Source organism: Furipterus horrens, unplaced genomic scaffold (genome assembly GCF_987537825.1).
Source record: "Furipterus horrens unplaced genomic scaffold, mFurHor1.1.pri manual_scaffold_1, whole genome shotgun sequence".
NCBI classification, from domain to species: Eukaryota; Metazoa; Chordata; class Mammalia; order Chiroptera; family Furipteridae; genus Furipterus; species Furipterus horrens.
In genome coordinates this window covers 161,904,244-162,162,323 of record NW_028327171.1, presented here as the reverse complement: position 1 = coordinate 162,162,323, position 258,080 = coordinate 161,904,244, and the positions used below count along the sequence as shown (strand labels likewise).

Here is a 258,080-nt window from a genome sequence, read left to right as displayed (position 1 = left end):
GTCAGGAGGGGGCGGTAGACGCCATTGAGTACGTGTACTGTGTGACCGTCACATTCATAATGACTAAGCGAGTAGAGCAATGAATCTGCATCAAATTTTGTGTTAAGTTGAACCATTCAGATAATTCGAAAGGCTGCAGTTATGGGTAACTATTATTGGCAGCTTCATCATGACAGCCTGCCCACTCATGCATCATGTCTTGTGCAGAGTTTTTTGGCAAAACATCAAATCACCCAGGTGACTCAGCCCCATTACAGCTCAGATTAGGCGCCCTGCCACTTCTCGATTTTCCCAAAACTAAAATCACCTTTGAAAGGGAAGAGATTTCAGAGCACTGCTGAGATTCAGGAAAATAAGAAAGGGCAGCTAATGGTGATTAGAACTGTGTGAGGTCCTAAGGTGCCTACTCTGAAGGGGACTGAGGCATCGTTGTCCTATGTACAATGTTTCTTGTACCTTGTGTCTTCTTCAATAAATATATCTATTTTCCATAGTACGTGGCTGGATACTTTCTGGACAGACCTCATATGTAGTTTGAGATTCTGAAATTTATTCCTTTTGTATGAAATTGCTTTCAGTGTGCCTACAAAATCTTAAAGGATTCAATAAGAAAATATGTATACTGTTTACTTAAATGACAAGCTTTGAGTATGTTGTTTGACATTCAATGCCATTTATATCAGTAATTGTATTTTATTATGAACGCATGATCTTGAGCCTTAACTATTATCATCTAACTACTTCTGCTCCTCAGAAATGTATTAACCTGACCAAGATGCCTTTGGGGGATCCTCTAAGCAACTGTAATTTCAGGGTTTTGTTTCTCTCTATGTGTTCCTTCCCTTTCTCCTCCTGTTCTTCATCATGTATGTCATGAGGACCGTGAGGAGTCAGTGTTAACTTGGTGATGTGATGACAGCTGGTGCTTAATCTAAGCTTATCAGTTTTCTGTCCCCTGGAAATGCTTTCATGTGGAAACTGCTTCAGATACTTAAACTGAATCTTAACTGCCTTCTGTAAATTCCATAAAGACCACAAACTGATTTTAGTTTGAAAGGCATATCTTTTATTTGTTAACTGTGTTTCCCATTAATCTGCCAAAATTGTGTGAAGAATTATTTTTAACAAAGTTGTACAATATATTCAAATTTTTAGATACTACAGAGAATAAAAAATACAGCCTGTTAACCACATTAAACTTTGTTTCTTTTCTTTGGTAAGTCTGGTTGGCGACTTTTTTTTTTTTTTTAACTTTATTTTTCAGTTACAGTTGTCCCATTTTTCCCCCATTGCTCTCCCCAGCCTCACCTGCCACAGTCAATTCCCTCTTTGTTGTTCATGTCCTTGGGTCCTTTATACTTGTCCTTGACAAGACCCTTCCCCATCTGTCCCCCATTATTCCCTTCCCCCCTCCCCTAAATGACCCTTATATTAAAGCTTATTCACTCAGACTTAAAATTCAAAACTGGGAAAATTTGAATTCACTTAATTTTGTAAAATTAATGTTAGTGAGCTAGCCAGAGACCCCCTACTTATTGAAAAATCTAAAAAGCATTCTTTTTATTGAAATCATAATGTTTACTAAATATATCTCAGTGTTATTAGAACCTGCTAAAATATGATAATGCTGAAAATAAGTTTATTGGTATGCTACTATTTCTCAATATCTGCTTCTTTTAAAATTGTATTTGATTTAATAAATATAATGTACCTCAAATAGTTTTAAAGATATTGAAAACAGCTACCATTTATTGATCAAAGTGTTATGACTCATCTTGTGCTAAGTGTTTGTTGTGCATGAACTCAGCATGCACAACATGCATGAAGCAATGATAATTCTCATTTTATAGATTAAAAACTTTTATGCTTAGAACGGTTATAAGAGCTCTTAACTGGCACAGAACTTGTAAATGACAGACCAGGACTCTAGACTAGGTCTAGTTTCAGTCTTACTATTTAACCACTCTGTACAATAGCTGTCTAGTAATAAGTGACCTGGGTAGGGACAGAGGAAGTTTAAGATTAATTAAATTGTTGTACAGAGATAAGAAATGTCTCTTTATATATCTCTATCTCTATCTCTTTATCCCCTTTGTGGAGGAAATTTTAAAAGTAGATACAATTCCTGAGAAAAAGAAAGGCACAGGAGATATATATAACTATAGAAGTTTCACTCAACGTTTATTTAATGCTATTAACATATTACAGGTAACCCAGAGCCTGGATAAATATACATACATACATACATACGTACATACATACTTAGACAAATCTGAGACAAAAGAACTTACTATTGAGGGAATATATACAGCTGATTATAATATATGGTAATTTTATGCCATTGGTGTAAATTACAATATGTTTACAGGTAAGAATAATGTGTCCTGATTGGAAATTCTAGGTGAAGTTAGTAAAGCAGGACTCTGAAGAAAAAGAAAGATTTTCTCAATTAGAAAAGAAGGTAACTATGTTCAACACAGATACACTTTTAAGGAGAAGAGTCCATCACAGAGATGAGATCAAAGGTCCCAGCTTATAGTCATTCAGCCTCAACAATAAGAAGAAAGAGGAAACAAAGGTGGGATAAAACTTCCACTGAAGAGACTGGATAGAAAATTAGAGCAGAATTGCTCTGAGCACCATGAAACCCTTCCCAGACATGCTTTATTTTGTCCTTTGTTGTTGAACCCCTTCCTCTCCTAACTGTTACTTTCTATAAATTCTGCATCTGCACTTACAACTCTAGACTCAATAAAGAGCTCCACAGTTGGGGACTTTTATCTTTTTGTTAGGTAAGCTAAAACATCAGAGTCAGACACTCACTCATCTTCTCATCTGTAATGGAACATCTTACCTCAATTGACTTCAAAAGTTGCACATTAGCTCAAAGGATTTTCTCTCAATTCCAACGAAATAGTTAATCTGCTTAACTATCCAGGTGGCACAACACCCCTATTTATGAATTCTAATCTAGGTCACATGAAAGTAACATCTTCAAATGACCCATAAATTTCATAGTCCCCATTCATGCACAGTTTCATCATCATTTTTCCTTTTCTTTCTCCCTCCCATATTTTTTTTCATAAAAACCTATTGAGCAGCTCCTAGGTATTAGTCAAAATATTTTAAAGATAAATAATATTTTCTTTATGCTTAAAAAGTTATTAGGGTTTTCCAGAGAAAAAAATATATATATAATGGAGAGAGAGAGAGATTGATTTATCATTATGGGAATTGGCTTGCACAATTACAGAAGCTGAGATATGCCACAATATGCCATGTGCAAGCTGGAGAATGAGGAAAGTCTGTGCTGTAATTTAGTCCAAATCTAAAGATCTGAGAACCAGGAGAACCAATGGTATAGCTCCCAGTCCAAGGCCAAAGGCCTATGGAGGGGTGGAGGGCATTGGTGTAAGTCCAGAATCTGAATCTGAAGGACCGAGAACAAGGAGCTCCAACATCTAAGGACAAGAGAAGATGAATGTCTCAACTCAGGGACAAAGAGAGAATTCACCCTTCTTCCCCACTGTTCTGTGAAGGCCTGGTCCTCATTGAATTGGATGATGATTGCCTACATGGGTGAGGGCAATCTTGATTTTTCATCTTTTTACTTTCAATTCATTCTCATTGAATTTGAAGTGAGTTTCTGGTAAGCAGTATATAGCTGGGTCACATTTTTAATCAACATTTTATTGGTGTATTTAGATGATTTACATTTAAGGTAATTATTTATATGTTAGCACTGAAGCTTGCCATTTATTATTTGTTTTCTATTTGTTTCTTCTGGTCTCATTTCTCTGTTTCAGTTCTCTTGCCTCTCTACCCAATATCCAATATCTGAACATGTTTTACGATTCCATCTTGATGTATTTGTGTTTTTGAGTATATCTCTGTATATTTTTTTGTAGTGATTGTTCTGAGTATTATTATAAACCTAACAATCTATCTACCTGTCTCGTTTCAATGTTTTCCCACATCGAGTCAAGTGTGGAAGCCCCATTTACGTCCCTTTTTCTTCTCCATTTTTACATAGCATTATCATGGGAATCAGATGGTCCTGTAATTTTTGTTCCAATAATCAAATATGATTTTTAGAACTCATGAGGAAAGTTTTTTTATGCGCTCACATTCATGTTCTTTCTGTTATTCCTCTTCCATCCTGATGCTCCATTATTCTTTCTTTCATCAGTTCCTTTCTGTTGGAAAAAATTTTGTTAAGACAATTTTTAGGAGTAAGAGATTTTTATTTCTTTGTAATAATTTTATATTTATTACATGTTGAAATGATAACATTTTTATATATTGAGTTAAACTAAATTCTTTAAAATTATGTATGCCTGTAACACATAGTTTTTGCTCTTCTTCCTCTGAGAATATTTTTTATTTCTCTTTCCTCCCTAAAGGATAAATTTACAGGACGTGGAATTTGTGCTTGACGGTTTTCTTTTAGCACTTGAAAAATACTTGAAAAGTATTGTGCCCCTTCTTTCCAGTTTCTGTGACTTCAGATTAGAAATCCACTGTCATTTGCATTGGTATTCCATAGAGGTAACATGTTATCTTCCTCTAGCTACTTTCGAGACATTTTTTTGGCTTCAGTTTTCAAAATGTTTAATTGGCATGGATTTCTTTGTGTTTATTCTGTTTAGCATTCACTCCACTTCTTAGAATTGTAGGTTTCTATCTTTTACAAATTTAGGACATTTTCAGCCAATACTTTTTTAAACAACTTTGAACCCACTCTTTTGTTCTTTCCTTCTGGGAGTATAATGAGATAAATAATGACTCTTCTGTTGTTGTCTTACAGGTCCCTGAAGCTCTGTTCGTGTTTTTCCAGTCTATTTTTTCTCTCTATTTTTCAGTTTGGGTGAATTCTATTCTTTTATAATCAGGTTCACTGGTATTCTTCTCTGCCATCTCCACTTTACTATTGAGCTCATCTATGGAGATTTATTCTATTACCCTATTTTTTAGTTTCAAAATTCCATTTTTTTCTTATAAAATCTACTCATTTAAGATTTTTCAATTTTTTTTACTTTTGTTTCAAGAGAATTTGATTGTTGAAGCACTGTTATAATGGATGCTTTAGAATACTTTTCGGATAATTCCAACACCTGTTTTACCTTAGTTATTAGTGTCAACAAATTGTCCCTTCCCCTTCAAAGTGTGATTTTCTTAGTTCTTGGTATTCTGGGTGATATTTTTCCTTTGAAATTTTGTCTGTTATGGTAGGAGATACTGGGTCCTATTTAAATCTTTCAATTTAGGAAGTAGTCCCACTGTTTAGGCTTAGCACACAGTTCTTGGTCAGTTTTGGTGGGCTCTGGTTTGCTTGATAGGTTAATTTTCAGAAGATTTGTGGTGTTACTTTGGTTTATATGGTGTGGCATGATTCCCCAGTGGTCCCTTCTGGTGTTGCTTGAGGGGCTGGAAGAGATTCCACAGGCCATGCAACAGGGTTTCTGTAGGCGTGGGGAGGGCCCAAGAAGGGGAATCCCTCAATACCTCTCCTAATAGCTCATGAGGACAAAGGGGTTTTTGTGGTTGCATCCTCATTTCTGGCTCCACCCAGCCTTCTTGTATCTCTCGGCAGGGAAAGAAAGTCTTGGGAAAGCTTCTGGATCAAACAGGGTATGTGGACCAGCTTACCTGCAGCTGGGTCTCTCTTGCCAGTTTCAGCTATCTGCTTTGCCAGAAAAGGGCCACCTCAAACCAAGCACATATGGAGAAGTCCTCCCCAGGCACCTTATTTTTGGTAGGGCTCTCAATAGCTCCTCCTTCTCAGTAGTGCAGGTTTGTGTAAGGTTGCCAAGGTGCTTCATTTAAATTCCTAGGAAGAATGAGCCTACCTGGGCTGCCTTCTATTTTTAGGTCAAATGTATTAGCCTTCTGTTGTTGGGTGCTGGGATGCAAGATGCCCTTCACTATGGTGTGTCTCCAGTCCTGGGGTTTCAAAGAAGCTTGTCTCCTCAGGGTCCTTTTTTGGTGGTCTTTTTTGCCATTTCCAATTTTACTTAGCCGTAAAGAGCAAGGAAAATATATTTTATGACATCTTGTCTGGACCAAAAGTCTCATTATATATCTTTAAAGGACTATTAAAATTGTTAAAGAAAAAGTTTAATCAGACAATTACGTAAGTGTAGTAGTATTAAAAATATCAGTATTTACTAAATATGCTATAAAATTAGCACTAAATATTAAAAGTAGCATACAGTTATGATGTCACTAATCAAGATGCTCTGAATCATGATAATTAATAAAGCATCACTTTAACACAAATAATAAAAATAGTAATAAAAAGTGCATTAGACCATCAGACTTATAATCAATTTTTGCTTAGCTAAATCCTGATCTAGAGCACTGATTCTCCAGATGTGTTCCTCAGACTAGCAGTATAGGATTACCTGGGAACTTCTCAGAAATGCAAATTCAGTGACCCAACCACAAAATCAGAAACTATGAGGGTGGGGCCCAGACACCTGTGTTTTAATAAGCTCTCCAGGTGATTCTATTGTACACTAAAGTTTAAGAAACAACTACCTACATCTGCACTGCCAAGACAGTTGCCACTAACTGCATGTGCCTATTTAAATTTATTAGCAAATAAAACTAAAAATTCATTTTCTAAATCTCACTGCCACATTTCAAGTAGTCAGTTAATATCTGTCTAGAGACTACCATGTTAGACAGCGCAAGCTTAATTGTATTTCATCATCTAAGAACGTTCTGTTAGCACTGATGTAGAAATAAATGAAATTTGTCAGAAATTAATATGCTTATAACCATGAATTGTCAGCAGTATTGGACAGCTTCCCTTTGTCCTGCCCAAACCACTCTCCATCCTCCTCCCTGCTCTGTGCTCTTAGAGGCTCACTCACAAAGTTGCTTCACTGCCTTTTTTTGTCCTCTGATTTCTGGTTGGGTTTGGCCAATGAGAAGCACCAGAGTTAAGTGCTTTCTCCCTCCCAGGTTAAGTTCCCACTCCTTACCTATGGGTTTAGTTTCCACTTTTAATCTATGGCTACAACTTCTGTAAAGGGTCCTTTCTTAGAGCTACATCTAGTCTCTAGAGAACTATACTGATCACACACATACTTCCACCGCCTTTCAGGCCTAGAAACAGAATGCCTTGATTTCCTTAAACCTTGCCCGTATATTGTTATAAGCCCATTTACTAAATTCTCCCCTTGTAATGAGACTTAATTTTTCTACAATAAAACCTTATCTGTGATCCACATAACCAACTAAACTTTCAGCCTTTTATAGTTTTTGAAAATGAAAGAACGCAAAATCATCTCCTGTAAAAATTTCTCCCAGTGCAAGCTTAAATATCATTTCTCTTTGTTGAAATCATGGAAAATGAGGGTGGGGGGAGGGAGAAAGTGGGATGGGGAGAGGGAGAGAGAGAAAGAGAGAGAGGCTGCTTAGTATTGAGTACATGCTGGGATGCTGGGATACCTATATTTTGGGGACTGTGTTACACAGCTTGGAACTATAGCTGAACTGATTGCTGGCAACAGAGAAAATATAAGTCTCTGAAGACACAGGAATTAAAAGAGAAAACTTCAATATTTAAGGGCCAAGAAAGAAAAGTTTGGGGAGAAGTGGCATACCAAGTAGGGCTTTTTTAACTGAATTTTTCAGGTTGTCTTCATCTCCCACACAGCAATGCCATGAAACACTCTCTCCTCTTTTTACCTAAGGAAAGGGTTTTTTTTTTTTTTTTTTTTTTTTTTCCTTTCTGAAGAAGAGAAAATCATCTTTCCCCCACTTTTTTCAAGATACTGTGTTTATATCCTGAACCTGATTTAAAACCTGTAAGTTTTCCAAAGAATTTAAGATTTTAAAAACAAAATTCTTAGGCACTTGGAAGCTATTTCTCTTCTCTTGTTGACACATAATATGCTTAAGTTTTGAAAAATGAAGTCAATTCTCTACCTGATGTTTGGAAAGTAGGAGAGGTAGAGAGAAAAGATAAAATACACAAAATAAAATGCAAGGTGCAAGAATATGAACTGATATCAACTAGCACTTAAAATATGCAAATTAGAATCTCTTTATTTTTGTGTGTTAAAATTCTTACTGCATAAACTGTCCCATATATGCCAGTAAGTCAGTCAGTTCTTGTTACCAAGTTGCATACTTAGGTACAAAAACAAAGTAAAATACAGACTTCTGACCTCAAGTAATTATCATTTAGGTGGGGCAACAGATTATGAACAAAATGACATAACAATAATTAAAGATAGTTTATGCTACAACTCAAATTATTGATGGAAGTAAATGTATTTTCACTTCTTACTCAGTAAAAATCTCTCCAAGATTCCTAGACAGCTGAATCGGAAGGAACCTATCATAAGCCCACAACACAGCGCCATGTGAAGCGGCAGTGCCTTTTTATTGATTGGATACATCACGAGTGGTTCAGGCTGTGAAGGAGCTAGCTTTGCTGAATAAATGTTTCTTTTTAATTGTTCTATCAATAATGTTTGATAGACTGGTGAAGAAATGTATTTGTTCTCTCAAATGAGTGAACTTTCTTGAGATGAAGGCAAAAGCACTGACATATTTAGGACAAGCAAGGCTTTGCAATATTAGCACCAGTTTGATTAAAGGAGATGTGTTGATATATTTCTTTTTTACATCACAAAAGTAACTAAGAATCATCTCTAAAATGTCTGCTTTTATCCTAAACATTAAATGAAATATATATTATATTTGTCCTCATGTTGCTTTCTGCAGAAGAAAACACCGCATCCTTCCAATGCACATGAAGATTCTCCTGCAGCGCAACTCAAGCAAAATCAGCCAAGGTCTGCCAGGGATCTCTGCTGCTGCAGCATTTGACGCACACAAGAAAGGTCTCATGAATAATGCACAGTTATAAACAAGTGGTCATATTAGGGCCTCTTCACTAAATACTATCCTGAAACACACTCTGAGGAAAGTAATTGGATACCTTCATTACCAATTGATCTGTACAGGAAGAAAGTGTGATTAAAAGCTTTGCAAGGCATCGACTGCATGTACATTAGCTTGCATTGCCCTGCATTATTTTCTACTGAAAACCCATTTAAATTGTAGCAATAACCAGAATTGTGAGGCTTAACAGGTATATGAACTATTTTAAAGCCACAAGTATGAGAATCCAGAGCAATCCTTCCATTGCAGAGTACGTAAAAAGCAGAAGTAGCTTGTCATGAGGCCACCTTATAATTGGGTAAGTGCTTGTAAGGCAGTGTAAATTTCTGATGTACTACCAATGGAACAGCTTGTAAGATATGAATCCACTCTAGTCTGTTTTCTTAATACTAGTGACGAGAACTGTCAGGAGGCTAAAGCACCTTCCTGGAACAGCCGTCATTAATCTCCAATATAATCACATAACCTTTATATTATTTTACAAAAAATAGTGGGCACCCCCCCCATCACATACTATTTGTTAAACCTACAATATAACAACAGCCTTTGTTCATTCACCTCAACTAGCAAGAATTATCAGCACAATTGGTTAAAGTTAATTGCTGTTGTAGGGTAGATGTCTGCCATGGCCAAGTCATATACTACAGATATAATCTTCTTACCTCTTTTACACAAATCTTCTTTAACAAGAAGACTGAAATCTGGTAAACAATCTCAAATATACCATGAATTATTATTATCATAGTAAGCATTTATAGGCATTTGAAAGACAGCATTACAATGATTTCTGTGTTTTTATGTTGTTTTATGTTGTTTCACCTCAGTGACTATTAAGTTATCAGTAAATTCTATATAATATTAACTATATTAGATTAACTTTTCTCTGAGATTATAGAGTTATTTATCTAGGTGCTCTGGAGATTCTATGTTGCTGATTATCTGTAGAAAGTTTTATTTATATTATTGTTATGTTTGGTTATGTTCTCCATATCTTAGATATTTCTGCTTATCTTTGTTGGTTTAATGCATAAAAATTACATATGCTAATATGGAAGATAAAAAAATAAAATTATAAACTGTCATTAGTGTGAGGTTCAATCATTGGGGAAGAGGAATTAATTTGAGGTTATTTAAAATTAAATTCAAGATCGTTTGCTTTCATTTATGGAAGATTAACTGCAGTGAGAGTTGCCACCTCACTGTAAAAACGAGAACACTTGACAAACATGCACAATGTAAAACACTTATTTTTAGACACTGAACAATAGACAACACAAAATTGTGATATCTCACAGAAGGAGTCCTGAGACAACTAAGCTGCAAAATCCCTGCCTTAATATTAAATGGCTGCTCCAGACCTGACTTAAATACATTCAATACAAGCCTCAAAAAGTCTATACTAATCTCAAAGTCATTTAGGTAGGTGCCATATTTAAGGACTACAATAAAATGCATCACTCTGTAATGTAAAATTCACGTTTAGTATTTAATCAAAACAGATAAAGTAAGAAGCAGAAAATATGGCTCTTAAGCAGAAGTAAAAAAAAAACAGACTCAGTGATAATATTAATTATGAAATAAGCAGACTGCAATATAAAAACGGCTATTCTAAATTGTATAACCATGAGCAGGATGTAAAAGAACACATGAGTAAAAAGATTAAAAATATTTCAAAAATCAAAATGAAAATCCCAGAGATTTTTAAAAATCATGTGAAATGAAAAGCTACATGGGTTTAAATGCAGTTTAGAAACCGGAGAAGAGATCTGTGAACTTGAAAGTATAGGAATAAAAACTATCTAAATTTAACAGAGAGAAATAAAACTGGAAAGAAAAAAGAGAACAGAATCTCAGTAGCCTGTGGGCAAATATGTAGCAATCTTATATATATACGTATGTAATCTTTCCAAATTGAAAATAAAGAAATATTTTTTAAGACAAACCAAAAGGTTAAAAAAAAATTATCACTAGTAGTCAGCACTACATAAAAGGTAAAGGAAGTTTTTCAGACAGAATACAAATGATATCACACTGAAATGTGAATTTAAACAGTGGAATGAAGAGCACTAGAAATTGTAAACGTGTGAGTAAATATAAAAAAGACATTTTCACATTTTAACATCTTTTAAATTGACTGTGTAAAGCAAAAATAATAACAATATATGTTGTTTATAATATGTTTGCAATAATATATAAGAAAAATTCATAACAATATAGCACAAAGGACAAGATTGAGAAATTAAAAGTATGTTGAAATAAGTTTTATACAGCATATGTAAAGTGGTGTAATATTATTTGAAGCCAGACTGTGATAAATTAAAGAAGCATATTTTAAATTATAGAATAATCATTAGAAAGGTAAACACAGACTTGCGGCCAAGAAGGAGGCCTAGACTGACACGCTCCGTCTCCCTCCACAACTAAGAAGGACTACAACTCCTGCAAAACCAGAAATAGCCAGAAGTTCAGGAAAATAAAGCTACATGGAAGTCCAACATATGAAGTTATAAACAAGTGATGCCCATCCAGACGGGTAGAAAGGGCAAAGCCGCAGCTGAAAGATCAAGCTGTGCTGCAGGCAGCAGCAATGAGCAGCAGGACCTGGTAAGCACAGACACCCATATTTAAGGGGAGGAGAGAAGTGCCCGGGAACCAACCCTGGCTGCAGACCAGACCCATAAGCTCGCTATTCCAACGCTGGGGAAGGCAGAACCGCATTGCCTTGGACTGTGAGGCCCAGAGGGTGTGGGGACCGAGGAGGAGGCTCCTGGTCTCTCAGCAGAGAGTAACGGCAGGAATCCATCTTGGACCCCCACGCCCAAGCAAAGTCTCACAGTGTGGTGAGAAAGGTCTCCGGGTTGTGACAAGTACATGGGGCTCCACCCAGTATAGTGTAGGTGTGACAGCTCCCCGCCCAAGAAGGAAAGATAAACAAAATGGTCAGAATGGCAGAATTAATGATTGAAATACCAATCACACAGCTAACCAAAAAGCAAATACAGGACTTAACCAATGAACAAATAGAAAATCTTTCTGAGGCTCAGTTCAGAGCTACAGTCATAAGGCAGCTTACAGACCTAACAGTGGGACTTAATCAAGACAGGGAAGAAATGAAGGCTAGTCTTGCTGAAATGAACAAAAATACATATGACAAGTGGTGAGGAAAGGAAAACCATGGATCAAATCAATAAATCAGAACATAGAGAAGGAAGAGTCAACCAGTGCAGAAAGAGGAAACAAAAAGTGAGGAATATGAGGAGAGGCTCAGAAACCTCTGGGACAGCTGTAAGCGAATGAACATTTGAATTATACGATTGCCAGAGGGTGAAGAAGAAGAACTAGAAATTGAAAAATTATGTGAAACAATAATGAAGCGGGAGTTCCCTAACTTAGGAAAGGAAATAGACTTACAGGTCCAGGAAGCACAGAGAGTTCCAGATAAACTGGACCCGGGGAGAACCACACCAAGACACATTATCATCAAAATGTCAAAAATTAAAGATAAAGAGAGAATCTTACAAGCAGCAAGAGAGAAGAAAAGAATTATGTACAAAGGGGTCCCAATTGGACTATCAGCTGATTTCTCAAAAGAGACTTTACAGGCAAGAAGGGACTGGCAAGAAATATTCACAGTAATGAAAAACAAAAACCTACAACCACAATTACTCTATCTAGCAAAGCTGTCATTCAGAATGGAAGGGCAAAGAAAGTGCATCCAGAACAAAGTAAAACTGAAGGAGTTCATTAGATCCAAACCACTATTATATGAGGTGTTAAAGGGACTTGTTTAGAAGAAGGAGGATCAAAAAACTATGAACATTAAAATGAAAACTTCATCACAACAACCAACAACAACAGAAGCTAGGGAATTGAAACAAAGGCAAACTAAGTAGGCAACAAGAGTGGAAAAAGAATTATAGGTATGGGGAACATTTTGGGAGGAGGTCAGCAGGGAGGGGGAAGGGAGAAAAGGGAGGGAGATGGTACAGGAATTAAGAAGCATAGTAGGAGGGAGTGGAGTAGACAGGAAGATGTTGAGAAGAACTATATGCACAACCAATGGGCATGGACTAAAAGGGGAGACAACTGGAGGGAGAGGGTAACAGGGTGGAGGGGAGCAGAGGGAAAAGAAATTTGGACAACTATAACAGCATAATTAATAAAATAAAAAATAATAATAAAAAATAAAGTTACTGGTGAAAAAAAAAGTAAAACAAAGGCTAATAAGCCAATAAGGGAGCTATAATGGAATCTCAGAAAGTACTAAAATAATTTTCAAAAAGGAGAAAAACTCGAAGAAAAAAAAGCCCAGGACAAATAAAAAACAAAAATTGACATAACAAGATTTGAATTAAAATATGTAAATAATTATATAAAGTGTAAATGATCTAAATACTCCAAAAGACAAAAATGTCAACGAGGATTAAAAAATATCAAACTCATGTTAAATATGAGCTACAAATAGATTAAAGTACAATGATGGGATAAAATATACCACATAAACACTAATGCAATAAAAGCTAGATTGGCTATATTAAAATAAAAAATAAGTATATTTTTTAAAATTACTATATATAGAGTTGTATTTTTTCTAACTATAACTGAGCCAAGTTATTAAAAAGAAATACCAATCCTGAATATATATGGCTATAGTAGCAGAGTTTTAAAGCACATAAGGAAAACTAATGAAACTTAAAGGAAGAATAGGTAATCGCAAGTACACTCAGAGATTCCAACACTCCTTTTTCAGTATTGATAGGACAAGTAGAGAGCAAATCAGAAATAATATAAGAAATATGAACAACCAGCTTGACTTTTTTGACATTTTAGAACACTCTGACGAGTGAAATACAAAATTTTTTCAAAACAAGTAATTATCCACTAAACTGAGACATAAAACACATCTCAGCAAATTTTAAAGGATTCAAATTAAAAAAATATGTTCTCTGACCCCATCAAAATTTTTAAAAATCAATAAAAAGAGATATATGAAAAATCATCCAATTATTTTTTTATTTTTTCATTTTTTTCTATTACAGTTTTCTCATTTTTCCCTCATTGCTGTCCCCTGCCCTGCCTCCTTGCCCCTCCCCCACAGTCAATCCCCATCCTGTTGTCCATGCCCATGGGTCATTTATACTAGTTCCTTGGCTAGATCTTTCCCCTTCTTACCCCCTTTCTTCCCTTCCCCCCACCCCTCTGGTCACTGTCAGTCTGTTTCTTGTTTCCATGCCTCTGGTTCTATTTTGCTCATTTGTTTTGTTCATTAAGTTCCTGTAATAGGTGAGATCATATGGTGTTTGTCCTACCTTTGGCAATAACATGAATGGAACTGGAGGGTATTACGCTGAGTGAAATAAGCCAGGCAGCAAAAGACAAAATTTTTAAAATGAAAGCCACACTTAAATAACCCATGGGTCAATGGAGAAATAGATATACAAGGATGAACTAAATCTGTCTTTATCTAGAGACAAAATCACTGTGTACATAGAAAATTCCATGGATGTTTTTATAAATAATTTTTGAAAAAAAGATTACACTGAAAAGAATTTATAAAGATGCAATGTCAATAAACAAAATTAGAGAGTGCTTCTCTATAATATTAATTAATTTGGGAGGTATTGACTTTAAATAAGTAATACTATATAGAAGAGTATAAAGTATATAGGAATAAATTTAACACATTATGTGCAGGACCTATACTCTACACACTGTAAAACATTTCTGAGAGGAGTAAGGGAGATGTAAATAAATGAAAATTATATATACTGTTCATGGATTGGAAAATTTAATATTGTTAAAGATGTCAATTTTTACGCAACTAAACTGTAGGTCAACACAATATTGCAGTAGAAATCACTAAACCAAGTATAAAATTTATATGAAAATAGAAAGATCCTATAAGAGTCAAAACAACTGACAAAGAATACCTAACTTTTTGTCTTAATTGAACACAAGTATAATAGTAAAAGACTGGCAGTTTTTGAGTTATTAGTTTTTTATAAATCAATGCTTTCTAATGAAATCAGTAACAAAAAATTCATCACAGAACTTTGAGACTCGTTAAAACAAATTTTAGTGAGAAAAAGTAGATATACCCATTAGAATATAGGTTTTCAAACAGAATGGAAAGGGGAAGAAAGACCTGGAAAACACTATTTCAGTCAACAGCCATAAATTATGTTGGTCACACATACCCTTGATATGATGAGATGACAAATATACTTCACCTCTGTGATCTCCACCCAAAAATTCTATAACATCAGACAAATTACAATAGAGGGTCATTTTGCAGAACATACTGATTAGTACTCTTCAAAATTCTCAAGGGCATCAGAAATGAGGAAAGTCTGAAAAACTATCACAACCAAGAGGCACCTAAGGAGACATAACAAGTAAATGTAATGTGTTACCTTGTTCCAGAATTTCAGAACAGAAATAGAACACTAGGTAAAAAGTAAGAAAATCTTAATAAACTATGGACTTTATTAAAAATTATCTATCAATATTAGTTCATTAATTGTAAAAAATGTACCATATTAAATTAACTAGAGAAACTGAGTGGGGGATATATAAGAACTGAAGTATATTTTCTCTTTTTTTTTTTTTTGTAAATCTAAATCTGTTCATAAAATTTTAATTGTAAAATGCATTTTAAATTTATATATATTTATATATGTAATTATATTTGTATATGTGACAAATTACAGTAGATCCTTGAAGATGGGGGTTAGGGGCACTGAACCCATGCAGCTGAAAATCCACATTTAACTTTTAATCATACAGCTGGCTCTTTACATTTGCAGATTCAACCAACTGCAAAACAAAAATAATATTTTTGATCTGTGGTTGGGATTTCAAGATTGGGAAGTGTGGTTGGGAATGTGAGAATACTGTTTTCATTCTGAAGTTGGTTGAGTCCACAGATGCAAAACCCATGTTGTTCAAGGATTAAATGTAATGTGTTATGTATTTAGCTCAAAACACACACACACACACACACCCCAGAGTGAAAACAAGCTTTAAAAAAAAGTAAAACCATAAAAATCAGACATGTACACATAAGAAAAAAGTAATTTCATAAAATTGGTGTATAAAAATACAGTTTTAAAACTGCATAAGTAAAAAAAATAATATGTATTCCTTAAAGAATATATGTCAGAAATCATGAAATAAGGCTGAAAATAGAGAAATAGAAACATCAATGCTAATAAAAAAGAATTTAAGCAATATTAACGTTAGACAATATTAAATATATATTGGGTTGGCCAAAATGTCTGTTTAGTTTTTTCCATAAAATAAAAGACACATTTTTTTATTTTCACCAATGACTTTATTAATTTGGATATTTTGAATATGTCCGCTGTCTCCCGCTATTGGCTCCTAGTGGGTAGAGGCCAGAGGTGCTGCTAAGTATCCTCCAATGCATAAGACAGCCCCACAGGAAAGAATGTCAGTAGCACCAAGAAACTTCGCAAACCACTTTGACACATTCGATCAGTCACAGCACCTCCTCCATACACTGCACAGATCTTTTTTTTTTATTGTAGTTGTTTTTACCTTTCTTGAAATAATAAAGCACAAAACACTGAAAATATTGCATATCTTCTTCCATCTTCAATATTAAAGTGGCTACAGAAAAGTTCACCAATTTTGATATTTTTTAAAAATGCATGTTGATATGACAGTTGTCAGGATACAATCTAACAAAATTATTTCAAATAACGTTAAAGACAACTAAGCACTACTAGAGTCAAATTGCGGAAAAAACTAAGTGAACTTTTTGGCCAACTGAATAATAAATACATCGACAGAGACAAAGAGGGACATTACTAATTGATCAAAGAAAAAACATAAGCCCGATAAGGTGGCATTAAAATGGGTGGTGCAAAAGCAACAGAATTATAATGCAAAGGTTATATATTTATATAAAGAAATATTTAACATACTTTTAACACAAAAATTAGTTAGGATATAGAAGACTTGAAAAAAACTCTTAATGAGCTTCATCTACTCTGCACACAAATAAATAATATAGAATTTTTAAGAGACCATGAACATTTACAAAATTAAAATTCCTAATTTTAAAAATAAGCAAGAACATTATGGAGAAATTTTGAAGAGATAAATATTAAGTCACCTTTTAAAAATGTTTTATAGGTATACAGGTAGAAAGAGAGCATCAATATCAGAAATACTTAAAATTAATTCCAATTAATGTTTTGTAATATTTTTGGAACTAGGCAAGCTAATCCTAAAATTCACATGGAAGAGAAATTGTCCAAGCATAGCAAAGACAATTATAAACAAACAAATATAGAATAAGGCAATCACATTTCCAAACATAAAAAATAGAAACAATTTCTTTCCTCCCTTCTTTCCTCCCTCCTTCCTCTTCTGCTTTCTTCTTTCAGGATTTTCTTCTTTCCTTTCCAGCTCCCCTCAAATCCTCCAGCTCTCTCTCTGTTGCTTCCTCCTTCCTTCCCTCCCTTCTTTCTTTCCTTTTTACTTATTTATGTAACCTAATCCCATAATGAAAAAGAGTAACTTCAGTCAGGGTATTAGAATACAATGTTCTGACTAGTGATTTCTCACACACTCTCACTGCCTTACATTATAATTTCAGGAATACTTTATCTTCAGAAGTAGTCAATACTCTTTGGCTGAGGTATCAAATATATCCAAATGAATGAGTGATTTTGAAGCAGTGGTTTCAGATAGCAAGATGAGTTTTAAGTTGGTCTCTAGAAGAATTAATGATTTAATAAAATAGTACCAATAAGGAGATAACCATAGATTAATAATTTATATATTTTAATAAATCACAGGATATCTCACTCTACTCAAGCAAATATTAGTCTTATTCTTCATTCTGATCACGGTTTTCCTTTATTCAATCTGCAATATAAATAATGGATATAATGGGAGCAGCCAATTCTTGGGGGTATCATTTATCAACCAAGTTACCTATATGTAAATTTTAAAATAATGTTTAAAATAAATCTACATCAAGCACTTTAGTGGTTAAAGTAATGAAACATCTATTAAAGTCATCTTATGCATAATGCTATGAATTCCACTCCTGCCCTCAGTGGTAATGAATACCAATAGTTAATAATAGTAGCTATCATTTACTGAATGTTTAATATAAGCTAAGTACTATACTATGCATTTTATTTGTATTATCTCCTTACAAAAAAATCCATTGGATGGGTATTACTATTATCCCCATTTTACAGATGATTCTTAGGGCAGTATATGGTAGAGAAAAGACTTAAGCTTATGTGGTCACACTCTGTTACACTTCAGTACTTCTAAGTGAAAACATGTGAAGTGCCTCTTTATTTGGTTTTCACAAATTAAGAAAAAATTGTGTATACTCATACATTTATTAGTACTTCATCTTGTTCTACAATGAAGTTAAGGTAACATTCAAAAATATATATGAGGTAGATTGCATTTATGGTAGAAATTCTTCACTCTTTCCTATATCTATGCCCTTTGCTATGTGGTGTTACAGTTTTTCTCTCTAAAGAGTAGGATTAATCCCTTTCTCTACCCTCAAATCTGAGTTTGGCCATGTGACTTGCTTTGGCCATTAGAATGTAACAAAAGGTTATGCATACCAGTTCTGTGCCTAGGCTGAAAGAGATCATGCATGTCTCTACTTACTGTCTTGTGCTTGAAGACATGAGAACATGCCTAGGCTAGCCTGCTGAGTGATGTGCCATATGTCCATTAGGATTAAGCTGTTCAAAGTGCCATAGGAGAGCCGTCTAAATGAGCCTAGATGAGGCACATCCAGCCAATAACTTTCAGATGTGTGAGTAAGCCCAGCCCAGATCAGCAAAGCCATTTATCCAACCCCCAGTAAACTCCTGACTATGGCAGGAAATACTGAATGTTGGATGCCAGTGATATTTTCGACTGTGTGTTATGCATTATTATTATTATAACCATAAACAACTGACTATATAGAACAAGGTTCATTGAGCAAGCCTTTGCATCCTCACTCCATTTCAGACACCATTCTAGATGCTAGGGCTACAGTGGTAATTGAAAGAGACAAGGTTCCTGCTCTTTGCAGAGATCACATTCTATAGAGGGACACAGACCCCCCTAAAATGTGTCCAAGACACTTTCTGATAGTGAAGACTGCATAAAGAAAATCAAGCTACATAATATAATAGAGACTGACTGGAAACAGATGTGGGACATGAAGTGTGGGGTCAGGGAAAAGAAATATTTTGGTGTGGTGTCGCTTTTGATTTGAGAAGGTAATACTTGGGCTGGTAATTAACTAATAAGGAGTTGGCCATGCTAAGATCTGAAGGGAAATCATTCCGGGTGGAGGAAACAGTAGTTTTAATACTCTATGCTGGTGTTGTGGGTTGCATTATGTCCTGCAAAAAGAAATGTTCGAGTTCTAGCCCCTAGTACCTGTGCATGTGACCTTATTTAGAAATAAAGTCTTTGCGAACCCAATCAGGTCGAGATGAGAACATCATGGATTAGGCTGGATTAATCAGATGAGGTGCTCTTATAAGAAGAGGGCAATGTGGACATCACACACACACACACACACACACACACACACACACACACACACACAGAGGGAGACCACCATGTGAAAAGAGAGACCAAGTGATGCATTTACAGCCAAGGAGTGCCAATAAGTGTCGGCAACCACCAGAAGCCAAGAGGAAGATTATGGAGTAACTTAGATTCTCCCTCAAGAGCCTCTAAAAAGAACCAATCCTGTCCAACACCTTGATTTCAGACTTCTGGCCACCAGATCTGTGAGAGCATAAATTTCTGTTAAGGCAACTAGTTTGTGGTACATTGTTACAGCAGCCCTAGAAAAAGAATACAGTTCAAAACTATTTTGGTGGATTCTAAAACCTGAAAGAAGACTCAGGAGCATGAATATATGGTGAGTCAGGAGGAAGATGAACTGAAAGAGACAGGCAGGGGCTGCCATCAGTTGTGGATTTACAGGTTTTAACTGTTTACTCCACTATTTTATTTTTCATTTCCATATTGTTACATGTTGCTTGACGGAATAACTCAGCACCATCAGTCCAACATTTACGTGTCTATTTCTTATTATTCTCTATTATTTCACGCATTTCATAAATGAGATCTTCTTTATCAGGCATCTTTTAGCATTAATGTATAGTAATAAATAAAGTATTATAGATCTATTCCCCTTTTCAAAGAGCTTTGGTTAGCAGGTGAGGCTAACAAAAATAATCAGACAATTAATTACAATTGTGTCAAGTATGATGAAAATTCAAAGCATAAGGCAGGGAAAACCTGACCTCATCATGGGAGTTAAGAATTGGCTTCAAACTGAAAATAAGAGATGAACAGAGTTAGCTAAACAAATAATGGGTGTGTCCTTCCAATCCCAGGTTGCTATAAGGTCAGTTCAAAGGCCCTTGAAATGAAGGAGTACTTCATGTTCCAACAACCTAAAAAAAACAGTTTCTTTTCTTTCTCTCTGGTTCTTTCTCCCTTCCTCTTTCCCTTTCTCTTTCTCTCTCCTTTGATTGTTGGTTTTTTGTTCCCACTCAAAAAAGGTAGTATAGCATCACTTATTATTTGTGTAAAAAGTTATATATTTAAGATAGACCCCAGTATTCTTATTTGTTAAACAGGACTGATAAAAATGCTTACCTCATGGATTGAAATGAGGATTAAATGTGACTGCGTGTCAATGGTTGGCATGTCATGGACACTCAAAAAACTTAGCTATCTAGTACTCTATTTATTTATATATTTGTCATTGAGCATTAACTATGTGCCTTATGTGCCAAACCCAGTGTTAAGGATTTCACATGCATATGCTCTTATGCAATCCTCACAGACCCGGAAAGACGGGTATCATTGTTCCCAGATGAGAGAGCTAGATCCTAAAGTGCTGAAATAGTTTTCTCATACTAACACAATTAATGAGATTTACCTGCTTTGAAAGCCTAGTTTTTAAATACTATCACCCTTTGGTAGATTTGTTTATTTCATCTTTTTTTAATGGAAAGATGTTCTTTAATATTGACCCTAAGCAGAGTTGTTTAGCTTTGTTTAGATAGAGGGATTTTGAACTTAAATGTAGGAAAGAAACAAGATGAGATTGCATTACTTTACAGCTCATTACTAGTGATACTACAACTATAAAACACTGGAAAAGTAACAGAAAGCAAAGTGGTTGATAAAAAGAATGTTAAAAGAAATAAATAATCACATAAATCTATCAAAATTGAGTCATTACATTCTTAATTCCTGAGAAATACAATGCTCCTGCCAATCCAACTTGATGATACAGATCATTTTCCAAATATGTATCCAAAAACCTGTAGGGTAGATCATTAAAATTAGCCAGGAGCCATGATTTCAACCTCCCATTGCCATCTTCTTCCTTCTACAATTCCCATAAGTCTGATGCTTATAACGTCCCTTAATGGGGGATGATAGCTTAAGAGAACAGGAAAAGCAACTGTACCAATTGGATTTCAGTTTAGTTCACTGATGGTCTAGTTCAGATATGTATTTTGGGGGGTGTCCATAAATCAATAGTATATATGGATGGCTGAATATTCAGATAATATCCTCTTATTTCCCACAGTGTTATTGAAGTACAGCAGGTAATAAATTATCTGATAAATACAATGGAGTCAAGGTGGTATTTTCAATAAATGGTGCTGGAACAACTAGACATCCACATGCAAAAAAATAAATTAGTCTAGATACAGATCTTACTCCCTTCACACAAAATTAATACAAAATGAATCACAGACCTAAATGTTAAATGTAAAACAATAAAGCTCCTAGAAGATAACATAGGAGAAGCCCTAGATGTCCTTGGATATGGTGATGATGTTTTAGATGCAACACCAAAGACACAATCCATGAAAGAAAGAATTGATAAGTGGACTTCATTAAAAGTATAAACTCTGCTCTGTGAAAGACACCATCAAGAAAATTAGAAGAAGAGTAACACTGTGGGGAGGAAATATTTGCAAATGACACATCTGATAAAGGACAGCTATCCAAAATATACAAAGAACTCTTGAAACTCAACAATAAGAAAACAAATATCCTATTAAAAATGAGCCAAAAAACCTTAATACACATGTTATAAATAGAGAAGATATACAGATGGCAAATAAGTAAATGAAAATATGCTCCACATCATATGCCATTAGGAAAATGCACATTGAAACAATGAGATACCTCTACACACTTATTAGAATTTCCAAGATCTGGAACACTAACAACACCAAACGCTGGAGAGGATGAGGAACAACAAAAATTCTCATACATTGCTCACGGGAATGCAACACTGCACAGCAATCTTGAAGACAGTTTTGCAATTTCTTACAAAACTAAACATACTCTTAGCATATGATCCAGCAATTGAACTCTTTGGTACTTAACCAAAGATGTTGAGAATTTATGTCCACATGAAAACGTGAACACAGAAATTTATAATAGCTTTATTTATTATTGCTAAAACATGGACGCAACCAAGATGTCCTTTGGTGAATGTAGGTGAATAGATAAATAAAATGTCTATATCCAGACAATGGAATTATTATCCAGCGCTAAACAAAATGAGCTATCAAGGCATGAAAAGATATAAAGGAAATTTAAATGCATATTACTAAGTGAAAAGAGTCAGTCTGAAAAGGCTAGATACTTTATGCTTCCAACAATATGACATCTGGAAAAGGCAAAACTGTGGAGACAATAAGATTAATGGTTGCCAGGGGTATTGAGGGGGAAGGAAGAGGTGAATAAGCAGAGTATAGAAGATGTTCAGGGCAGTGAAAGTACTCTGTGTGGTATTATAATAATGGATATGTATCATTATACATTTGCCCAAACCCATAGAATGTACACCACCAAGAGTGAATTCTAAGGTAAACTATGGACTTTGGATGATTATGATGTGTCAGTTGAGGTTCATCCTTGGGTAAAAATACAAAAAGTTCCATTCAGGTGAGTGATGTCAATAATGGGGGAGGCTATGCATTGGTGGGGAGAAGGGGTATATGAGAAATCTCTGTACCTCCCACTCAATTTTGTTGTAGACTTAAAACTGCCCTTAAAAAAAAAAAGTTTTAAAAAAAATGTAAAAGGTTTCTAGATGACTTTCAAAGACATTTGACTTATTTTGAACATCAGGTGGCAGTAGAGGTAGCATTTATAAAAGTGAATAAGGGAGGAGGAAACTGATTTTGAACTACATGTATGAAAATTATAGTATGTACAGAGTGTCCACTGTCTGCACTGTGGTAGAATTTGTACTGGGTACCTCTGAAGGAAATAGTCATAAACCACTGAAGTAAAGAAAACTTCATATGAGTCTATAGCTTCTACTTAATTGTTTCATTTAATTATTTTTCTTCCAGAAGTGGCCCTTGTAGAGAAAATATAAAAGCATGTTGCTTACAAACAACAACTCCCTGGTAGAAAATATGTTTCAGTGAAATAATATTCTATTTAAGTTTTACTTAGAAAATTGCACATTTAAAAGAAATCTAAAAGATTAGAGAAGAAAGGACCTTAAAATTAATTTAGCACACACCTTCCAATTTACGGAGGAGGAAACTGAGATGCACAGAGATTAGGATATATGCCCACTGAAAGACACAGTAGTAACTGGTAGATCAGGAAATGTCATCTCTACTCTTTCCACAATACTATGATGAGATTTAACTTATCTGACATGTTTGATTTCAGTCAATAGGTTTATTTATGAATAAATAAGTTACTGAGAGTTTTGTTTACTTTATGTTTATTTTGTTCTTCTACATTTACCAAATTTTACTCTCAATTCATCATTATAATATAAGCTGGCTAACACTTTCTACATATGTATATTGTCCTTAGTAAATATAGAATAGTCACTTCCCTCTAAAGGTATTTAATTTAGCACATAAGTTCCATAGCCTAACCACTTAAAATATAAAGTGAGCTTATTGGTTCTTCCACATATTAGTTGTGTGGCCATGGGAAAGTTGTTTAATCCTTCTTATTTTAGTTTTCTACAAAAATGGGATGATAATATTACCTTCCTGCAAGAGTTGTTGTATGGGTTACATAAGTAAAACAAGTAAAGTTTTAAAAATAATACTTGGTACATATTAAAATTTCAACAGATCTTATCACCCAACCCAATATCCCATCAGTATCCCAAGGTATGTTTTCTGGGTAGTGCTATATGACGTTAACCACCAAAGGTGATTAACATTGAATATTTTGGATTTGTTGATCAAATCTGTACTAATCATACTACTAAATTTTATAATTTTAGAACCATTGATCATTTTTTTAGTTGTCTTAATCAGCTTGAGTCTTTATGTTCTAATTCATCCTCTTAAGGAAAAATATAACATAGATTTGAAATCCCGTGGGTTCTAATTATTTTGTCATGGATTTTTCCCTGATAGAAAGGAGATCAGATGTCAGAGAGCTATAAGAGAAATGGTTGATTGAGCTCATTTTACTTCTCAGTGAAAATTTAGTTGAAGGAGAACTTGAAGGTGCCAAGAAAAGAAAGTGATATTGATTGCTTCTAATCAAAAAGGATGTCACTACTAGTACAGTTGAATGAATTCTTCTTGTGTCTGCAATTAATCAAGGAATAGGTGACTTGACATTGAGAATTATCCCCAAGTGATCAAGTTCACAATTCAGTGGAGATCCTCAGAAACTGAGTTTCCTTTCTTCAGTAGCACGTCTTACAAGTCAAAAATAAAGACCAACAGCACAAAGCAAACATCAGAAGCTCAGTAAGCAGCAAGGAAAGGTAAATCCTGCTGTGTTTGCCACTTAATATCATGTCCACAATAGAAGGTGTGGAAGCAAATAACACTAGTGCTGCAAATATCCATTATTCAGGTTTATACTGCGAAGTGATCTACCCATTTTTAAGGCCTGCATCCAGAAATCCACGCTGTCCCAGCGTAATCCTTTGATTTTTTTTTTCCTCTTTGGTGGAAATTTCCTGTTTCGCTTTGAGAAAGAGAATTTAGTCCTGTTTTCATTAATCTTCCTCCCAGCAGGCTGCTATAACACGCAGGAACGCGTGCGCGCGCGCACGGATTTAAAAAGATTTCTTTTCACAGTCGCCCCTACCCAGCTCAAGGAGAACCTTTTCGACTGGTGGTGGATCCGGACGAACGGATCCCTAGTCTGAGAAAGCAGTCTCTCTCCCATGTGTCCCTCTCCGCCCACGACAGCCTTTGCCTCTGCACTTCACCTTAGAAAGAAAATGTATTTTTCCCCTGCCTGGAAGACTCGGCAAACCTATTGATCTATTTAAAAAAAAGAAAGAAAGAAAAGAAAGAAAGAAAAGAAAGAAGGAAAGAAAGAAAGAAGAAAGAAGGAAAGAAAGAAAAGAGTGAAAGAAAGAGAAAGAAAGAAAAAAAGAAAGAAAGAAAGAAAGAAAGAAAGAAAGAAAGAAAGAAAGAAAGAAAGAAAGAAAGAAAAAGAAAAAAGAAAGAAAGAAAAAAAAATCGTAGCCTAGATGCAAGACTTGCGCGCCACCGTCCATCTCCGTGGGCAAAACCCCAGGGAAGGAACTAATTCACAGTCTCCAATCCTCAGAGCCCAGAAGACATTGGTTCGGCCTTTGCCATTGGAACCTCCTCTGCTCGGAGTTCTCATTAGGCTCTTCAACAAGCCGCACTGACTTCTCGGAAATGTTAGCAGATTCTGCTGAGCATGAAGGGAGGAAGGGGTGATGGGGTGGGTGTGAGGTAAGGGAAGGGCTGCTTTTATGGATGCTAGACCCACAGACGCGCGGGCGCGCGCGCACACACACACACGCCCCATCCCATAGGGTCGCTGTAAATGAGAGGTCACGACCCCTCCTGTGCATTCCACTTGTCACACAGTGGGGAAGCTGCAGCACCTCTACCACCATGCCCCAAACTGGGACCCGGCCCTGCGCCCCTACCACCAGTGGAGGACAGGAGGGAGGAAGGGAGGGCGGGGACTGGGCGGGTCTCCAAGAGTGGATGGAGAAGGGGCGGCTCCTGGCCCGCGGGGGTGGGGGGAGGCGGCGCTGCAGCCTGCTTGGGCGCGTCCGGGAAGGAGGGGCGCCTTCGTCAGTGCGCTGGCGGCGGGTGTCTGGTATCCGATTCTTCGGCGAGGCTGGCCGCGGCTGGGCTAGCTTGGGTGCCAGAGGCCGGCGGTAGCGGGCGCCCGCTGAGCAACAGGAGTCCAAAGAAAAAGGGAGAAGCAACAGCAAAGAGGACGTCGGGGGAGAGAGGCTGGGAACAAGGCAGGGTTCCCGAAGCCCGCGCCCTTTCCTGAGGCCACATTCTGCGGGTCCATTGGGTGGGCATGACCGGCGCGCAAGGTTGCAAGTAAGTGGCTTTCCTATTGCTCCTCCGGTGTTTCGGGCAGGGAAGCCACCAGTCTCGCTAGTGCTGTCCTCAACCGCCACACCCACCTGTGTCCCTGTTCGCATCTCTTGGCTCCAACTGCCCGGGGTTACGCCACCTGGGCAGTAGAGAAGGGGAGATTAGGCGGGGTGGGGGCCAGAGGAGCAGGAGTGGCACCTGCTTCCTTTACAGGGCAACGTACCTTGGAGTTTGCCGCCAGGTGCTGAAAATGTGGAAAGGGAAAGGCAACTGTACCTGATGGTTTACTGTCTGCTATTTTTTTTTTTTTTTCTGTCGATGCTAGCGGAGTTGTTGCATTGGTTTCAGTTCCAGGGACAGGTCGTACTCTTTAGGAGCAAAAAACGTGTTGTGTTTCCCATCGGCAAAGATGAGCGCGTGGAACCGGTCGCTGATTGTTACTACCTGTGGGGACCGCGAAGAAACGCCGCAGCACTTTGGAGCACACAAATACGAGATAATTGACAACACAGCTTAGCCCCATTTCTCCGCGCAGTTTGTTTTTCGATGTTTAAGACTTTTATAGTAAAATCCAGATAAGATTAAAATCATTTTAACTTTTTATGGACTTCAACTGAAACTGTTACTTCTAGAGAAAAAAAAAAAAGATACTTCCGTTCCTTGTATTAAGATAGTTAATTAAAGCAACGTTACCAAACCAGAAAATTTAAGGCCAACTTTAGGATTATAGCAAATACTTAACTCATTATTTTAGTGCTTTCTTTTTTTTATTACAGTTGCAGTATTTCCAGTAATTGATATCTCCTCTGAAGCTAAGAACATTTTTTATGTGAAAGAAGCATAAGGAATTTCTAAAAAGCTCACTTCAATAAGACAAAGACCAAATCAGCATGAGCTTTTAAAAGAATGATGGATTTTCAGTTGCTGAGTGTCAGTGTTGGGAGGTTAAGTTCTTTTCAGAGACACAATTAATGTTCCTTTTATATTTCCCCTCATTCCCTGTGGGCAGGAGGAAGATGTTTTTCTGTCTTTCTTTTGATATTTTAAAATATATTTTAAAATATATTTTCACAATATTGCCTTAACATCAATAAAACCTATGAATATATAATATGCACACCAAATCCAATTCTTAAGTAGTCCATTTCATTTAAAATTCTTCTAATTCTTTGTCCATTATTTAAAAAAATTTAAACTAGAATTTACTTTCTTAGGATTTAAAAACTGTTGATTATTTGAAAGCTAGTCTAATCTGATCCCTATATATGGAATTATCATGATTGTTGGAATGGTCAGTGTTTATTCACAGCAAAATGCTAGACAAAATATGGCATTTGATATAATGAAGAATGTGCCCTCTATGTAGGCAACTGATAATAGTTTTAAGGTCACTTTTTGTGTTCTGTAGGTGTTTAAAATACCTGTTTACTAGTGGTTCCCTTGTGGGAGTGAACCACTGTGCAGTCATGGGACCCAGTGACTTATTTTTATAGAAGTTGGGTGCACAATGCACCATGGTTTTTATTGTGCAGGGCAGGGCTCACCAGGTACCTGATGCTTATACAGAAGAAGGATGAGTCAGGTTTGGCTCTCTGCCCAGAGCATTTTGGTGCCTCCTTGTGTCTCCTAGGACCCAGAGAGAATCATGGGAGCCCTCCTGTGGTAGTGCTTGTGTTTTTCCTACCTGTAGATGAGGTGAGTTTTGGCAGCAAAGAAAAAGCGACAAATTCAGAGGTGGAATAAGAGGGGTCATATTCACCTTATTTAACATGACCAACCCACTTTCTCTGTGGCAAGGACAAAAAATAAATAAAATCTTACATTTTGCATGAATAATGAAAACTAATATTTATCTATTATCTGTTACTATTAGGTATATATGAAAAAGTGTGACGTGCTGGAAGGCTCTGTGTGGTATTTTTCTAACCTTGTGAAGGAGCTTAATGTTCATTAATGTGAATGGGTCATTCTAAATGTCATAATGGTAATAACTTAATGATTTTCCCTAAAAGTCTGTTCTCAGATTCATCCCTGAATAAATGCCATCTCTTTCTCAGAATGGTATTTCATTCCTAGCCAGTCCATATTAAATCTATCAGTCTTATTGTTCAGATGCACTTCCCTTCAATTATATTTCTCAGACATATCTCTTCCACTCCGTTATCTATATCAGTACTGCCACCAAATTAGTTTAAGCCATCATCATAATTTACGTGTGTTCTTGCTACAGTCTTCATAGTTTGCTCTAATTCCATAGTTTGTTCTCCTGCAGGTCACTCTTCATAATAAGCTATGATGCCTCTTCCTAAACACATTTATTAGCTCATGACTGCAGAGAAAAATATGAATATATGCAGAAATACAGAAACTGGTCAACAGCAAATCCTCCTGTTAACCTACTCCTCACTCTCTGACCTGGCCCTTCTCTACAACCTCGTTTCTCCTCATTTATATGCTCCAGATACACTGGTCTTTTAGTACCTGGATCATGCAGAGAAATTTCACTTCCTAAGGCATTTTCAAATGCTGTTTCTAGTGCCTGGACTATTTCTTCCACTCTTTGAATGACTCACTCCTTCTCAAACTTTAAACCTCAGTTCAAAGGCTTCATTCAGATCTTTCTTGATCACCTTGTCAAAAGAAGGTTGTCACCTGTTAGTCTCTATCATGGTACCTTGTGTTTCCTTCGTAGTGCTCATTATATAACATACAGGTATTTTGTGGATTTGTATATTGCATGCGCCATAGAGCACACCTTTATTGTTGATTCAGCTTCTAGTACAGTGCCTGGCATGAAGTAGCGTGTGTGAGAGCTGTTCCTAGATATTTATATAAATTATAAAGTACAAAGATATGACTTATTTTTATCACAGAGCACATCAGTCCAGTAAATATATGCATTTTATGATTTGATTTCTTTTTTTGTTGAGCATCTAGTATGTTTACAACCCTGTACTATGATTTTGAATTGATACAATTAAAATATCCTAAGATATATTTTGATTTTGCAGTTATTAGGCAATAACATCTTCAAAGGTAAGTAGATTATAATGTATCATTAGGAAAGTGGTGGCCACAACTAGATTAAAATATATTTTATAGAAAAATTGGAGTACATAAGCCAGTAGGACTTTAAGATGAGTGACTCCTAATATACACTGGTGACTGTATTAGGTTTAAATCTGTACTTTTTACCACGAATTTAGGGTCACTTGGTAATCACTAAATATCACATATTGTTTTATAATAAACATGAGTACCTGAGTAGATGATATAAATATAATCAAATGAGGCTCAGACCTTAGACCCAGTGTTCACATGATCTAAGGTTGGTGTTTAGTCCAGGCTCAAAGGTCAAATTATCTCACAAACCCAAAGTGTTCACTCAGAAAGGCTCAGAGAGACCTTGCAGGCTAACCCATGGAGATCCATCACTATTATTGGGTGCCAGTGAATTGTCTTCAAAATACATGCTGATTAATGATAGCATCATATTCATGCACACACATGCATGCACACTTTGTGTGGCAATAAGTACCCACCCCCACACACCATTATTTTTTAAAGATTAAACAAAGATAAACCAAACAGGTAGTTTTACTATTAACATTTGGTTGAAAAATGAGCTTGCAAGTAGGCAACCAGCATTGATTCATGATATTGTTTTTGTTTTTGGGTTTCTTTTTGTGTGGGTAAAGCATTTGGTAATCGTGTCTCTTCTGAAGGAGTAACTATTTTATGAATTTTCACCAGGGATTTTATTAAGTTTGTTATTAAGGTTGTTGTGATAGCTTGGAGTGTGCATCTGTGTATGGAGGATGGCCCTGTTTGACATGTCACAAATGAGCTAACTTATTCTTACGCAGGGGTAATGCAGCTTCCTTCTTCAGAACCATGTAAAGTCAGATTACCACTTAAGATAGCAAGGTCATAATAAAGGATGTTATAAAATTTTATAAAAACAATTCTCATCTAAGGATTTAGGGGCAAGCATTCACAGAATATGCATAGACTACTTTTGCAGAATATGAGAGAAGAGTTTTGGTGTCTTGCCATCCTACAAAATGAGATTTCTTCATTAAAGATTTACCTTATTCCTTCTCTGTATAGCTGGAAGGAAATGGCCTTAGACAACAGGAAAAGACTCAGCTCTTGGCAGCTAAAGGTAGAACAAAGTTTGGAGGAATGAAACTTGGGTGGTGAGGAAAAGTTCCGGAGCATGATTAAGAAAAAAGAAAATGTGAATGCCTTGAACAGCACCTATAAACTATCTGCCAGAGACAAGTTTGAGTTGACATTATATATAGAATTGAATTTTATATCTTTTTGCAGAAAATAACTGTATTTCAATTCATGCTGTTATTGCTCCTTTTATATAGGAAATGGAATACCTTTGGATTTTTAGTGATGTGTCAGCCAAATATGCCATATATTATTATTAAACTATACCATTACTTTAATTGTAATTTCAACACTATTCATTTTATTACTTCCTTTAGTTGTATAAAGTGTTTGAGAGTCTGCTGTTATTGATCATAAATTTCTTTAAAATGTCTTCTTGGATTTTTTACCAAGTTTCCTGAATTACTTTTCAAAATAAGATAAAACACTAATTTCACCTATGATTGTTCAATTGGAAATTTACAGGGAGTAACTACATTTATAATGTCATTAGCCTACCATCTCTGCCCTGCAATGAATGCTTTTTTTTTTCTTTCCCTTTCTTTTTCTCTTCTACATCTCATCTTCTGAACATTTGATAGATATGCCAGTAATACATATTGTCCTCAAATATTAGGTCAAACTATTAATACAACATATTGGAAAATTGAGCCTCTATAGAAGATTGATAAGATTACACAGATGAATTAAAATCTCTGTAGAGATTTGTGGTGAAATTTTCTATGTGCTATATGCCAAACTTGACTTTCTGTGTCTGATTGTTTTTTAAAAGTAGGGATGATTTCACTAGATGTAGTGTCTGTCAGCTGTACTAGTTGCTCATAAACTATGTTATATAGAATATAATGTAATTGTGACTGTAAATAATGCTGCAATGAACATAGGGGTGCTTCTGTTTTTTCAAATTCATGATTTTGGGTTCCTTTGCATATATTCCCAGAAATGGGATTGCTGGGTTAAAAGGCAGATCCATTTTTAATTTTTTGAGGTGTCTCCATACTACTTTTCACAGTGACTGCACTAATCTGCATCCCCACCAACTGTGCAAAAGGGTTCCCCTTTCTCCACACCCTTGCCAGCACTTGTTTGTTGATTTATAGATGATAGCCATTCTGATTGGTGTGAGATGCTATCTCATTGTGGTTTTAATCTGCATTTCTCTGATGATTAATGATGCTGAGCATCTGTTCATATGTCTATTGGCCACCTGTATGTCCTCTTTGGAGTGGTGTCCATTCAGGTCCTTTGTCCATATTTTAATTGGGTTGTTTGTTTTATTGGTGTTGAGTGAGTTTTGTAAGTTCTTTATAAATTTTGAATATTAATCCTTATCAGATATTTTGGCAAATATGTTCTCCCATTCTGCAGGTTGTCTTTTTATTTTGTTGATGTTTTCCTTTGCTGTGCAAAATCTTTTTAGTTTGATGTAGTCCCATTTGTTTATTTTCGTTTGTTTGTTTCCCTTGCTTGGGGAGATATATCTGATAAAATATTGCTACTAATATGTCCAAGATTTTTCTGCCTGTTTTCTTCTAATATTTTTATGGTTCTGGATCTAACATTTAAGTCTTTAATCCATTTTTAGTTTATTCTTGTGTGTGGTGTAAGAAAGAGGTCTGGTTTCATTTTTCTGCATGTTTCTAATTTTCCCTGGACTATATTTAATCCATTGTATATGCTTGCTTCCTCTGTCAAATATTAATTGAGTATAAAGGTGTGGGTTTATTTCTCTATTCTCTATTCTATTCCATTGATCTCTATATTTGTTTTTTCCCCAATTTTTAAAATTGTTTTTCAATTACAATGATCCCATTTTACCCCCATTGTTCCCCCACACCCAGCCCACCCCTTCCACATAGTCAATATCCCACCCCGTTGTCCATGTTCATGAGTCATTTATACATGTTCTTTGACTAAACCCTTTCCTTACTTATCCCCCTTCTTCCCCGCCACCCCCCCCATAACTATAATTCTGTTCCTTGTTCAATTTTGTTCATTTGTTAGTGTTGTTCATCAGTCTCCTGTATTAGGTGATATCATATGGTATTTTTCTTTCATTGCCTAGCTTATTTCACTAAGCATAATTCTCTCTAGTTCCATCCATGTTGTCACAAATGACAGGAGTTCCTTCTTTCTTTCTGCTGCAAAGTACTCCATTGTGTAAATGTACCACAGTTTTTTAATCCACTCATCTATAGATGGGCATTTAGGCTGTTTCCAGCACTTAGCTATTGTAAACAGCGCTGCTATGAACATGGGGTGCATAAGTTTTTCTGAATTGGGGTTTCAGGATTTTTGGGGTATAATCCAAGCAGTGGAATCAATAATTCAAAAGGCAGTTCCATTTTTAATCTTTTGGGGTAATTCCATACTGTTTTCCATAGTGGCTGCACTAGTCTGCATTCCCACCAACAGTACAGTAGGGTTCCTATTTCTCCGAATCCTCACCAGCACATGTTTGTTGATTTGTTGTCGATGGCCATTCTGACAGGTGTGAGGTGGTATTTCATTGTGGTTTTTATTTGCATCTCTCTGATGGCCAATGATGTTGAGCATTTTTTCATGTGTCTATGGACCTTCTGTACGTCCTCTTCAGAGAAGTGTTTGTTCAGGTCCTTTGCCCATTTTTTAATTGGGTTGTTTGTTTTCTTGATGTTGAATCATATAAGCTTTTTATATATTTTGGAGATCAGTCCTCTGTCTATGATATCATTGACAAATATGTTTTCCCATATGGTTGGTTTCCTTTTCATCTTGCTGATGTTTTCTTTTGCTGAGCAGAAACTCTTTAGTTTGATGTAGTCCCATTTGTTTATTTTTTCCTTTATTTCTCTTGCCTTAGGAGATGTATCCATGAAGATATTGTTATGTGGGATGTCTGAAATTTTCCTACCTATGTTTTCCTCTAGGATTTTTATGGTGTCATGGCTTACATTTAAGTCTTTAATCCATCTTGAGTTTATTCTTGTGTGTGGTGTAAGTTGGTGGTCTAGTTTCATTTTTTTGTACGTCCCTGTCCAGTTCTCCCAGCACCATTTGTTAAAGAGACTCTTCTCACTCCATTTTATGTTCCTTCCCCCTTTATCAAATATTAGTTGACCATAGAGACCTGGGTTTACTTCTGGGCTCTCTATTCTGTTCCACTGATCTATAGTCTGTTCTTATGCCAGTACCAGACTGTTTTGATCACAGTGGCTTTGTAGTATTGTTTCATGTCTGGTATCGTGATTCCTCCTGCTGTGTTCTTGTTTCAAGATTGCTTTTGCTATTTGGGGTCTTTTTCGGTTACATATGAATTTTTGGAGGATTTGTTCTAGGTCAGTGAAATATGTCATTGGTATTTTAATAGGGATTGCACTAAATCTGTAAATTGCTTTGGGTCGTCGTCGGCAGCCGTCCGTCTTGAGAGACAATGGTGTAGCTTCCTAAGTGTCTATCTGCACCTCCGAGAATGGCTGTGCAGTCCGACTCGGGAGTGACACGGCATCTGTCTCCTCCCGTGTTGAATCGACATCTTGCGATGACGCTGGAGTGTCCTCTCCAGTGGAGCTGAAGCTACAGAGCCTGGGCAGGGTGATATGGAGGGTCTGCTGTTGCCCATGCAGCAGAACCCCCCTCTCTTCGCAGCTGAAGGGTCCAAGGGAAAGACGGAGTCGATACAGCTTGGGTTCAGGTGCGCCGCAGGAGTTGCCGGTGTTGACTACAACGTCAAACCACCTTAGGGACTCCGACTCCGGATTTTCTGTCGGGGTTTACTCCCTTAGCCTTTCCCCAGAAGAGGTATGCCGCAAGGCAGCAGAGGTTTTTTGGAGTCAGAGTTTTCCTTCTCTGATGTACCCTGACTGGAAGATCGAACCAGCGACACTTAGCTCGCAGGCCGACGCTCAATCCACTGAGCTAAACCAGCCAGGGCAAATTGCTTTGGGTAGTATGGCCATTTTGATGATGTTGATTCTTCCCATCCAAGAACATGGTATTTGCTTCCATTTATTTGTATCTTCCTTAATTTCTTTCTTCAATGTTGTGTAATTTTCAGTGTACAGGTCTTTTATCTCTTTGGTTAAGTTTATTCCTAGGTACTTTATTTTTCTTGTTGCTATAGTAAATGGTATTTTCTTTTTTGTCTCTGTCTCCGATATTTTATTGTTGGTGTACAGAAATGCCTTATATTTCTGTATATTTATTTTGCACCCTGCTATTTTGCCAAATTCACTTATTATATCGAGTAGTCTTTTAGTGGAGTTTATAGGGTTTTCTAGGTATACTATCATGTCATCTGCAAATAATGATAGTTTTACTTCTTCTTTCCCAATTTGGATGCCTTTTATTTCTTTTTCTTGTCTGATTGCTGTGGCTAGGACTTCCAACACTATGTTGAATAGAAGAGGAGAGAGTGGACAGCCTTGTCTAGTTCCTGATTTCAGGGGAAATGCTTTCAGTTTTTGTCCATTGAATATGATGTTGGCTTCAGGCTTCTCATATATAACCTTAATTATGTTAAGGTATGATCCCTCTACTCCCATTTTGCTGAGTGTTTTCATCATAAATGGGTGTTGTACTTTATCAAATGCTTTTTCTGCATCTATTGATATGATCATGTGATTTTTGTCTTTCATTTTGTTTAGGTGATGTATTATATTTATTGATTTGCGAATATTAAACCATCCTTGCATCCCTGGGATGAATCCCACTTGATCGTGGTGTATGATCTTTTTGATGTATTACTGGATCCACTTTGCCAATATTTTGTTGAGGATTTTAGCATCTATGTTCATCAGTGATATTGGCCTGTAGTTTTCTTTCTTTCTTGTGTCTTGACCTGGTTTGGGGATTAGGGTAATACTGGCTTCATAGAAAGAGTTTGGGATTTTTCCCTCTTCTTGAATTTTTTGGAATAGTTTGAGGAGGGTAGGGATTAGTTCTTCCTTAAATGTTTTGTAAAATTTGCCTGTGAAGCCATCCGGTCCAGGGCTTTTGTGTGCAGGGAGATTTTTTATTACTGTTTCAATTTTCTTTTTTGTTATTGATCTGTCGAGACTTTCTACTTCTTCTTGATTCAGTTTTGGAAGGTTATATGTTTCTAGAAATTTGTCCATTTCTTCTAGATTGTCAAATTTCTTGCCATACAGTAGTTTGTAATAATTTCTTACAATCCTTTGTATTTCTGTGATATCAGCTGTAATTCCTCCACTTTCATTTCTGATTTTGTTTATTTGGGTCCACTCTTTTTTTTTTCTTGATGAGCCTGGCTAAAGGCTTGTAGATTTTGTTTATTTTTTCAAAGAGCCAGCACCTACTTTTGTTGATCTTTTGAATTGTTTGTTTAATCTCTATGCCATTTAATTCTGCTCTGATCTTGATGATTTACTTCCTTCTACTCCTCCTAGGCTTTGTTTGTTGTTGTTCTAGTTCTCATTGCTGTAGGGTTAGATTTTTTATTTGAGCTTCTATCCTTTTCAGATATGCCTATATTGCTATGAACTTTCCTCTCAGGACTGCTTTTGCTGTGTCCCATATGTTTGGGGCTGTTGTGTGTTCACTATCATTAGTTTCTAGAAACTTCTTGATTTCTTCCTTGATGTAATTGTTAACCCATTCATTATTTAATATCATGTTATTCGTTCTCCATTAGTTTGGATGTCTTTGATTTTTTTCCTTGAGGTTGATCTCTAGTTTCAAAGCATTGTGGTCTGAAAAGATGCTTGATATAATTTCAATTTTTTTGAATTTGTCGAGGCTTGTTTTGTGTCCTATCATGTGGTCTATCTTTGAAAATGTTCCATGTGCATTTGAAGAGAATGTGTATTTTGCTTCTTTGGGGTGAAAAGTTCTATATATATATATATATATATATCAGTTAATTCCATGTGGTTCAGTGTGTTGTTCAATGTTTGTATATACTTGGTGTTTCTTTGCTTTGAAGATCTGTCCTTTGTTGATAATGGGGTGTTAAAGTCCTCTACTGTTGCTATTGTTATCCTTCTTGTAATCTTCTAGTATTTTCCTTATATATTTGGGTGCTCCTATGTTGGGTGCATATATGTTTACTAGGGTTACATCTTCTTGATGAATTTTTTCCTTAAGTATTATGAAATGTCTTCCTTTATCTCTTTTTAAGGCCCTTGCTGTGAAATCCGTTTTGTCTGATATAAGTATTGCTACCCCAGATTTTTTTTTTTCATCTCTGTTTGCTTGGAATACTTTTTACCATCCCTTCACTTTCAGTCTGTGTAAAATGTTTGATTTGAGGTGTGTCTCTTGTAGACAGCATATATGTGGGTCATGTTTTCATATCCATTCCACTACTCTATGTCTTTTAATTGGAGCATTTAATCCATTTACATTTAAGGCTATTATTGACAGGTATTTATTCATTTCCCTTTGTACCTGTGTTCCCCTCCCTCTCTTTTTAAATTCTTTTTCTTAAAGCATTCCCGTTAGCATCTCTTGCAATGCTGGTTTGGTGGAGATGTATTCTTTTAGTCTTCCTTTGTCTGAGAAACTCCTTATTTCACCTTCCATTTTGAATGAGAGTCTTGCTGTGTAGGGTAGTCTTGGTTGTAGGCCTTTGTTTTTCATTGCTTGAAATATTTTTTGTCATTCCCTTCTGGCTTGTAGTGTTTCTGTTGATAAATCAGTTGATAGCCTTATCAGAGCTTCCTTGTATGTTATTTGCTGTTTTTCTCTTGATGCTTTTAGCATCCTTGCTTTGTCTTTGAATGTTGCCATTTTAATTATGATGTGTCTTAGAGTGGGCCTTTTTGGTTTCATCTTCATTGGGACCCTCTGTGCTATCCCTATGATTCTAATGATGTTTAGTAGCATGTTGTCCTGCAGTTCTCTTAAACCCTCTTCATTCTTTATAAATCTCTTTTCATTTTGTTGTATTGTCTGGGAATTTTTATCTACATTGTCCTCTAACTCACTGATCCAACCGTCTGCTTCATTTAGCCTGCTTTGGATTGATTCTACTGTATTCTTCAGTTCAGAAATTGTATTCTTTATTTCTTCCTAGTTCTTATTAATAGTTTCTATGTCCTTTTTTATACTGGTGTAGTTCTCTGTAAATTCCTTGTAGCTTCTGTGAAATTCTTTGTAGTTTCCTTGGAGTTCCTTGTAATTTCCCTGGAGTTTGTCATCATTTTCTTTGAGATTGTCGAGGTCTTTGAGCTTTTTTATAACCATTCTTTTGAATTCCATGTCTGATAGTTGGCTTATGTCTATTCCATCTATCTCTCTTTCTGGGGATTCCTTTTTCCCTTCATTGGGAGGTTGTTTCTGTGTCTCCCCATGTTGGATTCTTCTTGTTTGTTTTTGTTTATTAGATTTGTCTGTTTTGATTCCGCACCTTCATGGTATGAGATTCTTTAAAGGAGACCTGGGGGATTCAGTGGTGCAGTCTCTTTGATCTTCTGAGCCTGATGGTCTTGGGATGCCCTTTATGCCATTAGTTTAAGCTGTCTGGTTGTATTTCAGTTACTCTTTGGTGGATATTTCCCTCTGGCTAGTTGATTGAGAGCCACTCTGTCCACCTTGTCTTGAGTTCTTTTGTGGAGATGCTGTTAAAACATAAACACACAACCCAGGCTAGAAACCCACACCCTCAAAAATATCCCCCACCCACAATCCCACTATCGTCAGCAAATGAGCCAGTATTAATATAAATGTAAAGAGGTTAAGATTTTTATACTATAGGTGAAACAGATAAGAGTTGTTTTAAATGAAAGAAAGGTAATTTTTGAGAGGGAAGATGATAGAATCATAATAGTAGCAAGTAGGCTCAAGGCTATGTGAGAGAGTAATATTTACACTGTATGTTTAAAAAGAGAGGGAATAATGCAGAATGAAATGAGAAAGTGGAGTGTATAGTATTAGATTTATATAGCAGTTACATGCTATATGTTTAGTGTGAGAGGGAGGATAAACAAAACAGATAAACAAATAAAAATTAAGGATAAGAGGGAGAAAAGGAAGGAAAAAAAGGAAGAGAAGAAAAAAGGGAAGAAGAAAAGAAAAGAAAGAGTTTTTACTCAGTTCCATCTTTGGGCGCAGTCTTCTTTTTCTAGATCCACCCCTGGTCAAAATTCCATGGGTTTCAAATCTTTTATGGCTGGATGGCTGTGAGGAGATCTGGCTGGTTTCTGTGGCTCTTTTTCTCTCACTCGTGGGCCTGCTTCAGCTTTCTGCTGTGAGCCGCACTGGGTTGGGTCTCTTCCCACTTGTCCTGCGGCACCCTCCAGCAATCCTCAGGCTTGTCTGGCAATGTTGTTCTGCTGGAAAGCCTGTGTACATGTCCCTAGTCGCCGCCCAGCCTTGGGTCCTGTCTTCACTCTTCACTCTTCCTCCCAAAAAGTCTCTGTGCTCCAAACCGCAGCACCGGGCTGCATCCGTCCCTGCTTGCCTGCCTGGGGTCCCTACTGAGTCTGCATTTCCCCTCTATGAGCCCCTCTCCCTGGCTCAATTCTGCTTTTTTTGTTTGGTGGTGCCGTGATGCGCGTGCCCGGGGCACAGTGTTGTCAGCCCAGAGTTGCCAACCCAGGGAGTCCCCATCTAGACTCAGTTCATAGTTTCCCACAGTCCTGGCTGTTTTCTGTCTTTCCACACCTCCAGCTGTTTCAAGGAAACCTTCTCATTGACTACCTCCTGGACTTTGCTGGTCCCAGCGCCTATGGCAGGCAGCAGTTTCTAAGCAGATGCCGGCTAATGAGTCAATCTGCAGCTGCCCCTTTGGGGTGCGGTGCGGCAGCAGCACTGGGCTGGGGGTCCTTTTGAGAGTGCAGGCAAGCTTTCTGCCCTCTTTCACACTGTTCCCACACTCCCTTCCCAGTTTGCGCTATCTGAAATCCACATTCACTCACTCCTCTCTGTGTTTGTACTTCAAGTTTTTACGTGATAGGAATAAGCAGACAACACTGCTACCTACTCTACTGCCATCTTCTGTCTCTCTCCTCTATGTTCATTTTTATACTAGTACCATGCTGTTTAGCCCTGGCTGGTTTGGCTCAGTGGACTGAGCGTCGGCCTGCGAGCTAAGTGTCGCTGGTTCGATCTTCCAGTCAGGGTACATCAGAGAAGGAAAACTCTGACTCCAAAAAACCTCCGCTGCCTTGCGGCATACCTCTTCAGGGGAAAGGCTAAGGGAGTAAACCCCGACAGAAAATCCGGAGCCGGAGTCCCTAAGGCGGTTTGACGTTGTAGTCAACACTGACAACTCCTGCGGCGCACCTGAAGCCAAGCTGTATTGACTCCGTCTTTCCCTTGGACCCTTCAGCTGCGAAGAGAGGGGGGGTCTGCTGCATGGGCAACAGCAGACCCTCCATATCACCCTGCCCAGGCTCTGTAGCTTCAGCTTCACTGGAGAGGACACTCCAGCGTCATTGCAAGATGTTGATTCAACACGGGAGGAGACAGATACCGTGTCACTCCCGAGTCGGACTGCACAGCCATTCTCGGCGGTGCAGATAGACTCTTAAGAAGCTACACCATCGTCTCTCGAGACGGATGGCTGCCGACGACGACCATGCTGTTATGATTACTATGGCCTTATTTACAACCACCAAGATATGGAAGCAACCCAAGTGTCCATTAGTAGATGAGTGGATAAAACAACTATGGGACATTTACACAAGGAAATACTATTCATATTTTTTAAAAGAAGAAAATTTTACCTTTTGTGTCAGTATGGTTGGGCCTTAAGAACATTATACTAAGTGGAATAAGCCAGTCAGAGAAAAACAAATACCATGTGATTTCACTCATATGAGGAATCTAATGAACAAATTTTCCTACCTATTTTTAAAGGCTATTATACATCTCTAATAGAGTACCATTCTATTTTGAACTCTTATAATACTTTGTTGCTAAAGTTGTCAATTATAGGCTATTAAAAATAGTTTATATGAAGTATCTAAAAACTTATCAGGAGGAAAATATGAGAGAGATGTTTAAAAATCAAGAAATTGTTATCTATCCAAATATATTATTTTTATGTTTTAAACCTGATCTATCAGAAGGTTTTGTTAATGGAGAATAGTATAGTGGAGGTGACCTACCAGATATCCTATTAGTATGTCTACAACTAATATCTACTTTTACAGGAAATTTTTAAAAGAGCATATTATACAATTTCTCAGTTATATATGAAATCCAACTTACTGTAGTAATTCAGCCATCAGGAATAGAACTCTGAATTATTAAATCAGCAAAGAAGATGTCTGAGCCTGAGGGAAATATTTGCCAATATGCTCCGTTTCATTGGTAATACATTTACAAAAAAACAGAATCTTGTAAATCAATCATCAAATTAAGGGTAATAATTAATTGTTTTTATTTCTTTTCTTTATTAATCTACAATTCTTCCCCAGGTACAAAGCATAATCCACTATGTATTCTAAGAGTTGGGTCAGGAAAATATCACATGGTGCGCTGCCATGAGGGAAAATATAAACAGCACAGTTTACATCTTGTTAATATTATGGATAATAACATTGCTAATATTACTGATAAGAACATTAATTTAACACCTTCAAATATGGCAGTATCATTTTTGCCAGGCAATACATTAAGGGATTTACAAATGCCACTTTTAAATCCCCACAACCACCCATTGAGGTGAGAACACGAAGGCTCAGAAATTACCTTACCTTTCCAAAGACTCACGGTGACTACTAAACCTGAGTAACATACACATTATTTTTAAAGGAAAGAGAACTCTTATTTTTGCTGATAATATATCAATACATGTACATATCCCACACAGATATACCTGATGGTTATCTTACCAAAGATTCCACAAAAGCCTTTTACCCATAACAGAGCTGAACTAATCTACATTTGTAATTGAACACAGCGAACTACAGAGTCAAAATACAAGAACAAGAAAAAGAAAGATTCAAGATTGTTTCAATGTTCATCTTAAGTACTGATTCTTGGAGAGTGCATTTGTTTAAACTGATGTTGAGATTTAGGAGGATGTTTGAAGACATTATGAAATGTATCTACACTTTTAAAGTGTTATGGAAGTTGTATTAGAAATTGAGTGACTTTGCTTTCCTGGTCTAGGATTGTTATTGTACTTGGTTTGGCCATGATTATTTTGTTTGTTTTATTATGAGGGAATCAAACCAGGAAAAGGGACTTTCCTAAGGTAGAAAAAAGTTGAAAGAAGAAGAGTATTGTAATTAAAAGGGATATGTATATGAAATGTCTTGGATGAAGTTCATGCATCTTTGGGTGATGGAATGAAATTGCACATATGAGATCCTGGTGTTAGATGATGGAGAACTAGAGAAAGCAAAGTGACCTTTTGCAGTGTAAGGAAATAAGACAGTATTTCTCTAAAATTCTCATGCCCTAAGAATTAAGAACATAGACAATCTTAATTAGAAGAATGCAAATATTCTTTCTACCACAAATTGATACATCCAAATATAACCTAAATCATAGCACTTATTGTTGCAAAAAGTCTATGATTTGTATCATTTAAAGTATTTCTTTAACATCAATGATTCAAAGAATTTACTCTTAAAGGTTTTAAAAGTTTTGAAAAGTTAATTTACATTATACTTACAATAATTTTCTAATTCAAGTGATTTTCTTTTAGTACCATTATATTAATACTTTGGGGTATAAAAACTGTAGGAAATTGGACCCCTGAGTTCTGTGATATATCTCAATATATTCTAATATTTGTAGATTCACAGCTTATCTACTAGACTAGTGACTTTCCAATCAGTGTGCCACAGCACACTGATGTGCCACCAGCATTTTTAAAACATGCAGTACCTAACTATTTAGTGAGAGGCACTGACCTTTTTTTCCCTTAGATTGCCAAATAAAAAGATGACAACAGTTAACAATAGCTGTCCAGTGAGAATGAATCAAAATTATACATTTTTTGTCAGTTTGACAAAAAATATATTTTCTGGTGTGCCTCAGAATTTTAGTAATTAGTTTATATGTACCATGACATGACAAAGGTTGAAAAATCCATGTACTAGACTGTTACGGTTTTAAGGGAAGAGAACATAGCTTGTTCATATTGACATCCCTTAATGTGTCTTATATGCGGTCATTCTTATTCCATTGTTGCTGAATAAATGAATCATTTATTGCACAACTATATACGCTTAACTTTTATTAAAAAATAGTTCCTTTTCACTGAAACTTACTTTATAAGAAGGCAAAAGGAATAACTCAACAAAGATTTAGTAATTTATGCTTCTCAAAGCTAGCTTTCTATCATTACTGGTCCTGATGAAACAGTCATATATCTTATTTATTATTCAGGGAAGAAACAGCTTGCCTGCTTATTTTCTGCCCTGATTTGTGTTCATTAATTCTAGATGACATTTAGTCTTCTTTGCATAAAAGAGCCAAAATATTTTAACATGTACTTGAGTTGATGCATTACAAAGGCTGAAGCCCAAGCCCTTTCCTCAGTTATCTGTTAGAGTATTTGCTGAAGAGGTGGACTGCAGTCAGATAGTAAAACAAACAAACAAAAAAAGAATAGAACATAAAATTTCCAACTGTTTCATCTCCACCTGGTCACCAATCATTAAGCCCAACTGGTTGGCTTCCAATATAGTATTGGAATCCAAGTCGGTATTAATGCCATTGAGGTTTATGGGAAGGGAAAACCTGGCCGAGATCCCAAGGGTAGTGGTAAATAGATGCTGAGTTCTTCCACATCAGCTCCCAGAACCTTTAACATCACTATTCTTAGAAATCATGTTTTATGAAATTTAATAACAATTTCTTCTTTTTTTCTTCCTCCTTTATTCACTCCCTTTCTTCAGCAAGTATTTATTGAGAAGCTACTCAGGCAGTATTGTAGACACTGTAGATACAGCAGGGAACAAAACATGGAAGTTTATGCAAGTTTAGAGAAAAATAATGAGTAAATAAATAAATATTTACCACTACCTGTCCTTGTAGTGTAATATATGTTGTGAAGAAACATTCAATAGGGTAGACAGAATTGTGGGAAAGAGGCATTATTTAATAAGGGTGGTTAGAAAATAGTTTTTTATTTTTTATCTTTTCTAAAATGTATTTTTATTAAATTTATTGGAGTGGCATTGAAAAATTATATAGATTTTGTACATACAATTCTATAATACATCATCTGTATATTGTATTGTGTGCTTGCACTCAAAGTTAATACTTCTTCTGTCACCATGCACTCAAGCCCTTCTATCCTTCATTACCCCTCATCCCTTCCCCTCTGATGATAACCATACTGTTGTTTGTGTCTATGTATTTTTGTTTGTTTGTTTGTTTTGCCCCTGGCTGGTTTGGCTCAGTGGATTGAGCGTCGGCCTGCGAGCTAAGTGTCGCTGGTTCGATCTTCCAGTCAGGGCACATCAGAGAAGGAAAACTCTGACTCCAAAAAACCTCTGCTGTCTTGCGGCATACCTCTTCAGGGGAAAGGCTAAGGGAGTAAACCCCGACAGAAAATCCGGAGCCGGAGTCCCTAAGGCGGTTTGACGTTGTAGTCAACACCGGCAACTCCTGCGGCGCACCTGAAGCCAAGCTGTATTGACTCGTCTTTCCCTTGGGCCCTTCAGCTGCGAAGAGAGGGGGGGTCTGCTGCATGGGCAACAGCAGACCCTCCATATCACCCTGCCCAGGCTCTGTAGCTTCAGCTTCACTGGAGAGGACACTCCAGCGTCATCGCAAGATGTCGATTCAACACGGGAGGAGACAGATACCGTGTCACTCCCGAGTCGGACTGCACAGCCATTCTCGGCGGTGCAGATAGACTCTTAAGAAGCTACACCATCGTCTCTCGAGACGGACGGCTGCCGACGATCTTGTTTGTTCATTTATTTCTTTCATTTTTGGAGGTCCCTCAAACAAAATAAGAATAGAGTTACCCTATGACCCAGCAACTCCTCTTATGGGTATCTACCCCTAATATTTGAAAACATTTATTTGCAAAGATATGTTTCCCTATGTTCATTGCAGCATTATTCACAGTGTCCAAAACATGTAGATTACCAAAGTGTCCCTAAGTAGATATTTGGATAGTGAAGGTGCAGTACACATTTACAGTGGAACACTACTCAGCCATGAGAGAAGATGAAATATTGCCATATGTGACAACAGGGATAGATCTTGAAATATCATGCTAAGCAAAATAAGCAAGACAGAAAAAGTTAAGAACCATATGATTTCACTTACATATGGGATATAAAACTGAAGGCAACAAAGAAAAGCCTTTTAACAGGTGATATTTGAGAAGAGATCAGAAATAAGTAAGGAAGTGAGGGAGCTAGCTATGCAACAGAAAAATCATTCCAGTCACCGAGAGCTTCAATTGCAGCAGCACTGAGTCATAGCTAATAAGTTCATGGGACAACAAGGAAATGCAAAGAGCAAAATAAAAATTAGTAGAAGATGAGGACCTTTGGTTAACTTTGAAAAGATTGCTAAGTCTGCCTAGAGGTCTATGTAATGAGCCAATTCAACAATGATGGGTATGGGACAAACTGGAAGGGGGTGAAGTGTGCTCCCCCACCCACTGGATTTCATTCTGGACAAATATAAGGTTGGTGCTAAAATAATGTCTGATTTCAAGGTCTATTTTAAAAATGAAAAGCCCATGATTATGAAAACATTTATTTGTTAACATAACCTCCTTTGCTTTCTAGAACCTCATCCCATCTGTCAACTAGCTTATAAATGCCACACTTGTAAAATTATTTAGGTTTTGAAGCAAAATATGAATCCAACTCATTTTCAACCTCTTCTCTTGATGTCAACCTAAGACCATCAAAATGGTCTGTAGTCCCTGAAACAAGTGATAATCAGAAGGAGCAAGGTGAGGAGACTATGGAGGATGAAGCAATATTTCCCAACCAAGCTCAGAAATTTTTGGTGAGTTGAGCTGTGTGAGGACGAGCATTATCATGAAGGAAGATGATACCCTTTCTGTTAACTAAGGAGGGTCACTTTTGTTTCAAAGCTGCATTCAAACAACAAAGTTGTTCACAGTAAAGATCAGCAGTAATTGTTTGATTGTTGTCTAACAGTTCGTAATGGATAATTCCTTCCATATCCCACCACACAGCATGGTCTTCTTTGGATGAAGTCCTCCTCTTGGTTGTTGAACTCTTCTTCCTCCTTGACCAATCCATGATTGGTGGTATTTAACGTTATGGTAAAAGATCCACTTCTCAGCACCTGTAACAAGCCTACCTAAAAATGGTGCCTGAAGGTGTCATGAAAGCAACAATTTACAACAAGCAACCCACTGTTGCAGATTCTCTGGAGACAGTTCACGTGCGACTTATTTCCAACTCCTGAAACCTTTCTGATCCTTTTCAGTTGGCGTAGCACAGTTGTATGGGCTACGTTAAATTGTTCTGCAAGTTCCCTAGAGGTAATGGTGGGGTTTTCTGTGACAACAGCTTCCAACACTTCCAACACTTTTGGGTGACCCTCTTTTGGCTCATTTTTCAAACCAAAATCCCCACTTTGGAAATAGGAAAACCACCTCCTGCAACTTCTTTCAGTCACTGCATCATCCCCATAAGTGCTCTGAATAGACTTTGCTGCTGTACTTGCATTGGCACCTTTATGAAACTCATGGAGTAAAACATTTCTAATGTGGTCTTTAGATGGGATGAACATGGGTGCAAATATTGCAAAGGATTATGAACAATACTTCAATAATCTGAAAAAATAAGGTATAAATTAGTCACTGTGACATCAAAAAATTATAAGAAGAGGCACAAATTTAATAAATACTATCTAAAACTTTTTTTTAAATGTCAGACATTACTTTTGCACCAACCTGATAAATGATTGGGAAACTTTTAATTTCCATACATTTTTGTTTTTTTGGGGTGTGATTTATATGTAATTATTTTATAGTCTCTTCCTATCGGAAATGGATTAGGTTCTTCAAAGCTCTTATTACCATTTGAAGGATAAAGGGCTCATATGACAAAAAGTTACCATTGAGAGTATCTTTAAGTGTTTATATTCTAGAAAATAAAATACAGTGGAAGTAATATTTTGATTATTACATACCAGGGAAGCACATGTGTATCTTGTCAAGGTTGACCCACTGCTGCTACTAGGACTTTGGTATCCTACTGACTCTCTCTACATTAGTTTTAAAGAAAATCTTGCAAATTAATAAAATTTTATTGTGGCAAATATACATAACACATTTACCATTTTAACCATTTTAAAGGTATAATTCAGGGATATTTAGTCCATTCACATTATTATTCAACCATAGTCACCACCCACCTTTAGAACTTTTTCATTATTCCACAATGAAACTCTATATCCATTAAAAAACAACTCCTCACCCTGTCTAGGTAGCTCAGTTGGTTGGAGTGGAATCCCAGACACCAAAAGGTTGTGGATTGGATGCCCATCCCGTCTGTGTGCATGCAAGAAGCAGCTGGTTGAATTTTCTCTCTCACACTGATGTTTCCCTACCTCTCCCTTCCTCTCTCTCTAAAATAAGTAAACATATCCTTGGGTGAGGATTTAAAAATAATGATGAAAATAAAGATAAGACTTCTCATTTCCGCTGCCTGACAGTCCCCGGTAAGAGTTGAAAGGTTAACTCCTAAGACTTCTGCCTGAAGGCTTGCAGGCAAGCCTTCCAGACCCAGGTGTCCTGTGACTCAGCCCAGAGGTTTTGCAAGGCAGATCTTGTTTATGGCAGCTGAAGTCTCAAGGTCCTGAGGAGAAAAGAAGTCGGAGAGCCGTGTCTCCTTTCCCATAGCGATAATGTCTTATGTGAAACATACCCTTTAGGTTTATAGCCTTGTTTTGTAGCCATAACAGAAACAACAGATGTGTTTTGAATACTCTTTGTTCTCATATCTTAATGTTTGACCTATATACTCTTATGTTTGTTCTCACATCCTTGAGAAAATGTATACTGAATACATGAAGACCCTTTAATTCTATTGTTGGTAACTTCATTTACCTAATAAAAGGAGTGGTTGGGCTGCTAATCTCTGCTGAAAGCCTGAGTGAGCTTCAGCCCTCCATCCATTGATGGCCACTCATTCTGCTTGCTGAGATTATCTCTGCGTCTCCATTCACAGAGTGCAGCAACGAGAGTCACCATTATGTTTTCTCTATGAATTTGACTATTCTAGGTATCTCATGTAAGTGAAACCATACAATACTTGTCCTTTTGTTCTGGTTTACTTCACCTAGAATAAAATTGTTAACTTTCATCAATGCCAGAGATCCAGAGACCCTCCACACCAATCTGGAATTACAACTAAATTATAGAGAAATCATCATGAATAACCAACTGAACAATAGCTGGAGAGAAGCCTTATAACCACAGACAGAAAGGAGAGGCTGCTTCATCACATGACTGGGATGGAGTGAGAAAATGTGAGAGGGCTGGCTGAGTTCCCATGCATGGCAGCTGAAGTGTTGGAGGGGTGTTTCAGAAGATGGTGGGTTGCCCCTGATAAACGAGGGATAAAAACCCGAAGCCGTGCTGCCCAGCCTGCAGCTCCTGAGCCAGAAAAGGAGCCAGATAACATTCAGCTATGAAAAGCAGCAGGGTTTCTGTCTGCCAGGGAGAGATGGCTGGAGACACAGAGAGATTCTTAAAGGGCCAATGCATAAAATTTTATTTGCAGCCACTTACTGTGGGCTCCATCAAAGGAAAGGTAGAGTTAACTAGAGATGCTTGAGGAGAGTATGGGAATTGTGGCTTTGGGGAGAGAACTGAGGGATCAGCTGCCAGGATCCCTGTTCTGAGTCATTCCCTATACTGCAGGAGTCACCTTGCTCAGGCAGAGCAGTCCCCTCCAAGTGGCGTCAGCCTGAGGAGAAGCAATAGCCCACCCACAAGAATTACTGTGCCCCACCCGGTGGTTCTTAGGCCTGACTTCTGGTTAAAGATTGACTAGATTAACAACTGAAGGAGACAGCCACAGACTGTGGATCACCAGTAGTCTTGAACAGGCTGTATAGAGCCAGACTGGGACACTATCTGACATCACCAGGGGTGGAAGCAGAAAGAGAGAACAGTGGTAAACACTAGATTCTACTGAGACTAAGTCCACCATGGTTTTCTTCATGATTTGCATTATTTTTTATCCTGCATAGCTTTTTAACATTTATTTTGTGTCCTTCAAGTTAGTGCCTACTAAGGCACAAGTTTTTATATTATAATTAATTTCAAATCTCATATTTGGCTCCTCCCTTCTCTTACTCATTTTACCTTCTTTCCTCTTATTATTCTTGTTTTAATTTTATTTTCTTTCTTGCTACATGTTTCCATTCTGCACTCTTGCTATTTCTACCCCCCTCCAGTCTCTCAAAATCATTTTTATTGTCATTAGTCATGTCATATTCTTTTTCCTGTTCTAAAAATACCCTTATTCTCTCTCCACCTTTATCAATATTTGTTTGTTGGTTGTGGATAAGGTCCTTGTTGTTACATGTCTTCATTCTTATTTCTATATAGCCACTATTTTTGTATTTCAAACCTCAAATTCCCCTCTTGACTCCATTTTGCCTTCCATTTGCCCTTTCTTTTTTTCATTTTAAATGTTAAATTTTCTCTGTCCTAGCCTGGATTACATTCCTCACTCAGTATTCCTTCTTTTTCTATCCTCTCAAAATCACTTCTAGTTCTTCTAAATATCACTTAAGCTTTTCTTTCTTCTCCTCTTATTTCCATTCCACTTATATTAATCTTTGCTTATTTGTTGTTGTTAGTGTTGTGGTGGATTTTTTTCTACATTTTGGTTCCTAATTTTTCTCTCACTATATTTTTTAAACTTCTGTTTAAACCTAATACACTACCCTTCTCTTACTCCATTCTGCCTTCTTCCCTCCTGTTTTTATTTATTATGTAAATTTTACTTTCTCTCTCACCATTGTCCCTATTTCCTACTCTTACTATTGCTTCTTCCTCTACCCTCTCAAAATCACTTTTCTTTCAGTTAGTCATCTCATATTGATTTTATGTTTCTTATAATAGTCTTAATCTCTTTACAACTTTATTACTATTGGCTCATTTGCTGTTAATAGTGTGATCCTGAGTAGGGTTATTTTTGCAGGTGCAGGTTTGTTTCCTGGGCTGTTTGGTTTTGTTCTGGCACCACCTGTATATAGCATACAAGATATGGTGGGTGGAGTAACTCTCAGTCAGCCAGAGGAAAGGACCTGCCAAATGGAGACACAACAACCAAAATCCAGTTATAACCAGTGAGCCCACATAAACAGCATAAAGGGCATCCCAAGAGAATCAAGCTCAGGAGATCAATGAGCCCACACCACTGAATCCCACAGGTCTCCTACCACAGAAGTTCACCACAAAGACAGAGAGTTAAAGCAGATCAGTCTAAGAAGCCATGAAAAACTAGAGTCATCTAAAATTGGAAGACAGAGAAACAACCCTTGATGAAAAGGAAAGGAAGAACCCAAGAAAGTGTGTTAAATGAAATAAAAGCAAACAATCAGACATTTAGTTCAAAATAATGGTTATAAGGATGCTCAAGGAGCTCAATGAGAACTACAAAGAACTCCAGGGAAGGTACAAGGAATTTACTGCAAACTACACCAGCATGAAAAATGATATAGAAACTATCAATAAGTCAGGAGGAAATGAAGACTACAATATCTGAGATGAAGAAGACAGTAGGAGGAGTTAAAAGCTGAGGATTGAATCAATGAGCTGGAGGACAAGGTAAAAAAACATTCCCATACAGAACAACAAAATGAAAAAAGAGTGAAAAAGAATGGAGAGGGATTAAGGAGCTTCTGGACAACATGAAATATAAATATGTCTGTATCATAGAAATACCAGAAGGAGAAGAGGAGCAAGGGATTGAAAACGTGTTCGAAAAACTAATGACAGAAAACTGTCCTAATTTGATGAGAAAAAAAATCACTCAAGCCCAGAAATTACAGAGGGTCCCAATGTAGATGAACTCCAACAGGCCCACTTCAGACACATCATAATTGAAATGACAACAAACAAAGACAAAGAGAGCATCTTAAAGGCAGCAGGAAAACTCTGATTGGGCTGTCAGCTGATTAATCAACAGAAACACTACAAGCAAGAAAAGACTTGAGAGAAATATTTCAAGTAATGAAAGGCAAAGGCCTGCAACCAAAACTACTCTATCACCAAGGCTTTAATTTAAAATGGAAGGTGAAATAGGAGTTTCCCAAACCCCACCCTCAAAAAGGCTAAAAGAATAATCTCCACCAAACCAGCATTGCAAAAGATGCTAAAGGGATTGCTTTAAGAAGAGCAAGAAAGAGAGAGAGGCAGAGGGAAGAAAAAGAGAAAGAGAGAGAGAGAGAGAGGAACACAGGTACAAAGGGGAAAATGGCGATGAATAAGTACCTATCAATAATAACCTTAAATGTAAATGAATGTTCTAATGAAAAGACATAAGGTAGCTGAATGAATAAGAACACATGACCCACACATATGCTGTCTACAAGAGACCCTCCTCAGAACAAAATATCTACACAGACTGAAAGTGAAGGGATGGAAAAAAATATTCCAAGGAAATGGACAGGAGAAAAGCTGGGGTATCAAAGATCATAAAATGATACAAAGAAGGACATTTCATAATACATAAGGGAAGAATCCATCAAACAGATATAACCCTTGTAAACATATATGCACCCAACATAGGAGCACCCAAATATATAAGGAAAATCTTGGAGGACTTCAGAAAGATACTGGCAGCAACACATTTATATTAGGGGATTTTAACAACCCATTGTCAGCAACAGATAGATCTTCCAAGCAAAAAAACACCAAGGGTATTGTGACATTGAACAACACTCTAGATCAAATGAACTTAATATATATAGAACCTTTCATCCCAAAGAAGCAAAATATGCATCCTTTTCAAAAGCACATGGAACATTTTCAAAGATAGACCACATGGTAGGGCACAAAACAAGCCTCAACAAATTCAAGTAAATTGAAATAATGCAAGCATTCTCTTAGATCACAATGGTATGAAACCTGAAACAAATATCAAGGGAAAATGTCAAAAACATTCAATTTCGTGGAGAATGGATAACATGTTATTAAATAATGAATGGGTTAACAATGAGATCAAGGAAGAAATCAAAAAGTTTTTGGAAACAAATGAAAATGAGCACACAACAGCCCAAAACTTATGAGATACAGCATAGGCAGTCCTGAGAGGGAAATTCATAGCAATACAGGCCTTCCTTAAAAAGATAGAAAAATCTCAGATAAACAACCCAACCCTACATCTACAAAAACTAGAGGAACAACAGCAAACAAACCTCAGAGCAAGCAGAAGGAAGGAAATCATCAAGATCAGAGCAGAATTAAATGACCCAGGAACTTTCCTGGCTGGTGTGGCTCAGTGGATTGAGCACCACATTGCCACTAAAAGGTCACCGGTTGGATTCCAAGTCGGTCAAATGCCTGGGTTGTGGACCAGATTCCCAGTTGGGGGCACACAAGAGACAACCGCACATTGATATTTTTCCCTCTCTCTTTCTCTCTCTCTTCCCTTCACTTTAAAAATAAATAAAATATTTTTTTAAAGATACAGAAACTAAAAGAACAATTCAAAGGATCAATAAATCCAGAATCTGGTTCTTTGAAAAGATAAACAAAATAGACAAGCCTTTAACCAGACTCATCGAGAGAGAGAGAGAGAGAGAGAGAGAGAGAGAGAGAGAGAGAGAGAGAGAGAGAGAGAAAGACCCAAATAAATAAAATCAGACACGAAGAGGAGAAATCATAACTGATAACACAAAAAATACAAAGGATTTTCAGAAGTTACAATGAACAGCTATATGTCAAGAAATTTGACAACCTGGGCAAAAAGAACAAATTTCTAGAAACACGCAATGTTCCAAAACTGAATCAAGAAGAAGTAGAAAGCCTGACTAAGCTATAACAACTAGTGAAATTGAAGCAGTAATCAAAAAACTCCTGGCACATAAAAGCACTGGACTGCAGAGCTTCACAGGTTAATTTTACCAAACATTTAGGGAAATACTAAATCCTATCCTCAAACTAACCAAAAAAATTCAACAAACGGGAAGACTCCCAGACTCTTTCTATGAGGCCAGTATTATCCTAATTCCAAAACCAGATCAAGGCACAACAAAGAAAGAAAACTATAGGCCAATATCACTGATGAACATAAGTGCTAAACTCCTCAACAAAATATTAGCAAACCAGATACAGCAATACATTAAAAAGATCAGACACCTTGATCAAGTGAGATTCATCCCAGGACTGAAAGGGTGGTATAGTATTTGCAAATTAATAAAAGTAAAACACCACATAAACAATATGAAAAACAAAAATCACATAATCAAATCAATAGGTGGTGAAAAAGCATTTGAAAAGTGCAGCACCCATTTAGGATAAAAAACACTCAGCAATGTGGGAATAGAGGGAGCATATTTCAACATAATAAAGGCCATGTACGAGAAACCTGCAGCCAACATTATACTCAGTGGGCAAAGACTAAAATCTTTTTCCCTAAGATCAGGAACAAGACAAGGGTGTCACTTTCTCCACTTCTCTTCAACATAGTTTGGAAGTTCTGGCCACAGTGACCAGACAAGAAAAAATAAAACAAAAGGTATCCGAACTGGAAAAGAGGCAATAAAACTGTTGTTATCTGCAGATGACATGATAGTGTACATAGAAAACCCTATAGGCTCCACCAAATACTACTTGACCTAATAAGTGAATTTGGCAAAATAGTGGGATACAAAGTCAACATTCAGACATCAAAGGCATATTTCTACATCAAGAATGTGATAGCAGAACTAGAAACTAGAAAAAAATCCATTTACTATAACAACAAGAAATACAAAGTACCTAGATATAAACTTAACCAAAAAGGTAAAAGACCTATACTTGGAAAACTACAGAAACACTGAAGAAAGAATTTAAGGAAGATACAAATAAATGGAAACATATACCATGTTCATGATTTGGAAGAATTAACATCATTAAAATGTCCATACTTCCCAAAGCAATCTATAGATTCAATGCAATCTCTATTAGAATATCAATGGCATATTTCATAGATCTTGAACAAATATTTCAAAAACTTATGTGGAATGAAAAATGACTATGAATAGCCTCAGCAATCTTGAAAAAGAAGAACAAAGGAGGAATCACCATACCTGATATCAAACTATATTATAAGGCCACAGTAATCAAAACAGTCTGGTATTGGCGTAAGAACAGATACATAGATCAACCAAACAGCCCAGAAATAAACCAAGGTCTCTATGGTCAATTAATACTTGACAAAGGGCGCAGGAGCATAAAATGGAGCAATAATAGCCTCTTCAACAAATGGTGTTGAGAGATCTGGACAGGTGTATGCAAAAAAATATGAAACTAGACCACTATCTTACACCATATACCAGAGTAAACTCCAGATGGATAAAAGACTTAAATGTAAGCTGTGACACCATAAAAATCCTAGAGGAAAACACAGGCAATAAAATTTCAGATACCCCATGCAGCAATATTTTCACCCATATATCATCCTCTAGGGCAAGGGAAATAAAGGACAGAATAAACAGAGGGGACTTCATCAAACTAAAAAGCTTCTGCCTAGCTAATGAAAACATGAGCAAAATGTAAAGGGGACCAGCCACATGGGAAAACATATTTGAAAATGATATTTTGGACAAGGATTTGGTCTCCAAAATACATAAAGAACTTATATGACTCAACACCAGGAAGACAAAATGTCCAATTAAAAAATGGGCAAAGGATCTGAACAGGCACTTCTCCAAGGAGGACATTCAGAGAGCCTATAGGCATATAAAAGGATGCTCAACATCACTAGCCATCAGGGATTCAAATTAAAACCACAATGAGGTACCACATCACACAGGTCAGAATGGCCATTATTAACAAATTAGCAAACAACAAGTACTGGAAAAGATGTGGAGAAAAGGGAACCCTAGTGCACTGTTGGTGGGAATGCAGACTGGTGCAGCCACTGTGGAAAGCAGTATGGAATTTCCTCAGAAAACTAAAAATGAAACTTCCTTTTCGTTTAGTGATTCCACTGTTGGGATTATACCCGAAGAATCCTGAAACACAGTTCTAAAGAATCTATGCACCCCTACATTCATAACAGCATTATTTACAATAGCCAAGTGCTGGAAACAGCCTAAGTGTCCATTAGTAGATGAGTGGATCAAAAATTGTGGTACATTTACACAATGGAATACTATGCAGCAGAAAGAAAGACTTGCCTTTCAGGAACATGGATGGAACTGGAAAGTATTATGTTGAGTGAAATAATTCAGGTGGTGAAAAAAAAATACCATATGATCTCACTTATAACAGGGACCTAATGAATAAAACAAACACATGAGCAGAATGGAACCAGAGGCATGGAGACAAGAAACAGACTGACAGTGACCAGAGGGGAGGGGGAGGGGGGGAAAAGTGGAAAAAAGGGAAAGGGTCTAGTCAAGGAACATGTATAATGACCCATTGACATGGACAACAGGGTGGGGATTAACTATGGGAGTGGGTGAGGGGCAGTGGAGAGCAATGGGGGGGAAATTGAGACAACTTAACTAGAACAATTAAAGAAATTAATAAAAATATATATATATGGAGAAAAAAATCATCAATGCTGTGCACATATCAGAATATCCTTCGTTTTTAAGGCTGTATAATATTCCATTGTATGTATATACCATATTTTGTTTTCCATTCATCCTAAATGACAGATTGTTTCTACTTTTGGGCTATTATGAATAATGCTACTATGAACGTTGGTGTAAAAATAGATGGTTGAGTCCCTGTTTCTAATTCTCTTGGGTATATACTCATAATTAGAATTGCTGAATTATATAATAACTCTATGTTTAATTTTTTTAAGGACTGCTGTACCATTTTCCCAGGGGGTATACTGTTTTGTATTCCCACCAAGAGCCCATTTTAAAAATGGGCAGTGGCTTTTCACAAACAATTTCTAAGGGTATGGAAAGATACCCAATCTCACTCATAACAGAAAATGTAAATGAAAAGTTATTAATTCCCTCTTCTCAAAATGGGAAGGATGAAAAAAATTGTAAACACTGTGTTGAAAAGATACATGCAAAAATCTTCTGACACATTGTGGGAGTGTGGATTGGTAGAATCTCTCTGAAAGGTAATTTGACAATATTATTTTTTCCTCATTAAAAATACAGATGCACTTATGACCTGGCAATTCTGCTCTCAGGCATTTCTTTCACAAATATAATTCCATACTGTAAAGCTATTTTTTAGAAGATAATCATATTTTGGGGAAACTCCTTAAATGTCCTATAGCAGGAGAGTGGCTAAATAATTTTGGTACATATGTCCAATAGGAATTTATGAAGCTGTTGTAAAAAGAAATGGTGATTCCATGCATACTAATAAGGAAATATTTCCAGGTTTATTTTAAAGTGACAAATGCCAAAATGTAAAGCAGTGTGTATTATGGTTTTATATGTGTGAAAATAACATTTAATAGGTATACATGTGTTTATGAAGACATGTAGACAGGTACAGAAAGGATTGGTACTGTTGTTGCCTCCAGGATAGGGATCTAGGTGGCTTAGAAACAAGGGAAAGAGGGAGAATTAATTTTCATTATATGTACTTTCAAGTTTTGTGGCTATATTTATTCTTTAAAAATAACTATTAAAATACTACTTAAGGAAAAAAAAAGAGTCATAAACATGCAGCTTTGGCCCTATTATTTAACTAGTGTCCTGTCCTTGGAGTTACTCACTTCTCTGAAGCTTAGGATCATAATCAAGAAAAGGGTCCTCAAAAGTATTCCTGAAATTAATTGAATAATGAATATAAATTAATGATGAATGATGTATGTGTCCTGCAAATCATAATGTACATTTAAATATGGTATATTATTATTATCCTTTTTTATAACTGAAGAAATTGCATTATTCAGCATTCCACATGCAAAAAACGTGTCTGTACATAAGATCTGAGGAGGTGCCTGGCCCAAACACTAAGGAAAGAGCAGAAGCGAAGATTCAGTTGGATGGTTCATTTGAGGTAAAACAGGCAAAGTTCTCAGAATCAGACAAGACTCCAGGGACTATGTGAATATCTCATTCCCAGATCTGTGATCCCCAGAAATATATCTTGAAAATAGAAGTCTCCTCTTATACTAGGGAAAAAATTTATATGTATATGCACAAAGGTGTGAATATTTTAATTATAAAATAACTGCTTAGTTCTCTTCTGTAGTAATTGTATATTTATTTTTATTTTTAAAAACCAGATTTACCAAAGATAAAAATGAAAAGATGGCAAACTGACAAATAAATAAATAAATGGAAACTTTTGTGAAAAAGGTTCCATACCCTTAGCATAAGACGACTTCTTATCAAAGAAGGAAATGAGGAGTACCCTATTTAGAAAAAGGACCAAGAGAATAAACAGATTTATCAAGTAACAAACAGAAATGTTCTATGTATTATACATTTTAAAAGAAATTTTTAATTTGGGAGGCATTTTAAAATTTCCTAGAGTTCATATTGTTCTGGTTTTGAAAAATACATGCTATGTATTGCTGGAGGGAACAAATTATTATAGCCTTTTTGGAAAGTATTTTGGCTTTATGTATATACATAAAAAGAAAAAGTAAATGGCATGCCTCAAAACATCAGTAATTTTCTCTAAGTTAATTTTATTTTATGCTTTCTGCTTTTCAATAATTTTCATATTTTCTACCATTGAAAATTTGCTATACTTATATTCAACTACAGTATATTAATAACCTCAAATCAGTTATATGCACAACTTTCTGCAAAGGATTGTATCTTGGATTTAATGTTAATAAAATGTTTCTTCTATAACTTGACCCTGTTTTTACCTACAGACTATTAAATAAACTGCATTTTTTCTTTTAAATAATTTATGTATTTATTTGTTTGTTTGTTTGTTTATTTTTAGAGAGAGGAGAAAGGAGAAAGAGAGGGAGAGAAACATCACTGTGTGGTTGCCTCTCACTTGTGCCCCCAACTGGGGACCTGATGTGCAACCTAGTCATGTGCCCTGACTGGGAATCAAACCAGCGACACTTGGCTCACAGGCCGACACTCAATCCACTGAAAACTACATTGATTAATGGCAAAAATTAAGTTAGGATTAATCAGATGTCTGGTATTGTAACTATGCCCGTGTTTCTAAAACAATCATATAATTTATCATTTTGTTAGATATCCAGACACTTAGTGTTTTGTCCTTTATTAAGTATATATTTCAAATAAAATATTTGCAGTTTTTGGTGTGCACCAGTATTGGTGAAAATGGAGAAATACTCTTAATGGATTTTTAACGTCTGCTGTGCCTAATGTAATTCAGAATTAGGGAATTTTAAAGTTTAATTAAGTGGTGTTCACCATGTTGGTCTTTCTTCATACCCAGCTGATCAAGCTTTTAACCTTACTCTTTATGATTGGTAGACAACTGGTTTAATTAAACTTAATTAAATGTGTAGTAGTTGTTTTTGGTGTCATTAAAATGAGAAACAGATTATAACAGAACTTCTGATTTCTTGTACACAGAAGGCTACATATAAGTTTTAGGAATTCTTTTGTTTCTGACTATGTTTTAATTTTTTAAGTGAGAAGAAAAAGAAAAATTGAGAGTGCCATAAATTTCAAAAAATGTTTCTGATGTAAAATCAATGATAGTTATTGATTATTATACATATTTGAAGGTGCTGTCAAAATATTGAAAAGTCTGAATTTTGTTAAGTAATAGAATTTGCTTACAGATCAGTGTGACGTATATGTTTTCTCCAGGACAAGATGCTTACTTGTTCAAGTGTTTGGGTTAGGAAAAGTCATAACTCATCAAGTGTTTAACAAGTTCCTCTGATGTCCAGATGCCATGCTATACACTGGTGATAAGATACCTAAGATAAATTTCCTGTCAAGTTTATTTGAAAAAAAGGTGTGGAGACATGAAAGAAATGAGGCATTATTGGAACTATGGTTAAAAACAAACAAGCAAAAACAAAAAACCTGCATTTAGAAAGCAGTTGGTGGCCCAGTGCAGACAAGAAATAAGAGAAGGAGAAGCTGATGTACAGTTTAATTTATATGTGAGAGAAAGAAGGTAGGAGGGTGAGGTCAGATGTCTTCATAGAAGAGGTACTGAGCTTAATGTTAAAAGGTAAGTCATAGGATGATCAGGATAGTTGAAACTGTTTGGAGCAAGGGAGCATCATAAGAAGGCAAGGATTATAAAAACATCTGGCTGCCCTTTGGAGAAATGAAATGTAGAGTGATGCAGCTGGAATGTAGACTGAAATAGCGGTAGAAAAGAGACTGTCAACACCAGACCAGAGATATGATAGATTATCTTGTAGGTAGAGGTCAGCTATGGAGGATTTTTTTTTTAAGCAGGGGAGGGCCTAAATCAGTACAGATTCAACTATTTTAAATTTTCTATTAAGCTGTCAAAAGCAAGGCTGTGTAAAACTGATACTCCATTCAAATTATGATAGGAAAACTTAATAATATTTCAAGTTAGCAGTTTTTCTTTGATCTTAGGGGTATAAGGTTTATTTGCTAGCAATGTCAACTATGATTTCAACATTGTACGTATACCTTAACACATGCCAAGAAAGAACAGTGGGAAAGAGTACTTATGGTCGAGTCTAGTCCTCCTTTTTATTTTATTTTATTTTTTTTTTTTTTTGCTGTGTCTTACAATAGTAAAAAACATATCATACAATGCTGGAATGAAAAAAATTTTTTCAAGTACCACTGTATTATTTGGCATGTAAGCATATTTCTTAGGTAATAATAACAAGTATGGTCATGTGCTCCATAGTAATTATTTAAAACCCCAAAATGACATTTGTTCCCATTCCTATCAAGAAGGAAAAGGCATTTTGGAAAAAATAAATAAAAGATCTGTTTCCTGATAATTGAAGTTAACCATGTGGGCACCTGGTTCAAAAGGTTTGGACACCGTAAATCCACGTGATTTTTCTACCCAACCCTGCAACCTAATGACTTGGATGGTCATGCTGTGTTCACTTGGCCCGAGAAAAGACAGATGGGTCATCAAGGCAATTCTTCACTAGCTTTGCCTCTCTGAAACCGCAGAGTCAGGAAATGTAATCAGAGTGCTCAGCTGAACCCAGAGCAAGAGCCTTCCTAATGGGTAACTATTACTTGAGAAATCGCATCCATTAGATAAAGTGATTAAATATGCATCAGTCCTTTGGCAAGGGAGCCATGAAGATATTGCAATAGGACATTATGATGTGACCAAGCTCTCCTGCCTGAAAAAGAAACATGTTTTTGCCTTTAACATGCATCATCTCTAAATTCCTCAACTCAGTCACAGGAAGAAATTTTTTTGTGATGAGATTTATGCAGTTCACATTTGTGTGTGTGTGTGTGTGTGTGTGTGTGTGTGTGTGTGTGAACTCTAGTAATTGTGTGGATAATAAGACATTATAAAGGAAATATTTCTGGCTTGCCTACCCTTTCACATACTTATTTTGTTTTATATTATTGTTCTTCATGTTTTAGGCCTTTTATACTTCAAGTTATTTTTTTAAATCCTTTTAGTAGAAGCCTTTGTGTCCCCAAATTAGATTATTTTCACTTAGGTAAACATATCATAAACATCTAATTAGAAAAAATATGTATATGTTCATAAAAATTTCTCTTAGCTTTCCAAATAAGCTTTCTTAAAATTAAAATAATGTTTAAAAAAATTTAGTCATGAAGAAATGTGACCCAACTTGACTAGTTTTAGAAATTGTTTCCCACTCTTAACTATCATTTGATTAATAGCATGCTGCCCATCATATATTAAAAGCTATGAATAACCTTTCCTTTTTTCCTTTGTTACCATCAGTAGACAACTGCAAGATGACTGACAGTGAATGTGTTTACAATTATGGAATCATAGATGACTAACTTGAAAATTCCCTCAAAAATTATAGCCTATCCCCTTATTTTATAAACAAGTTTCTTAGAACTCAATTCAATGTGTCCAGGGTAATAAGAAGCATAATTAAAGAAATGATTGAAAGCAATTGATTTTTAAAGTATATTTTATTGATTATGCTATTATAATTGTCCCAATTTTTTGCCATTGCCTCTCTCCCCCCAGTACTCCCTTTACCCTCCATCAATCCCCCCACTTAGTTCATGTCCATGGGTCGAACTAATAAGTTCTTTGGCTTCTCCCTTTCCTATAGTGTTCTTAACAGCCCCCCTGCCTACTTTGTACCTACCAATTCTGCTTCTTAATCCCTGCACCTTTTCCATTCTCCCTCTACCCACTCCATATAATCTCCATATCTATGATTCTGTTCCTCTTCTAGTTGTTTGCTCAGTTTTTTGTTTGTTTTTTAGATTCAGTTGTTGACAATTGAGTTTTTTGTCATTTTACTCTTCATAAGTTTGATCTTCTTATTTTTCTTAAATAAGTCCCTTTAACATTTTGTATAATAAGGGCTTGGTAATGATGAACTCCTTTAGCTTTACCTTGTCCGGGAAGCACTTCATCTGCCCTTCAATTCTTCGTGATAGCTTTGCTGGATAGAGTAATATTGGTTATAAGTCCCTGATTTTCATCACATTGAATACTTCTTGCCAGCTCCTTCTTGCCTGCAAAGTTTCTTTTGAGAAATCAGCTGGCAGTCTTATGGGAACTTCTTTGTATGTAATTCTCTTCTTTTCTCTTGCTGCTTTTAAGATTCTATCTTTAAACTTTAGCATTTTAATTATAATGTGTCTTGGTGTGGACCTCTCTGAGTCCAACTTGCTTGAGACTCTCTGTGCTTCCTGGACTTGTATGTATATTTCCTTCACCAAATTAGGAGAGTTTTCTTTCATTATTTTTTCAAATAAGTTTTCAATTTATTGCTCTTCCTTTCTCCTCTGGCATCCCTATGATTTGGGTGTTGGCACTTTTGGAGATGTCCCAGATTCTTCTTAGTCTCTCCTCATTTTTTTGACTTTTTGTTTCTTCATTCTGTACTGGTTGACTGTTTATTTCTTCCTTATGTTCCAAATCATTGATGTGAAACCTGGCTTCCTTCCCTTCACTATTGGTTCCCTCTGGATTTTTCTTTATTTCACTTAGTGTAGCCTTCATTTCTTCCCTTATGCACTTGCTGTACTCAGTGAGTTTATCTGAGCATTCTTATCACCAGTGTTTCAACCTCTGCATTGGATAGGTTGGCTGTCTCCATTTTGCTTAGTTCTTTTCCTGGAGTTTTGATCTGTTATTTCATTTGAGCCATATTTCTTTGTGTCTTCATTTTGGCAGCCTCCCTGTGTTTGTTTCTCTGAAGTAGGTAGAGCTGCTTTGACTCCCTGTCTTGGCACACCTATTACGTTGTAGCATATCCATATGTATTTGCCAGGGCAGAACAATCCGTTTTACCACTTTGGGGTGATGTATGAGGGGGAGGGGTCAGAGAGAGAGATCAACGCTGCTTGCTCAAAACTCTCCCCTTTTCCATTCACTTCACCCACGTCCCATGTGTGACTGGCTCCCTCTAGCTGTTGCCCTGGTGGTGGTTCTGAGTGGGTGGGTGTGCATGCATTGTGACCACGGGGGCCCTCTAAACAGACTCTCCTGAGAGACAGGCAGTTTCTTCCGCTGCCCCAGCGCCCACTGGTTTTTCACAGCCAGGAGTGAGGAGGCTTTATTTTCCTGGTGCTGGCACCCTGGGCTGTGCGCTCCGCTGGTGGGAGCGGGGGGTGGGGGAGGCTCGGATCGCTCCGCAGGTGTCCCTCCTTGCTTTTATCTGCCACACGTGAATGTGAGATAGCCTGTTCCACGGGCCACCGCCACTGTCACCGCCATGCTGCCACCACTGCCCTGCTGCTGCTGCCTTGCTACCGCCATTCCATGCCCTCTCCCTCACCCTCGGCTCCCCATGTCTGCCCCTCCTACCCATCTCGATGAGTACGTCTTCTTTAAATCCTTGGTTGTCAGACTTCCATACTGTTTGATTTTCTGACAGTTCTGGTGGTTTTTTGTTTTGAGGTTAGTTATGATTCTTCTTTACGGTTGTACAAGAAGGTAAAGTGTGCATACCTATACCACCATCTTGGCTGAAAGTCTTCAGTAATTGTCATTTAAAAAATTTGATTAGTGAATTCCTGAGCACACCTCTGTACACACTAATCCTATTCCCCAAACCAAAATTTCTCTGCATATTCTTAAATCTCTAAACCCTCAGAGTCAGCAGAGATGAAGGGAGGGAGCTATGATTTTACTGGTTTTTCTGCCACTGAGGCACATACAGGGGTGCCTAGTTTCCGGATACTGACTGGGGAGATGTTACATGCAAACAGAAAAGTGGCACAAACAAGCCCAGACAAGAATAGGAAGTGCCTGGAGGGACATTTTCACTTGCCTGTTTGATAATCTCTCTGGTCATGTGCAATACTCAAATAACTTGTAAATTATACTGAATCCCCAGTTAGTGACTGATATTTGTCATATCTAGCACTAGCTACCAATTAGTGGTTTCATTTAAATGATAAAGTAGATGGAAAATTAGATATGAGTTTGCTGAACCTGAAGTATATATCTAGTCTGGAAAATAGTTGTGTTCTGTATTTTTACCTTGGAAAGTCTTCCCGTTCTTAGTTTGTAGGAAACAATCTATATGATTATTAACAAATAATTGCACATGTGCAAAGGTGGTATAATAGTTAAGTGTTGTTGGCTCAGGAGTTGATTATTGCCTGGCATCCTCTCTGAGAGTCACTGGTTTTCAGCTGGGAAGTGGATTCTCCCACATGTTCTCCCTGAATGTGCACCTAACCTGAGTGAGTACCCAGCCATCTTGCTATAGGGCAAAGCTTAGTCCTTCTTGAATATGTTCCTGAAAAGTTGCCAATTTGTATGTAGATCCTGGGTTATCTGAAATTCAGATTCAACTGGGCAATATGTACTTTATCTGTCAACCCTATCCTATATTTTTCTCAAAACTCTTATCTGTCTTCTCATGACCCTATTATATAAGCTCTAGATCAGAATGTATCAGCCCCCTTAAATTCTGGAACATGAATTTCTAGTGCATGTGAAGGATGAGGTTAAGGGAATATAGTCTACCAGTCAATTGAGGTAATTCAGATGCTGATTCCAGGATTCGTTTTCAGTGTTGTCATTTATTGATTGCTTCACATAAAGCCTAATGTGTTTATAGAGCTTAGGAACAAGGACGGAATAGTACTAACAGTGCCGCAGGTGTGTTTTGAGCATTAATTAGTTAATTATGAAACACTTCGTTGAGAGGCAGTCTAAATAGCGCACAACTTAAGGCTTTTCACGTCAACTGCGGGTCCACTTAAATAGCACTTTACTAAGCCAGAAAAATGAACACAACTTTTACATGAGGACCATCACTCACTAGGAATGCTGATTTCCCAGTTTGGCTGTTGCATGAAAAAATATCCCCTGGGTGTCCAAGTCTTTCTAAAAGCAGTGATTATTGAACCTTCTGGATTTCAGATGATGTTTTGAAATTATTTTCATCTGTATTCTTTAGTTGACATGAATAAAATATTTTATGTTTTGATATAGGAGTTAAGTGGAAGTTAAAACAACAGAATACTCCAAAAATATAAGATCCCAGAGGAGACTAAGAAGGCAGAGGAGGCAGTGGCTAGGAAGATGGAAAGAGAGAGTGCGGGACCAGTGTCCAAAGATTTTAGACAGACTTCCAATGCTAATACTTCTCATCTGTGTTCTCTATCATTCTTATTTAGGGTCACCATAATATATAAAAATTTTTTTAATAAATCGGGCAGATATCAACTAATGAGGTGGAGAAATGTGTCAGATACATGGTGACTCCATCTCAGTCACAATTCCTCATTTTGTTTTCTATTTGAAATATAAGATATGTAAAATATACATCTTCAAGCAAACTGAGTTCTCTCCAGTTTGAGACTCAAATGTTTTACATGATTGTCTCGAAACTATTGTGCAGAGGCTTGTTTTTCTTTTTTTGTTGTTGTCGTCTTTCTAAATTTTTTCTCTCTCTTGGCCTTTCTACCTATCATTAGATATCATATAATATGCCCTTTTCAATGAGCTTGATTCCCACCTGACTCCATACTCTAAAAAGAACAATGATAGGTTTTTCTGCACCTGTCTCATGTTTAGTAAGTTGTCACTTCATTTCCGTGTTAAACAATAACAGGCATCTCTGCAGCACCTTAGGTCTCTAATGAGCTTGGTTTTGTTGTCAAGGTAGCAGCTGTACTGTATCTTTCACAAGCAGGCGGTACATTTTTTTTTTCCAGCTTGCGCAGAGCACCTCCCTTTTATTAAGTAAAATGCTCCCAGAGGCTCATCTCTCTGATCTTGACATGGCTCAAGCATTGTATATGTTAAAATCTGTAATGTGTTTTGTATTGTACAGTATTGAATTGTTTTTTAAAAATTAAGAGTTTTAGTAAATCCTCTTATTTTGTTGAGATGAATCAATGGTGTTTGGCATTTCTGAGGCAAGACTGAAACAATCTATGAAAAATGCCAAGTCATGTTAGATTCATTGGGGAGGGGGAGAGAAAAGGTTAATGGCAAAAAGTTCAGGATCTTTGGTATTAGATTTTTAGAATTCAGGTTAGACCTAAATAATGAGAAAATTTTCATAATGATTTGTTTCATTTTTATATCCCTTGGCCAAGCCCATGGCATTTGAGAAAGTGAGTAAGGCAGGAAAGAGGGAGCAAATGCTGGGGCATCACTGACCCTTCTCTTCTGGTTTGTTTACAAGTGGCAAGGCAAGTTAGCACCCACAGCAGCTCGGGTTAATCAGGAGCCTCAGAGGAGCAAGAGGATGATGTTTTAGTACAGAATTTTCCTCCATCTTGGCGGCTTCAAGGCGGAAGACAAAACCTCCTCAGCCTATCGATCCCTGTTAGCAGACCTCATGCCATAGAACTGCATCATGTGTTCCATGGTGGCTGTTTTAAGTACAGGATACACCCAAGATTCAGGGAGGATGCTAGGTCTGATTGTCTTTCAGTCACAATATTGGAAAGGATAATTTATAATGCCTCTGTTTAAGCAGTTTAAAATAACAGGTTATAACTTCTACCATGAGAAAGATGTTCATTTGGGATGAGAATAAAAAAATACAGGCTAAACACTGTTATTTTTATTTTGGGAGGAAGTTGTCGGAGGGGAACACACAGCCAAGGCTCTCGTCCTTATTCCTGATCATGAAAACCAGGGCTTTGGGAGCTCAGAAGGAAGAAAAGCAACAAATGCCTTCACCTTCAACAGGACTTTCTGACAAAATTACCTTTCATAAAAAACCCCTCTATTGATTTTAAACACCTATTTCTTTTATGTTTTCTTATAACTTACATCTTTATGTCAGTCAATAATTCCCTTTTCCCTAGTTTTTTCCTTATTTTCTCAACAACCAGATGATCTCATTTGGTAAGAGCTTTCAAAACAGAACAGAGTTTAAACCCTGCCTGCCCCCTCCCTAGCAGTATCAAATGACATATGTAATTCTCCATGAATGGAAATGATAATAATAACACATTCTTAGTCTGGCTGAAAAAATTTATTTCTAACACAATGCATAGTACTTTATATATAGCTGTTTTATACACACACACACACACACACACACACACACACATTATTCTTCTATAGCACAACTGAACTCTACCTACTCTCAGAAATTGTATTCTCTCCTGCTGGCCTTTACTGCTTTGTTAGAACTCCCTTATCACTGGCCAGTTTTCTAAGCTATGCACATCACAAGTCAGTAGCAATTTTGTTGTAAAATGTCCTAAAGATAGCGAACGAGTGAACTTTGGATACTACTACATCAAGATATGCATTATAAAGCAGGGATTTGCTTGCTATTCTTCCATACAGAAGTCTATTTAGGCTACTTGATGCCCATCCTTCATGGAAGCTGTGATATTTAACTTATGAAGTAATTAGGTATACTTGCAATACAATCAGCTCAAATCTAATTTATCAATTTTATAAGGTCTGAACCGTGGTCAAAGCTCCTTTTGGTGCCTTGAGGAAAGATGCTTGACAAGATAACAAAGGACATGACTCAACTGCTTTCTGATTTGTACTTCTGCTTCACATCAGAAGCAAGGAATTTTATGGTTAGTGACCTTCTCCTTTCACATATTTTGAATTTGTTCATCTAAAAGTACAGCTGTGACATCAGTGGTAGAAATTTCCATCTTGGTTTGTTTTCATGATTATTTTTTTCTCTTTGCACAAAGTATGTAAGTGGCTTTCCATGAAACACCCATGAAAGGCAATGAAGAAAATACGCTAAGCACCAGGAAGTTTTCTTTTGTCTTTTACACAAGATCTAACACACATTGATGAATGGCTAGTGTGACTATTATTTAAACAGCTTAGATATATCTTCTTAAAATTTATTCTTTGGTTTCCTTTGACCAAGCCCAGAACTCTCAATTCTTATGACAGATGACTAGGAGGACCCCTTTCAAAGCCACTGTAAAAAAATTACAAATCTTTAGTGTCCCCAGATGCCTTCTCACCAAAAGACTTTACTTTGTGGTTTCACATTTGGGTTAACTGCTAGGTGACGGTTAATGGAATCTTTTCAGCAGTGCAATGTTGTCAGAGTCACATAAAATAACATACTAAAAAGCTTTATAAAGTTAAAAATATATCAAAATATGGTTTTAATGATGCTTTATTTATTCTAAGCAATGTGATACGGTTAATTTTCAATGAAGTATTCATGCCCATTTAGTCTGGTTGATGGGAATATGACGCTACTAAAGCTAATGTAATGGATTAGATCCTTGGAGCAATACTTTGCATTTCTCCACGAGAAAACATTTTCTCACACAGTCCTACTTGACTAGCCAGTTATCTCACACAAACATGGAATTGACTTTTAGCATTTTGAGATGTAATATTTATTGAATTGTTCTTCTGTTCAGCACTTTATGTTATAGAGCATCTGTATAAAGTAGATGGTTTTGTATGCATTATCTGTTGTAATGCAGAAAAATAACATAATGAGGATGTGCACTCCTTGGATGAAGAAACTGAGGCTTAGATAAGTAAAGCACACTTGTCCACAACTCACAAACACAAAAGGATAGAGTTGGAATTCAAATTTAGGTTTGTTTGACTCATAGTCCCTAATGTTATGCTTTGTTCCTTCAAACCAAAGGCTCCCTTTTGCCTCATTTTAAAATGTATAGAATAATTCTTGAAAAAGAAAAGATTTTTTCTTTCCCAGAAAAGGCATCTGCCATATATTTTGCATCAATTGGGAATTTCTTTTCTGAAACATAGACATTTCTGGTATATAAAGTCTCCTAAAAGCTTGCAGTTTCTATAGGTGAAGACCAATGATTTTCTTTCAAAATAAAATATCAGTTACATTTCTAAATGAGTTATCCCAAATATATAATTTTCTCTTGTAAAACTAACAAAGGATATGACAAAATGTTTATATGCTGTATTTTTTACCCCAAGAAAAATCTGTCTTATAATTATTTCATATGAATAAGACTTTTTACCTGCACTAAATTATGTAATTAATTTATAACACCTAGGAAGATGTTATACAGAAGATGTTACAATTACTTTGGTGTTGAAGGAAGGCTAGTTTTAAAACCAAATGTATTTCATGTGCTAAAAATATTTTTACAATATGAAAGAAGGACTAGATGGGGACATGTTTGCCAGGGTTCTTTCAGGAAGTTTTGATGGTGGATGTGAGACCTGATCTGAGCCCGTCAAAGAGGCTATGATTGACATGTAGGAGCATCATCTGTGGTCTCCAAGTTGAATATGCATAACTAAGAAAGATACCGGAAAAGCTTGTTTATTTCTTTTGTTAATTATCACATTTAAATTTTCAAATTTTTATACACTTTTATGCATTAAATGTTTTACAGTTGCACATGTAGATTTTTTTTTAAATTAACAATATTATAAATTCATCTTGGGGAGATCCTAAAATTTGTATTATTATTATTATTATTTTGTTAGTAAAAATGAGTCTGGGTTATTTTCTTAATGATGAGAATTGAAAAAATCTTATAATTATCACCATCTTAAGGAAAGACATGAAAATTAACTGCAGAAATTGACAGCTGGCATGTCATAGGGGTCGTGATTGGCCTATCTGTAGATGGCATTGACTGACTAAGTCAATCGTCCTACCACTTATTTAAATCATTTGTGTTTTCTACACAATCTTGAAATAACATAATAATTCTAAATTACTTAAAAGTAAATACCTTGTATTATTGGTATTATATATTCTATACATAGATGTTCATATACATTCATTTACTTTTCTTTTTTCTAATTGTAAGACATCATAATTTCCCAAATGTCAGGGCATTATAGAATCATCATGACAAGATTTCTGGAATGTATATGTAGTCATTACTCAATTAATTATTATTTTGATAGATAGTTATGCCATGCACACAGAAATATAAGTCTGGGGCATTTTCTATCTATTAACCACATTATTCTGTAAGTATGCTTACAAGACAATATAAATGAAACCAGAATCTCCTAGTATTCTTAAAGTTAAGACCAAAACATACCTCATATTTCCTGAATGAAATGACGGTAGGTGCTATTGATGATTATGGCTTGGCTTCCTTGAATTATAAGCTGCTGGTAATAAAGCAATTAGGAATATAAAAAAGAAATGAAACAACAATTCTTCCATTTTTTCCTTTCCTCTGTATTATGTCATAAGCAAGAGTAACCTAATGGTCACTAATTATAGAACACTTTCAGACTTTATAATTGGGTCTTTCATTTTTCCCACAGCAACTATAAACTAAGAATTTTATTCACAGATAAGCATAGTTTATTCCCATGAACTCTTATAAGTGTCTCAGTAAGAGAGTATTAAAAAAGAGACCTATGTTTGTATTTAGGCATATTGGCTAAACTGATGCCTTTTTAATTTGTGTAAGAGCCCGTATCATAAAGTTTATTTCTTGAGGTACAAATGGATAGCAAGAGTATGGTAGTGGGAGTATATAATACCATATTCTTGGTATAGATTTGTACATCAAGAAATAAACTTTATGGTATGATTGGAGTACTGAGTCTAAAACATTAGAAATCTAATAAAGATAGAAAACCAAGAATCAATAGCATTAGTTGAAAGAGGGAAAGTAAAACTGAGTGAGAAGTGGTAGAATTGATGTGGAAACAATAGCTGGTAAAAATATACTTGTATGTTTCCTTTAAATAATATATATTAATGTTAAAATTATATATCTTAGTAAAAACTCCATGTCAAATGCAGTCAATACAAATTATAAAATATTTTAAAGTACATTCTTCCCAGTTTCTATTATTTGATTTTTTTCAGGTTTCCCTTTTCTCTTCTTTTTTTTTTTTTTTCTTCCTTCCTTTCCATTCCTTTCCCTTCCCTTCCCTTCCCCTCTTTCTTAAGCAGTAATGCTATAGAATACATGTAAATCTAATCAGTTTCTTGGCATGCATTAACTCATGCCCTCTTTCCAAACAGATTAGCCAGGTCAGTCCTTACCAGTGAAATGTGGAAGTGAAAGAATAAATTACTTGTTCATCACATAACAGTAGTAAAGCCAGCATTCAGACCTATGATTTCAGGACAACAGAGCTTATGATTTTTCAACTATTATATGCTGTTGCTGTAAACAGTAGACTAATTTCAAAGAAATATCATGTTATATGTCCTTATATTCTGCATTAAGGTCCCATTTACTTCACTTACCATTTTATTATATAGAGATTATTAAAATAACAGAACTTGATACATCTTAAGATTATTTTTGTACTAACATTAACTTTCTCCTTTGCAATGGTGAATTTGCAATTAATTAACAGATACTGACCACTTAGATGCAAGGGAATCAAATTTGTTGTTGTTAATGTATTTCTTTTTTATTTAAATATATAGACTTGATATCAAATATTGAGATGAAAGGTAATAGATTTAAGAAGTTTCTCTACCACCTTTATAAATTTATTATTCTTAGAGACAGAGGGCCTATAAAAATATATGGACCTCTAGATTTGTTCTACTTCAAAAAATGCTAAGAAAATATATTCCCTTCCCAAAGCATTTTTTTAATTTCCTTCTCTTCACCTTATTTTGCATATTAATTTATATTTAATTACAATAAACTATGAATTTAGAAATTCCAAAATTTTGTTGCTTTTATCAGAAGATTACTACTTACCAAATGAGCCTTTTTGTGGCACATTAAATATCAGCAAGTTTGCAATTGCTTGTTCATGCCTTTAAGGAAGTTAAGAGCAACCTGCCTGTCATTTTAAACTGGATTTTCAAAGAGGAGTGTGTCAGAAGCAGTGTAGCTTCTAGGTGTTACTGATGGGTAGGCTTTCTTCAATTAAGTTTCTGAGGATTGTTTTATTTAATTACAAGGGCAGTTCAGGAGATAAACTACTCACTGATTGAATTTCTAAAGTCAGGCCTGTTGAAAGAAGCCAAATGAGTCATCAATTAAAAACTTCAGTCATTCTGATGCCAAGACCTTTTTGACAGGTACATACTCTAAGCCAATACAGACATCCCTCATCTAATGTTATTTATTTTCCTAGTCCTGACTCTACACACTTCTGTGGCTTTTGACAAAGTAACCTTCTCGGTCACATTTCAGTGTCCCCATTTGTGAATTGAAAGATCTGACAGATTTCCTCTAAGCTCCAGTCACTCTAGAATAATATTTTAAAATAGGATTGGTGAGTTGTAGAGTGTAGATTTAACATAGACACACACACACACATACACACACACACACACACAAAAGTAATGGGGGTAGACTGGAAGAGAGAAAGAACTTCAGTATTATTTAGTAAGGATAAATAATGTTTGTGAAACTTTGTTTTAGCTATAAGTGAATATGTATACTCAGACTCAGTGTAAAATATAGTTTGCACTATGGGTCATGGTCCAAAAGTGTGAAAAGAACTTCTCCAGAATCTTAACCAGCTTTCCCACTCTATTTATTGACAAATGAAAATGAAAAACTCAGCAAATAATTTTTGTTCCCTAAATAGAATGTTAATTGTCACAGCCTTAGAAAAGGCATGTCCCCAAACCATAAGCCCCAAAATAAAGCCAATACAAACCAAAATAATATATGACATTGCATTTTTTTATTATCTATCCTAAATTTCATCATGGAAAGGAGAAAAGTATTTAAGGTGCTAAGTAATATTGTGCCCTATTAGGGTGAGGTGCATTTTAAAGTATTTGCTGCATTTTGAAATATTTGCTGCATCCTAAAATTCAGCTGATGGTTAAATTTTAATGTTAGCTTTGCTGCACTCTGTTCCTTTTAGAACAGTGAGTCTGATAATTGCCATCTGAGATTTGCATATTAAATCAAGATGGTTTATAACTGTTGAGCCTCAGTAGATAGTAATTAATGTAGTCTTCAATATTCAAGTTTTCTTTTTATTTCTAGGCCAAAAAATAGACTTTCACACTATTGGTCTTGGAAAACTTCAATTAGGAAGAATTGTTTTAGTATAACCACTCATATACAGACAATTTGGACCAAGGTCTATATACACTGTAATAGTTGGAGTTTTATTAAAATATTACTTCTGGTCCTGACTGGTGTGGCTCAGTTGGTTGGGCATTGTCTCACAAAGCAAAAAATTGGAAGTTCAGTTCCCAGTCAGGGTACATGCCTGGGTTGCAAGTTTGTTAGGGCCCAGTCGGGGTGCACATGAGCGGCAACCGATTGATTTTTTTCTCTCATATCTGTGTTTCTCTCCTTCTGTTTTTCCTTTCCTTCCTTTCTCTCTAGAAATAAATAAATGAAATCTTTAAAAAATATTTTACCTCTGGATTCATGGGATTTTCTTATAAGTAAAACATATTCTGCTGTGCTTTCTTTTTCTCTTCGGAAAAAAATATAATTACGGTATTAAAATTGTTCAGTTATGGGGTTGCTTTATATCCCTTTGCAAGTTATAAAGTCTTTGCTTCTTGAGGGCATCAACAAATGGTAAAATGTCAAATATTGAGTAAAATAGTTTCTTAGGATTAGAAATAATGTGAAAAACGAAATAAAGTTTGGTAAATATGAAAAACAGAAGCATGTAAAATGTGTTTCAATGTTATATATGACATTACTAAAAATAACTTTATTCAGAGTTAAGCATTTTAATTTACTATGAATCAGGTTGATGCCACTTAATTTGATAGTTATTTAATATAGCTTTATCGTTATTTGAAATTATATTCAGCTGTTAATAATAGAGACCTGAACACAGTAGCTCAAAGGTCGATTTATGCTTTCACTTAATAGAAACCCAAGGCAGACATCTAAAACTGGTGCAAAGTCACTTAGTACTCAGATCCTTTGGCCTTCCTGCTCTGTTACTTCTACCTTCCAGCCAGAGGTCATATTGAAGGATTATGGTCCTGCCAGGTTAGATAATGGGCTTGAGTTTCTTGCATATAGATGCCCATGCTTCCTTTAAAGGCTGAGAATTATAGTAGGGGAGATAGAAGAGCAATATATTTAAAATGAGGGTTAAAGATTGAATTTAGTCCATGAAAGTTTTGGGCTACTTATTTTACAGAAATATTTTTTTCTATAAAATGCTATAGAGATTATAGACAAAATAATTATATCTGTTTTATAAACTACATCATATGAAATGGAGTCTACAGTTGCAGACTACATTATTTTTTTTAAATCACTTCTCCTGAGGTTAAATAATTATTTTTCATATAATTCAAAAGAAATGCTTTGATCACTTAGCAAAACTACTTTGTCTAGTTTCCACACTATGAGTCAAAATAATTTCTCCATATTAAACAAGAACCTTGGTTGCAAGCAAGAGAAATACACGCTGCCTGACTCAAGCCAAAGGGAGAATTATTGAAAGGGGCTGGGTTCTCACAGAGACATTGGAAGGATGTGGGAAGCTGGATGAGCTGGAAGGGGAACGTGCAGACTAAAGGGAGGACTAGAGGCTGTTTGGCAGACTCATCTGGCCAGCAGTGCTGGGTGATTCTGCCTGCCACATTGGACTCTGCCATTTCTGCACAAAGGCTCCTGCACGAAGGAATTCTAGCTAACTCTTCCTTCATCTTGGCTTCCCTCATGCCAGGGTCCAAGTTAAGGGCAAGTAAATTCATTTGGATTAGTTTAGGAGTTAGTTTGGCCTTACCACTCTAGGAAGTGTGGAAAGGAAGGATAGTTCACCTTCGATTCCCACAGTAAGAGGTAGGTCTCAAGCTCCATCACCCCTACTCAGAATGGGAAATCCTCATTCATTCCAGATAAACAATCTTGGATGGTGGATAAACATAATAATAATTATTAATATACAAATTAATATACATGTGTATAGAGATGTATGCATATATATATGTATATATATACATACACACATATCTATAATTTTCTTTTGGGTTTAAAAAATGAAGTAAATAAGATTGGTCAAGTATTTGAAATCAGACATGGAGTGACTGAATAGTTAAAATGTATACATCTTATATACTTGAAGCAAAAGAAGGCATTTTATGTAAAGTAATATAATTTTCAAAGAGTGTCATCTTACATTTAAGTGCCATCAAATGGCAATGATTAACCCCTCTCCACCAAGGTAATAGATGATTTGTGGTACTTCTCTAACTTGTGAACTTGTAATTCTATAGTTCAGAGAATTCCTAAGTGGTTTAGACTCAACTACTCTTGTTCTCTAACATGTTAAGGGAACTATGAAGTATTATATTATGAGGAGGTAAGATGAGAACAAGAGGTAATGCACTAAAAATAGTTTATATTAAAAAGAAGCAATTAAAATTGAGGGCAATGATTTTGCCTTATCATTGAATTCCCAGATCTCACCCAGTATCTGACACTTAAGTGGTTATTCATACTCCTTATTGGTGCTCCAAGAAAAGAAAGAAGAAAAAAGAGAAGAAAAAATATTTCAGATAATTTCCTCAATTATTAGTAATAAAAACACCACACACACACACACACACACACACACACACACACACAGACACACCAAATCAGGAATGCTAAAAGGAAGACTAAATTGCCTCTGTTCCCTTTGTTTCAAAATTGTTGCCCTGTAAAAATGATAATCAAAGAGAATGAAAGCAAAAATGGAGGAAAAGTATTTTAAAAGGTGTATTAGGGAGTTCATTAATTAAATTTTGGAATTTATGATGTTTGTTTTATTGGTTAGTTGGGTTTTTTTTTTTAATGGGAAATTTAATTCATTTCCAAGGTCACTTTTTAAAATAAACAATTACTTTGTATTTAATTTGTATTTGAATTTTGCATTTTTGTCTACCCCCCCACGCAATTGTATAAGCTACAGGCCTATAAAACCTGGATCTGCCTCTGGGCTGTGGGAGCTAGGTGGCACCCAGGTGTTCCAACTAAGAAAGCAAATAGGTAAAATGTCTGATAATGTATATTGAAGTAGTGTGCAGAAATTAGAAGTATGGTTTAGCTGTACTTATAGTAACATGGGTGGATCTTAAACACATAGTACTTAATAAAGAAAAAAACAGAATAAAGTATATAACCCAATTTATGTAAATTAAAGATATATACACCGAAGATATAAAATTTTCAAGAAAATATAACACAAAGATGCACAGTAAATATGTTTGGATGGTTGCCTAAGGATGGGAATGGAAATAGGGTGGAGTGGTCGGGAATGGAATATGGGGTTGATGAAGAAAAGATAATAAAGAGACGTTTGCATGGCCAATGACAACAATGGGCCATGGACCCGGGGGTTTTAACTCTTTAAACCCGAGATTTAAAAAAAAAAAAAAAAAAAAAAAAAAAAAGATCTAAACAATATAGGGAATTTGGTTTATATTATCAACAATATAACTAAATTATTACTCAATCTTATAAAACTTTTTATTTTAAATTAGAATAGTCTGATAAATCTAGAAATAGAATGAAAAGAATTTATCAAGTTATACATGTCAAATTCCATGCAAGGACAAAGCCAAAGATAATTTTTTGTTGTTTAGAAAGTTGAATGTAGTGAAGATGATCAGACTGGGGTAAAACCTAAAAAATGGAGACAGCTCCTGGGACATAGCAAGCACTTAATAAATAATCTTATGAGGGAGAGGACTTGTTAGGGATACAGGTTCTGGTAAAGAACAATGAACTTCTACCCAACTTCCCTGCCTGACTAAATCCCTTCCTGAGTCCAGGTCAGGATCCTTTCCTGTGTGGTGTGTTCTCATTGCTTTCATATGATAGGTGGATTGCAAGTGTTTACCTGCCCATATTCCCCAGTAGACTGTAGGTCCCAAAGGACAAGGACCAAGGCTGCCTAGTTTATGTGTGTGTGCCCAGTACTAAGCATTGTGTCTAGTACTTACTAGTCACTTTGGTTGAAGAGTAAATAACATGGAATGAACATATGAAAGGAGTATTAGTCTCATATGATTTCACACATGTATCATTTGTATAACCTGTAAGGTGGTCATCTTAAAATCAAGATTACTTCCATTTTATCTGAGTAATTTCAGCAATAAGGAATTGATAATATTTAGGTTTTCTTTACTTTAGTCTTCTGTAGCTTAACAAAAGAAAGTCCCCAAAGTATATTTTGTTCACTGTTCTAGCAGGTTATTTATGATGGTATTTTTAAAATAAAATTTTATTTAAATAATAATATTGCAAATACTTTAACTGATGACTGGTCATTTAAGATTTATTCTCTAATTACTTTTAAGTTATTATAGAGTCTTTCAAAATGTCTACTCCGAAAAACAGTAATTTTTTTACAGCAGTACACTGTAAAGGATTTCTTGGTAGGTGTTTTCTACATAACAGAGAAAAATTCCATTTACTTTTTTAAAAAATGAGAACAAGTGCCTTAATAACCTTAATAAGAAAACCACTCAAATGTTTTAGACTGAAACAATTGAAAATCAAATAAGATGAAAGTAAATCTAGTTTGTACATACTAGAATTAAAGGATTAAAGAAAAGATACAAATTGGAATTTATCCATGCAATTTATTCTACACAGTCTTAAAATATGTAAGACATCTTTATTACTTTGTATAATTTTTGTTCACTTTGCATGGTAGAGTCCATTTTTCCTGATATGTGCACAGATATACACCCATTCTGATGTTCCTCAATTCTTTCTGCATTGCCATTTCTCTGTTCTTAAGACCTTTTCCTCCTATCTAAAAACTCCTTTTAATGTATATTTTAGTATAGTGATGAGTTCTCCCTGTATGTCTTTTTTTATTTCACATTTACCTTTTTTAACCTTTTAAGAAATACAATATTCTTATAGAGAAATACATATATCCTAAATATATAGTCCAATGAATTCTTCCAAATTATACAAACCATACAACCAGCACTGGAATAAAAACAATGAACTTTCTCACTCTAAAAAGATATTTTTACTTTCTACAATATTCTGGATTTTCAAGGACCACAAAAACTAGCTATGAAATCAAACAGCAGCTCTACTTTGTTCCAACACAGTTACAGACTAAGGATACACTGCTTTCTAGGGTTTCATAATCTTATTCTAACAGTCAGTTAAGTGAAACTATGTATTTACGGACTATAATTTAAAGGTGAAACAGATAAGTGTACCTAAACCAACAGGAAAGGCTTCTTGGTATTGATGAAGCGTGAGGAACCACCAGGAGTTATTGGGGCTCAGGGGTTGGGGAGGGTTATCCTGGTTCAAACTAGCTTTCTAGTGAAGGGCACTAGGGAAATCCATAAGGGAGATAGGGAATTAATTGATAAATAATGTTTGACTTAATATTTAACTGTTTAATTCCAATGTCATTTTAAGAAACCATATAAAGTTAAAAGCAAACTGAGGTGTTGTATTGAGAAAAAAAGAGGACTGTGTATAGATTTATAAGACTGTCTTAATTCAGTCTTCTTACTGCCTACTTAAGTGTAAAAGTTTTGGTTAACTTTTAGATTTCAGGTAACAAAACAAATAATATGGCCATCACCTAAATATGTAAATATAATGGGTTACAAACACTGTTTTTACTGAAGTAGAACAATTACTTGGCAATTTAAAAATTTGTACAGTCTTCAAAAATAATAAACTGATGATTCTCAGGAAGTGTCGGAATGTCTGCAATAATTATAGCTAAAAATATGTATTTTATTTTGATCAAAATAAGACAGATTTCAAGACAGCAAATTAAAAAAATTGGTCAGGGTGTTTCACAGACCTTTTATTGCTTATTAAATGCCATGCTAAGCAGGGTTTGGATAACTGATGATGGGAATCTTCAGTTATCTGAGGTCCAGACTCTAAGACTCACTAGGATGCCATTTAAACAAGGTGCAGGATTTCCAAATAGAAGCAATGTCAGTATGATTAAATCATAAGAATTTAAAATTTAAGTTCTGCTCATGATTATTTTAGTACTGCTGTGCCACCATAACATTTGTCTTCCAGAAAAGCACACAGCAATTGTGGCATATCTTGATAAAGAATAACAATCAAGACAACTAGTCTCATATGTTCCCACAAAAAGGAAGGTATTACAAGAAAGTGCCAGAATCTTAGATCCTATCTGGTAATTTCTCCAAGGACCTCTCAAAAGTCAGATGAGTATATTATCTAAACTTTCGCAGAACAATCCAGTTTGTGTCTGTTGTCTTCATGTCCATTGTGACATAACATTTATTAACAACAAAATATTGGTTCATAACATAAATGCTGTGGCCATTGTGCCAAGGATAGAACAAAATTTGCAAGTGTATTGCTTACAGTCAGAGTGGTCTGTCTATTACTTTCCTCCATTAATGTTCTCAGGTGCTCAAATATCAGTAAAATGAAAAACTATTGAGAGTCCTTTTCATTACAATTCAGAGAGCAGATAATACTGGACTCAAATCTGGCTTAAAATTATTTTCCTCTATATTTTCGAGATTCAGTCCTCTAGCAGCTTTTACTTTCTTATCTAAATAGTACAGCTACTGGATGATAAAATGCACTTCTTGTCTTCGAATGTTTCAGCTTTATCTGCCTTGCTGTTGACATATAGGATTTGTATGATCTTGATAGTCTTCTCATGTACTGAGGCTCGCTGTGGGAAAGACTCCAATGCTGCTTCCTTGATGCCAAGATGTAGAGCAGAACCTCCAAATTCATGTAAAAGTTTTTTAATCCTCTTGGAAGAAAGCTTATAACAATTCATACTGGAAGTAAATGTTGCCTCTCTCATCTTTCCTGATGTCTTTCTCTCTTACCATGGGATTTTAGATTTTCTTAATAGGAAAATGAGGAAGGGGATGTCACTCATCATACGAGAAGATTTTAAAATGCCATGGTGGCCAAAGAGTTCTTTGTAGTTTTAAGCAATGGTTAAGTATATCCCTAATGGCCAGAATGGAGCTGTCTGTGGCCTGGTTTTGTTGGTATTATTGTTGTGGACCAAGTGCAAGAACCAAACGGTTGGAGACAACCAAATTAGAATTTAAAGAGCCTTTATTAGCTGGCCAGCGACTACCCACTCTCACTCCACACAGGGATTCAAGCGAGTAGCCCTGAGCCTTAGTACAAAGCTGCTTATATAGTATAAACCTATATCCTGGGTTGCTAGCTGGGATAGTAGCACAACACAACCGTTGCTAGCTGGGGTAGTAACATCCGCTGTGAAGCAGGGGTGTGGCAGTTGCTACCTGCGCTTGGCTGATACATGACTTGTTTGGGGGCTACTGTCACCATGGGGGTTTTGTAAAAATTTTCCACTCTAGTTCAAGCTCCAGCACATTATCAGATATTCAGGTGTCAGCAAAATGAGAATTGCTGAGTCAAACAGGTTTCTTTCATCTCGTTGTTACCCCACTGTTCTTAGAGTAGCACAGAAACCAAAAAAGACTTCTTTGTATTGTAACAGCAACATTAAGACATATATAATGAAGCCTTCATTTAACAACTTAAAAAATACATATTTAGTATGTTTAACACTACCAAGTGATCTAAATAACCCTTATTCTAATATAAAAACACACCAAGAATGCCTTACAGATATATATTTCAGCCTACTTAATCATAATGAACCTCAAGCGTAATTAGGACTCAGACATTGTGACTCTACTCTAGTTCTGTTTGTAAGTTGTAAGCTCATTCCTTACCCATGAGGGTGCATTTACAGAAAATTATCCTTCCAAATACAATGACTTAAAAAATTGATCAGCATTTCTAATGGATCTTTCTTTGGTCAGACTGATGCTATTTTGTACTTTGTAAAATATTATATTTATATATTAATTATGACCCACTTTAATTAAAAGTAGTTCAGATTTGTAGATCTGTTATCACTTAGGCATATTATAGATGATAGCAATGTATTTATTTGACAAAGTCAAATTTACTAAGACATTGTTAATGTTTTTCTTTTTTTTTTAAATGTGTTTTATTGATTATAATGTTACATTTGTCCCAATTTCCCTTCCCTCTGCTCCCCTCCACCTGGTGGCCCCCCCTCCCTCCAGTTGTTCCCCCCTTTTAGACCATGTCCATTAGTTGTGCATATAGTTCTTCTCAACCTCTCTCTGTCTATTCCATTCCCTCCTACCATGATCCCCAATTCCTATATCATCTCCCTCCCTCTCCCCCTTGCCCCCTCCCTGCTGTCCTCCCCCCAATATGTTCCCCATACCTATAGTTCTTTTTCCACTCTTGTTGCCTGTTTAGTTTGCCTTTGTTTCAATTCCCTAGCTTCTGTTGTTTCTTTCTTGTGATGCAGTTTTCATTTTACTGTTCATAGTTTTGATCCTCCTTTTTCTAAACCAGTCCCTTTAACATCTCATATAACAGTGGTTTGGATCTAATGAACTCTTTCAGTTTTGTTTTGTCCTGGAAACACTTTCTCTGCCCTTCTATTCTGAATGACATTTTCTCTGGATAGAGTATTCGTGGTTGTAGGTTTTTGCTTTTCATTACTTTGAATATTTCTTGCCAGTCCCTTCTTGCCTGCAGGGTCTCCCTTGAGAAGTCAGCTGATAGTCTAATTGGGACCCCTTTGTACATGATTCTTTTCTTCTCTCTTGCTGCTTTTAAGATTCTCTCTTTATCTTTAACTTTTGACATTTTGATTATAATGTGTCTTGGAGTGGTTCTCCCTGGGTCCAGTTTTTTTGGAACTCTCTGTGCTTCCTGGACCTGTAAGTCTATTTCCTTCCCCAAGTTTGGGAAGTTCTGCTTTATTATATTTTCACTTAATTTTTCAATTTCTAGTTCATCTTCTTCACCCTCTGGCAAACCAATGATTCTTATGTTGGGCCTTTTATAGCTGTCCCAGAGGTTTCTGATCCTCTCATCATTTTCCTTGCTTCCCGTTTTTTCTCTCTGCACTGGTTGACTGTTTGTTCCTTCTCTGTGTTCTGGTTTGTTGATTTGAACTCTGGATTTTATTTCCTCACCATCTGTCTTGTATGTGGTTTTGTTCCTTTCATTATGAGTGTTTTTCGATTCTTTCTCATCTTTTTCCAGATCTTTTGTTAATTCTGTAAGCCACCTGATAACAATGGCCCTGAACTGAGCCTCTGACAGGTTTCTTATTTGTTCATCTGTCAGATTCTTCATCTATTGCCTGGTGAGCTGCGTCACCAGGATTTCTATAGTTGTCTGCCTCATTTTGACAGATGCGTTTTGTTTTCTTGGGCCGGCTATAGGGGGCAGTGCCTGTGTACTCGTCACAACCCAGCGACCCGGTGCCCTTCTGCAACCTTTTTCGCCGCGCTGTGGTGCTTTGTCATCACAACCCAGTGACTGGCGCCGTTCCGCAACCTATTTCTCAGCCCTATGGTGCTTTGTGTGGGGGTGGGGGTCCAAGATGGATTCACACAGTTATTCCGCTAGGAGACTGGGATCCGTCCTTCTGCCCTCTGGGCCTCACTGTTCAAGGCGATGTGGTGGCTGCTTTCCCCAGCGTTGGGGTTGCAAGCTGCCGGGGTTCGACTGCAGCCAGGATTGTTCTCCCCGCCGCTGTCCCTGGTGCGACCCTGGTGCGACCGCAAACAGCGCCGCCCCCTTTCGCTCTTACCTGCCCAAAGGGCGCCGCTGGTTTATAACTTCATACGTTGGGCTTCCGTGTAGTTTTATTTTCTGGAATTTCTAGTTATCTTTTGTTTTGAAGTAGTTATATTCCTCTCTAGTTGTAGAGGGAGACCGAGCTTGTCTGTCTAAGCCTCCATCTTGGCCGGAAGTCGACATTGTTAATCTTATGTAACATTACTGTAAGTCTACATCTTTGATATTTTAAATAAACTTTTTTTAAATCTCAGAATAGTTTTAGATTTATGGGAAAATTATGCAGAAAAGACAGAGAGTTCCCGTGTACTCAATACTCAGTTTCCATTATTATTAACAATTTACATTAGTTGAACCAACATTTGCCACAATTAATGAAACTATACTGATATAAGATTAACTAGTGTCTTTATTCAGATTTTCTTAGTTTTTCCCTCCTGCCCTTTTTCTCTTCCTAGATCTCATCCAAAATACCAGATTATATTTAACCATCATGTCTTCTTAGGCATCTCTAGGCTGTGGCAGATTCTCAGACTTTTCTTGATTTTGACAATCTTGACCATTTAAAGGTGCACTTGTGTGGTATTTTGTAGAATGTCCCCAACTAGGGAGTTTTCTGATGTTTTTCTCATGATTAGATCTAAGTTATGAGTTTGGGGAGGAAAACTATATGTACAAGGACTATTCCCATCATATCATATCGAGGGAATATATATTATTAACATGAGTTATTACTGTTGATGTTAGCTATGAATTATTTTTAAATGTCTTTTTTAATGCTCATGTATGGATTCCATAGTGTCTTGAGAATGCTATAAAAATGAGTGGTACTCTAACCAAAATTTTACCTATGGGAAAATATCATTGTCTATTTCCAGAGACATGACATTTCCAAAGCAAGTTTTCATTTGCCAACAATGAGCATTAATAAAACATTCTGTTTTACTTTATTTTACATTTGTCTACTGTCTTCAATAAGTTAGATCTAACCTAATTTAATCCAGATTTAGGCATACATTCAAAATGGTTTATTGGGCCAATTTTAATTTTGTATAGATTTTGTTAGCTGTGGGTAACAGACTCAATGATGAAATATAAAACAGGGCTTGAGATTATTATAGAGTTATGAATATGTAATTACTCTCCTGCTCCTTGAAATCATGAAATATAATCTCTTAATCCATTTAATCACATTAAAGGAACAAAAATTAAAATATTACTGGCTTTTTACAAGAAATATTGAAAGTGGTCAAATGAAAACTTCCTGCTAAAGGAAGTATATAAAAATATTTTTAAGAGAATAACTAATTCTATTTTTTTTAAATAATAGATTTCACATGTAAGGTAAATTATCTTGATAGTAAGCATTTAAAAAGCACAATTCATATTACAAAATTATATGAACATAATACACACATATCTTACCTGAACCACAATAGAGTTGACACTCTCACATTAATAAATTAACTGGAAGATGCCATTTGGAGTTACAGTACTAGACACTAGTTGTCTAAGTATCTTCTAATATGAGATTAGGTAAGCAAAATAATCATGAGAACACAAAAGTACATTTTCATGTGTGCAATATTGTGATCTCATGCCAAAGAAGATGCGATCATAATAATATTACTAAGAAGTGGATATATAATAATACATTTTTCAAAATTAAAAATTAAACAAAAAGAATAAATATTGATTTTATTAATTATATTAAATTCAGGTCAAATAAGTTTAAAATAAATTTTTGAATTAAAAAAGCATGACATTTTCCTTTTAAAATTTGAAAACTAAGGAGCAGGTGGAGGGATGGGCAGAGGAGGGCCAAGGAGGAAAAATTGAGACAACTGTAAAAGAATAGCAATAAAAATGATTTAAAAATTAAAAAGAAACCACATTTCCTCATATAGGGATAAGTTTCATTAAACACATTGTACATTTGATTTCTGATTTACTACATATACATTTTTAAAATTAAGATGAATATGCATGTATCTTTGTGTGCATGTCACATGCATTGCATTAATTATCCATTATAACTGTTTTACAATTCATTTGTCTTTGAAGCACTCTTTAAAGGCAGCTCAGTTGCTCAGTTTTTCATTATACATGCATTTTTTTTTTAATTTAATGCAACCCTGACTGTTAGTCTTTTGGATTGATTACAATTTTTCAATATTATAAAAACATTGTAATAAACATTTCATAAATGTTTGAAGACATCTGACATTATTGTTTTTGAATAAATTCCTAGAAATGAAGTTATTTGGCAATACAAATGAATTCAACATATTTAAGGCTTTTGATAGATATTACAAAATTATGTGCAAAACGTTTATACGTGTTATTTATTCCCATCATCCCAACTAGAGGATGATGATGAGATATGATCAAGGTCTCTTCAACTTACTTTTCCAAGACCCTAATGTTAAGCAGGTGCTTAGGGTCTTCCTTTAGTTTAGCCTGATCAGGAAAATATCTCTCATGCATGGTACCACTGACAACCATTAGCCCCTCCCCAACTGTCTGTCTAACTTTACTGATTCAGAAACAGTATATAGAGGGTTTCCATGAACAGAGAGTGACTGGAGGAAAAGGGGGGGAAAAGAGAATAGGAATATTTAAGAGTAGAGCTGGTATTTGGACATTTGAGTTCATGACACCCACTTACCTGAATTTCTGTCAAATAATTCTTTTTCTTTTCTTTTCTTGTTGCTCCATTACAGCTGTCCCAATTTTTCCCCTATTGCTCTCCTCTGCCCCACCCATCCCACCTCACCTCACCACCTCCTGCTCCCACAGCCAGTCCCCATCCTGTTGTCCATGTCCATGAGTCATTTATAGATGTTTCTTGAGCAGACCCCCAACCCTTCCCCTTCGTTCCCCCTTAGCTGCTCCTCCCTGTCCTCTGGTCACTATCATTCTGTTCCTTGTTTCTATTTTGCTCATTTGTTTGTTTTGTTCATTACGTTCCTGTTATAAGTGAGATCATATGGTATTTGTTTTCCATTGCCTGGCTTATTTCACTATGCATAATACTCTCCAGTTCCATCTATGCTGTCATGAAAGGTAGGCATTCCTTCTTTGTTTCTGCTGCATAGTATTCCACTGTGTAAATGAGCCACAGTGTTTTAATCCATTCATTTATTGATATGCTCTTAGGCTGTTTCCAGCACTTGGCTATTGTGAAGACTACTGCTATGAACATAGGGGTGCATAGGATCTTTTGAACTGATGTTTCAGGATTCTTAGGGTATAATCCCAGCAGTGGAAACCCTGGATCAAAAGTTCCATTTTTAGTTTTTTGAGGAAATTCCATACTGTTTTCCACAGTGCTGCACCAGTCTGCATTCCCACCAACAGCACACTAGTGTTCTCTATTCTTCATATCCTCATCAACACTTGTTGTTTGTTGGTTTATTAATGATGGCCATTCTGACCTGTATGAGGTGGTATCTCCTTGTGCTTTTAATTTGCATCTCTCTGATGGCTAGTGATATTGAGTATCCTTTCATATGTCTATGGACCTTCTGTATGTCCTCCATAGAGAAGTTCAGATCTTTTGACCATTTTTTTAAAAATATGCTTTATTGATTATGCTGTTACAGTTGTCCAAATTTCTTTTCCCTTTGTTCTCCTCCACCCAGTGACCCCGTTCCCTCCAGTTGTCCCCACCCCCCTTAGTCTATGCCCATTGGTTGTGTATATACTTCTTCTCAAAATCTTCCTATCTACTCCACTCCCTTCTATGCTTCTTAATTCCTGTACAATTTTCTTCCCTTTCCCCCCTTTCCCCTCCCTGCTAACCCCTCCAAATGTTCCCCATACCTATAATTCCCACTCTTGTTGCCTACTTAGTCTGCCTTTGTTTCGATTCCCTAGCTTCTGTTGTTGGTTGTTGTGATACAGTTTTCATTTTAATGTTCATAATTTTTATTCTCTTTCTCCTAAACAAGTCCCTTTAACACCTCATATCACAGTGGTTTGGATCTGATGAACTCCTTCAGTTTTACTTTGTCTTGGAAGCACTCTCTCTGCCCTTCTATTCTGAATGACAGCTTCACTGGATAGAGTAATCATGGTTGTAGGTTTTTGCTTTTCATTACTTTGAATATTTCTTGCCAGTCCCTTATTGCCTGCAGAGTTTCTTTTGAGAAATCAGCTGATAGTCTTATTGGGACCCCTTTGTACGTAATTCTCTTCTTCTCTCTTGCTGCTTTTAAGATTCTCTCTTTATCTTTAATTTTTGACATTTTAATGATAATGTGTCTTAGTGTTGTTCTCCCTAGGTCCAGTTTATTTGGAACTCTTTGTCTGTTGGACTTCCATGCAGCTTGATTTTCTGGAACTTCTAGTTGTCTCTAGTTTTGAGGTAGTTGTATTCCTTCTTAGTTGTGGAGGGAGATGCAGTGTGTCTGTCTATGCCTCCATCTTTACTGGAAGTCACCTTTGCCCATTTTTTAATTGGGTGGTTTGTCTTCCTGATATTGAGTAGTATGAGCTCATTATATATTTTAGAGCTCAAACCCTTTACTGCGGTATCATTGGCAAATATGTTTTCCCGTATGGTTGGTTCCCTTTTCATTTTTCTGATATTTTCTTTAGCGATGCAGAAGCTTTTTAATTTGATGTAGTCCCATTTCTTTATTCATTTCGTTATTTCCCTTGCCCTAGAGGATATGTGGGAGAAATATTGCTGCATGGGATATCTGAAATTTTACTGCCTATATTTTCCTCTCAGGATTTTATGGTGTCACAGCTTATGTTTAACTGTTTTACCCATTTTGAGTTTATTCTGGGGTATGGTGTAAGTTGTTGGTCTAGTTTCATTATTTTGCATGTACCAGTCCTGCTCTCCCAATGCCATTTGTCGAAGAAACTATATTTAATCCATTTTATGTTCCTGCCCCCTTTGTCCATTATTTATTGACCATAGAGACCTAAGTTTATTTCTGGGCTCTCTATTCTGTTCTTATGCCAGTACCAGACTGTTTTGATACATTGACCTTATAATATAGTTTGATATCAGGTATTTTGATCCTGTCTACTTCTTCTTTCTCAAGATTGCTGAGGCTATTCAGGGTCATTTTGGTTCCATATAAATTTTTGAAATATTTGTTTTAAATCTGTGAAATATGCCATTGGTATTTTAGTAGGAATTGTGTTTAATCTATAGATTGCTTTGGGTAGTATGATAATTTTAATGATGTTAATTCTTCAAATCCGTGAGGTGGCATATGCTTCCATTTATTCATATCTTCCTTAATTTCTTTGTTCAGTGTTTTGTAGTTTTCCAAATATATGTCTTTTTCTTCCTTGGTTAAGTTTATTCCTAGGTACTTTATATTTATTGTTGTTATAGTAAGTGGGATTTTTCCTACTTTCTCTTTCTGATATTTCATTGTTGATATACAAAAATGCCTTCAATTTCTGCCTCTATATCTTGCTATTTTGTCAGATTCACTTATTAGGTCAAGTAGTTTTTTGGTGGAGCCTAAAGAGTTTTCTATGTACACTATCATTCATTTGCAAATAATGACAGTTTTACTTCCTCCTTTCCAATTTGGATGCCTTTTTCCTTCTTTTTCTTGTCTGATCACTGTGGCTAGAACTTCCACTACTGTGTTGAATAAAGGCAGTGAAAGCAGAAAACCTTGTTTTGTTCCTGATCTTAGGGGGGAAGCTTTTAGTTTTTGCCCACTGAATATGATGTTGGCTGTGGGTTTCTTGTATACGGCCTTTATTATGTTGAGGTATGCTCCCTCTATTCCCACTCTGTTGAGTGTTTTTATCATAAATGGGTGCTGTATTTTATCAAATCCCTTTTGAGCATGTATTGATATGATCATGTGAGATTTTTGTTTTTCATATTGTTTATGTGGTGTATTATGTTTACTGATTTGCTAATCTTATACCATCCTTGCATCCCTGGGATGAATCCCACTTGATCATGGCATATGTTCTTTTTAATATATTGCTGTATCTGGTTTGCCAATATTTTGTTGAGGATTTTAGCATCTATGTTCATCAGCAGTATTGGGCCTGTAGTTTTCTTTCTTTGTAGTATCCTTACCTGGTTTTGGAATTAGGATACTACTAGCCTCATAGAGTTTGAGAGTCTTCCTTCTTCTTGAATTTTTTGAAATAGTTTGAGATGGATAGTAGTTAGCTGTTCCCTAAAGGTTTGGTAATATTTACCTGTGAAGCCATTCAGTCCAGGGCTTTTGTGTGCTGGGAGTTTTTTGATTACTGCTTCAATTTCATTAGTTGCTCTTGTTCTATTCAGGTTTTCTGCTTCTTCTTGATCCCATTTTGGAAGATTATATGTTTCTAGAAATGTGTCTCTTTCACCCAGGTTGTCAGATTTCTTGGCATATAGTTGTTTATAGTAATTTCTTACAATCATTTGTATGTCTGTGGGATTGGTTGTAATTTCTCCTCTTTCATTTCTGATTTTATTTATTCAGGTCCTCACTCTTTTTTAATGTGTCAGCTTAAAGGCTTGTCAATTTTGTTTATCTTTTCAAAGAACCAGCTCCTGGATTTGTTGATCTCTTGAATGGTTCTTTTAGTCTGTATGTCATTTAATTCTGCTATGATATTTATTATTTCCTTCCTTCTACTTGCTCTGGGGTTTGTTTGCTGTTGTTCCTCTAGTTCTTGTAGATGCAGGGTTAGGTTGTTTATCTGAGATTTTTCTATCTTTTTCAGGTAGATCTGTATTGCTATGAACTTCCCTCTCAGGACTACCTTTGCTATGTCCCTTAGGTTTTGGGCTGTTGTGTGTTCATTTTCATTTGTTTCCAGAAACTTTTTGATTTCTTCCTTGACTGCATGATTTAATAGCATGTTATTCAGTCTCTTGAATTTGAATGTTTTTGAGTTTTTTCCTTGAGGTTGGTTTCTAGTTTTAAGTCACTGTGATCTGAAGATGTTTGATATGAATTCAATTTTCTTGAATTTGTTGAGGCTTGTTTTGTGTCCTACCATGTGATCTGTCTTTGGAAATGACCCATATGCATTTGAAAAGAATGTGTATTTTGCTTCTTTGGGGTGAAAGGTTCTGCAAATATCAATTAAGTCCATTTGATCTAGAGTGTTTTCAATAACACAATATCCTTGTTGTTTCTTTTCTTAGAAAATCTACTCATTGGTGACAGTGAGTTGTTAAAATCCCCTACTATGAGCATGTGCTGTTGATACCTTTCTTGAAGTCCTCCAAGATTTTCCTTATATATTTGGGTGCTCACATGTTGGGTGCATATATGTTTATAATGGTTATATGTTACTGATGGATTATTCCCTTAAGTATAATGTAGTGTCCTTCATTGTCTCTTTTTATGATCTTTGTTTTGAGATACACTTTGTCTGATATAAGTATTGCTATGCCAGCTTTTCTTTCATGTCTGTTTGCCTGGAATATTTTTTCTATCCCTTCACTTTCAGTCTATGTAGATCTTTTTTTCTAAGGCTGCTCCCTTCTAGACAGCATATATGTGGGTCATGCTTTCTTATCCATTCAGCTACCCTATGTCTTTCAGTTGGAGCATTTAATCCATTTATATTTAAGGTTATTATTGAAAGGTACTTATTCATTGCCATTTTTCCCTTTGTATCTATGTTTTCTCTCCCTCCCTTCTTCACTCTCTCTCTCTCCTCCCTCCCTCCCTCTCTCTCTCTTTCTTCCTCTTCTTAAAACAGACCCTTTAGCATCTCTTGCAATGCTGGTTTGGTGGGGATGTATTCTTTTAGCCTTTTTGTGTGTGTGTGTCTGGGATACTCCTTATTTCCTCTTCCATTTAAAATGATACCCTTGCTTGGTAGAGTAGTTTTGGTATCAGGCCTTTTTTTCTCATTACTTGGAATATTTAGTTCCATTACCTTCTGGCTTGCATTGTTTCTGTTGAATAATCAGCTATAGTCTTATCAGAGCTCCCTTTTATGTTACAAGTTGTTTCTTTCTTGCTGCCTTTAAGATACTCTCTTTTTCTTTAAATTTTACCATTTTAATTTTTTATGTGTCTTTGAATGGGCCTTTCAGGTTCCTCTTAATTGGGACCTTCAGTGCTTCCTGGGCTTACTTTACTTTTTATTTCATCAAGTTAAGGAAGTTTTCTGTCATTACTTTTTCAAACAAGTTTTCTATCCCTTGCTCCTCTTCTTCTTCTGGTATCCCTATGACATAGATATTATTATGTTTCATATTGTCCTGAAGCTCCCTTAAGCCCTCTTTGTTCTTTTTGAGTCTTTTTTCATTTCATTGCTCTGTCTGGGATTTTTTTTACCTTTCCTCCAGATTGCTGACTCACTTTAATCCCTTGTACTCTGTTCATCATTTCAGATATTGTATTCGTTTTTTCCTTCTGGCTCTTATTAATAGTTTCCATGTCCTTTCTCATGCTGGTGTAGTTTAGAATAAGTTCCTTGTAGCTTCTCTGGAGCTCCTTGAGCATTCTTATAACCATTATTTTGAACTCAGTATCTGATAGTTTGCTTGCTTTTATTTCATTTAGCACACTTTCTGGAATTCCTCCTTTTCTTTCTATTGGGAGGTGTTTCTTTGTCTCCTGATTTTAGGTGACACTTCTTGTTTGTTTCTACTTCTTAGGTTAATTTTTTTTGACTCCTTGTCTTTGTGGTGTGACCTTCTGTGGTGGGATTCAGTGGTACAGTCTCCTTGATCTCCAAGGCTTGATTGTCTTGAGATGCCCTTTATGCCATTTATGTAGACTCTCTGGATGAAATTGCATTTTGGTTGTTCTTGGGTCATTCTTTGGTGGGTCCTTCCCTCTAGCCAGCTGACTGAGAGTCACTCCTCCTACCACATCTAGTATGATGTTGTACAGCTGCACTGGTCTTCTCTTTCTGGATCCACCCCTGGGGATGTCAGATGGTGTCCCACTCTGTCTCTAGGCAGCCTGTTAATGACTACAAGTGATCTATAGTCTGTGGCTGTCTCCTTCAGTTGTTAAACTAATCAATATGTAATCAGCAGTCAGGCTTAAGAACTACAGGGTGGGGCAGAGCAGTTCCTGTGGGTGCGCATTTTAACATGTGAGATATTTAGAACTGTGAGAACAAAGAGAAAGGACAGGGTTTTTGTTTGTTTGTTTGTTTTGCTTTTTGTCTTTAAGAAACTTAGATTCTAAAAAGGGATACCAATCACACCAAATCATACAGCAAAGACAAACTTGGTTTCACTGTAGTAAAGAAGGAAATGATTAATTAGCCCAAAAAACTCTAACCTTTTAAAAATATCCTCTGAGTGAAGTACAAAGTTTCATTATCTCTGATATAAATTCTTGGATTCTTTTATTAGTGACTCCAATGGTAGAGAGATAAAAGCTTCTTATAAGTAGTAGTTCTAACTTTGCATGTATGCTTGCAAATGTCCCTTGTTTTTTATTACATTCTTTAAAATAGCCTCTCAGGTTTAGTTTCTATCAAAATGTATATATCTGTACTTAAAGGTATTGAATTTGTAGAAATAATTGAGTAAATAATCTTAGTATAATACTCAGAAACCTAGGGTGAACCAGCAAACAGAGTCAATTAATTATTGAAATTCTGTTCACATGCAATAATATCAATTGCTTGTGGCCAGTAGGTAGACTGAGTTTTTCTTCTTTGTTCATCATTATAAAAGTCCATAATTCTAAATCTATAACGTCACATGTGTTCTTATTTCCAAATATGTCATTGCAATGGCATTCAACATAATATACAGACACTTGCATTTTCTATTTTTTATTTTTCTTTCCTGTCGTTTTTGTAATGTTTTGTCTTCACATAGAGGTTAATCAGGGAAGTCATGGTTTGAATGTATATATCACAGTGGTATTTTTACTTTTTAAATTGAATCGCAAATATTTTCCAAATTTCTCTTTTTTGTGCTTTCCAAAACATTTTTCCAAATTGTTTTTAATTCAAAAGAGAAATTTATTTTTTGATTTGTAAATGAATGTGTATTTTTTATGAGACAGAATATGTATAAATAGAGTAAAAAAACTTCCACCACCTTATTTCACAGAAATGAGTTTTCCATGAGGAAAGCAGAGGGAGGGAGCATGCTATGAGATTAAGACAACTGAGGATCAGATGGTCACAGAGGCAAGAGGAGAACCTGGAGAACGGTGATATCAAAAGCATTGCCATAAAGTCTTTTAAACGAGGAATGTTGAGTTGAATTACACTAAAAGTGAATACAGATGTAAAGGAAATTAAATTTTTTTAAGATACCACTTTTTACTTTAAAAGCAACGAAGTGTTAAGTTCAAATTTTAAAATAAAGATGGTTAGACAGCATGGAAAATAAGCATTACACAGAGTAGTCACTTAATACATGCTAATGATTCTGTGAACATTACTTTTTGTAGTTGAAACCATAAAGCTGTTTAGTAATAGTAATAATAATAATTATTATTATTGTTATTATTATTATTACTATTTTAATGTGTCATCCTTGGTTGGCAAACACTTAAGGCTTTATTTCTTTGTTTCCACTTAGGCCTCTTATGAAGGAGCTGAAGGAGAAATAAAATATACAGGATGAAAAGATGGCAACGTTGCCTCCCCCAGGACCTCAGAGCTTTGTCTACTTCACAAAACAGTCTCTTGCCCTTATTGAACAACGTATTGAGGAAGGAAAAACAAAGGAACCCAAAGAAGAAAAGAAAGATGATGCTGAAAATGGCCCAAAGCCAAACAGTGACTTGGAAGCTGGCCAACAGCTGCCCTTCATCTATGGGGATATCCCCCCAGGCATGGTGTCAGTGCCCCTGGAAGACTTGGACCCCTACTACTCAGACAAAAAAGTGAGTTTATGGTGACTGCAGTGGTGTGGTCTCTGCTTCTTTCTGTACAGAAGGTTATTTTAAATTGAAGTGGAATTTGGGGGAAAACTACATCAGGACAGAAATATTCAAGTAATTACATATAGAGGATATTCAGAATATGTATTTTTCCTAATTTTTTTATCAAAACTGGTTTTATCGTATCATTTGACTTCCTTACTCTTTTAAAAATGTTTCGTATAATGTTCTGCCTTTGGGGATATGCCATAAATGCACACCAGTACGAACAAAATAATTGTCAATTGACAAGTAAGTCCTGGGGACATGTCCAGAGTGCATTTATGTGGAGGTGACAGCTGACTCCATGGGAATATATAAGAGCACTCAACTAATAACTAATTATGAAGTTTGGAGAGCTGCTTCATTTATGATGTTGGAGGGAGAAAGTAGTCTGAGGTGGTCAGAGAGGTAGCGCGTAAATCAGAAAATGTTTCATTGTTCAAAGAAAAAGGAAAGAGTATCTCATATAATGATCCAGAAAGCTGAAGATAGAGAAAGACTATTGGAATGAACAGGCAGGATGAGTTGGTAACTTTTTGCAAGTGGTTTGTATTAAATGATGGAAATCAAAACAAGATAGTGGTGGATAGCAAATAAAAAGAAGAAGTAGATGGTAATATATGAATGTTGAGAATGTTTCCACCAGAAAGATGGTCATTTGAAGACCTTTTACACATAGAGTATAAAATAGCATGTTTGAAAGTAAAGAAAAATTGTTCTTATCAGGGAGAAAAATACAGAGGGTTGGAGTAATGGTAGCTAGTTGCTGATGTTAACAAACAAGGTACAAGCTACAGGTTAGATTGTCGTTGCTTAGAATAGTGGAGAGAAGCCTTATTGTCTGAGGCCTGAGTAGCAAACAAGAGGATGGACTGAAGAGTCTGATATGTTAAAGTAAATGTAGGCACGTCAGAGGAAATGCATGTTAAATGTTGTTAATATTTTTCACATGACAGGAGTGGAAATTGGACTTTGAGAGTCCATGTTGAGAGTAGCAGAGAGAAGGTTTTGATTGCATTAAGGAAATCGGAAAAAGTTTGAAGCAATGACTAGAATGTTATTATATTGAGAAAATGAGAGATGACTACAGTAATTTTTGATAACAGTAACAGATGCAACCAGGTGGAAGATGACAAGGAGGAGACAGTAAAGGATTAGATCAACAGGTTTCATAACTTTCTCCAGCGATGCTCTGTGCACAGCACAGTACCTGCAGACTTGTCTTTGAGAGGTCCAGAAAAGCAGGATGAAGTCCTGTTAAAAATCGCTGCGATTTATTTCAGATACAAATAAAAGGGAATATTTCTTGCAAATAAAATAACATTTGAAATGTCTTGAGGAATATAAAATGTGATGAAATTAAATCTGGTGGTGGAAACACATCTATCTCAGTGGTAGTTGCTATGAAGCAATACCTAGTAGGTATTTTACTTCACATCAAAACCAGCTTCTCAACAAGCTGACAGCACAGCAGTAGAAAGCAGAATACCTGAGAGGCCCTTGAAATATGACGTGGCATTCTAATTATCCAGTCAGTATTCTCATATGGAAAGTAAGAGTACTAATAAGGCCCTGGCTGGTGTGGCTCAGGGGACTGAGTGTTGGCTTGAGAACCAAAGGGTAGCCAGTTCCAGTCAGGGCACATACCTGGGTTGCTGGCCTGGTTCCCAGTTTGGGGTGCGCAAGAGGCAACCACACATTGATGTTTCTCTTCTTCTCTTTCCCTCCTCCCTTTCCCTCTCTCTAAAAATAAATAAATAAATAAATAAATATAAAAAGGAATTCTAATAAGTATTGAGGTTCTCTGTGTCAGGTACTAGACATTTTAGACAAAGTAGCACATATATTTATCACAACCTTGTGAGATAGGAATTAATACACTATTTTTATATGAGAAGAAGGACTTGGGGAAATTAATTAGCTTGCAAGATATTACTAGTAAATTTTGTATTAGATTTTTAAAAAATTCGGTTGGTTTGGAACACCTCTTAGTTTAGTTTCTGTTGTGTAGCAACCACAACTTTAGAAAAGAAGAATGAAGTAATTAATGAGTAAATAATGTAACAGTCAAAATAAAAGTACTTTCTCAGTTTACTTATTACTTCATTCGGAAAAACTCCTGGCTCTCCATGGATACCTACTGCATTTTCCCGTTTCCAAAGCAGGCATGGATATTAGTTAACTAGCTACCTCTTAAGAAGGAAAGGAGTCTTTCTGAGATAATCTCCAAGTCAGAGATATAAACTATCAATAGTATTGCCTAAAAGTAACTTGAGAAGTAAGGAGAAAATGTTTGCATTTGAATAGAGGATAACAAACTTATTAACTAATAGAGCAATTTTAGCTATGTGATAAGCTAATTTAATAGGGAATGTTTGGAGTAAGACTCCAACCCCTCACCTTGGCCCCAGTTCCTTTCAAAAAATATAACACCAACCACATAAAAAGCCTAACTCAATTTTTCATCTATATATCTGGGTAGAACTAGGTAAAACAAAGTAGTCTACTTTTATGGTCTGCCATTGTAAATAACTGAAAAAACATACAAAAAGATAACTGAGTCATTTCATTTTCTTTTAGTTTGGAGCTTTAAATTATCAACATTGTGTACCTTGTCCTAACTTCTCAAACATTCTTGATAAAAGTAGTTTGAGTTCCACTTGCAGCTTTAGGGTTGACTTCTCTGTGACTTGATTCCTCAATATTCTTCATTATTCACACTATTGACAATAACTTTATTTTTCTTACATTATAATCATTGTTTAGATTAAAAATCTTAATGACCCCTAATTTAATCTGGGTTCAGATTTTAATTTATATTTGAGTGTAATTATCAATGCTTCCTTAAAACAAAGAACACTTAAAGTAATGATAGACGTTAGGGCTTCTTTTTTATGTGAGATGAATATTTAAGTGCTTTTTTAATAGTTATGTGGTATCTTTATGATAAGTAAAAGTTTGTGTCTTTAAGAAAAAATAAATCACCAATCAGCCTATACTTTGGGAATTAAGAGGACAGGTACATTGTCTTATTTTTTTCATATCCTTGGTACCTTTTATGTTGCCTATAATAGCATCTGCCCCCACCATTTACTAAGAATTTAAATGTAGCAGAAACCTAAAAACTTCACATAAGCTGCTGAAGGGCACATATTAAGGACAGATATCATATCTGTCCACTTCAAAAGCCGTCACTCCTTAAGCACTCTAATTTTATGTTCAACAAATTCTTAAATAGATAAGCAAAATTAAAAGAATTTATTCAGACTTTGACATCTATGCATTTGCTAATAGGATTTTAGGATTTTCTAAAGAAACTCAGAATGATCCTTAAAATTTCATATGCATACCTACTTTTCCTACCTATAATGAACTCTTGGGTGTGTATAAACCCAGACATTCCTAAAGAAGTTTCTAATGCAAGTGAAAATTGGCAGTTTAAATCTAAACATTGCAAACTATTTTTTATTTTTAAATTTAAAGTAGAAGGTAACTTTATCTTGCCTAGGCTAGGTAGTAACGTTGTTATTTTCACATTAGTTCAGGTAACTTCTGGTTCCTGAGGTCTCCTTGCTAATTCTGACAGACATGTGAGCCTGTTCCCTCTTCACTGTCATACTCTTCCATTTTTATTTTTCTATATGGGACTTGTCACACCTTGTCTTATATTAGAGCTACTGTGTTCCTACTACTTTCCTAGGAAGCTCCTTGAAGGCAAAGCTAATGCCTCTTTTATGTTCAAACTCATTTCCTTGCCTCTTAGGCCATAGCTGCCACTGCACAATTGTAGAAAATAATGGGTGAATGAATTTTAACAAGCATAGTATATTGAGATTTGAGAAAGCAATAGTTGTACTCAAACACTAGGTGTTCATTTAAAACTAGATTACAATGTAAAAGTGAACTTCATGTTAAATTATATTTAGACATAACTAATACAGTGAAAGGGACCAGGAATATCAAAGAGCATCCAAAAAGAACAGATTCAGATTCATTTTCTTGAGAAGAGCACCACATAAAATTGAAAAGCAAGAGACTCAAACTTAGGTCCACAATTTGGAAAAATGATGGTTACCAAAAGGCCACTCATAAACTCATGTAAAGCTCAGATTAAACAACAAAAAGACCAAATCAAGGCATTCTAGTTAATGCAAGTAATTTGCCTGCCAGTGTAGAAAACTAAGTCAAGTACGTGAACTTGGTCTTTGTGATTTTTCAGTTCAAAAACATTACATTGTTTTAATGTTTTGTTACTGTTATTTGTTTGGGTTTTAAATGTTTTAACTAAATACCAAATTCAGGGAGAATGTCACTCATTATGGAATAGTTGCATGATATATTTTAAGACTGTTTGGTTCAAGTTGTATCATTTTTAAAAAGTACCATGGATAGTAGCAAGCAAGCCCTTTTACTTTAGCATTTATTAGTATTACATTTAAAATAGGAAAATTGATCTGGATACTAAGATTCCTCCAACTCTAATATTCATTAAATTTGTTAAAATATTTTTTGAAGGAGTTCATATTTTCGAGCACTTGCTACCAACCATGACAATAGACAAGGAGTGTTAAAGGTCTTGAGGTGTTAAAGAAAAAAAAAAAAATTCTTAAAGCGTTATGGTAAAAATCAGGGATAGATAGTTTCTATTTGGTTTGCTTACAATGCAGTGTAATAAAAGAAGTTATATTTTGAACTAATTCCAATGGCCACAAGTTATTGTTACTGATGCGTGTTGAAAGGATATAAAAGAGAGAAGACACGGTATTTGGGAGCACTAAGCAACACATACTTATATATTTATTTCTTAATTTGCTGAGAAGTAATGGACTTGGGGTTCATTGGCCAACCTGACATAGATAGCTGTATCAATGGTTGGAACCACATTGCTTGAGTTTTATAGTAGCATTTCTTTAATATGTCATTACTGCATGGAAAGGTAAACTGCTGAGATTATTGTATGAGACTGAAATTTTGGATTCTCAGTTTCATCCTGTTTTCTTTTCGATCCTGCAGACTTTCATAGTATTGAACAAAGGGAAAGCAATCTTCCGTTTCAATGCCACATCCGCTTTGTACATGCTCTCTCCTTTCAATCCTCTACGAAGAATATCTATTAAGATTTTAGTGCATTCATATCCTTTTAAAAATGCTTACTTGCCATGGTTCTTTAAAAGTAGTTTTTGCTATTTCATTTAAATATAGATTTTTAGTCCTTTTGCACCCGAAAAGACTGGTTTTAGTTTGTTATTTCAATGTAGCTTGGTGTAAGTCTCTGGGTAGACTGGGAAAAAGGCAGTTTTAACATTTTAGGACAATTACTTTTACCTATTACACCTGTGTTCAAAAAGATTAAACTAAAAGTGTATAAACTTACTTACAATTGTTTATTGTCTAAGAAAAAGATTTCAACAGATGTCATTATTAAATATTGAAGGTTCCTGCCATGATCTCTCATCATATTCCTTGATTCAAAGCTACTTTATTCAGCATACTTATCATGTGCACTATTCTGATGAACTGCATATTTATGACCTTGAGTAACCCTCCAGAATGGACCAAGAATGTAGAGTAAGTAGGTATAATATGGTCTTAATAGTATCATTTTTATCCTTTCCTTTTCCCTACCAGGAAATTTTGTCATCTATAAAAATTGTGATATTTATCTTCCCATATTATATAGTTGCTTTTCTTTCAATTATCTTTTTCCCTACCTCTATGGTATTAAATTGCTAGTGGTAGAAGAGAATAATTAGATAGAGTGATTAGGTAATACAGTATTTTGTAGAGGAATGAATAGTTGCCCTGGCTGGTTTGGCTCAGTGGATTGAGCGTCGGCCTGCGAGCTAAGTGTCGCTGGTTCGATCTTCCAGTCAGGGCACATCAGAGAAGGAAAACTCTGACTCCAAAAAACCTCCGCTGCCTTGCGGCATACCTCTTCAGGGGAAAGGCTAAGGGAGTAAACCCCGACAAAAAATCCGGAGCCGGAGTCCCTAAGGCGGTTTGACGTTGTAGTCAACACCGGCAACTCCTGTGGCACACCTGAAGCCAAGCTGTATCGACTCCGTCTTTCCCTTGGACCCTTCAGCTGCGAAGAGAGGGGGGGTCTGCTGCATGGGCAACAGCAGACCCTCCATATCACCCTGCCCAGGCTCTGTAGCTTCAGCTTCACTGGAGAGGACACTCCAGCGTCATCGCAAGATGTCGATTCAACACGGGAGGAGACAGATACTGTGTCACTCCCGAGTCGGACTGCACAGCCATTCTCGGCGGTGCAGATAGACTCTTAAGAAGCTACACCATCGTCTCTCGAGACGGACGGCTGCCGATACGATACGATACGATAGAGGAATGAACTTATGAGATACGCTGCCTATTGTAATACATGTTACATATTTATTTTCTTTGAATATATTTCTGATACGAGCAACATAGGAGTTTTCTAGGCAGAGTTAACCTATGTTCTTAGTAATTTTCAGTACCTCTACTCTCTACAACAGTTCAGATATGGGCATTTTAAGGTTTCCTGGAAAGACCTTGACTGTGGTTTTTTTCCTAATAGTTAGAGTGGGCCCACAAACCAATAGCCATACTGCAATAAATGTCTTTCCTTGTTTGATCAGAAAAAAACAAGTTATAAAGTTTCGTGTGGTGATCTTTTCTTTTCATATTTAATATCCCAATGGATTTTGTGTCTAGGTACACTTTTACTGGAATATACACTTTTGAATCACTTATAAAAATCCTTGCAAGAGGCTTCTGTGTAGGAAAATTTACTTTCCTTCGTGACCCATGGAACTGGCTGGATTTTATCGTCATTGTTTTTGCGTAAGTACTACATTCATTTTTCAAAATGGCAAACTCATGAAAATCACAGACATTTCAGTAAGAACAACATTTTGAGGTCTGACTCTTTCTGCACATAATGGTGACATTTAAAGAAAACTATATGAAAGTTAGTCATTTGTAGGCAAATACTAACTTCTTCAGAAAGTTTGTTTTGCACTCAAAAGTGTATTGACATTAAAACTGATCATTTCCCTCCATACCCAGCACTTGGAGGGACAGTCTATGTGGTGCCAGTTGGGTTCATACATTTTTCAAGTTCTTAAAAACTAATAAAACCTGTAGGAATCACAGAAAGAAATCAGGTCTTTAATTATAACTATGGTGCCCTTTTTATTAACCTATGCTATTCAAGTGCTAATAAGTATATTAAAATATAGAAGTAAATCTCTTTATAAAGGATCACTGCATACTAAACCTAATATTATTGCATTGTATATGTATTGCACATGCATCCACAGTTTATTTTCAGGGGAAAAATATTAACATACAATTTCAATTTACTTATATTGCTACTCTCTCCCAAAATATATGTCAGAAACATGTGTTTTACTTTTTAAATCTCAAACCTAGGTACCATATTTAAAAGTAGTTCATGTTCATTGGAGGAACTTAGGCAATACTGAAGGGTGTTTAGAGTTCTATTCCATCACCCCTGTCCCACTTCCTTGTCCATCAGGCTCTCTCTTTACACGATCACGTATGACTGCAGTTGTACTTACCAACTGCTGATAAAACAACGTTGTGTCCCACAGGCTGCTTCTTCTCAAGGGAGTCTCCTCTTTGATGGAAACAAAATATGCATACCGTAAAATTTACCCTTTTAAAGTATAAAATTCAGTGTTTCTTGGTATGTTCACAAGGTTGTGGAGCCATCATCACTCTCTAATTCCAGAATAATTTCTTTTCTTTTTTTTTTTAATATTTAAAAATTTTTTTTATTTATTTGTTGTTTTTCTATTACAGTTGTCCCACTTTTTCCTCCATTGCTCCCCCCACCCCAGCCCACCCCTTATCCCACAGTCTCTACCTCATTGTCTGTGTCCATGGGTCATTTATACTAGTTCCTTTACTAAACCCTTCCCCTACCAGAATATTTTCATCACCCCAACAAAGTAGTCACTTCCATTCCCTCCTCCCACATTCTGCTGTAAACCACTCATCTGTATTTCCTCTCTTCTGGATTTGTGTACTTTTAAGCTTTCAAATGAATGGAATCATACAGTCATGTTGCCTTTTGTGTCTGGCTTTGTTCAATCGGCATACAGTTTTCAAGGTTTGCCTCTGATGTTTTATAGGATTATTAAATATTTAGAGTCCCATAATGTTGATGTCTAATAATTCAAGCAATTTAATTGTTTATTTAGGCATTTAAGTGTGTGAAATCATTTGATAATATATTTGCATTTTGCTCACATCAAGTGAGTCAAATAAAATCTAATTAAATTAAATTAGTTATGATAGGAAAAGAAAAAGGTTTGCAGAACTATACCTTTAAATAAGACATTCAAACATAGGAAATAACCTTGACTAAAGGCACGGGTGAGTATCATAGACTCTGTCTAAATTCTGAATCTGATTTAATTCTACAGGTATTTAACAGAATTTGTAAACCTAGGCAATGTTTCAGCTCTTTGAACTTTCAGAGTGTTGAGAGCTTTGAAAACTATTTCTGTAATTCCAGGTAAGAAGTGAATGGTGTGAAGCATTAGGCCACTCATAACTCCAACTGTTTGGGTATTGTTCTTTGTTTGTGTGTGTGTGTTGTAACTGTGTTTGTGTATAAACTCTCCTATTGCAGATACGTGACAGAGTTTGTGGAATTGGGCAATGTCTCAGCATTGAGAACATTCAGAGTTCTCCGAGCATTGAAAACAATTTCAGTCATTCCAGGTGAGAGTGGGGTTAAACACCAGGGCTGTCTTTGATCATTTGGAGGAAAGCCAAGAAAAACTTTCTCTTATGCAAATGTAATGAAATCTAATTTCTGAATTTTTTCAGAATCCTTACTAAAAGTCAGCCTTAGAGTTTAATCAATGCATGGGTCTTAGAGAATGAAGATGGCCATTTGGCTCACATCTCAACTTGAATTTTCCCTCCTGTCTAACAGTTCATTTTTCATTTGACTTATTCAGGAATAACAAATTCGATTTCTTTTAATCATTTTTCATAGATCTAAGGAAAGGGGGAAAATTTGCATGAAGATATTGCATGACATATTTTTTAAATCTTTATTCAACAAACCATTTCTTAACTGAAAATTTGTAAGTTTTCACTCTATGTTGCAATTCAACCTCTTCTTTGTTTTAGTTAGAGAGAAATGGTTTGTTTGACAAGTATTTACTGAATTGCACTTTTAAAAATTATTTTTTACAAGTGAGTGTGGGTATGGTTTGAGCAACTAAATTATTCACTTTGACAATTTGGTTATTCTTTGGAAATATTTTATAATTTTTAATTATTTGTAATACTAAATGGAACACAAGATATATATAAAACAACAAATCCACCCTTTTGACCTAGTGAGTTTTTTTTTGAATTATGTTATTTAAGGCTTTGGATTTGATATAATGCATGCATTTCTAGGAAAGCTTGTGTTTGTGTTTGTTTCAAACTCAGAGGCTTTATTTCATTTTCAATTTTTTTTCCTTTTTTTTTACCCCCTGCATTCAGGCCTGAAGACCATCGTGGGAGCCCTAATCCAGTCGGTGAAGAGGCTCTCAGATGTCATGATCCTGACTGTGTTCTGTTTGAGCGTGTTTGCACTGATCGGGCTGCAGCTCTTCATGGGCAGCCTGAAGTACAAATGTATGCGGACTTCACTTATAAATAATGAAACACTAAACATGTTGGATACCCTTAAAGAAGAAAACTACAGAGGTAAGAGTATCCCTGTAGTTGTTAATAGGTTGAAATAAGGCTAAAAGCATTGGTCTCTTTTAGAAATGAACTGTTGCTTTCATTTTAATTATTTCAAAATTATTGAAATATGTAGAAAGTCACTATAGTGTGAATTTTAATCATATTTTTATAAATCTCCCTGGTTCAAAGCTTTAGCAGTCCTGATGTTGGAAACATGAGATACTTTCATCATTCTCAATTTCTGTAAGATAAAAAAAGAATATATTTGCTCCAGGAAAATAAATTTAACTGTGAATTACTACTATTATTACATTTCATCATAAGATGTAGCGTATATTTTATATATTATAGTTTGTTATATAACTAATACTCATGCTTATTGTATAGTGTAATTTATTAATGACAGTATGATTATATTTTTACATGTGTATTATACTTATACTAAAATATAATATATTAATCATAATATGGTAATACTAATTTTTATCACATGTTAAAATGTCTGTCTTGATAGTATTTCTAAAGAGTTGTATAAAGCAGAACAGTTTACTCAGATTTATTAGCACTATCCTATATTATAACCAATGATGAGTTGTACAGTTCTTTATAATGGCTCCCTCAACCTAGCTAATGCATCACTTCAAAGCTGAATTTATCAGAATTAATTCTGTAGGTACCATGTGAGATGACTGTATACATGGCCTCAAAAATCTGCTTAATTTACAAGTGTAGTGTAGAATATGTTATGGAAATCATGAACTGCATATTTTCTAAGCAATTATCCCCTAACACAGTTTCTCTCTCATCAAAGCCATTGATTAAGTTTGGGTGAGAATGAGATCAAGCAAGACTGTGCTTCCTGTCTAACACCTGCAATGTGTCTGTGTGATGTTGCCCCCATGAACCCATACATCTTAAGAGATAATTAGATCCAGAGGTGGGCTGTAAATCAAGGAGCCTTTCAAATGTATGTGCCTGTGACAGAAGGAGGTCTACTCACTGGGGAAGATAAAAGCAAATAAAACTAGCTAATATACTTAAATACTGTAAATAAAGATAAAAAAATAAAGCTTAAAACAAGAAAACTGAAGGTTTTCAAGTAAAACATGTAATGTAAGTATTTTTACTACCAGCTTTTGAGGAGAAATTTAGCATATTTTGCTTTTTATCTTTACTTATATTTCCAGTTTCTGGTTTTCATTAACAAGATCTTAAATTTTATTTCCAATTTTCAAATAATTGTATTCTTCAATTTATATACCATAAAAATAATATATCTTGTAGGTAATTGTTGACATTTACATTCTCTTTTGTGAATCAGTTTATAACTTTTACTTAAACTTAACTTTTTAGTTTACTAGGATCACTACCAGTCCTTTTATTCTGATTCTTGGTTCCATTACTGAGTTTGGAATTTGAATGATTTTTTTTTTTTTAACGTTCTAGAAAGGTCTCGGAATTTTTTTTTTTTCAAAAAAAAGTAGAAAGAGTCCGGAAATTTTGTAAATATGTCTTCATATTGCCTTTACATGTAAATGAGTGACAGCTTACCTAACAATGAAATTTTATTCCATATATCTTTCCCTCAATTCTGTATATGATTCTTGATTTTCTCCTGAAATAGTTTTAAAGAGGAGATGTTTGTGTCAAGTTTGACTTTAATTTTCTATCTGTTGTTTGTGTTATAGAAACTAGGTCTTATTGTTATATTTATTCAGGTATTCATTTGTCAGTGTGTGTTTATTAAGTGGTTCCTTGGAGCTATGGCAATGAAAACAATAGTCTCAGCCTCTGTTTTCACAGAGCTTATATTCTAGTGGGAACAAAAGATTAAAAGCAGGGGGACACACAAATAGACAAAGAGCATGGCAAGTTTTAATATATTCTATGCAAAGAAAATAGATCTAAGGGGCTGAGATACCAATTAAACGGCAAGATCTCTTCAAGGAGGTGGCTTTTAGGTGTAAATCTAAGGGATAATAAGAAGCATAAAATAGTGTACATTTGTGTATGGAAGCTGCTGCTTGAGCTAGAAGGAATAGCATGTGGAAAGGCCCTAGAGTATTATATGTTTACAGAATGGAAAAACAGCAGTGTTGGTTAGACTTTAGCAAGAGAGAGACAGAATGGAAATCCAGAAAGTATGGGGGGGAAGAGGGAAGCCTAGGTAGACACGCTTCACTTCCTTGTGCAACCATAGAAAGAATCACAACCAGATCTCAAAAACAAATAACAACCAGAACCATCAGAAAATCAAGCTGTATGGAAGTCTGACAACGAAGGATTTAAAGAAGTCACATTCATCCAGACAGGTAAGAGAGGCAGAGTCATGGAAAGGTGTTGAAAAGGTGGTATGGCTCAGAGGACAAGCAGCTGCAGCAGCAGCAGCAGCAGCTACAGAACAGATGGGTCCACATTCACATGCGGTGGATTAAAAATTGGGAGGGCTACCCTGGGAGCAAGCGATCCCAGCCCCACGCCAGACTGCACAGCCCAGGATTCCAGCACTAGGAAAATAAACCCCCATTATCTCTGGCTGTAAAAACCAAAGGGGGTTAGGAAGGCAGAAGAAACTGCCAGGTTTTTGCTGCTTAAAGGTCCCCCATGGTCTAGAAGTACACAAACCGCAGGGCAGCAACTGGAAGGGTACTGATCGCATATGGGGTGTGTGTGAAGTGACTGGAAGTGGGGCAAGAGCCAGGCAAATATCCAGAAGCCAGGCAGTGGCATTGTCCCCTCTCTTGGCCCCGAACCACAAAAAGAGCCACAAAGCAGTGAAGCTGGAGGCCCCACCCTGTCAATTACCTAAGGCTCCACCCCACACAATTTACAGGTGACTTTGCTACATAGGCCACACTACTAAGACAGAGAGTAAAAGTGGCTCTGCCTAATATACAGAGACAAACACAGGGAGGCTGCCAAATTGAGGAGACAAAGAAATATGGTCCAAATGAAAGAACAGAAAAAAAAAAAAAACAGAAAAAGAACTAAATGAAACAGAGATAGCCAACCTATCAGATGCAGAGTTCAAAATACAGGTGATAAGGATGCTCATAAAACGCATGGAGTATAGCAGGAAAATAAAGGAAGAAATGAAGGTTGCACAAAGTGAAATAAAGAAAAATATATAGGGAACCAACAATGAAGGATTCAAATCAATAGTTTGGAGCAAAAAGAAGAAATAAACATTCAACTAGAACAGAAAGAAGAAACAACAACAACAAAAAATGAGGACAGGCTTAAGAACCTCTGGGACAACTTTAATTGTACCATCATTCAAATCATAGGGGTGCCAGGAGAAGAGGAAAAGCAAGAAATTGAAAACTTAATTGAAAAAGTAATGAGAGAAAATTTCCTAACTTGGCAAAAGAAATGAACATACAAGTCCAGGAAGCACAGAGAGTCCCAAACAAGTTGGACCCAGAGAGGACCACGCTAAGACATCATAATTCAAATGCCAAAAGTTAAAGATAAAAAGAGAATTTTAAAAGCTGCAAGATAAGAGCAGAGAGTTTCCTACAAAGGAGTTCCCATACGACTATCAGCTGATTTCTCAAAAGAAACTTTGCAGGCAAAGAAGGGGCTGGCAAGGATTATTCAAAATGATAAAAAGCAAGGACCTACAAACTAGATTACTCCATTCAGCAAAACTATCATTTAGAATGGAAGGGCAGATGAAGTGCTTCCTAGACAAGGTAAAGTTAAGAGAATGCATCATCACCAAGCCATGAAATGTTAAGGGGACTTATTTAAGAAAGAGAAGAAGATCAAAACTATGAAATTAAAAAAGCAACAAATTCACAACTATCAACAACTGAACCTAAAACACAAAAACAAACTAAGCAGACAACCGGAACAGGAACAGAATTATAGATATGGAGATCATTTGGAGGGTTATCATCTGGGAGGGGAAAAAGAGAGAATGGGGGAAATGGTGCAGGGATTAAGAAGCATAATTGGTGGGAACAAAATAGACAGGAGGATTTAAGAACAGTATAGGAAAAAGAGAAGCCAAAGGACTTACATGCAGGACCCATGGACATGAACTAAGGGTAGGAGGTTTGCTGGAGGGAAGTGGGGTACTGGCAGAGGGGGACAAAGTGGGAAAAGTTAGACAACTGTAACAGTATTATCAATGAAATATACTTAAAACCAGAAAATATGGGGGGTGGGGAGCAGAGATCATATTATGAAGGATGTGTTGGCCCATGGAAAGGAGTTTGGATTTTATTTCAAATGCAGTGTTTTTAATCACTTTGTGGAGAAGTGCCATATGATTGGGCAAGACTGGAATAAAGAAGACCAATTAGAAGGATGTTTCTATCATCCAAACAAGAGAAGATTGCGACTTCATCTAGAGTGCTGGTGGGAAGAGAAGAGAAAAGAGTGAATTCAAGATAAATGTTTATGGATTAAAGAGAAGGGGAGGGCTTGTGGATGTCTTCCAGGTTTCTGGCTGCACTAATCGGTGGACATGGGAAGTGAGGGAAGGTTGAACAGGTTGTAGGGGCAAGTCAGTATTAAGCAGTTAAAACTGAGATGCCATTGAGACATCCAAGAGAAAATATAAAGAACACAGATGGATATTTAAGTGTAGAGATCAGAGGAACTGCCTGGTTTAAACATATATACTTCTAAGTAATCAACAAAAAGAAAGGATATTACACACATAAACACATCCTTCTGAAAAAAACCAATGTTTACAAGTAGGTAGCAATCTGGCAACTGGTGTTTAAAACAGGTTTGTCATTTAGAAGGTGCTCAACTCCACAACCCTAGTATCTAAAAAGTAGGTTGAAAGGAGGACCTAGGAGAGAACCAGTTATCAGAAGAGGATTAAGTTAAACCCAGTGGCTTTTATTTCCTCCGAAAAGTGTTAAGATGGGAACCATTGGCTGAGACTGGAATCATGCAGGTTTGAGGAGAATGTACTATATGGTCATCTTAGGGAATGGGTCAGGTAGTCTATTTTGAATGCCAATTTTATATTAGAAATCATTTATTTAAAATGTGATCATTCACTTGGGTGTGAGTTTCTTCAGTAGCATTCAGGAACTTGGGGGCAAAAATGGAGAAGATGGATACTAGGTTATGTGTGGCATTAGGGTTCTGCCAGGTTAGTGTGATAAACTGAGAGATTCATAGACACTGAGGAAATTTTAAGAGAATGATGCTAATGAGTGCCCACATATTCTAAACTGGACAAGTGGTGAGGCAAATGAATTGAAATTCTTTAAGATATCTGAGAATTACAATGGTTAAGGCAACCTATGGCAAGAGCCTGAATATATTCTGAATGTGTTATCTGGTGCTGACAGCAAAGCCTCTTTGGAGGTACTTTTTAAATTCATTATCAAATAAATGAGCCCATTGTCTAGTGCCATGTTTAACAATATAAAATTTGTAGATTTCCCTTGGTGCTAAGCACTGTCTACTTTTATACTCACGTATCTTCCTTCTTGCTACTACTGATGAAAGAAAGGTTCATTTGCAGTTTGTAGCTGAATTTCAAATAACTGCTGTGCTTTAATATAATGTGGTTTTAATGGAATAAAAGGGACTAATCTCCTACTTTTATTTTCTGAATGCTTGACATTTAGTAGAAAAGTTTTTGGGAAAACCACAATACTGGTCTGCACTGAACTGCTGGAACTGTTCTTGTTTTTACCTATACCTCTTTCCTTGTGGGACTACACTTCCCAGAATGCAAAGTGCCATTCTCAGGTACTCTGCCTCTCTACCTGATTCCACGTCCTAGTTTTCTCAGCATTGACTTGTTATTGCCCTTTGGTTGAGGAATAAATCCTTGACTTCAAAAGCCCAAGCTATACAGTGTTGCTACAAGCTTTCTGAGCCAGGTCAGATAAAATTAATCATCAAATGTTTACATCACCGAATATGCTTACCATTCTGTTCCATTAGCCTTGAAATTAATAGAAAATTTCCTCAGAATCGGCAGTAGATTAAATATCAGTTCCAGATTTTTGTTGGTATGAATTTTGTAATTTTATATTTCTTTTTTTCCCCATATGTATTTTACTGTGAAGTGGAGACTAATCCATTATTACCCACAACTTTTGCCATTATGCTACATTACATTTATTTAACAGATTTATAGAGAAATAATTCACATACCACAAAATCCCCCCTTTTAAAGTGTACAGTTCAGTGTTTTTTAGTATATTTACAGAGTTATACAACCATCATCACTACCTAATTTTAGAATATTTTCATCTTTTTCAAAAGAAACCCTGTACACATTCACAGTCACTCCCATTCCCTCCTCCCTCCACCCCCTGACGTTAATCTATTTTCTGTTTCTATGGATTTACCTATTCTGAATATTTCATGTAAATGAAATCACATGGTATGTGGCCTTTTGTACCTAGCCTCTTACATTTAGCATGTTTTCAAGTTTCATGCATGTAGCATGTGGCAGAAATTAATTTCTTTTTATTGCAGAAGTTTTACTGTGGACATAAGTTTTCTTTTCTCTTTGCATTACATTTTCCACTTACATATTAATGTAAATTCTTGTGAAGCTGTCTAGCCTCATAATTTAAGTTTAGTTATTTAGAAATTACTTAAAGTGTTCCACAAGCCCAGAGTGAGCTATTCCTATTGCTTTGCCTGTCCTCACTCCTGTACTGAATCAAGTGTGTTAGCCCTGTGCATGTAGTACAAGCAGCTCTAGGCCCATTCTTATTAAACAGCCCCTCCATGATTGGTCAACGTGAACCAGTGTTACTTTCATGGGTAATTCTAAAGTACTCCTTCTGTAATAACAATATGGAGGTTAATGTATAAAAAGTGCATCTTAACCTCCTTTGTTCTTATTCTGCCGCCCATCCTGCCCGAGGCACAGAGTTTGTTTTGTTTTGTTTCAAGCTATTCATGGACATTCTCACATAAATTTTTACCTCAAACTAAGAGGCTTTTTTGTTTTAGTTTTGTCTTCTAAGACTTGTATATTCTATATAAAGCAAAATGATGATGTGTAAGTCAGTCAGTCTTATCTGACACTGTTCAAAAGTTTGATAAAATAGCTACTGCTCTTTGAGCAGCTATATAGAATGTGTGGATCACTGTGTAAAGTGCTTTACATGCAATATCCTATTTACACTATACCACAGCTCCACAAAGTAGGTATTCTTATCTACATTTTACAGATGCAGTAACTAAATATTCAAGTCGTAAGATAGTTAATTTACAGAGGAAGGGGTAGAAACAACATTCAAATTCAATTGTATCTGACTTCAAAACCTTTCTTCAATTTTTACTCCAAAGCCTCCTAATAATTACATCTTTATTTCTTTGACTTGAGCCAAATAGGAAGTTGGGCCCTTATATTTTTTTTTAGTGGATTTTTTAAGTCCTTTATACCTTTGCTATGAACAGCTGGATCAGCCCCCTCATGAGAGAATTTCAGAAAACATTCTGTTCATGTACGCTGTTGCCTTGCTGACTCCACCTCTCCTGGAGTGCCGGAGGGTCAGCAGGGAACTCCTCCTGCCCTTCCCGCCTTTCCTTACCCTTGCCTTTGGGAGCTACACTCTCTCTCTCTGAGTTAACTTACAAGTTCCATCAAATCTACATACTTGATGATGACTCTCCTCTTTATATCTCCACACTTAGTCCTATTGACCTCAAGACTTTCATATCAATCCAATTACCTAGTAATCATCTTAAACTAAGAACAGCTAAAACAGGGCTCCTGGTTTCTCTTCAGGCCATTTCTTATCCCAGTCTTCCTCATTTCAGTTGATATGTCCTCTTCTGCACACCCTGCACACACTCCCATCAGCAAGTCCTGCTGACTTTACTTCCATCCCCTTCTCTTCGTATCCATGGTTACTCTCTGGATTGTGGCTATGACACCTCACACTGTAGTCACTTAACTGCTATCCCTGCTCCATACTTGCTCTCCTCTAGTCCATGGTTTACAAGTCAACCACAGTGGAAGGTTAAAATGCTAAATATTGGCCCTGACCAGGTAGCTCAGCTGGTTAGAGCATCGTCCTGATACACCAAGTTTGCTGGTTTGATCCCCAGTCAGGGCACATATGAGAATCAATCAATGAATGCGTAAATAAGTGGAACAACAAATTGGTATTTCTTTCTCTTTCTCCCTTTCTCTTCCTCTCTCTCTCTCAAATCAATTTTTTTGAAAACTAGATATCATCTTACATCTCTACTTTTCACTTCTATTACTTCTAATCATATTTAAAATTCAATCTCCTTTCCAAGACATGCAAAGCTTTACATGATCTGATCCCTGCCTATCTCTGCCACCACAGTTCTCCCCGCCCACTGCTGCAGCCAGCCTGGCCTGCCCTCTGCTGACTATTCCAACTGCAGTTTGGCCTCAGGGCCTTTACGCCTGCTCTTTATCCTGCCAAGATTATCTCCTCACAAGGCCCTTTGAATGGCTGGCATAATTGTAGCAGTTAGGCCCCTGTTCACATGTCATTTCTTTAGAAAGGCCTTTCCTGATCACATTTCATCACATTGTGTTAATTTATTTTTTTTACGACATTTATTACCGTCTGAAAATACCTTGTCTGTTTATTGGTATACTTGTTAAGTGTCTTTCTCCATCACTAAACTCCACCCTTAGCTAAACATAAAGAAAGCTTTGTAAAACTAATGATCTTGTTATCATGCTTATTATTGTATTTACTGTCTGGCCCATAAGAGGTTATTGATAAATATTTGAGGGAGAATATATGGGAATATAATAAATAAATAAATAAATATTGCCTAAATGTGTGTGATTGTCTATGTTAATTAACTTACCTGCTGTATCACTCTTAAAGCTAACACTCCATAACCTTTTATTTTTCAATTTCTTCCTACACAGAGTATTTTTATTTCATGGAGGGATCAAAAGATGCTCTCTTGTGTGGTGAAAGCGCAGACGCAGGGTACGTGATATTTGTTTTTAGTGTAAAGGCTAAAAAAAAGAAGGGAAACATATTCAATTACTTTGCTGATAAGAACCTTTGATTCTGTATTTTTTTATATATATTTCATGACATTATTTGACTCCTTCTGTCCCACAGTGAGTTCAGACTTTATAACATTCATAGTTACCACATACCTTTAAAAGTAATACTTGGAAGTAGTGCTTAAATAAAAACAAGATATATGTCATGTACAACTTAAGATAGTAGAAAAAAATTACTTGCAGGAAACCCCACCAGAGTTTGGTTGCTTAGTTTCCAGCCTTTCTTTTTTCTGGAAAGAAGGCTGGCAAAATCAAATGTTGTTCCCATCCTCAAATTCTACTCATCTTTCAATTGAGCCTGACTCATAAGTGACTGAATGCAGTGACATTTTGGCCACTCCAAAAAAATAAAAGGATCCAATGGATTTGGGTAAGGATATTTTAAGAATCTCCGACTAATGCAAATACCTAGACATTGCTGTTTCTCCTATAAAGCAACTTCATTTCTGCAGCATGGTTTTGTTCTTCTCTCCTCTCGCCCAGACAGGTCTTCACCAGGCAGTATATTTACTGCAAACATAAAAATCAAGATAAGGTTGCTGCGCCATAAGACATATCTGGACACGGTGTCTATTTGGCATCATAGATGCCAATCCACCAATTTTAGGAAGAAAAAAAGCCTTAAGGCTACAAATCTCACACAATTACTATGCTTTGACTATTCTTGATTCTAATTCACTTCAAGAATAATTTAAGTGGGGAGGACACAATTTCTTAGAGGCGTCTATCAATTTTTATGGATACGGAAACTATTATATGACACCTGCTGTATGTTTCCAAGTTTTGATAGTGAGAATGATACTAATAGCAACTACTATCTAGTAAATAATTTTATGTGTTGGAACTAGGCTAGGTAATTTACATATGTTATCTCCTTTAAACTTAATAACAATCTAAACTTTTTTGAGATAGGTGTTACTTTCTTTTTTTTTTTGCATGTCCGGCTACAAACCATTCTTAGTGCCCACTGTTCTGGGCACTGAGCGTAGAAATAGCCACTCCCTCTCTGCCCTGACGTCACAGGCGCAGCACGGCAGCCTCGTCTGTGGTGCCAGCAGGTCCGGCACCTGCAGGGCAGCAGGTGTTACTTCCTTGTTTTCACAGAAAGAGGGCACTGGGCCTTGGAAAAATTTAATTTGACAGAGTTACTAACTAGTAAATAATTGAGGTGGGATTCAAATTCAGTTCTTCCTAACTCTAAATAATGTGGTCTTAATCATTATTCAATATTTTCCCTCTAGAAAAGGAACCTTGAGTTTCTCACTTTTCTGTAGGACTATTCAACTTGCCTCCTGAAGACACTCTGACTTGTGTTATTCTTTTTCTTATGTAGTCAGTGTCCAGAAGGGTACACTTGTAAGAAAGGAGGCAGAAACCCAGACTATGGCTACACGAGCTTTGACACTTTTGGCTGGGCCTTCTTAGCCTTGTTTAGACTAATGACCCAGGATTACTGGGAAAACCTTTACCAACAGGTGAGTGCCAAGAAAAACATTTGTTGCATTCATTGCATAATCTGAAGTATGTTTCTTGCCTTCTTTATATATGAGATATTTTATTCAATTTAGAATGGAGAAAACTTGATTGTCTTATTACTAAAATTAAACATTTTCTAATTCCAGCACTATTAGAATGGATAGTTCTTGAGTTATAAGTTATTTTCTTATCTTTTCTGGACTTATTTGATCTCTAAATATCTTCTCCCCTTTGTAAATGTAGTGTCTCATAGTGTCCTAAGTAAGCAGCAAGAAATATGCTGTAATGTTCTCTTATACATACCTCTCATAAACCTCTCGTAAATAAACTATGCCTTCCACACATTTCCTTTCTGCTTGGAGTGCCCTAAAAGTCAAGCTGTCCCTATGCTCACCATGCTTTATTTTTTGAACTTCCATATACAATTATTATGGACTGAATTGCATGTCCCCAAATTTCAATATTTGGATTCCTAAATCCCATTACTTTAGAATGACTATATTTGGAGTTAGAGCCTTTGAAGAGAAAACTGAGATAAAATTAGTCTGATAACATGGGTCCTAATCCAATATGACTGGTGTTCTTATGAGAAAGGGAGTTTAAGACATGAGCAAGAGAGACACCAGAGACACACACAGAGAAAATACCATATGAAGCAGCAAGAAGGTGGACATCTGCAAGTCAAGAAGAGAGGCCTCAGGAGAAACCATACATGCCAGCACCTTAATATTGAACTTGCAGCCTTCAGACTGTGAAAAATACATTTCTGTTGTTTAAGCCACTCAGTCTTTAGCATTCTGTTATGGCAGCCTCAGCAAATTAATGCAAGAATTAAAGACTCAGTTCACACATCTAAAGAGGACTTCCAATTCAGTTGCTCCTTGCTCTAGACTTTCATGCCCTTTGAATACTCTTCAGTTTACAGCCTACATCTTGTATACTGTAATTGATAATTCACATGGGTATTTCCTCTAACTGTAATGTGATCCTCTTGGATCTGTGGGCTCTATCTTTTCCCCAAAAGCAAGGAGAACAAAAATGATTATTCCGTATTATAAATATAACCAATTACCTTTCTCAACTTGCCACAGATTCTTTTTGTGGCCTGTTTTATGTTTATTTAATGTCTGAAAATATTATAAGTGAATATAGAAATGATATAAATATACAGAAAAAGAAATACAAATTACTATTTAAGTATGCAAAAGATACTACCTTTTCTGTAAATCAAAATGACAATGACATTCAATTTTTTTACCTGTCAGAATGACAAAGATGCAAAAAAACAGATCAAAAGGGAAATACTGTCCGACTCAGATATGTAGAGGAAGGCATTCTAACACGTTCCTGGGAAACACCAGAGAGGGTAACATGGAAATTTCTGTGAAAATTAAAATGACTATACCTGCTGAGCTAAGAATTACAGTATAAACTAAGAATTTATCCAAGACAGGACATCAGTAACAACAGTAACTGATAGAATAAGGATCTGAGTAGCTAGGCATCATGACTAGAAGAGACTTATTTTTCATTTAATATCTGTACCATTTGAATTACTTTACCATTTATTTTATTTTTAAGTTTTTAGTAAATGTTAATTAAAAATAAATACAAGATGAATAAATAAGCTCATATGATAGAGTTATCTATCTTGTGTAAATATATTGTCACTGATACTTCTTGTTAAAGATATTGTAGAATTTTAATACTAAAAGGGATTATGGAAATTATCTGGTCCTATAATGTGAAATGAGCAAAGCAGCTAGTTTTTGAGTAATTTGTAGACTAAAAGAAAACTCAGGACTATTCTATTTAATAATAATCAAGAATTATACCTAATTTTAGTACAAGTTTAATATTATTATATACTTTGTACTGGAAAAGTATGTATTTTAATACTGATTGTTCTCCATGATTATATATAATTTTATCCTTTTATATTTTGATATCATCAGATTATGCAGAACTGCCCAATTTACCCATACCTAATATACCATTCACATTGAAATAATTTACAAAACAAAAACAAACAACACCTTTTATTTATTAAAATAATTATTTCCCTTTTTCCCTAGACACTGCGTGCTGCTGGGAAAACTTACATGATCTTCTTTGTTGTGGTGATTTTCCTGGGCTCCTTTTATCTGATAAACTTGATCCTGGCTGTAGTTGCCATGGCCTATGAAGAACAGAACCAGGCAAACATCGAAGAAGCAAGGCGGAAAGAGTTAGAATTTCAACAGATGTTAGATCGACTTAAAAAAGAGCAAGAAGAAGCTGAGGTATTGTTATCTGGCTTAAAATTCTTCCTGAAAGTAGAAGTGCAATGGGGAACAACAGAGGCCCTGTGGTCTACACTCAGCCTTCCCCAGGGTGATTTTCCTTAATGGAATCCTTTGTATAAACTGCATTTTCATTCTGGTGCAGTTTGAAGGAACCAATTCCAGATTGAGTTACAATTGACATCTAACCCATTCCACTTTCTCCATAATCAGCTCACTCTGGCATAGAGAATGTTCTAAGCTGTTCCTCCTTAAACCTGTTACCTATGATTCCTCTGTGTCTGTGGCTTTATACAAAATTCTAAACTGTGATGCATTTCCCCAGAACAATTGTATACAAGGTTTAGGAGAAATTATTTTAATGTTAAAATTAACAGATACTCTATGGGGTAGAAAGCAAAATGCACATCAATTTTGGTTAATGTAGTAAGGCTATTTAACATAAAAATGTGAGATGTTAAAAAATTATATTTTTGGTTTTGGCCACTTTAAGCTGTCACAGATTTTTGAGGATTTCTCCTTAATTCTCTCTTCAAAAAGGTAGTACTTCAGTAGAAAAGTCTGAGAAGGTTTGTACTAAGAGAATCAAAATTTCAAATATTCTGCAAGAGTCTTAAAACTCACTTGATGGATTGACCTAGTTAAATCTCTTCAAGGAATCTAGCCTATTGGGGAGAGGGTGGTAACCTATAACACATGGAAAATTTGATGCAGAAATATGTTCAGTGCAGTATTTTAATAATATTAAATATCTGAAATCACTTAAATTTTCAAAAATTAAAAAATCGTTGAGGGTTATGATATTTTTTGTATCCTTGAGTATATTTTGGACCATAAAATTAAGTGTTTTAAGAATATTGCAACAGGAAAAGGTGTTGATATAACAATGTATTAAGTAGTAGGATATAAAATTGAAGATAAGATGTAAACAATTTAAAAATTATGTATATAAAGACTAGAAGAAATAGTAACACCAGTTATTTGGGGGATGTAGGATTATGAGTGATTTTTATTTTTTAGTCACAATATCTTTATTTTCCAAATTTTTACAAGTGTTATTTTTTTTATAAAAGAGTAGGTAGATAAGTTACTCCAGGAATTTCCTAGGGAACACCGAAAAGTCTCTTTCATTGTTTTGGGATATTATTTTATAATAATTAATTTTAATTTTAGACAACTTATTCTTTACTAAACTATAGAGTACCTGATTATTTTGATAATATTAATCATCTGAGCAAGATATGCAAATTTTCATACCACATCATTTATACTTTCACATATACTACTTAAAATTGCTTTATTATAAATATAGTAATACTATGTAATAGTTTAATTCCAAAGCACAATGAGGCTTTATTACAACCAATAAAGACATATTTTTTAAGCAATCTGGTCATAGTGTAAAAAAAGAAAAAACACCATTTCTTCCCATACAAGGGACATGATTATCTGCAAAATATAATTACATTCATGGTAGAGAGGTGCCGTGTCATCAGGCTTCAAAGACTTTGGAAATGACTCACTGTCTATGTGACATCTGGATCCAACAGGCAACAGCGACAGCAGCAGCCGAATACACAAGTAACAGGGGAAGCCAGATTATGGGCCTCTCCGAGAGTTCTTCTGAAACATCTAAACTGAGTTCCAAAAGTGCTAAAGAAAGAAAAAACAGAAGAAAGAAAAAGAATCAAAAGAAGCTGTCCGGTGCAGAAGAAAAGAGAGATGATGAGAAATTGTCCAAATCAGAATCAGAGGAGAGTATCAAGAGAAAAAGTTTCCACCTTGGTGTTGAAAGTCACAGGCGAGCACGCGAAAAGCGATTGTCTACCCCTAACCAGGTACCACTGACACTCAAATGTGTGTCACCAGAGGCAGGATTATACAGCAAAATGTTCCATTCTGAGGGAAGGGACATCAGGAGAGGAGAGTGAGTGCTTTCATTGGTATGTTTTTAGGTAAAAACCTATGGATTTCTGGGCATTTATGGAAAGAAAATGGATGTACATAGTTTTCCATTTAAGTTTGTAAGAAGCTTATAGTTCTGGAATTGTTTTATCTTCTCCGACAAATACATTGTTAAAACAAAATTCATGAACATCATTGTAAAAATCAAAAATATTATTTACGCTATAGATTAACTTTTACATTTTTATTTAGTTTGTGTTTTGTAAAGCCTGTATTGGTTAAAAACTAACTTTAGACTAGTATTTTCTCTTTTTTCCACTGAAAGTAATATATCATCCAAATATTAGTCACTTAAACATGACAGCCTCCACATTCAGCGGCATCAAATACTAACATCTAGACTTGTAGTCTGTTATTTCCACTTGTGTGGGATTTGTCTTTCCATTTTGTTTTTCCTTTTCTGCTGAAACCTCCATATTTCAGGTCTCTGCTACAAGCCTCCACAATGAACCATTGTACACGCATGCAAATGATTTTTCTAAATCAAAGCTGTCCCTCTGCTCAAATCGAGTAAAGGAAAAAACACTGTTGAATAACTACTGCCTAGTGAACAAGCCCCACATGTTACTGTTATTCAGCCTCATTTCCTACCTTTCTCTACCTTCAGGTACACTTAGTCCACCATGATTTTCCACATTCACCTACATGCCCTGAACTTTTATGCCTTTGTTAATTAGCACACAGGGTTTTCTGTAAGTGGGATAATTTTCTTCCTTGCTTTCCTTATGGCATAGTTCCACCTGTCCTTCACCCATTAGCTCAGATGCAACCCAGCCCTCAAATTTTCCTTTGTCCTTTCCGCTGCCCTCAACCGGCTTTTCAGTGCCCCACTCACGATTATGCTCTTCTTACCTGTGTCTTCATTTAAATTTCCTAGCTTCTAAGACTTAAGTCTGCAAGATCCTGTCAGATATGCATAGAAATAAAAGATACAGTCCCTGCTTTCGAAGGCTTCATAATTTAGTTGGGGAGAGAGAATTTGAATACATGCAATGTCAATAAAAAGAAATATGATAAGAGCAGTCCAAGCTAGTTTCAAGGCAAAGACCTTATTATACACATTTTCCATTATTCACTCTGCCCACCACTTTGTATTTTACTTCAGTAAGCATTAACGTTTATTGAGTTAGATACTTCCAAAGAATAGGCATTAAGTTTGGTTTATAGACACCATATACCCTGGACATGAGTCATACCAATGTGACTTCTTCCCCTCTTTCGTACTGGGCAACTTCTTTTCCAAGTTCTAATATTTTATAACTTTGAAAACTCGTTAGTGTTAAATGGTCTTTCTTAAGACATCTTAACTGAGCTCTCAGTAGATAAGGTAGAGTTCTAAGCAACAGAATGCAAAGAAGCATACAGCATGGAAATAAATCAGAAGAGTTTAATACTTATAGAACTTTGGGATTGATATATGAAAATCTAACTAACAGATATCGATACCAAATTATATTTTGAAGTGCTGTGTCTTTTATAGCAAAATGAATGGCACAGAAAGAATGGGGCGGTCACTCCAGGCCAGAATAGTAGAGAGCTGTGCAGCAGCAAATAATTCACATGGTGTTGAATGGATGGATTCTTTCAGCCTTTCCATCTGTAGTTGGGAGAATTTGTCGTCTTGTTGAATTGCTTTATTTTGAAATAGGTTTCTTTTAAATCTGTATAAAGCCACCTGCCCTCAGATCAATGGCTTAGATGGTAATGATGTGAAATGCACTTCTGTTTTTAGGTGCTTCAGCAGATACATGCCACCTTTTTTCTTTCTTTCTTCTTTTCCTTCAGTCACCACTTAGCATTCGTGCCTCCTTGTTTCCTCAAAGGCGCAGCAGCAGAGCAAGTCTTTTCAGTTTCATAGGTCGAGGAAAAGATATTGGATCTGAGACTGAATTTGCCGACGATGAGCACAGCATTTTTGGAGACAATGAGAGCAGAAGAGGCTCATTGTTCGTGCCGCACAGACCCCGAGAGCGGCGCAGCAGCACCATCAGTCAAGCCAGTAGGTCCCTGCCAATGCTGCCGGCGAACGGAAAGATGCACAGCGCCGTGGACTGCAACGGTGTGGTCTCCCTGGTTGATGGACCCTCAGCCCTCATGCTCCCCAATGGACAGCTTCTGCCAGAGGTGATAATAGATAAGGCAACTTCTGATGACAGCGTAAGGACATTTTAAATAGCTCAGGCATGGCTCCACCCTTGTTCTTGCATCAGGCAATCTTTTATGCTGGAGGGGCCTTCTCTGATCCTGTGAATGGCTCTGCATTTTGCCATAGTTTTTCTGTAGAAACATACCTTTAACTCATTAACTTAATCCTTTTACTGTGTGCTGTATGCGTATAATTCAAAGGTTTTTAGAACTTCACTTTTAAAAATTGAGGTGTCATTGATATATAATGTTAGTTTCAGGTATACAACATGATTCAATATAAGACCCCATTTTTGGAAAAGGTACTTATCTATAAACCACTCCTTTATTAAACAGTTTATAAAAGATATATATCAGCATAGAAATGCAATGATAATGCTGATTGTAGTAGTTGATAACAAGTCCTATTTTTGTAAGAAAGTTTGGATTACTTGGCCATGTTCTGCTGTTTTTCAGGTTACTACTTTAATAAATTGTACCTTGTTGCAAGGGATCTTATTTGAATTAGTAATAATAGCAATAATAATAATAGCAAACATATACTCAGTATTCACAACAGCCCTACGACAGATATATTATTGCCCCTGTTTGACAAAGAGGAAACTGAGGCACAAAGAAATGAGGCTAATACATTGTGGTCCCAAACAGAGGCCCTCTGTTTCAGAGCCTGTGCTCCAAACCACCACGCTTTGCTCTCAGTTCAATGTGTGGTAGGCTTCCTGACATGGAAATAAGTTAGAATCGCTATGCTTTTTCCCCATATATAAATGAAATTTACTGTTTTCAATTTAAAAAATACTCAGTGATTGGGAGTCTATGAATAAAACATAACATCAGAACACACATTAATACAAACATACACACAAAAAAAAGAAACAAAGCAACAATTTCAAGAGTTTAGGAATCTTTGAGTGGTTAAAGGTTCTGATTAGGTTTGAAAGTGAGATCTTTCTAGTTTTTAGAGTTTCCAGGTCACCTCTTAAAGCCTCTATGATACATTGCCTTAACTAAATATTAACAAGGGCTTTGTCTAACCTAACAAGCTTTCAACTCATGCTACTTATTCATATGTCCATATTTGAAGATAATGTAACATTTCAAGTGAGAATCAAGTTCCATCAAAGCCATGACCACACATATTGCCATTTGAGTAAATGCATGTGCTTTTAGGTAACACATGGCCTCTATCCTTGCATGATGCAGCTTCATCCCTCTGTCAAGGCATTTTTCCTTATCAAATGAGCATGTTAAATTTGTGGAATCAGATCTTTGCTGCATTTTGCTTTATAATGTGTATTTGTAAAAGATTATATCATTTATATCAAATTTGGAGATTATTTCATACTTTTATGTGAAATGGTTTCACTTGAATTGTTGATTAAATAATTGATATTGTTCATTTCAATTGTTGATTAAATATATTCTTGTGTTGACTTGAGGAAAAAGAAGTCTGCTTCTGGAAAGTCATAAAATAGAGACTATAGCAGAGAAAATATGGTTATAGAGCGATCTCTATAAAAACCCACCTGTAGATATGTATATGTCTGTGATCATGCATGTGCTTACAAACACACATACACATGTGGGCATATTTATTCTGTGTGTCTGTTTTGATATACACACACATATATATCTGAACAACTATACAAATTTACAACTCTAGAACTATATGTATATGTTTGTAAATGGTGTCTATGTGTATATATATGTATATACACATATATATTTAGCACACACTAGCATATAGATTGCTAAATGGATAGAGGATGATAACTGTAAAGTTGTATAGTTGTTTGTCTGTAAATATGTATTGTGTGAGCATGTGTGTTTGTGTGTGTATTGTTGACCTGCTCTGAATTGATGTAGTGTTTTAACTTTGAATTAGTTGCCAAGATTTAGAAATAAGGTATTTCACACAAAGATGAGTATACCTGGTAAAACTGAGTTCATATTCCTGCATGGCAGCAATGCTTTGAACTAAACAGTGGTATCTTCCTTTTAGATGGAGCTTACATTCTCTATTTTGCTACACTTCCATTCAGTCTTAATTGTCCTTTCAAACTGAGTCATTTATTATGAGCTCTACCTTGGCAATAAGAAGCAGTCATTACGGTCACTTCCATTAATGCTGTTACCTCAACAAAGAATAATTAAAGAAATTCCTCAGAGAAATCTTAGATTCTCCTCCTTTACACACACACCCGAGAATACTTGTTTAGCTGTTTTCATATGATTTTTACCCAGTAAAACTACCTGAGTACATTGGAGACTCAGAAAGTCAGAGATGATGATGGTGATTATAACAATAAAAACAGCTCATTTAGTTTTTTTATTTCCTAAGTATTAATTACTTTACTTCTTATAGCAAGAATATAAGGCAAGTGCTCTGATTATCCCCATTTTACTAATGATGAAACTGGGGCAGAGCAAGGTCAAGTAACTCTCCTGCGATATAGCCAGTAAGTAGCAGACCCATGATTTGAGCCCAGCAATCTCATCTCTGCTTTTAATTACTCGTTACAGCTACCTAAACAAGATTTTATTTTATAACTATAATTTATTGGAATTGTATTTTTTTTAATTTTAATTAATTGTATTTTTAGGGTACAACCAATCCAATACACAAAAAGCGATATTCCAGTTCTTATCTCTTTTCTGAAGATATGTTGAATGATCCCCATCTCAGACAAAGAGCAATGAGTAGAGCAAGCATACTGACAAACACTGTAGAAGGTATGTAATAACATTCTCTCTCGCTGTGGTTGCGTGGCTCAGTGGATTGGAGTGTATAGTCTCTTGCACCAAAAACATGCAGGTTCAACTCCTAGTCAGGGCACACACCTAGGCTGTAGGTTTGATTCCTGGTCGGGACATATGCAGAAGGCAATGAATCGATGTTTCTCTCTCACATCAAACTTTCTCTGTTGTCGTCTCTCTCTCTCTCTCTCTCTAAAACCAATAAACATAACCTTGGGTGAGGATTAAAAAATAATTTATTAAAAATTTATCTTTACTATACAGGTTTTAAAATAAAGTCTAGATAAATTCTGGTCAGCACATGAAGTTCTCAGGAAAAATTTAAAGAATTTAAAATGATTATAAGCAATTGTAAAGATAACCAATGGATACAAATGGAATCATTTTTATGTGCTTAAAATGGTTAAAATTATTTGTGATTAAAAATAGGCATTGGATGATATGACCTTTCAAAGATAAATAGCGTAATGGTAATTAATGAAGAACCCACGTTAACCCAGGGTTGTGTGGTTCTCCCACTATGCAATCTTAGAAACTTTACCTACTCTCTGAATTTATCATCTTTCTAATATGTAAGAAAATAATACATACTTCCTGATGTAGATAAATTGCTGCCTCTGAGTACATTCTATAAAATCACAAAATGTTAACATGGCATGACATCTGTTAAATTATGATGGAAAGGCATTAGAGAAAGCAGGTTAGAGCATATAATGTCAATAATAGTGGTTAAACTCTCATATGCATTGAGAAGAGATTCAAAGGGTGACAACTTTTATAATGTGCTGGCTCCCATTCTTTCCCCTCATATGCTCTAGTTCCTGCCTTGTCCAAAGACTACCACATCAGCAGTGTCCACCCACCTCCTGAATTTATGGTGAGAAGCAAATGGGCTAATGAAATGAAAAAGCCATTGTATGCATCACTCCATAAATTATTTTTAGTATCCTTCTTTGGGGATTGTTTTTACCTGTGAACTAGCGAGAGCTTTTTCTGGATAGAGTAGAATTTGTTATTGTTGCCATGGTTCAGGGGGGAATATGTATATTGTTGGAAAACATACATTTCTCCCTTAAGAAAATAGGTTGTCTTGTTTACCATCACATATTAGGTGATGTTTCTCTGAGAGATGCCATTTCTACCTTCAGTCATTAATTTCACTGACTTCCCATTACTTATGCTTGATCTAGTACATGAACATGTGATAGAAGATATTAATGTAATAATGCTATGATTTCATGGAAACAGTACTGTTAAATTTGTAAAGTATAAACCAGAGACTTGTTTCAATGTTAAAGAGTACTTCTTATTTGTAACTCATTAGTAACAAAACATACAAATGATTTATTTCATGTTCTCTCTTGTTCTTTTTTTCTTCCAGAACTTGAAGAGTCTAGACAAAAATGTCCACCTTGGTGGTACAGATTTGCACACACATTCCTGATATGGGATTGCTCTCCATTTTGGATAAAATTTAAAAAGCTTATTTATGTTATTGTAATGGATCCTTTTGTAGATCTTGCTATTACTATTTGCATAGTTTTAAACACATTGTTTATGGCTATGGAGCATCACCCCATGAGTGATGAATTCAGAAACGTGCTCATTGTGGGAAATCTGGTGAGTCACTTAAAGTGTGTTCTCTCTTTAGTTACCACGATTGTCATTTTTTTTAAGTTAGAATATACACAGCTAGGTATTTTTGCATATCCAGAATTCACAATATGAATCATTGTACAGTCAAGTTTCTAGTGATAAATACTGTTTTTAAATAATTTTTCAGTAGTGTTGACGTCTATATAACAATATTTTCATAGAGTCACCATTTTGGGAGTTGTTAGTGAGATATTTTGTTTGTTTTTGTTTGTTTTGTCAGCATGTTTCTTGGGGTTCATACTTTGAAAATTTATGTTTTCTTACTCATTTCATAATAACATCACAGCTTCCTTGAAAGTACATATCCCATATTTTCAGAAAAACTATGGATGCTTTGTTTTGCCCTAATAGGTGAAGTGTCTGGGCCTTTCAACTCCCACAGTGCTGGGTTGAATCCTAATTTTGCCTCTTACTAGTTGTAGGACCTTCGACAAACATGTCAGTCTCTATAAGCTTTCATTTATTATTAATGAAACAAAAATAATACCTCATTTATCAAATAATATTTATAATATAATGATAATAATACTTCATTATCATATTGTTGGGATAAGATTAAATACTTTCTACTTAACTTATTAGCCTGTTATACAATAAGTAATCAACAAATTAAATGTATTGTTACTATCATCACCATCATCATCATCATCATGCTTTCAGCCAATCAGCAGAAACAAGCCTTAAGAACAAGAACACCAAGGAACCAAAATGGTTGAACTGGACAGAGATGAAACAAGGGCAGGCAAGAGAGTGATCTACAGGCTTCGGGAAGACATAGGGTCCAATTAGGAAAATGATGCCAAAATGATCTTTTCAATGTGCAGTGCTGGTCATACGTTAGCTTAATTAATGCCTTATGGCAAACAAATAATGCCAGTTTCTGACAACTGGAATGAAGCAGGCAGAGGTGCTATTTCAGCGCCCCAGCTTATTCTGGATGCCGCTGCGAATATCTGTGTCGGATTAATTTCACTTTTGCCTTGGTTCTAAACCAATTGAGCTTTAAAGCCAATGAATGTTTCTGGGTTGGTCTTCTCTCCAAATTGCTTACCAATTTTCCTTGTCAGAGTGTTTGTACCACATATGCTCTCTGAGTAAGCATTTTTTTCCCTTTTATTCCTCTTTAGAAATAGACAGTATTATCTAATTTCTAATTGTTGGTGGAGATTCACATCACAAAAATCAATACCTTCTCCCTGCGTTGACTACAGCTGTGTGAACACAGAAAGAATTCACTGTTTCTTATCTATTCCTATGTCCCAAGTCTGAGTGCCCCCTGATCGTCTTACTGATGCTGCATTATTTTAGCATGACTCGTGTATTTATAGACTTAACCGTTTCCCTTTGAAATTTCATTAATCAGTCTCTTTGAGTCAAATTATACCTAGCTTATGAGTGATTCATAAACAAGTCTTTCACTGTTGCCTTTTTAAGTGAGCTCTTTGATACTAAGGTCATGAATTAATGATGTTTTGTGATGCGCTTTTGTGTCAAAGCTTTGGAAGTCTTGCTTTAGCTGCCATTGTGTCAATTAAATACTTTTTCCTCTTCTATTGATAAATCTTTAAAGAGTGAGTCAACATGTTCTTTATTACTCTGAGTACTCAGACCAGAAAAAAAGACTGGTTCAAAATCTCAGTATTCTTTTTATTTTTTTCCAGAATAACTTGTTGACCATATACATTTTTTGCAAAGAGTGCCTGGGTTAGTTGTCAAATGTTTTATTTTTCTGGAATTTTAATATGCTCTTCTAAAGTGCTGTCTAAGGATAATGAGAGCTGACAGGAGAATTAGAGCTTCTTAACCCTTCAGTGCTTGTATAATATTAGGGCATTAGGAATAATGATACCTGTTAATATGATTAAATGAGATAATAACATAATTTGTAAAGTATATAGCACACTGAGTCACAGTAAAAGCTAAATAATATCTATCATCATTATGTTGATTCTCTTACCTTTTAATAATACCAGAAAAAATTATATTTTTCACTTAGGTCTTTACTGGGATTTTTGCAGCTGAAATGATTTTAAAACTAATTGCCATGGACCCATATGAGTATTTCCAAGTAGGATGGAATATTTTTGACAGCTTTATTGTGACTTTAAGTTTATTAGAGCTTTTTCTATCAGAAGTGGATGGATTATCAGTTCTCCGATCATTCAGACTGGTAAATACAAACCAACCTTATATTATAGTCTATATGTAAAAAGCTGTTTTTTTGCTCTTGAATTATTCTTATTTAAAACTTTCAGATGTTTCAATCAAAATAAAAGATTAGGTCCTGATATCTAATAAAATAAAGTTTATTTGGTAACAAATGCACTTAAAGAGCTCAAAGCCACATGAATGTTTAATTTTAGAATCTTGAAGATATATTCTGTTCTATATACTAGTATAATAGGAAATATTTCTTTACCCGGTAGGGCAATAATTTATTTCCTGGTAAGAAGCTTGTGGTTTACAGAATTTAAACCATTATAATATATTCATTACTTCATGAATTGATAATTAAAGATTAGATCATTGTTCCCCAAACAATTGTTGTTTAATACAAAAATACAGAAATAAGTAAAGACTTTTTAAAACATTTTTATCTAACATGGTGGGCTTAATTCTTTTGTTCGCATTAAAAAGTATATAAAAACATCAGAAAATAGAATTAAAGATAAATTAATTTTATATCTGAAACCATGTTAAGAGGCTTTTCTAGCAATCCTGAACAAAAATTACACACTTCCTTTAAAACATATGTGGTGATTATGTTGTGGCAAGTATAACAAAATAACAGAAGTATTATAAATAAAAATGAAAAATACAAATATTTTTTTTGCTAGGTAATGACAGTAGTTTATAACTTAAAATAAAACTCAAGATTGAAAACATGAAAAACTTATCATAATAATTAATATTGTGCTTTTTGTTTACTTTTAGCTCCGCGTTTTCAAATTGGCAAAATCTTGGCCAACACTGAACATGCTGATCAAGATCATCGGTAACTCAGTGGGGGCCCTGGGAAACCTCACCTTGGTGCTGGCCATCATTGTCTTCATCTTTGCTGTGGTCGGCATGCAGCTCTTCGGTAAAAGCTACAAAGAACATGTCTGCAAGATTGCCGATGACTGTAAGCTCCCACGCTGGCACATGCATGACTTCTTCCACTCCTTCCTGATTGTGTTCCGAGTGCTGTGTGGAGAGTGGATAGAGACCATGTGGGACTGCATGGAGGTCGCTGGTCAACCCATGTGCCTTTTTGTTTTCATGTTGGTCATGGTCATTGGAAACCTTGTGGTACGTAATCAGATGTTCACAAATTTAAAATTCTCCATAGAAAATTTTCATGAGGATATGAACAATTATTTTATAATTTTAAGGTTAATTAGATCTAAAACTTACTTTTAGAGAAAACACTTTTATTATGAAACATACACACATATAAACACGGTTGTATTCATATTCATGTACATATTCTTTAGTGTTCTTTGTTTCACATAAAATATTTTTTTTCTTTTTTCCATGGAAAATTCTAATAGAGTATTGATCATTTCAATAAAGGGAATAACAGAAAAGACAATGTAATATGGTCTTAATTTTCCTGCAAGATAACCCACAGTTATATTTTTTACAATATTTTGCCAGTAAAAGATAACAGAAGTATAGTTTACAAGGTTGATAAACAAGTCTTGATTAAGGGATTACTAATGATATAAAATTGAATCTGAAAAGAAAGAAGCAAAAAATTATGTTTCTGATATACTGCTCTGTATATTATAATCACATGATAAACAGGCCTCTTTTTATTTTTTATTTTTCTCATGTGTTCCTTAGGTCATTTTACTACCAATTAATTGAAATGATTTAAAAATCGTAAGTTTTAGAAAGTAGTTTAGGAAATAAGATTTTAGTAAGCTCAAGTTTACATAAGGAAACTGATGAACAACGTTAATCAGAATGACACTTTGAGTAAAATATACATTATATATTTCCCTGCCTAATATGAAAATTGATGCATGATATAAAATGGACTTCATTTTCATTTGTGATATCCTGTGATAAAATATTAATATCTTGTAGTGATTTTGATGGAATTAAAACAATTGTTACTATCTATTCTTAGTGAAGATGTGACACAATAGAAACATATTACTGAAATATATGAAATCTTTAAAAAGCCAATTGAAGAGAAACAGAGGTTGGAAAGGTGGTTACCAGGAGCTAGGTGGTGGAAATAGGAGATGTTGGTAAAAGTACAAAGTTCCAGTTATAAGGTGAATAAGTTCTGGGAATCTAATTTATAGCATATGATTATAATTAATAATGCTGTATTATATACTTGAAAGTTGCTAAGAAAATAGAAGTTAAATGTTCTCACCACATAAATGAATGAATGAATGAATGAATGAATGAATAATGGCATGATGGGGGCAAATAGATATTTCCTAATAATTTTGACTATGTTAATATGAGGTAGATATTTTTGGCCATGAATAGATTTACATGAAAGGGTAGTTCTGTTGCCTTTTTGTTTCCTATATAAAACAATGTTTAAGTATCATTTATATATTTTCAGCCCTCTGTGAGAATCCCTATTTTTTACAGTGTTGAGTTCACCTGGACCCTGCCTCAGGGAGGAACAACAGAAATGTTTTTGCACACAGATAGGATTTTGCTTCAAAGATATTGTCCTGGCCTCTTTTAAATTTCTTCTAGGGCCAGAATGGTTGATATTGAAGCCACCCGCATCATAATGCCATTATCTCATTTCAATCGAGTTCAGTGGGCAGGTCCTTTTCTCTCCTTTAAAAGCCTCATTAAGTTGCAAGCTGGCACAATTCTCTGACAGAATATTTTATTACAGGAGGTCTGCAAGGATTACATGTTCCATTTGTTGCAACAAGTGACATTTATCTTCTGGGAAAAGTGACTTGACATAAGTTACTTCTGCACGACAGTTGTCACAATTTTCTTGTTCTACTTGTTTCTCACTGGTAACATATATTACTTAAAGGTAAATTTTAGGAGGGCTGATTAAGTCCAGAAAAGGGAATTTGATCAAGGGCCTCTTGCTGCAGGAATGAACTTCAGAATGACTTAACGATAATGGTCGAGGGAATGTTTGTTGTCTTTGCTCCTCACGCTAGTCCTTCATGGCTACGGCTACGGCTGAACTTCAGAGTTCACAGGAGCTAGTCTAGGGAGTGACTGATGAGGAGTCTCACCTCTGATCTACCCCATCACATGTTCTTATCTATGTGTGGAGAAGTGAGGGGATCTTCATTGCTAGTGTGGATTTTGACCTTTATTTCAGAAAAGTGTACTTATTTTATTTTTTGTTTCCTATCTCCTTATTCCACTCCCCTCTCCACCCTGATATAGGTCCTCAACCTATTTCTGGCTTTATTATTGAGCTCATTTAGTTCAGACAATCTTACAGCTAGTGATGAAGAAAGTGATACAAACAACCTCCAGATTGCAGTGGCCAGAATAAAGAAAGGAACCGATTATTTGAAACAAGTGTTACGTGAATTTATTCTAAAAGCATTTTCCAAAATGCCAAAGGCTTCCAATGAGATGAGACAAGCAGAAGATCCAAATAGTAAGAAGGAAAACTATATTTCCAACCGTACACTTGCTGAATTGAGCAAAGATCTCAATTTCTACAAGGAAAAAGATAAAACCAGTGATTTTGGAAGGGACATGGACAAATACTTGATGGAAGAAAGCGATTATCAGTCATTTATTCACAATCCCAGCCTCACAGTGACTGTGCCAATTGCACTTGGGGAATCTGATTTGGAAAACATGAACACTGAGGAACTTAGCAGTGATTCAGATAGTGAATACAGCAAAGGGGTAAGACTGTTTTATACACATTGCATTTCGTATTATTAATTAGTATGAAATGACTTGAAATTTCAGATTTCTGTGTTATAAGTTCTTATTCATATTGCATACTGATGGATAGTTTTTGTGTGTGTGAGTTTTCAACCAAGGCAGCTTCCTGATGGTTCATCTGGTAAGGTTTTACTTAGTAGTTCTTAATAATTGATTTAATCTTGGTTAACTATATTTGAAAGTACCAGGACTCTTTAAGTCTTGTTTCATGACCAGTTTGTAATCATTTACAAAGTCTTATACAGTTTTCTCCCACAGCGTCTGTTCAATCCACTGCTCCTCTTCCTCACCTTTACCTTTGAACTCACTACTTCTTGCCTAAACCATTCCAAGTAGAGTCCCAGCTGGTGTCTCTGCCTCCATTTTTCATTTACTCTTATCTATTTATTTAATTTTACTCAGGTTCATTCCTAATCATGTCATTCCTTCAAAGTATCCTTAGCCCTCAAAAGCTCCTGAATTACAGACTGTGATGCAGCCTTCATTTCATGGCCCCTACCAGCTTTGAACTGTGTCTCCTAGTGTTTGCCTGCAGCTCTTAAAACTGTACAAGCCAATTTCCTTCTGAGCCACATACACTCACTGCCTGAATGACTGCTTGGGATTTCCTTCTTCTTTCACAATGATGTACACATCATTAAAGACATAGCCTTCAGCTTTTTCATTTGTAAAATTATTAGTCCTTACATCATAGGGTTGGGTGAGGGTTAAATGAATTAATTCATGTAAAATGCTTAGAAATTACTCAGAATGCTCAAAAGCGAGAACTATTACATTCTTTCTGATTTCTCACCAAGCAGATGTGATCTGTCCTCATTTTGAACCCCACACAGTATTATGCTTCCTCTTGGATCTATTATTTAGTTTTACATTTTAATTTTTTTTGAGAAATGATTTTATGCATCAAAGAATATGATAAACTCATTGAGAACGTGAATCATGCTAAAACTTTTTTGTATCCTCCTTTCCCACACCTGGTTGCATATATTCAAAGTATTATTGAGCTATATTTTTCTGAGTGTGGAATATGATAATCATAAGCCATTTTTATGACAGAGCATTTAATGGTACCTGTTTAAACTTTTAAGGTATCCCTTTAAACTTTTTTTTTCTTTAGATAATAGTTGAAACTATTTGACAAATATTTACCAAAAGCCTTTATTTGTTTAACCCTATATTAAACCTGGCCTCCATTCTTTTGTAGTGGGTTTTGGAATAAAGATACACAGCTCTGTGTGTGTGTACACTGGCCTTACGACCAGTACTGGGCGTTATAGTAATTGCTCAGTACTTGAGTAAATAGATGATTAAATAAATTAGGAAAATATGTTTCTAAGTAGCCAAAGAAATTCTTTGCCAAGTGACAAAGTAAAGAATAAAATATTTTATTTTTAAAACCTTACATGGAAGTAATATCGCCAAAATTCAAAAGTTGTGGTTATTTATTTTATTTTATTTTTTTTTGGCTTAAAGGTTTTAGAAAATCAGATTCTACATATCTTTTCCAGGAGCAGTCATCTGGGCCTAATCTCATGTAAAAAGCGAAAACTAATTCAATAGCTTTTTTTTTTTTTCCCTGCTAATAATGACTACAGAGTTGTAAAACCCCAATTACCTGACTAACTCTCTGAATGGGCTGGGGTTCTAGTTGTTAAGGTACTTAGGTAGCGTGGAAATTTACCTTGATATTTGGGAGGAATCATTTCTTACCTGGTCAGTTTTCCTTTGCTCAAAGCCCATGGCTAACCTTACATGAATTTCCTTATTGCTGGGAAAAGTCTTATTCTTAGTATGTTTAATTATAATATTTTAAACAGAATCTCATAGATCTTCCCATTTAGCACCTCATTTTCTAACTGAGAAAGCCCGCTCAGTAAGAGGAAATGAGTTTATATACAGTTATAATGTTAGTTATGTTACAGAGCGAAAGGGGATTCTTTCACATGGGGCCTTGGTGTAAAACCCAACTAGAGTTGAGGAAAACAGGTCTTTATTTACAATATTGCAACCTGGGGAGGGCTGGAGTACTTCAGCTCAGGGCCCTGTTCTCCCACGAGACCCAGCACTTCCCTTGCTTCCCAAAGTCTATAAACCAAAAGCATACCCAGAAGTTCCCCATCCCTTATCTGTCAGCTGTCTCCTTCAGGATCTGGGGTACGATGTCATCAGCCTCCGTATAACAGTCCAGGAAAACATGTGCCATGTCGCACTGGATCACTCATGGTTCTCTTTGCCCTTTCAAAGCCACATGGAGTTCCTTCTCTGCCCTCCTTGCAAACTGCATGGATATTCCCTCCTCTCCCTAAAATGGTTGCCATCTTATTTTTAAATCCCTGACCGAGACCTGTGATGCAGTAGGCACCATTCGCAGAACCTTGCATAGGCCCTGTATGCTCGTCCCTCACCACTTTATGGTCAAAACCCCTCCCATCTCCTTGGGGCCTTGGAAGAACTAAACCATTTGCATAACTAAGACACTAGTTACCAGTCATAGTTATGCAAAGGTATCTTGAAAGCTGTTCACTTCTCCCTACCCACAACACACAGGCTCTGGGGATTTTGGGGGACCGTCGTCGTCGCTGTCGGCAGCCGTCAGTCTCAAGAGACGATGGTGTAGCTTCTTAAGAGTCTATCTGCACCGCCGAGAATGGTTGTGCAGTCCGACTCGGGAGTGACACGGTATCTGTCTCCTCCCGTGTTGAATCGACATCTTGTGATGATGCTGGAGTGTCCTCTCCAGTGAAGCTGAAGCTACAGAGCCTGGGCAGGGTGATATGGAGGGTCTGCTGTTGCCCATGCAGCAGACCCTGGGGGACCTCCACTCTTCCCCTGTCTTTGTCCATCTCAGGTATAAAACATATTCTTAGTAGGGTTAATACCCAAGTTGTCTCTTTTGGGGTACTGCTCCATGTTTTTGAAGAATTTACATACTCTGTGGCATTCAGAAGAGGGTTTTGATAGCATTTAGTCTGTAAACTGTTAGTTACTGAGCAAAAAAAAGAAAATTATTCTGCAACCTATCCCATAAATCCTTTCTAAAAAAGCATGGAATTTAGTGTCCTAAAACTGTTATCTAAAAACCATTTGACAATACTATTTTAATATGCTTATCACTTTATGACATAGCTACAAAGAGAAAAATATACACTTTTTCTCATTCATATATGTGGTTTACATGGTTATATACAGGAACTTGTAATAAATAATATATAAGCAAAATTGCTTCAAGTTATTTAGCACAATATTTGAGTTGGTAAGCTTCCCAAAATGTTAGCTGTTGTGTTTGTTATTGAATTTATCATCATTGCCATCTAAAAGAAGTTCAGATTTAAAATGATGGATTTTGAGAGTTTGCCCTTCTTTATGAGAAATTTTTCATGACATTTCTCAAAGTGTGTTTTAAACCTACTAGATTATATGCTGGGCTTGAGAAATAATAAAAGTTCAAGATTTACAGGAAATTTGTTAGGTATCTTAGAGATAGTATTAAACTGCCATCAACTAAAAACCTGTGTCTAGAGTCTCCTTCCAGTTGCTTGAGATTTAAATGCTCCTAGTTACCACCTGGTTTTGGTTTCGGTTTTCAGTTTGAACCACTAAAAAATGTTGATTTTCTTTATCTAAAGTGTTTCTATTACCCTTCCTTGCTAACTTCCCTTCTCTAATTTGCCTGATCTTCAGCTCTCCTTTGAGTTCTCAGATTTTTTAAATTGCTTATTCTCTCTTTTGTATCTTTCTTACTTTTTTCGTTCCTGAGATATCTTTGAATAGTGATTGCCATGTTCCTGGTGAACTTTGCCCAAGAGACAAATCTTGATTGCCTAAGAGAAGGTAATGCTTGGTTCAACACATTTAGGTTATTTTTCTTAAGCACTGCCTTAAGGTACGGTTAAGAATGCAGCTACTGGAGATAGAATACTGACTAAACCGTAGCTTTGATATTTACTAACTCTATGATCTTGAGAAATTTAGAAAAAGCCCCATTTTAAAAGTTTCTCTATGTACAAATTAAAATTATAATGAAGACTAAAGAATTTATGTTAATAATTAGAAAAGTGCCTTTTGGAGAATAAGTGCCCAATTAACAACTATTATGGGTATGAAACTGACTAGTCACATGCACACTGTAAGGAGCTGTTTGCTTCTGGTTAAATTTAAGAGAAGCAGATCAGTAGATCAGTGGTTCACAATTTTAGTGTGTAAAGACAGAGGAAGCCTGTTCTCAGACTTGTCAACCAAAGAGAGGTCTACAAAAAGCATTAATCAGAGCAACAAGGATTGCAGTCCTGTAGGCACAGATCAGGTAGCAACCCAAATTGCGCTCTGAAGAGAACTAAGAAAGGCGGGGTTTATCTAGGCAAAAACCACAAATGCAGGTCCCATTTGGGTCCTCCATGCATATAAAGGATTGCTGAGTAGGTAACCGGTATTGGTTAGTTCCAATAGGCAAATGATGTTGGCAGAAACTCCCAGGCAGCAGTGTTCTTCCAGGGCATTTACAGCTTGACCTGAGCTGAGTTTAGAAACAGGTTAGCAACTTAATAGCCACTGTGAGAACTGACGCCTGAGATATGCATAGGCCCCACTTCCACAGTGACCTCCCAGCTCTAAGTGACTTTCTGAACAATGAGTAATTCCATTTACTTTTCTCCATTATCAGCCACATCCCTTGAACTCTCCCAGCCTAAATTGGTATGCAACCTCAGCATCCTTATCTGCAGTGTTCCCAGTGGCCTCTGTGATGGATTGAGTTGCCACGGGCATGGGAAATGAACCTAAATTCACCCCAGCTTGTTTTCATCCAGGCTTCTGAGATCTCATTGTCTTTATTCAAGGCCTGTGATAGTCCCCCTCTTGTGCGTTTAAGAATCTGCATTTTGAACAAGAGGAAAGAGAATCTTTGACCTTTGACACCTCTCTCTCTTTCTCCTTCCACATCTAAATTTAAAAAATAAAAATAAAAATGTCAGTATCTTATTTTCCCATTATATTTTATGGAGATTTTTCCATCCTCTTCTAGTATCAGCTCTCAGGCAGGTTACCTCATCCTGACAGTTAACTATACACTCCAGAATAAAGTAAGCATATTTCATAATAAAACACCTTACCAGGAAATCACCAAAGAGATGACTTCAAATAAAGTATCAAATAAAATATGTTAAACATTTGTGAGGAAATTATTGGCAATAGAACATCCACATTTCTCTGAAGATTAAGTTCGTCTCAGAATCGAGAAACACATTATCATCGAGAAACACACCGTCATCCCACGTGGACCCATGAAAGTAAGATTCCTGTTGCTGCTTTTCAGAATGAAACAAGGAACCCATGCCTCTCCCAGAATCAGCTTCCTCCTGAGGCCAAACATTAACAATACAATGCACCGTTTTTACCTTTAGCAGCAAAGCCTTTCATTATTATGAGTCTTAAACGGAGCATGAAATATTTATTGAGATCTATGCTGCAGGCATTGTGCTAACAGCACTTAGGAAAAAAATCTTTCACCCAGCTGCAGTAATTTACTGTGATTGACATCTGGCTTAACTAAATTCTTAAGAAATGTGGTTCTTTTTTTTAAAAAGTGTGCCAAGTCTCAAACTAAAATCTCTAAAGAACTAGATTAATAATTGTTTCAATGGAGACTGCACTCTTAGAGGGTTAAAGAGACATTCCTTTTGTTTGTAGCTATTACAGATTACTTCTCTGCTTTAAAGATGAAAAACTAGAGCCATTTTACAGAACTGTAACATTGATTTTGAAAGTACATATAAATTTTAGAACAAAACATTAAATTCATGCAGTTTATTTTTCTAAATATTTAAAAACAGCCTTGTATGATTGTAAAAGTTATAAAGTATATAGTGCAGACTCTTTCAGAGAAGCTCCTTTACTTGCTCTGAATCTTACACCTCAGGTCTTCTTTACTGCTCTTTTGACAAATGTATTCATTTCTCAAGGCTGAAGTGAATTTGCTCATCTTGTGTGTTAAGCAGAGAGGAAAACATCCTGTGTAAAAATTTCCTCACAGAAAGATCCCCATTCATTCCTTCTTAAGACAAATGCAGCTACTTTACTTAATAGTTCTTTAGTATTTTGAAGTACTGTATCAAAGTCATGATGGAGCTAGCTGAGGTCCATGGAGAAAGGAGCTCAACGAAAACTTCAAATTTTATATAATCAAACTTTCTACCTTTAAGAGCATCACTCAAATCGCTGAAAAACTTCATTTTCCAAAAAGAATAAAGTCCATATAACCCGTGCATTCTCTTGACCACTGTGGGAGAAACAAAACAAATGTAAAGGAATACATCTGAGTATCATTTCTATAAATTATTACTAATCATTTCTCAGCTCAGGAGGGCACAGAAGTCAGCTTGGCCAGAAAGTGGATGGTTTGATGTATGTGACAAGAGATTGAAATATGTTTATTTCACAAAAAGAGGGAGTTTTAAGGTCTTGTTTTGTAATACTTTGTTCTTAGCAAACTTGTATGTTTAAAGACTATTGCGCTGGGGGTGTAATAAAGCCCAGCAGGAGAGAAATGCGGAGGATGGGAAGCTGTTGCAGTTCTCCAAAGGACAGTTAATGAGGCTTTAGCTAAGAAAGACTGTGACAGTGGCAGGTGGGGATAAACTCTATGACACCTGCAAGTGCAAATATGAAGGCTTACTTAAGGTCGTGAGCTATTTCAAAGGGTGTATTAGTTTCCTTTGGCTGCCATACAAAGTATCACAAACTTGGTGACCTTATACAACAGAAACTTATTCTCTAACAGTTCTGGAGGCTAGAAGGCTGAAACGGAGGTGTCAGCAGGGCCAATACTCTCTCTGAGGGCTCTAGAGAGGACCCTCCCTCACTTGCTTCTAGCTGCTGGTGGTAGGCCTTGCTCCTTGCTCCTTGTAGCTGCATCACTCTGACCTCTGCTTCTGTCATCACATGGCATTCTCCTTGTGTCTGTGTCTTCTCTTCTCATGAGGACACTAATTACATTTGGTAGGGCCCACCCTAATCACCTCATCTTAACTTGACTACATCTGCAAAACCCCTATTTCCAAATAAGGTCATAATAAGGATACCAGGGGTTAGGAGTTTAACATATGTTTGGGGGTAATACAAATTGACTTATAACAAAAAGTTTTGGCTTAGAAAACAAGGTAGCTATTGGTGCTATTAAAAATATACTGTTACGGCTACATAGACGAGATTGAACACTCTGAAGCAGTGTATAAAGTAAGCAAAGGATTTTAATAATTGCCGGCAGTCAGGCAGACTCTGAGCTCGTTTCTAACAAGCTCCAACATTCAATGGGGTCTAAAAACTGGGTTTATATACTGATGATTTTCCTTTGTTTCTTCTTTGGTGGGAGACAGCCTTAGGAAGAGGGGGCTGGGCAGGACTGCAGGAATGTCTTGGCAGTAACAGGAACAGAAATTCTCAAGGCTATAAGGTTATCTTTAGCTTGCAGCTGCAGCTTTTTAGTTAGGTCAAATTCTTTGTAAACCAATTAATTTTGCAAAAAGGCTAGACACTTTGTAAGACATAACTTTACAAGAGTTATAGACAAGTTACAAGCAAATGGAAGGAGATAGGGGCTAAGCTGGGGTCTTTTAACTTGTAAATCACTGACTGGCTGTAACATTCTTTTTTTTTTAAGGCTTTCTAGCAGGCCTTTGCTACTTCTTACAAAGAACATCTGTAAGCCCCTACATATTTACATATTTAGTAGACCTCTGAAACTTTTTACAGGGAATATTTGGTGCCCCTACAATACAGGGGGCAGAGAAAATTCAGAGGGTAGAGGGAAAACATTTTAACTTGGGGACATCTTAATTTTTAGCAACTTGCAATATAGCTGAGTGATGCCAAACAGTAGGAATTTGGAAACAAGTCTTAAGAAGGGAAGTCAGAGTTGTAGACAGGTTGAAATTTTGTATGTTCACTTATGTTAACCATGAGATTATACAGGGAGTCAGCCAGAGGTCAGGGTCCCTATGAGACCAACTCTGGGAGAAATCTTTGTATAAGAGACTTTACTGGGTACTGTTATCAGGAATAGCACTTTATACTTGTAAGAAGTGAGGGAAACGAGATCATTAAGTGGAGAAGTTGAAATGCTCTACAATTACAGCAGAGGCCTCAACTGATCCTACAGTCATCTCTGGCTTTGGGATGACTCTGTAAAATAGTCCCAGATTGAAGCAGAAGGGGCTAACCTTTGTTCCCTGAGCCAGTTGGTCATTGTATGCAGGCTACCCTCCTACCCTACTCTTCTAGGGGAAGGAGTGTAGGCTTGGATGAGGCAGCTCCCTTCTGCATGACCATTCCCAGAGAGGAGCTCAGCTGTGAGGCTTCAGCTGCCAACACTGCTGGCAGCCAAAGCAATGAGTGGCTGGCCAGAAAGGAGGATCTGGGCAGTGCACCAGAGCATCCACCACCCTACAGGGACCACAGAAAGTAAGAGGCCAAGTGACAAACTCAACACTTGATAGGTGGACGCAAAAGCAGAAAACACCTCCTTAAGCCAACCCTGGAAAGTGGATATTACTAATCTGTATTTACAGATGACTAACACGATAAACAAGATGTGATGCTGGTAAGTCGCTGATGTTTCTGGAGTCCTTTTGAATTTGAACACGAAGCTGTAACCATCATAGAAAGGCAAGAGAGTGAATGGGAATTTAATTATTTTATAATACATCCCTGTCATGTTTCAATTCAGGATCATATTTTCTATTATAATGGTATTGTGCATTTGCTGATTCATGTGCAGCTTCTAATTCTCCTTAATGCTGGTTTATTAGGTTATAGTCTACCTCAATAATATAACATAGAGCAGAAAAAGGCACATTCTATTTCAGAATAATAAAGAGTCCATTGAGGATGCCTTGAGTCACAGAAATGTCAGGGAGAAGGCCCATGAAAGGAGGTGGCACTGGAGCCTGACCCTGGAGCATGGAGATGAACCCATCAGGTCACTACAGAGAAAGAAATCTTAGGCAGAGGAACAAACATTCATGTTGTTCACCTGATTCACTCACTCATTTATCCACCCATTCATCTATTCAGTATTCAGTTTGAAAGACATCTTCTTTGGACAAACAAATGTGCTTACTTATTAGCAAATGTATTTCTTTTGTTGATTTTTATAAATATTGATAGTCATCATAGTTAAATATTTTGTCCTTTTACTATATAATGATTTTAGTTGCATTTTTATCAAATCTATTTCTTTACATGTTTTTACAGAGTTTTTTCCTCAGAGTTTGATGAAGGCAGTTTAGATTTATTCTCATTATTGCATCTTAAAAAACAAAATAATTTTTTCAGAAGTGCATTTGACTTAGTAAAATTTAAGGGTTACAATTATACCTTTGGGGAAAGCTGATGTTTGATCCTATCTTTTATGTATAGATTCTTACAAAAACAAAACACTCCTATAGAATTTTACTTAGATCACTTTTTTGAAAATTGGTTCCAAACTATTTTTTAAATCTTTTCTCTTTGTTGAATGTATTCATGTGTCTAAAAACAATGTAATTTTGATCTGATATATTTAAATTAATGTGTCTTATCTTTGATTTTGATTAATTTGAAAACATCTTTCCTGTAATGCTATTTGAAATATAAAAATTAAATAAGTATGACAATGAACGATAAATAAAAATGCTACTTTTAGACCATGCTTTTAAAAACTATACACTCTTATTCTCATCCCACTCCAATATTGAGATTGCTTTTAAAATGTTTTTTATGAAGAGCAAAGGGGATGTAAAAGATTATCCTAGCACATTACTGTATTCTGCTAAATAACAGAATTATATAACAGTTTAGATCATTATTTTTAAATCTATCTTGAAAGATATTTATTTTACTGTTTCAAATATATTGCTTTGTATTAAGCGTATAGCATGTATTGTGAAAAATAACTAATTTCTATTTACAGGTATGTTACCTTAAACATTTTAAATCAGTTGACTAAACTATTCCATCATGCTACGTTTCTAAACTTCAGTACCTAACCTTCTTACTTCTCACAGGGGTAAAAAAAACTGGATCAATCAAGGATGCAGCTTTGTGCTTTTAACCAGGGACACATGTGACCACTTTTACACAGGTTACCAAAAAAAATCATACATATATGATATTTTTTTCAGTGTCATGCATGCTCTTCAGCTACAAATTTGTTCTGCCTGACTCATTGCAAGAAAGTAAAAACATACATGTACAATTGTTCCATAGCTCAATTGACATTACAGCATGTCACTGGGGCAATTCCATCATTTTTCGTTACACTCTTGATAACTTTCTTGATCTCTCTTTCGTGTTCTTAGGTGATTTCCAGTGCATGATCTATAGACTTTTACTGGATGAATTATAAAAGTAGTAGACATAGAATGTAACAGAGGCCATTGAAACAACATTTAATCTGAAAGCCTCTCAACTTCCCTGCTAATTTAAGCTGCATATTTATAGCTATACATCACATTAAATTGTCACTTTATTGCTGTGAAAGTAAAGCTATAATGTCCTCACCAAAACAATAAGAGCAAAAAATGGTAATTATGTGAGGTGAAGGATGGTTAATTAAATTTATTGTGGTAAACATTTCACAAAATATACATGTATCAAATCATCATGTTCTATACCTGAAATTTACACAATGTTGTATGTGAATTATAGCTCTGTAAAGCTGGAAAATTTGTCATATTTAAATTCAGTAAATTAAAACTCTATGAAGAAACAGTTTTTGTGGGATAAATATTTTAGGTATAAACGTAAAGTCTCAAAACAAGAAGGGACCATTCTAATGCTAGACTTGTATTTGCAGATAAGAAAATGTTTCACCTTACAAATGAGATGCTTTCTAAACACACATGTAGAAAGTTGGGGACAGAGCCAGAGTACCCAGCCTGTAGGCCAAACTTTGAGTACATTTGAAATTATTTTAACCACAGTGATAAATAAAGTTCTATTTCTGTAATTAGTTTAGTAATTAACATTTGGATATTATTTGATTGTATGTAAAATGCATCAATAATTTACTAGGCCCTCCCTATAAATGAATGAGTTGTAAGTACTTGAACTGCTTAATTTGATTTGACAAGCAATACTACTTATTGATGAGAATAAATTTCTGAGTATGTATACATCTCATAAGAAGATATGCAGAGTAGCCTCAAGAAGTTAAGAGGTTTAAATAAAGAAGATAAGAGGTTTAAATCTTATTATAAAGTGAACACTAACTCTGTCAATAAGATATAAAATACTTTTCCTAAAATTAGAAACAGATTAATATGAATAGCCTCATCTAATCTTTTTAACAAGTATAAAATAAAATACACCACTCAGATATAATATTTTGTTTTAATTTTACATTATTTTGTTGGGTGACAAAACTTGTATAGTTTTCTAAGAGGAGTGGAATTTATGTTAATAAAAATCTTGCCCTTTTTTTATAATCCAGTTGATATTTTGAATTTCTCTGTCATTGTCGGAATGTTTGTATTACTTATTTTCCATTGTGCAATGATAAAGCAAAACTTTATCCTGAAATTGATACTCTCTAGGAATAATAATACTAGCAGTTTAAAATTTTTTAAAATCGTATTATTATTTCAGTTTGCTTGAAATTAATTTTAAAGGTGCTCCTAAATAAAAATACATATTTTTTATTTCAAATGAATGATATTTAGAGGCAATATTCTCTTAGAAAACAATTTTATTCCAGAATGTAGTTAATCTCCTCCTCTCCTAGAACCTAAATAAAGATTTATACATCTACAATACTATCTATCTATGTATAGGTAAAACACAGTTTTTGAGAAAATTGTTCTTAGAAGTATATGAGTGTAATTCCTAAGTTATTATTACTATTTTGTTTTTACAAAACTACTGTTAGAAAACATAAGGTTCATGTTAACAAATTGTGGAGAATGACTTGAAACATATAATTTTCTTGGGCAGAAGTTGCCTCTGTAAATGTTAGGAACGATTAATTTTATCAGTGCCAATTTTCATTTTGTATTGTATTTTCAATATTAAAAATTCATATGTTTAAAAAAAACTGGTAATTATTTCATTCATTCGAATTGATCTTTCCTTGTCCTTCCTCGTTGTGAGTAGTTTTAGAGGATAGCATTAGTCATTAAAATATATAGGTAGTCTGGTTTTGTTTGTCTTCCTGTTTTTTTAAAAAATTATAAATAATACTTAATGAGGTTGAGTCTTAGAGTCTACACTTTCACCTCACATTTTGCTGTCCTGTTTGCCTCTGATTCCATCCTTATTTACCCATTTGTCGCTATTTTTAGTAGGCCCCAGTAGAAATGTTTAAATGTTTGCTTCTAAAGTTTTTAAGACATTCTTTCTGATTTGATCCACTGTATTCTAGCTATTTAAATATCTATTCTCTGCAAATAGCAGTTCTGTGTTAGTGCACAGGGCCCTTGAATACTGTTGTTGCTTTAAATTGCAAGACCTCATTCATTGGTAGATGCCTCTTCCCTTTCAATTACAAAGATGGTTCAAAATAATACTGTAGAATCCTGCTGAGATTCTGTAACCAGTTCAACCTTCTTATGTGAGCAAACTGTTGTGTTTATTTCTTTGTTTTTATATTCAAGGTCTTATCTTTTAGTCACCTAAGTGGTCATGTTTTTTACTAGTAAGGGCCCTAGGTGTAAGATTCTGGGAAAACAAGGAACTCTTGGTGAAATCATTAGCTTTATTTTGAATTTCCCAAGTGGAGGCTGAAATTTGACCTCATTACTTCTCCAACATCTAAGAGTATATACCATGTGGACCCTGTGGTGGAACTGTTCGATTTCCTGCTGAATGGGCAGCTGTTTCCAAAAAGCCTACACAGTTTCTCTGGTAGCAAAAACACTAGGACAGGAAAAATTCGAAGTTCTTGCCCTTTATTTGAAAAAGTCCTGGAGTCATAGTTGTCCATAAATCTAATGTGAGCCAAGAGTTTATTTTAACTAGTAAATAAACTGATAATTTTCTGCTAAATTAAGTGGAAGTAAAATGAAAATCTAGAATAACAGAGAGTAAAGTACTATAATATTGCATTTTCATTGAGGAAGGATATGTGGAGCACTTTTTAACTTGGGACTTCTTTTGAAAATATTGTTCTCTACTGGGGCATTACCTTTTAAAAATTTTATAAGAACCTTAAGAAATTTCAGACACCAGAAAATAATTGGAGGAAACTTTAAGGGGCTCAGAAAACCAAAACATGTATAGGAAGAAAACTCTACACTCAATTTGAAAAATGAAATGGGAATACCATAGGTAATCACCAGTTTTTATTTATTTATTTTTATTTGTCACTTACAGCTGGCATTCAGTATTATTTTATATTAGTTTCAGGTGTACAGCATACAATTTACGAAATGTTTCCCCAATAATTCTAGCACCCACCTGGCACCATACATAGTTATAACAAATTTTGACTATATTCCTTGTGCTGTACTTTGGTAAGCTCCAATTTTTTAATTGGCTAAGAAGATAATAAAGAAGACTTTTTTAAGTCATAAGATTTTTTATTTACAAATCCCAGAAACGGGAGTTGGGGAGTGCCATATGATGAGCTGAGGGAAAGGCAGTTCTCCATCCCAGGTCAAGAGCGAACAGGGGATAGAAAGCAGGGTAGCAAATACCTATTACTTATAAAGTGATTGGGGCAGAGGCCACTAACTCTCTAGGGCCCAACTCTAAGCTGTTCTTTTGAAAGTTGGCCCTGGAAAATCAGAATGGGAACTTGGAATGGGAATCCTTAACTCAGGTCCTTATCTAAATGTCCAACTAGCATTAACCACTATCCATACTAGCATGAGATAGCCTTCCAATGTGATTGCCTGTCTCAAGAAATGTGAATGATAAATTTCTAAGTGACCAAGTTAGGGCAATTTCTCATATGACACCTATATTTGACAGTCTACCCACATGCAATGTTGCAGGAAATACACCTTAAAGGCAATCCAATGGAGAATCATGAAAAATAATAAAGTTTTTAATTTTATCATATTTTCATAATTAAAAGAGGGATACGTAAATAGCTACTTAAGTTGACAAGGAAGACTAGGAACATTTCCAAACTACTTCTCTCTTTTATGGATGTACATTGAAGAATATGGAAAGATGTGCCCCAAGGTGGGGCAAAAGTAGGTTTACAGGTGTTCATTTGGAAAATAATAAAATTATTAATAATACAAGAAGAAACTCTGTGTTTCACACACTCACAACTGTAAACCTACTCCTGCCCCAGCTTGTGTGTGTGTGTGTGTGTGTGTGTGTGTGTGTGTGTGTTTACACTTTATAGTAGTTACTTCAAGGGATAGAGTAAGGCAGGTAAGGCAGGGTGGGGAGAATATTTTTTATTATATATTATTGTACATTTAAAATTTTTAATTCAAGTATATAAGTTTAATGTAAAGAATGACATTATTTTAGAAAGTACATACAGTCATTATCTTATTATTCAACAAAAAGGCAGGAATACTATGGCATACTCCTATTCCATATGCTCGTGAGTCTGCCTCCATGTTCCTATGCTTACACTTAACTTTGAGTTATATGAAGACTGAGAAAGGTTTAAAAAGTTATTTTGGCTTACAAGCAAAGAAAGGCATAATAGACAAAAAGATATTTTACTTTTTATTAAAAATAACATCTACATAAAATTTTTAATGGTCTATAATATCAAAGAGGAAAATTTTCGTACTAAAGTATTTATTTCACTGTTTTTATTATATATAAGCATTCTTCCATTTCTAAAATTGTAAGAAAGGAAGCTAAATAACCAATGATTGAGTTTACAGAAATGAAAATAATCATATTAAATAAACTTATGCTTTAATAAGTATTGAATTTAAATACTGAATAACTAAAACTAAACTGTCTATATTGCTAGGGCATGCACATAACCATATATATTTATATAAAAATCTATACATATATAGAGAGAGAATTGAAATACCATAACTACTTAGTGCATTTTCAGGAAAACACTGTATTTCTAAAAGCATTCTAAATGTAAATGTTCAAGGAGCAACAATAATTTGTCTTCTCATACAAATTATTTGTAGTTCACATTAAAGATTTTTTTAATGGAATAGCATTGATATAAAATCTGAGTCACACTCTGAATTTAATTGAAAAAATTGCTATAAAAGCTATAGCAAAGGAAAGGATTCAATGACAAGATATCCCCCCATAAAATCTTCTTAACTCTTACTTGCTTATAAATTAACTTGGTATAAGCCTTCTTTATTAATGGTGTTTTAAATAGTGAAAAAACAAACATTGAGGTTAAAGATGTTTTTATTGATTCATGCTAAGTAAGAATTCTGCAAATTAGAAAAATTTTATTTAAAAGGTGTTACCAACTGAGAAAAAAAAACATTATAATTATTTCCTAGTTGTCGATATTTTGACTACTTCCTAAATCAGCAATTCCTCCCAAAGCTTTGCCTCAAAACCTAGGCTAATAATTCTTTTTCAGAGGTGAAGGATGTTGTTTCATCTCCATAGAATCACAGTGTCTTGTCTTTCAGTTCCCTGGTGACAATTTACTTGTATCTAAGACATCAAGAACTAAGCAGATCAAATAATTGTTGTATTTAGATATAGTTAATAAAAATTTTTTTGTTGTAATTGACACAATAGAACATATTAGTAATTATAAGTTTTCCTGTTGTTTCCTAGAGTAATGTATATATTATAACATTAAAGTGTTGCAGAATATTAAGTCATAATTAATTTCTATTTCCTTTATTTTAAAGTAATTTTATATGAATTTAATCAGTTTAAATTACCTGCTCTGAAATGAAATTTCACCTAATACTGTTCATAACTGATATTATTATAACTCTTTGGCCTGGCAGAAACAATGCCTCTGTGCCAACTGCCAACATAGATTAGAAGTATTAAATTAATAGAGTATTCATAGTCCTGTACTCCCATTAAAAGAAGAATTTTGCTTACATCATTTTTTATGTACAGTACTTTATCTATGACTTTTTCACTGATGTTGAATATTGTGTAGTAATAATAGCAATGAGAATTTAATGTGGTAACCATAAAGAGCAATTTTAGCTTCCAAGTCAATTTCTAAAAATTAATACTTTAGATTGGGCCTATGATATTAATGTAAATTAATAGATTGAAGAATTAATTTAACTGAAATTAGTAATTCCTTATTTTTAGCACTTGAATTTGTTTAACAATTCTAAACAAAAATAAAGCCGCAATCTTAATATGAGAAGTACATGTTGTAATAACTAGTAGTTTTCAATAGTCACATGTTATTTAGCAAGTGAGAATAAAAAATGAACTCTTCCATTGATGTGCTGCTCTACCCCTTAATAAACAATATTAGAAAAGATTGACAGTTTTGCTACAATTGCTGTATGTACTTTTTTTTTCTAAAAATGTCTGTGTATGTGTATCTGTATAAATATCATGTTTGATCCTAACATTCTGGGTGGGGAAAAAAACTTACTTGTGTTATGATCAATTACATGATCATAATGACAATGAATTCATTTCTCTCATGTTAGTCTGCCATGTTTAATTTCATTATATCTTTTTTTCAGAGTTTGCATGTGGTGCTCACCTTAGTAGCCACTGTCTCTTGACATTATAAATAATACTTTATGATCTTTTGTACTGTATTATACTATAAAATTTCAGTACTATACTCTGAAATTTTATACAAAAATGGCTGGTGTGTATGAGATCATTACTATGGCCTTTAGTGTTTTGATTTCAATATAATATTTGACTTTTTTGGTCTCAATGAAAGACTTCTATCTATGTCATCCTGGTGCCTACTCTGATATAATAGAGTAAAAATGTTTGGATTTCATTTGCATTAATTTATTTCTTTCTTTTTTTTTAATTTTAAGAGTAGCAATAAGTTTTTTTCTGCCAACTGTCAGATCTGACCTTTCAGTTATCAGGTGTTGGCAATTTGGCACTTAAATGTTATTGCTATTAGGGTCTTGGCTGTCCTAAAACAATAATTTTCGACACACACAAATTTTCATTAAACATAAAAATAATAACAATTTGGCCAGCATTTTGAAAATGCTATAGTTTATATAAAAATATTACTTTGTGGCAATTATGTCTAAATACTTGTTAGCATAATAAAAATAATGAAATTTATTTTTCACAGGATGTGTAGATAGATCAAACACAGATGCATTGTAAAGTTACTTGACCTCTGTGTTTGTTTTTTATGTAAATTATACTGTTAATATATTTCATAACAGTTTGCATGACTCTGATTATTAAATATGCTTAAATGCAAGATTTGAATGAACTCTAAATGAACTACCTGATGGATGGTGAATTCCTTTTTAGAGACTGAACCGATCAAGTTCCTCTGAGTGCAGCACAGTTGATAACCCTCTGCCAGGAGAAGAAGAAGCGGAAGCTGAAGCTATAAATGCAGATGAGCCAGAGGCCTGTTTTACAGATGGTAAGAGAAAAATCAAGACCTTGGTTCACATTTATTTATTAATGTTTTGGGTTTTATCTTAAACCTAATACCTACTGGGGGTCGTTTAGTAAAAGTCAGACTACTCCATTCCATGCTCAGTCAGTCATGGCTCTATGACCAAGGGCAAGTCATTGGAGCTTTCTAAGCTTCCATTTGCACCCTTATGATACTGTGCTAACAATAATTTACAATAACAATGTGTTATACTGTAAAGCACTCTACTTACTGTAGGTTGTTGATACTTTTCATTTTAGATCCTTAATCCATGTTCTCAACTCTCAGTTAACCATTTGACATTGTTGATCACGGTCTGTCTCAACATTCTTCCTTTCCTTCATTTCAGAGACCACATTGTACCTGTGTTCTTTTACATCTCTAAGAGTTCTGAGTTTCTTCCCTCATTTTTTTTAGTAACCGGTTTTATGCACATCCCTTAAATAATGATGCCCTTCACATTTTGATGCTGTTATCTTATTCTCTAGTTGTTGGCTCTTATATCATTATCTTTACTCCTGCCCTCACTCTTGAATTCTCTTCTGCCTACAACTCCCATTACCTGTTGCCTTTAAACATGTCAAGTTTAATAAGTCTAAAACAAACTTTGGTGGTTCTCCCCATATAATCTACTACATCCTTCAGTCTTCATCTGATTTAATTACATCATGATCTATTCTTCCTCTCAAGCTAGTCTTTGCGTCGGTCCTCATCTCTTTCTTTCTAGCCACGAATTAATCACAGAAACCACAAGTTGATAGAAAACTCTGAGCATAGTATCCAAGTCCTCCAGTGTATTCTGATGCACACTAAAATTGGAGAACCATTGGTCTATAGGATAAAACCTGAAGTCTTACATGGTAAGGCCTTTACCTTTGGCCTCCATCTATTCTTTTCTAAGAGTATTTCCTTTCATTCCTTTTCTGCCTAACTGAATTTCTTACTACTCCATGAATTTTTCAGGGACTTTATTCAAAGAAGTAAATTTAAATTTGACCTAAAAAAGTATGCAATATTCTCTAAGCAAGTACTATGTCATCTAAGTACAAGCACAATCTTAGAGTAGGGATACATAAACGAATTCTAACTGGCCTACTGCTAACTCCTGGTGAAACCTGGAGAACATTTGAAAATCTTATCCCTCAGATACCGCATCTGTAAAGTGGGTAGAACAACCCCATCCATATCATACAGATGCTAAAGAGATTACATGAGATAACACATAAATTAATTAGTACAGTACCTGTCTTCCTTTTCCTCCTTTCCTTTTGTTTGTACAGTATTTTGTTAACAATCCTATTTGAAGTTATGATGGCATTGATGCTAATGGCACACTACCTATCCATGGGCTTACCTCAGCATCAGTAATTTTTATAGAAATTATTGACTTACTTTCATTACCCAAGTCTTTTGCAAAAAGTCTCCTATAACACTCATGCAGCAAACAAAATGACTACCAAATAAAGATATTCATAAACTACCATGAGTCCATGGGTTTTCTTTGAATACAAGCCAGCCAAATCTCATTTTGTGGGAGAAGCAAACAACTATGGCACCCAATTGATACAAACTTTGTGTTTTTGCTGTACCTTAAGTAAAACACATAGAGCTTTCTTTAAAAGTGTTCATGTTAAGTAAAGGCTTTTAAGAATTTTATCAACTATTGCCTCTTTCTTAATAAGTAGAGTGCACCATGTAAACTTAAATTTGTACAGATGTTGCCAAAATTGTCTTTACTCATTTTATGAATGACTGACTTAAAATTCTAGGATAACTAGAAAAAAGTGTGCTTGTTCACCAAATTATGGCTTCATATCAGAAAAAAACACTTCAGAAAAACTTAAATCCTCTACAGAAAATATTAATGTTGAGCTTTTTCAGACTGTAAGTGCTGTCTTATGAGATCAAATCTTACAAAGTTTATTTTAATCACACAAATCACCAGTGACAATACTTATGTTCTTACTTTGAGAGTATTCATAACTTCTAAACTTCTAAATTGAGTCTAGTATATAACAGATGTTATACACATGTTCAGATGAACTCTACCTTGACCATTGAAAATTTACTGAGGGCTGAAGTTTTAGTTATAAAATATGAATACATTTTAATGTACAATGTGACTATAGTTAACAATACTATATTGTAAACTTGAAATTTGATAAGAGGGTAGATCTTAAGTGTTGTCACCACAGAAAAAATAAGAAACTGGTAATTATATGAGGTGATGTGTATGTTAATTAGTTTGTGGTGATTATTTTATAATATATACTTAAATCATCAAGTTGTACACTTTAAACACATCCAATTTTAATTGTCAATTATACCTCAATAAAGCTGGAGGGATAAAAAGAATAGGCAAATTTTATAGAGATAGAAGTCAGACTAGTATTTACTTTTATTGGGTACAGATTTGGAAAGGGCATGGGGGTGCTTTGAGAATCCTGGAAATATTACATCATGACCTAGGTGACTGTTACTTGAGTATATCTATGTATATTTAAAATTTGTGCTTTATTCACACACACACACACACACACACACATACACACATGAAGAGAAGAAATTTACTGAGGGAACACATATCTCTCAGTCACATCACATGAAGCAGCTGTGTTCTACTAGGTACTTTATACTCATTGGACTTGCTGGACTATGGAGAAGTAAAAAGAATAGGGGAGGGGTAGAACCAATTATCATATAAATAGAACGATTAGATAACATCTTCCTAAAAAGGTAGCATTTGTTCACAGACCCAGAGAAAATTGAAGTGGGTCATGCAAATATATGAAGGAAGAGTTTTTTAGGCAGAGTAATGAAGGCATATGCCTTGAGATGGAAATATGCACAACATTTGAGAAAAAACAAGGGGCTAGTATGAGTAGAATAAATTTAAAGAGGATGAGAATGAAAAATATGAGGTCAGAAATATAGTAGAGGCCACATCATAAGAGCTGTGAAGGATATTATAAGCATCTCATTTTAAAGTCCCACAAAACACTATCATAAGAATGAATGAGGAGATAGCAAGGGCAGAAGTTGGGCGACCTCTTGGATGTTCCTGTAGTAATCCAGGTGAGAGATGATGGAAATTTAGACTAGTGTATTAGTATTAGTGATAGTGAGAGTATGAGATTCTGACACTATTTAGAAGTTAAACCTGAAGGGATTTCCTGATGGATTGAATGTAGGTTGTGAAAGAGAAGAGTCAAAAGTGGCTCAAAGTTTAGGACCTTAGAAACTGGAAATCAATAGTTTCTACATGAAAACATCAATATGAGTGGTCTTGTCAGGATGGAAAATAGGGAACTTGTTCACTTACATTGGAAATGACTCTTAAGCAGTTCATGGTTGGTTTATAGGAGCTGAACCAGTGCCCATTTAGAGGAGCATTTGGTCTCCCAAGATTTTTCATACCTGAAAGATAGCTTAAAAAAATGAAAGGGAGTATGAGAGTTAAATCTGTGAAAATGAATGCTAACCTGATTTTGTTGTTCACTGCCTCACACCGATTGATCCTTTACAACTTCCTGACTATCCTATGTTATTTCACACCTTGTTCCTCTTCACCTTCCTTAGTTCTGTTCCATTAACTTTATCATTCAAGACTTCAGCTTCCTTCCCTAGATCTTGCACTGTTCCTTACTATCCTTAATTCTGCTTGTCTTGGCAATCTATAATTATGAGTCTGACATGAATTCTGCTTGGTTTTATATTGTACTTTTATTGGGTTATACAATTACAAAATTATAAAGTCAGGACCATGGTGTCAGATAGATACTCTTTTGTCCTTAAAATAATGTATTTTCCATTAATTTAATAGCAGAAGCAAATTCAACTTTCCCCCCAAATGTTCCATGTTCATCATCTTTCTGTAAAATAACTAATAACTACTACTAACTTTAATAACACAATAACCAACTCCTTTGTGCCTTTTATTGGAAAGAAAATGTGGACAAAACACTAGTTTTAGAGGATTTTGACATTTTTAAAGAAATTTTAAAAGGTAGTGAAAAAATGATTTATTTTCCTAATTAATTTATTAATTTAATTATACTGATCATGCTACTATATTTTTATTAGTGGGTAATCTGTCTTGGAGGAGGTCAATGGTTTCTTTACTACTTGAGAGCATCAGTTTAACATGATAAAACCTAGTATAAAATTTATGTTATGGATCACAAGAGCAAATTAATGAAACCACCCAAAAGAAATATTGTTTACCCTCAGGGATCTATTAAAATATTTGAGGAGTTCTCTATTATGTTTACTCTAAATTAAGAATCCTTTAAAAAAAGAAGGTGTGATAATGTTGCTAACCAACTAAGCTGGAAATCTCTTGGGATGTGTCTTTGCATAAAAGCCAGACAAGCCATCAAGCTCTCCCACCTCAAAGTGCAAGAAACTCTCTGAGGTGTGATAAATCCTGAGGGCAATAGTTATGACCCTTCATCCCAGATTATAAAGTTTACTTACTTTTCTAATTAGAATGCATAGTTCCTTTTCTTGCCTCAATCAAGAATAATATATCTCTTCAACTTTAAAACAAACAAAAGTAAATCCCAGTTAGTAAAATCTTCATAACCAAAGGGATAACTTTCTTCTCTGATAATTACACTTGAGGCAGATGTATTTATTCTGTTCTGCATGGGATTTTTATTTTTAAGTTTAAGATAAATTCTCAACTTCCAAACATTAAATTAATATAAAAACAAATTCTATCTTAAAGTTTTCCAATCTTTCTAGTGTTTTCATTTGCCCTGAAAGAGAGTTAATGTTTGGCCCTACCCTTTTAGTATTTTTCTTTTTAAGTATATTTTATTGATTATATTGTTACAATAGTTCCAATTTTTTCCCCTTTGCTCCCCTCCACCCAGCACCCCCCTTCCCCTATAATCCCCTCCCCAAGTCCATGCCCATGGCTCACCCTTTCATATATTCTTCTTTTTTTTTAAATAATTAATTAATTAGTTAAATATTTTAACAATAAAAAATAACAATCCCTCCCTCTCAGACTTAAGACCCTTTACAATCTTATAAAGGACAATGGACGAAGGTCTCGAGCTCCTCTAGCTGCTTCAAGCTGGACATGGTCGTCGTCCTACCTACCCTTGGGTCAAGAAATCCCTAATAAGAGAGGGGGTGTGGAGGGGAGGGTGGCCTTCCCACAAGGGGAAGGATCGTGCAGACTCCAGGTTGGTTGGCTGTCTTTGGACAACGGCATGCTTGGTTTAACAGACTGGCATCCTTGTTGTATTCTGGGGGCAACAGGGTTAAAGGACATCATTCAATCCATAACCACCAGAAGACAAAAGACAGGTATTAATTTTTCAATGTCCCACATTAGGGAAAAGAAGGGCTTCTTTGGAGGAAGGTATGCCAGGTACATCTCACCTGTCCAAAACCCTTTTGCCCATTATACTTAGTTTGGACTGAGGGAAATATTTTAGGTTTCCCCCCTCTCAGACCTCTGGGCCCTTTCTGTCCAATCCATTAGGATAGAAAAGAGAAACCAGTTTTAAAGTGAAGCCTACAGACCACCCCATTCTTCACCAACCCAGCCACTTAGTTCAGCCAAACCATTGAGTCTCAGGAGGCAGCAATGCAGACAGGATTAAGGGAGGCCTATATGTACAGACAATCACTCAGGTAATGAGATCATAGGCTTATGCCCTTTGAAAACAGAAAACACATGTTAATTTCTGTAACATAACCCACATACAAGTCTCTAAATCTGTAGGACTGTCTTATCGGAAAGACATCCAGTTGCAAGGCATTTGACATTCTTTTCGCCTGTAAATTAAACATCTTTGATAATGCCACAGACATAGTTTAACTTTCAAATGAAAACAAATTTTAAATGAAAAGAAACTTTAAAGATGGTTAGCTGCACTACTTTATAGTCTACCACTGGGCATTGTGATCTTCCTTGAATCTTGATTTTTCTCCCTAAGATTACCCTCCTCGTCATTAAAGGGACTGCATTAAGTTCATTTTTAATTTATCCTGTTCATTTGCATAAACACAACAAGAGCAGCAAATGATCACTTATGATCTTTAGTTCTGCTTTGCTGGAACTTACGCAAGGAACATTTAGGGTGACCTTCAGTCTGCCCTTCAGGGCACAGAAGTTGAGCCACATACCTGGCATTCAGCCTTGCCTGTAAACACCTGTCTTTTCCAGGTCCTCCTGGTTTTCCATTGTGCCTTAAGGTCCCTTCTAGCCATCTTTCAGGAAAACAACCTTCGTTCCTTCCCTGGAAAGATTGCTATGAACCGCTCATCCATCCAAGGTACCAGGCCTTTTATCTCGTGGACTTTTATTACCTTTGAAAGTCAGTCCCAGTTGCTCAGGGCTTTTTGGTAACAACCAAAGCCCAATCATGTCTCCTTTAGGCATGACATTCCAGTCAAAGTCTTAGTCAAAAAATCGTTATTAACAACTGGTCTTATTAGTTTTATGCAAAGAAAGTTAGGTCATTACTTATTTCTTTAGAATGCCAAATTCTGGAGGGATCAGATAGGGAGAAAATATATAGAGTGTGAAGGAAAATCCTTGTCCTTCTAATATTCACTGAACTTGCATTTCTATTCTTTATATTTTTATTTTTTCCCCCCACTAAAATTTTTTCTGTTTGTTTGTTTTTCCATTACAGTTGTCTCACTTTTTTCCCCCTCTTGCTTCTCTGCACCCTGTCCCTCCCTTCTCCTACATTCAGTCCCCACCCAGTTGTCCATGTCCATGGGTCATTTATACATGTTCTTTGACTAGACTCTTCCCCTTCTTACCACTTCTCTCCCTCCCATCTCCCCCTGTGTTACTGTTAGTTTATTCCTCGTTTACATACCTCTGTTTCAATTTTGCTCATTTGTTTGTGTTGTTCATTAGTTTCCTTTAACAGGTGATAGCATAAGGTAATTTTCTTTTGTTGCCTGGCTTACTTCGCTAAGCATAATTCTCTCTAGTTCCAATCATGTTGTTGCAAATGTTAGAAGTTCCTTCTTTCAGTACTTATTCATTGTCATTTTCCCCCTTTGTACTCGTGTTCCTCTCTGTCTGTCTGTTTCTTCATCTTCTTAAAGCAGACCCTTTAGCATCTCTTGCAATACTGGTTTGGTGGAGATGTATTCTTTTAACCTTCTTTTGTCTTGGAAACTTCTTATTTCACCTTCCATTTTGAATGAGAGCCTTGCTGGGTAGGGTATTCTTGGTTGTAGGCCTTTGTTTTTCATTACTTGGAATATATTTTGCCATTCCCTTCTGGCTTGTAGTGTTTCTGCTGAGAAATCTGATGATAGCCTTATTGGAGCTCCCTTGTATGTTATTAGTTGTTTCTCTCTTGCTGTTTTTAGGATTCTCTCTTTGTCTTTGAATGTTGGCATTTTAATTATGATGTGTCTTGAAGTGGGCCTGTTGGGGTTCATCTTCATTGGGACCCTCTGTGCTTCCTGGACTTGCATGATTCTTTCTCTCTTCATGTTAGGGAAGTTTTCTGTCATTAGTTTTTCAAAGAGGTTTTCTATTCCTTGCTCTTCTTCTTCTCCTTCTGGAATTCCTATGATACGGATATTATTACGTTTCATGTTGTCCTGCAGCTGTCTTAGAGCCTCTTCAATCTTGTTCAGCCTTTTTTCATTTTGTTGCACTGTCTGTGAGTTTTTGTCTACATTGTCCTCCAGCTCGCCGATCCGATCTTCTGCTTCCTCTAGCCTGCTTTTAATTCCTTCTACTGTGTTCTTCAATTCAGAGATCGTATTCTTCATTTCCTCCTGGCTCTTATTGATAGCTTCCATGTCCTTTTTGATGCTGGTATAATTCTCAGTAAGTTCCTTATAGTTCTTCCGGAGTTCACTGTAGTTTTTCTGGAGTTCTTTGTAGTTTCCGCTGAGCTCATTGAGCTTCTCCATAATACATGCTTTCAATTCCATATCTGATAGTTGGCTCCCCTCTATTTCATTTAGCATTCTTTCTGGGGACTCTACCTTTCCTTTCGATGGGGGGTTGTTTCTCTGTCTCCCCATTTTTGTGACTCCTATTGTTTGTTGGTGCTTCTTAGAATGATCTGCACTTCCTGGATCTGCCCCTGGTGGCGTCAGATCCTGTACCAGTCTGGGCCTAGGCAGCCTGTTGGAGACTTCCAGGGATCTACTGCCTTTGTCTGTCTCCTTTAGTTGTTAATCTATTCAATCTGTGATTAGCTGTCAGGCTTAAGGACCGTGGGTGTGGCAGCTTAATTCTTGTAGGCAGGGCCTTTGCTTTCCCTCAGGCTGACACCACTTGGCCGGGAATGGTCTGCCTGCAGTGTGGGGATGAGTCAGCACTGGGACCCGGCCAGCTGCTTCCCCAGCTCTCCCCTCAAAGCCACCACAGCAAACTCTCCCCAAGCATCTCCAGTCCTCTCTGTCTTCCCTCTGCTTGTGCCCAGGGTAAGTGGGGGCCAAAATATTTTCATATGTGATCCGCTTAAGAGCTCTTTTTCTCCAGCTGTTTCTCTCCGGCTAGCAAGAAACCCTGTGGCTTTTCGCTTTTCTCAGCTGGATACTATTTTACTTTCCACTCTGTTGCTGTAGGCTAGGAAGTTCAGCTGGGGGTTTAGACCCTGCCCTTCTCAGGGGGAATCCCCAGCTGCTGAGCTGTTTCTCAGTCCCTTCAGCTGCCACCCGTGTGAGCCCAGCCAGCCCTTCCACGTCTCCGCACTCCCTACAGGTCACGTTGTGATGTAGCGGCCTTTTCTGTCTCTCCGTGGTTATAAGACTTCTCTCCAGCTAGTGTTCGGTTGGTTATTCCAGATGATTTCTCCAAAATTACGTTGTAAATCCAGACTAGTTCTGGGAGGAAGTTAGTGTAGCTTCCACTTACTCCTCCGCCATCTTGTTTCTCCTCCCCTTTTACTATTTTTCCACATCATTTTATAAAATATTTTCTTTACTAATATATTTAAGTTATAAGATAATAATTTTAAATACAATGAAAATAAATCCTTTCAGATTTGATGTCATGTTAAGTGTAACTAAGATTGGATTAATGAAGTGAGGTGTATATTTTCCATTCACCATGTTTTTTTTTAATCTAATCTTTGTAAATTCTAGATTTCAGAGAGATATGACCTTTCAGATCATGATTAATTCTTAGATGATTTTAGAACTTTTTTTGAGGGGGGAGATTATGTCTTTTCAGTCAACTATACACAGCATATTAAGCTATATATGTGATCAGAAAAAAGGGCAATACAGACACAGGTTTAGCCTTCTGGGAACTTAGAAGCTTCCAGATAGAAAGGACAGGAACACATAAAATATACATGATAGCACAAACTTAGGGGGAAAACATAACTTGCTACATTTCTGTAAAGCTAGAAGTTAAAGTGTGAGAAAATGCCTCATAGTAAACTGGATCAATTAACTAGTGTCACTACAGAATCAGGAAAGAAGCCATGAGACATTATCTAAAACCTGTAGTTCATCAAGGGAATTCTACTTTTGTTGTTTCAGCACATCCAGTTTATGATTATATGAAATTATTTTTTGATAGGCTCAGTATGTTTATGAAATATACTGTTTTATGGGAAAGAAAATTATTTTTTAAATTGCGTAGACTTACAAACTTATGAAATAAGGATCTAAAATGTGCTCTCGCCTCCTGCCTCCATTCCAAATGAAGTCTTTTTTTATCTAAAAAATTTTTAAGTGTGGGACTAATTGTACTTCCTCTTTTTAAAATTCTTATTCTTCCAAGTTATTCTGGTTGTTTATTTTTTAATCAACTTTAATTTTTTAATTTAATTGTTAAATTTTTCAATCACTCTCTTTCTGGACCTCTCTTGGTCATGGTTCAGTTTAAAAGCCCTTTGTGAAACCTGACTCCCTGACTTCTTTCACTGCAGCCTCAGGTACATCCCTCCCACTCCCCCGTCTCTGTCCCCTTCTCCTTCCAGTTGTTCTCTTCTTTCACCTCTCCTGGTGGTGTGCAAGTAAATGTTTAACCACCAGTTTTCCAAGAAAAAGAAAGTATGCATATGTACATCAGTTTATTATAAATTTTAGTGATATAAAGGCTATGTGTCACTCAATTTACAAATAATAACATATAGCTCATTGACTCTCAAGAATGCTCTTGTTAAATTTTGGCAAAATTTTGTATGTGTTGATACTCAATGATTGCAGTTGATGAATAAGAATAGTTTTTTTTTAATCTGTTTTATTGATTTTGCTGTTACAGTTGTCCCAATTTCACTTCCCTCTGCTCCCCTCCACCCGGTGGCCTCCCTCCCACCAATTGCCCCCCCCTTTAGTCCATGCCCATTGGTTGTGCATATAGTTCTTCTCAACCTCTTCCTGTCTATTCCATTCCCTCCTACTATGCTTCTTAATTCCTGTACCATCTCCCTCCTTCTCCCCCTTCCCCCTCCCTGCTAACCTCCCCCCAGTATGTTCCCCATACCTATAATTCTTTTTCCACTCTCGTTGACTATTTAGTTTGCCTTTGTTTTGATTCCTTAGCTTCTGTTGTTGGTTCTTGTGATGCAGTTTTCATTTTAATGTTCATAGTTTTGATCCTCCTTCTTCTAAACAAGTCCCTTTAACATCTCATATAACAGTGGTTTGGATCTAATGAACTCCTTCAGTTTTATTTTGTGCTGGAAGCACTTTCTCTGCCCTTCTATTCTGAATGATAGCTTCACTGGATAGAGTATTCAAGGCTGTAGGTTTTTGCTTTTCATTACTTGGAATATTTCTTGCCAGTCCTTTCTTGCCTGCAGTGTCTCCCTTGAGAAGTCAGCTGATAGTCTAATTGGGACCCCTTTGTACATGATTCTTTTTTTCTCTCTTGCTGCTTTTAAGATTCTCTCTTTATCTTTAATTTTTGACAACTTGATTATAATGTGTCGTGGAGTGGTTCTCCCTGGGTCCAGTTTTTCTGGAACACTCTGTGCTTCCTGGACCTGTAAGTCTATTTCCTTCCCAAGTTAGGGAAGTTCTGCTTCATTATTTTTTCGCATAATTTTTCAATTTCTAGTTCTTCTTCTTTGCCTTCTGGCAATCCTATAATCCAAATGTTCAGTCTCTTATAGCTGTCCCAAAGGTTTCTTATCCTCTCCTCACTTTCCTTACTTTTTGTTTCTTCTTTATGCACTGGTTGACTGCTTGTTCCTTCCCTATGTTCCGGTTTGTTGATTTGACCTTTGGATTTTATTTGCTCACCACTTGTCTCATATGTGTTTTCGTTCATTTCAGTATGAGTGGCTTTCGTTCCTTTCCTGTCTTGTTCCAAATCTTTTGTTAATTCTGTAAGCTGCCTTATAACTATAGCTCTGAACTGAGCCTCTGAAAGGTTTCCTATTTGTTTGTCTGTCAGGTTCCTCATCTGCTACCTGGCGAGCTGCGTCACTGGGATTTCAATCGTTGTCTGCTTCATTTTGACAGATTTGTGTTTTGCTTTGCTTCCTGGACAGGCTGTAGAGAGTGGAACCCCATGTACTCGTCACTACCCAGCCACCAGCAGTAATCCACAACCTTTTTCTGCTGCGCTGTGGCGCTTTTTGTGGGGGTGGGGGTCCAAGATGGATTCCTGCCGTTATTCTCCTCTGAGAGACCGGGATCCATCCCCCCACCCTCTGGGCCTCTCTGTCTGAGGCAATGAGGGGGCTGCCTTTCTCAGCATTGGGGTCGCAAACTGCCGGGACTCGACTGCAGCCGGGATTGCTCCCCCTGCCGCTATCCCTGCTGCTACCACAAACAGCCCCACTTGACCTTTCCATTCAGGTTCTGATTTCATCCCTCCTACCAGTTTATAACTTCATATGTTGGGCTTCCATGTAGTTTTATTTTCTGGAATTTTTGGTTATATTTTGTTTTGAGGTAGTTGTATTCCTTTCTAGTTGTAGAGGGAGACTGGGCATGTCTGTCTAAGCCTCCATCTTGGCCGGAAGTCTTGAATAAGAATAGTTTTAACGTGAATGTTGGTTGGTATTTTCAATGATGTTCATCAGGGTAGTAAAAGTGAAACAAAGAAGCTATATGTCAGAATTTGACTCATTCATCAATGATGGAGCAAATCTTTGCTGAATCAGATAATAGAATTTGAATAATGAATGAATATTTCCTAAAATTTTTGTGCTCTTCAGTGTAATGGTTACAGATACGACATACTTTTACTGTTTCATCTTTTTTATTAAAATTTTCTTCATCACTTTAAATCTTCTCCAGACAATTAAGGAGTGCAGATTTATAGCATTTAATGGCACTTGTAGTATAAAGATTCCCAGCATGTATGATTTAAAACTACTGATGTGACTTTGCTAAATGTGGAGCGGTGATGAAATGCACAGTGGTCCAAGAGTAAAACAAATGTCCACCATTGAGATAAAATACAAAAATAGTCTCAAGAGCATAGATAAGAGTAACATGATTAGAAATTGATTGTTTTCAACCTTTATTACCTTTTTAAAGCAAGTTATAATCTTAAATTTATATAGTTTAATTTTTTATAATGGCTGTATTAAATAATAGACTAGCAAAATATCCTGACAACTTAACAATATGTTATCAAGAGCTGGTATGAACTGGTTCCCCTGTACCACTGAATTCTGCCCCTTAATATTGTTCCAGAATGTTTCAGACTGTCCTAATGTCAGAGAACACAAATATGCTACATTTCTACATTTTCTTTTCTAGCTCAGACTTTCTCTCTGAGGTTCAAATGTACACTTCCAAGTATCTGCAGAATATCTGTATTTAGAGGTATCACTGGCATCTCAGTCTCATTCCCACCAATCAGCTCCTGCTCTTGCAGTCATCCTGGGCTCTTCCTCCTACTCATATCCATATGGAATCAGTCACCAAATTCTACTGATTCCACCTGCCAAATGTGTTTTAATCAGCTATTATTATTCTTGCTACACTGAAGGATAATTCTGAATGATTTCCTGGCTCTGGGTCTTTCCTCACTCCCCACCTCCCCCTTTTTCCTTTCTTTCCAACTTACCCTCCACACAGCTGTTGGAGACATCCATTTAAATTGCAATTTGCCTTATTATTCTCTGCCCTCAAACGTCAGTGACTCTTTAATGTTTATAGGATATAGACCCACCTCCTTAAGGTGGGGGAAATGCTTTCTGTAATCTGATCAGTTTTTTCATCACAATTCTGAACTGCTTGTAATGTCTATGCATAACCCATTTTGCTGCCTGCCTCTTGGCCTGGAATTCCACACAACTCTATTTGACTAGTACTTTGATTCAATTCAGGCTCCATCTCTTCCAGGAAGCCTCCTCTGGCCTCTCCTTCTCAACAAGCCATGGTAGGTAGACTTCTTCCATGCTACCAAAATAACCCCTGTCATTCTAGTTGTTTATCAGTTTACAGTCATTTATTTCTTTATCTGTCTACCTAACCAGAACCAAAATAAATTCCCCAAGGAAAGGAAACTATGTACACAGCTAATGGTGAAATAAATGAATAAACCTAAAACATTTTAAATTAAATGTCTCTCAGGTTTTTCATAGCAGTATGTTTTACACCTAGGATTCCAATGTAAAATTTGTTTTCAACTTAGAGTTCTTGAAATAGTTTCATCTGCATCGTCTAATCAAGATCAATTTTTTAAATTTTGATTTTAGGACCCTCTACTAATTTTCTTACTATTACTTAGAATGGTGTTTCTCAATGGTTTTTTTTTTTTTTTTTTTTTTTTTTTTATGGAGGAGTTGGAGCTGCTAAGGAAACTATCAGCAAAGAACATCTTGAAATGCATTTTTGTCCTCCGATTATGGTTCATTAATTTATTCATAGAATTTAGTGTTCATTGTGTTCCAGGATTGCACTGGGATTGCAATAACAACAACAAAAAAAAGTGGTTTAAACACTGTAGAAGAGACTGATGAGAAATCAGGGAAATACAGAACACAAGATCATATTCTAAGTTAGAAATAACACAAGTATTATGAAAACACCATGGAGAGTTAGGAGAGAAGGTGGCACCCAAGTTGAATCTATTTGAAGCTGCAGGTATAACTGATAGAAATTATTTGATTGAGAAACATTATAGGGAAATATTTGCATTAAATACAGTACTAGGTCTGTCCAGAAAAAGTCCAGCCATTTTTAATGTAACAAGAACAGTTTGCACAAGATCAATGTAACCAGGCAGCCAAGGAAAGTGCACTGGAGTTAGCATGCATGAACAATGATAACTTCATTCTACTAGTCAATGGGGGTGGTAGATGCCATTAAGTGAGCATGTGTACTGTGTGGCTGTCACATTCAAAATGACTGAGTGAGTAGAGCAACAAATCTGCATCAATTTTTGTGTTAAACTTGTACATTTCTCTGCAGAAACTATTCAGGTGATTCATAAGGCTGCAGCTCTAGGCAACTGGTGATTGGCAGCTTCATCACAACAACATGACCATCCATGCATCACATCTTGTGCAGTTTTTTTTGTTTTTGTTTTTTGTTTGTTTGTTTGTTTTGGTGAAACATGAAGTCACCTAGGTGATTCAGACCCTGTATAGCCCAGATTTGGCACCCTATGAGTTCTGGACTTTCTCAAAGTTAAAATCACCTTTGAAAGGGAAGAGATTTCAGACCATCAGTGAGATGCAGGAGAATATAACGGGGCAGCTGATGGCAATTGGGAGAACTGTGTGAGGTCCCAGGGTGTCTACTTTGAAGGGGACTGAAGTGTCATTGTCCTATGTACAATATTTCTTGTATCTTGTATCTTCTTCAATAAATGTCTATTTTTCATATTACATGGCTGTATACCTTCTGGATAGACCTCATATTTTAAGAATTCTATTCTGGATATTAAGATTTCATGTGCATATCTTTCTTGCCAGGTTGCGTACGGAGGTTCCCATGCTGCCAAGTTAATATAGACTCAGGGAAAGGAAAAATCTGGTGGAACATCAGGAAAGCATGCTACAGGATAGTTGAACACAGTTGGTTTGAAAGCTTTATTGTTCTTATGATCCTCCTCAGCAGTGGTGCTCTGGTAAGTGATCTGACACCTAAAGCAATAAACTGGTTGTCAGTTTTTTTTTAAATGAGTTGGAAGATAAAAATATCTTTGCAAGTTGTTTTACCTAACAATCCCTATGATTAGTAGCAAGGATAAAATTTTAGTTTTACTCAGTAAATATTTACGAAGCACTTCTACATACCAGACATTATTCTTGCTGACCTGAATACAAAGATGGATAAGATCCAGGTAAGATAAATAACTCAGCAATCAGGGAAGAGAGAGGCACAAGTGATTATAGATCTGGGATGTGTTTGTAAGTTAAGAATATACTTGATAAAGCCTGTAGTAAGAACCACTGTCTGCTGGGTTTTCAGAAAAGTAGATGATATTTTGCAAGATCTGGAAATATTAATAATAATTTTCCAGACTTCCAGCCAAAATGGAGGCATAGGCAGACACGCTACATCTCCCTCCACAACTAAGAAGGAATACAACTACCTCAAAACTAGAGACAGCCAGTAGTTACAGAAAATCAAACTACATGCAAGTCCAGCAAATAAAGATATAAAGAAATACTCATTCAGAGAGAAATCATTCTAAAATTAAGCACTATTGACTTCTGGCCAAGATGGAGGCATTGACAGACACACTCCATCTCCCTCCACAACTAAGAAGGAATACAATTACCGCAAAACCAGAAATAACCAGAAGTTCCAGAAAATATAGCTACATGGAAGTTCAATGTATGAAGTTATAAAGAAGTGGAGGGGCGAAGCCAAGGCAGAGAGGTCAAGCTGTGCTGGCAGCGGCAGCTGCAGCAATGGGGACAGGACAGCGGTAAGAACAAACACCCGTATTTAAGGGGAGGCGAGAAATGCCTGGGGAGCACCCGCGGCTGCAGACCAGACCCATCATGAGCTCATAGTTCCAATGCTAGGGAAGGCAGACCCCAATTGCCTCTGACTGTGAGGGCCGGAGGGGGTGGGGATGGAGGAGGAGGCTCCCAGTCTCTCAGCGGAGAGTGAACGGCAGGAACCCATCTTGGACCCCCGCCCCCACACAAAACACCACATTTTGAAGGAGGGGCACTATCAAAACTGAAATTCAAATGAATCAGAGGAGAAAGAAAAGGGAAGATATTTCAAGAAGCTGATGTTTATACTCAGGGAATTTGCCAATTGAGCTAGATTTTTTAAATACCTGTCTAGAAAATAAATAAAAGATAATAGCTGTAATTTAGAACATATTTGTTGTGTTTCAACATTTTCATATAGGTGTCCTCCTTTAATTTTCAAATGATCCCGTGAGATTACAGTATTTTGCTTATTTTACCAATGAGGAAGTTAGGTAGAGTTTTAAAAGTTACTTTATGTCTTAAAGCGAGTGGATGACAGAACCATAACTTAACTAAGGTCTAAAGTCAAAGCCACTGTATCTTTTTACTATGTTGTGACTCCTCAGAAAGGAGAGTACACCCAAGATAGATGAATAAGTGGTAATTGAAATGAGTAACAGTAATACCTGCACCCAAAATCAGAGAGAGCTAATATAATGACCTCCTCACCCCTTGCTCTCACATCCACCAGATTAGTCCCAGAAGCTAGGATCCCTGCAGGCTGAATCCCGTTTCAGGCCCTGGGACTTGTCAGAGCAAGGTGTACTCAGGTAGAGTATTTGGCTTTCAGCACTAACTGTTGCTGCTCTGCACCCAGGTCCAGGAACAGGACTCTTCTTCTTTGTGGTCAAGCCCCTTCCTTATCTTCTGCCATGGTACCCTGTTTCCCCAGAAATAAGTGTCTTTTATTAATTTTTGCTCCTAAAGATGTGCTAGGTCTTATTTTCAGGGGAGGCCTTATATTTCTAAGCACTAGGTCTTATTTTGGGGGGATGTCTTATTTTCGGGGAAACATGGTATCTGTCCAGTAGCTGGCCTAATTCATCCACAACTTGGAGGAGGGTTCAGGAAAACCCTGAGGGCTGTAAGTCTCCCCTTACACAATAATTCCATTGACTTTCAGAATCTCTGCCAGCTGCTGGAAGCTTCTTTCAGCATCTTAGTAAATCTGCCCATTCTCTCTGTTCCAACATCTCTGTTTTCTTCAATATTCATACCAGCAGTTTGCAAAAAGTGCTAAGGATCATTTTTAAGGTATGAATAGAAGAATTTGGAATAAGAATGGCACAAGGCCATGGCTATCAACAGATAGTATAATGTTAACCCCTAAGGATATGGGCCCTTTTGCTTTCATTTTATCCATCATAGTGAGTACTGTTTAAACTTGAAAGAGAAAATTCTAATACTTTAGAACTGTTTAGGCCAACAGCCATTTTCAGCATCTTCAGTGAGCTCAGTTCTTTAAGTCTATTCAAATTATTTCCCAAGGAATTTCTGTCTGTGACCACAGTATAATTGCCTGTCACTTTGAGAGTGTTAAAGGTGTCACATTCATGGAATGAATATGTAAGAGTGATTTGTAGAGCTGAAGCTTTTAATGAATGATATGATACTGTGCCACATTCAAAGAAAGAATCCATCCTCTGTGTTGTATAGCCCTACTAAGCTATGCATGTGTTCATTTAGCAAACATTTCCTTGCCTCCTGCTATGTTCCTGGGGATGTACAAGCATATAAGACCTGAAGGAGGAGTTTTACATCCTGCTGCTGGATGTGAAGGAAAGTGCAGAGTAAGAGAGATATATCAGAGTGGCTAATCCTGGAATAATGTTTTAAATTATGTCTTATTCAATTTGAAGAGGGATAAAATGGGGGTCAGATGAGGTGGAAATCTTTGCATTAGCGAGAGTTCTGGTTCTTTAAGAGCTTTATCAATAATTTCATTCTTTTGTGACCTCTTTCTTGTTACTTCTGATGACCATGGCACTCACTGGTGGTGCGAAGTCTACAGGTAGGTGTTAAACAGTAGCTGTAAACCAGAAGAAAGTCAGCTGGCCCATAATTGTAATATGTTCCAGTGCTTTTTTTAATTAGAATATGATTTCCTGTTTTTGTTATGAGTCACAAGTTTTCAGTTGTAAATGAATTAAAATTTGACTATTTCCACAGGCTTTTGAAGATATCGCTTTGGAAAAGAAAAAGACCATTAAGACTATCCTGGAATATGCTGACAAGCTATTCACCTACATCTTCATTCTGGAAATGCTTCTGAAATGGATAGCTTATGGTTATAAAACATATTTCACCAATGCCTGGTGTTGGCTGGACTTCTTAATTGTTGATGTAGGTATTTTGAGTGACATTTAAAAGAGGATTTCTTCTTGTGATTAACTGTCCTGCAAAGCCTTCACTAATGCTGTTTATTATATTTTAATTTTGATTAAGTTTTTGTACTTGTAGGTGATAGGTTTATGTTTTTTTTAATATGCTTTATTGATTATGCTGTTAGAGTTGTCCCAATTTCTCTTGCCCTTGTTCCCTTCCACCCAGTGACATCCCTCCTTCCAGTTGTCCCCCACCCCTAGCCCATGCGCATTGGTTGTGCATATAGTTCTTCTCAACATCTTCCTATCTACTCCACTCCCTCCTACTATGCTTCTTAATTCCTGTACCATCTTCTTCCCTTTCACCCCTTCCTCCTCCCTGCTGATCTCCCTCCATAATTTTCCCCATACCTATAATTCTTTCCCCACTCTCATTGCCTACTTAGTTTGTCGTTGTTTCAATCCCCTAGCTTCTGTTGTTGGTTGTTGTGATACAGTTTTCATTTTAATGTTCATAGTTTTGATCCTCTTTCTCCTAAACAAGTCCCTTTAACATTTCATATAACAGTGGTTTGGATCTGATGAACTCCTTCAGTTTTATTTTGTGCTGGAAGCACTTTCTCTGCCCTTCTATTCTGAATGACAGCTTCGCTGGATGGACTGATCATGGTTGTAGGGTTTTGCTTTTCATTCCTTTGAATATTTCTTGCCAGTCCCTTCTTGCCTGCAGAGTTTCTTTTGAGAAATCAGCTGACAGTCTTATTGGGACCCCTTTGTATGTAATTCTCTTTTTCTCTCTTGCTGCTTTTAAGATTCTCTCTTGTCCTTAATTTTTGACATTTTGATTATAATGTGTCCTGGAGTGGTTCTCCCTGGGTCCAGTTTCTTTGCAACTCTGTGCTTCCTGGGCCTGTGAGTCTATTTCCTTCCCCAAGTTAGGACAGTTCTGCTTCATTATTTTTTCACATAATTTTTTTCATTTCTAGTTCTTTTTCACCTTCTGGCAACCCTATGATTTGGATGTTGGCCCACTTATAGCTGTCTGTGATAAGTTTCTGAGCCTCTCCTCATTTTCCTCACTTTTTCTTTCCTCTTTCTGCATTGGCTAACTGTTCCTTCCCTATGTTCTGATTTGTTGTTTTGATCCCTGGTTTTCTTGCCCTCACCACTAGTTTCATATGTGTTTTTGTTCATTTCAGCAGGACTAGCCTTCATTTCTTCCCCATCTTGCTTAAGATCTGCTGTTATGTCTGTAAGCACTTTTATAACCAAAGCTCTGAACTGTGCCTCAGAAAGATTTCCTATCTGTTGCTTCATTAGATTAGAAATTTGCTGTCTGGTCAGCTGCATCACTGGGATCTCTATCATGACCTGTGCCATCTTGAACAGCTTTGTGTTTACCTTTGCTTTCTGGGCAGGGCTGTCACACCTCCTACACTGTAGAGGGTGGAGCCCCGTGCACTTGTTACAACCAGATGACTCGTCTCACCGCGCTGTGGTATTTTCTGCAGGGGTGGGGGGTCCAAGATGGATTCCTGCCATTCACTCTCTGCTGAGAGACCGGTAGCCTCCTCCTCCATCCCCACCCCCACCAGGCCTCACAGTCTGAGGCAATGGGGGTTTGCCTTCCCTGGCTTTGGAATCACAAGCTGACGGGTCTGGTCTGTAGCCAGGGGTGCTCCCCAGGTACTTCTCGCCTCCCCTTAAATACGGGTGTCTGTGCTTACCGCTGTCCTGCCCTATCACTACTGCTGCTGCAGACAGCACAGCTTGATCTCTCCTCCCTGGCTTTGCCCCTCCTACCTGTCCAGATGAGCACCACTTCTTTATAACTTCATATGTTGGACTTCCATTTATTTTCTGGAACTTCTGGTTAGTTCTGGTTTTGTGGTAGTTATATTTCTTCTTAGTTGTGGAGGGAGATGGAGAATGTCAGTCTAGGCCTCCATCTTGGCCAGAAGTCTCCTGTGTTTTTTTTTTTTTTTTGCTTCCATGTCCCAGGGAGAGCTGTTGCTCCTGTTACCTTGTAAGGAATGGAGCCTTAGGGATTTTTCAGTAATGGGTGACCTGTTTCACCATGTTGTGGCGCTGTATGCGAGGGAGGGATCTGAGAAGAAACAATGCTGCTTGCACTCGCCCCTTTTCCAGGCACTTCTCCCACTTCCACTGCACACTGGCGCCCCTCTAGCTGCTGCCTTGGCTGTCATTCCCAGAGTGAGTGGGTCTGCGGACATTCTAGGTCCGTGGGGGCCCTTTAAACAAGCGTACTCTGCTGAGAGATCGGCAGTTTCTGCCTCCGTCTCAACCCCCACTGGTTTGCACAGTCAAAAGCAATAAGACTTGATTTTCTCTGGTGCTGGGACAGTGAGCTGCTCTGGTGAGGTGCTGGGAATGCTCCCCAGGTGTCCCTCCTAATTTTTTAAACCATGTGACTGCACTTTTCGCTGGCCTGCTGCTGTTGCCACTGTTGCCACCACCACGCTGTGTCGTCTCCGCCCCGGCTCCACCCCTCCTACGAGTCTGGATGAGTATTTCTTCTTTATATGTTTGTTTGCTGGACTTCCAGGCACTTTGATTTTCTTGAACTTCTGGTTATTTCTAGTTTTGAGGTAGTTGTATTCCTTCTTAGTTGTGGAGGGAGATGCAGCATATCTGTCTATGCCTGCCTCTTGGCCGGAAGTCCAGATTTATGTTTTTAGAAATATTAATACAGCCAGTAGAAATATATCTGAGAGAAACCTTTCAACAAATATAATTTTTTTCTGTATCATTATAAGATATCATTTATTCTCATGTATGTTTACTGCAATCAGAGGAGATATGTTTTATATATATATATATACATACATACATATACACATACACATAATTTGAATATCGTTTTTTTTGGAAATATGAACAAAATGAAAAAGGTGGGAGGTGGGAATGGAAAAGAGCAGAGACACAAATTAAAAAGATAAAATATTGATTTTTCTAAATATAAAATTAGAAAATAAGGTGATAGGTGTATCAACTTGCCTGATAGGTTAGCTGAAATTCATGTAAAAATGGTAGTACTCAAGCACAATAACTCTATGTTAGGGAGAAGAAAAGGAATGAAATTTCATAATATTTATCTCAGTCATAATGATAGGGAAAACCAAAATTAGTCACAGCCATTATCCCCATTCAAACCAACACGTACTCTTCATCTCTAGCATGGCAGTGGAGCAGAGAAATCAGCATTAATAATTTCAGATAATAAATTCAGCGAACCATTGATTACTTGGATGCTAGAAAATGCATAAGAATGCTTCAGTTTATGATTTATTTTTAACAAAGCAAAAATATTTTTAGTTATCTCTTTGAAATAGTCAGGAAATAGATCCTTAAACAGCCTTTGAAATCAAGACATCAAATAAAAATTACTGATACAACACCCATTATTGTTAATTCATTCTTATTTAGGGTAGTCTAATTATTTTATTTTACATTTTAATGTTTTATTTTAATATATAGTAATGTATTTATATATGATATTTTATATTATTTGTAAAGGCTTTCTTAAATTAATTTATGACCTCAATCTCACAACTTTATTTTTCTCAGAATGAATTATGTTCTTCCATCTTTTACTAATTCTTCTAGATTTTTAAAAATCTAGTGTTTGTGATTAGGGAAGGAATATCCCATAACCAGTCATAGTTTTTGGAATTTTTTTTTTCCATCTCATGTCTGGAATTAGAGGGCAACATGCAAATGTTTATAGTACCAACAAGTGCTCTAACATTTAACTAAGAGTTTCCATTATCAAATTTTTCAGAAAATGTATACAGCATTACTCACAGATATCAAAATGACAAGGAAGCATGACTATAAACAGCAAAAGTTGCCAAATTTAGCCAGAACTAATACTATGTACTCAAAAGTTGAATTTCTTAACTGTTATCTAAAGCTGAGTTAAACTCTTTTCTATATAAAATGTTAACAGCAGTAACATTCTTTGTTTTCTCTATAGGTGATGTGCAAAAAAAAAAAAAAATATTCCCAAGGTATACATTACATCTCATGTGTTTTCTTGAGCTTTCTGTATAAAAAAAAATCTAATTTTTGATACCCTGTTATAGTGATTTTATATTGTTTGTTTTTAGACTCACCTTTTATGTATATGTTACCTAGTTGCTGCCTATAAAAATAAATGGTAAGGTAGATGCTTTTGTAACATAATAGTTTTAAAGAAAAGCTAACCAAAATAAGAAATAATAGAAGGAATGTAGGTTATTTCTTTTCTCTTAACCTATAAATATGATGGATCTTTTTAAAGTTATTATAAAAGATTTAAGATATTCAAAAACCTTTAAATGTTATTATAAATAGTTATTTTCATCATTCAGTTTAGGAAATAAAAGTTTACAAGTAAAATTGAATTTATTTTATATTAAGAAAGATATATGGTATTTAATAACAAATTTTTTTGTTTTGTATCTGAAAACATGAAGTCGTAATTCTTAATATTCTGATGCATATTCAAATTTCAGAATCACTGATCTGTTTGGATATTCAGAGGATGAACTTGTTTGATTCCTACAGGTTTTTGATTATTAGAAATTTTAAATTGAGCATTATTCATCAGTATACATACATGTATGCGTAAATAGATAAATAGATGTATATATGCATATATATATATTCTCAGTTACAGACTATTCTGTAGTTTTTTCAATAATTTGCACCTATTATATTCAATATCATAATACCTTATCATGAAATTATGATTTTTCAAATAGCTTTTGAATAAGGTTTATACTAAAGCTTAGATTTAGTTGAGTTAATTGCACATAATCTTATGAGTTAGCTTTAGAATCACACCCTTTGTTATGCCCTGGGTTTGATTGCAATTGAATTTTGATAGTTGCTATAATTAAATGTTCAGAATTAATATGCAAGTACATAACCATTGACTACCGAAGTGTGAAAGGTACATGTGATTTTTATTCAGATATAAGAAATAATGTACGTTACTTCTGTTACTTCATCTTATTTTGGTTAACCTTCCTTTAAATCTGGTTTCTTACAAAAACATTCATCTCACCTATTTTTTTAGGCAATGACTAGATGACTTGATATATAAAATCATATTGTTCTTGTTACATTGCTCTCAGTGATCTTTGAAATTAACCTTTTCTTTTTATGTTTTATTATTGCACTGAAATCACTAATGCAATTTTTATTTTTTTCTGTAGGTTTCTGTGGTTACTTTGGTTGCACAGACTCTTGACTTCTCAGACCTTGGCCCCATTAAATCCCTTCGGACCCTTAGGGCTTTAAGACCTCTAAGAGCTTTATCTAGATTTGAAGGAATGAGGGTAAGAAAATACTAAACGTCCTAACATAATATTTTTATTTTTAAATGGAGTATAAAATATGAAAAAATGGATATGTAGAAATTATATATTGTTTATATTTACACAAGTTAGATATATGCACATATATACATATAATGAACTGTCCATATACATAAGTGTGTATTCATGCATACATACACACAGTATTTCAGTGCCTATTGTTTAACAAAGAGTAAATCAAATATTGTTAGGCAAAGATCCAAATAGGTAACTTTTCTCTTCTTAAATTAAAATCTTCCCTGTGCTAGGAAATTCAAGGGAAGGGGACACTGTTAGTCCTGCAAACATCTGTCATATACAAGTCATCAAGGACTTGCCGGTGTCAGCTGCTCAAATAATATTTTTTAAGGAACTACCTTGAGTGCAGGAACATAAGAAAAAAGAAAGAAAGTGAAGTAGCATCAGCCATTGTTTTTAATTTCATCCTTAAAATATATGTTTCAGTAAAAGAAGGATTATCTCCAAACTACATCTGAAAAAACTAAGGCTCTCAGAGTTTTCAGAATTCGCACTGGGCTGCCTAGTGCCAGAAAAGAGATTCATTTTGCAAAGACAAACTAGGTGAGACAAATGACTACCAGCATCCTAGTTGTAAGAGCTGTATTAAACCAGCAAGTTCTTTCTAAAATACATGGATTACAGTGACCTTATTTTCTCTAATAGTCTATGTCCTTAGCTATTGCTGCTCTCAAATTTCTTCTTTTCCAGATTTATATCTGTTTTCTCATGTCTCAGTTCTCTTGGCCAGAATGTTTCTCTCTGCCCTGTCTCAGCCTTCATTCATCAATGTAGCAGATAAACATCTAACCATTCTTTTAAGCCTCAATTAAAATTTGCCTTGTCTGTCCACCACCAGACATAATTAGGCATCCTTTCTCTATGTTGAGATACATATAATCCTTATTATATTGTATTTTACTTATTTTTTTAATCAGATTTCCCCTCTACCTATAGTCTCTTCAACAACTTAACATGCGTATTAGTCTAGCTCACTGCTTCTCTAAGCGTGCTCTACTGACCAGCTATCAGCATCATCTGAGAACTGATTAAAAAATACAAATTCCCATGCCCCACCGCAGACCTACTGAATCATAAACTCTGGGATAGGGGGCTTGGAAATCTGAAACTTCAGGTGAATATTAGAGATCTTGTAGTGTAGCAGATCTCCATTATTATTTCTGCTAACCTAATTATGACTGTCAACTCTGCTGCCTGATGAATCCAGTGTATGATGGATCCACATACTTGAGAGGTTATAATTATGTAAAAATTCATAAATAAAATTCCAGTGTTTTTTATCATACAAGAATTTAAAATTTACATGTTTTATTTTATACAGAAAAAAGGTATTGGAATTCATTGACTTTACCTTCATTTTTTTAGCTTTAAGAGAATATTATAGTCTATACAGAACTTAAGACTGATCTCTGAACTCGAGCAGATATTATACTCCACCTTATGAACAAATAATATACTTTCCCCTACAAATTTACTTCCCTCAGTGATTAAGCCAGTCCATTATTTTACCATTTGCTTTGTTCTATATCTATAATACAGGTGAACATTTTAATATCAATATATTTGGAAGAGAAAACATGTATATTTAGTTACATTTATTAACCATGCAATAAGGAGATACTTCTTCACATTGTGTGTCATTCTGAAAAATAAATTAAATAATGATTGGAGGCATTTTACAGTTAGTGTCCCTTGAATCTTGAGGCTCTTCAGCTTATTGATTTTCAGAAGTCAATGGCTTCTCATCAGAACAACATGTACATGTATCCCTGAGACCCATCACTGCTCACATTCTTTGAGCAAACCTTTAAACACCAAATATGTGTCAACTGTCATGCTAAAAATAAATGCCATGGTGAATAGAATCCAATGCCCCAAGACTGGGTAGGGGCAATAGTCTTGGAGAGACAGACAGAGGAACAGTAGTTAATCTGTGATGTCTGCTATAAAATAGTAAGCACACAGTACCACAGGAACGTAGAGATGGGTGCAGTTGCCTGAAGACATCTGGGAAGGCTTTACAAGGAGGCGACATTGGAGCTATGACTCAGAGAGTGGGCCCCAAAACACAGGCAGGCTGGCATTCCAGGCAGGGATGCTGCATGGTAGAGAAGTGCAGAGTTGAGCATGCAAGGTACATTTTAGCAATGTCTAGAAGGATCGGTGTGCATAGCTGATAAGCACAGTGGGGAGGTTAGCAAGAAATTGGGATGGGAAAGTAGGCTTGAAAAAGAGTTAGCTGCTTTGAACTTTATTCTCTAATCCCATTCTTCCTAACCCTTTTAGTGTCATGTACACTCTGAAGAATCTCATGAAAGTGTGAATCATCTCCCATAACATTTTAAATAGAATTTCATGCCCACATGACCTCTACAGGGTAGTAACTATTGTTCTGGACTAGGGTCAACATACCGAAGCCCATGGTTATAAAGGAAGTTCTATTGGATTTCAGCCGTGCCCATTTATATATACTTCTGCTACATGGCAGAACTAAATAGTTGCAACAATGATCATATAACCCTCAAAGCCTAAAAAATACTTTAGAAAATGTTTGCCAACCCCTGCTCTAGACAATCTTAAAGATAATCAAAGACCCTTAATGTTTCACCATTTGAAAATGTCTTAAGAGCTTGCTTGATATATTGGGAAAATGTGGGAGCCCAATGCTTAACAAATTAGTTACTTAACATATTTGCATTCATATTAGGACTAGGACTGAAGTGTCAGAAGACAGGTAGGTTTTGAAGTATGGGGTCATTAAGATAATCTATAGAGTGATAAATGCTACAGTAGTTACCGTGCAGGAACATTGGAGTGGCAAGAGGTGCTGGTGATAATTAGCAATGGAAATGCTTAAAAGTAGAAATAAAGTATTAAAGATAAACCATACTTCATTTTCATTTTAACTGAGGCCAGCACTACCTATATTTAGCCAAGGACCTAAATAAAGTATTTTTGGGATTACTGTAAAATAATACATTTGAAAAGATTGCTCTCATTTTGCAGATGAGGAAACAGAGTTTCCAAGGCCTTAACTGAATTCCCATATCACACAACTAGCAAAATCAGTTAAATCTAAGGGGTTCGTACCACTAAATGATTCTTAATCTTAACTTTAGTTTATATATACCAGTAGTTTCTCTATATGGGAGAATTTTAGCACTGGTAATTCTAAAACTATGAACCTTTAAATGTATGTTTTATTTATTTTTTATGATTTATATTTATAAATTTCTTTTTTTTCTAGAGTATGCAGATTTTACGACTTCACCTTACATATATCAGGTTTTGGTTTATTATTTTTATTTATACTTTTCATCTATGTAAGCTTTCATAGTGTCTTAGTTATTTTGTTTTGTATTGTTGTGCATAGTCTCACTGTGTGTTCATTGTGTATTTTTTTAAACATGTTGATCACAGGGCTCCTGTCTCTTTTAGTTTTGCTTGGCATACTGCTGAGCATATAGTAGGCATTCAGTTAACATATATTGATTGCTTTATTTGATGTCTTAAACATTTAAGGGTGGCTTTTCTAACTTCTTTAATTCTGCATTGTGTTTCATTAATGTTGCCCATTTAACATTTTTATGAATCCTAATAATTCTTTTCTTTCCTTGAATACTAGGTGGTTGTCAATGCACTCATAGGTGCAATTCCTTCCATCATGAATGTGCTACTTGTATGTCTTATATTCTGGCTAATATTTAGCATCATGGGAGTGAATTTGTTTGCGGGCAAGTTCTTTCAGTGTGTTAATGCCTCAAATGGGGCACGGTTTCCTACAAGTCAAGTTCAAAATCGTTCCGAGTGTCTTGCACTGAGGAATGGTACCCAAAATGTGCAATGGAAAAACCTGAAAGTGAACTTTGATAATGTTGGACTTGGTTACCTGTCTTTGCTTCAAGTTGTAAGTGACCCCTTTCATGAATGTTTGATATTTTAGTGGACACTGACAGAAGTCATTATTTTAAGTAATCTATTAAGTAGAAATTAAAGATTAAGTACCTTGTGACTTTAAAAAGAGACTTGTTAATTAGAATGTTTGCGCATAAGAATGAGCAAGAAATCATAGGTTCTTTTGCACTCAAGCATTATTAACTGATAATTGACTCGTTGGAGTCATTTGGCCCCTCACCATTGCACCATCTGAATATTGCTCCAAAAATGAACAATTATTTTTTTTTGGACTTCCAGTTTTATGCTACAGGGGAATGAGAGGGACTTCCCACTAGCACAGAGAATCTTTAAGAAATGGAGATGAATCGTTCCTTGCCTTTTTCATAAAATTCTCCTGTACCTTTGGAAAAATCTAAAGTTCATGTGTAAAATATTAAGGAATTGTAACAACCTAGAAATAAGTAACTAGGATTAAGATTTAGAACGTGACTAAAAAATGTGTCTTTTTTTCTTGATATATAACCTCTATATTAAATATGTATTTTGAAATACAGGAAAACGTAGTGATTTGATATTACTTAATAAATGTAACATTAAATGGACTAATGTGTGGCTGCTTTAGAGTATGAGCTTCACATTCAGATTCTATAAATGTTATCTTTACAGGCAACATTTAAGGGATGGATGGATATTATGTATGCAGCTGTTGATTCTGTTAATGTAAGTATTGGTCACCATAAAACTAAAATCTGTCATTTTATAAAGCTCCTTAGTTTAGTTTGGCCATTTTCAAACATTAGCTCCAAGGAGTCCTTGGTATGTACACATAAACTGAAAAATTTCCACCTAATAGTATAATGATTAGGTGTGCAGCATTTGGAGAAAGACCTTGACTCAAATTTAGGCCCTAGCATATCATACAAGCTGTGCAACTGAATTTAAGTAAATTACATTACCTCTCTGAACCTGTTTATTGACTATATACAGAAAAATAATTCAGTGCCTACCTGGGATTTTTATGAGGATCCAACAAGAAAATGCAAGTAGAACACTTAACATAGCCTGGAGATGATTAAGTGTTCAGTAAATATTAGTTAATCAAATTAAAATAAAATGACATGTTTTATTCATAGTTCTTTTTAATTTATTTGTTTTTTTTTCTATTACAGTTGTCCCACTTTTTCCCCTATTGTTTCCCCTTGTAGTTTTTATTTTTATGTTTTAAAGTGCCATGGAAGTGTTTATGTGAAATAAGTTCCTCACTAAGAAAGCTAAATCCAATGAAGAAATGTCTGTAATCAAATTTTTTTAATTTATATAAATATGGTATCATGTCTTCTACAGTTTTTTCCTAAAAATAAAAACATACTTTAGGTCATTTTGTTACTAAGTTGCCCTACCAATAACTTGAAGATTATGTTCACATATATATAGTAAGCATTAATAAATATTTGATGTTGAAAAAGTTTTTAAGAATGATTATGTTGAACTTCAATAATATCATGACTTCTGAAAAGCCAAATTCACCTAGAATAGAACTGTTTGGATTACACTGTGAAACCATGTGATAAAGAAAATGATGAATGTTACTGTCAACATACTGCTAACTTTTGTTAATTTTATAGATAGACAAGCAACCCGTGTATGAATACAGCCTCTACATGTATATTTATTTTGTCATTTTTATCATCTTCGGGTCATTCTTCACTCTGAACTTGTTCATTGGTGTCATCATAGATAATTTCAATCAACAGAAGAAAAAGATAAGTACCTTTAATTTCTTTCATTGCACTGAAAAATAGGAACAATTATTTTCCCAAAAATATAATGTGAAATTTAGTTTTATATCAGTCAGTAATTATCTTCATTAGAACTTCGTTAATTTTTTGAATAATTAGCCATCATACAATTACATATATGTTTAATCTCACTTATCTCTCTGAAGAAAATAATCTAAGTCATAACTATTTTTAAGCAATATAGCAACGATTCAGGTTTTTTCAATGTTTCCTATAGAGGACTGAATGATTAAGAAAAATCAATGCACTAATTATTTATTCATAACATTTCACAAGTAGCTATTTCATTCTGCCCTGAGTCATTGTTGGTGTGGTATGTCTTGGGCTGGCACTTGAGGAAGTACAAAACAAGATATGGTTCCTGAGCTCAAGGAGTTTATATTCTAGCAGAAGAAATGGAATGGAAATTAGGATTTGTTGAATATTGCTAGTGAGGCACTCCCCTGAGTTTTCAGTTTCAACTATTGGAACATTCTGTATTCTCCCCTTAGTTTTATCCCACCCTTCATTATGTTGACAGCCAGAGTATGTATCATCATGGAAAGATAAAATCTGTACTTTGACTTTTACCTCTGATTCAGAATTCTCTCCCCAGTGTTTTCCTAGCTCCCTCTGGTAAGTTCTTGACACACTATGATATTGAGCCCACATCAGTAAGCAATAATGAATCTGGGCTTCTCTTGACATTGCTATGAAGACTCTCTTTCGTGGCTACTATCAATAGATCAGATAAATATCAAAATTACATAAAGATGTCTTATCAAATAGAGCAAAGGTGAATTAAAACACTAAGACAGAAAGTGGAGTCTGGTTATTATTAGGCATTTGATAAATTTTTTAAAATACACTATAATTGGAAACTAAATATTACCTAATCCAGGAAAACTAACAAGAAGCAATAACCAGATCATCTTGAACTCCAAGTAAGGATTTCAGAACTAAAACCTCCAAAATAAGTTTCTAATTATATGGATTATACTAATTTATGCCATAACTAAAAAGTTGATATTACAGATCAATGTAAAACATGCATGAATCTGTAAAAATCACAAGTAATTTTAAGAAATTAGCAGACCCTAAAAAACAGGCAGAGATTTGGGCCTGCTTTATGACATTTAGGCTGTTACAGTGTGAAAAGGATCAAACATTTTATATAGATGTTAGGGTTTTTCTTTTGTTTTGTTTTTATTTATTTTTTGCTGTTGAATTTTGAAGGTTGTATATTCAGTTTGAAAGTCCTTCAGGTAGGGACTCTGGATATTAGTAATTTCTTCAATGCATAGAATTTTATTATGCATAATGCCAACACCCACAAAATTGTTTATTTTAAAATACTTTTATGTGGAATTGAAGAGATAGCTAAAAAGTTTCTTGAAATACACACACTCACACATACATGTGTTATGTATTTATCATATATTTCTTCTCTGCTAAAGAATTATAGTATTTTTAAATGAATATAAATCTAACACTGTTTTTACTATTCTTTTTGGCCCCTACTCTTCATAAGAGTCCAAAATATTAGCCAAATCATCAAAAAGATATTCAATAATTTTATTTCTTATAACCCTTTCTACTGTGTTTATTATTTAGCAATAAAATGCCCAGTAACACAAGTAGCAGATGAAATGAAATACCAGCATGCCGTTTAACATAACACAGGTTACCTCATCAGAAGAAATTGAGTCAATAATTATTATATGTGATACATATACTTTATATATGCACATTACATTAAGTATGGAGAGTCATGTGCCTATACATAAGTAATCCTTTAAATAGGGTTTATGTATAGCTATATTGCACCTAATAAAATGCATTTCAGCTCTGGCTGGTGTGGCTCAGTGAATTGAGCTCTGGCCTGGGAACCAAAGGGTGACAGGTTTGATTTCCAGTCAGGTCCCCAGTTGGGGTCACATGAGAGGCAACCACACATTGATGTTTCTCTCCCTTTCTTTCTCTCTCCTATACCTTCACTCTATCTAAAAAAAAAAGAGAATTTTATTTTTATATTAGTACATTTTCAATCTGTCTTAATAATCTGAGGAAAGATCTAGACAATGATTCTGGTTTTAACTAGATTTCTTTTCCTTTTTTTTTTTTACCTTGGAGGTCAAGACATCTTTATGACAGAAGAACAGAAGAAATATTATAATGCAATGAAAAAGCTGGGATCTAAGAAACCACAAAAGCCAATACCTCGGCCAGGGGTAAAAAAACAAACAAACAAACAAAAAAAAAAAAAAAAAAATATATATATATATATATATGTGTATATATATATATATATCTTTAGCATGTAAATTTCCAAATTATTTTTAATTCACCTTTAATATATAACTATTTCTTATATGTGAATATTTAGAATGGATTTTGAAAATTTTTTGAAAAAAAATTCTAATATTTTGAGCAAAAGTCCTTATAAAATTAAATATATGTATTTGAACACTGTATTAGTTCTTAATATTCCTTCTTACTTTTTGCTCTATAAAAATGAAAAATAATTATATATGCATTTGCTTTTATATTAGCTGCACAACTTATTGCTCAATGGCCTGTAGAATACCAGAATAAATGTACTTTTAATTAAATATAACATACTATGGTGGATAAACTTAAAAGTCAATGTTAGTATACAATTCTAACTGAATGCTGGTCTGATACACTGAAAAATAATGAAAGGTTTTATTTACTCTGACTTTGATTTAACCTTAGTTATATTTCTTATAGAAAGTACAAACCTATGACCAGGGATAATTTATGCACATTTTCAAGACAGATACCTTAAAATATTTTTACTAATATAATGATTAGTCGACACTACTTGCCAAATTTACTCTACATTCCATATTATCCTTGTTTATTTGCAGAATGAATTTCAAGGATGTATATTTGACCTAGTAACAAACCAAGCTTTTGATATCAGCATTATGGTTCTTATCTGCCTCAACATGGTAACAATGATGGTAGAAAAAGAGAAACAAAGTAGTTACATGAATGATGTCTTATATTGGATAAATGTAGTTTTTATTATCCTTTTCACTGGAGAATGTGTGCTGAAACTGATCTCCCTCAGACACTACTACTTTACCATAGGATGGAACGTTTTTGATTTTGTGATTGTGATTGTCTCCATTGTAGGTAAGACCGTTTATTAATCATATTTTCATTTTGAATTGAAACTAAACTACACATGCTCAGAGAAGTTTCCTATTTCTTGAATATAAATTTACTTTTGATTAGGTTTGTAAAATGAAAGAATGTTAAAAACAAAACTATACAAGATAAAAACCTTTGTGTCAGAATTGTTTGGTTCACGCTACAGTCCTCAGAGCCTCAAGTTTTCTATTTGTTGGCAGCACATAGTACCACTTGAATCAGTATTTGATTTCTAAGATTACCTTTCACAATGGTAGCAACTGCACGAAATATAGGTATGTCTTAGAAGACCAATGCAGAATCTGAAATCACTTCCAGTTTTACCACATATGAGCACTGCCCTTTGCTTAAAGGTAATCATTGATAGCCAGAATATTGCTGACTCTTCATGAAAATTCTTCCTGAATTCAAAGTAAAGTTAGGGTCTTAACAAATGCCATCTTTAATTCTTGTGGCTTTTTACTTAGCAAATCTATAGGATATAATCATTTCTCAACCAAACCTAGTCATGTCTTTGAATCACAGTACATGATTTTATACTCCCTTCTCTTTTCATAGCCATAGCTGTTTTTGTATTAATTCAATTTTTTTTAAAGATTTTATGTATTTATATTTAGAGAGGAGAAGGAAGGGAAAAAGAGAGACAGAGAAACATCAGTGTATGGTTGCCTCTTGCGCGCCCTCATCTGGGGACCTGGCCCGCAACCCAGGCACATGCCCTGACTGGGAATCAAACTGGCGACCCTTTGGTTCGAAGGCTGGTGCTTGATCCACTGAGCCACACCAGCCAGGGCTCATTTGCTTTTTAAAAATTATCTGTACCTTCCTTGCCCAGAATTTTAGGATTGCATTTATTTTAGAATTACAAATTTTAGACAGGAAGAAATTTTAGAGATCATAAATTGGAACCAACACAAAATTCTTCACTGTGTGGTTATTTTGATAGAATATAACTATAAGAAATTATTTAGGTGTCATTTGTATGGAAATATTTTTATTACACAATTGACTAAAATACATTACAAAAAAAATGCTTATGTGACATGATTACATTTGTGTGTGTGTATGTATATGTGTGCTTATATAGAAAACTATCTGAAGTATTACTCAACAAAATATTAACAATACTTATGGTTGGTGATACTTCAGGAGATTTATATTTCCTTTGTAGCATTTTACAGTATTGCTTGAATTTTCTATATGAGTAGGTATTACTCTTATAATTAAGAAAGTTATTGTGGAGGGAGAAAATCAATGTCCACAAACTTAGTGAAGGAGGGGAAATGTCACAATGGTAAGTCTAATCGTTTTCCTTTGGTTATTTTGAAATCTTTCAATTAAATGGCAGTCCTGAAATCATAAGAGATAAGCTGGCAGATAAAACTATTGAGTTGAGCTTTTCGGTAGCATGGAAATTTAAATACTGCCTATTTATTCCTTTCCTCCTCACCAGGTATGTTTCTGGCTGAGCTGATAGAAAAATATTTTGTGTCCCCTACCCTGTTCCGAGTGATCCGACTTGCCAGAATTGGCCGAATCCTGCGGCTGATCAAAGGGGCAAAGGGGATCCGCACCCTGCTCTTTGCTCTGATGATGTCCCTTCCTGCATTGTTTAACATCGGCCTCCTGCTCTTCCTGGTCATGTTCATCTACGCCATCTTTGGAATGTCTAACTTTGCCTATGTTAAAAAGGATGCTGGAATTGATGACATGTTCAACTTTGAAACCTTTGGCAACAGCATGATCTGCCTGTTCCAGATTACCACCTCTGCTGGCTGGGATGGACTGCTAGCACCTATTCTTAATAGTGGGCCTCCAGACTGTGACCCTGATAAAGAGCACCCTGGAAACCAAGCTAAAGGAGACTGTGGGAACCCATCTGTTGGGATTTTCTATTTTGTCAGTTACATCATCATATCATTTCTGGTTGTGGTGAACATGTACATCGCTGTCATCCTGGAGAACTTCAGTGTTGCTACTGAAGAAAGTACTGAACCCCTGAGTGAGGATGACTTTGAGTTGTTCTACAAGGTTTGGGAGAAGTTTGATCCTGATGCGACCCAGTTTATAGAATATAGAAAACTCTCTGATTTTGCAGCTGCCCTGGATCCTCCTCTTCTCATAGCAAAACCAAACCAAGTCCAGCTCATTGCCATGGATCTGCCCATGGTCAATGGCGACCGAATTCATTGTCTTGACATCTTATTTGCTTTTACAAAACGTGTTTTGGGTGAAGGTGGAGAGATGGACTCTCTCCGTTCACAGATGGAAGAAAGGTTCATGTCCGCAAATCCTTCTAAAATGTCCTATGAACCCATCACAACTACACTAAAACGAAAACAAGAGGATGTGTCTGCTACTGTCATTCAGCGTGCTTACAGGCGTCACCGCTTAAGGCAAAATGTCAGAAACATGTCAAGTATGTACATAAAAGATGGAGACAGAGATGATGACTTGCCCCATAAAGAAGATATGGTTTTGGATAATGTTAATGAGAACTTGAGTCCAGAAAAAACAGATGCAACCTCATCTGCCATCTCTCCACCTTCGTATGATAGCGTAACAAAACCAGGCAAAGAGAAATATGAAAAAGACAAAACAGAAAAGGAAGACAAAGGGAAAGATGGCATGGAAAACAAAAAATAGTGCCTCATGTTTACGACACTGTTTACAGCCTGCTAAGGTGATGTATTTATGTTAATAAGACTCTTTTAAGGAGGTCTATGCCAAAACTTTTTATCAAAATATTCTCAAAGTCAGTGCAGTCACTAGCTCTGATCCACTAAGACAGGTGGACACATTAGCAAATGGCTGTTTTTTGCACTGGTAAATGATCCTGTAAGATTGTGAGAGTAACTCTGTAGGGATTATTGGTTACAGCAAACAAAGGTCATTTAATTTTATTTGCTTTTAATAAATCACAAGACCGTGTAGAAAATGTTCACAACTGCATTGTCATCTTTTCACAGGATTGTAAACATTCATGTTTCCCATGTATATACAAAGACACACACATATATATTTATCATCTGGATATCTACAAAAGTGTTTTGCTTTGGCTTTCCCATGAAATGCCCTGATAGAAGAAATGGACATTAGTAATGAATGTTTAGTTCCAACATTTTGGTGTTAGTGAGCAAAACTCTTTTATCCAAGTACAAAAGTCATTCTATATTTTGAGTGCTTAAATTTATTCTGTATTGCATCAGAACTAATTTATATGTGCCTATAAAATGCTATGGAATTAAAAACATATGTAGGCTATTCATTCCAACAAATACTTTTTATTTATCTTGACTAATATAACACCTAGAATTAAGATTTACCTTTATTGTTCTTTATAGCTTGCCTTTTTAATATACTTCTTAGTTCATTCAACTTCAGAATATGAAAAATTATTCTAAATATGTATCACATCCCTCAAAAGAAAGAAGATAATTTAAAAAGAAACAACTAATGAAAGTTTTATTCACTATTATTTATATAATCTAACACTAGACTATGCTGCCCCAAAATACCAACTTTTAATCTTCTTGTCACATTTTTCTGCTTTCTCATACAGTATTTTTAGACATCCTTCAGTGCTAAGTAAAGTAATATTTCCCTTCAATGAAGTATTTTCTGATATGCAGGTAGCTATTTAACACCATTGTACATATTTGAGCAGATCATGACCTGAGCATAGTATTTACTACATCAATTGTACACCATCCTAACTGTGTATGGCAAGCTTTCAAATCATAATATATGACAGACTTTCAATTCAAACTTATCCTTAGAATGAATGAAAAAGCATTCAACTGGGATTCTTGCCAACTTGCTTTCTTGCCACTTAATTTACTTTCCTAATCTGTGCAAACAATCCTTGTAGACTGCTATTCTTTCATCTAAAAATGAGAAGGATGCCACTTTCTACTTAAAATTCCATGACTATGAGACATATTATGCACCAATCAATAAAGTATCCTAAGCTTATACTTAACAAAGCACATATTCATTTTGATTTAGCTGGTGTCCTCCTACCAAGGATTATAAATCTAGTTTTTAAAAAATTATTGTTATGGCTTGAAAAGAGGGACCATGATACAGTTTTTCCTTAGTTTACTTCAGGAATATGAGGTCTTTTTCCTATCAAGTTGTACACGTGCAGGCAAAAATTTGAACTATATAAGGAGAAAGTAGTTTCATTTAGATATGGGAGTTTTCAATGCAACCATCTAGAAGATATGCCATTCATTTGCTTTTTTAACTTAAAAAATAATATGAATTATATTTCTATAACAAGCCCTTGAATACATTTTTGATTGTTCTGGCTAGTTAAAAATAAAGGAGATTTAAACATACCTATAGAGATGAAGAGGTATGTATAGAGAATGAGAGATAGGAAGAGAGACTAAGAAACATAGATATGAGAATGTCACACAAAAACAAAGAGGTATTTCCACAGAACTTCCTAGCTAGAAATTTTTAAATTGTGATGTATTTTACAGCATCAGTGAAGAGATTATCACATGTAGGCATTTGTCCTAAGGTACATATGAAATTAGATCTAGGGCCAAAGATTCTTTACACATATGTTCAATCATTTATCTTTAATTATTTGAGCCACTTTTCAATTTAATATAAAAGATACCATGCAGTGTATTCCTAGACTCTGTAAGGCATTGCATCACATACTTACTAAGCCTGTTGAAAATACATTTTGACAGTTTAATTAGGGAACCATACAAAATATATAATATTTGTAAGATTTTTTTAATACATTAAATTAAGTAATTAATATCACCTTTAATTTGAATTGTCTATCCTGGTTATTTTAAACATATATAAATATAACTGCATTTTGCATATTTACAGACTATAATATGAAAAGATATGTGATGGGCAAGTTTATGTGTAACTTACTATAAATGTTTATGCATTTCCTAATTTCTGTGTAAAAACAAAAATATTGGCAACTGATTCCTCATCACAGTTTCTTCTTAGCATTTCAAAAATATAAATATAAAGTTTTTTCTCCTGTTTCATGATGAACTATAATTTTTTTTAAATATACTTGGGTTTTGTACATATACATATTTTCCCAGGAATGTCTAGTTTTGACTTTTTATCAATTAAGAACAATATTTAGATCCAAGAGCTCATTTAGTACAGTATAAGCTTGAATAAAAATTAGGCTTCTCTTTTCATGTAGGTTATGCTTTTGTACTGATTCTGAGCTATCACCCTCCAGAAGGCATTGTCATATTAATACCTAAATCACATAATCACTGAACTCATTTCACCTAATGATGTAGAATGGCAGTAACACTGTAAATTTTAAGTTAGAATAAAATGGAAGCAAAAAGATTGGACCATGAGTATACACATATAATTTGAATAAAAACGGGAGAATTTCATTTTACTTTTTGATTGTTGCATCATTTCCAGAAGATAATGTGACTTGTGGGCCAATTATAAAATGCTGATTGTTAAACCTGAACCCAAAATGTTCAGCATGATTTCATAGAATTTTGATAGCTTTATTAAAAAGATAAAATGCATATGTAAATAAAGCAGTTCTGAATAGACATTTTGGAGAAATGTTAATGAAAGTAATGTAATGAGGGCCAGCTAAGTTAGTTAGAATGGCCAAGTAATTGGTCTGGGTTTAGGAGCTATGTATAGAGATCACCAAATTTTCAAAATATTGGTGGTTTATTATGTCATGTTCTTGAAGGGAACAAGAATTGCTTCACAAAAACAAATGTATAACCATGAATATAACAATACTATTTACATAGAAGTCTACAAATTTTATACATCTATGAATGCTCACATTTGAGTTTGTCATCTATTATACTGCAGTTATATTTGGGACATACACACTGTAATAGAATCTATAAATAAAAGTCATCAGAAAAAAAAATCATGTTTGCATGTCTTTTCTGTTTCCATGAGAATCTTTCAGGAGATTAAATTCAGTGTTTCCCTAAATAAGTTACAGCTCCTGATTGCTTTTTTAAAAAACTGAAAGATGAACAATTTCAAATGTCCTCCATAAGAAGTCTTCCAGGATAAGTAAGATGGGACTAAAGAATATAGAGTTCCAAAGCAATTCACCGAAATCCATGACAGAGTTTGTGCCAAAGGGAAAAGAATTGACACAGAAAGTGAAAATACACAAACATTCAGCCACAGTCAAGAGTACACGTGTGTGTGTGTAATAGCATTGAGAGATGACAGTATGGCATACATAGTGGCAAAGGGCCTGGGCTCAAGAACCAGAACTGTATTTAGATCCCAGTAAAGCCATGACTCTTGGAGTTTGCTGAATATGTTGTTTAACCAATACACACCTCAGTTTTCTCATCTACAAAATGAGGATAATAATTCTTCATCATAATATGGTCATAAGTATAGAATGAAAAAATCCACATGAAGCCACTAGAACAATATCTGACAACACAGAATCAAGAGTTTATATTAGCAATAGTACTTAGGGTAGCTGTCAATTTGCCACTTAAAAACATAGTTGCCCTAGCTACCTCTCTGTCACACAGGAACACAATACACTCTCCACTAGTGTTCAATATAACAGTATGTTCTCTGTTTTATATGGCTTTGTGTAAATATGGTACTCCAGAGAGTCTCATCCACCCTTTTCATATATGTCATAAACATGTAGTGATGTGACATATACACCAAAATATTTCAAAATTGAGCTATTTTGATCATTGTGAATTTAAACAAGCTAAAATGAGGATGCATGCACATTTACAAGGGTTTAGCTTATTCCATGAAAAAAAATTTGAGGTTGTTATTCCCATATTTAGCTAAATAATGATCCAAATTCTCCTTTATTTGAGTAGGAGACAAAAACTACAATATGTTAATTATTATAAATAGCAGAGAGTAATATTATAGTGATGTTATCATACACTATGAATCATGTATATATTAAATGTACTAGGTGGTTTTATTATCATATATTCTATTACCTGTGTTATATATTATTTTATGATAGTTGGAAAGACAGTACCAGGATGCTCCACTCTCAAAAGCTTCATAATTTTTGGTCATAACTAAAGACATGACTTTTTGCATTTTCTTTTACTGCAAATTTTTATAATTCTAGACATAATCTAATCATTCAATTTAATAATTTATTTGTTGTTTTGCCAAAGAAAAGCCACACAGGAGCTAACATTTTGTTCCTAGTAGTTTTTTTACTTCTCACTCCTATAAATGGATGATTTTTAAATATATTATATTGATAATGCTATTACAGTTGTCCCAGATTTTACCCCTTTGGCCCCCTCCACCTGGTACCCCACTTCCCTCCAACAGTCCCCCACTCAGTTCATGTCCACGGGTCATGTATATAAGTTCTGGCTTCTCCCTTTCCTATACTATTCTTAACATCCCCCTGTCTATATTGTTCCTACCAATTATGTTTCTTAGTCCCTGCACCATTTCTCCCATTCTCCCTCTCCCCCTTCCTCCTTGCTGATAACCCTACAAATGATCCCCATACCTATGATTCTGTTCCTATTCTAGTTTGTTGCTTAGTTTGTTTTTGTAGATTCAGTTGTTGATAGTTGTGAATTTGTTATATTTTTAATGTTCATGGTTTTGATCATTTTATTTTTCTTAAGTCCCTTTAACATTTCAAGTAGGAATGGCTTGGTGATGATGAACCCCTTTAGCTTTAACTTGTCTGGGAAGCACTCTATTTGCCCTTCCATTCTAAATGATAGCTTTGCTGGACAGAGTAATCTTGGTTGTTGGTCCTTGCTTTTTATCACTTTAAATACCTCTTGCCAGCCCCTTCTTGCCTGCAAAGTTTCTTTTGAGAAATCACCAGATAGTCTTATGGGAACTCCTTGGCAGCTAACTCTCTGCTTTTCTCTTGCTACTTTTAAGATTCTCTCTTTATCTTTAACCTTTGTCATTTTAATTATGATATATCTTGGTGTGGCCCTCTTTGGTTCCAACTGGTTTGGGACTCTGTGCTTCTAGACTTGTATGTCTATTTCCTTTGCCAAATTAGGGAAGTTTTCTTTCCTTATATTTTCACATAAGTTTTCAATTTCTTGCTCTTCCTCTTCTCTTTCTGGCCCCCCTTTGATTTGGATGTTGGTATGATTAAAGTTGTCCCAGAGGTTCCTAAGCCTATACTCATTTTTTTTGAATTCTTGTTTCTTCTCTCTGTTCTGGTTAAATGTTTATCTCTGCCTTATGTTCCAAATTGTTGATTTGAACCTAAGTTTCCTTCCCTTCACTGTTGGTTCCCTCTGTATTTTTCTTTATTTCACTTAGTGTAACCTTCATTTCTTCCTTTATATTGTTGCCATACTCAATGAGTTCTCTGAGCATCCTGATCAGCAGTCTTTTGACTGCATCTGATAGGTTGGCTATCTCTGTTACATTTAGTTCTTTTTCTGGGGTTTTGTTCTGTTCTTTCATCTGAGCCATATTTCTTTGTCTTTTCAATTTGGCAGCCTCCCTGTGTTTGTTTCTGTGTATTAGGTAGAGCTGCTTTGACTCCCTGTCTTAGCACACCTGTTAAGTTGTATGGGGTGGAGCCTTAGGTATTATCCAGGGCAGGGTGACCCACTTCCCTGCTTTGTGACTCTGTGTGTGGTGGCGGGGTGCTCAGAGAGGGGACAATGCTGCTGCCTGGCTTCTGGATGTTTGCCTGGCACTTGCCTCATTTGCAGTCGCTTTACCCGCTTTCTGTATATGGCTGGCACCCTTCCAGCTGCTGTCTGGGTGGTGAAAACCAGAGAGGGTTGGTTTGTGTATGTTCAAAGGCCATGCAGACCCTTTAAGTGGTGAAAATCGGGCAGGTTCTTCTGCTTCCCCAACCCCCATGAGTTTTTACAGCCAGAGGTAATGGGGATTTATCTTCCCAGTGCTGCAATGCTGGGCCCTATGGTCTAGCCTAGGGCTGGCACCACTCACTCTCAAGGTATCTCCCCCAATTTTTATCGACCATACATGAATATAGGACCATCTGTCCAGCCACCACCGCCTCTGCCTCTCCATGCCACACCATAGCTCTGCCCATATCTGTGACTCCACCCCTCCTAGCCATCTGGATGAATGTGGCTTCTTTAAATCCTTGGTTGTCTGGCTTCCATACAGATCAATTTTCTGATGGTTCTGGGCATTATTTATTTTGCAATCTGGATGTAATTCTTTAATGGTTGCTCCAGGAGGTGAGGCATGTCAACCTATGCCTCCATCTTGACCAGAAGTCTTCATGCAAGTATATTTTAACATGTAGCAGAAGCCACTGGAGTCATAAATTATCAGAAGTTAAGTGGCAATTGGGGAAATTGCTGGAGTCTGACTATGTACTAGCTGGTTTTTTTTTTTTGAAATTCAAAATAGTCATTTCATTTTCACAGTTCAGGCCACAGATGTAAAGATAAAAGGTTAAAATTTGTAATTAAAATAAAAACTTGTGCTTCTATTTGAGGTTAGGACATTATTATTATCCTTCATGTTCTCAATATTAGAATTTAAGAACTAATTTTGCAATAAAATTTTATGAATGAGTAATGGACACCAAATCTCTACAGAATTTTTTTCTTAAAAATCCCATAAGGTTCACAACTATCAAACTTCTAAATGTGAAAATTTAATTTGGCTCCCTTTAAGAAATTAGTAAAATTAGAATTGTCTTGTAATCTACTTAAACAACACAGCACAGCTTGATATGTTGGTTCTAATTGGTGCCCTCAATCCTTTATCAGCTCTGATGATAAAGAATTGGGAGGAAACAAATGAGGAAAGAATTCCTCTGTGCTTTGTTTTCCTACCTAATATATTTCCCTTCCCATACTCATCTTAGGCCAGTCATTTCATTTTCATCCTAAATTCAGAACCAGGATTGTTAACTAGTTTAGAGTCACCTAATATTGCCCTGACTCTTGCAACAAAAAGAAAAGATATGTTTTTCTCTGAAGTACACATCATTTTTTAAATTTATTTTATTTTATTAATTATGCTGTTACGGTTGTCCCAATTTCTTTTCCCTCTACTCCCCTCCACCCTGTGACCATCCCTCCCTCCAGATGTCCCCCCCACCTTAGTCCATGCCCATTGGTTGTGCATATAGTTCTTCTCAACATCTTCCTGTTTACTCCACTCCCTTCTACTATGCTTCTTAATTCCTGCATCATCTCCCTCCCTTTTCCCCCCTCCCCCTCCCTGCTGACCTCCCCCCAATATGTTCCCCGTACCTATAATTCTTTTTCCCCTCTTGTTGCCTACTTAGTTTGCCTTTGTTTCAATTCCCTAGCTTCTGTTGTTGGTTGTTGTGATACAGTTTTCATTTTAATGTTCATAGTTTTGATCCTCCTTCTTCTAAACAAGTCCCTTTAACATCTCATATAATAGTGGTTTGGATCTAACAAACTCCTTCAGTTTTACTTTGTCCTGGAAACACTTTCTCTGCTCTTCTATCCTGAATGACAGCTTCGCCGGATAGAGTAATCATGGTTGTAGGTTTTGATTTTCATTGCTTTGAATATTTCTTGCCAGTCCCTTCTTGCCTATAAAGTCTCCCTTGGGAAATCTGCTGATAGTCTAATTGAGACCCCTTTGTACATAATTCTTCCCTTCTCTCTTGCTGCTTTTAAGTTTCTCTCTTTATCTTTAATTTTTGACATTTTGATGATAATGTGTCTTGGTGTGGTCCTCCTGGGTCCAGCCTATCCAGAACTCTCTGTGCTTCCTGGACCTGTAAGTTCATTTCCTTCCCCAAGTTAGAGAAGTTCTGCTTCATTATTTTTTCACATAATTTTTCAATTTCTAGTTCTTCTTCTTCACCCTCTGGCAATCCTATAATTCGAATGTTCATTCACTTATAGCTGTCCCAGAGGTTTCTGAGCCTCTCCTCATATTCCTCACTTTTTGTTTCCTCTTTCTGCACTGGTTGACTGTTTGTTCCCTCCCTATGTTCCGATTTGTTGATTTGATCCATGGCTTTCCCTTCCTCACCCCTTGTCCTGTATGTATTTTTGTTCATTTCAGCAAGACTAGCCTTCATTCCTTCCCTGTCTTGATTCAGCCCCACTGTTAGGTCTGTAAGGTGCCTTATGACTATAGCTCTAACTGAGCCTCAAAAAAGATTCACTATTTGTTCATCAGTTAAGGCTTTTATTTGTTTTTTTCATTAGCTGTGTGATTGGTATTTCAATCATTAATTCTGCCATTCTGACCATTTTGTTTATCTTTTCTTCTTGGGCAGGGAGCTGTCACACTTCCTACACTATACTGGGTGGAGCCCCATGTGCTGGTCACAACCTGGTGACCTTTCTCACCACACTATGGCGCTTTGCATAGGGACGGGGGTCCAAGATGGATTCCTGCTGTTACTCTCTGCTGAGGAACCGGGAGCCTCCTCCTCCTCCTCCGTCCCCACGCCCTCCCAGCCTCACAGTCCAAGACAATGGGGTCTGCCTTCACCGGCATTGTAATCGTGAGCCAATGGGTCTGGTCTGTACTCAGGGCCGGCTCCCAGGCACTTCTCTCCTCCCCCCAAATATGGGTGTCTGCTTACCGGGTCCTGCTGTTCGCTGCTGTAGCTGCCGCCTTCAGCACAGTTTGATCTTTCAGCCATGGTTTCACCCTTCCTACCCGTCCGGATGAGCACCACTTGTTTATGACTTCATATGTTGGACTTCCATGTAGCTTTATTTTCTGGAACTTCTTGTTATTTTTGGTTTTGCAGTAGTTGTAGTCCTTCTTAGTTGTGGAGGGAGACAGAGCGTGTCGGTCTAGGCCTCCATCTTGACCAGAAGTCCCTCATTCATTTTTTTAGATACAAAACGGTCTGCCTTCTGACCTGGAGTCTGCACGATCCTTCCCCATGTGGGAAGGCCACCCTCCCCTCCACACCCCCACTCTTATTAGGGTTTTCTGGACCCAAGGGTAGGTAGGACGACGACCATGTCCAGCTTGAAGCAGCTAGAGGAGCTTGAGACCTTCGCCCATTGTCCTTTACAAGATTACAAAGGGTCCTAATATTTGAGAGGGGGTGGGATAGTTAATTTTTACGAACCAGGGGTATGGACTTGGGGGGGATTGCTGGGGGAGGGGGGATCTGGGGGGAGGGGAACAAGGGGGAGAAAATTGGAACTGTTGTAACAATATAATCAATAAAAAACATTAAAAAAAAGTTTTTAATATAAAAAAAAAACAAAACAAAACAAAACAAAAAAACGGTCTGCCTTCTACAAACCACAGCCAGAATATCACCTAGAGCTAGGTTATGGGCAGAAAGGCATCTGAGAGGGAGCCAAGGCGAACAAGAAAAGTGATCACAACCTCTATCAGAAATCTGAAGAAAAACTGCAGACAAGAAGTGCATGTTTACAGGAAAGCATATTTTAATATTTTCCTTTTAAATAAAGTTACCATTCACTAATTCTCATGCCTAGTACTAGAAGTGGCATGATTAGCTTAGTCTAAAAAGGCCAGTGCTTGTATAGAAAAACAAAGCCCTTTGATCTACACAAAGCTGAGGTATCACATGGCAGCTTAAAATGGCAGCCTCTGGCATTTTTTTCCATATCAGCACTTCTTCCTGTCCAGTTATTTCCTCCCAGGGTATTTTTTTTTTCTCCCTCATTTCTGTCATCTGGGGAGCTAAAACCTTCAAAACTAATCTCTTCCTCTTTATAAGCTCAATAAAGCAAATTAGACATGACTTTAAAAGCATTTAAATCTAAGCTGTTTTACAGATTGCAATACCATCTTATGCCTTTAAGAATTGCCAATAAATGTAAATATACAAACATATACATAGTAGTGTCATATTATATAACATGAGTTTATATCTTTCACTAACAATGTGACTGTGAACTTGAATGATGCACTATATTTGCTGAGCCTCCATTTCCTTATCTAATAAGAGTCTGGCACCCAGTAGTTTCAAAATACATAAAGTAGGAACTTTAAAGGGCAATAATTTATTATGCATTTTTGAAGTACCTCTCAATCTAGGATACAAGCCACATTGCATGATTCATGAGAAGTATGTTAAGACTTAATATGACCATAAACCATCTTATAAAATTTACCTTTCCAGTACATAGTGGGATAAATGTTATAGGAATGGAAATGTAAAAAGTCAAATTAAATATCTTATTGTGGAACATGTGCTTGTTTTTCCCACCTATTTTTTAAATTGGGCTTTCAGGACATCAATGGAAATGTCAAAGTAAGAACTCCTGAAAATCTACTTTACAAAAAAAGAATAAGGATACTGGCAGAAACTGTCAAAAGCAATGTTTCAGAGCTCTGGAAATTAACCAAAGGAGAATTTTTTCAAGAAAATCAATGGCTGAATCCCTGTAAGAATATTAATTTCCACAGTAGCTTTGCAAACTAACAGTCCCACAATCACAGTAAAAACCTGCAGCCTAAAAGCCACTAGAAGGGACAGAATGGGTTTGGAGCTTCCCAAAAGCCCTGTTTCCAGAAAATAGTTTGTCAATTCCCTGGACAACCCACTTGCAAAGCTGTCTGTATTTGGCCTGACTTGGAGCGCAACCAGAGCAAATAGCTTCTTCCCTGATATTGTTTGTAATTATTTAACATTGCAGTTACCTGAGACAATGATATAGTTGGAGTAAACAAGATTATCAAAAAATGTAAAAGGAAAAGCTGTCGACTGGACTGAGATGTTCATAATGGACTTTGTAAGGCTACAATATATTTCTGGGAATCTACAAACCACATGCACATGCTGTGAGCTTCTGGGGGCCCTGAGTAGCCCAGGGCTGTGCACATGTCCCGAGTTCTCACCTCTGGCTGACACTAAGTTTCTCCATGAGCAGGAAGTAAAGGTTAGGACGAAGTTGTAAACTGCCTGGCTGCATCTTAAAGGAATGTCCCAACAAGCAAACAGATGTCCTCAACAAAGGCTGATAGATTTAATGGTCTAAGGCCTCCAAAGAAATTCTTACCAATAATTAGCTGACCACTGACCTAATTGAGCAGAGACTTCAGTGTCCACAGATGACAAAGAATACAGACTTTACTGATTTAGTCTAGGAAAGTCACCAAACAAGCAAGTAGCAGTAGCCCCCACCACAACAAAAAGCAATAATGACCTACATAGGGAAGTGGGGAGAATATGACCTTAAGATTAACAGGTAATGATTTCTTATTAGAAACCATGGAGGACAGAGGCAGGGGGAAAACATAGTCAAAGTATTAAAAGAAAGACCGAAACAAGATTTCTCTAGAAAAACTCACCTTCAAAAATTAAGAAGAAGTTAAGATATTCTCATAAAACAAAACTAAAAGAATTTGTTGTGAGCATACCTACCCTACAAGAATTACTGAAGGGAGTTCTTAGGCTAAAATGAACACTAGACAGTAACTCAAATTCACATGAAGAACTAAAGAGCGCCAATAAATGTAACTAAATCAGTAAATGAGAAAATATAAATTACTATTTATTGTTTGTAATTTCTCTTTTTCTCCTATATGTTTTAAAAGACAAATAAAGCAATAATTTTGAGTCTGTGTTGATGGGCATATAATGTGAAAGGATATAATTTGTAAGAGCACAAGGAATGGGGAGGGAAAGGAGACATGTAAAAGCAAAGATTTTGTAAACTATTGAAATTAAATCAGTATTAAACCAAACTAGATTGTCTTAAATTAAAATGTTGATTGTATTCCCCAGGGCAACCAATAAAAAGTCACTAAAGAAATAATAAAAGAAATGACAAGGGAATTAAAATAGAACACTAGAAAACATCTGTTTAACACAAAAGAGGGCAGTAAGGGAGGGATAGAAGGAGGAAAAAGGATATAAGACATGTAGAAAACAAAAATATGGCAAACAGAAATGCTACGTTGTCAATGCATTGGAATGTCAGTCACTTTTGTTTTTGAGTTACTAATTAGAGAACTGGAAATGAAGACACCAGCAAAATATCACCAGACCACCATCAGAATGGCGACAATTAAAGCTCAGGTGGTTCAGCCACAGTGTGATCTTACTGTTCTGTCCTGCTGCTTCTCTGCTTTTGGTTCTTGGGAATTTCCTTTAATACCTGCCAAGCTTTGCCTTGTGTTCAAAAAGATATTTATTTCATTTTATCCAACAGACATTTTTATATCAGGATTTTTTTTTTTTTTCAAGAAACCTGGTCATCTAATTGCTAGGCATTAAATGGCACAAAATGACTTACTGTTTAGGGATCTCCTGCAACTTTGTCTGACAGTCACAAAAACGAAGGTTATTGTAGTGAAACTTGGGCTTCCAAAATAATGTTTTTCTCCATTTCTAAAGCTTTCTAGACTAAACATAGAAATAGCTAAAAAAGCATTGTAGAGAAATAGAAAAAAATAATAATAATAACAATTTACTTAAGGAGACATTAAGCCTGAGGCTTGAGTTAGTAAATTTAGAAAATGTTTTAATTCTTTTCTGCAAGAGTAATTATTTGATCTAATTGATGCGTCATTTTCCTACCACATTATATTATAATTGCCTTTCATTTAACAGCACAAAGCTCTCTGAGAACTTGGATGCACCATAAATGCATTAATCATTTATCTTTGGGGGAAGGACTTAAAATAAAGGATGCAATATGAATAGCTCTCTTTTCTTCAACTTGTGGTAAGCCGACAGGTTTTACTCTTCTTCATTTTTTAGACAACTCATTCTCTTTACAACTTACCTCAGATTAGAAATTAGCCTGATAAATATAGTATCTACCTTGTTCCTCAAATTAAAAAAAAAATCTCAGGGCATTTTTGATTCCTTCCCTTACATAGACATTCAATTCATCATTGAGTACTATTGCTTCCACCTATAAAATCTATCCCAAATCTGCCCATTTCTCTTCATCTCTACCATGTCCACTGAAGTCCTCACCACTATTTTTTTTTTTTTTTTTTTTTTTTGATGCTGAAAATCAAGACTTCTGATTTGAGGTATGGTTACATGCCTCTCAGTCCAGGTGTTTAATGATCCGAGTAGCGAGCTGGACTCGCTGGTGTCGACAGTCTCTGACTGCTCAGGCCTCAGGATCTTAAAGACAGCCTGTGACTTAAAAAGAATCTTACTGAGTACTCCAAGACCAAAGTTTCAAGAGGACAGAGAGTTTGTCTGTCTGACTCACTGCTACCTTCGCCATGCATAGCACAGTACTTTGACATGGCTCTGGGCCATGGTCTTGGACTTCTGTGTGACAGCTTGTGTCCATGGTCCATTGGGGCAAGTACCGTGTTTTTAAGATTTGACCAAAAACAAACTCTAAAGCAAACTTGTAGTAATAATCAATACAATTTTATTTACTGCTATAGGCTTTGTATATGACACCTCTAATAGGTGAGAAGGAACTATTAATATCTTTATAGATAAGTGAACTAAGACTCAGAAAAATTAATTTTTCCATATCACAGAGCCAGTGTTGAGAATTTTAAAACTCCAGTCAATTTGTTGCCAATTTATCCTTGCCATTATGAATCAATGTCTCTAAGTATAGATTTTACATTAACAATGCTACTAACTTGTTTTTAAGAAGAGATTGATGTGTTGCAATTTCAAACTTGGTGATTTGGATTATTAACAAAGAAATTATTATATTTATAATTTGATATTTTTGGTATTTAGATGAATGTAGAATGGCCTTAGAATTTTATCTTTAATAATTTTTTATTTTTCATTTACAGTTGACATATATTAGTTTCAGGTATACAGCGTAATGATTAGACATTCATATAACTTATAAAGCAATCACCCAGATAAGCCTAGTACTCATCTGGCACCATACATAGTTTCTGCAATATTATTTACTGTATTACCCTGGCTGGTTTGGCTCAGTGGATTGAGCGTCGGCCTGCGAGCTAAGTGTCGCTGGTTCGATCTTCCAGTCAGGGCACATCAGAGAAGGAAAACTCTGACTCCAAAAAACCTCCACTGCCTTGCGGAATACCTCTTCAGGGGAAAGGCTAAGGGAGTAAACCCCGACAGAAAATCCGGAGCCAGAGTCCCTAAGGCGGTTTGACGTTGTAGTCAACACCGGCAACTCCTGCGGCGCACCTGAAGCCAAGCTGTATTGACTCTGTCTTTCCCTTGGATCCTTCAGCTGCGAAGAGAGGGGGGGTCTGCTGCATGGGCAACAGCAGACCCTCCATATCACCCTGCCCAGGCTCTGTAGCTTCATCGCAAGATGTCGATTCAACACGGGAGGAGACAGATACCGTGTCACTCCTGAGTCGGACTGCATAGCCATTCTCGGCGGTGCAGATAGACTCTTAAGAAGCTACACCATCGTCTCTCGAGACGGACGGCTGCCGACGACTGAGTACTCGATCTTCCCTGATGTTTATAAGGAAATCAAACAAAACTAAGCACAGATGGTGTTTAACCTTGATTGCTTTCTGTTAAGTGTTTAAGGAACAGTGCATCCATTCCTTAGCCTTAAAAGAATAAGTGATTGGATTTCTGTTTTTCTGTTTTTGAATCTATAGATGATATATAGACTTGTTTATCAGGAAGCATTCTCTTCAGTTAATCCTTTAAGCTTCCTCTGTTGTAAGTTTCAAGTACATTGTAATCATTCCTGGAATGTGCCTGTGAGCTCATTCCTGGACCCTCTCTGTTGATTAGCAAATCTGCAAAATCCAATAAAAGGAAGGTGCTTGCCCTGGTCAGTGCTGACCTGCCTGAGCAAGCGGCAGCCCTCCATCTGTCCCACATTCTGTCTGCTGGAATTACTTGCGTGCCCTCGACCACAAAGTGCTACAACATTTTTTTTTTTGCCTCGAGTGTTGTAGTAGCCACTGAATTGGTCTTTTATCTCCCCTTTTGATTCCTTACAATCGATCCTCCACAGAACAAAGTGATCCTTTGAAACTCTGATTTATATCAAGCCATTCTCCCTATTTACCCCTGGCTGGTTTGGCTCAGTGGATTGAGCGTCGGCCTGCGAGCTAAGTGTCGCTGGTTCGATCTTCCAGTCAGGGCACATCAGAGAAGGAAAACTCTGACTCCAAAAAACCTCCGCTGCCTTGCGGAATACCTCTTCAGGGGAAAGGCTAAGGGAGTAAACCCCGACAGAAAATCCGGAGCCGGAGTCCCTAAGGCGGTTTGACGTTGTAGTCAACACCGGCAACTCCTGCGGCGCACCTGAAGCCAAGCTGTATTGACTCCGTCTTTCCCTTGGACCCTTCAGCTGCGAAGAGAGGGGGAGTCTGCTGCATGGGCAACAGCAGACCCTCCATATCACCCTGCCCAGGCTCTGTAGCTTCAGCTTCACTGGAGAGGACACTCCAGCGTCATCGCAAGATGTCGATTCAACACGGGAGGAGACAGATACCGTGTCACTCCCGAGTCGGACTGCACAGCCATCCTCGGCGGTGCAGGTAGACTCTTAAGAAGCTACACCATCGCCTCTCGAGACGCACGGCTGCCGACGACGACGATTCTCCCTATTGTCCCATTTCCTCTTGAAGTTCTTCAGAACTTTTCATTGTATTTCACATGAAAGGCATACTTGTTAGCATTCCAAAGGGTCTTCCAGGATCTGGCCTCTGCTTTTCTTTACTATCCCAATCACCTTCTTCTAAAACTCAGCACTTCTGCTCCCTTGACTTTCTGTTCTTCAGTCCAGTAAGTTCACTTTTGCCTCAGCGCCTTTGCTCTCCTTCTCCACCTGATTCAGAACACAGCTGCATCGTCTTAAATTTCAGCTCGAGTGTTTCCTCCTTAGAGAGGCTTTGCCTAATCAGCCTATGTAAAGCAACCCCACTACCCTGGTCAGTCTCTACTATGTTAAACATTTATTTTCATCTCCCCATTGACTATTTTCTAATAGTATTATGATTATATCTATTTGCTTGCTTATCTCCTCTCAACTAATAAATGTAACCCTGTGAGGTACAACCTCATTTGGTTTAGCTATCGCCATCCCTAGAAGGCATGATATCCAACAGATGCTCAATATTAAATAGATTACTTCAAAGCTCTGAACTCAGTTTAGCTAGAAAAGGAAAAGCTCTGGTGGATGGACATCGTGAAAAGGTCAGTGTCTGCTAATAGTTTGATGTCGCCTTTTCCACAGGTTGGTGAATTTAACCAAGAAATCATGAGGCTGTAGTAGGAGAGGACAGCAGGGAAGGGAATCCTTTTATTCCTGTCACATCTTTGAGCTATGTTTGGTGATTCTTGTGAGCTTTGTAAGAGAAAAGCTAATGACCTACTAAATCAACCCATCAGGATGTAAATAATCACAAAGGAATGCCTATCAGTGGTGTGCTGGCAAATGTTTAGTAATTGGCTCTCTGGTAGAGAAATGCTATCACTTGTACGTACCTTTTGTCAGTTTCTGTGATGTAAATACCCTCACCACAGCCAGTTTCAAGCCAACAACCCAAAATCATTGAAGGGGGTAGACAGGAGATGGGTACCATCGGCCCTCTCCAGCTGCCCCATGCTGGCTTCAGCACACTGTTGATGTCTACCACGTATCAAGAACAGTATGAGGCATTTTATATTCAGTCTCTCCTGACTCAGAGAAACCCATAAAACCGACTTATTGGACATATGTCAGAGATAAGGAAAGAAACTTAGGTAACTTGCTCAAGGACACGCATCATGAAAGGGATGAAACCTGAGTTCAAATCCAGATCTCTCTGACTCCAGGGACCACATTTTCCCTGTATTTTAGGAAATAATAGTAAAAGAAAAAGTCCATACAAAAACTCAGGAACAAACAAAATAACAAGACTTTCGTAAAATGTCAAGCTGCTTCTTAAGATCATGGCTATTCTCTGACTATCCTGGATGTCTGGCAGATGGTGTGAATTTTATTACCAGCATCAATATATATGGAGTATATAATTAGATAGAATGGGAATCCTGAAATTAGAATATTAATCGACTGCAGCGCACCAACAAATCTTGGAACCCCCCTCTTACTCCTCTTCCTGTTTTCTTTGATGGCTTTGTTTTTATTCCCTTCCTCTAAACATTAATATCCTAAACACCAAGAAGCACAGGTATTGAAGAAAAAGGGGAGTCACTGTCAACCAGGATTTGTGTATTCGTTTTGCAACTGTAGTGAAAAACAAATGAATGGATCAGTTCCCAGGATTAAACTGTCCATAAGGTAATGAAAAAGTTTTATCCCTCTGGAAGACAGTTGCCACCTGCCAGAGGTAAAAGGAGTAGGAGACTAGTCCCGGCCTAGGCCAATGATTCTTAGATATTAGTGCACATTGGAATCACCATCTGGTTTAGTAGCTCTAAGGTGGGCCCCCAAATCTGCAGTTCTAGCAAGTTCCCAGGTGTTGCTGGGGCTTTTCATTCAGTGACCACAGTTGGAGCACTGTGCCGAGTAATTTGTATATTATAGTACATTACAGCTGGGAAGGCACTGGGCTAGAACCCTGCTTCTCAAACTTGACTGCACATTGAAGTCACCCGGGAGCCTTAATATCAATGTCTGGGTCTCACCCTGGAGAGCGTATTTTAATTGGTCTGGGGTGCAGGCTGGATACTGGGATTTTAGAAACTCCCCAGTTGATTCTAATGTGCAACTAAGTTTGAAAACCAATGGAAGTTGCTCTGGATTTTAGTCTATAGGTTCTATATTTTTTACACACAACTCTGAGTGACCTCTACCAAAACTGATCCATCAGAAAAGCACTCATTCCTTCAGTGTCCTATTTTGTTTCAAGTGTGGGTTGAACGGTAGGAGTTGGAGTACCAGCCAAGAGATTCCAGTAGGCTGTGCCTAACTGCTGTGTTAGGAAGCTCGCCTGTGTGTCTCACTCAGTCTTTGGTACATACTGTGTGTGTGACCTTACTTAGCTGAACATGACATTTAACTTCTCTGTTTGTCTCCTGTTCAGGGTAATTATAGAAAATAGTGAGCAGTATAGAAAATAATTTGAAAATTTCTTGGAAAAGTTTAAAGAGTTATAGAGAATAATTATTATTGGTGGATATGATGACAGTGGTGCTCATAGATGGTTTAAAAAATTAGTCCAGCTCCTAGTTTAACAATATTCTCCCAGAATGACTGCTATATGAGAATCCCAAATAAGAATGTTAAAAAGTAGCAGCTCAAATCTACCAGCTAATTGAAATTTGCCTTGGTCTGAGGTAACCAATGGCTTATAATTCTACAGTATAAGTATGTTAACACCTTGTTCTACCTTACAGATGTGCCTCCTTGTAGAACCCACACACTGAGGACAGAAACTATGCATTTTCCATTTGCATGCTTATTTATCTAAGTGCTAGTTGCCTCATATATTATATCTGCATATATATGAGGTTAAACCCTGGCTGGTTTGGCTCAGTGGATTGAGCGTCGGCCTGCGAGCTAAGTGTCGCTGGTTCGATCTTCCAGTCAGGGCACATCAGAGAAGGAAAACTCTGACTCCAAAAAACCTCCGCTGCCTTGTGGCATACCTCTTCAGGGGAAAGGCTAAGGGAGTAAACCCCGACAGAAAATCCGGAGCCGGAGTCCCTAAGGCGGTTTGACGTTGTAGTCAACACCGGCAACTCCTGCAGCGCACCTGAAGCCAAGCTGTATTGACTCCGTCTTTCCCTTGGACCCTTCAGCTGCGAAGAGAGGGGGTGTCTGCTGCATGGGCAACAGCAGACCCTCCATATCACCCTGCCCAGGCTCTGTAGCTTCAGCAAGATGTCGATTCAACACGGGAGGAGACAGATACCGTGTCACTCCCGAGTCGGACTGCACAGCCATTCTCGGCGGTGCAGATAGACTCTTAAGAAGCTACACCATCGTCTCTCGAGACGGACGGCTGCCGACGATATATGAGGTTAAAACACGGTCCCTTCTTTCTATTGTTAAGTACAAGATGATCCTCAGACTGCTCATTTCATAAAATGTTTTAGAAAGATAATACAGTAAAGAGTGAAATTGTAGTCCCATTTTGGCTAGCAGGTTTTAATTCTTTGTATAATGGCTCCACCTCCTGGTCAATGAAATAAAGACATTTCAGTGCTCCAAAATTCAGTCCTAACTAATGCTCCACAAACAATTAAACTTGTCTTACCATGAGTCAGAAAAGACTGAGGTGGCTTTTCATTCAGAAAAGTTTCACAAACTTGACTAATTTTTTCCCTGGGAATTTTACTTTTTGTTTATTGTTTAAATTGACCCCTGTCTCTCTAAGGCTGCCATGAAAAAGGGAATGTGGCTCTCTCTATTTGTCTTGTTCCCTCTAATTTCCTTTGTCATTGCTCCACATTCTTCCCTCTTGGTAGCTTTGCCCCTCGCAAGAAGGGTCAGGCTGCTAACCCTGAGAATTTGTGGAGAGTTGATGTATCATCTTCTGTACCCCACTTTTCATTCTAATCTGGAAGAAATTTTATGAAATTCATGCTATAATCGCAATGAAGAACTGATCCATGAACAAAGTTTGGTTCCTAGAGATCAAATGTCTAGCAGAAAGAAAGACTCATAACAAACCTGTATCCAATAAGTATAGGAGATCTTTAGGGGTTATGGGCTTAGCTTAGTAGGAATGAAGATCTAGAGGAAAGCATTAGTTTTAAATGAATAGAAAAGGCATGTACTTCATGAATAAAATGAGTATGAGTCCACTTATTGTTTGGATATAAGTCTCATGGAAACACTTTATTCTCCTGTTCCTTGTCTATTTGATATTCCTCTGGCAAACATAATACAATTTACACATATTCTTTAGTTCATGCAATACAGTGAAATAGTAGACCATTTTAAACTATATTTCAATGTCTATTTGAGCCTTAGCAAATATAACTTACTAGTACAATATAACTAAATGTTGATGTTTACAGCTGGGTTAGTATTTTTGAAATCTGGTTTGAGCTTTAGTGTTGTTATAGCTGTTATTTTGCTTTTTATTAACAGGAAAAGAAACATTTTCTTGAAATAGTGACAGGGTGACATACTGAAATAGAAATTACAATCTTACTCTTTAGAGAAATTGTGATTTATTTTTGTATGCATTCAAATGTTCTAGGCCACAATAAAGGATAGTATTCAAACCAAGACATATGGAGCCTAAAAGGATATTACTCATACTAAGGCATATTGAGTCTATCAATATGTGTCGGGATAAAGCATATACAAGCAGTTAGCTGAATCAAAAATAAATTAGGAAGAAATATCATACTTTCTTCTCTGTAACATCTTTATAAGCAGTATAAAACCTTTGCTTCTGTTTTATTCTACCAATATGGTAGTGAAAAAACTTAGTGTCTTGTTATACTTAAACTATTTAAAATTTCTTCATATTTATCAAAATGAAAGGACAAGAAAATTACCTCAAAAGTATGGTAAAGAAATTTTAATTGAGTCATGGATGTGGACAACAGTGTGGTGATTGCGAGGAGGAGGGGTGTATTGTGGACTAAATGATGATTAAAAATACAATAAAAGTTATTAAATAAAAATATATGAAATATATTAAATGCATCAGATATTAAAATAATCACTGAGCCTCTTTTGAACCTCCAATGGACACAGTATTTTTACTAACTCACTAACAAAGTCTTACATTCTCTGATATGAAGTACATGAGGAAAAGAAATGATAACCAATTTTCTGTAGAATAATTGATTCAATAGATAGTCAATAAATATTTATTGACTGCTTGCTATATTTGGTACTGTTTAGGCACTGGGCTTTGGGTAGAGAGGAGCAGCAAACAAAGCCAACAAAAATTCTAGTCTTTAATAATAGTAATAATAATAGCTAACAGAAGCTGGGCATAATCACACCAGATCCTTATTCCTCAATTAGCATTTATAACAAATTTTTTCAGTATCTCTTTCTTTTCTTCATTATCCTTCACTTTTAATAGCAATCAAAGTTCATCCTAAGCAGTATGGCAGAAAGGAGTTGCTGGGTGGAGAACAGGGTGCTGATGATCACATGCCTCCGTTCTCAGTTCCGTGTGCCTGGACCCACCCCACTCCTCACTGCCAGTTGTTATGGCAGCCCAGGGCATTACTCAGTCTGTGGGGATGCCATTTTATCTTTACACAGGATTTACACATCACTGAGATCTATATTTCAAAAAGGCCTGTTATCATGATCCCACTTAAATGGAGTGAAGAGTCAAGAGAAGTAAGGGAGGAAAAGTAAGGTATGGAACAAGCAAACTAGAATACAAATATGTCATGTAGCCACTCATTATAAAACGCCCATTGCAGGGTGGATGGTAAGAAATGGATCTAGAAAGTGTATCTATGACAACAAAGATTGACCTGTATGGTAGTGGATAAGTCTTAAATTACCTGAGATATAAAAGGCAATCAGCCCACAGCTCTGGTTCCTATGACTTTATAGGGTGCTCACTCTGCATACAGACAGCACCCTCAGAAAGCATTTAGTCTCTGGGGAACTGCATCCACTTACTCATTTGTTTTTAATCTTTGCATTGCTTGTTGCAGGTCTGGTATAAACTAAAGTGAGAGTAACCGTGAACCAAATCTCAGGCACGTTTGCTGGTCATTGACCACAGACCAGGTCTCTGCAGACTAGCCAACTCAGGAGGCAGGCTTCTTAAACACTTCACCACTCTAGACAAATCACACTGTTCATTTCAAAGGGGTCTGCGTTGCCTGGTCTGTTGGGAGAACGCATTGTACTACAGAAAGATACATTTATTATTTCCTTAAAAATATAGATTAGTTTCTCCAATTGCAAAAGTAATGTGTTCTCTATTATAGAAATTTGAATACCAGAGAAACATGAAATGAAAAAAATAAGTTTTATCCCTTGAGATACACAATTATTACATTTTAATGTAGTTCTTCCTAATCATTTTTCCTATGAAGGTAAAGTTGATGTTTTTGCATGTTCGTGTGATCTGGATATAGTCATGATGTCATACAGTAACCTACGAGCAATTATTTTCTAAAACTCTTGGCTGTCAGATCAGTGATATATTTGGTTGATCTTGTAGAGCTTTCTCTCATTTTCTCTCTTCATGTTTGTCTGTCTCTGACTCTCTTTCTCTCTCTTCCTCCCTCCCTCTCTCCCTCTCTCTCACTCACTCTCTCTTTTTTTCTCTCTCTCTCACAAAAGCACTAATGCCAGTAACTGATGGTGGTAAAACGGCCACATATGAAAGTTATACCATTTAATTTAATTACTTGACTACAGTGGACAGGGGAATAAACCTGCATTTGTATGCTTCTTCCTAGCTGCTGTAAAGACTAAACAACAGCCAGTCTTGCTTCCAAATGTTAATCCCCTTAAGGGAGGGCACTCCTAAATAAAATCTGTGTAGAAGCCCACAATTACAAACATTTGCTAAACTAGCTCTCTGAGTTTGGGGCAGGCCCCCACGAGATTCAAAGTTCCATCATAAGCAGCCCCACCTATCTGTTCATGTATTTTTCCCATAATCACAATTAGAACAGATATGTGTATATATATTTACAAATATTTCTCAGAGGGGAAGTGTGTTTGAAATATTTCTAATTATCTTAACCATTTTTCAACTCTTTAAAACTCCTACAAGTCCATATGTAAATAAACTCATAAAAATGTATAGAAGCATATACATCATACAGTAATGTCTCTAAATAGTGGTGTTTAAGTGTTTTGTGAATTTTTGATACTTCTATGAATTTCATTTTTTGTATAAATGGTTTTTAAATTCTAAGTATTAGTTATGTTAGCAGAAAATTTTTTTCTAGTTTATTTTAAAACTTAAATAAAAATCTTTAAATGAGTAATTTCAAGAAAGCACTTAACCTGGCCTATTTGTGTCTATGCACGAGTGAGTGGGATGTGAAGAATGTTGATACCATTATAGGAAGGAGCAAACACAGACTTCTATTGTGCATTGCTTCTTGGCCAAGTGTCACCTGCTTGGGAACCATTGAAATGATACATAGAAAATGATAGGATGTTTGTCTTCCTGAATATGGCAGCAACTTGTATACTATCTTATTCTAAGGCTCACTTCAGAGACTTATGTGCTTTGCTTGACTCAATCAATAGATCTTGAAAGCTTTAATCAAACCTACAAAGTGACCAGGAAAATAGCATCCTACCTGATTTACATCAAATTCCTAAAGATACTTTAAAGTTATGTATTCTTCATCATTAAAAATAATGACAAAATGCCCTCTTCAGAGGCCAAAGCATACAATAAAATGCTTAAAACTATATTAAAATTGAAGAAAATATTTCTGTCTGGAAGAAATCTTCAGCAAACTTTGGAATATGATTTACCATAATATTATAGTACTGAAAATTCCCTTTTTTCCCCAACTAAATTAGGGTAGAATTGACACATAACCATATGTAAGCTTAGGTGTAGAATATGATGACTTGATACATGTATATTTTGCAAAATGTTTACCATATAAGATAAGTACATACATCCTTCACCTCACGTAAGTACCATTCTGTTGTTGTTACAGGGAAGACATCAAAACTCTACCCTCATAGCAGCTTTCAAGTACAGAATATGGTGTTATTAACTATAGGCACCATGCTATACTTTAGATCCCCAGAACTTATCTTCTGACTCCAAGTCTGTACCCTTTTATCAGTATCTCCCCATTTTCCTCTTCCCTCAGCCCCTGATAGCCACCGTTCTAATCTTTCTATGAGTATGTTTTCAGATTTCACAAGAAATGAGATTATGTAGTACTTATCTTTCTCAGTATGACCTATTTCACTTAGCATAATGCTCTCAAGGTCCACCCATGTTATCACAAAGGGCAAGATTTTCTTCATTTTTATAACATTCCACATTTTCTTTATTCATTCATTCATTAGTGAGAACTTAGGTTGTTTTGATATCTCTGTTATTGTTAATAGTGATATAATAAACAGGGGAGTGCAGATATCTATCTGAGATAGTGATTTTGTTCCCTTTCAATATAGGAGAGGTCTGTTCAGAAAGTATCTAGCCAAGTACTATGGAAAAGAGAGGCATTTATTATAAAAGATACACGATACAAGAAACATTGTACACAGGACAATGGTGTCTCAGTCCTCTTCAGGCAAGTCAAATTGGGACCTCACACAAGTCTCTCAATCACCATCAGCTAACCCATCATATTTTCCTGAATCTCATTGGTGGTCTGAAGTCTCTTCTCTTTCAAAGATGATTTTACTTCTGGGAAAAGCCCAAAGTCACAGGACATCAAATCTGAGCTGTAGGAGGCTGAGTCACCTGGGTGACTTGATGTTTTGCAAAAAATCTGCATGAGATGTGATGCGTGAGCAGGAGCATTGCTGTGATGAAGCTGCCAATCACCAGGTGCCCATAGCTGCAGGCTTCTGAATCATCTGAATAGTTTACATGGAGGAATATTGAAACTTAACACAAAATTTGATGCAGATTTATTACTCTACTTACTCAGTCATTTTGAATGTGACAGCCACACAGTACACATGCTCACTCAACTGCGTCTACTGCCCCCCACTGACTAGTACAGTGGGGTCGTCATTGTTCATGCATGTGCATTCCAGTTGATTCTCCTTGTTCTGCCAGGTTACACTGAGTCATGCAAACCAAGCTTGTTATACTAACAATGTTTGGACTTTCTCCAGACAAACCTTATATGCCCAGAATTTGGATTTCTAGAACATATGGTAGTTCTATTTTTAATTTTTTGAGGAAGCGCCACACTGTTTTCCATTGTGGCTATATCAATTTACATTCCCACCAACAGTGCACCAGGTTCCCTTCCCTCCACATCCTCATCATGGTTTTTCTTTCCTTCTCTGCTTGATAACAGCCATTCTAACCCATGTGAGGTATGGCTCCCATTATGTGGCTGATGTAGGTAGTTCCCACTCTTCTTCTTTGTTTCTAGCATTTCTATATGTCTCAGCTTTGCTGATCTCCAAAGCAGGTCCTTCTGCAGTGCCCCAAAAGGCTAGGAAAACTGATTATTCATCCCACTCTCCTTTCCTGAGACAGGGAGCTCTTTCTAGCTGGAGAGTTACCTCTGACCCAGCTGTAACAGCCTGGGGTTTGGGATGATGCAGACAAAATGAAGCTGTTCAACCTTCCCTTTTTTCTCAGGTTTTCGTTTTTGTTGTTGTTGTTCCACCATGTTGCTGAAGTTTCTTAAGTGAAATCAGACACTTTTCTGCATTTGTTATTTTTCCTGCACTTCATCGCTCTGAAGTCTCTTTCCCTCAGTCTATCCAGATCCTCTCCATTATCTGAGTACAACCTTTGGGGATGGTAAAGGAGAGAAGCTTGGCATATACCCAGGAGGTGCTGCTCAAAAGGGCAGTTTACATCAGGAGAGGAGCCAGCTGAAAGAAGGGCATTACCAAGAGGACACTCCAAAATCAATACTGGAGGAAGAAGGCAATTTTCAACCTGCGATCAAAGTGGAAGAATCAAGAGCTCTGAGATTTGATCAACTGCGCTTCCAAGTCAGGCGATGTGAGCAAACAGAAAGTCAGAAAGCTGATAGGAGAGCTGAACTGGAAGATGTAAAGGGAGTAGGTATAGGTGTGCCAGAGGCCGTTTTGAGCATGTTCTTATTACGCATCCTCTACAGCTGTCCTCCCCTGTGGTTTGGCAGTTTTGCAGAGTTTGGGAATATCCTTAAATTAACACTGCTCTGCTGGACACAACCTTCTTGGCCCAGTTCAGCCTAATCAACTCCAGGCTGTGAACCTTTATTAGATCACCTTAACATACAGGAGTCTTGCCTTCTTCTGACATCATGGCACTTGTTTTCTCTGTCCCTCTTTTGGCAATAACTGCTGTGACTGCCTTATGACATTTTTTTGTATTGTGGTTTTATTTTTACTTATTTTTACTTAAGACTTACATCTGCTTGATTTTCTGAGGTTGTGTCCAATATAACCTTATTAGACTATGAAATTAAATCTTCCTTTAGTGTGAAACTATGGAACTTTTACTATTTTTTATCCCCCTCTTAATCAAACATAGAAATACACTGTTTATAGGCACCAAAATAAATACTGATTGTATGACCAAGAATATATTTTAATTTACTCTTCTCTTTAACTAGGTCTAAAATGAAAACTGGTATTGTATTCCTCTCTGAAACCATGTATAAAACTGTCAAAACTTACCCAAAGGTGCACATTAAGAAAAAATTATGTTGATTAAATCCATAAGGAATATAGATGCAATTCAGACTTACACTCAAGAAAGCAACACATTTCAGCTGAAATTCTTTGGTTAAAAGCGACAAAATCAATTATGGCTAACTTAAGGATAAAATAGTGTATTATAAGGATATTTTGTAGTTCAAAGTTCATGGGAAGGCTAAAGGAGAGGACGGGGTGGAGGGGAATGAATAAGACTCTAAAGGCATAACGCAGCGGACCCATCAGAGTGCCAGTGCCCAAATGAATAGTCTCTGACCCCTTTTTCTACCCTTGTGTTAACTCTCTCCTTAAGGTTCTATCTAAGGGGGCAGGGGGGGGTAGAGAATCCAGTTGGCTCAGCCTGAATCACTTGTTCTTCCTCTTGACAAGCAGAGAGCAAGATACCTTGACTACACCAAAATGAGGTCCATAAATCTTGTCCAAAATGAATCCTGGCATTCTCACCTAAAGAAGAATCAAACAAAGAACAACTGGAAGGACTGATGTACATTACAGTCCAATAAATATAACTGTGAGGTTTCATAGATCAAGGTTCATTCTGGTGAATGAATTTTTTAATCAGTTTAGACATAAAGTAGGTTAAATGAGCATAGGGCAAAAAGGTTATTTAAAATTGAAATACTACACTGAGGCTTGGCCCCGGAGGATGCGTATGAGCTTTGGGGCAGGAAGCACAACCAGGTCAATTATGAATGCAGAGAGTGGGCAGATTGCCAGGTGCGGATTCTTCCAGGATTCAGACCTCACTGTCTATTTGGATAGTCCTTAAGGTCATGTTGGTAAAGATTCCAACAGATTCACATTGAATTCACATTTGTGTGAGACAGTTCATTATTTCTTGGTAAAAGAGAAAAGGGAAAAATTACCAAAATATAGCAATGCTGGACCTGACCTGGATTCCTAGTGCCTAAGTAGCATCTAGGTTGCATAGAATTGTAGCATCTAGGCAGTGGGGGAGATAAGCTGCCCACTTCTTCATTGGACATCTCCAGGAATCTGGATGGATAGACTCATAAATCTATAAAACATTTACCAACTAATTTTACTTCATAAAAAGAATAATACCTAAAGCCTGGAAGTAAATAAACTACAATTAACTGTATGAAATTTTTAAAAGAATAATTTATATACAGTATGTGTTTCTCATGTTTGTTACTTTTAACTCTTTCTATTACCTTAAAAAATACTAAGTGCAAAGCTTACTCTTTAAGAAGATTCTGACTATTCTATGCTTAGCAGTGGACCCCAAAACTCTCACATCTTCCTTAAAACAGAAAAAAGTTATTGAGAAAATAAGATTCTTTCAGAATAAAGGGAGCTAGTCTCAGTCTGGTTGCACATGCTGTTCAGAACTGAGCAAGATATAGTAACATACTAGTGAATATAATAAACCTAGACAGGAAAGGAGGATGACTGGAACATAAAGAAGTAGAGACAAGAAAAATCAACGTTTTATTTTTTTAGTATGTGGAACAAAGTTAAGAACCCGTGAGTAGTAGCTCAATTATTTTTGATAAATACAAGAACAAAGAAAACAATGAATCAGTCCAAATTGCATGGGTAAATGTGGTATTTCAGTTAGAGAGCAGGCATTACTACTAACCTGATAAGAACTCTTTAATCCATGATTAAATATTTGGAGCTTAATTTCTTAAAATTATATTTACACTTGTTAATATCTTACTGAGGAGGGTTCTAATATGTGTGCAGTTATTTTACTTCTTGGATTAAGGAGACTACAAAAGAAAACCAGCAGGTTTCCATTTTATGGCATTCTAAGGGTTAGGTGGAAAGATGGAGTCATATCTGCCCTTTCCTTTCAACCAGCTAGCCATGAATAAAAGAAAATTTAAGAGATGTGTTCTGCAAAGTGAAGCTCGCATTACAGTGAAGTACAAATAAAAGAGAAATAAAAATACAGAGCAGAGACCTGAATGCTATTTCTTCCCAACAACTATATTTAAATATTTTATCCAATGCACACAGAAAATAACCAGTATGTTGTACTTGGTTCCCCTCTATAAAGACAGCATCAGATATTTCAGGCAAAAACACTGCTGTGCCATTATTCATGACCCACAATCACTATTTAACATGGATATTGCTACCAGCACACATTGAAGCACTTAAACCCAATTTAAATATGGCTAGGAAGCATTAATATTGCACAGAGGGGCACATTAAAGTGTTTTTAACTCTATCTACAGACACTAAACCAATGTGGAGAATAGCAATTTTACTGACTACAGAGCACATTCTTTTTTTCTTTTTTCTTTTTTTTTAAGATTTTTTAAAATTTATTTTTAGAGACCAGGGAAGGGAGGGAGGAAGAGAGGGAGAAAAACATCAGTTGATTTGCCTCTCACACATTCCTAACTGGGGACCTGGCCTGCAACCCAGGCATGTGCCCTGACTGGAATTTGAACCAATGACCTTTCAGTTCATGGCTGGCACTCAATCCACTGAGCCACACCATCCAGGGCCAGAGCATATTCTAACACAAGAAAATAAAGGAAGCATGTTATGAAAATAAAGAAGTTTGGTCAGGCTATCTTTTACAAAATAAAGTCCTTTCTTCTAAGAAAAATGCTCTTTTATCCCCAGGGCAATGAACTAGGATATGTGTGTGTGTGTGTGTACAATTATTAATATTACTACTGAATATTACTTTTGGGGGTATATAAAATGCTTGTGTTGGAAGGTGGGCAAATAAGTGTAGAAGAAACTGAAATCTCAATGCAGTTTCCAAAGCTTTTGAGGGGATTACTGCCCTGAGTTCTAACTCCAGGAAGGGCTTTCTCAAGGCAGCAACCTCTGACTTGTCAGCTGGTAGCTGGAACCTGTTTCTTACAAAGGTGCCAAGATTACGCTGAGGCCATCATTCTACCTCAGTTGTCAGTCCCTCTTGATGTCTTCCTGATGATGTCTAGTTTCTGGTAACAGCAGTGGGAACAAAACATCTTTTTGGTCACAGTGGAGCAATTCACTAGATGAAATTGCCTTGGGGAATCTCAATCTTATATTTTGCAAAGAAATACCTCAAATATTTCCTCCAAAGAAAAGCAATACTAGGATCATCCAACTTGAAGACTCATGTACTTCTGTTAGACATAGAAAACATCAACCACAAAAATGTGGAACACTAATATATTTTAAAATTCTGGGACATTATAATATGCTTTTTAAAAAGGATAATAAATGGTAACTCAATATGCAATTTTCAAGCAGTGAATAATTAGTTCTTCCTAAAGATCTTACCCATTAACAAATTTATTTAATTTTAAAATATTTTTTAAGTTCCTTGATGGCATACTCTGATCAAATAAATAGTTTATAAGCTTATTTTTCTTTCACTAACTTCAGGTTAAATCAGTAACATTTCTTAAATGAAGAACTTTAAAAGCAACTTCCAGAATGCTAGTACCAAACCTAAACAATGGAGATAAAAGTTTATTCCATGACTGATATGCACCAGGTGCTGAACGGAACAGCAGGAACCCCGTTCACATGAGTGTACATTCCAGTGTGTTAGTCTAGGTTGGGGGGTGAGGGTAGGGCATCTGAAAAAAGTTTTGAAATGCTTAACAAATAAATGAACTAGGTTACTTCCAGTAGTGGTAAATTTTGAAAGGAAGTCACATGACATGAGAGGCAATGACTGTGGGGAAGGAGCAGGAGAGCGCTAAATTGGATTCATTCACTAGAGAAACTCCTTGCTGAGGAGGTGCATATAATGTAAAGCTGGAGTGACCAGAAAATAAGTCATTTAAAGATCCAGAGTCAGAGCATTCCAGACAAAAGAACAGTGTGGACAAATGCACTAACGGGGAAGCTGAGCGTGGGCTATTTGAGGAAAAGAAGGCTGGTGTAAATGGTAGGAAATGAGGTCTGAGACAGACCAGGGCCAGGTCATGGAGGCCTTTGCGTTCTTTGATAAAGGCTGAGAGTTTTCTTTGGAATGCATTAAACAATGGACTGACATAATTTGATTTACGTTTTTTTGAATTTATTGTGATGACATTGGTTAATAAAATTATATAGGTTTCAAGTGTACAATTCTATATCCAAAGTCAAGACTTCTGGCACCATTTATTCCCCCTATACCCTCTTTTATCCCTCCTACTTCCCTTTCCCTTTGGTAACCACCATACTGTTCTCTGTGTCTATCAGGTTTTTTGGTTTTTTGGTTTTTGGGGTTTTTTTGCTTAAATGATTCACCATTTTGGCCTGGCCTTTGATGTCCAGCCCCTCTGATAGTTGTCAGTCTGTTCTCTGTATCTATGAGTCTCTGTCTACTTTGTTTGTTGGTTTATTTTTGCTCATTAGATTACACATGTAAGTGAGATCATATGATATTTGTCTTTCTCTAAATGGCTTATTCACTTAGCATAATACTCTCCAAGTCCATCCATGCTATAACAAACATAAGATTTCCTTATTTTTTATAGTAGTATGGCCAATAGACACATGAAGAGGTGCTCAACCTCAATAATCACCAGAGAAATGCAAATTAAAACCACAATGAGGTATCACCTCATACCTTTCAGAATGGCTATCATCAATCAATGATTTATATATTTTTTTTATTTAAGGCAATTTCTTTTTTTTAATTATTTATTTGTTTGTTTGTTTATTTATTTATTTTCAGAGAGAGGGGAAAGGAGAAAGAGAGGGAGAGAGACATCACCGTGTGGTTGCCTCTCACTCATGCCCCCAACTAGGGACCTGACGTGCAACCTAGTCATGTGCCCTGATTGGGAATCGAACCAGCGACACTTGGCTCACAGGCCGACGCTCAATCCACTGAGCCACAGCAGCCAGGGCTAATGATTTACATTTTTAAAAGATCATCTGGTTGCTTTCTGGAGTAGAAACAGGGCAAGTGTAGAGGCAAGAGTAATATTTAGGAAGGTTTTGCACTAGAGTAAGCAAGAGATGTTGGGGACTTGGATTAGGGTGGTAAAGATGAAGGAGGGCAAGTGTAATGTAGATGTAGAGACAAAATGGTCTTTCGGAAATGAGAGAAATACCTATTTCCTAAGCTTCCTCCAAGACATTCACTTATTCATTTAAACATTTGTTGAGCACCTATAAGTTCTGCTTTGGTACTTGAGATATAAAAATGAAAACAAAAAACAAAAACCTTGTAGAATAATTCTTTAATGTAGATTAGAAAAACAGATAGTAATTTAATACTTAAAATAGACTATAAAGTATTTTTATTTGCTTTTAGGTAGTTCTTTAAATACATAAATACATGTACTTTAAAAAACTTGAAAATAATATACGCAAAAAAGGAAAGAAAATAGAAACTAGAAATCTCTAAGAAACTTACTAAAGAAAACCACTGTGCCTACTTTTCAGTTAAGCCTTCTTCATATTTCTCTTGCTTTTAACTACAGATTTCTTAATGACAGTAAAACCTGAAGTGTTAAGCTGGAATTAGGAATGTTGGTATATGGTTGGAATTTATACGGCCTCATAATTATTTCATCAAGCAATAGTTAAAGGATTATGCTCTAGTCTTAGCCAAGATTGACTAGAAAAGAACCTGAGCCAATCACAGAGGAGTGAGTGAGAAGGAAATGGGATTGAGCTGGAAAAGGAAGAGTAAATTCGGGTGGTGCATTGTGGAGCTGACCTGTTTCACCAAGAGATATAACTGGTCACTTAGACACGTGGGATGTGTCTGGATAGGTTATCTAATAGCACCATGATTTGGATCTGTCCATAAGAAGAGGGAAGGGAGAGAAAATATACCTGCTGGCTCCTTCCTCTCTCCATCTACCATGTAGAAATGTAATACCCTGCCCACTTTTGTAGCACAGTGGTTCGTATGACCAGATGTGGTGAACAGAGTCAGAGACTCCTTGCAGTGGCCTCAACATCCTCTGACCACCTGTGTCAGTTGCAGCTGTCATGGCTCAAACAAGCAGAGGTAGCCCGTACAAAGTAGGTACAAGTAACAGCTGTTCTGTGGTATGTGTGGCCAAGGGAATAAGACATGAATATAAGTTAGTCCAGCAAGTTAGCCCTGAAGCCAACCCACTTTTGAATTTTTTGATTAAAAATCTAAAGGTCTCTTGTGTTCTCTTTGAATAAACTTAGATGTTTTATACAAAAAAGTAAGAAAAATTTTAATCTCTAAGCGTAAATTTGCTTTAAATTTTCAGATAAATATATATATAGACATACATCTATATCTTCTTAGAAATATGTAAATAGTCTTTTTCCCCTACTAAGTGATTCTTAAAATAATTTTATTTTTCTTCTAGAGAAAAGGATATACTATGTCTTAGCAAAGGTTGGAGAAGCCCTTTGAGATGAATAAACTTGGTTACGTTATCTTTTCCCCAAATCCCACCTGCCAGAGTTATACCTGAGCCACTTGATGAGCTTTCAGTAACCACACTGACATAGATTTCCCCTTCTCTGAACAATTTCCCGAGTCTAAGAGGAGTGTCCTCCTTGTAGCGAAATGAAGGAGCCCTACCCTATTTCCCAAGGGAGCATCTGATGCCTCAAAGTCTGATTGCTGTTAGGTACAAGAGCCTGTTCTTCTTTGAGGAAACCCAACATGTAATGGTCGTTTTGGAGAACAGTTGGCATGTGTATCAAATTTCCTCCTTTTCCATTTTACAGCATGAGGATAGGAATTTACTAATATGAACATCTTTATTGGGCCATTTAATTTTTTGGGTCTCTTAATAAAGCCACCCTAACAAGATTTTATCAATTTTTATTCTTTATTTCTCAGAGAGCCCATTGTTGGGAACAGCAGAAGGAGAGGAGATGGCAGGGAAAAGAGTATAACTATAAGTTCTGACAACTATTAAAGTTGGGTATCTATGCAAGAGTTATGTTTTAGAATAATATTAATATACTGAGATATAAATTCCTGGCAAAATCAAATTGGCATTTTTTAGCAATTCCTATGGAGGACTATGCATTATGGAATTTTTTAAATCTCTTCATTTGAATGAATTAACACACATATGAGTATATTAAGTGATAACTAGAGTTCTCATTCAAAATATATATTATCATTCATTAAAAACACACACAAGTAAATTCCTCTTCCTTGAAAGTCTTAAGTCTAACTACTGTAAATCCAGTCTTAAATAAAGTTCATTCACTCATTCTTTGAGTCATTCACAAATATATTTTGAGAGGCTAGCATAAACCAAAAACAGATATGTACTAGGATACAATGGTGAATAATTCCTTTATTCACCTATAGCCAGTCAGTAATATGTACTAGACATGGTCATGGGCTATAACGATATGATGTGGAAGTGGTGAGTGCTGTAATGAAAGAAGATACCAGGAGAACACAAAAAAAAATGCACTTAACTAGAATCTAGATCAGAAAAGCTTCCTGAAAGAAGTGACACTTAAGCAAATACCAAAAGAATGAGGAAGAGATCTCAAAGGCAAGGACAAGTGCCAAGGTCAAAAGGTAGAGCACTATACGAGGTCTATCGAGAAAGTATCCAGCCAAGTACTATGAAAAAATAAACATTTATTGAAGAAGATACAAGATATAAAAAGCATTATACATAGAACAATGACTCCTCAGTCCCCTTCAAAGTAGGCACCTTGGGACCTCACACAGTTCTCCCAATTGTCATCAGCTGCCCTGTCATATTTTCCTGAATCTCATTGACAGTCTGAAATCTCTTCCCTTTCAAAGATGATTTTAGTTTTGGGAAAAGCCAGAAGTTGCAGAATGCCAAATCTGGGCTGTAGGGAGCCTGAGTCACCTGGGTGATGTGATGTTTCACCAAAAAATTCTTAATGAAACATGATACATGAGGGGGCACATTGTCCTGATGAAGCTGGCAATCACCAATTGCCCATAGCTGCAGCCTTCTGAATCATCCCAATAGTTTCCACAAAGGAATGTTCAAACTTAATGCAAAATTTGATGCGGATCCATTGCTCTACTTGCTCAGAGTCATTTTGAATGAGATAGCCACACAACACATAGGCTCACTCAACGGCGTCTATGCCTACCCCCTCACTGACTAGTAAAATGAAGTCATCGTTGTTCACACATGAGCATTCCGGTTGACTCTTCTTGGCTGTCAGGTAACAATGATGTCACAGAAACCATTCTCATTATATTAACAATGGCTGGACTTTTTTCTGGACAGACCTCACATATTTGAAGAACAGAATTAGGTCAGACTAGATAAAGGTTAGCATACAAAGGGAAGAAATCACACAGTATGAGGCTGAAATGCTAAATTGTTCATGGGAGAGTCCTTTGTCAAGGTTGGGTTCTCTGGGAAGTAGACTTAAGTCGAAGTTTTCATGCAGGGGGTTTACTGGGGAGAGCTTTCCATGTCAACTCTTTTGTGGCCGTGAATGCAGTCTACTGCCCCACTTCTCTCTATGTCCGTAGAGGAGAAGCTGGGCTGTAATATGGTCTCAATAAAGTCTTCAGTCAATCCCAGCTCTGAAATTGGGATTGACCTTCAGAGTTGTCTCTGACTGGAATCAGAAGGATGGAATTTTATACCTCTGAATGGAGCAGTCATTGGATGCAGGCTGCCCTGGGAAGTGTGTGACTTTGCTCAATAGGTTCTCTTCAGCTGACTGAATGTCCCAAAGAGGGACATAATTGAGAGTTATTGACTGCAACACTACATAAGACAAATGCTTGAGCCTTCAGTGGGGCCCAGAGGGTGCACCCATTGTAAATAAAGCATGATAAGGGTACATCATGTAAACCATATAAGAACAATGGTAAATAAAGGTTTTAAGCATGGAAGAGACACAATCTGATATACATTTAGAAAGGTCTTTCTGGCTATAATATGAGCAAGGTTGGAAAGCAGCAAGACTAGAAGTAGGGATACCAGTTGAAAGATGGTGGCAAAATTTTGGGCAACAGAGGATGGTGGCCTGAAGTAGTGCAGTGACAGTAAGAATGCAGAGCTGTAGATGGAGTTGAAAGATACTTAGGAAGTAGAAAGGGCAGGACTTGGTGTTTGGGTTTGAAAAAGTTAGAAAGAGAAGAGTCTAAGGTATAACCCAAGTTTCTAGCATGGGCATTTGTGATGGGAAACAAAGCAAGATAAACCATTTGTTTGATCATTACTGTATTTGTTTAGTGGTAGGAAGGATATGTTAAATTCAGTTTTGGAAATGTAGAGTTAAAGTGAGTTTAGCAGTAGCACATGTGTGAAAATTATTAAAAAGCTTATAAGGGTTTGGATCACAGGAAAGTGATTTGCACTGGAAATAGAAATATGGGGGACTTCCGGCCAAGATGGAGGCTTAGACGGACACGCTAGGTCTCCCTCTACAACTAGAGAGGAATACAACTACTTCAAAACAAAGGATAACTAGAAATTCCAGAAAATAAAACTACACGGAAGCCCAACATATGAAGTTATAAACCAGCGGTGCCATTTGGGCAGGTAAGAGTTAAAGAGGGCAGCGCTGTTTGCGGTCGCACCTGAGACAGCGGCGGGGCGGCGAGGAATCCCGGCTGCAGTCAAGCCCCTGGAAGTGCGCGACCCCAGCGCTGGGGAAAGCAGCCACCGCATCGCCTTGAACAGTGAGGCCCAGGGGGGCGGGAGGACGGATCCCGGTCTCCTAGCTGAATAACTGTGTGAATCTATCTTGGACCCCCGCCCCCAAAGAAAACACCACAGGGCTGCGAAATAGGTCGCAGACAGGCGCCGGTCGCGGAATTATGACGCGTACACAGGCACTGCCCCTTACAGCCGGCCCAAGGAAACAAAACGCATCTGTCAAAATGAGGCAGACAACTATAGAAATCCCGGTGGCACAGCTCACCAGGCAACAGATAGAGAACCTGACAGATGAACAGATAAGAAACCTGTCAGAGGCTCAGTTCTGGGCCATTGTTATCAGGTGGCTTACAGAATTCACAAAAGAGCAGGAAAAAGATAAGAAAGAAGCGAAAAACATTCATAACGAAAGGAACAAAACCACATACGAGACAGATGGTGAGGAAAAAAAATCCAGAGTTCATTTCAACGAACTGGAATATGGAGAAGGAACAAGCAGTCAACCAATGCAGCGAGAGGAAATGGGAAGCAACAATGAGAGGATCAGAAACCTCTGGGACAGCTATAAAAGGCCCAACATAAGAATCATTGGTTTGCCAGAGAGTGAGGAAGATGAACTAGAACTTGAAAAATTGAGTGAAAATATAATAAAGGAGAACTTCCCAGACTTGGGGAAGGGAATAGACTTGCAGGTCCAGGAAGCAAGGAGAGTTCCCAAGAGACTGGACCCAGGGAGAACCACTCCAAGACACATTATAATCAAAATGTCAAAAATTAAAGATAAAGAGAGAATCTTAAAAGCAGCAAGAGAGAAGAAAAGAATTATGTACAAAGGGGTCCCAATTAGACTATCAGCTGACTTCTCAAGGGAGACCCTACAGGCAAGAAGGGACTGGCAAGAAATATTCAAAGTAATGAAAATCCAAAACCTACAACCACGAATACTCTATCCAGCGAAATTGTCATTCAGAATAGAAGGACAGAGAAAGTGTTTCCAGGACAAAATAAAACTGAAAGAGTTCATTAGATCCAAACCACTGTTATATGAGATGTTAAAGAGACTGGTTTAAAAAACAGAAGCTAGGGAGATGAAACAAAGGCAAACTAAACAGGCAACGAGAGTGGAAAAGGAACTGTGGGTACGGGAAGCATATTGGGGGGAGGTCAACAGGGAGGGGGAGTGGGGAGAGGGAGGGAGACGATATAGGAATTGGGGATCATGGTAGGAGGGAATGGAATAGACGGAGAGAGGTTGGGAGGAACTGTATGCACAACTAATGGACATAATCTAAAAGGGGGGGACAACTGGAGGGAGGGGGGCCACCGGGTGGAGGGGAGCAGAGGGAAGGGAAATTGGCACAAATGTAATATTTTAATCAATAAAACACATTAAATCTGAAAAAAAAATAAAAATAAATAAAATTTCTTAAAAAATAAAATCTTTTTAAAAAAACCACTTTAATAAAAAAAAAAAAAAAAAAAAGAAATATGGGGGCCATCAGTATAAAGGTGGTAACTGTAACCAACAGAGATCAAGATTGCTCAGGGAAGCGTAGAAAGTGAGGAAAACAGAAGCGCTAGGATAAAAATCATGAGGCCTTGATTTTTCTTTTTCAGTGAAGCATTCATTATATTTCTACTTTGTACTTTCAACTTGATTTAGGAGACAGAAGAAGTAGAGTAGTATTTTTTTAAATAACTTTGATGTGCCAAACACCTTGTCTCATTATCTTATAATTTCATACTATTATCTGCATTTAACAGATAAGAACAGAGGCTCAGAAAATTTGAACAACTTCCAAAAGTCCAAATGCTATTAACTAATAGAGCTAGAATCTAGCCCAGATCTGCCTAACTCTTTTTTACTGTAATTTTTAAACTATGTCATAGCTAAGTTAAATGAACGTGTAATGTAGGTTTAGGGTTAATTATAGCTTTTATAAGCATAGTCTTATTTTATTTTGTATAATGTACTGACCTTTAGAAATATTTTTTTTAAAACATTAAAAGTGACACTAGAATATTCAAATCTGCTTTGAGGAATAAAAACAGGGTCTCTTATGTTTTCAAACCTTAAAGAAAATGTATAAATTTGTTTTTATCAAATAGAAACACAGAAGAAAAGGGCTTCATCTTTCAGTAACTACTTCATGAAGAAAAGCTCCCGTTTATTCTGAAAGGAATTAAAAATGTATAGCAATAGGCATTTAGGACAAAATTACCTCACAACAAAAAGTATATGTACTATTAGTACTGATGTAATTTATTTATGTGTAGTTAGAATTACATGCCCATTTGGGGCCCAGGCTTATAAAAATGTCTGATAGTGTTTCTCAGCGCTGTGAAAAAGTGTGACTATGCAGAAGCCTATTGTGGGCTTTCTTGCAGGGGTTCTGAGACACATATCTGCTCATGGTTTCTGGTGATAGAGATGCATCAGTGGGCTGTGCTCCAAGGTATTTGCAAATATTCTCTCTAACACACATAGGCTCTGAGAGGGGAAATTCAGTCTTCCTGCTGGTAATTTGGGACAGACAATAAAGTTACCAGAGAAACTGTTTGGCTATATCCATGAGTGGGGTAACCATCCCTCAGCTGTTAGCCTCTTATGGCTATATCCTCAACCTGGAAGACAGTACACACTCATACTGAGGGCCACAACCCCATCTCTAGTTCTTATGGTGAAGCATGAATGTATTATTATCTGTCATCAAAAGATAGGGCAAATGTGATTGTATGGGTTGGTACACTTTAGAACTAAAAAGCCTCATGATTTGATGTAATAAATGTTAAATTACCATATTTCAAGACTCCTGGTAAGCCCCAGCCAAAAGCAGAAAGAAGACTTCCTTTTCAAATCATCATTTATCTCAGGACTTTGACCTAGATGGAGGTGTAGGTAGACACACTGCGTCTCCCTCCACAACTAAGAAGGAATACAACTACCTCAAAACTGGAGACAACCAGAAGTTCCAAAAATAGAGCTGCATGGAAGCCCAACAAACAAAGATATAAAGAAGAAATACTCACCTAGACAGGTAGGAGGGATGGAGCCAGGGTGGAGAGGAAGCAGTGTGGTGGCTGGCAGCAGCAGTGGCAGTGGCTGTAGCCAGCCAGTGGAAAGTACAGTCATACATTTTTAAAAGTAGGGAGGGACACCTGGGGACACTCCCAGCACCAGACCAGACCACGTAGCTCATGGTTTCAGCACCAGGAAAAATAAAGCCATATTGTTTCTGACTGTTCAAACCAGTGGGAGTTGGAGCAGAGAAGGAAACTGACAGTCTCTCAGCAAAATCCATTTGTTTAGCAGGCCCCCATGGTCCTAGAATGTCTGCAGATCCATGCATTCTGGGAACCACAACCAGGGAAACAGCTAGAGGGGCACCAGTCCCATATGAGAAGTGGAAGAAGTGCCTGGAAATGGGGAGAATGCTGAGCAAGTGGCATTGTTCCCTCCCCCATATACAGTGCCACAATGTGGTGAAATGGGTTGCCCCAGACTGACCAATACCTAAGGCTCCATCCTTTACAACATAATAGGTGCCACAGCTCTGCCTAAGACACAAAGGCAAACACAGGAGCCTGCCAAGTTGAGGAGGCAGAGAAGTATGGCCTGAAAGAGGGAAGTAATCAAGGTTCCAGTGGGAGAACTAAGCGAAAAGGAGATAGCCAACCTAACATATGAAGAGTTCAAAACACTGATAACAATGAAGCTCACAGACTTGACAGATATGCTTTAGTATGGCAAATGCAGAAGGGAAGAAGTGAAGGCTATGCTAAGTGAAATGAAGGAAAATACACACAAAACCAATGGTGAAAAGAAGGAAATGAGTTCAAATTAATTATTTGGAACATAAGGAAGAAATAAACAGTCAATCAGTACAGAATGAAGAAACAAGAATTGAACAAAAATGAAAAGAGGCTTAGGAACCTCTGGGACAATTTTAAATGTGCCAACATCTGGATCATAGGAGTGCGAGAATGAGAAGAGGAAGAGCAAGAAACTGAAAACTTATGTGAAAAATTAATGAAGGGAAACTTCACAAATTTGGTGAAGGAAATAAACATAAAAGTCCAGGAAGCACAGAGAGTCCCAAATAAGCTTGACCCAGAGAGGACCACACCAAGGCACATCATAATTAAAATACCAAAGGTTAAAGATAAAGAGAATCTTAAAGGCAGCAAGAGAAAAGCAGAGAGTTACCTATGAAGGGGTTCCTATAAGACTATCAGCTGATTTCTCAAAGGAATCATTGCAGGCAATAAGAGACTGGCAAGAAATATTCAAAGTGATGAAAACAAGGACCTTCAACCAAGATTACTCTATCCAGCAAAGCTATCATTTAGAGTAGAAAGGCAGATGAAGTGCTTACCAGACAAGGTAAAGCTAAAGGAGTTCATCATCACCAAACCATTATTCCAGGAAATGTTAAACAGACATACAGTAGTCCATCTCTATATCGTGGTTCACTTATCGCAGCCTCACTGTATTGCAGGATTTTTAAAAATATTATATTTAATTATTTTTTGTGTATTTTTCACTATATCATGGGATTTTACGGTACTGTATATGTATGTTGTTAAAGTTATGTAGATTTAAGAGTGTAGAATAAGTGTAAGGTTCCTACTTCACGGGGAGGTCTAGAATGTAATATCCATGATAAGTGAGGGAATACTGTATTTAAGAAAAGAGGGTCAAAAATATGAACATTAAAATGACAACAAACCCACAACTATCAACGACTGAGTCTAAAAAATAAAGACAAACTAAGCAAACAACCAGAACAGAAACAGAATCATAGGTATGGGGATCATTTGGAGGGAGCATGAAGAGTAAGAAATGGGGAAATGGTGCAGGAATTGATAAGCATAATTGGTAGGTACATAACAGACAGGGGGGGAGTTAAGAATAATGTAGGAAAGGGTGAAGCTAAGAAATTTATATGCACAACCCAGGGACATGAACTAATGGGGGTGCAATTGCTGGAGGGAGGGGGGTGATGGGTGGAGGGGAGCAAAGGGAAAAGAAATTGGGACAACTATAACAGCATAATCATAAAATATACTTTAAAAATAATTTATCTCATTAAGTTTCTTTAGGTTATTTTTGATTTTTTGGTTTTTTAGATTTTACTTATTTATTTTTAGACAGAGGGTTAGGAGGGAAAAGAGAGGAAGAGAAATATTGATGTCCAAGGGAAACATCAGTTGGTTGTCTCTTACATGCCCTCAACTGGGGACTGGGCCTGCAACTCAGGCATGTGCCCTAACTGGGAATTGAACAGGTGAGCCTTTCAGTTCACAGGCTGGCACTAAATCCACTGAGCCACACCAGTCAGGGCAGGATGTTGATTTTGACATTAAGATTTAACTGGGCCAAAAGCTACTATGTAGCCCTTGGAAAATCATTTTGCTACCTAAGTAAAAAAAAACAAAAAAAAATATTTAAACTGTGCAGGTCCCATCCATCATGAATGTCATGTTTAGAAAGATAAAAATAATAGAGGATTTGGCTTATTTTTGAAAATATATTATACAATTATAAAACTTTATTTTTTCAGATTTAATGTGTTTTATTGATTAAAATATTACATTTGTGCCAATTTCCCTTCCCTCTGCTCCCCTCCACCCGGTGGCCCCCCTCCCTCCAGTTGTCCCCCCCTTTTAGATTATGTCCATTAGTTGTGCATACAGTTCCTCCCAACCTCTCTCCGTCTATTCCATTCCCTCCTACCATGATCCCCAATTCCTATATCATCTCCCTCCCTCTCCCCACTCCCCCTCCCTGTTGACCTCCCCCCAATATGCTTCCCGTACCCACAGTTCCTTTTCCACTCTCGTTGCCTGTTTAGTTTGCCTTTGTTTCATCTCCCTAGCTTCTGTTTTTTAAACCAGTCTCTTTAACATCTCATATAACAGTGGTTTGGATCTAATGAACTCTTTCAGTTTTATTTTGTCCTGGAAACACTTTCTCTGTCCTTCTATTCTGAATGACAATTTCGCTGGATAGAGTATTCGTGGTTGTAGGTTTTGGATTTTCATTACTTTGAATATTTCTTGCCAGTCCCTTCTTGCCTGTAGGGTCTCCCTTGAGAAGTCAGCTGATAGTCTAATTGGGACCCCTTTGTACATAATTCTTTTCTTCTCTCTTGCTGCTTTTAAGATTCTCTCTTTATCTTTAATTTTTGACATTTTGATTATAATGTGTCTTGGAGTGGTTCTCCCTGGGTCCAGTCTCTTGGGAACTCTCCTTGCTTCCTGGACCTGCAAGTCTATTCCCTTCCCCAAGTCTGGGAAGTTCTCCTTTATTATATTTTCACTCAATTTTTCAAGTTCTAGTTCATCTTCCTCACTCTCTGGCAAACCAATGATTCTTATGTTGGGCCTTTTATAGCTGTCCCAGAGGTTTCTGATCCTCTCATTGTTGCTTCCCATTTCCTCTCGCTGCATTGGTTGACTGCTTGTTCCTTCTCCATATTCCAGTTCGTTGAAATGAACTCTGGATTTTTTTTCCTCACCATCTGTCTCGTATGTGGTTTTGTTCCTTTCGTTATGAATGTTTTTCACTTCTTTCTTATCTTTTTCCTGCTCTTTTGTGAATTCTGTAAGCCACCTGATAACAATGGCCCAGAACTGAGCCTCTGACAGGTTTCTTATCTGTTCATCTGTCAGGTTCTCTATCTGTTGCCTGGTGAGCTGTGCCACCGGGATTTCTATAGTTGTCTGCCTCATTTTGACAGATGCGTTTTGTTTCCTTGGGCCGGCTGTAGGGGGCAGTGCCTGTGTACGCGTCATAATTCCGCGACCGGCGCCTGTCCGCGACCTATTTCGCAGCCCTGTGGTGTTTTCTTTGGGGGCGGGGGTCCAAGATGGATTCACACAGTTATTCAGCTAGGAGACCGGGATCCGTCCTCCCGCCCCCCTGGGCCTCACTGTTCAAGGCGATGCGGTGGCTGCTTTCCCCAGCGCTGGGGTCGCGCACTTCCAGGGGCTTGACTGCAGCCGGGATTCCTCGCCGCCCCGCCGCTGTCTCAGGTGCGACCGCAAACAGCGCTGCCCTCTTCAACTCTTACCTGCCCAAATGGCACCGCTGGTTTATAACTTCATATGTTGGGCTTCCGTGTAGTTTTATTTTCTGGAATTTCTAGTTATCCTTTGTTTTGAAGTAGTTGTATTCCTCTCTAGTTGTAGAGGGAGACCTAGCGTGTCCGTCTAAGCCTCCATCTTGGCCGGAAGTCCACAATTATAAAACTTTAAGGAGTCAAAATGTACTTAAGTGTAGTCTCACTTATTTTGTACATGATTACACATATTCACAGATGGGTAATATATTCAAGGTCAACAAGAAAAGAGTATTTAATGGTATAAGTAGGACTATAAACTGAGTTGTTTTATTCCAAATCAAAACCTATGCCATAGGGCTACACTTCCTTGTTTCATATTACTTGATAGATAATAAATATAGGGTGATAAAATGCTATAAATTGATAAGTACTAAATAAAAATGTGAAGTCATATATTTAGAAATTCCAAGGACACTGCAAACACTACTAAAATTAGAGTTGTAATTTGCTTGGGGCAGTGACATTGCTTCATTTTTAAATATCACACCTAAATTATTCCTCGAATAAACTTTACCTTATTGCCTTCACTTCTTTGGAAAAAGAGTATCTTCTTTCATTAAAAATACTAAATGAAATGCATTAACAGAAATTAATAAGCAATGGGCCTTGATGAATTCCCTTGGAGAATATGACAAAAGCTTGGCAACTGTCCCCATGATTAATCACGATAATGCGCAAACCCTCTGCTTCAGATAAAGCGTCCTATTCCTTCTTTCTGGAATATTCCTCTCCATCCCTTTTTCCTTCAAGGAGGGTTAACAACTCTACTGTCTTTCTGTTCTTCCCTGTGACAGCCCCACCTCCACCTCTGTATCCAAAGCCCACTTTCCCCAAGAAGGTATCTCAGACCACCAGAGGAAGAAGCTATCTTGTTTTCTTTTGCATTCCAATGTACTTAATCTTTCCAACACTTAACACTGATCTGATCGCACAGTGTAATATTATCAAATATTCCCCAGACCGTAAACATTGCTAAAGGACTGAATCCTTGTTAATAGCTAGTGTGAATACACACCAATGGCTAAGTACTTCAGAAGTAAGAATACTTTAAAAATTCAGTGATTCATTGGTTAGCACACATGCTGAAAGTGAGCGTTCTCTGTGAAGAAGAGACACTTTCAGCCTTCTTTTGTTAGAGAATTAAGAATAAAAAGAAATCTTTTAAAAAGAAATTCTGCCCTGGTCAGTGTGGCTCAGTTGGTTGGAGCTCTGTCCAGTAGCAGAAAGGTTGCTGGTTCAATTCCTGCTCAGGGCACAAACAATTCCTGATTCAAACACATATGGGAGGCAATCAATCAATGTTTCTCTCTCATATCAATGTTTCTCTCTCTTCCATTCTCTCTCCCTCCCTCTCTCTAAAGTCAATAGTAGAATACCCTGGGTAAGGATTTAAAAAACAGTCTTTCTTTGGCTGACCAGGGATCAAAATTTCCATCTCTATGTCAGGGAAACAAGAAAGATAGAATGAATATGATTGACCACTGGTCACAAGACCAGTGGCTGCCATAAATTTTCCCACTAGGTTTCTGATAGTCCTATGAGGGAGGCATATCGTTACCATTTTTCCTCTCCAAAAGTTTCTCTGATTACAGAGAGAATTTAATCAAGATGTGGTATTTTTTTTTATAGGCAATATTTACTCTGATCTGTTTTATAAAATAAATTTATTTTGAAATAAAATAGCTTATGTTTTTAACACAGTATATATCAAGTATTATTGTTTATTAGACTAAAATTCATTAAGGTTCAAAATTTAAATATCAAACTGTTAATATATGGGTTGGCATGTGTTCTGGAAATATTTTTTCTTAAAAAATAAAAACACTAATCAAAGTCAAATTTATCAAGGTAGCTGTGTGATGCAATAGCAAAATTGGGCTTTCCTCCAGCTACCAAGTCCTATGATTTGTTGATTTATAATGTGCCTTAATACTGGAATTAGAGGCAAACGTCTTCTACCTAATTAAGCTTGCTGACAGAGTAGTTCCTCGTGTAAGCGAAATGTGCTTGCATTTGGAGCCCTATTGCCTGTCCTCTGCGAAGAGGGCGATGTTTTCAAATCAGAAGACATTTGCAGCTGTTCAACTAGTTGACTAATCACTTCTGAGATTTTCTTCCCCAAAATAAAAATCATCTGGGGACTAATTGTTAGTCAGAACAGTAACAGGACTTGGCGTTTCTGAAGATCTGTGCCTCACTGTATTCCAGAAGTCTGAGCCCATCTCTGAAATCCCAAGCTTCTCTGCCAGAGATCCAGATGGAGCCCTGAGTGGTAACGGAGATTCTCAGTGGCAGGCTCAGGGTTAGGATTGGACACTTCATACTCACATTTTCCACTGCACATCCATGTGGCCCTGCACTTGATTAGTGGAATCCTACCATGTGATGTGCTGCAGTAAACAGCGCTGCATGCAGAATTCCATGATCTGGGATGTATCCTGGCTCCCTCCTGATAGAGGCGTGGAATTAAGTAAGCAACTTTCTCATAGACCTTGTGTGGATTTGGTAGGATACAGGTCTCTAGGGCAGGGATTTTCAAATGGCATGCGGTGGCACCCTGGTTTACTGCAAGAATTTTTAAAATACGCAACACCTGACTTTTTAGTCAGGGGCAATGACCTCTTTACCCTTAAATTGTCAAATAAAAAAATAATGACAACAGCCAACACAACAATAGCCACTCAGTGTGAAGAAATCAAAATTATACCTTTTTATTTTTTGTCAGATTGGTAAAAAATGTATTTTTTGGTGCACTACAAAATTTTAGTAATTAGTTTACATGTACCATGAGATGAAAAGGTTGGAAATCACTGCTCTAGGGGAGCAGGTATATGAATGTGCTTTGTAAAGTATTAAACACATTCATACAAATATAGATTATGATTAACATTTATCTGTCACTAGCCCAACATTCTCATTAATTTCTTTACTTATAAAGGGTTTAAGAAGAGGATAACTCAGCATAAATAATGTCACTATGAAGAACATGTTCAGAAATTCTACTAAATTGAATACATTTTAAACTTCTTAATCCAGCTAATCTGGGCTGTTTATTGACTATTATAATTGAATTTTCATTTAGTTGACCCTAGTCAAAAAGCCCTGTATGTAGGTCAAGCCCTAGGGATAATGAGCTATGTGGCCTCAGGCAAGTTATCTAATTTTCTCAAGTCTTTATCCAACTGAAAAGTCAGGGTTTGGGGAGGGGAGTGGAAGTGGTAAGAAAGAGATGAGGCAAAAAAAACAAACAAATGGGTCTGCTTCAGAATCTATAGTCTTAATTCTCTATCTCCAGGAGAACTCCGGCCTTAAGGAAAGGGAGCTCTGCTGGTTTAGAGCTCTACTCACTCTCAGATTTTCATGTTCAAAATGTCTGAGGAAGCCAAGACTTGCCACTTGAAGGCAGCATTTCTAAAGCGAGGTTCCGATACAACAGCTTGATTTGGATTCTGACTACAAATGCCTGAGGACTTTGCAGAAGCCGTAAAGGGTAGCAAACCATAAATGTTTGCTGACTGCTTGATTTGCTGATAGGCAGAGAACTTGGTGACTACAATAACTTAGGCTCCCTTCTGGGAAGTAACTGCTCAGCTAGGGACAACATTCCTCAACCTTCCCTTGCATCTAAGTGGAGCTGTGTGACTATTTATCTCCATTGAAATAAAAGCCAGTTCACATGTGTCACTTCTGGGCTATGGAGTAGGCATAATTCTTTTTTTTTTAAAATAATTTATTTGTTTGTTTACTTATTTGTTTTTAGAGAGAGGTTAAAGGAGAAAGAGAGGGAGAGAAACATCACTGTGTGGTTGCCTCTCACTCGCGCCCCCAACTGGGGACCTGATGTGCAACCTAGTCATGTGCCCTGACTGGGAATTGAACCACGACACTTGGCTCGCAGGCTGACGGCTCAATCCACCGAGCCACAGCAGCCAGGTGTAGGTGTAATTCTTTATGACCTCTTTTTCCATCTGTTGGCTGCCTCTCAGTACCTAGAATCAAGAGAAGCCACAAGACAGAAAGATCCAGAATTCATGAGTGATCACATGGAAGGCCACCTTCCAGCCGGGAACTGCCAGATAGACATTTGCAAGAGCAAGAAATACAATTTCATTGTGCTAAGCCACCAAGACTTTTGGGTGTACTGGTAGAGTCAATCTAGTTAATACAAAAGACAAAAATCAAAATCTCATGCTTTACAGAGTTAAACCTAAGATAACTAAAAAAAAAAAAAAAAAAAAAAAAAAAAAAATCTAAAGAGATTAAGCTGACCTAGAAGTAGTTAAGTTATCTGCCATTAGACAAAAATGGGACATTAAAATAGAAATTAATTTATAGGAAAATGAAGAAAGTTGCAGTTCTGTTCTCCCTTGAGTTTATGAATTATAAAATTCACACCTGTCAGCTACTAAATATCTTTTTTGTTGTTGTCTTCTGTTCAGCTGGATATTATCTGCTTTTCTGCAAATAATTTTCTCTATTTTTTCTATAAGTATACCATACTCCATCAGAGAAGGAAAACTCTGACTCCAAAAAACCTCCGCTGCCTTGCGGCATACCTCTTCAGGGGAAAGGCTAAGGGAGTAAACCCCGACAGAAAATCCGGAGCCAGAGTCCCTAAGGCGGTTTGACGTTGTAGTCAACACCGGCAACTCCTGCGGCGCACCTGAAGCCAAGCTGTATTGACTCCGTCTTTCCCTTGGACCCTTCAGCTGCGAAGAGAGGGTGGGTCTGCTGCATGGGCAACAGCAGACCCTCCATATCACCCTGCCCAGGCTCTGTAGCTTCATCGCAAGATGTCGATTCAACACGGGAGGAGACAGATACCGTGTCACTCCCGAATTGGACTGCACAGCCATTCTCGGCGGTGCAGATAGACTCTTAAGAAGTTACACCATCGTCTCTCGAGACGGACGGCTGCCGACGACGACCATACTCCATATAGAGACTAGCACAATATTCAGTTTTTTTTAAATAGGTTATGTCAAAGTGACTGTGAGTTGAGTTCAGAAGTCAACTATCTTCCATATAAAAGTTGAGTTTAATAGAAACTAGGAATGCCATTTTTCCCCCTTTAGATTTAGAGAGCTTCTACTGAAGTTTGCCCAGGAACTCTCTATAAGTTTAAAGTAAAAGTTTGGTTTAAGGAGCCATCTTGTTTTAGGTCCTTTAAACAATGTCAGTATTGCCCTGGCTAGTGTGGCTCAGTAAATTGAGTGCTGGCCTGTAAACCAAAGGGTTGCTGCTTCGATTCCCAGTCAGAGCACAAGCCTGGGTTGCAGGCCAGGTGCCCGGTTGGGGACGCAAGAGAGGCAACCACACATTGATGCTTCTCCCTCCCTTCCCCTCTCTCTATAAATAAATTAATTAACAAATATTTTTTTTAATGTCAGTATTGTTCCTTGTCCCAAAATGAAAAACAGCTTTAGAAAGGCAATCTTGCAAACTAATTGTGTTTCTTATAAAACCCTCCATGGTCCAGCAGAAGGAGCCACAAATTTTTTTTCAGTCTAGCTAATTCTAGCAAGGTAACTGGCAGAAAAAGTAAAAATCTCTTTTCAAAATTAGTGAGACACCATTTTACTTAGTAATTGCAGAAATTTTAAAGATTAGAGTTTTAATTCAGTGTTCATTTATCCTTCCAATGTCAGAATCTTTTCAGGAAAAAAAAAAAAAAAAGAAAACTACTTTAGACAACCTTATTTGGGGAGTGAATATGGGATAAAATGGCACATGGGATTATTTTTCCTTTTCATCCCAGAAGTTGATCTACAGCTTTTTCCTTCCATCCATTGGACTACAGGGTGGGTATAAACCCATTGTTAACCAAGTAACTTTCTATTGCAAAAGTAGGATAATTTTTTCCATAGAAGACCCAGATATAAAATGAGAAACCTTTCCTTCTTTTGGAAGATAAATCAGTTTAAAATAAATGATCACCTTGAGTGCTTTAGAATTTACCAGAACTACCAAAACTATATGATGAGAGAGAATGGATATTGGGGGAGCAAACTCCCTTGCCTTAAAAAGCAACTTTATTGGGGATGAAAGTAGGATCAACTAAAAGTACAATTATTCCAGACTCCCCTGCAGAAGTGATGGCATTTTTCATAGTTCACCCATAAGACAGAAGTCAAAGTTTCTGGGTGATCTGGGAAAGCTGTTGGAGAAAGAGCTGATTCACTGACACTTGACTTTTGCCTTTTATACTTTCCGTTCTCCTACCTGGAATGTATTCAGGATGCTAAAGAGGAGGCAGCCATTTTGAGACCACAAGGCAACAAATTAGAGGATAAAAACCACACACAAAGGATGGCTAAGAAGAAGGAAAGTGAGCAGAGGTCCCTGAGGACTATGGGTTTGCCGGGACTGTGAAGTCCTATCTTAATGTTACTTGACCTTGATGTCAATTGACTTGACTCAATGTCACTTGAAAAAAAAAAACCTCTATTTGATTAACCTAGTGAAAGTTGGATTAATCTTACGAGCTGTCAAAGTTATACCAAGTTGACCCAATTAAATTGTAAGAAAAATACTAGATTTTTTTTTATAAGAACAGTTTGCTAACAAGTATTTCGAAAGCATTCATTTACTTTGACAATTAAACTGATATACTCATAAATTATTTTTTTACATTTCTTAAAATGACCCCTCCAAAGAACACCACTAGGCAATAACATATGCAGCTCCCATAAATGGATTATTATGGATACATTTCACCCCTCTATTTGTTCATTCAGCCAACATTTATTTGGGACCCAATAAGCACCGTGGTGGGGGCACGGACGCAAGGGAGAAAGCAAATACCTGACTACAAGGCACTCAGTTTACTCAAAGGTAACAAGAAAAAAAGTCTTTTTAAAAACATTCTATTTTCCAGTTCCATTCTTCCTATGAGCTGTTAATTTCATGGAAGAGATGCAAAAGCCAAGCCACCATAAGTGACCTTAACAAAATAAAAGGATCTTAACCACTAGAGTGGTTTCCATTGCTTAATATTCAGAACACTTTTATAATTTGAAAATTTAATTCAATGTTGCACTGATATGTGTATTAGTTGTAAGAAATAATTAGAATAAAGTTTCTCATTCTATTCACTACAGAACTTGTTTTCCCAAAATCAGGCTACTGCTAAAAAGACTGGTGCTACTCCACTTTGTTTTCTGCCATTTCTATGATTTAAAAAAAAAATCATACCTTTACACTAGTATCCAAGGACAATTTTCACTGGAGTCCCTTAGGCAAAATACTATGAATCAGGAAAAGCACTTTACACCTACCTCTTCCTCTTCTTCCCCTTAGGCACACCATTTAACTCCTTTTCCACCTCAGTTTCCTTATGGGTTAAATCAGGAGGTGAAATTAGATCACTGTGTTGTTTTGTGGACATAAAATTCTTATTCCCCTGCTCTAATTGGTGTGATGCTTTAGTAGACAAGTTTCCCAGCTAAGACCAGCACATTAAGATTATTTTTAAAGGATGCATGGCTTCGTCTCTATTTCTGTGGTCTTAGGAATTATGTCAGCCCACATCCCCTAAGCAAACTACAATTTTATATATAATTAATTAATATAATACATTTTGTATTAATAATACCAGACACCACTGTACCCAGCATCAGTATATAGGACTGGTTTTAGTATTCCTAACTTTCAAGGACATGTATTGCACACATTTGAGATAACTGAATGGGAATTAGATGGAGACAGTATATTGTTTTTAATTCATTTTTGTTTTTAATACCCCTCCAGAAAAAACTCAGAAGTGAGTCTAACAAAGCTTATTTCAAATGCACAGTAATGCTCTTGCCCCATTCTAAGATATTGCTTTCAAACTCTAACAAAAGATTTATTATATGCCAAATCTGAATGCTGAAATTCAGATCTTCCTTTTTGTTGTTGACAAGAGAAGTTTAATTAATTAACACACCTGACAGTTATCTGCAAACCACCACAGAGAGGTACCTGGTTTTCTTATCGCTTTCATGAAAATATCCCAAATTGAAATACATTATCAGAGCCAGTTTAACCCACCCGATTCTGAATTTGATATACAAGATTAAAATGTTCTCATTTGGCTTGCAGCAAGATGTTTAAAGAACATGAACACTCTTTGCACTCTTTTAGTTATCATCCTGCAAAACAACTTCCAACTATTACTTTCATTACATACACATATATTCATTCCCCTCTACTCACCACAATGAGTTAAAGGTAGACAAAAGCTCTCGGTGGCAGCCTTTGAGTCATTACTTTGTATTACCATTCCCTTCATTTTAGGTGTCATGGCACAGTACTTTACAGACAGCAATTCATTCTGCTTGGTTTACTGCAAACACTGAAAGCGGGGTCTTGCACTTGCTGGAAGATTTTGCTTTTATGCTTCTGGTCATTCTTCCCACAAAAAGAATGAGACCAGTTTCTGAACTATTCTTAACTCTCCTTCCAAAACATTTCAAAAGAGAAACACAAGAAAGATTTCATATTTTCATGCAAACTCCCAGCCTGCCCGCCTGGCTGCTGCTGCCAATACTCCTTACTCTTGCTGGTGATGACATTCAGCGAGCTCCCCAGTCCCGATGCTTCTTATGTAAGGCTGTCTAGGTCAAGTGTAGGAGACACACTGCTGGCCTGTGAAAACTCATGGAACTGTTACCTTCAGATTAACACTTCAGGGGCTATGGAAGCTGGAGGAAGCTGAGCTTGTACTACATCTTTTGGGGGTAAATATTTTTGCATGATTCAGTAGTTTATGTGCTATAGTCTTGGCAGATGCCTGTCAGCCATGCCGAGAGGTGCAGGAAGAAATTACTGAGAGATTCTAGTTCTGTCAGCATGCTTGAATAAGCGTAATAAATGTTCTAGCAATCTTAGCTTTAGACATTTAAGGAGAAAATAAATCATAAATTAGGGTCTGCTTATCAGGCATCATCTCTAATCATCAGGGAATAGGAATGAATGTTGATTTGATTGTTTAAACTCTGAATACAATCCATTTGCTCAGCAGTGTTGCAGAGGAGATTATTAGATGTGGCTATTAGTTTGAAGAGATTTACTGCAGTTCTTAGCTGTTACATTGCTCTTGTCTGATTACCAATTTGCCTCCCTTGTAAATGAGCTAGATGTTTTCCTCTATGTGTCTTCTGTTGTGATTGTGATAATGTGAGAACAGAGCCTGCATAACCTGGCAGTTAAGTGACTTCAGCAAACAATAAATCCAGCCCACTTAGTAACAAGATGAATACTGCAGTAAGAGCGCTATTTGATCCTAGCACTGAATGATACTGGGTTAACTGCACTGATTCAAATTGTGCTGCATTTAGATGACTTGGAGGCATAATCCATCCCAGTTTCTATGTGAATGGTTATTCACTTTCCTAGTAAAAGTAGAAACCGGAGAGCGCTGATTCTGTTTTAGACTCTCACACTGTGTCCTGGTTTGGGAATTAGTTAAAATAGCAGGCTCTTACGGAATACTGCAGCAGAGCCCAGAGAAGTAGCGGGGCGGGTGTGATTGCAGCAGCAGTGTGCTGTGGGCAAGGAATTTTAATAAGATTTAACCAGAGATGATGGTACAACAGATGGCACCAAATTTAGAAGATAGGTGAATATGGAAAAGACCGAAGCAAATGCAGCACATTTGAGAGGGTTTGGCTTCCTGTGTGCCCTTGGCAAGTGGAGTTCAATGCCTTGGATAGGATGTAACGAGTTAGTAAAATGAAGGCTGTGTAAACTGTCTTCGTGATGTAAGGAGCTAAATGGGAAGTTGAATATTCAGTCATTGGGTGTTTCTCAATGGGGAGGAATGTCACAAGGCACGTTAATTAGAGCATCTTCACTGGGCGAACAGGTAGTTTTAAGTATCTGGAATTTCTTGCATTCATCCTATTACATTAAAGGCATGAAAACGATGTTACTAAAATAAATTTATCTGCGGGTACTTTTCATTCTATTGATCATGATTAACAGGAGTGCATTGATTACTTATGATGGGAATGTACTGCTTATCATTTTATGCTATATTTAATTGAGTAAACATGTATATGTTTCCCCAAATAATTTGATCAGACAATTATGGTCCCTCAGGGCCTGATTTTATATTATTGATGTCAATGGGCATTTTCCCCATAGACTTAGCTTGGCACAAGAGCCTTATCCGACCAGGTTTTACTCAGTTTGGCATTTAGAATATTCCTCATAAATGTATTATTGAAAATGTTGTATACATACTTAGTTGTACTCACAGTCTTTGAGTTTATATATCTTCAAGATAACAGTATCCGTTCTCAAATTATCTATAAATGATTTTCAATTGATACTTTTTAATTGGCTATTGTTGAAAGGGATTCTTTATTGGCAATGAAGCTTGGAAAGTTATATAATTTCTTCATTTTTAAAGTAAGGGATTTAAGTTAAATGATGTATAAAGTTAGTTTTGGTTCTGCCATCTAAGGGTAAATTAGCTTTATTGATTAGTTTTTGCTAAAGTGAGATTATATTATAAAGGGAGATTATACTTTTAAATCCTACAATATTAGCCAGCATTCATGGAGTATCTCTTCTAGGCCAGTGGTTCTCAAAGTGTCACCTCCCCAACCCTCCCAAGAAAAGTGTGACATCCTGAGCAGTAGCAGCAGCATCACCTGGGAATTGGTTAAGAATGCAGATTCTCAGGCCTCACTTGAGGCTTACTGAGTCAGAACCTCTGAGGTAGTATGGGGTTATTTGGTTTATCAGAACCCTCCTCCAGGTTATTGTGAAGAACACTAAACTTTGAGAACCACTAGCTGGACAATACTTTGGTTAAATATCATGTAAAATGGGTTTTACTATATTCAATCAAATATATATTTTATGATGAAATTCTCTATTTTCCTGATTGCCCAGATTTCCCAACATAAGCAATACTGTGTTTTAAAGATTTATGCAATTGTGTATTGTATGTCTTAAGCCTAAATTTGTCCATAAGAAGCCTTATTTTCCAACAGTTCCATTTTTAGCTTTTAGAAGTTGCATAGTGTAATGGGGAAAACTCCCTCTGTGACTTGGCAGGCATCACTGACCCTCTTTGCTCTTCAGTTCCCCATTTGTTTCATGAAAGGCTGGCCTAAGTCAGGGTTTCACAACTCACCACCACTGACAGTTTGGGTCAGATATTCTTTTTTGTGGAATCTGTCCTGCAAATCATATGATGAGGATCATCCCTGGCCTCCACCCACAAAGTGACAATCAAAAATATTTCCATAACACATGTCCCCTGAGGGAAAAAATTCCTTTCTACCCCCTTATATCTTCCTCCACCCCTCCCCATGTTTGAGAACCACTGGCCTGGGTTAACTCTACTACATAAAGTTCTGTTATACTAATTAATACAACAAATGCATAATTTCTCCTTTTGGAAGCAGGCAAGTTAAAAAATTACAAATAAATAAATGTATATCTTACTGATCTAACAAAAGTATTAGTTGAGGTCTCTTTGCCCCCTTGATGATCTAGATATAATTTGCTCAAATACCTACCAATTTCAGAGTCTGGAAGTCCAAAACCCTTATGCAACTTTGCAGGGACTTAAAAGTCTTATATTATCCTCTCTCTTCTGGAGTCCTGGTTCCATGTAGGCTACCTCATCACTCTAAAAACATGACCCATGTTCCAACTGTCACTGGTTTCCACCAGAGATTGATCTATCTATACCAACCATCTTCTGGGTTTAATAGAGTTCACTGAGTTCACTAAGGATTTGGGCTTTCCCTGCTGTCCTCTATCCTCCATCTCCCATCTCCTTATTTCCTCCCTGCAAGCTGTATGAGAGCTACAAATTTCTCTTCTAGGATGCACAGTAGTCCAGCTTTTCACAGCTGTTATATCTAGATGCAAATGCTCAAATCCATCAAAGAGCTCAGAAGATCAGAGGCCTTTGGTTTAGGGCCATCTTCCCTTCACAGAATGCAGTTGGAATGATATCATGAAGTCATAGGGCTGAGACTGATATTAAGTTTAAGTTCATTTTCATGTGTTTAGAAGTCAAACTGAATGATAGCTCCTGACCCTTAAAATTACATATGTTGCATGTAATCATAGAATATTAAAATATATCTGCCCATGAATTGTTACCTCAAACAGGTCAGCAATTCAGTCCTGACATATTCTAAAGCTGAGATGTATAGTAGAAATAGATAAGTCCACATGCACACACATACACACACACTATCCAAGGTTTAGAAATTCTTCTTAATACACTGTACTAAAAATTCAAATTTGAAGTTTTGCTCCAAGATATCTGTGACTAAAATGTATATATAAAAATCTACCAGATAGATATACAAGGTCTGTCCGGAAAAAGTCCAGCCATTGTTAATATAATGAGAACAGTTTGCACAATGTCAGTGTAACCTGGCAGCCAAGGAGAGTGCACTGGAATGCACATGGGTGAACAGTGATGACTTCACTGTACTGGTCAGTTGGGGCAGTAAATGCTATTGAGTGAGCATGTGTACTGTGTGGCCACATCACATTCAAAAATAGCTGAGCAAGTAGAGCAATGAATCTGCATCAAATTTTGCATTAAGCTTGAACATTCCTCTGCAGAAACTATTTGGTGATTCAGAAGGCCACAGCTATGGGCAACGGGTGATTGGAAGCTTCATACGACAATGCACCAGCTCATGCATCACATCACATGCAGTTTTTTGGCAAATCATCAAATCACCCAGGTGACTCGACCTCCCTACAGGCCAGATTTGGCACCCTGTGACTTCTGGCTTTTCTCAAAACTAAGATCACCTTTGAAAGGGAGAGGATTTCAGACCATCAATGAGATTCAGGAAAATATGATGAGACATCTGATTGTGATTGGGAGAACTGTGTCAGGACTCAAGGTGCCTACTTTGAAGGGGACTGAGGCATCATTGTCCTGTGTACAATGTTTCTTGTATCTTGTATCTTCTTCAATAAGTGTCTCTATTTTTCATAGTACATGGCTGGATACTTTCTGGACAGATGTCAATTTTTAACTAGTCAGAATAATAATTGCTTATATTTGAATTATTATACCTGTATTTCCAAGCAATTTTATACACATGATTCATTCTGAGATCCACAACAACCCTATGTGATGTCCAAATTACTGTTATCATTTTACAGATATGAAAATAAAAGCTCAAGATTTCCAGATGCCAAATCTACTTCTCTTTTCACTATTCTACAAGACAATACTCAACAGTGCATGTCGTTTGAACACTTTGGTGAGTATACTTTCTAAGTGTTTTTTTGATAAAGACCTATTTCATGAATCTTCCTGCACCAAAACCATTCAGACAGCGTAAGGGCTGATATGTGTTACAACTTCTTTGCTTTAGTTGTCAAGTTTAATACATTTTTCTTGACTTAACACACCATTATTTGTATAATATGCTTAATTAAGTGTTCTTTATATGTATTACTAAAGTACTTATAGAATTATTTCAACATATCACTTATTATACTAATAATCATATATGTTATATCACTTAGTGCTCTCAAAATCTCCATAAGCATGGGATAATTCCCCCTCCTAAAGGATGACATTAAACTCAATTTAATCTAAACTGGAGCTTTTTACTGCACTGAATCAGCCATCTGCTCAGTCTTCATGAGACAATGGAGAGCAACTAACTCTTTTCACTGCTATGTCCCGTGCATGGCACTATACTGAGCATATACTGAGTCTCAGTAAATGTTCATTGAATGAATATTGAAAAAACGTCATTGTTTCTAGTTTCATTATATTTTTGACTTTATATAACATTAGTCACCCAGGTCATTTAAATAGCAACTTACAAATCAAATTCCAAAAGAAAGACGTGGATTCAATATATTTGAAACTCCCTATGACTCTCATTCATGCTACTTTCTTTATTTAACATGGGGGAAAAACCTTTTGGGTTTGCTATAGAGACTTTCCCAGACTTACAATCTGAAAAATTATTTTTAGCATCAAATATAAATTCTTCATTTAAAGTACTAGTTTCCCAACACTAGATCACAATCACTTTATTTGATCTTGAATATCTGAGAACTTGAAAGATTTTTTATTCCATTTAGAATATTAATTCAGAGAAATTTATTAATAATAGAAGTTAACTTAAGCACATATTCAATAGAGTGGAATCCAAATGAACTGGTAGTGTATGTGAATTCCATTTTTCTAAAGCTGTCACTTAGCTCAGTATTAGATTCCTCTGTTTAGAGTGGGAGTTCTCAACCTACACCTTATCCCCTCAGAGTTAGGGGTGTAAGTTTGTTGTCAACAATTTCTTTCCTTACCACTGGTTAGTCTGTGACCACAGACAATTCACTTAGCCTCTTTGAAATATCTCAAGTTTCTTCAGCTACCAAATGAGAAGCATACTATCTCAATGTCAGAACTTAAAAGAGATAATATATCTCAAGGGATTTATTACAGTGTCTATCACAATATTAAAAGTGTTAAGAAAATAATAGTTTATAATTATTTGGCATCACATACTCCAGGGAGTCCTCCTTCTATTTTCTAAGCAACTGGGACATTGATATCAATATCAAGATTTGGGACTCAAAAGATGTTAGATTCAAGGATTGAGGTCCAAAGAACCAATGAGTCACGAAGGGGTGTTTAGGCAGGGCAAAGCTAACCAATCATAGATAACATCTGGATTCTCTCACCCTGTCCCTAAAGATAGTTGTCAAAATGCAATATCCTAAGATAACTAGTCAGCCAGATGTCCAGTTATTTTCTAAAATGTCAGCCCCTATTCTTAAAAAATTATATTATCAAGAAAATAATCCTTTGAGAAATTTGAAAAGCCTAGGAAATGTAAACTCTTTTTCTTCACAGTATAAGGAACAATTATTGGGATGACAAGTAAACAAACTGGAAAAGAAATTTAAAATTTCACTGATTTTATTGATTTTTGGGAAAAAATAAAACCAGTTTCTACCAGGCTAATGTGACTTCTTTGGCAACAGAACCTAAATTAAAGAATTCCCCAGATTTTTTCTAATACTAATATTCTGTGTAAGTAAGTTTAACTCTAGAATATGATCATCCAAATAACAACCAAATCCAAGATGATCAGATTTAATAGACCAATTTCATATGTTCATTGATAATTAAAGATAAATGAATGACTTTATAGTTCTCTGATAAAGTGGTATTATGCTTAATTTTATGTCCAAAATTTGAAGCAGTGAAGTAGGAAATCTAAAAGAGCTGTCAATGTTTTGTTAAGATTGTCTCATTTGGGGGTACAAGGAAAATAGGACAGGTATCAATCTTCCATATGAAATTTCCTAAAAAAATACTGTGATCATCTATTAATATTGGGGGAAGGGAAAGTGGCAATAATAGTGAGAGAGTTTCGGTTTCAATTGTACAGTTTCTAGTAAAAGCATTATAGAAAATTTTATATTAGCACAATTAAGACATCAGAAAGAAATGTTATCGTTTCCAGATTTACTAAATACTGTCTCCTTGGCAATTAGCCAGCCTTCCACATGCACACCCACCCTGTTTTAGGAACAAGTAAGCAAATTAGAAGGACACTGCTAGTGTTAGTCAGTGCCCTGACAAGAATAGATGCCTCTCTCAAACTGGTGGAAAGAAAAAACAAAACATTTGGTTTTAGCTTCTCAATACTATATTCTCCTGGTTTCCTTGTGAATATGGTCCCATATCTTCTGCAGCAGAAGCAACAGGCCCTGTCTGATCTGGCCAACTGCCCATTTATCCAAACTCTAACCACTTCCACAGATCCAACCTCACATTCGTCTTTAAATAGTACTCCTCTTCTTAGAATACACTCTCTCTTTCTCCTGCACGTATCTTTGTATTTCTCCTAGTAAATTCCTATGGGAAATTCCTAGATAAAGTCAAAACTTGGCTAGTCCTGAAGAGGTGGCTCAGTTGGTTGGAGTGTCCTCCTATACACCAAAAGGTTGTGGATTCAATCCCCAGTCAGGACACATACCTAGGTTGTGGGTTCAATCCCATGTCAGGGTGTGTCTGAACGGCAGCTGATCGATGTTTCTCTCTCACATTGGTGTTTCTCTCTCCTCTCTCTCTTCTTTCTTCTCTCTCTAAAATCAATAAAAACATATCTTCTTGGTGAGGATTTTTTTTAAAAAAGGGAAAAATACTTGGCCTAGATTTCACATCCCAGTGAACAGAGAAAAAAATGTTTGATAATTCCTACTGTTCACTGTCAATGATGGATGTTCATTGGTGCCAATTCATCACCAACAGAAATCCCTAATTTGGGGTGCAGTGAAGAAGAAATTTTATTCAGTGCAAAGCAGTTCAATGTGATACAGCATGGCTGTCAAAAGAGCACAGTTGTGAAGTAGTGCTGGGGCCAGGCCTCTCTCTGGCTAGGCAACTCTGCTCTGCTCCTCAGTGATCTGCTTTGGCCTGCACTGGTCTGCTCCACTTTGTTCTGGTCCAAGAACACAGTTTCAGTGTTTCAGTTTAGTAAGGGAAGTGCAGTCCTCAATCTTTGGTGGAAAAGGAAGTACTCACTCTGAGCCAGAGGGGAGCTGGCCTATATAGACAGAAGTACCCACTCCTGGTCCCTGATTGGTTCATCCTCATGTAAATAAGGATTCCAAATTCTTGCAGTTTAATTGGCCCAATAGAAATTGTCCTGATTGGTCAAAATGGAGCCACTCTGACTGGTCGGTGAAGATGTTGATGGAGTTATAGCTACACAGCTCCAATTGGATGAGGTAAGAAGCCTTAGTCCTATTGGTTGAAATAGAATTCCAGAAACTCCTTTATAAGAGCTGGCTCAGATGGCAGAAACACAGTGCAGGCAGGCAATTCAGTGCAGAGGCAGGTAGTGAAGGTTTCTCCCTAAAGTGAAGTTTGCGTGAGAAGCCTCTGTGTGGAATTGGATACTAGGCTCTGTGGGTTTTCGTTTGTTTGTTTGTTTGTTTTTAACTTGAGCCCAGTTAGCCACCAGGAACTCTTCATAGTAGGTATCTTCTTTCTTAGGGTGAACATGGAAAAGGTGTAGGAAACTGGTATCTTAATACTGTTGCTAGAGTACAAAACAGTGCCAGAACTCAAAGGGAAGTCTAGTATATCTACCGTAGTTAAAAGGCAGATACCCTTCCACTCAGTAGAGCCATTTCCTGAGAATGAAGCCTACAGAAAAACTTGTACAAGTGGGAAAAGAGTTTGTAAATTGATGTTTTACACCAGCATTGTTTGAAATAGCAAACACAAAAAAATAAAAAACAAACAAAAACCCTGGAAATAAGTGTTTATCATTTAAGGACTGACTATATATATATATATATACTGAAATACTCTAAGCAATAACAATGTAAGGACTTAAGATAAATTATGTAAATCAAACAAGGTATACATCAATATATATATAGTATACTATCAATTCTGAAAAGAAAAGATGTGAAATATATATTTCAGATGCTTGGATAAACATGAAAAATTTCAGAAAAGTTTCAAAAAAAATTATTAACAGTGACTGCCTCTGCAGAATGGGCCTGAGGGAAGAGAAACTGGAAAGTTAAAGTCCACAAAGGACAACTGGCATTCAAATGTTACTTGAAGCATAGGTTAGGAGTTTTCTTGGTGGAAGAAGGGTAGTATCTGGCTCAGTCACACAAGCTCATTTTCCAAAGGTGGGAGGGAGTATCAGGGAATCATGAGAAGGACAGCAGCTGATTTACGCATTATGGGTGCAGAGGGGTGTGGGTAGTCGTAAGGATCTGAGGCAGGATGTGAAGGTCATTGCCAACAGCACTCCTTTTCAATCTTTAATGTGCACAGGTATCACTTTGATCTTGTGAAAATGCAAATTCTGCTGCAGCAGGGAGAAGTGGAGCCTGAGATTCTGCATTTTCACAAGCTTCCAAGAGATGCCCTGAAAGTCCTGAAAGTCCACTGCCATATGTTGAGAAGCGAGGCTTTAAAACCTAGGAAGTATGGTGTTTTTGTGTGTTTTTTGTCTTCACAAATATCAAACAGTGCCAGAAAGCATTTCGCTTTTTGTTTTTAGAAAATGAACTGAGAAAAAACAGCCATTGAGTATGATATTTGCAACATGAAGCTTTGCCAAAGCAATCTTATTGTCAAATGGTCATGATCAGCAGTATTGCTTTTAGAGTCTCTGCATTTGTAACAAACATAGACTTCTGGAAACTAAAGCATTGCCTGACTGGGGCAAGCTTCTCCCCTCCACTCTTGTGTTTAGTCTATTTGTTGACGTTGTGAGTGTATCTCCAAACATTGTTACATTCCTTCACATTCTGTGGAAGATTGAAGAAACCAAAAGAAGTGAAAAGAAAGACCTTCCATCTGCCACCCTCTCAGCCTGCTATGGACCATACTCCACCCCCCCCCCCAACACGTTTAACAGAAATCAGGCTGTAGATCTACTGTACACCTGCAAACTATCTTGGGTTGGCCACATGTAAAAATGTCTTTCTTCCATTGCATCCTGTGTGAGTGTAATGTGATGTAATCCAACCCACGGATTGTCATCTCCCACTTGTTTGTCTTTAAACTTGGATCCCAGAGACTTGCCGCAATGATTATAGTAACGTGACATTGCAGAGATTTATATAAGGCAAGACAGTATGAACTTGTGGTAAGATTAGGTACTCTGGAGACAGATTGTTGGTTTCAAAACTACACTACCGTGTGACCTTGGCCAGGTTACTGAACTATTTTGAGTCTCAGTTTCCTTATCTATAAAATTGTGATAATGATATCAGAATCTATTTCATGAGATTGCTGTGAGGTTTCATCATATAGCAGTTATTATTTCTCTTAAATCATTATTAGAAATCACTTGAAAATAGTGATATTGGAATTTTGGAATACCAATATATTTATTTCTGAGTACCTACTATATACTAGGCACGGTGCTAAGAATGAAGGTATTAAACAGAATCTCATAACATAAAGATGTTGCTTATCTATGTAAAATACTTTGAATTCATGTGTTTGTTCTTTAAAGCAAAAAGAAAGGAGTATTATTAGAGATGAGATGGGACACAGTTATTTTCCCCTCTTCCTACCAGTTCTTTCCATTTGGAAGAACTAGCAAGCCCTCCTCCCTGTGCTTGCAAAGGAATGGAAGCTTTAATAAGGACAGTGTGAATGAACTGCACACTGAGGAGGTTTAAGGGAACCAAAACAGGACGCTGAAGTGCCAAGAGATATGCAAAACTTGGGAGAACTATATGTGCATGTGATGGGAACAGCATTCCAGAGCCGAACAAAAGCTGTGGCCATGGAAGAGGGGCCACCCCAGCACAGGCTGCAGAATGCATGTCCAGAGAAGGGAGTTGAAGGGGTGAAACATCAGGTGGAAGTGAGACCAGGTGCTGGTAAGACCCTTAGCCCCCAAAGACCGTTTTTCATGATTAGACATAACCTGGGAGCCCCGTGTCTTCTTGTTTTTATTGAGTTTTCCCCAAGACAGGCATTAGAAAATTGGAGGATCTCTCCCACCACACCCCTCCTTTTAGCCTAAGGATGGGGCTGTATTCTTCTATGGGTAACCTCCTGCTGGCTCTTCCAAAGCTCCAGTGCTCATTGGGATCTGGTGCCTGCACTCCATCCTCTTGCCTGTTAAGACCAAGGGGTGGCATTTGGTCCTTTCATTCCTGGTCTTGGATGTTTCATCAACCATCTTAACCTACTTTAAGTTTCCCTATTAAATTATTTTCATTTAACCCCTTTTGAGTGTAGCATCTGTTTTCTGCCAGAAGCCTGAATGAATCAGGGGCGCAATTTTAAAGCATTTGATGTTTCATGGAAGGGTAGCTCTGCTCTGACACCCAAGAGAGGAGACTGGGCAGATGAAAACGTGATTAAAGGTGCTGCTGTCTTGGGGAGCAAGGAAGAGAAACAGGAAAGCAGAATAGAGGAGCTAAGGCATTAACAAACAGCTGATATATATATATAATCTTAGAAGCAACTACCATGTGAAGAAGGGCAAATACTTTCTGCATTGCGCCCTTGCTGAAGTCATGGAAAGATCCCCATTCTGTATTTGCTTAGTTGCAGAAAGAGTAAGGGGAGCAAAATGTGAATGGTCATATGGCATATGTGTTAATTTAAGAGATGCAGATGCAGAAATATTCCTTTCCAACCCGCTCTTCCCCACAGAGAACAGGAATGTAATGATAACAACCAGAATGTAAAGACTTTCATAGAGACTGAGTGGAGCATGAAAACATGGCCTCTGAGCTTCCTTTTTTATTGTTATTCTATTACAGTTGTCCCATTTTTCCTCTGTTGCCATGGAAAATGTTAAGACAAACTGGTTTTATCATGTCAACATCCCCTAGTGAGTGGAGAAATCTGTTTGTCTTTCATCCAACTACAAAAGACCAGGTATAGGACACTGCCCATAGACATGGGAGTATAGCTGCCTAGCACCTCCTCCGACCCCCAAGTCCCAGGTGATCCCAGCTGTGGGTAAGACATTCTGGTGCTCTGCTGTCCAACATAAATAGGGAGAATCCCAGAAGCAGCAACTCAGTTCATGAGCTGCAAAATTTCCAAGGCATTCTGGGAGCACTAGGCCAATCATCATTTAACTTTCCTGAGGAGTTCCCATTTATTTGTCAATGTGTTCTAAAGAATTTGAATCCCTAAAGCAGACCCTGAATGACCTCTTCCATTATTTGTCGCATAGTGGAATTCTTGCTTTTCCCAAGGAGAGAGAGAAAAAGATATGCAATCATATGTAATCTGTGTAAATTTGTGAATAGATTTCTGAAGATTGAAACTGCTTAAGAATGTGTGGAAGGTGATACTCTCCCAGAGAAACAGGACAACACCTAATTCTAATGACTTATGCATGCCTTATGAGTAGCTTTGCTCTGCTCTTGGTAAAGTCAATGGCTTTCTGCCTTTGAACATGAGAGGAAAAAGAGGTTGGTAAGAATCCTCTAAGGGAACAAGAACTACATATTTGCTTGTGCTAAGTTATAGCAAAGTTCAGTTTTATTCTATAAAGAGTTGTCTTCATAAATATCAGCTATTTATTTTAGTGTAAAGACAGCTCATTAAAAAATCTTATTAAACCTCTTATATATGTTGACAAGTGAGGTCATCGATTTAAAGATATATTTAAAAAACAAACTGGTATTTGGCTTTCAGTGCGTAATCAACCATACTTTTTCTAACACTCGCTTTAACTGACTTCTTTGCAAAGGGCGAAAATTGCTACAAGAAATAGATCATGCAAAAACCCAAGCATAATATTTAATTGACTTAAGAGGACGGGAAAGAGCACATGTAAGTGCAGAATAGGACCCAGTACAGTAACTTAGTTTTTTATGATTGTCCATACATTTTTAATAATTTACATTTATTTTTTTTCTCTATTTATCCTTCTGTGGCAGTAGTTCTGGACATAATGCTTTAAATACTGTGATGTATTTGATTTTGTTTCAAGAATCCAAGTTTATGGAACCTTCATATATTTAAAGAAAGGCATAAAATTCAAGCATGTGAAATGTTAAATTTTGTTTCCATATATGAAAGATAACTGCCACATAAATTTGGTTTATGATTCTAAAGAAACAGAAAATATTTTTGCAGATTACATTTGACTTTTCAAAAAGTTCTAGAACTTCAGGACCATTTGCTTCCTGGGTATTTCCTGGGGCTCTCTTTGGGCCTGCATTCCTGAAATCTGTCAGTGTTACACTCTGAGTAGCTGGTGCTCGTGCCCTTGAGCTTGAACACTTCGTGGTTAATTAATATTTCAGATCAGTACTTGGAACTAGATTGAAGGACAGTCACTTTCTCTAACCTTTGCTAAAACCAATGTTGGTTAGTCCATCACCTTCTTAAACAGGAACTGCAATCATTCATTCCATCACATCCATCTCTCTGTCAAAACGGGAGTGAAAATCAATTGTGGCATTTCTAGAAATATTCTACTCACTTCCATTTTGCTTCTTATGTGCTGACGCACCTGCTCAATATTAATTTCCTTCACGTGGAAAAAAATTTGGATGGATTTTTGTGGTATATAACTAGCTATGTGACCTTGGACAAGTCACATCACTTCTCATGACATCATTCCTCATATCCAAAACAAGACTCCTTATCTGGATGACCTCTGAGAACTTTGGAGCTCCACAATTCCTCAATGATTATCATCTCTATAAAGCAGTAGTAAATGTTTATGTGAGTTGGCATTGTGTTTTATAAGGTTTAAGAACTTATTTTATCCTAAACATAAATTTTGGTGGAATTTTATTCTGGGATTTTTGGTTCATTAGTAGCCAGCAGATGTCATCAGTTCATCTTCAGAGAATGCCTTAATTCAACCACAGACACTGGCTTATGTTTGGGAAACAAATAAGACATCGACCTTGCTCTCAAAGAGATTGAGGGTGTGGTCAGTTGGTGGGGAGGTAATCAGATAAAGGGGAGAGGGGATGTAGCCAGAAAAGGAAAGGTCTGTAAGCAGAGGAATGAAGGCAGCCAGCTGTTGAAGGATGCTTATTTTGGGAGAGGCAAAGAGTTTGTTGTTATAAAAAATGACCTTGATGTCATCCTTAGTAAATATTGATAGTGTTCTCTTACATGTTAGCTGATCAAAAAATAAATAAGTAAACCAGGCTCCAGAATAAGAAATGACTTAACAGTGAAAATTCATACAGAACACTAAAGTGATATTTTTAAGTTGAGATAAAACTGATGTAATGTTGAATTAGTTTTAGGTGTATAACATAATAATGATATATGTCTATACCAAGAAATGTTAAAGTAATTTTTTTAATGTTGCTTGGGTGGTTGTATAATAGGGAAAGAATAATATTTATAAAGTGATAAAAAGTAGTTTTGTAATTTAATACCTATTTTGAACCGATATTGCAATGCTAACCTCATCAGATGTTATATATTTAATTCTTCTTTGAGATATCAGGTTTGTGCCTTGTACATAAAACCAATGTATTTGGTTTAGGAATATCATTATTTCCTTCTCCAATACAATGGCTGCTGCTGTAATAGAAAGGAAATTGCAGTGAATATTGCAACTCAAGAAGTAACTGCATCCCTAGGAGTGATTGTCGGTGAATTTGTCGTTCAATTCTGGCCCTCGCTGCTTTGGGGGGAATGGCAGGCAAGGCCCACGGAGACTCAGCACCTGACCTCCCTCCCCCTCTCCCACTTTACAGTGCAGCATCGTGGGGAGGTCAGGAAAACCCTTACTATTCTTCTCTACTACTGGAGAGAGAATGTTAATGACTTTTGAGAAACTTTTTGTTAAACTTTAAATATTTCTCTGTGTTCCCACAAACTCACTGATCCTGCAGACACAGAAACATTTTAAAATAAAATCAGTAAGAAAAACAATTCCAGTTATTTAGGCTCAATACATTGTAGGTGATCTAAAAAATGGCAGTCTATGACTGAAAAAAATAATTACCCTATAATGGATTTGATTCAGTAAATTCAAGTGGGGGAAGGCCTGAAATATCGTGATTTCAAGTTTGATAAAATAGCTGATTTGTGTGGTTGGAGGGAGGGGACATATGGCCTTTATCAGTTTCAAATGTCCACTTTCTAATACCTACAAGATATTCTGAAGCTAATGTGCCAATTTTATGTTATTAAGAAACTGTAACTTTAAACTCTCTAGGAAACTAGTCAGCTTTAGTCCGAAAAGAAGGTTCTTAAATGCAGTTTCTGCATTTGTTTATCTGAACACAGGTAAATTCCACATTCACTTCTGGCTCATTTTCAAGAGAACAAATTAACCTGCAAAGTAACCATAAGAGTTCATTATTTCTGTTAAGGAATTTGTGTGTGTATGTGTGTGTGTGTGTGTGTGTGTGTGTGTGCGTGTGTGTTTAAATTTCTAAAATAGTGGCTGCTAAAGGTCCTGTGTTAGTAAATGCTTCCGGAAGAACAAGTCATTGGTATGGTCTTTGCAGAATGCTGCATATGCAAAAAAGTACTGGGAAATTCACATCTACAAAAGCAGTATTCCGAAGTGGTAAATTATGTTTATTGTGGGATCGTATCAGTCCTGTGTTTTAGCTGAGTTCCATCTTCCGATCATGAAAAGGCGAAGCCAGAGTTTGAAACAAGGTAATGACATAGTGGTCCTATGGGTTTAGAAGATCTGTGTTCAAATTCTGGCTCAGGCATTTGCTATCCGTGTTGGAATCACTCACCACTCTATCAGAAAATCTGCCACCACCCACAGCCTGTGTGGCATCCCCATCATATCCTCTGAGACACCATCCCAAGGTCAGACCACTGCCCAGGTTCAACTCCTGACACCAACATCCCTATCTTTTTCCTTCTGGGAGGAACCAGCTTCATGTCACATGGTGAGCCAGATTCCCCAAAAAATTACTGATAAATCTATAAATATTTTCTGCCTTAAAACTCAAATGTAATTTATAATTCTGAGCAAAGGGATCAAAAATTCAAAACTTAACAATTTGACCATTACTTTGGGGAATTTTTGGCCAAAGATTAAGTATGACCCCCATCTGCCAACCAGGTCCCAAATTAATTGAGTTAACTTTTTTATAAGGCAAATAGGTAAAAGATTCAGAACTCCAAGATATGGAAATCAGGCAAAAGGTTTTGACAAATTCCCTTTATTTTCTATGTAGTAAAATATTAAATAGTATTCTGATATTAATCACACAGATTCTTCTGCCTTCTGATGTTGAGCTCTCTTTTCAAAAAGTTCTAATCATAACAGACGATCCTCCTGTCTTAGAACTGACAGGCTAAAAGAGCTGGCACAATTTTTTTTTGTATGAGTGACCTCTCTTCCTCTTTAATACCCAAGAGTTATGGACAGTGATGATGTCCCACTGCCATATTCCTGTGCTCTTTTAGGCACTGAACAGTGAATTGCTGTGACTAGCCCCCAACAAAGCTGTACCAGAGTGACAATCCTATCCTCATGATGGAGAGAACTATGTGAAGATTAAAGGACACCTTACACCTTCATTCTCTTTGCCTTGTTAGACATTTTGTCACAGGAAAGGCACAGCCCAAGCCTCTTAGCCAATTTAGCAAGTCCATGTAGTCACAGGTGAAGAAGTATTGTCACGTCAACATGTATCTTCTTTTCCACCTACTGAGACAAGATGCCAAAGAATCTCCTGTAATTGTTAACATTAAGGGAAGGAGGAAAGGGGATAAAGTTACCTTTTCAGTCTTTGAAACTGGAAACATAACAGTGAGAAAGAAAAAAAACTCAATAAATTAACTTGAAACACAAAGATAAATAAAGTACAGAGCTGGTTCTACAAAGGATTTATAATTTGGGAGGCAAATATGTACATAAAACTCTCAGCACAAGGCCAGAAGGGGCAAGTGCAATAGTATTACAAGGTAACATATACAAAGTTTCATTTAAATGTATCTTTTTCCGAACAAGTTCTACTGTGTCCACCCAAAGAGGAAATTAATATTTTCAGCAAATCTGATAAAGGGCAGATACTCCCTGAGTGCCTAATGGCCCATGGCGGTAGAGCTGTTAATTAATTGATTAAGCAAAGGTCCCAGAGCTGAGTGCACTCACCAACCCAGGCTCTGGATTCACAAAACTTTCTCCCACAGGAGCTTCTGATGAATGGGAAACAGGAAAGAAAGACAGGGGCCCTTTCTGTTAGCAGCTTTTCACTGAGTTCCAAAAGGGGGCGGGGAGGGGCACACACACACACTAAATTTATTTTTGCCAACTTTGATGAATAAGTGATTTTAAGTATACACTACACTAATTTAGTAAAAAATCTCATCTCTTGCTTTTATGCCAGACCTCATATGAGGACTATTTAAAGTTTCTGGTGTTGCTGAACTGCTTCAGCTCTGACAAATGACGTGTCTTTTCTACGGAATGGCAAGCTATCCATTTGTTAAACATACACATCGTGCAAGGGGTGGGATGTTGGCCTTTTTTTTTCCCAGAGTCTGTATCAGGTCATTTATTTTCTTATGCCTAATGCTTTCAACTTAACAAATAGCCATATTTCACAAAATAAAATGGATTCTACCTACAGAGAAAACAAGAAAGACATCAGAGAAAAAAAGAATACATGACCTAAAACATTGGTAGAATTTTCCATGTACAGACAGGGGGAAGGTCTGGCAAGAGAAGTAAAGATTGTGGGCAGATCCATAGATGGAAGGGGGTGGGGTACTGAAAGCGCTGTGCCTTTCCGTTTGTCTATAAAGTGTCAGAGTAAACTCTACGATGGAGGGATGTTGTTCACTGAGGTAGTCTCAGTATCTGGAAAAGTGACTGGCACATAGCAGGAGCTTGAGGTAGTGAATAAATGAAGTGCCAGGTGCCCAAAATATGAGCGGTGTTTGATAGCTTTCAGGGGCGAGGGCTTTAAGATTCCTGATGTGAATGAACTGGTTAGGACTCTATTGAGTAATGGAAACCAAGTTCGATGAAGCAAAAATTGAGTTTATTTTTTTTCTACCATGGAACCACTAATCAGGAAAGTATCTGAATCTTGGGAAGGACTGAAACCAGAAATAGAAAGTCATTGAGAGTTCTCTGGCTCTTTCTGTTACTACTTCTTCCATACCTGCCTATTTCTATCTCTCAGCACCTTTGCCCACCTGGTCCTGAGTGTGTCTGCTTTGAGAGGGGAAGCTTGCCCCTACAGCTGCCAGAATCCTATGTAGCAGGTCTCTTTGATTAGGTCAAGTGGTCGGGCACCTTTCCCTGCTCTGGTTCTCTGTAGCCTGGAGCCCAGGTTCATCTCCAGGGATCAGAGAGGGAGAGCTATAGAGAAGACTGTTATGAGCAGACACTCAAAAAATTGAGCCCTGTAATAAGCAATTGGAAGCATGTGGCAAGGGGTGTTCTTACTTTTTATGCTTATATGTCGAAACCATGAGTAATGTTTATATGGAATGTATTAGTCTAAAATTTTTAGAAAATGCACATTAGTTCACATATTTTCCATTTCTTTATCTCTACATCCTGATAATTATTTACTAAATATTGGTCACCTGTCTCTCTAGTCCTTGCACCATTGCCCTGACTATACCAGAGACTGAGCAATACCGTTTTCCAGACACTGAAAAACTTTAATTAATGTGTTCATGCTACCTTAATTGGCTTTTGTGAAAATGTAGAAATTTTTTTACCTGGAACAGAAAATGATTATTCAATTTCTTTCTTTTATATATTAGAAGTTGGACCATGAGTAATTATAAACAAGGGTTTGTAAATGTTTTGCAAACATAGAAAAAAATTACGCTCTTGCAATTCTAGAACAAAGAAAGAAAAGTGGACCTTTGAATATGTTGCAAAGAACAACTAATTTTGGGACCAAGAGCCATAGTTTTGTTGCTTTGCAAACTCTTATGTGTGTGTTGAGCCTTATTGATGAGGCTCAGAAAGACTAAGAATTCTCAATTTTACAATGGAAATAACTCTAATAATATTAATAGTAATATAGTCCTGTAGTAAAAAAAAAAAAAAAAAAAAAAAGAAAGTATTGAAGGTGATATATAAATGGTAAAACACATGCAACAATAGTTATCAACAATAAGTATGTTAGGTGGAAGACAAACAGGATAAAATATTTACTGCAAATTATTGCAAATGTCTATGTTTAATTGCGAGTTTATGCATGACCAAATGTTAAAAACTGCTTCTGTTTTAAAGTACAGTATATAATATAGAAAACTTGCCTATCAGTTTCTGGAATTATAAATAGATATACATGGATTCTCCACTGTTTTAAGAGAACCTGATATATAAGGCTTCCATAATTCTATCAAGAGGTAATAGTTAATTGGATTCATAATTTTCTTACTAAAACATGTTATTGTAATTAAGCTTTAGGTCATGTCCACAAGATGGGGAAACATATTGTGGTAAAAAATAATAAAACCATAGACATTGAAAGTGGTAATGAAGATGCGGAAAATTCGTTTTCATAGAAGAGTTCATTTACTTGCTCAAAGGCACATGGTAACTATTGTTTAACTTGAAGTAAAACTCACACCTTCTCACTCTGAGCTGTTCACTATAACACAGACCCTAATATTTAGACACAATATTAAAAATGAGAAAAATTTTATGATTTCCAGTGTAAAACCATAGATCTATAATAAAGGACTACCTGATTTTTCCTGGTGGAATAGAAACATAAATAAAATTTTATTCACAAATTCTATAATTTGTAAATATAATGACTCATAGTAGGAATAATACTTTTAAACAAAAATAAGATGAAAAACAACACAAGTTATTGGCTCTATTTGAAGATATCTATATTTAGTTTTCAACTTTGCTATATTTGAAGATATCTATATTTAGTTTTCAACTTTTTAATTTTTGAGTCATTCTGTGTTTGATATGACAGAACAATTGGGAATGAAGGGGAAGCAAGAGGGAGGAATAATGAGAGAGCCCAAGGGAAAGAAGAAGGCTAAGAGAAAAGAGTTTGAGAAAGAACACCTAAATCCGGCCGATGGGAACACATTTCACGTTGGGCCACTAGATGGCGATGTAATGTAAGGTGCTACATCGACTTTTTTTTTTTTTTTTAAACAAGCTATTTGCTGATTTGTATTAGGTACCAGAGAGTGAGGCCGGGATGAAGCCGAGAGGATACTGCGGAGGTCTCTGGTGCATGTGTATCTGTGTTCCTGTGTATATTTGTGTATGTGTGTTCTGCCCCAGTGAGCCTGCTGCGCTTGTAACTACTTGGTCACCTTTTGCAAGAAGGATTCTGAACATTTGCAACTGAAGGCACGATGTTATCATCTGGTCTCTGAGAGATGCAGTTCCTCACTGCAGATGGGTAATTTTCCTTTTAATCAGGTAAGCTATCTGGTTGTTTTGTCGTGATGTTAGACATACTCATTCCAGTTATTCCTTTGGAAACAGAACCCGTGGAAATACATTTTGGGCAAAGCAGGAAGTCCATTTTTGTCTGTGAATTCGAACCAGCTGTCCCCCTCCTCCCTCTCTTCTCCCCTTATCCATCTCTTCCCCTCCCCCCTCCTCTCTCAACCTGCTACGAACTGAAATCAGGTTTGTTTTGCAGTTCAGCATTTTGATACAAGATGTTATTCTTTGGCTCGAAATAGCTTGGAACCGGGCCAAATCTTGCCTTTGCTTGCTTTGATTCTATTCAAGGTCTCCTTTTAAAGCCCCCTCCTTCCCTGGTGCTTTAGAACTGGACTAGCTGTGAATAGAGGTCATAGTGTTCTTAAGTAGGGAGCAAAAATTAGATCTCAGTGTTCAACCCAGGAAGAGAAAGCAGTGGGGCTGCTGCTGGATCCTAGCATTGCAGGGGTGTTCAGCCTCCTCGGACAGAGGCTGGGCTTTGGAGGAGAAATGCCTCATGGCTCGGGCACAAGGAGCCAATGATTTATTCCCCCGAACTCCGATGACCACGCTAAAAAAGGGGGGGGGGAGCTTGAGGAAAGTGGGCAAGAATCTTTCTTCGTGGGATGCCAAATGGGAAATATTGAATTACTTTTAATTAGACGGAGGTCACTGTCAGCAATGATACTGCAGGTGCTGTTCCGTTCCCAGTGTGAACAGTCTTGATTCTCCAACTGGCACAAGAAATGTCTCTGGGTGGACAGGACGCTTTTTTAAAGGTCTTCATTATCATAGATTTCCTCTCTCCTACCTGTTTGAGGCATGTGTTTAAAGACACCCCCGCACCACATTTACTTCTCCTATTTCTTTTTGTTCCCTTCCGTTACTCACGGACAGTTGTCACTCCTCTTTAATAAATCCGTCCAAAGAGAGTGGTGCTAGGAGCTTCTTACATGTCTGATGAAACAACTAAAGCCAAAGCAGGGTAATGTTCTGTCCGTATGTGCATGTGACTAAATATTTCTGAGGTGCAGCAGCAAACTTGCAAATTGCCAGCCACTGTTTCTAATTACACTTAGAAAATGTGGCTTCTTTTTCTATGAATTTACAGGTTCACGTGGGGTTTTTGATGTGCTAGTGTAGTAACAGGACGTTTCTCTATTAAACACCTAAAATCATCCCAAGAGGGTGTTGCCAAACAGAAATAGGAAAATTCCATGCTTAGGATGGTGATTCCTGCTTTAGGAGCAGTGGGTAGCTTACCTTTTCGATTTGCTGCAATACCTGGCATGCCAGGGTGATGCAACTGGAGCTTCTGCATGTTCACCGGGCATCTGACACTTTCTTTCGCCTCATATGTGCATTTGGGAAGCAGAATAACTAGGGTGAAAACTCATGTAAACCTGCCTTTTGTGGCTGTTGCTTTTGTAACGGCTAACAAGCCATTGCACCCCTCTTTTAGGAGCAGTGTTTCAATTTAGGCTTTCCTCCACAAAGCTCCTTGAAGAGATTTTCAGATGGTGTCTATTTTAGGAACATAATTTGTAGACAGGAATGGATGGCCACAGAGATTTACGGGAAAACAATTTAGTGGAGAGGGCGAAGTAACATTATAAACCACTAGAACAGTACAGAGTGGCTGGTTATAATATCACACGAACCGAGGAATGGAATTAGTTTCATTAAACTCACTGCAACTCATTTGAGGACTTTTTTTCTTCCTTTTTAACATCCTTGGTCTGTTTTTCCAAATATCTCTTTAGGCAGCAAGTGTATCCAGAATGCTCATACTGGTAAAAATTTCATTGATTTTGCGGCCGATACTAAGTCTCTATTTACTTAACCTCCACTTGCTGTGATATTTTCTGCCTGGAGACTCATTTATTAGGGCAGTTTCCCTTTAAGACATGGTTGAGAGGGTTCCTCCACCTCTGGGAGGGGAGAGGAAGGCACAATCGGAGGCCTAGTTAATTTTATAGTAACCAGGAAGGCACTGGGGATCTCAGGCAGGATTCTGCCTCAGCAGCCAGAGATACCAGGGTGAAGGAACAGACTAAAGACCCAGAAGTAAACTCTCTGGCCACCAACACAAGGAAACTCTGGAATCTCCCAGAGGAGTCCAGTAAGAAACATTCTAGCTCCTTTTGTAGAGGACACTGTCACGGAACCCAGAGATTCAGAGAGGGAAAACATAAGAGCACCTTCTCTGGGGGGTTGAGGGGAAATCTGGGGCTTGTTTGGAGTTACCCCTAACACTTTACAGACCAGACAGTCCTCACCACTTTATATTGGTATGTGCTTGACACATAAAAGCATCCCTCCAAAATTTAGCCTGGGGGCCCAGACCAGGTATTTTCCTCTGGGTAGTTGGAGAGGCCAATCCAGTCACTTCCTCCCTGTAAGAACCAAGACCAGCTACCAGGAAAGGGGAGAGGGGGAGAAAGGAGAGGGGAGGGGAGACTGGGAGTCAGCAGTTGGAGCTCTTGTAGTATTCAACTCAGGGTCAATGGGGCGAAGTAATCATTTTCCTTTGAAATTCTGATTAGTCAATTAAGCCTGTTTCACAGCTCACTTTAGATCATATTGGTATAGGCTAGAGGTGGGGAAGAGAGTTATTGTCAGAGTGACTGTGGTCAGGAAAATAGTTAATCCAAATTCCCCCAAACTGTGCTTTTTCAACTTTTTCTTTTGGCCATGTTTTGAAGTTTGCGTTATTAATTATTTTATTTAACAAAGATGTATAGCATTTATTTGGTATCAGCCAATATTCTAAGCAGCAGTATTTTCTCATTTAATTCCATGAGGTAGGTGCTATATTAACTATCGATTTATAGATGAGGAAACCAAGGCACCATGAGGTTAAGTTAACTCACCCTTGGTCGGTTTGTTAGAGGCAGAGTCCAGACTTGAACCCAGGCAGTCTGGCTGCAGTGTCTGTGCTCTTGCTGGTCCTATCACCCATGCGATGGCAGAGCTACGGCTTAGCCCCAATGCTCGGACACAGGTTGGTGCACTCTGTACATGATGACTGTAATGCATCTGTTTACTTACATGACACAGATTGCAAAATAGTTTAGAATAATTCCCTAAATCTACTATATCCATTCATTTAAAAAAATGTGCCCTCCTATAATAAAGGACAGTCCCTATTCTAGCTGCTGGAATATGGTAAACAAAACAAAGTTCCTGCCCACATGGTGTTTTCAGTATAGTGATGGAGGTAGGCAGTAGACAAATCAATGTGTAATGAAACAGTAGTGATATATGTAGCAAGGTAGAAAAATGTAGCAGGGTAAGACTATAGTGAGGGCAAGAGAGTCATGAAGGAAGAAAATGGCACTGGACTAAAGGGGTCGGTTTGTCTGCATGCATCAAAGCTCAGTAAGAAGAACAGGAGATATTTTTAGAAAGTGGTCCACACTGGAAGACAGGTTAGCTGATGTTAAAGACCTGGCTCCCCAGTGGCTTCCCTGGGATGGGTTAAATCATTTATCCTGGCAACTAAGGGAATTAGGGTCCGGTCGTGGTCGGGTCATGTTCTCTACTGATTGGTTAGCATCAGGGTAGAGAGTAGTTGATCAGCGCATCTGGTCCTGATGCCAACCATGACTTCTGGTTTTGCCGCTTTTCTGGGCCTGGAGCTGAAACACAACTGAGGCCTAGATGTCATCTCTAGGTCGATGGAAATTCTGTCTCTGGGGTCAACAGACCCCAGGCTTTGTTCCTAGGATTGTTCGATTGTCAGACCTCCTTTTCTTGAGGGCGTAATGCTTAAGAGAGTGGACGTAAAAAGGAGGAGGCAGGTGAATCAGGGTGCTGGATGAGGCCAGCTTGAATCAAAAGGGAAGGAAGGAGAAAAGGTCAGAAATGAAGTTTCTACACTGTTACAGAAATGCTATTTAGGAGGTGCAGAAAGTGATTTTTTATCTGAATGAGGTGAGAGAAGAGCATTCTGGGCAGAGAAAAAGGAGGAAATGGAAAGGTCCCGAAGGGAAGTGTCTCACGGGTATAAGAAATGGCACCTGATTTTTGAGCGATGCTGAGAGCAGACGAAATGGAAGAAAATAGGCCATCCAGGTGGCCAGCCTGACCTGTGGGGTTGGTCAGCGTGCTCACAATGATCCTGGTTTTTACAAAAAACAAATCAAGGAGCAATTTAAATCTCATATTTAATGGTGACAAGTTCCTGGGTTTAA

At 36.6% G+C, this 258,080-nt stretch overlaps 1 protein-coding gene, 1 long non-coding RNA gene and 1 other non-coding gene across 3 annotated transcripts; 1 reads left to right on the top strand and 2 right to left on the bottom strand.

Annotated features, from left to right (window-relative positions):
- The first annotated feature begins 92,119 nt into the window (after nt 1–92,119).
- Nucleotides 92,120–182,134, top strand: LOC150022157 (sodium channel protein type 9 subunit alpha). Its single transcript, XM_090280454.1, has 26 exons — nt 92,120–92,377; nt 97,430–97,548; nt 97,895–97,984; nt 99,113–99,241; nt 101,061–101,152; nt 101,933–102,145; nt 110,982–111,045; nt 112,462–112,603; nt 114,680–114,886; nt 116,437–116,724; nt 118,637–118,975; nt 121,600–121,729; nt 123,135–123,373; nt 125,406–125,579; nt 126,344–126,700; nt 128,786–129,262; nt 146,678–146,795; nt 161,651–161,805; nt 164,840–165,013; nt 170,217–170,339; nt 174,022–174,303; nt 174,960–175,017; nt 175,923–176,056; nt 178,198–178,302; nt 178,963–179,233; nt 180,705–182,134. The coding sequence occupies exons 1-26, from the start codon at nt 92,120–92,122 to the stop codon at nt 181,895–181,897; spliced, it is 5,931 nt and encodes a 1,976-aa protein (XP_090136580.1). The 3' UTR covers nt 181,898–182,134.
- Nucleotides 111,163–233,579, bottom strand: LOC150022156 (uncharacterized). The gene is made up of 5 exons (XR_016511785.1): nt 233,237–233,579; nt 150,133–150,227; nt 116,410–116,539; nt 114,707–114,783; nt 111,163–111,638 (listed from the first exon to the last, which is right to left on the bottom strand). It is a non-coding gene; the product is annotated as an uncharacterized LOC150022156 (long non-coding RNA).
- LOC150022158 (small nucleolar RNA SNORA43) lies at nt 112,063–112,196 on the bottom strand. The gene has a single exon (XR_016513704.1). It is a non-coding gene; the product is annotated as a small nucleolar RNA SNORA43 (small nucleolar RNA).
- Nucleotides 233,580–258,080: the final 24,501 nt, after the last annotated feature.

Coding starts and splice junctions, on each gene's coding strand:
- LOC150022157 (XM_090280454.1), top strand. CDS start 92,120: ATGGCAACGTTGCCTCCCCCAGGACCTCAGAGCTTTGTCTACTTCACA. Junction 116,725..118,636: donor GATTGTCTACCCCTAACCAG/GTACCACTGACA, acceptor CTTTTCCTTCAG/TCACCACTTAGCATTCGTGC. Junction 161,806..164,839: donor TCCTCAGCAGTGGTGCTCTG/GTAAGTGATCTG, acceptor CTATTTCCACAG/GCTTTTGAAGATATCGCTTT.